The 284,452-nt window shown below is 42.0% G+C and overlaps 2 protein-coding genes across 3 annotated transcripts; one reads left to right on the forward strand and one right to left on the reverse strand.

Annotated features, from left to right (window-relative positions):
• Positions 1-8,016: 8,016 nt before the first annotated feature.
• BVES (blood vessel epicardial substance) lies at positions 8,017-45,041 on the forward strand. Of its 2 annotated transcripts, XM_050949326.1 has the most exons (8): positions 8,017-8,246; positions 13,038-13,162; positions 20,305-20,492; positions 21,849-21,957; positions 26,072-26,239; positions 35,004-35,145; positions 39,007-39,109; positions 42,384-42,458. In XM_050949326.1, the coding sequence occupies exons 1-7, from the start codon at positions 8,024-8,026 to the stop codon at positions 39,072-39,074; spliced, it is 1,023 nt and encodes a 340-aa protein (XP_050805283.1). In that variant the 5' UTR covers positions 8,017-8,023; the 3' UTR covers positions 39,075-39,109; positions 42,384-42,458. The 2 variants fall into 2 exon arrangements, with proteins under 2 accessions (XP_050805283.1, XP_050805282.1); XM_050949325.1 differs by lacking the exon at positions 39,007-39,109 and having other exon boundaries at positions 42,384-45,041.
• Positions 45,042-80,825: 35,784 nt separating this feature from the next.
• LIN28B (lin-28 homolog B) lies at positions 80,826-215,937 on the reverse strand. The gene is made up of 4 exons (XM_050951621.1): positions 215,900-215,937; positions 207,031-207,215; positions 149,128-149,312; positions 80,826-81,267 (listed from the first exon to the last, which is right to left on the reverse strand). The coding sequence occupies exons 1-4, from the start codon at positions 215,931-215,933 to the stop codon at positions 80,826-80,828; spliced, it is 846 nt and encodes a 281-aa protein (XP_050807578.1). The 5' UTR covers positions 215,934-215,937.
• Positions 215,938-284,452: the final 68,515 nt, after the last annotated feature.

The raw sequence follows: 284,452 nt of genomic DNA on the forward strand, positions 1-284,452 counted from the left end.
CCCGCCGCGCGGAGAGCCGGGCTGAGCCGAGCGCTGCTCTTCTCCCCGCCGGGTTCCGCGCTCCCAGCACCCGCACCCCGCCCGTGGCGGCGTCCTGGCCCCGAAGCACCGGGCTGGGAGCCTGAGCGGTCCGCTTTCTTGCTCTTCCCCTCACTCCCCTTCTCTCAGAAGCAGCGCCCAGCGTAGAGGTCCCCATACAGTATAACAGCCCCACTCTCCAAGAGCCTCCTCATCCCAAACTCGCAAATGGGCCATCAGTTGTATCGGGTGCGGTTGAAACGGCACAGAAAGTAACGATGTTAGCGTGAGAATAATCCTGTAGGCGTACGTAGACTCGAGGATTTTCAAATCAAACCAGGGAGTTTAAATGGAGCTCTGCAACCCTCCCTGACTGTCCTGTTCTCATGCACGTCTCTCTCTTTTGGAAAGAATTTCTGTTTAGTAAAATGATCGTTAAATTTAGCTAGATGGTGATTTTTAAGGCAAACAAGAAAAATAGTTAATTTCACATAACAGCTTCAAAAATTTGAAATGTTTTTTTTTTCCCCTGGGGCAAGTTGTAGCTCTTAGTAAGTCAGCTCTTACTGAAATGGCTTTAAAACAAATTGTATTTAAAGCCAAGAGAGGCAAGCAAAGGCTGCAGTATTCAAATGGAACCTCACTTACAGTGAGTATAAACCACAGGTGAGATTGCAGGATTTAGTCAACATTTGATGACAGCTGAGTGACTTTTGAGCATCTTCAGAACACGTTTTCTTTTCCCAGTAGAAGCTTGTTTAAATTCGTTTGGTGTAGGATTGGTTCAAATAGAGGTACTCAAAACATTTATGTAGTACTAGCACATTTTTTAAGGTTGCCACTCTTGTAAAATAGGCTTTGCATTTAAATTTAGTATGCTAAACAGCCTACGAAACATCATCATAATCTGATAATATTTAGTATGTTTGGACACCACTCAACTTTTAGGGATTCCACCATAGTGTTTTCGATTCACAAGGAACCCTGCCTTTGCTAAGATTGTAGAACACTCATCCTTGAAATGAGAGTCCCTTCATCCCTTCCCACTTTTAAACATCCTTAAGCTATTTTTCCTAAATATATAGGTATGAATATTTCCCCCTGCTTTTACCTTTTAGATATTCCTAAGCTTATTATTTGGGGCGGGGAGGGTGCATGTGCACAATTGTTGAGCAGCACCCTGAGTGGCTTGATAGGACGGGTACTTTAGAAAGAACATTATTTTATTATTATAAATGCAAATGTTCAATATCTTAATTTTATTGGCTCTGATTTAAGACATATATTTATAGTTTTTCCATATTGTGAATTAAAATTAAGCTTCTGTTATTTTGTGAGGCACTGAGGATTAGAAAGTGACAGTTATAGATGTTTCCCTTAACGGATCTTATCCATGCATCTGTGTGTTATGTAACCATAATACAAATTTGTATCTGCAGTTAACACTATTCCAAGCACGCATGACTACCCTTATGACTGTTGATACAGTGAGCACATATTAAGAATTTCACTTAACATTGATGCATTTTCTTAATACATAGAAGGAACGTACTGTTAATTTGTATCAAGATTATTGCGCAGCCCAAGGCTGACAGATATTTCAGTATAGAGACATTTTAGTCTAAAGGGGTGCAGGGCTTCATTTGCATAGCATGTCCAAATACATATTTTCTTCACGTGCCTCTGTTTCTCCCTTTAATCCTATTTCAGTAGTAAAAGAAAATTGGGAAACTACACTACAACACACCTAATTATAATAGCACTAGCGGTCTGTTTTCAGCTCTCAAAATTAATAGTTACAGTCAAGGCTCTGTTGCCAACTCTTTGTGCTGCAGGACCATAGCAAAGTAGACTAAAGAAAAGTTCTAGAGCTAGATTAAAAAAAATCCTGAGGTCCAGTCCTGTAACTAGATCCATGGGGAGCCAGCTGTATGGATACAGTTGCAGGACCAGATTTTTAAAAGCTATTTAGGTACCTAAAGACTCAGATGATATTGATTTCAGTAGCAGTTAAGGGCTAGGGGCTAGCCACCTAGAGCCCTTTGGGGCTCTAACTTCCACTTCATGTGCCTAAGTCAAAAATTTAGATCCACAAAATCCCCACTCAGCTGCCACCTAACCCTGTAGGCTCCTAAAGCCCCTAGGTACATAAGTTTTCACCAATAAAATTCCCTAGTCACCTAAATTTCTGTCAGTGGTTATATTTAAAGCCACCTAATCCCTGATGCCCAGTACCTGATTTGTGCCCTAAACCCCAGCAGAATCCTCAGACCTAGTGTTCCCAGCCTATCTGGTAAGTGGGCTACTGGATCAGGTCTTGCACACCCTTAAATCCAGTAGTCCAGTGATAGGGCAGGGCATGGCACTCACCTGGAGAGTGGGAGACCTGGGCTTAAATCCCTGCTTCAGATAAGGCAGAGGTGGGATTTGGGGCCGGGTAAATTCACTAACTACTGGGTTATTGCATATGAGGATGGTGGTAGTGATGGTGGCAGTAGCAGCACATCTTCTGCTGAGAAGGAGCTTAGGCATCTCACTCCAAGGGAGAGTTCATGGGTGTGAATCTTGAGCAGAAGGAGATGCCTCCATCCAGCCTAGATCTAGGCACCTATGTCCATTAGAGGGACAAGGGGAGTCCATACCCCTCGTGGCATTTCCAACAAGTAGTTTAAAGCAGCTCCTGCTCAGAATGTTGGTTTTTGTGGATCCTGTCCTTAGGCACCTAACTTTCCCCAGGCATTGTATAGGGAGCCTGGGCACCTAACTCACAGCTATAGAGTCCACTAAGTGTCAGGGCAGCTAAAAGTCTCATACTCTGCGTTGCAATGCCTAAATCCCCATTGTGGGTCTAGTCCCTGGGCATTTCTGAAAATCTCATTATCTGCATCTCTTGCTGCCTAAATATCTTTTAAAAATTAATCCCTTTAACATATTTGTGTAACACATTTAATTCAAAGTATCTTCACTCTTGTCAGTTTAATATCGGTATTAATATTCTGACCACTTTCCAGACAACACTTAAACAGGTTTTCTTGTTGATTATAGCATCTTGTAGTAGATATAGGGAGACATTGTCAATTTAAAGATAAAAATCCAATTTACTTTCACTGTTTGTTTATTTACTACTTGCTTTTCTCTTAGCTCTGACAGTGGAAAAACAATGAAATTATTTTAATTATAAACAAATTGAGTTTTCAGTCTCTGATTCTGAGTGCTGTAAACTGGGAGGGGTGTGAGTGTGTGTTAAAAGAAATTGTTTTAATTTTGATTTTTAAAAATGTATCAAACATTTTATTAAGTTTTTTGTAAAAGCATCATTTTACAAAATTTAAACGTGTCAGAAGTAAGTTGACAGCCTTCCATCCATTTTTTCCAAATACACAACAATTTCTGAAGATGAAATTTTATGACTTCTATTTAAAGATCAGTTTTAGAGGGGTTTTTTGTAAATAATATATTCTTTATTACAGTTTATGTTAACAGAGCATGTTGTATTTTAAATTACACTATTGTAGTAATCTTTCTTAAGCTGAAATCCTAGTTTTCTGTGATTTAAAAAAAAAAATTCTCTTATAAATATAAATCCACATTCTCTTATAAATATAAATCCACACAAAATGAAATCTGACAGCCTGAACCCCACCTCCCTGGGCTGACAGCCCAAGTCTCATCTCTGTTTTTTAAAAAAAAGGCAAATTCAGCATTTTTTCCATGGCACATGGATTTTTAGGATCCCTGCTTATAAGTAAGCTGAATTGAAACCACTAGAAGCTTGATCCTATATTCCTTAGCTTCCCACTTACTATGAACTTTTGGTATTTTGAAATACTGAAGATCCAAAATAGAATTTTTCATTTTTTTTGTGTTATAAACAAGTTAGGATTGAAGGGTCTGAGCTAGGACCAGAGGAAAAGGCATAAGTTTCAGACTTATGTCTAACAATTTCTTTCCTGTAACTATCTATGGATAAATATCTAGATTGCATACCTAGTTTAATTAGTATCTCCAGTTGAAATTAGTGTGCAGTCTTGCTTAAGACCCAGTGACCACAATCTGTCACTTTGTAGATAGAGTAAATCTATTTCTGCAGGCACTTAGAAGTCTGTTTATCAGAAAAGTTGTGCAGCCTTCTGCTATCTGTCAGTAGCGCTGCTATATTTGTTTGTCTGTAATAAGTCAACTTGAACTTTAGAGGATTAGAGAGCAAGATTTTAAAAAGAAAACTGAGCCAGAAGTTAGGTTCCTAAATCCATATTTAGGCACCTGTGAAGGGGTCCCACTTACTACATGTGCACCTGGCTAGACATGGGATGTAATGAATGTATGAGTGTGGGGGAGTGGTGGGATGGGTTGGACGACACCCTCCCTCCCCCTACCCCGGGATGTCACCTGGTGTGCTGGGACGCCACAGAGTCAGACTATTCTGCCAGCCTGGGCCACCTTTTACCTGGTCTTCCTGGGCTAGGCTCCCCAGCCTTTTCCAGCCAAGCACGCAGGCAGGGCCACCCCCAGCTGCACAGAGAGACAGAGATCTGCTCTGAGAAGGCTCGGCTTAAGGAGCTTGCCACAGCACCCAGATGTCCACTCCCCGCCCCCCCCGGAGTACAAACCCAAAATTGTATGACATTACCCTCCTCCGCATTGAGGGAAGAGGTAAGGCACAACTTCTTGCCTCCTCTCCCAGTTAGAAATCACATAAACTGGGTTATATTGTAAACCAGAAATAAATGTATTAACCATAACAGGTGTATTTTTAGTAGTTAAGGAGATAGCAGACAGAACAAGGCAGATTACTAAGAAAATAAAACAGCACGCAAACTAAGCTAGTTTCACTAAAGAAATTGGTTACATGTAAGTTCTCACCCTAAATGTGGTTCTAATAATCTTCTTCACAGGCCAGACACCCTTCCTGCCTGAGTCCAGTTCTTTCCCCCAGTTCAGTCTTAGCTGTTTCCAGCAGTCACCTTGGGTGGGGTAGCAGGGGAGAACTGATGACCAGGATTACCTCACTCCCCACCCTTAAATAGGATTTGCATAAGGCGGGAGTCCTTTGTTTCCTAGTTTGACCCCCGCCCCAGCTTCTCGTGGTAAAGTACAGAATTCAAGATAGGTTCCAGTGCCCGGTGACATGGTCACATGCCTCCGTAGGGCCCCTGCAGCCATTCTTCACAGGCTGACCCACATGTTCACAAGAAGACTAAGCTCTTTTACAGTCCATTGGCTCTTGCTGATGGGCCATCAGCACTGTCCAGCTTTTTCATTGTTGTACCTGAAGTGTTAGCAGGGGGCATCACTCAAAATAACATAGTTGAAATATAGACAATATTCCTAATTTCAGATGCAGAAATGATACATGCATACCAATAGGATAATCGTATTCAGTAAATCATAACCTTTCCAATGATACCTTACGAGGCCAATCTTGCTTAAAGTACATCTTAGTTATGTCATATTCCTATCACAAGCATATTTTCTTAAAGAATATGGAGTATTATGTCACAGGAGGGTGTATGAAAGAGAGAGGGACTGTCCCTACAGGATTTGTTACAATGCATACTCCATAATATGTAAAGGGAAAAGAGTGTTCACTCTCTGATGCAAACGTAGTTCATTAATAGGAATCAAACAGAACTCCATATAACCTTTTATATTGCAACCAATAGGGGTCCTAAATACTTAGCTGAAAACAAGATTAGTTTACTTTCTTTTAATATGAAATAGATCATTTGTTTTTTTCAATCGAAAAATGAATCTTTGTTTATTAGGTATATCAAGTTGTGCTCAATCTTGATGAGGAAAGACTGTCCACAATAGGTTTCAAAAAAGGTAATATCTCCCAAGTTCCTTTTTAGTTACCCCTTTAGTCAGAGTTATTTCACTGTGTTTTGGAATGATATTGGCTAAGGCAGTGTTTCTCAAACTGGGGTCGCCGTTTATGTAGGGAAAGCCCCTGGCGGGCTGGGCCGGTTTGTTTACCTGTCCCGTCTGCAGGTCCAGCCAATCGCGGCTCCCACTGGCCTCAGTTCACTGCTCTGGGGCTTTCCTTACATAAGCGGCGACCCCAGTTTGAGAAACAGTGGGCTAAGAGAAACAAACTTTTAGGCCTTTCATACAACAAAAAGAAGCAATAAAGATTTAAAGAAAACAGTGAAGGTTATTAGCTAAGGGAACAATTTACCAAGGTTCATGGTGGATTCTCCATCACTGGCAATTTTTAAATCAAGATTGTTTGTTTTTCTAAAATATATGTTTTGATAATTTCTGATGGGAAGTTCTATGGCTTGTGTTGCATAGGAGGTATGATTACAGGACTACAATGGGTCTGTTCTGGTCTTGGAATCTGAGTCTGTGTTTTATGTTAAAAAGTCAGTTCTTTTTTGCCCAATTTTCCTGAAAGACACTATGGATGACTGGAGAGCTAGAGCATTTGGTATCAGAGACACCAAGCAAGTGAAACCTGATTAACTGAGGAGGGAAATAGTTTTTATTAATCTTCACCCTAACACTTGTGTATGGAATGAGAGAGCTTTGGGCATACATTTTTGATCGCTAGGGAGTTCTACAGCAAAACTGGAGAAGATTAGACGTGGTGCTTGTTTTCTTTTTCTTTTTTTTTCTTTAACCTTACAAATATCAGTTCTCCTCCCTCCTTTTGAAAGAAATAAAATTCTTTCAGGACAGCTTTGTACATTATAAAGAAGAATTAAAAGACCTAAATCCTCTTTGGCTTTTTTGGCAAGCTTTCTTTAACAAAAAATTATGATAACAGGTTCCTCTGAATTTGTATTTAGCTTTGCTGTTCTACAGATACAAAAGCTATATACTGCTCTTGGTATGCACATGTATCTTCTGATTATGAGGGAGTGGAAGTAGTATGCCTCGATTGTCCTAAGGATCATTTAACAACCAGCAGAAGTTACCATTATTATGCCAATCCTGCAAGCTGCTTAGCATGAGTGGACCCTGTACTCTCACATCGTATGAAAGTCACTGGGCATGTATCTGATAATACACCGTGTGTGCAGGTTGTCAGAATATTGACCTTTATCCTTTCTTCAAACCCTTAGTTTTCACCTAAACGTGACTGTAAAATATTTTTCATGTGTAGAGATAGGGTTGCCAGGTGTCCGGTTTTTCGATCATAAGGCCTGGTGGACAAGGGACCCTGGAGGATCCGGTCAGCACTGCTGACCAGGCCGTTAAAAGTGAAGTTGGTGTGGCTGGCAGACTCCCTACCTGGTTCCACACAGCTCCTCGGAAATGGTAACATGTCTCTGGGCTCCTAGGCAGATGTGCACTCTGCATGCTGCTCACACCTCGAGCGCTGGATCCACAGCTCCCATTGGTCAGGAGCCTTGACCAATGTGAGCTGCAGGAGCAGCACTTGTGTGCAGCGACAGGGCGTAGAGCTGCCTGGCCACCCCTGAACCTGGCCACTCCTGAACCTAGGAACTGGACATGCCGATTGCTTCTGTGAGCCACCTGAGATAAGCACCGCCCAGAGAATGCACCCCTCATCCCTTCCCACAACCCAACCCCCTCCTCCAGCCCAGAGCTCCCTCCTGCACCCTGAGCCCTCATTTCTGGCCCCACCCCAGAGCCTGTATTCCCAATTGGAGCCCTCACCCCCTCCTGCACCCCACCCCCCTGCCCGAGCCTGGTGAAAATGAGTGAGTGTGTGAGGGTGGGGTAGAGCGAGCGACAGGGAGGGGGGATGGAGTGAGCAGGGGGTGGGGCCTTGTAGAAGGAAAGGGACGGGGCCTACGGAAAGCGGTGGGGCAAGGGTGTTCAGTTTTGTGCCATTAGAATGTTGGCAACTGTATGTAGGGACTTAGGTTAACTTTTGAATTATGTGTAGAATTTTTGTTCGTATTCAGGAGAAATATGTATGCCCATGAAGGAATGAATATACCTCTAAGTCCCATGACCAAATCACTTGTTTTTCCGTTGTATTGCTGCTCATTACTCTTAATGCCTCTTTTGTATTTTTATAGGATTCTTCAAGATGAATACTACAGAAATCAATTCATTCACCATGACTCCATTAGGTTTTATACCAGATTTCAAAAATGCCACCCTTGTACCTGTCAATGAGACTGCGTGTGAAAACTGGAGTGAGGTTCATCATCTGGTTTTTCATGTGGCAAATATTTGTTTTGCAGTTGGATTGGTTATTCCAACCACTTTGAATTTCCATATGATTTTCCTGCGAGGCTTGCTTGCTATGGGTAAGCCAAACAAAATTTACTTTTTACAACTTTATTGTGGCTGAAATTCCATTTACTGACCAATAGAAAGTAGGTCTGTCAAGTGATTAAAAAAATTAATCTCACGATTAAACAATAATACCATTTATTTAAATATTTTTGGATGTTTTCTACATTTTCAAATATGTTGATTTCAATTACAGCACAGAATAAAAAATGTGCAGTACTCTTTATATTACAAGTATTTGCACTCTCAAAAACAAGAGAGAGTATTTTTCAATTCACCTAATAAAAGTACTGTCGTGCAATCTCTTTATCATGAAACTTGAACTTACAAATGTAGAATTATGTACACAAAATTTTAGTTTTGAATGCAATCTAAAATTTTAGAGCCTGCAAGTCCACTCAGTCCTACTTCTTATTTAGCCAATCGGTTAAGACAAACAAGTTTGTTTACATTTGCAGGAGAAAATGCTGCCCACCTCTTGTTTTCAATGTCACCTGAAAGTGAGAACAGGTGTTTGAATGGCATTGTTGTAGCTGGCGTCACAAGATATTTACGGGCAGATGCACTAAAGATTCATATGTCCCTTCATACTTCAACCACCGTTCCAGAGGATGAGAGTCCATGCTGATGATGGGTTCTGCTCAATAACAATCCAAAGCAGTGCAGACTGACGCATGTTCACTTTCATCATCTGAGTCAGATTCCCCCTTAGCAGAAGGTTGATTTTCTTTTTTGGTGGTTTGGGTTCTGTAGCTTCCACATTGGAGTGTTGCTCTTTTACGACTTCTGAAAGCATATTCCACACATTGTCCTTCTCAAATTTTGGAAGGCACTTCAGATTCGTAAATCTTGGATTGGTTAGAAATCTCACATTGGTACCTTCTTTGTGTTTTGTGAAATCTTCAGTGAATGTGTTCTTAAAATGAACATGTGCTGGGTCATCATCCAAGACTGCTATAGCATGAAATATATGGCAGAATGTAGGTAAAACAGAGCAGGAGACGTACAATTCTCCCCCAAGGAGTTCAGTCACAGATTTAATTAACACGTTATTTTTTTTAATGAGAGTCATCAGCATGGAGGCATGTCCTCTGGAATGGTGGCCAAAGCAGGAAGGGGCATATGAATGTTTAGCATATCTGGCATATAAATACCTTGCAATGCCAGCCATAGAAGTGCCATGCAAATGCCTGTTCTCACATTCTGGTGACATTGTAAATAAGAAGAGGGCAGTATTATAGCCTGTAAATGTAAACAAACTTGTTTGTCTTAGCGATTGGCTGAACAAGAAGTAGGACTGAGTGGACTTATAAAATTTCAGAGCCTACATGTTTTCTTTTTGAGTGCAGTTATGTAACCAAAAATCTACATTTGTAAATTGCACTTTCACAACAAGGATTGCACTACAGTACTTGGATGAGGTGAATTGAAAAATATTTTTTCTTTTACTGTGCAAATATTTGTAATAAAAATAATAAACACTTTGATTTTAATTACCACACAATACAATATATATGAAAATGTAGAAAAACATCCAGAATATTTAATACATTTCAATTGGTAGTCTATTGTTTAACAGCGCAATTAAAACACTGATTATTTGTTTGAGTTAATAGCATGAGTTAACTGTGATTAATTGACAGCCCTAATAGAAGGTATTGTCCTGGACTCACTTGTCTTCCTTGGTGGTATTTCAACATATTTTAATTGTTGTTTTATTTTGTTGGAGGTGTGTTTTAGCATGATTTGGGGCCTGGTCAACACTCTGACATTGCAGAACTTACTTGGATAAGGTAATACAGACCTAGTCTCATAAAACTCCACAACAACTGCATACAGAATTTTGAGCATCTATGCAGTTGCTGAAACATCTGCCTGTGTGTGGAAGGGTAGGGTTTGTTTATGTGGTGTGGGCTATTTTGTTTTGTTTTCCCTTTCTTTGTCTTTCTCCACTCTCTTAACTTATAAGAAAAAAATATATGCTTGGACAAAATATGGAAAAAAATTGGCCTCAAAATTTTTTGTTATGAGTAAATGGAAAAAAAGTAGAGCTCAATTTAAATTATAGCAAGATAAACTTGTACTTCTACAATATAAATCTCTTGCGCTCTCAGACCACTGATATAATAGTAAATACCAGCTACATCTACAATAGTTAAGTTTTCTTTGGAGAGCTTCATGTAGTGACTAGCCCCAGCTCTTCTTAAAATGGGAGTGAAGCGTGAACATATTAGTAAATATATTTTCTTGAGGAGGACTAGCTTTCCACTCAAGCTGAACATTGCTAAAACAGATCTCTTCATCTTAACTCCCCCTACCATCCCATTACCTCCTTACTTGGTCACTGTAGATCACACCACCATCCTGCCTGTTGCTCTGGCCCATACTGTGGCATCCTCTCCAACCTCTCTCTAGGTCTTCATGTCCAGGCTACGTCTAAATCTTGCGGATTCATTTTGCGTAACATTTCTAAGATATGGTCTTTCCTATACACTCACACATCTAAAACGCTTATCCAGGCTATTATCTTGCTTCTTGATTACTGCAACATCTCTGCAGTTGTCATTGGCCTTGACAAGTGCAGGCTTGCTCTACTCATTCATTCAAGTGATGCTGCAAAGATAATTTTCCTAGCCCGTTGCTTTGACCATACTTTGCATCAAAGATAATCCACTTGTCACTTTCAAAACCCTTCACAGCTAATCAAAGCCTGCCTGTCATCTTTCATTTTCTACTGAAATATTCAGTCCCATCTATCTGTGATGCTAGCCTCCATTGCCCACTTACAACATTTTCAAACAAGTATCTTTGTGCTTTCTCCCATGCTGTCCTACCTGCTTGGGAGGAGCTTCTTCTAAACATCTGCAAAACTAACTCATTATCCTTCTAATGCCTCCTTAAAACTCTCCTTTTCTATGAAGCCTGCAAAAACTGGACAACCATTAGCTTCTGGCATGCTAAGACTGCTGCCTATCGTGCTGGCTAATATTATCTCATTCTTTCCTTACACCCCCCTGCTTGTCTCCACATGTTTACTCTTATGTTATACTTAGATTGTAAATTCTTTGGGACAGGGATTTTTTTTCCCAATTCTGTTCATACAGCACCTAGTGGAAGGGGGTTCTGTTTCATGATAGGCCATTATGGAAATACAAATAATTAATAATATTCCAAGTCTAATACTACTGTAATGCAAAGAGCTAACTAGCATTTCCTTTTTCCAATAGTCAAAGAAATTTACGATTGGAGTCTTAGCCTGATTCATTATTAACCACCTTAAATGCCCTGACTAACATCTGGACTATTGTATTTAATAAAGAAGTAGTTGGATTCAGAACCATGCAGTACAACACACTTGGCAATCTTAAGTGCTCTGAGAAAGTAGAGTTCTCCTGCTCTCTTACATTATCTGAAAGCATTAAGAATGGATGCTTCTCTTTGTTCTAGCATTTCATTTGCTGCTAGTTTAGAAATAGTGTTAGCTTTAAAGCTAGGGTGAAATCCAGGACTCACTGATGTCAAAAGGGGTTTTGCCATTGACTTGAATAGGGCTAGGTTTTTACCACTGAAGTATTGTAAGCACCTCATGATAGTAGGTGATGCCAAAACCTTGTTTTCAGCTGCATTGTTAGGAAGAGTTCAAACATGATTTGAGTGAGGCCAAACTATGTTCGTAAAGTCTTAACCTAAATCACTTACAAGGTTCCTGAACTTTCTCTATGCCATTGTACTGTATGTAGAACCAAAGTCTTCATGGCCCATTGCCGAAGTGTTGTGAAAAGTTATGACCCTGTAAGGTGTATTTTTGAGAGATATCACTTTTGTTGTTTTTACAGTATAGAAGTTCTATATTGTAAAAATAACAAAAGTGATATTTCTCAGAAATACACCTTACAGGGTCATAAGTATAATAGAACATGTTCAGTGTTTGAGAAAATCGATTTTAATTACCAGACCTTTATGTTGCTTGTATTAAGAATTTTACAGTAATTGTTCCATATCTTTTTTCACACTTACAAAAGGCTATTTTACCAAAATGAGTTTCTCTAATGGCCAGGAACCTCAATTTTTGCAAGACCTTTTATCTGTTGAACTCTCATTAAAATCAACAGGAGTTCTGCATGTGGAGGGTTCACTGATTTGGGCTCTAGTTTGAATTGTGAACTGGCAGACATGTGGAGTATGAATTTTTCAAGCTGAGATGGCAACTTGAAAGAGTAACTTTCTAAGAGATGCATAATTAAGAACTTTATCTTGTTTAACAGCTCTCACTAATCAGAGAGGAGGAATTAGTATTTGAAAATTCTATTTTCTTAACCTATGATATCTTGAACAATGTCATAATTCACAGCAGGAAGCCAGATTCATAACATATTATGGTGGTGTTTCTTTTAAAACTGAAAATCTCTGTGGATGGCATTTAGGGAGCTCCAGGCAAATAGTGCTTGCTTATTCATGTCTTGTTTGTCTACAAGCTTCAGCCTTAGAAATGAATGCTTATCATTTTTTGTCTCAAATCAGTGTAATGCCAGCTATATGAAGCAGTTGTGTTTTAGTTAAAATGCTTCTTGTAACTAAACAAAATTAACTGTTACACTTGCATTTAATACAGCATTGCTTATCTTGATCCATATTACCTATCTCTGAAACTTGGGAAATGCATCACTTCTGAACATAATCACTGTAATCTAAAATAGGGATCTGTATTAAAAGAATGAAGTGTGTGTGTGTATATAAAATCTGGGAGAAATATTTTTATACATTATTGATCAGTATCATTTAACTTCCTATTTTATTTTTGACAGGATGTGTACTTTTTATCATCTGGGCTATGCTGTACCGTTGTGCCTTGGATATAATGATCTGGAATTCGGTGTTCTTGGTTCTTAACTTCTTGCATTTTGTATATTTACTGTACAAGAGAAGACCGGTATGTAAAGAGTATAGTCACTACAAAGTCTTGTGGCTGTCCTTAGGCAAGCCTCCCATTGAATTCTATTGGAGCTTTTCCCGGGTGGGTCAGTTATCAACCCCAGCAGGTACCAGCTACCATTAGCATGATTTTAGCCTGATTGTTTGTGTATCACTGTCTGATATAGTACTACCATTTTAAAACATTTTTTGTTTTTGGTCAGGCTTTTTTATCTAAATGAAAAGGACATAAATTTCAAAAGTGATTAGTGATTTTTTTTTTTGGATGCACAACTGGAGCATTTCAAAGGGGCCAGATTTTTCAGAGGGGAGGTGCTCAAAACTTCTGAAAATCAGGTCCACATATTTCAAGGTGGACATCCATAACTAATCATTCCTGGAAAATAAGGTATGACCTCTATGGGGATAAAACTTCTCCTGCTTAGTTTAAACCCAGAAGTATCTTGTGTACTGGTGCGGAGGAGATGTAGAGTATATTTTGGCTCTTTATAAACATGGAAATAAGTGTAGGTGTCCATATACAAACAACTTTAATGTTCTTCTTGCAATCCATTCATACAAAAATACCCTGTGTCCTCTCTTGCCTTGCAGAGGGAAGTAAATTCCACAAAAAACCCTCATGGTCAGACCCTGCAGATGGGAAAAAGTAATAAGCGAAATACTACTCCCTTCTCTATCAAATATCTGAGATGCCCAGGAATGGGCAGGGGAAAAAGTGGGCAGGGTGACAGAAGAGCCGCATTCAGTGACATGATTCCTGCCTTTAACCAGTTTTGGAGCATGGGGATAATTTGCAGGTCAAATCAGCAAAGTTAAAGCTGCCCAAACTCTGCTGTGCACCCTGTGACTCCCCTCCATAGAATCAAAGGGAACAGCCAGGGGGGTGAGCCAATAAATCTTGAAGAGTCTGCAGAGTAGTGTAGAACAGGAGTCAGTCAAGAGACTTGAGCACAGCCACTGAGGTTGGAGGCCAGGATCCTTGGGAATCCCCATTCCTTTATCCATCCTGCCACCTGATATCTTTCCATTCTGCATGTACACAAATTCAATGGATGGGTGGGGCTAAGGGTTGAAATGTGCCTATTCCATGGCTCCAGTGGACCACAGGAATGTTTCCTTTTTTTGTGTGTGTGACCATAAATTTTTAAATAGCTAGTCCTGACTGCAGAAACATTTAGACTTAGAAAGAAAAAGGGAAAATTCTTTTTTTGCTCACGTAGATTTTGTACAATATAAAGTCCAATCAAAGAGAAATTACAGGAATATACTTGGGATAAAGTAAAGCTTTATCTAGCTTTGTCTAGAAGCATAATCAGTCACTATTGCCCATTGCCTTAAAATTGAAGAGATTTTTAAAAAGGGAGTAGGCATATTTGTTTCTTACTGTTCTGTCTGAGATGCTTGCACAATTATTTTAGAAAACCTTTCTTTATTGATCTGTTTATACATGGCCTTCAGGATACGATACTATGACAAAACAGCACCTTTGCCTATAAACTTGGATATTCTGTCTGTTATGCCACACCCATTACTGTATCTAAGCACCTACACAAATAATTTTCATATGTATTATGTTATAGGCTCCCAACATGGATGTCATAACCCCCAGAGGTGTCACTAACGCATGTCATGACTATCTTACCCTTCTATTAGATTAGAGAGGGTGTGGGGGGAGGGTGGTAGATCCTGGTATTGAAAACACAGAGAACCACTGTATTATATGATAAAGTAACAAAAGACCTCCTTGCAACAGATGTATGCAAAGGGCCAGGATTAAAATAGCAGTAAAAACTTTAACTCTGACTTGAGTGACTAAAATCTGACCCAAATTCCTTTATCCCTTCTACCAAAACCTTTCCCAGGACCATAATGTATTGTCACTATAAAACTCTGCAGCAAATTGAAATAGTCCAATGTAGGAGCAGCACAAAACATACTTAATATCTACACTACTACCTCCAGGAATACTGTAGTGATTTTTCATAACTTCATTCAATAAAAATATCTGTACCTGAAGATGCCCCATAATTCAGCAGGACCAGGGGCCATGTGTGAACTGTTCATTGTGGGAAGCTAGCCCCCAGCCCCTCCCATTCTGTTTGAAGTCCCACATCTTTTGCCCCTTCCCCCCACTAAATGAGCCCAGAGCACCTCCACCATGGCCCTCAGTCCCAAGGGGGCTGCATAGCCTCAGCTACCTCCACCCGCAGCACTGGGTGGATGATGTGGCTCCAGCACCGGGGTGGGCGGTGTGGCCCTAGATACCCCAAGTCCTGGGTCCAGCCCGAGCCCCATTGGAAGAGTGGGAACTGGAAGCAGGCAGGGAACTGGGTGCAGAGCCGGGGTGGGGCCACACCAAGCTGTGTAGGGAGGCTTAGCTTCCTCAGGCCTGTGATACCTGCGGCTTTTGGCAGGGTGTACACAGGGTTTGAGTGTACAACCTCCTAAGAACAAATTTGAAGAGTCCTAAAAATCAGCTGTGATGTTTGCTGTCAATTTGTGGGGAGATCCCATGGTCACAGCGCATTTTAAGTGGACTTTGCTGTCCCGACCTCATTGGCTAAACTTTCTAAAGCAACAATGTCATATTGGGAAGAAAAACAATGGGACCTAGTGCTCCAGTGACTTAGGAGCCTTAAGAAAATGTTACAGATACCTTTTTAATATCTACTCATTTTGTTTTCTCAGCATTGTTCGGGGTTTGCTTTATGGTAATGCAAAAATTGGGGAGGGAAAGAGGAGATGGGGAGTGGCGGGGAGGGGGGAAGCAAGAGGGAATAGAATATATGGAGTCATCCTTGGTCCAAGTCCATTAAAATCAGTAGAATTAAATCAGGAGTGAATTGGAATAAAATATATATTTCTCCTCTGTGGCTTTATTTATTTTTTATGTGCTAATTATGGGGCAATTATTGCTGCACTGGCATAGGGTCAAAGGGGCTGCAGGGGTTAATGTGTGGAGGCAGTAGTCAGGGATACCAAAGTTGTGCCTCTGCTGCAGTGGTGTTGTTAAGGGAGCCACACTGGTCCTGCTTCCCCTATTCTCAGAACTGCCAATGAGGTGGTACAGACCTGGTAGAGTTGACTCTCCATCTAGCATAAGGAGCTCCCAGTAGAAAGGATAATTTCCCACCTGCCCCTTTGTGTTAACTTAGCAAGTGAAGAGAGGCAATAGCACAATGAGGAATTGGACCCTAAGGGTCCAATTTTTCAGTAGTTCTGTGCACCCATAACTGCAGTTGTAGTCAGTGGGAGCAATGGATGCTCAGTGCCTCTGAAAATCAGATTCTAAATACCTTGTGATAAACACATCCATTATGTGAATTTTTAAAAATACCATAAAATTAAATGGAAACAAGAAAACATATGCCAGACAATATATGTGTAGTCTTCATTATACATTATGAGCAATAACCCTTCTTGTAGATGCAACATCTGCTACTTACTCCACTCTTTGTAGTTGCTGTGAATGTAACTTTGCTTTTACTATGAACCTGAAAATTGGTGGTTTTAAACATCACCACAGAAGGTAGCAAAGAAGATGTTAGAAAATAATTTTTGAATGAGACTTTCTAGCGGCAATTATCAACCACCACCCAGAATCCTTTTTATTTCCTCAGCCTCACACATCACATAATCTAGAAAGAAGAAAGAATGGAAAAACAATTAAAAATCAAGCTGTATTGCAGAATGAATAATTGATAGATATTTTCAGTTAAATATTTATTTCATTAAATGTAGTCTGTGGAAAAAACAATGGATTCTTTCCTGACCAAAATATGACTTCTGTGGTTTTGGCTTATTGAGGCTTTACCTACATGGTTCCTTTTAGAACCTCACTCTAATTCAGAAGCTAAAAGATTCTAATCAGTGCCTCTGCAGCGCTCTGGCTCGAGGCTTTGGCAGTACTCCAGAATGCTTCATCTATCACAGAGCAAAACTTATACCTACCCATATGGTTCATTTGGAAAAGGGCCCGTAATGATGACTGCTGAAGCAGTCAACGGTGCTTAACTTAGGTTAGGGTGAATACTGCTAATACTGAAAGGGAGGGCTCACAAAGTAGAATAATACCTCCCACCTTATCACTCATTTTAAAAATAGCACTTCGGTTAGGTCTGCTTTTTGCTTAGACATTTACATATTAGATCATGAAAGCTCTAAACTTTGTTTTGTTTTCCTTTAGTCAGTTTTGCCCTCACAAATGCTTGTGTAATTCCCAACTCAGTCCACGGTGGCTGCACATACACATCTAAGAATAAAATTTGACCCTGTCTGTAAACTGGTAAGATCACATGCAGGGAGATACACAGCATTAAGTTAGAATTGCTGACACAAAGGAGGGACTGACTGGAGAAGATATGTCGATTGCAATCAGTCTATCTAACCTCATAGTTGCACAGAACCTATATGCAGATATTAGCAACCTTCGGGGATTCTGTGATTGATGATCTATTATGATCCCTAGCACGCTTCTCCCTACCACGTATGTTTAAATTGAAGCTTTGCTTTGCTTGTGCGTAGGCCCCTTTTAGTTGTTAAGAACTACAATGTGCAGCAGGGCTGGGGGAATTGAAAATCTGAGTCTCATACAAACATAGTTACTGTAGCTTGAGTGCTAACAACCTTATCGTTAATCTTGCCTGCGCATTTCCATTCCAGCACCCTCTTTCAGGAATTTAATAGCTGTATCATAATACATATGCCAAGGAGGCCAGATTAAAGGTGCACAGGCAATGTTAATTCTGGCCTTTCTTAACTTTTCAGGGCCTGACTTTGCATCCTTAATAAAGTTGTTTTAACATAATTTTTATGTGTAATTTTCTAGATATTTAAAAAAGCAAACTGAAAAATGGAAGTTCTTTCATGTGGCATTATATTGACACCCACATGGATCATTAGCACAGACCTCTGCTGCTTGAGCAAACAGAATAACTGATAGCAGTACTAGGTTGTTATCCTCTATGTGGACTAGCAGTAGAGGGGGATGGGACACTTTGCCAGTGGGTTTCAAAGATATTTGCTGACAGCATAGTCATGGTAAGACTTAGGGATAGGGATCATGGGTTCCATTGCAGACTCTGGAGGAATGTGTGCTGCAGTGGGCACTGGCACTTCTGCTCATTTCCCCCCAAGCTTGATCTCTTTTGTCCCTTCTGTCCCATCACCTCCATGAATCCTCCTCCCCTTGTCTCTGCCCCAGTCCTCTGTATCCCAGTTTCATTCTCCTCATCTAGTCAGTTCCAGTCTCCACTTCTAAGAGGCTTCTGGTCCCAGCCCCAGGCCCCCCCCTTTTCCCATTCCTAGTCTCCTCGTCCATCCAGTCCCAGATTTCTCTCCTCCCCCACAGTCTGTCTCTGTGTTTCTCCAGTACTCCCCTGCCTGTGTTCCCCATGCCTCCATAGGACCCAATGCTCCCAGTCCCAATCTCCCTCCCCAGGGTTCTTATCCATTCTCAGTGTCCTCATCTCCCCTGGTTCCTTGTCCTGGTTGCTTTGCCCAGTCAGATACACCCTGATTTCTTGTCAGATCTTTCTCACCAGCATCCCTATTCCTTCCCATCCCTACAGGTTCTCGGGCTCATTGCCCAGCCAGTCCCAGTCTCCACCCTGCTCCATGTCCCAGTCTACTCCCTGGCTCTCACTCACAATACCCTATGTCTGGCTGTTGTCCCCTCTGCATTAGAATCAGACTATTCCTTCCACTATGTTGCCTGGGTGCCAATAGAGTAGGGGGTGGGGGTCACTGAGAGCACAGGAGAGACCACTTCCCTGTTCTCAGTGCCAGTGCCTGGACAAACCCTAGCAGCCGTAGCTAAAAGCCTAGCTTTGGCCCTGGACTGGAACATGCTCCACTGCTTTGTGGGACTGGCACATATGTTATCTGGTCAGCACAAGGAGCTGTGACAGGCCTCGAGCATGCTCAGGGAGGACAGAATCTTTCAAGACTTTTTGCTGTTAAGCTGTAGAAAATTTCAACTAAACATGTGCAAATGTGACTTTCAGAAATATAACGTGACCAAATTTGGACGGATTTTCACAGTGATGGCAAAAAGCGCATCCCTAACACAAAGGCCACCTCTGTGTCAAATTTAAAGTCCCTATTCCAAAGCATAGGGACCTTTCCAATGAAAAGGTCACTGGAATATTTTTAACATTGAAAAATAATTTTATTTTCCTTAGTCTCATTCTTGGAAATGACTGACCTGTTTTGGATGAAATTTTCCACAACAAAGTTTGGCAAAGTTATTAGTGACTGAAATTGGGCAACATTAATAATAGGTGGTGCTACCAGCCCCACCTATAATTTTGTTTATAATTTTTTCTTTATTTTTCATTCTGAATATATTTACTTCCTTTTTTTATTCTCTCATGTCCACACCCTTCATCTGTGTGTCCTGCTCCACCACCAAGCAGACTTCTGCTCAAGCTTTCCTGTGTTTTGGGGTAGACAAGGACCCAAAGCACTAACTGCTATCTCCTTCCCAGTTGCTTTCATTCAGGAAATACTTTCAGGCTTAGGATTTCAGCCAGCTTCCTTTCCCTCTTCCCTGCAGCTGAAGTTTGGGTGGTCTCCCAAGAGTGGGATGTTCATCTGGCAATGACTTCTTCCTTATTCATGACATACTTATGGTGGATTTCGGCATGCTGGCTCTGTTTTCAGGGCTTGCAGGCCTGCTCTCCCTCTGCTTACAAGCCATGAATATGAAGGATCAAAGGTGCTCCCTCATTCTGTCCTGAGGCAGGGATGCATAGTGAAAGACACAGGGGTCCTGATGTTCCAGATGCCTTTCTGGCCAAACTCTATTTGCTCTTACGGCAGTGTAAATCCAGAGTGACTGTTTAAATCAATTCAAATTCTACTGGTATGGAAAAGATGCTTAAAGTGCCAGCATACCATCTTGACCCAATTTTAGCTCTGCATAAATGAGTGCTGTGGTCACCATCTAAGAGTCAACCTTTGTGGACAGATGCCAGTTCTTTCCTGCCCTATATTTAGACAAAACCTGAAGTATCTCAGTTACAACCATTTTGGCAAATGGTGAGCTTTCGTAGGAACCTGTGGAACTGAAAAATAATCTTGCACTTCTGTTTCTTCTTTGACCCATTCTCCTTTATGATAACTGTTGTTGCATTCCAGATCAAGATAGAGAAGGAGTTCAGTAGTCTGTACAAGAGAATGTTTGAACCACTCCATGTACCTCCAGAACTGTTCAAGAGATTAACTGGACAATTCTGCAACATTCAGACTTTAAAAACAGGTCAAGCATATGCTGCAGAGGACAAAACTTCAGTTGATGATAGACTAAGTATCCTGCTAAAGGGAAAGTATGTGCTGCATAAAGTTTGGGAAAGTCTTGTGTATTGCATGATGGTGGAATGAAAAAACAAATTCAAAGGAAGGTCATTTTAAAAATAATTGTTCACAATATACAGTAAAAGCTGTGTTATCCAGCCCTGTACCAGCTGGAAAGCACTATAAACTGACATTTCTAATCTTCATAGAAAGTCAGGTTTATAGTCCGGTTGGCACGGGGCCGCCAGGCTTCCTACCTGGCTCTGCGTGGCTCCCTGGAAGCGGTGACATGGGGAGGAATGGCCATGAGGGGTTCAGAGTGCAGGGAGGTTAGAGGTTGGGCACGGAAGGGGTTTTGGGGTACCAGATCCAGGGGGGACGCTCACCTCGAGTGGCTCCCTCCAAGTGGTGACCTGTGCCTGCTGCTTCTAGGCGGAGATGTGGATAGGCAGCTCTGCATGCTGCCTCCACCCCCAGGCTCCGCCCCTGCAGCTCCCATTGGCCAGGAACTGATTGGAGATGCACTGATTCATAACTTCATAAATTCTAGCTAGATTCATAAGTTCTAGCTGGAGTTTAAAGCTGATATTCCCTTGTAAGTTGTGGTACCAACATCAATCCTCTTTCCCTAGGGTTTGATCCACCCTATGTCACTTTACGGGTGGATCAAACCCAAGGTATTCAGAGGACATCTGATAAATGTAGTATTCTGCCTACTGGGAGCTGCCTTCCGGGTAGACCTGGGCAATTTTTTTGGCCAAAACTTTTTTTCAGTGAAATATGCAGATTCGACAACACTGGAATGTGTAGTGAATTTGTGTAGGCTTTGTTGAGTTGTTGGAGTGGAAATAAACCCTAACAAGTAAATAAATAAATAACCCAAACCTTTTCATTTTGACATTTTTCTCAACAGTGTTTCAATTTTTCATTTCAAAACAATTTCATTTCAAAATTTTTCTTTGGACAATTGCTTCTCTTTAATTTTCATGAAAAAAATAAAAAGCTTTTTAAAATGGCTGAAACTGAGACAAAATATTCACCAAAAATGTCCAAAAAATTGTTTTCTGTTTGACCCACAACAGTGCTGTTTGTTTGGAATTGGTAGCAAAACAAAACAAAATCCATTCTTCACATAGCTCCTTATTATTTCAAACCATGTTGCCTGGTTTAAGGAGTGATACTGCTCCCTTTAGAATCAATGAGAGTTTTGACAAAACTTAGTTTATTTGGCTGAGAACTAGGTCAGATGCTTGGTGAAAATTCCCTGAGACATGGATGCAGTGACTTTGAGTTCTGTATTATCATTGTCAATAATCATATTCAAATTTAGATTGTTATTCTACCTTATTGTTTTTATATGTTGTTCTAATAAATGTTTTTATCATCAGAATGAAGGTCTCCTATCGAGGGCATTTTCTGCATAATATTTACCCCTGTGCCTTTATAGATTCTCCTGAATTTCGATCAACTCAGATGAACCGGGGTGAGAAATTCCAGGTGTGTTTCTATTTGGCTGTCACTGGATATGAACGTAATGAACAGTGAATTTATTGACTTACACAGTTTTGATAGGGTTTTTTTTTTAATATTTAATGTTGGGCCATTTAAAAGATACTCTTGACTAGTAGTTCATTTCAAAATGGTATTTGATTTTTCACTGACAAACCTCAATATTGGCTTGTTCTATGCTATTTTCCCCTCCTACGGTTCAGATACTTTAATTCTGTTTAATAGGATCTGCACTCCCTGGGCAGGACATATAAATTAGAAGGAGGTTTGAAATTGTCAACAAAATGTTGAGTGACATATGTATAGGTTAAAAAGATGCCATCAAACTGAAATCTAGCAAGTTTTTTTTAAAAAAAAGTGAATTTCAGGTACTACATCTATCTCTGATTCCCCTGGTTTACAATCACACTTTTTTATATTTTTAATTTTTTCCCCTTTCTACTATTGCTCTATGTGTCACACTCACAATTAAGGCTGTGATCCTGCAAATATGCACATACTTTAAGCATCTGAGTAGTCCCTGTGGGTGGGTGTTTGCAGGTTCTGGGCTTAACTGACTCTACTGGGAAAGTATGAAACTGGCTGTATGCAACATGTTATCAAATGCACAAAGAAAACAATCTGAAAAAATATTTTACCCCCTTTAAACTCTTTTAGTTACAGTAATTTTAGGCATTAGTTGTATCTGCTTTAAAAAAAAACTGTTACAAGTGTGAAGTTGGTGTCCCTTTAAATGTGTTCAATGAAAAAAAAGCTAATGTGTGCATATATTACAGTTGTCATTCAGCAATAATTACTTATATTTGAGTCACTTTATGCATTTATTTCCTTTTTGTGTTCCCAAAAATGTAAATCTAATTTATTATATGACACATTGTGTTTAAGGAGCAGGCCTCCTTTTTGAACACATGCACACAAAAATCATCCTTATGATTAAGTGCAAAACTTAGTCTATATTCAGACAAGAACTCACTGGGAGTTCAACAGGAGTCACCTTACCCAGAGGTGAAAGTGGGCCGGTACAGCGTACCAGTAAGAAGTGGCTGCTGGTATCAGTCCATACACAGCTGACTTTAACGTCGCTGCCCCTTTTGCCCCCTCCCCGGGGCCATCGACGGGTGTGAGGGGCGCAAAAGGGGTAGTTGTACCAGGGCCTGGCGATTTAAAAAGGCCCAGGGCTCCTGGCCACCGCCACCACTACCGCAGCAGGAGCTGGAGCCCCAGGCCCTTTAAATCATTGCTAGAGCCCCGACGGTGTGGGCCAGGCAGTGTGGAAGGGCTGGCTGGGGGAGGCTGACCCCATTCCTGGCCCTTCTGCCCAAGGCCCCTCCCCTTCTGGAGGTCCAGAGCCAGGCCCCCATACCAGGTATGTCTTTTATATTATTTTCACCCCTGAGCATCACATAAGTGAGGGCTGCAGGCGTTGACGCCTAGTATAACATGCCATAGAGTACCACACTGGAGACAGGGAGTGATCTTAGGGATTCTCATTTTTAGGTTTAGCTGATCTGATACTGTAACCTAGAGCGACACTATTATTGTATCATCTAGGACAGATGACCAGGAGCTCATTGTACTAGGCGCTGTACAAATGCAGAACACAAAGACTGTCCGTGCCCCAAAGAGTTTACAATCTGGTCTCATGACATTGGTATGAATCCAGAGTAACACCAACAGAGATTAACATGACTGACTTGATGGCCTTGCCCTCTGAAGGAAAACGATGTGGTTATAACATCTCTTAGGACTTGATCCTACTGGTTGATCTGATTCCCATTACAGTCAATGGAAAGATGCTCATTAACTTCAGTAGGAGTTGGATCAAACCTTTCCTGCCACGTTATAGAACGATGCTGTTGTCTCAGAACTTCCCTGTCTTTCTATCTGCATGCGTGTGCAGTGACCATGGTTTCTAAGGGTCTTGGCTACATGGGGAAATTTCCCAGAATTACTATACCAGTATAATTGTACCACTATAGTTTTACTGGTATAACTCCCCATGCAGACACCTATGCAGAATAACAGTGGCTTTTTTCTCAGTTAGCTTATGTTGCTTTAGAAGCTCTGGAAGATGAACAGATGGCTGAAAGTATTATACACTGGTGTGCTGCCAATAAAATATTAAGGAGGGAAGGTTTTCTACCCAAAATACTAAAATCAGTACCAGCTGTTTGGCTAGTTCCTTAACATGTTGTTATTCCTAACTACGATTGTTGAATAGTTACTGGACTGTGACTTTCATCATGCCAGGAAGGGAGGCAGGGTTGGTATGGCATCTCGGTCAGTGATTGAGATAATAATATGTTCCAGTCAAGAACTCGGCATAGGGCCAAGGAGAGATGGCTGTGAAGATATATCCACTAAAGGAATCCTCTACACTTGCAGTCCTTGTCATGCAGTCTTTCCTTTAAAAGATGATCAAACATTGATTCATGCTATTGAAGGGAAATATAGTTTAGCATCAAATTTCACTTACCTTAAAATTACTATAATCTAGTATGGTATGTCCTTCACTTTCTAGGTTTTTGTTTTGTTTTTAATCTCAATACTCTGACGTTAAATAAAAAAATCTCATCAGGAATGTTCATGCAGAACTTATATTCAAATGATCTATAGAACCTTTTGTGCTTCATCTGCTGGCAGTGCTGATGAACAAATACTCTGCCCAAACCTGTACTTTTAAGAACTATTACAAAAAATAGAGACTAAAATGTATCACTTAAAACCTGTATATAGTATGTGGCAGTGTTCCCTCACCTTCGAGACTTAAACCTCTTTAATTTATTTTAAGGAGAAAAAAGGCTACAAGTAACTTAGAAAAGAAGTAGCCATATGATTCCAACTTTTAATTGTTTAATTGTTTTTGTAAAATAAGTGATTTAAATATGGCTACAGCACTACTGAACTGTGATATAGTGGTTTTTGTGTGCCAGTGCCCTCTTCTAGCTAGAATGCGAGACCTGCTCAAGTGTTTATAACAGGGATAGGCAACCTATGGCATGCGTGCTGAAGGCGGCACACAAGCTCATTTTCAGTGGCACTCACACTGCCCGTGTCCTGGCCACCAATCTGGGGGCTCTGCATTTTAATTTAATTTTAAATTAAGCTTCTTAAACATTTTAAAAACCTTATTTACTTTACATACAACAATAGTTTAGTTATATATTATAGACTTATAGAAAGAGACCTTCTAAAAACATTAAAATGTATTACCGGCACGCGAAACCTTAAATCAGAGTGAATAAATGAAGACTCAGCACACCACTTCTGAAAGGTTGCCAACTCCTGGTTTATAAGTTTGTAACTGTCTTCCTGTACTTCCATAGCAGTACTACTGATGACTAATTGATTTGATTGTTTAGCACAAGTGTCGAAGGCACTTGCATTATGAAAAGGTCATGAATTCTGTTGTAGCTGAAGGCAGGGCAAATCAAGCTGTAACAATTTGTATGAGATTTCAGACCATTAAAATATCACTCATAATATCTTTTTCATATACCAACTGTGCCAACACGTAGTAACTATGAGTAATTCTACTTACGTAAGTAGTCTTAGAACATCAGTGGGACTATTCACATGAGAAAAGAGAGATTTTTTCCACACTATCCTTCCAAAAATCTTCCCAGAACAAATTTAGCTCTCATGTAATTAGATGGGAATTGCATTAAGGTCACTGGATTTAATTTGATTGTTTTATGTCCAATGAATTTCAATGGAATTAAAAGGTGTGTTTCTTACATTTTATTCCTAAATATATCTCTAGATTACAAATGTTGATCTTAACTGTATATATGGAGACAACTCTGTTTGGTGAGGGAAGGATTCTCATGGCATACACTTCCACCAGTCCATTAAACAAATGAAAAAAATCAGCTGAAAACATTTACTGCACTTACAAATAATGGAAATTTTAAAAATACAATAAGAAGCATCTTGGGTACCTTTAAACTTGTAGGTGGTATGCATCTTATGGGATATACATGGGTCGAGTCATGACTGCACTAGTTATTTTTGCTGCATCCCCAAATTAAAATCTGGTGTGACCTGTTTTTCAAACAATAAAATGGTTACAAACAATAATTCTGTATATATGTTTTCTTAGGTCACCATTACTGCAGATGACAACTGTAAGTTTCTGTGCTGGTCCAGGGAACGACTGACTTACTTTCTGGAATCTGAACCATTCCTATATGAAATATTTAGATATCTTATTGGTAAAGATATTACAAACAAACTCTACTCATTGAATGATCCAACACTAAATGATAAGGTGAGTTTTTGGAGAGAGTTCCCCTCCCTGTGCTATATCGTTAGATGCTGTAAAGACAGGTTAATCTTATTCTCTTAATCCTGCTCATATATTCCATTCCATTACATTCACACACACACATCCAAAGACAGAATTTTTTTTGTGTATCAAAAATGTTCTTAATGCAGAATATTTGGGTTTTTTGCATGGTAAAGATGCTGATCAATGTCAGGTCAGTGCTCAAGAGAAAAGAGGTGTGGTTGAGACCCATGTCTGCACTACAAACTTTCACTGATGCAAGTTACATTGGCATAAAGCTGATGCAGTTAGTATATCGCTTCCATGCATGCTTGGCTCTTCGCAGTGGTGCTGTGCATACTCATCAGGAGTGCTTGTGTTGATGCACAGTGTGGTGCACCATGGGTAGGGATCCCAGTGTACAACCCGCCACCACCCAACACACTTTGGGAAGTTTTGGCAATGCATGGTGGGGCAGAAACAAGTCATCAGGGTGACTGGGCGCAAGGGGTCAACTTCCCAGTATGCAACTGTCTCCATCCCATAGTGTCATCTACATCCCATCATTTTCATGCCATATTTAAAAGTCTCACAAAACAGCATAGCCCTCCTCACTGTCCGCTATCTCTGACAGAAGCATGGAACCTGCACTGCTCTGCACTGTTGTCATAAGTGTTGCAAGCACAGGACACATGATCCTCTGGTACTTGCAGAGCCGTAAGAAGAACCCACTGATTTTTGGGGAACAGGACTATTTCTTGGAGTGGGCCATAGCTGTGGGCCATAGCAAGAGCCAGTTCAAGATTGTTAGTGGTATTCCTGGAGCAGCTACAGATGGTGGAGCACCAATTCTGGACCCAAGAAACAAGCACTGACTGGTGGGAATCACATTGTAATGGAGGCTTGGGATGGCAAGTGGTGGCTGCAGACTTTTGCATGCTCAAGGCCGCATTCCTGGATCTGTGTGCCGAGCTCACCCCAGCTCTCCAGTACAGGGACACTAGGATGAGAGCTGCCTTGACAGTGGAGAAGCAAGTGGCAATAGTACTTTGGAAATTTTCAATGCCATATTGGTGCCATTCAGTGGGAAATCATTTTTAAATTGGAAAATCCATTGTGACGACCTTTGTCATGCAAGTATGCAGGATCATTAATCATGTCCTGCTATTCAGGACTGTGACTCTGGTGTGCAGGACACAGTGGATAGCTTTGCAGTAATTGTGTTCCCAAACTTCTGTGGAGCAACAGACAACACCCATATCCCTATTTTGGCACCAGATCACATTGCCACAGAATACATTAACAGAAAGGGCTACTTTTCAATTTTTATGCAAGCACTGGTCGATCACCAGGGACACTTCACCGACAACAGTGCTGACTGGTCAGGGAAGGTGCATAACACTCTTGTCTTTAAGAACACAGGACTGTTCGGAAAGCTACAAGCTTGGACTTCCTTTCCCAAATGGCAGATTACCACTGGTGATGTTGAAATGACTCTTGCTCCCTTCGCTTATGAAGCCACCTCGACAGCACCAAGGAAAGATTCAACTACCGGCTCAGCAGGTGCCGCCTCCTCCCTCCTGTTGGATAAATAATGAAAGAGTGATTTGGACCAGCGGAAACGGGACCCTGGGTCTCCTACCTTCTAGGTGTCCTAACCATTGGAATATGGAGTCATTCTCTCGCCCTACCACCAGGATTATTTAGCCACAGTGGAACAGTCACTGGGCCAGAGAGAATGTGATTCGGTAGCCCAGTAGTTAGGGGACCCCTCTACTACCCCAGTAGTTAGGGGAAGGTAGGAGACCCTGAGTACAGTCCCCTGGCTCCAATCACTCTTTCATTATCAATGTATCAGCTTCAACAGGAAAGGGAAACTCCACATCAGAGTATCACATGGTCTAACGCTTATAGCACTCTCCTGAAAGGTGTAAGACCCCTGGTGAAATCCCTTCTCCCACTCCAGGTGGTTATTGAACCTGGGTCTCCCACATCCCAGTGATTAACAACTGGGCTAAAAGTTATAAGATGGGCACCACCTCCTCTTCCTCTAGCTAACTTTTGAATGGTGCCTTGTGAGTACACCTTCTTGATTAGGCCTCGCCCAACTGAGGCAGCTAAATGTTTTTCTCCCACCAGTTCGTGGATTGCTCGGGTTTAGGTAGGAGAGAGGTGTCTGGACGCTTATTAGAAGGCAGCAGTGCACATACCCAGAAGCAGAAACATATGTGCCTAGGGAACTTTTACACTGAAAAAATTAGGTGCCAGATGAGTTTAGGCAACTACAGGGAGTTGTGTGGATTGCAGTGGAGCCAAAACTTTGACTGGGGCCAAAACTTTGCCTAAGTCTGGGCTGTAGGTGACCAAGTCCTTTTGTGGATCCACCAGCTGGTAATTACTTTGTCTTTGACAATCTGGGCTGGATTTGACCCATGTATTTAGAAGTGAAGGTTCTGTATCCCATTGCCTGTTTCCTGCATCATCCAGTCCTCCCTAGGCACATTTTAAAGTGCTAATGGTAATAACCCATCCAGCTTTCAAAGCCCTTCACAACTTAGATAATGCCTCTCACTCTGCTCTTTTTGCTCCTCAGCTTGTCCTTTTCACTCTGTCCAACCACATTACAGCCTGCCCCATTGGTGTCCTCCCATTCTTGCCTCCATCCTTCTATGTAAACACCTACCCTGGCAGGGGTGAAGGAACAATTTTTATAGTCGGGGCGCTGAGAGACATTGAACCAAATTGCGAATCCTGCATATGATGGAAACTACTTCAAGCCAGGGGATGCGACAGCACCCTTAGCTCCAGCACCTATGTACCGTGGTGCATCTTTCCTGAACCAGTCCATCCTGCTCCTCGCCCTCTTTACCAAGGCCCTCCTTAGAGCACATTTCCCCCAAAGGGTGTATTTACCCCAACCTTCCCCTCAGCAAAGTACTAAAAAGAGATATTAGAGCATCCCCCTCCCCCCCCCCAAAAAAAAGCTCTTTAAAGAAGATCATGGAGCCAGTTAGCCTTCTCCTCTGATGGATCACATGGCTTTTTGTTGCATCCTTTGTATTTCATTTGTACATTATTTTTCTATTCACACTATAAACTCTTCAGGGCAGGACCCTTGTCTTTAAAGTACCTGGTGCACTGTGAAAACTATATACATACACTGTTCTTTGTCTTTAACCATATATCGGGTTGAATCTTGTTTTTTCCATAATAAACACAATTCAGATTAGTCATTTCTTTAGATTTTTCATTTATTTATTTTAAAGAAACCAACAATCACCACTGATAGAAAGATACCGCAGAAATACAATGTATAGTATTTTGCTATACATAGGGCCCTACCAAATTCACAGCCATGAAAAAGGCATCACAGACGGTGAACTCTGGTCTCCCACTGTGAAGTCTGGTCTTTTGTGTGCTTTTATCCTATATTATACAGATTTCATGGGGGAGACCAGTGTTTCTGAAATGGAGGGTCCTGACCCAAAATGGAGTTGCAGAAGGGTTGCAAAGTTATTTTATGGGGTTGCAGTATTGCCACCCTTACTTCTGCGCTGCCTTCAGATATGGGCAGCTGGAGAGCAGCAGCTGTTAGCTGGGCACCCAGCTCTGAAGACAGTGTCCTGCCAGCAGCAGTACGGAAGTAAGGGTGACAATACCATACCATGCCACCCTTGCTTCTGAGCTGCTGCTGGTGGCGGCTCTTCCTGCAGAGCTGAGCTCCTGGCCAGCAGCCGCCACTCTCCAGCTGCCCAGCTCTGAAGGCAGCACCGCTGCCAGCAGCAGCCAAGAAGTAAGAGTAGTGGTACTGCAACCCACTCTGCAATAACCTTGTGCCCCCTGCCCCACAACTCCTTTTTGGGTCAGGACCCCTACAATTACAACACAGTGAAAATTCAAATTTAAATAGCTGAAATCATTAAATTTGTTTTTTTTTAAATCGTATGACCGTGAGATTAACTGAAATGGACTATGAATTTGGTAGGGCCCTAGCTATACAAAAAAAGTTGGTGTATATCTTTTTATAGGGAGGAGGTTGGACTAAGTGACTGAGAGGACTTTACCATCTCTAACTTCAACTGTTAGACTTTTTGGAGACAGGTCTTCATGGATTTTAGTTTATACAGTAGATTCAGGTATTATGTGAGGACAAATATATACATAACCTTGTGTTACTTTCATTATATCTCCTTACATGGCTACATGGCTTTGCATTGTTTGGACAGAGGAGTGATGTTGTGCTTATGGTTCTTATTGTTTATGTAGTGGCTTCAGAGTTTTGATAAACATTTACTCTAGTAATAGTGGACTTCTTCTGCACCGCTTATATAACTCCCAATTACTAGTAGGTTTAGCAGCAACTTCAATTAGTCACTTTAGCTCTGGCTTCATGATTTTAATCCACTCTGATTTATCAACCCTAAATTCTTTCTTATCAGGTTGTTCATCAAAAATCTCCTAACTAGGTCATATTATAGCTGCTATAATAAAGTTATGAACTTAGTGGAAAATAGTCCAAAATGAATTAATTGCCACTCATACTATACAACAAATTTCACTCCAAGAGCATCCCTGGAATTCAGCATCAGTAATTCTATTGAGTTTCTTCTCTGCCTCCAGACAGATCTGCAAGAATTATTCGAGAAATAACATTATAGTATTTATTTTTTTACCAGTGTAGCAGTGCCTATACTGTCCCCTGCTACATTATACCTGGCCAATAAATGCATAAATAAATCTTTCTGCTGCTAAAAGTCAGTAGAATATAAGACACAGGCCTGATCCTGTAAGGACAGTTTGGTGTTTTGAGCATATCAGAGCAGGGTTAAAAAAAAGTGAAGAACGGGACAGGTCGCACACAGGGGAACTCTGTATTGCAATAATGAGGATGGTGCTGCACAGCCAGCAAGTGCTTTTTGCCTATCTGGAGTGTGGCCTAAGGAGAGAACACCTATCTAAGCACCTCCTTTGCATGCTAAGTTCCCTCAGGCAAACCCATTTTCTCTTGTGCACTCTTCAGAGCATGGAAGCAGGAATTTGAGGCTGACTTCTGTTCAGAGTAGGGTACTGTGCATACTGCAGCCCTCACTTGAAACTGGCTTGTGCTTCCTGTTGTACATCATGCAAGGACTTGTAGGATCAAAGTCTTAGTATCAACCATTCTTAAATAAAAAATAAAATGTTACATGGAATACTTGTCCATTTGCTCCAAGTTGTGTAGCTGGTGTTTGGAAGTCAAGTGGCTCTTACTCTCGCTACTGGGATATTTTAAACAGACATCCAAGAGAGATGGTTATTGTAGTCTGGCTGCTTAGGCCCTAATGAGGTCCAACTACAAACATCTGGTCGGAAGCTATAACTGGAATTGCATTGTATGGGATTTGCAAATTACAGGAGAAATCAGAGGGGAAAGTTTGATTTACTGAAAGATTTGAGCTTCACTTCATCTGAGGTTCAGGCCATCCCCTCGAAAATCTTAAACCTAGACACAATCTAAAAGCATTTAAATGCTAAAAGAAATCTCATTTTGCTCTTTGTCTCATATTTCCATTCTTCGGTTTTTTTTCTAGCTTAGTTCATTTGCATTAGCGTGTTCTTATTACTTCTGGTAGTTCTATCCCATGCAGAGCAGATTCAAGCAGTGAGAACGACTGCCTCCTGTTTGTGACTTTGGACACAATTTTCAAAATTGACCTGTGATTTTTGGATGCCTTTAATTTTCAGGCATCCCATTTGAGACACTTCCAATGGGACTCTGTTTTCAAAAATTGCAGAGCGCTTGCCTCCTTAAAAACAGACCTCACAAGATATCGGATATACCTAAAACTGAGTACCCAAAACTACTGGGCACTTTAGAAAATCTTATAATATGGATTTTTCCCATCTTGATTCTCCTCTCTCCCCCCCGCCCTTTTCATTTGCCTCCTCTCCTCTTTCTTTCATCTTGGCCACCATCTTTTCCCATTCTCTCTGCCCTTCCTTCCCATTTTACTTCCTCCTCCCGTCCTTTCTGCTCTTTTCTACATCACCTTAATAATAATACAAATGTATATAATCCAATATTTCTTGAAGGGTACGTTGGAGTAATGAGCTCTCCATCCTTAACTAGGCTTCCTGCTTCCCACGGTGTTGGGACCATTCTCATCACTGTGCCTACACTGCAATGTCTGTTGTTGAAATGCTCCTTGTGACTGATGGGAAGGGAGTGTTGACTGGACTCCCAGCACTGTAGGCAGGGATAGATAATTCTCTAGAGTGACTTTTTCAAGTTCTGCACCTTCCCACCGATACATTGAAAATGGTAAACAAGCATTGCTTAGTTCAAATACACCTATGTTAAATACAAATGCATTTAGTATGAAGAGAAAAGATTAGTGTAAATGTGTTTTGGCTAATACCCATTTTGGAGGTTATATCTTACAGCCTTCGATTTAATACAATGGATGCTTATTTAATAGTTGTTTTCCAGGTCACTTCAGAAGATTAGAATCATATTGATAATGTGAATTAGGTTTTATTTGTTGCCAAAGAAAGGGGAATTTTTTAAAAACTTAAATTTATGTATAATTTTGTTCATTGTCTCTTTTGATAGTGAAATACTAATATGAATGTAAGATCTATTGTAACTGCTGCTACTACTATATTTTAGTACAACTGATACAAATATGTATTACATTAGCAAAAAATTAAAGTCAAATGTATGGTTTGGGGAATTTAAAAAATCTTTTTATTCTTCAAAGTTGAACCCCTTGAGGGTACACCATTCTGAGGGCTGTAAAACAAAATGATTAGTCAATTAGTTTGTCTTCATTTCCATATGACACACAGCCTTAGATATGTGTGTCAACCTGGATGGGATTCACTGCCAAATTCACATTTATAAATTCCTATTCTCTCTCAAAGGTGCCTTTTTTGTTTTTTGTGCAGAAAATGGTGATTCATTATCCTTTTTATGAGAAAGTTACTAAATCATAAATATTAAAGTACAATAGAACAGAGTGCCACCCCATTACATCTTTGTCACTGATTACCACCTCTCATATGCACTTGACATATCATTGTGACATACAGTAGTATTTAAAAGAGGCTAGAGCGTGATTATTTCATATAAACCTTATAGTCCAAAACCTTCTCAAGAAGAGTACTCAAAGCAGGGGAAGGTCCTGGGATCATACACTTCATCTGTATTCAATAAACCCCAAAGCTAGATTGTAACACCTGGCTAATATATTCCCAGGTGCAGCAGTTCATTAGCCTGGAGTTAAGGTTGACTGAATGTATCATTAATATCTGCCAAAAGGTGGTGGGAGGGGGGAGGAGTGGGAAGACTTCAATAGCCTCAAATGCAAAGGTCAGCCAGGAAATTCCAACTAACAGTTCTGCTTTACAGAAAACCCCCAGAATATTTTAAAGTATTCAAATGCACATCTAGGGTCATGGTTGTTTACATAATAATTCTGTCCTGTAGTGCCGTCCTGATAATAATGAGAAATCCAGAGATTACTAGCCTTCCTTCACACAAGTTCATCTCACTAGTGACCATAGACAACACGAATACACATTAAGACTGAAAAGGCAGTATGAATGCTGGATAAAATAATAGATAAAGTTTGTCGCTCTTGACTTTCTCATGGTTCTCATAGTGGCACTGTGGGGCAGAATGAATTCTCTTTCCAAATATTTGCAGCACGTGACAGTCCAATGTGCTTATCTAGCCACGAGAGTGTATGAAGTGGCTGTTAAGGTTTGATGTTGGAGTACAAGTTGCATAAAATTGAGGGTATTGGCTGCTTTTTTGTTATCTGTTGGAGATGGAACTGAAATCTTAATGGAGTGTTAGAGTGTGTTATTCACAGCGGTGTGAGCAATATGAATGAATGCAGAATACTCTTCTCTTTTACGTAGTATTTCCATGGTTTTTAAAAGTATAGTAAGTGTCTCTTCCAAGCTCACTCCCCATTTTGCCTCTGGAGCAATGAATCAAGCTCCCTTCTCTCACTGGAGAATCGTCAGGGGCGGCTCCAGGCACCAGCGCACCGAGCGCGTGCCTGGGGCGATAAGCTGCAGGGGGCGGCCTGCTGGTCGCTGTGAGGGCAGCAGGCAGGCGGCTTTCGGCAGCACGCCTGCAGGAGGTCTGTGGGTCCTGCAGTTTCAGTGACAATTCGGCGGGTACGCCGAAGGCACGGGACCAGCAGACCTCTGGCAGGCATGCCGCCAAAAGCTGCCTGCCTGCCGCGCTTGAGGCTGCAAAATACATAGAGCCGCCCCTGAGAATCATTATGCTTTCCTCAGTCTCACTTGCATGGACTGCCCGCAGCCACTAATGCATAGGGTATGGCTACACTTGACATTTCAAAGTGCTGCCGCGGCAGCGCTTTGAAGTGTGAGTGTGGTCGGAGCGCCAGCGCTGGGACAGAGCTCTCCCAGCGCTGCATGTAAACCACATCCCTTACGGGTGTAGCGCGCAGCACTGGGAGCCGCGCTCCCAGCGCTGCAGCACTGATTACACTGAGGCTTTACAGCGCTGTATCTTGCAGCGCTCAGGGGGGTGTTTTTTCACACCCCTGAGCGCGAAAGTTGCAGCGCTGTAAAGCGCCAGTGTAGCCATGGCCATAAGGCATAGGAACTGCACCTCTGAAACCGATTGCCTCAGCTCACCTCTGACTTTAATAGCCATACTTTAGCCCAAAGAGTCTGCGATGGAGGAAGATTCGCTTTTGTTTCTTACTTTAAAATGTAGGTGTAATATTAAAACTTTTTATTTCAGACTTCCAAAAAACTGGAGCAGCAGCCCAGCCTTTGCTCACAGCTCTCAGTGATGCAGATGAGAAACAGCATGGCTAGTTCCAGTGACAGTGAAGATGGCTTGCAGCAGTTTCTTCGTGGATCTTCCACTGCTTCCTCTCTTCGTGAGTCCTCAAAAAAAGTGAAGCAAATCTTGGGCCCAGCCTTGTGAGCCATTAAGGACAATTGCAAAACTTCTATTGACTTCAATGGGAGCAAGTTTTGGGCCATTTGTGTGTTGCTGTAAATAAAAGGAGCTTTTGTACTAAGCTGTAGAGAAGTTGAGACATTGTATAGCGGCTTTGGATGGCAACCGAATCGACTTCATTTAAAAATTAGGCAGTGTTACTAATACTAGAAATAATGACCTATATTATAATGTCTGAGATCTATAATATCAAACAGATATAATATTTGAGAAAGGGAGGCATCACGTGTAAACAACACTGAAAGTTTCAGTAATTTAATCCAGTGTATAAATAATACATGAATCATGTACACAGGGGCTACAGCCTCTAGCTGCATCTAAGCTGCACTGGACAGAACTTGGTGCAGCCTGGGCAATGGTGGTTTTATGTTACCTTTACAAACTCTTTGATGCTGGGGCTGGTTTGGCTCACAGTGCAATTTAGAGCAGCCTCAGGGCTGTTCTACATTGTGCTGACTGGTAATGCCCGTGAAGAGTCATTGTCAGGGACCGTCTTTTTGTTCTCTGTTTGTCCAGCACTTAACAACAAGGGGGCCCTGGTCCATGATTAGGTCTCCTAGGGTTCGTCCACCCAAGGCAGCGAGCCTCAGAACCCAGGTCTACTGACTTGGGCTTGTGCTGTGGGATGAAAAATAGCAATGCAGAGATTCAGGCTAAGGCTGGAGCCAGGGTTCTGAAGCCCAGCAGGAAGGGAGGGTCTTGGCTCTCAGGCTCCGGCTTGAGCATTAACATTTACACTGCTTCACAGCGTGAGCCTGAGTCAGTTGACCCAGGGTCTGAGTCTTGCTGCCAATGGGTTTGAGGTTTTTTTGTAGTGAAGACATATCCTAAGGCACTTAAATACTACTGATAAGTCTGCTCTCCAGGAATTGCCAGAGCACAGCAGCACTCTGGTCATGCTCTTTCCTCCCGCCATACCCTTTCTTGCCAGCTAGAGGGGGATGTGACACAGATCTACCAATGCCTGCCAAGTGCCACATGGGAAACTGTTTTTCCATCTGCTCCGAACCCCTAGAGCAGCACAAAGTAGGTGGAATGGGGAAAGCCAGGATCAGGCTCTGTTTTTGCATCAGGATCTTATACCTTATAGAAATCTTTTAAAAAACTCAATTTAATTTGACTTTTTTCTCTGTGTTACATGTAGAACTATAGGAAATTTATTGGAGCTGTTTTAAAGACACAAAGTCTTACTATGTTATGCTGACCTGCCCACAACTGTGTGGTTACATTCACGTTCACTATCACAGGAGAGCCCAAATCCCTAAATTATGTGGGCACCAGAATAGATGATCACTTCCTCTGGCACACACACAAATCAAGAATTTCTTTGCTTTTTTCCAAATACACACTTTAGATCCAGATTTTTTTTATTAAGAATAATTTCTTTTAATCATCAGGTTCCATGATCATACTATATTACTTGTTTTCAACATATAGAATCTAACCAATTTTGTTTAGTAAAATAGGCTTCTCTCATACTGCAATATTTACATTCACCCAAAATAGTTTATCACGTCTACTTGGCTTATATCTGTTCGTTTCAATACTTGCCTTTTGTCTCTCACTTTAGTAATAATTTTAATCTGAAATCAGATTTTGAAAAAAAAAAAAAAAAAGTAGATGTGCCTAACCCAGCCAGCACAGGCTCTTAGGCCACATCCACACTACAGAGTAAAATCGAAATTAATAAAATCAATTTTATAAAACAGGTTTTATAAAATCGATTTTACGCGTCCACACTAGGGCACATTACTTCGGTGGTGTGCGTCCATGGTACCAGGTACCATCGATTTCCGGAGCGGTGCACTCTGGGTAGCTCAGTAAAAGAATGGGACCAATAACTTCGATTTCCGTCCACACTAACCCTAAATCGATATAGTAATATTGATTTTAGGGTTACTCCTCTCGTTGAGCAGGAGTACAGAAATCGATTTTAAGACCCCTTAAAATCGATTTTAAGTGCCTTGTAGTGTGGACGGGTACAGCGTTAAATCAATTTAACGCTGTTTAAATCGATTTAATGCTGTAGTGTGGACCAGGCCTTAGTTTAACAGGGTCATACAGAATTAACTATTGTGGCGCTCATGATCTCACTGTTTAGCTGTTCAGATCTTAATATATAAGAACTTGTCAGTGGTCCACCAATACTAAATTATCTCTTTCTAATATGTAAAAAAAAACAACAGATGACTTAATAATTTTTATTTAATCCTAAGGCACCACCTTAATTATCCATTCTCCACTGTCTCCTTTACAATTCTTATTCAAGCCTCCAGATTTGGAGAGTCCTTTTCTTTCTACTTTTTGCCAGTGATATATATTGTCATCACAGTTATAGGAGCCCAAGCCCTAGGAGTGTTTCACCCTGATTGTTAGAGGGTGATTGACAGGATGTCATTTTGGGGGGTTAGCAGCAGGTCAGGTTTCATTTTCTTAATTTTCCTATGATCTTTTTTCCAGAAAGTCCTGGTTTTCCAGAAATGTCCTGTCACTTTGGGGGACATTAATGTCTGAGCTCTCCCACATACAGCTTCCTCTCTTTCCTATGTAGGAAACTGCTTGATTATATGTGTGCAATTGAGAGACAGCCATGGGCAGCTTGGAAGAGAACCTCACTTCCAGCTAACAGCTTCAAAGTACTTACTCCAGTATTTCAACATTGGGAGAAACTAATCTGAAGGCTTGCAATTTTCAGAAATAATATTAATCCCCATTTAAGATAAACCTGAGCTTAATAATACTTGGTTCTCTTCTCTATTGTATTCCTACTATTCCATCTCTTTGTTTCTCTCAACAAGATTTCTTTGTGTTAGTTAACAAAGTGTCTGAGCTTCCAAAACTGATAGAAGGAGATTAGCTGTCTCATTGATATGCAGTGCTTCCATGGAATTAAATTCTTTGCCTAGATAGCTGGGCAGTCTGTTACCCCTATATAACACTGTCTATATGACACAGTTTCACTGTCACAGGTTAGCATTACCTGAATGTAGGTATTGAGATAGAAGATTTAGCCATGGCTCTCTGTTCCTCAGGTCCCAAAAGCAATCTGAACAAAAAGGTGGACATTTAGCTTTCCACGTCTATGTTTCAGATAGCCCTGTCGCACCCGTAGATGCAGCATATTCAATAATTGCTTTTCAGACTAGTCCAATGATGTATGCCAGTGCAGTATGCCTCCAATTGTGGCATAAATGTACCAATATTGAGTTCCCCTTCCAGCTGCGGCCTAGAGCATAAACCAATGTACATTTTTTTTCGTAAAAACAAACAATAGTTGCAAAACCCCCAACAGATTATCTAGAGAAAGGCATCAAGTGAAAAGCAAGTGTCTTCTGCCACAGCAGAAAACAAGAAAAGGACGTTTATCTGGATAAGGCTCTGCGTAAATTATAATCTCTTAGGTGACCAGTTCTTGTGTAGACAAATGCTTCCCAGTACAAAGATCTGATTATTTTTGGCTGCTACAATGTAGAAAAATCCTACTCTTCTAAGTTTCATGAACCTACTGGAATACACTTGTAAAAACTAGAACTTCATCTTTTGAATGAGTTGAAGGAATTTTTTTTTGTAAGTTATGACTTTGCTGCTGTGCTCTAAAAATATAAATTCTCTAATACATTTCTAAAAAGAAATCCACATAAAGACTTTATCAAAGTTTTATAACAGAAAGAGGGAAAACATTCTTGCTAATAGAACCAATCTGCTCATGTACTAATAAATTGTGTTTTAAGTTTAAATAACTAAAAACAAAAAACTAACTGTCTGCTTTTATATTAAGGAAATAACCAACAAGATTTCTATAATACTTACGGAGTGGGTCGTTTGCAGCATGATGTTTTCTGTTGATAACATCACATATTAACCCAACATCCTCAAAAAAGGTATTAAAATAAAGTTTGCTTATGCCAGGTTTGTACTTGTAATACACAATGCATCTGTGCACAAGTTATTAGTAAATGAAACTGTGCAGTAATTTTTTTTAAAATGTAAGTAAGTGCAAAAGATGAGTTGGAGCAGACAAATAATTTCAGCTAATTTTATCTTGGATGATGTTTCAGTGTTATTGCTGTAAAATAAGCCTAATGGTTAGCAGTAATTATTATGCAGGGTGACGGAGTCTCTTTTAAAAAAAAAAAAAAAAAAGTATCTGGTTTAGCTCACTCAAGAGTGTTGCTGGTCTCTTCAAATTCTATATTTGAACCCTCTAAAGCAGGGGATGGCAACCTTTCAAAAGTGGTGTGCCAAGTTTCCATTTATTGACTCTAATTTAAGGTTTCGCGTGCCAGTAATACATTTTAATGTTTTTAGATGGTCTCTTTCTATAAGTCTATAATATATAACTAAACTATTGTTGTATGTAAAGTAAATAAGGCTTTTAAAATGTTTAAGAAGCTTCATTTAAAATTAAGTTGAAATGCAGAGCCCCTCGGTCTGTTGGCCAGGACCCGGCCAGTGTGAGTTCCACTGAAAATCAGCTCGCGTGCTGCCTTTGGCACACGTGCTATAGGTTGCCTACCCCTGCTCTAAAGTCTAAGCTAAGGAGGAAGATAGTTTGAGGATTTCTTTTCAATAATGCTTTCATTGGTGTTACTCAGTATGTTCAATGTTATACCCAGCTTGTGGTTAAAAGCAGGATTGGGTTTCACAAGAAATACCTTTTTTATAAGCATTTGAACTTAGGAACTGGAGGCAGTGCAATAGACTACTGTATTGGAGGCCCAGGTTTGAGGCTCATTCAGGCTTTTGTATGTCCTCCTAACAAAGGATAGAGGCATGCCTACATGACTCTTCACCATTTGGAGGAAGCAAGGAGGCTGAGAGGGAAAGGGGGCAGGAGCTAGGATGTGGCACACTCTGGGGAGGGGGCAGAACTGGGTGGGAAGATGCAGGGCAGGGTGGGGCCTTGGGGGAAGGGTGGAGTTCGGGCCTGGGACAGAGCTGGGGGTCAAGCACCCACTGGCATTTTCAAAAGTCATCTTCTGTGGTGCAGAAGAAATTTACAGTATGAGAGCATACTGCCAACTCTGTTCAGCAGGCTTGTGCCACCATGCTTCTGACTACTATGAAGAGACGTGGGCTCTTCTGAACAAAGGAAAGTCATCTTTGCTCATATCACCCTCAAAATTAACAACAACTACTAGTAACATCTAAAAACTTTAGAAACTTTAGGCCTATGTTTTCAGACCTCAATTTTAATGAGTGTAATTTGTGCCCGCTATTTAGGTATTTAGATATCTAAATCCCTAACTTCACCCACAAATCTTAGATTTAAACATCTCAAGGTATGTCTACACTGAAAAAAAAAAAAAAGGCAGCAAGTCTCAGACTTCAGGTCAACTGACTCAGGGTCATGCTACAGGGCTTGGCATAGCAGTGTAGATGTTCCCACTTGGGCTGGAGCCTGGGCTCTGGAGCCCAGTGAGGAGTGAGGATCTCAGAGCCTGCGTTGCAGCCTGAGCAGTAATGTCTACACTACTATTTTTAGCCCCATCGTGCCAGTCCCTGTCAGTGGACCTGGGCTTGGAGACTTATTGCTGTGGCGTTTTCGTTGCAGTATAGATGTATCCTAAGTGGCCTAACCTGTACTTGCAATTTTTACTCACAAAAATAAGTATCTGAAAACAAGGCCTTTGTAGTCCCTGTCTTTAATAATATACAGACTAATCTATGTATAAAGCCAGCTGAGTAATTTAAATAGTTTGTAAATACTTGGGAGAGAAAAAGTATTGCATAATACATTTACTTCATGTGGTATTCTAAAAGCGCTAATTAATACCTTCCAGTGTTTGCATGAGTGTAATTTTTAAATCTGAATACAGAAATGCAAAGCATATACTTGAATTGTAAGCTCCTCGGGACAGAGGCCATCTTTCTCCTCTGTCTTTGTACAGCACGAAGCACCATGGAGTCCTGGTCCATGACTAGGGCTCCTAGGTGCCATGGTAATAAAAATAAAACATTATTAATTATTGCATAGATGATGGATTGAAGTTTAAGTAGTTTTTGTAACAAGAAAGTCAGTGTACTAACCATATGTTATGGCTGCAAAGATTCTTGAAGGGAAATGTTTTTCTTATCTGCATATATAGAAATAGCATCTGGCTGGCATGACTGTTTGTCTTTTACTGTTTTTCTTCTAGGATAATATTTTAACACTTCAAAGATTTTCATACTGTTTTCAGTCATCATATGCAGGCTGTTTATAAACTCTGCCAGTCCAAAGCCTGCACTAGTTATGAATGCAGGACTGCTGAACTCTTAGGGAACTGAGAGATGACAGGGAGTTAAATACAATTTTCAGATTGGAAGACAGAGATTTACCTGTCAGACGAGTGTTAAGGAGAGTTATGAAACTAAATCCTCTCCACAATATGTACTCCTATAGACTCAAATCTCGAAGTCCATTCTCAGACAATGTGCCCATTAACTTCCAACTGAGTGTGCTCTTCTGTGTGCTCTGCTTTAGAGGGTTTTATTCATTGCTGCTTTGCCTGAAGGCTACCACCTACTGCTAGAGCAGTGAACCAATTTCAGTCATTGGTTACACGGTGCATATTATTTAGCCCTACATTTGTTAATAACATAACATACTTGTTTTTCATTACAGTTGTTTATGCAGTGGGAGTTACATCTTACCCCTCAGTATGTTTTATCCCATGTTGTTGCTTATGAGGCAGTGTGGAGCTATGATCAGTTACTCCGGCTGAGATCTGCCTGAGTAAACTTAAGAATTTTGTCATGACTTTGTGTCCTGAGGCTAGTACTCAAAGATACCTTCTGTGCTTAAGTCAGCCTTCTATTTCTTTGGACCAATTTGTGGATGAATACAACAATAAGAGAAATACCTATCAGAAACACAGTTCCCTGAGTAGGAAGTGCAGAAAAATCCCATTGACACAAAAGGAGTTTTTCCTGAGTGTGGACAGTAGCATTTGGCCCTAAAATATTATAATGATTCCTGTCCCCTTTACCTGGCATCCATGATTTTCTGATGCTATAGTACAGATGTCAAATTAATTGACTTTAACTGGGAAAATATAAATTCTTTACAGTTGGGAGAATCATCAGATTTGCTGTGTCCTTATCACAATGAGTCTGTATCACGGGGGTGCATTCTTCAGTTTAACTTTTTTCTTCTCTTTGAAATTGTGTCAGGCCGCACATCTCCTTATATGAGAACTTCGGCAAAAATGAAACCAATAGAAGAAAGTGGTGAAGATGATGTCTTTGAACTACCCTCTGCTGTTAAGCCTGAAGTTCAGTGACTGCCTTGAATAGACGGTCTCGAACATCCAGGGACGCTGTAGACATGGCAAAAGCAAGAAGCTTATTTTGATGGAATTCTGAAAACTATCAGCACCCTTTACTTTCAGAGAATTATACCACAATATACCTGTGTTAGTGGCTTCTAGATAAAGATGCCAAGTTTTATTTATTCTCCTTAAAAAAAAAGGCATAGATTGTAGTTTTAGTTATTGGCCAGGATTCTGAATGGTTGTTTTTTTACTTTGGCTCTCTCTCAAGTTAAATTCAGTTTTAAGCAACAGACTAGTCTGAAATTTTATTCGCTTATTGAGTAGCATTTTCAAAATCAGCCAAGTCCCATTTTTCTAAGCCACTTAGGAGCCTAAGTCCCACCGAAAGTGAATGGGAATGTTTGAAAATTTGACCCAATATCATTTGTACCCAACACCATAGTTATTAATTTTGTAATTTCAAAATGAAGTTAATACATATAGTTTTTTGTGTCTGCATGAATGTGTGTGCTTATATTTTAGACAGAGAAAACCATTTTAAAAGAACATTAAAGTTGCAAAGTTAAGCACTCAAAAGTTAGGAAAGGCCAGAATTAAGTTTCCCATGCAACCTATATTTGGCCCCTTTATGTGTATGCATTATGATGCAATTTTTAATTACATGATCACATTCTGTTTCCCACAAGAGTTTGGCAAAATGTATAGATTTCACACAAAGGCCATCCTTCTGCCAAATTTCAAGTCTCTGCTCTAATGCATGGGGATTCTAAAGCATCTTAAAAAAAAATCACTAGAATTTTAAACATGGCCAAAATAATGTATTTTTCCCTAGTTTTGTTCTTGGAAACAGCTGCACCGTTTTGGCTAAAGTTTTCCAAAGTAGTTCTCCTGAGGGAGACACCTAGTATGGGAAATTTCAACCCAAAGAGTTATAGTTTGGCCAAATTATAAGTAGCTGAAAAAAGGATCTCTCATAATGGAAAGTGTTGGGCAGCCTTAATAATAGGTGGCACTACCAGCTCCACCTATAGTGTGAGCACATGAATAAATAAAATCAATGTATTTGTCACACAGTAATAAACTGTATTCATCGTCAAAGAGCATAATGGCAGATACAGCAGTCTATGTAACAATTGAAGATGACAGAATGTGGAGACTAGAATATGACAAATAATGAGATTGGATAACAGTCGGAATCTGGCTTAAACTTACTCTGTGCATTTTACTGTGATCATCGTCCTAGTATTGGCAGTGAAGTTAAGCCTAAGAGTGTCCTTGAATCAGCCTGTGCCTATGGTATATCATGTTTTTACACTGTTCTGAAGCTCTTGCAATGCCAAAGCACACCACTTGTTTTTGTGGTTTTAAATTCAATTTTTAATGCTACTTCAGTGTGTCTACTTTGTGGTTTTTGTTTTGTGCATATTAAAAATTCTCATTGAAGTGAGCCATAGTTACCAGTTTATGTAAATATACGTTAAATACATTTTACATCTCATCATGTATGCAGTAAATCACGCTGACTCCTTTTGGAGTGGAGATAATTTACCATATAAATTCACTGTTTGAATTTTGTAAAAAACCTTTATTTACCTTGTAGACAATAAGAGCTCCTTTTGGAGCCATTGCCATCTCTTGTATAATACTTAAACCAGTTATAAAGATACAGATCTGATAAAATCACCATTGCTAGGTATAAGATCAATGAGTGTTGTGTGGTACTAGCACAGGGGTTGGCAACCTCTGGCATGTGACTCGCCAGGGTAAGCACCCTGGCAGGCCGGGCCAGTTTGTTTACCTGCCGTGTTGGCAGGTTCGGCTGATCGCAGCTCCCACTGGCCGCAGTTCACCGCTCCAGGCCAAGGGGCTGCAGGAAGCGGTGCAGGATGAGGGATGTGCTGGCTGTGGCTTCCCACAGCCCCCATTGGCCTGGAGCAGCGAGCCACAGCCAGTGGGAGCCATGATCGGCCGAACCTGCCAATGTGGCAGGTAAACAAAGTGGCCCGGCCCGCCAAGGTGCTTACCCTGGCGAGCCATGTGCCAGAGGTTGCTGACCCCTGTACTAGCAATATCAGCAATCAAGACAAACTTAAAGACATGAAAAACGTTATGCCAGTTTTATGGTAGCTTATTGTCAAATGTCAATAACTGGACAGCATTACCTTCTTAAAAGAAAATACTGTAGATAGCCAGAGGACTTGATATATGTTAGGGACAAGACTGCAACATTTATTTTCTAAACAATAAAAATGTGTGAGTTAAAGGAGCATTTGAAATTTGTAACTCCTAAATTTTTGCACTTATACTAAGTCGGGAGGATTGGGTGGGGATTAGGTTATTTTGGTGTATAGAAATTACTAAAAAAAAAGTTTGTCTAGCACGAACTTTTATAGGAAGTTTTCAGAGAAGAGTTTGGGTGGAAATGCTGCTAGAGACTCTTTAATTACAGCAGGGATGGTGCACCGAAAATGAATATGAATGATCTCAAGAATTTGACGGTATCCAGAACTTTGATGTTCTTAGCTTAAAATACAGCCAGTCTCAATAAACACAAATATTTTATCCACCCTTTTTATCTTTGTTTTTGAGATTTCTTTCAGTGGGTTTGTTTGTCAAGCAGCTATGCAGCCAACTGAAGAAGGAGTTAGGGATTGGGGTTCAGATGCTGAGCTTGCTTGTGAGCTGGGAAACACTGGCCAGCAGCAGGGTCAGCCTCCTCAGTGGGAAGTCATGTCTTTCATGTTTAAGTGACTCCTCTGGATAAAAATGTCTCCAGCTCTCCTCAACCAGAGGAAGGATCCTCAGGCCACATGAGCGTTGAGGGGCAGGGCTAAAAGGGAAGAGCCCTTTCCCATCTTCCACAAAAATTGCTTTAACCCGTAGAAAAACTGTCAAATCCTCATATGAACATCACATGGGGACTGGCTAACTTCCTAGGGTTGGTTTGGGGCCACTGGGAGGATGGGCACTTTGCCAAGGAGGAAGGAGATTCTTCTTCAAGATTTGTTGCTCATGTCAATTCCATTCTAGATGTGTGCGTGCCAGCATGCACAGTTGGAGATTTTTGCCTTAGCGTTATCCGTTGGGTCAGCTGTGGTGCCCTCTGGAGTGCCATTGCCATGGAAGATCAGGCGTTGCTGGCTCTACACCTTCTCAGTTCCTACTTACTGCCTTTGGTGAGTAGTCGGAGAGCCTCTCTTCCTTGCCTAGCAAGTGGTCAGTGGTTTCCTTCTTCGCTTTGTGTATTAGAGCTGTAAATAGTTTTGTTTACTGTAGTTGTAATTGTTAAGCACTGTAGTTAGTAAGTTAAGGTCCCGCCAGAGACTTTGCCCCAGGCAGGGCATGCCCCAGTTTCCAGGTTTTAAACCCTGCGCTGACTGTAACAGGCCTATGCCTGTTAGTGACCCCCATGGCAGCTATCCGAAGTCCTTGGGGGAATCTCATTATGACATTCTCCTGGTGTTATCTGGATTGGTGATCTGCTAGGTCACTCCAGTCCTTGACTCTGGGAGCCAGCCTTACCCTGCTCTGCTGTGAGAAGCCTCACTCCTGGGCTGTTCACACACAGCCTCTAATATGTAAGCTGCTCCCAGCTACGTGAGTGAGCACTTCTGGCCAGCCACTGATTGTATTGTGCAACCGAATGACACTAGCCAATATCTCCAGTCCCAGACACAACCCTAGGAACCTCCATCTTGCAGTGTCCAGTTAAGCTGCAAGCTTATATGAGTTCATCAATTTAACAAAGAAATTGATGTGTACCAGGCTCGTTATCCCAAATGGAGTCTCTGACACACTTCAAACCAAACGCACTACTTCAGGTAGAATAAACAAACAAATTTATTAACTACAAATGATAGATTTTAAGTGATTATAAGTCAAAGCACAAGAAGTCAGATTTGGTCAAATGAAATAAAACCAAAATGCATTCTAAGCTGATCTTAACATTTTCAGTGCGCTTACCAACTTAGATGCTTCTTAGCACAGGCTGGCTGGTTGCCATTCAGCCAGGTTCTCCCCTTTGATCAGCGGTTCAGTCGCTTGGTGGTGATCTCTGAAGATGGAAGTGGAAGCGTGAGGAAGAGCATGGCAAATGTCTCTTGCTTTTATCATGTTCTTTCTTCCCTCTTGGCTTTGCCCCCCCCTCGCCCCGCCCTTCAGGGTCAGGTGAACATTACCTCATCGCAGTCCCAAACTGGCCAAGGGAATGGGAGGTGACTCACTCCAGAGTCCAGTAGATCCTTTTTTCCTGCCTAAGCCAGTGTTCTTTGTTCCTGTGAGGCTGGGTTTGTCTCATACATGCCCTGATGAGGTGTGTCCTGCCCCTCTGTTCCTGGAGAGTTTTGCCTGGGCTTGTTTTAAGCTATGAGGATACATTTTCAGCCTCATGACTATCTTCATGAAATTACAATATAATATAACATACTATAATAATAATGCTCAGTGCATCGTGAACCTTCCAAAGACATCCAACATGATAAACTTTGCATTGGATACCACACAATCGTGTTATAAGGATGAACATGGGAGTGCAGGGTGTTCCCCTGAGGTACAGTGTGTCACACTCATGTAAAAGAAAAGTATCACATCTGGAAGAACTTTCATCTCAGGACACACGAAGAACACAACATCCATTTGAGAGCCCTCCTCTTGAAGGCTGCTCTCTATCCAGGCTCGGAGCCATTCTGCCTGGACTCTACTGCCTGTAATTCGGCCTCAGTGAGGCGCACCACCAGCATTGGGCTCTCTCTGGCACCAATCCTCTTCTCCGATGCCCAAGAAAAAGTAAAAAAAGCAGGGCCCACCACCAAGCAAGAAGGACCAAGGGGCATTGGGTAAAGGACCCTGTTTGGGCCTCCCACCCACCCTGGAGGCATAGGGGCATGCATTCCCAAGAGGCCCTCCTACCCTCCCCAATGGATCTGCCATCGAATCCAGGGAGCAATAGGGGACCCAAACTCATGGTGCAGTCAACGCTTTCCGAGCCCCTCCCAGCACCTAGAAAGCAAATGGCTTTCCCATCACAGCCAGCACCGCATGCTGTGATGGACCTGGCAAAGGCTCCCTACGAGGGCAAGCCAACCGTGAAAGCCCCCAAAAGGTGAGTGAATGTTACCAGTCTCCACAGCCGAGGCAGAGAGCTTTGTTGCCAGGCCCCTGGTCTCCACTCAGTTTACCACTTCAGATCACTGGCACTGTGCTCCTGGTCTCTGCTCTCTCGAAAAAGACTCATCCAGAGGGAGGTGCTGGTCACTGTATTGTCGGCACCAGTCATCCTCCTACCGACTCTGTCCATGACATCCATTGCAGTCATCTAGACCACCAGAACGTTCCTCAACAGTGCTCACACGGCCCATGAGAGCTCCATTTGGACCCTTGGTTTCCTGTTCCCTTCTTCTGCTCTCCTGGAAGGTGTCATTCCTGGTGGTGATAACGTCTGCCCGAGGGGTCTCTGAGCTTAGGGCACTTACCTTGGAGCCGCCCTATACGGTGTTTTTCAAGGACAAGGTCCAGCTTTCCTGCCGAAAGTGGTTTCACAATTTCACATGAGCCAGGACATATTCTTGCCAGTCTTTTTCCCAAAGCCTCATAAGTCTGAGGAGGAACAGAGGTTTCATTCCCTGGATGTCAGGAGAGCACTAGCCTTCTACGTCAAAAGGACCAAAATGTTCCGTAAGTTGACGCAGCTGTTCGTTGCGGTGGTGGATAGGATGAAAGGTTGTCTGGTGTCAACCCAGAGAATTTCATCATGGATCACCACCTGCATCCGGTTTTGCTATGATCAGGTGAATGTGCCTCCACTGACGATTGTACCTAACCCACCCGCTTAGCTAGGGTGCAGGCCTCTTCAGCAGCCTTCCAGGCCCATGTGCGAATTCCTGATATCTGCAGGGCCACCATTCGGTCATTCATTCACACGTTCACATCTCACTACATGCTTTCCCAGCCAGCATGAGACAATACTGGTTTTGGTAGAGCAGTATTGTAAGCTGCTCACCTCCAGGGATACTACTTGTGAGTCACCTAGAATGGCATTGACATGAGCAAGCACTTGAAGAAAAAACGGTTACCTACCTTTCGTAACTTGTTCTTCAAGATGTGTTGCTCATGTCCATTCTATTACCTGCCCTCCTGCTCATCTGTCAGAGCTGCCAGCAAGAAGGAACTAAGAGGGTGTGGGGCTGGTAGCACCTGATACACCGACGTATGAGTGGGCAGTCCAGAGGGCACCACAGCTGACCCTATGGATATTTCTAAGGCAAAAATCTCCAGTGACTGTGCATGTGAGCACGCAAACCTAGAATGGAATTGACATAAGCAACACATCTCAAAGAACAACAGTTACAAAAGGTAGATAAACCGTTTTTATCTTGCCTGCTTGGCAGCAGAATGTTTGAGACTCTTGGGGTGAATATGCCTGCCCTGCCTTCCCCATCCCATGCACCTAGTGTAATTCTTACTTCTGCTAGTTTGCAAATGCTTCATTAAACAACAGGGCTGGGTAGGTGGGGGTGGGGTATCTTTCTGTCCAGCCAGGGAATAAGTGCAGAATGAGGAGCAACTGAGGAAATAAGAGCAACATTTCTATATACTGTATTACAAAATAAAAAACTCTCTCCATTGTTCACTAAGTTTCTTTTCTCCTTTACATTTTTCCTAGCCCTCTAATAGTCTCTTTTGTTGTTTGTTGTGTTGTCTAAATCAGGCACCAGCATGCAATGCTTAGATTATCTCGGCAAATATGAAGAGTCGATTAATATGTTCTGCAATTCTAACGTAACTCATAAAAGTTTGCAGGATTGGGCCCTTAATATGCAAATATGTATTAAATATGTTGTCTAAAATTAAAGCGGAACAAGTCTTTCTTGTGGACATACCATACAGGACATGATAGGTAGTACTATTCTACAGGATCCTAGGCCAATGTTTTCAAAGTTAGGCACCAAAATCGATACTTAGGCATTCAAATAAGTGGCCTAATTTTTTTGAGCTGTTAAACATTCAGAACTTTCACCAACGTCAGAGGGTTGCAGCTGCTCAGCAGGCCACTTATTCAGGTGCCTAAAGTTTGGCCATATGTGTGTGTGTATTTGAGTCAGTGATGATGGAAAGTTAATTAAATACCTTCAGAATGAGGAAAGTCAGAAGTCAAAGCAATTTCAGCAAAATGAATGTAGTTTAGATAAGGCTATTTTTATTAAAATTGGTATTCATATAAACAGATCCATTGTATTTAAATACACCTCTACCCTGATATAACGCTGTCCTCGGGAGCCAAAAAATCTTACCGTGTTATAGGTGGTACTGCGTTATATCGAACTTGCTTTGATCCACCAGAGTGTGCAGTCCCTCCCCCCCAGAGCGCTGCTTTACCGCGTTATATCTGAATTTGTGTTATATTGGGGTAGAGGTGTACTAAAAACTAAGACATAGTGAAATATAGTGTGAAGACCGTAGTCTGTTTTTCCATAAGACGTGACTATCATAAGCTACACAGAATGAAGGAACGATAACAAAATGAATGATAACAAAACCGTAGTCTGTTTTTCCATAAGACGTGACTATCATAAGCTACACAGAATGAAGGAACGATAACAAAATGCTAATGGCTCCAGAGAAAAGTCGGTACTCTGCTTAAAGTGACCATGACACTGACAGTTTAGCAATTACCAAATTAAAGATGAAATTCAGTAGTAAAATTCTGATATAGTTAAAAATTAAGGGATGGATTCGTCAATAAGTACGTTACAGGCACATCCTTGCTTCTGCAGAGAGCCTGTTGTAGAACTGAGGCTCAGGAAGTCTCTCTCTCCAGGCATGAGAGATGGCAATTTCACAAGCAATGTTCTGGAGAGATCTTCACATGACACATTCATAAATTGTTTTCCTGGAATTTCAGAGAATGAAATTTTGGTGACATGCTTTTATGTTATTACTAGAAAGAACAGTAACAGTTATTCCAATTATTGGTAGTCATAGGAAATGTTGGCTGGACTGAGTCTTTCCTCCCTCATGCAAAGCTAGTCACAGCTGTTTCTGATTAGAAAGGAATGGGTTCTTATTACTTAGGGGATGAATAAGGGAAGACAAACTGTCCTCATTAATTAGTCCTGACATTTAAACTTCCTGAAAGCATGATAACATGAGAGTCAGTTAGAGATTTCAGAGAGGCAATGCTAAAACATAAAGTTATCTGAGTATTCAGCATTAAGGAGGTGAAGTCTACGTACCTCTCACTACCAACAGAAGTATATAGTTATACAATGGTTTGGAAAAAAATGGCACAATTCTATTGGCTGCTAGCTGTTTCATCATTACTTTAAACCAATGGCTTTTAATTGGCATGATTATAATCACTGTATGCTTAGCAACACAATTCTAAAACTTATATAAGGGAAATTGGGGGCCTACACAGTAACCATATTTTAAGGCACACGATTTTACCTTTGATCACAGACACAAAACCTTTTGGAAAATCCAAGTAAATTATGTTCCTTTAATATAAGGGTGTGAATGCACAAGCACAGATTGGCTAAAGAACTCCAAGAGCTAGATCCGCAGAAGAAGCATAGATGTTATGTGTTGCAATACGTGCGTCTAGGTCCGCACCTGTGAGCTAGGCACCCAGGTTCCCTAGACAATGCCTGGACGGAGTTTGGCACCTAAGAATGGGATCCCCAAAAGTGAGCAGGGAGCTACCTAAGGTAGCCATTAGGAAATGCTAAGGAGGGACTTAGGTACCTATGTCTGCAGGGGCGGCTCTAGACATTTTGCCGCCCCAAGCATGGAGGGTCTGCTGGTCCCACGGCTTTGGCGGACCTCCCACAGGCATGCCTGCAGGAGGTCCGCCGAAGCCGCGGGGCCAGTGGACCCTCCGCAGGCAAGCCACCAAAGGCACCCTGCCTGCCATCATAGCGGCAACAGGCAGAGCACTTCCCACGCCTTGCTGCCCCAGGCAAGTGCTTGGAGCGCTGGTGTCTGGAGCCGCCCCTGTATGTCTGGGCTGGAGGGAGGCACCTCCCTCTGCTTGGGATTCACAGCCACAAGCCCTTTCCTGGAGTTAGGTGCTTAAACTCTTTCTCAAAAACATTAAAAAAAAATTGGGGTGGTGCCACTGCATGCCACTCACTCCTTTCCCTGGATAACTGTTAGTCCAGGAGTGGGAGCACTTACTCAGGATAGGGAATATCAAAGCTGAATGCCCTAACCCCGGTGCTATGGGGTGGGTCTCTTACTCTCTTCTGTTAAGCTGTTCCACTGTGTATAACAAATTAAATATTCTTTGGGCCACAGGGAGAGAGGGGGCAAGCACGAGTGCATGTGACTCTATAGTTCAGTAGTGATTGCACTCCTGGGTGAAGTGGGAGACTCACCTTCAGATCTCTTCACCACATAAAGCCGAGGGGAAGATTTGAACCCAGGTCTGCCTGGGTGAATGCACTTAACCGCTGGGTTAGTAAGGAGGTGACAGCAGTTGTGTTCTGTACAAAGCCTGATCTGGAGCATGCTTACTGGATCAGGTCTTGCAGGAGAAACAGCCAGGGCCTGATCCTATGTTGAGGGCTGAGCTGGGCTTAGGCATGAGCTATGCACCTGGGAGCCAGGGCTGAGGCTGCTGTGCCTGGGAGATTTACCAGTGGAAACTTGGGCACCTAGGGAATTTAGGTGGCCGCGGGGCTAGGCAGCAGCTGAATGAGGGTAGAGAAGACCTAAATTTTGGACTTTAACACTGACATCTCATTGTGGATTTAGCTCTAAGAGCTTATACAGTGGTCACTTTCTTTTCCAGAAGGGCCATGGGAAGATCTGATCAGCACACACTGACTTCTATCCTGAGACATTCAGTCAGTGTGCCTAGAACTGAGGTGAAGCTTGCCTGTCAGCAAATCTCAAGATTGTCCTGGGCTCTTTTCTGAAGCCAAATAACAGTAGCAACTTCTCGATATTCAGAACAGCTGATTTTAAGACTTGAGGTTGAAATTCATCCCAGTACAGGCCAGCACAAGACCTTTCTCACATCTTAAGCCCCATATTAAAGGCTTAAGTGATAAGTAGGACCTTAAGTGGGCCCTCTGCACTTGGGCAAATTTTACCTGTATTGCATATCCCCAGATAGCTTTTCTATCAGATCTCTCAGAATAATACCATCCGGTTACTGTAATTTATAGCACTGGAGTTTCTCAGGCTGCTCTTTAACTTCCTCCTTAGGGATTAATATCTATTAAGGCCACATCCTGATTTCCTGTGCAAAGTGCTTTTGGGAGAAGAATTCCCCATCATCCTTTATAGTAAAAGGAGTGATGAAGGGAAGCCTCTTGAAATGTGTCCACTTACAAACTATTGTGTCACTTTCCTTCATTCCCTAGCACTGTGCACTGTGTTTTATTTCAGAGAACTAAGGAATCTCATAATGCAATAGTAAATTGTCTGCCACAGGTACTGTGACAGGATAAACAAATCTTCAAGGCTAATTGAATTTTAAAGTATTTTCTCCTCTTTTTATTTTTTTAAAACATGCCTCTCTCCCCTGCAGTTTTGCAATACAATTTTCTTGTTTTGTTTTTTAATTCCTTCTTCCTAGTTGTTGTGTAAAAGGCTTATATAAACACTAGAGGAAATGATTTATTACACAAGGAAACAAACAGAATTGACTACAGACAATCTGCTTGCAAAGGCACCAAGCGAACAAATTAAAAAAAAAATTGGGAACTTGTCACAATGGTAGGTCAAACACTTTCAATCAGAAGAATTTTTAAGATAAGGATGTCAAGTACAGAGGGGACAAAAACCTGGACAGTTCTCCAGCTTTCTCACTTCCCCAAACATGGGGATTGGTGTCAAAATAAGTACTGCTTTTGGTTTTGCTAAACTGAAACAATTCCCACATTTTTTAACCAGATCTGATATTAACTGGACCCTGATTGTCCAAAGTCAGGTACTGATTATGCACTGAAGCCTTGAACCTTCTCAGTGTCACAGCTATCCCCCAACTGCAGCAGTGCAGGGCTGGGACCTCATCATCACACAGAGGAAAATCTCTCACACTGTTAATTATGTTAACAAGATTTTACTCTTGGGTATTTTTTAAACAAGTGAGAAGGGAAGGGCATGGGCAGGCAGACCTTGTCGCCCCGGAATACAGCTGCCAAATTCTGTGTCAGTTTTCAGGTGACAACTTTCATAAAAGGACAGAATTTTCTCCAGTTCAGCCTGCTGCCCCATTTAATAATAAATAATAAAATATTTATCATAATAATAATGTATATGTACTAACTGAGATAGGAATCAAGGTCTGAGGTGATGTCCTGACACTGCTCAAGTCACTGGGAGCTTGTTCATTGGCTTCAAGGGGGGATTCAGGATTTCACCGAGGTTTCTTTATGCTCAGCCCAGTGTATTGTCTGCATGGCTATCCTAGGCTGAGCTCACATGGAGGTGATTGTTCCATGAGGGGGACAGGAATAGGAAGGGTCTCTTGAAATTAAAATTATCTTACCCTCAAGGACTCTGTGTCCCTGTGAAAACACATTGAAGGGGTGAATTTACAGTATGCTTAAAATGCCATGGCTGTGGGGACCTTGTGTTGACACCTCTCCCATGTGGCAGTAGCATGCTGGCACTGATTTGTTAGTGTAATGATCTGTGTGAGAGCCTGAGAAAGCTCCTCTCCACAGCTCATGATTTTCCACATAGCTCTCTCCAGGCATACTGCAAGGAATGCAGACATCTGTGCATGGTGGGGAAGACTGAAAGGGTAGGGAGGGGATGAAGGAACCAAGTTTGAGTGGTATTGTGCAAGGTCACTACACCATGCACTCAGATTTGGCCCGGCCACCCTCCTCCTTCATGACTAAGTGCTATCTGGGCCAAATCTGAATGAGTGGCTATGTCATCTGGCACATATGGTCACAATGCCAACCAAATCTGGCCTGGCCACCCCTCTGTCATGCCAGCAGGGAAGGGGTTCTCCCCTTCCACCACCGAGCTCCTGTCAGGGGCCGAGTGCGGGGGAGGGGCAGGGTTGATTTTCCCTCCCCCATTACACTCTCTGCCAGGGGCAGGATTTCAAAAGTGGAGGGCAAGTCCCCTGTTTAGGGGACCATGCCCTTTGCCCTCTCCCATCTCCGCACCTGTGGCTTTCTCTCCAACTCGTGATCATCTCCCCTTCAAACCAGGGCTAGCTCTAGAGCTGTTCAGTTGGTTCCCCATTCTGTCAGACCCGCTTATTTAATTTGGAAGAGAAAAAAGCCTTGAGACACATTTTTCCTATAGATGGCAAGCCTCACTGCTTTGTGTCTCTGCATCGTTGCTAACTGGATATTTAGTTTGTTTAACTCTAAGATATGCTTATTATATACATTCGGTTGTGGAATTTAATATATTTGCCTCCAGATTACATAAGGACTTGCTCCAATCCTCTTTGAAATCAAGGGAAGGAGTCCCGTTGACACCAATGAGCACTGAGCCAAAGCAGGGGAAACAGAGTGAGTTATGTTGTTTAAAATGTGTTCAGCTGAAAGCTGATTAACCTGTTACGATAAACAGTGCAACAAACAGTGCTCAACTTGACATTTAGAGGATTTCCGTACATATCTCCTTGGATCCTGGGGAAATATAGAATCAAAGGGTAGAGCTGATTAAAAACACAGAATTTTTTCATGTTTTTTATTTTTTCAAGAAAGCTTGTCCCTTTTGGGGGCAGGAGGTGTCAATTTTTTTCTTTTTGATCATATTTTGTCAAAATATCAAAATTTGGAATGTTTTAATGAGCCAATGAGGGTATTTCATAGGCTTGAGGCAGCTATGGCTGGAGATGGTGCACTTTCCTCATGTTCAAAGAGATGACAATGGATATGGAATTCGGGAGAATCTAGCTGCAGGTTCAGACCCCAGTCTTGCAACTGGCTGAGAGGTCTCTACACAGACCCACTTGCCCAGTCGGGACCTCTGCTTGTCTCACTTCTATATTTATATGATAGTTAAGAAACTCTTGTCATAGTATAATTCTCAAATCTGGACCTTAGCGTCCAAATTATGGGTACTAGCATGAATTCCCCTAAGCTTAATTACCAGCTTAGATCTGATAGGCTGCCACCAATCAGGACTTAGAGTAGAGCGCCTGATAAACTCTGGTCTCCCCAAACCTTCCCTGGGGACCCCAAGACCCAAATTCCTTGAGTCTCACAACAAAGGGAAATAAACCATTCCCTCCCCCCTCTTTACCTCCTCCCAGATCTTTCCTGCCTGGGTACACTAGGAGATACCCTGCTTCAACTCCTTGAAACACAACACAGAGAGATCAGGTTTCTCTCCCCCTTCTCCCAGAGGCAATACAGATTCAAGTTCCGTGAATCTAACACAAAGAGGAAATTTACCTTTCCCTCCCTGCTCTCTTTCTCTTCTCCCCACCAATTCCCTGGTATATACAGACTCAGTTCCTTTGAGCCTTAACTAGGAAAAAAAATCAAACAGGTCTTAAAAGCAAAACTTTTAATAAAAAGAAAAAAAAATAAAAGGTCTATCTCTGCAATTTAGATGGTAAAAAGTTACAGGGTTTTTTACAGCTTATAGACAATAGAAAGAAGCTTTCTCCAGCAGAAACACAATTTAAGCTATTTCCAGCAAGTACACATCTGCAAATAAGAAAACAAATTAAAAGACTATAACCGCCTTTTTTTCTTACTCACAATTCTGAATAGATAAGAGACTGTAGCAGGGAGATTGGCAGAAACCTGGTTGCACCTCTAGTACTGTCCAGGACCCAGAGAGAACAAAGCTAAACCCAAAACCACACACAAAGGCTTCCCTCCACACGAGATTTGAAAATATCTTGTCTCCTGATTGGTCCTCTGGTCAGGTGTTGCAGGTCACTGTTTGTTAACCCTTTACAGGTGAAAGAGACATTAACCCTTAGCTATCTGTTTATGACAACTCTCTCTTCATTCGATCTGATGTAGCAGTCAAATGCTCTGAACTGATCTTGAAAAATTGGATTTTCAGAGTTGCAAACTCGCATGAAATTCCCCTAAAATTACTTGGTATTTTTCTTAAAGCTCCAGCTCGTGGAATCCTGTGTCTCAACGTCCATCTAAAAAGACAGGGTGCTTGTAACCTTCGTATTTGCACAGAACAGCAGGACTATGTGAAGCCCAGAGGCTCAAAATAAAGCAGGCAAATAAAAAGACCTCAAAGTTAATCTTTTAAAATCTTATAATTTTTAGTCAACCTCCTGATCTTTGGGGCTTGACTCAGGATTTCATACTTGGGGCTGTCAGTCCTAGATTTGATGTCTATAGTGGCTTACAGGGGAGGGTTAGTAAGCTAGTTAAATTTATATCACAGAAAATGTGTACACTTCAGTGATTTTATTAAATATGTTAATTTCTGTTTGTTTTAAATGGATTCCTGGCTCCATGATTTTCTTTGATACACATCTACTGCACTCAAGTGGAGCTAGTTATAATTTGCCTATAAACTGCTTACATTATGTACAGTGCAAAGCTGATATGTTTTTACATTTTATTTTGGCTTTTAGTCTTAATGGATGAGGAAGACTGCTAGATTTTAAACTCTCTGTCTGCTCATCACGCTGATTTTGGAATGATTAGTTTGTGTTAGTTGCTTGCACTCTCCAAATAACAAGATCACTGGACAGCTAATTCTTCAGTTGCTGCAAGCATACATTGCATGTGCATTGAGTCTGACATGAGGAAGATGGAATTGCTCTTGGCCTGATATAGCTTACGAACTCAATGAAGGAGGTAAGCTAGAATTTAAATCCTGAAGAGCATCACTTTGAAATCTGTGCCTAAATGTTTGTAGAATGAGCAGTAGGTTGCATCAGTGCTGTTTGGCTGTCAGATGGGGATGTCAGAAGCTGGCTAAGTAGACATGGTTATAGCTACAGAGTAGATGAGCCTGTGGTGTATGTAAGTTTAAAGAGTATAACTGCATAAATACTAAGAATTGGCTATAGTTACAAGGCAGCAGTAAGGCAGGTAAACAGCAACCTCTACTGGGGATAAAATCCACATACATAAACCCTCTTCTGAAAATAATAAGACTACAATGCCATTAATATTTCTTGGACTGTATAAAAATTAAATTCTTAAATAAGACCTTGATTCTACAAAGATTTATGCATGTGTAAAACTTCGCAGGATCGGGGCCTAAAAAGTCAGTTCTCACATAATCAACTTAAAGCACTGTGACACACATTGAGTAAAGCTAGAAAATGTTTAGATCAAGAAGGGAAGAGAGGAGTTGCCCCTCTATGCATATTTGTACAAAGCTAAAAAAGTGCCTATAGGTAGGAGGTGCTCTATGTTCCCCTAACATAACTGAAAAATACATAAAAATTAACACCCTAACAGATCACCAATACAGTTTACTATAGTGCATCACTAGCAAGTCAAGCAACGTAAAAGCTCTAGTCCCCCACAACCATTCCTCTCCTTTACAGTTCTTGACCCCCCTTTTCAGATGCCAGCCTATAGCCTTCACTAACTAGGCACAATAGGACACATTGAGACTATCCAGCAGTAGATATCACAGAGCGTGAAACACAGCAAATTTATTACTGTGAGATTTCACTGTGAGTACTCTTAACAGCCCTATTCAGCTATTCCTGCCCTGCTGCAATCTGCTTGAGGAGGTTTTATTCCTATCCAACACCACATTTACCCTAGTATCGAATGTATTTTCAGAAGCAACAAAGAGCCATTGAAAGCAGTGTTCCTCCCTAAAGCAGAATCTTGTTTGCAAGTGGGACAACATGGAAACAAATAGCAACTGTAAACTCATTTGTAACAGTGGAAATTGTTTTGTCAGACAATTTTTTTAGTGAAAATTTCTACTTCTTTTGAAACTTTCCAGCTTTTTGACCAAAAAATCCCAATTTTCAAAAATACTTAAAAAAACCACAAAATAAAAACAAAACCCAAACTTGCAGAAAATATTTCCTATTTTCCTCCTGACTCTAATGGCTTGCTCTCATTACTATCTTTACTAACTAATGGGCAAATCTTGCTCTGGCTGATGTGGTGAACTGGAGCAGAGATGCTGGCTGGTGTGTCCTCTCATACAGAAATCCTATAGTCATGGGAGAGCTCTTTCAGAGTGGGCTGCGGGTTCACACTCTGGGGGGGGATGCTGCCAGTATAGCTGAATAAGCTGGGTATTCCCCTCTAAACCATGCCTCCTTAGGGGTACAGTGTGTGATCGAGTGTGTTAGCTGTCCTTTTCCTCAGCTCTCCTTTTAGCCCCAAACAGATCCTGTCCTGCTGCTTGTGAATTGAGAAGAGACTCCCCAGACTTCTTCTCTCTCTCTCGGACACTACTACAGCTATGGACAGGCCTCCAGCACCCGAAAAAAAAGCTGGAACATTGACTTCTTTTGTCTGATGCATTTGAAAATGATCGGAGTAAACTAAAGACTGAGTAACGTGAATGTGTTTGCTACTTGACAAGGAGTCCACCACCACCACCACCATCCTTTGAAGCTTTGATGGATATGCTTGAGTTGCTGAAGCAGGACAGCACAATCAATAATATTGAAAAACTGCACGGTAATCTAGTAGTATCAGAAGAGCGAACAAGCTCTGGGACTAGAGGCAAGATGTAGGGAATTAACCACCCTGAGAAAAGCAGATTCAGCACATGAAAGGCTCAAAAAAATACACTGAAAGCAAAGCAGGCAGTGGTGTGGGTGGAGGTACGTCAGCCATTTTCTTCAGAACCTTGCTGAGGAAACAGGCTAGTGATGTAGTAAGCAAGGATGAAAAATAAATCCAGCCTTCTTTGGAGGGACAGCACAAGGTATCTGCACCACTAAACACCCACCAAAACCCTATTTTGAATTTCACTGGAAGGGAATCCCCACAGAGGGAATGTTTAATGTCAGTAGTAAATAAGTAGCGAGGGTAGAGAGGTAGGAAACTAGCCATGAAGTTGGGAAGGGGGCCGGATAGAAGCTACTTATTTTCAGCAGAAAAGAAGTCGATGATGGGCTAGTGGCTTTGATGGAAGAGAGAAAGGAGGGAAGGAAAATGAGGTAGTAATATTAGGTTGCAGCGGGAAATCAAGGGAGGAAGAAGCACCTGAACTTCTTTTGTTTTAATCTTCAAGAAGAAGAACATGGAGGGCGGTGCAATAGGGAGTCAATACGTATCAGTATAGCCAGCACTGAGCATTCAAAAATCAGGGCCCAAGAAATCATGAATTCAAAATAATAAATGTGGGGATCTTGTTTTGATATAAATCTGACATCTTTTTAGCTCAAACTAAAAAAATAAAGAAAACACAAGAGGTGTAGATGGGAAATAGTGAGAAGTCAACAAGTATTTGTTTATTTTTGTAGGTCTAAGTCATGGAGATAAACCAGCTATATGAATATGTATTGGGCAGCAAATAAGGTCCTTGACAATGACACACACAATCAGTCAGTGCTAAAATTTCTTTTGCCTTGACCACATAAATTATGCAGGCAATTTCTTATATGCATGGCATTCCTTATAAACTTTGAAGCAAGCATCTTGGGATTGGGCACTAAATAGCTTCTAAGTGGACCCAAAATGAACACTAGACAGTGTAAAACCTTGAATGAAAAATATATATATTCATGGAGTTAACGAATGCACCAGATTGCTGAACACTCCTTTCACCTCTATTGTATGAGCTCAAATCATAAGTGAAAATAATACCCACAAAGTTGATCTAATTTTAGGACTATCAGCTGTTCTAGTTCGAGCAAGTGTGTGCATCATGCCACTCTTTTGCTCTGCCACTCTGATCTTTTATCCTGAAAAGACAGGATGTTAAAACACCCAAGTATCTCCAAGCACTCGAGACCACAGAATTCTTGTATATTTCAAAACTATGCTGCTCATAGCTGAACTGATGAACTGCCCATTCAAGTCACTGGAAGTCTTTCCTTTCACTTGAGTGGGATTTAGATCAAGAAGAGGGCAGACAAGGGACAGTGCTTGTAATCCTAAACCTGGCTTACCACCTTTGTTGTCAGATCACCCAGTGTGATTGCTGTCAGCACTTTCTTTTTGGGGATGTGTTATTTTTCAAGAATGAGACACTTCACTCTTTTATATATATATATATATATAGGTAGGTTAAATTATATCAATTTTGACTGTATCCTTTTAACCTTCTCCGTTCTTAGACATTTGTCTACATCACAAAGTTGTACAATAGCAATCATGCTGACACCAGTGCTTAGAAGAGGCAAAGCTGGCTTCAGCTGGCACTGTGAACACTCAGTACCTTTGAAAAACAGGCCCTGTATTTCCACAGAGGAAGCAAGAGAGTGTGAAACCTGCATCTTAAGGAGAACAAAAATACCGAGGAAGGTGTATGCACTTCATGCCACGTTGTGACATGCAGTCCTCTGCTATGAGATTCTAGCAGACAGCTGCCATTGTCTGTCTGAATCAACTTACTTAATGTTGGCAGAAGATGAGCCAGCGAATTGTACCCAGATAGGATGATGAAACTAAAATCTGTACAGGAAAAACTGCCTGTTCTGAGGAGATGGTGAGATAGGCCTTTGAAAAGTAGCATCAGTGTTGCAATAAGTATGTAAATGGAACAAATAGTTTTAAAAAAGGAGTGCAGTAAAGCATTTATTTGTGACTGTGCAAATGGCAATGTTACAATGATTAAAGGACAGCTGAGAGAAGTATTATCCAGTGGTTAGAACAGTAGCCTGGGACTCTGGAGACCCAGGCTCAATTCCACCACAGACATTGTGTGTGAGCTTGGCTGAGTGACTTAGTCTCTCACTTCCTCCCTTCCCCAGCTGTGGCTAGTGATGTTAACCCTCCCTCAGAGTGTTGCGAGGGAAAATAGGCTAATAAAGAGGGGGCTCAGATAGTTCTGTAAGAGGGCCAGATGGAGCTCTGAATTTAGACTCTTTAGTACTACCTAATGTACCAGAAACAGCTGGACAAATAAGGTATTCAAATGCCACTTCTTTCTGTTGGCAAATTGTTTACAAGCAGATGGTGATTTAGAATTATTGGCTATTTGAAAACTTTTACCAAATAGTTTCTGTGGATAATCTTGTTTGCCAGCAGTTCATTGCAAATGTTCAAAACTGGTGCTATTGTGTTTAGTTTTTGACTGAAAACCTAAGTCATGAAATATGTTTCTGTTGCATTAGAATGGGTGAATCTCTTGGGACATGATTTTTGATGCAAATGCTAATCTTTACTAATACAAAAATTGATTTCCTGGAATATTTTCCAATATTTGCTAAAATTAATTGTTTTATGAACATTCTGGCCAGTAAAACTTGCTCACTAGACTGTTTATAGAAAGCAAACACCAAAGGGCACAAATATCACAGAAACAAAATTGTTTAAAAACTGATATAAATATGAATGGAAGATTTTTGTGTGTTCACAATATTTGCCTATCTTCAAAAAAAACAACAAGGAGTCCAGTGGCACCTTAAAGACTAACAGATTTATTTGGGCATAAGCTTTCATGGGTAAAAACCCCACTTCTTCAGCTGCATGAAGTGAAAATTACAAATACAGACATAAATATATGTTTGCGCATGAAGAGAAGGGAGTTACCTTACAAATGCAGAACCAGTGTTGAAGGCCAATTCAGTCTGGGTGGATATGGTCTACTCCCAATAAATGAGGCAGAGGTGTCAATACTAAGAGAGGGAAAATTGCTTTTGTGGTGAGGCAGCCACTCCCAGTCCCTATTCAAGACCAGATTGATGGTGTTAAGTTTGCAAATGAATTGTAGTTCTGCAGTTTCTCTTTGAAGTCTGTTTTGGAAGTTTTTTTGTTGAAGGATGGCTACTTTTAAATCTGTTATTGAGTGTCCAGGGAGATTGAAGTGCTCTCCTACTGGCCTTTGTATGTTATTGCTGATGTCTGATTTGTGTCTGTTTATCCTTTTATGTACAGACTGTCCGGTTTGGCCAATGTACATGGCAGAAGGGCATTGCTGGCACATGATGGCATATATCACATTAGTAGATGTGCAGGTGAATGAGCCTCTGATGGTATGGCTGGCGTGGTTGGGTCCTATGATGTCACTAGATTAGATATGGGGACAGAGAAGGCAACGAGGTTTGTTACAGGGATTGGTTCCTGGGTTAGTGTTTCTGTGATGTGGTGTGTAGTTGCTAGTGAGTATTTGCTTTAGGTTGCAGGGCTGTCTGTAAGTGAGGATTGGCCTGCCTCCCAAGGCCTGTGAGAGTAGGGGATCGTTTTCCAAGATAGGTTGTAGATCGTTGATGATGCACTGGAGAGGTTTTAGCTGGGGGTGTATGTGATGGTCAGTGGTGTTCTGTTATTTTCCTTGTTGGGCCTGTCCTGTAGTAGGTGACTTCTGGTTACCCGTATCACTGTCAATCTGTTTCCTCACTTCCCCAGGTGGGTATTGTAGTTTTAAGAATGCTTAATAGAGATCTTGTAGGTGCCCATCCCCATCTGAGGGATTGGAGCAAATGTGGTTGTATCTTAGGGCTTGGCTGTAGACAATGAATCATGTGATGTGTCTTGGATGGAAGCTGGAGATGTATAGGTAAGTATAGCACTCAGTACGTTTCCGGTATAGGGAGTGTTTATGTGACCATCACAGTTTGCGGGGAATTTCAACACTGTGAAATTTGGATTCATTCTGACACCTGGTGTTTCCGAAATGAAATATGCTCCCCAGGACCAGAAACCGAGATGATTCTGGACAATTTCACTGCTGCTATTAAGTGGCGGACAGCAGTGAAACTGACGAGAATCAGCTCAGTTTCAGACGCAGCTGACAGGATCTTCAGCACCCTGTAGACTACTCCAGGATTGGGAACCCCAGGGCTTCCAGAATCCTAGGCCCATGGGTCCCTGGACTGCCTGACTCCCACAGCCAGGGGAGCCAGCTGCCCCAGGAGTCTAGAAGCCCTGGGGTCTTTGGACCCAGGGCAGTCTGCCTGGCAAGACTGTGCCAGAGCTGCAGGCTCTGGAAGCCCATCCCAGGACAACTTGGCTCTGTGGTGGGAATCCTGGAAACTCTGATAGCTGCAGCTCAAACTGGGTCTCCCAGGGTTTCCAGACTCCCAGCTCAGGTTCCTGAGATTTCCTGGCTCTGTGGCAACAGGAAGTCTGGATTCCTTAGGCTGGGGCAATTGGCATGGTGGGGCTGGCCTGGGACATGGAAGTGCCAGCTCCCTGGCAGGAAAGCAGGTACAGTTCTGTTAGTAGAACCCTGCCTGTACTTTTTGAAAGTTCACTGCTCCCAATATATTTCCACAAAACATTTTGGGTTTGAAGAATCGGTATTTTTCCAATGAAATGCCATATCATCGAAAAACTCCCAACCAACTCTACCTAGGAGTGCTGAGTCCCAAGCCTTTGCACTGTGTGTGACATTAAATTAGCATCCACACTAGATGTGGGGTTGTCAGACAGTTTGGTTTACGCAGGTTTTCGTTTTTCTCTTTTTCTTTTCAAAGGTGAAGTTTGCTTCCTGATTAGAGCCATCACAATGAATTGGTAAAATCACAATAATTTTGATGGCAACATAGCAATATCCTAAATGCAGGACTGTGACTTGACTGCAGGCAAAGCTGTGGGAAAGGGTAGAGGGCAGTATGGCTAGACAAGTGCAGAAACCATATGTGAACGGAGAAAATTAATGACAGGCCAATTTCTTTTAAAATAAACAATAATTTCCCCCAAGTTTGTGCCACTTTTAGATGCCCCTCTTTGGATCTTACTCCCCAAGGGCACAGTCCTGCCCCCACTGGCCTGGGGGATACCAGAAATGTGCCAAAATAAAGAAAATCATAGGTGGAGACAAGGGCAAGACTCAGATCTCCCTCTCGCTGGTGTAAGCCTGGGAAACTTTGGTGCAGCTACCTAGGTTTACAGCAGTGTGAGTGAGAGAAGAATCTGCCCACAAACTTTAATTTGGCCTCTTTGCACAATTAAGGTATCTACTGAAAGAAATCCTGTTTACAAACTTCCTCAGTCAACCCCCTGCCAAGCCCTCTCTTCCTCTACCCTGCCACTCAGCTTTTTATTTTAATCTCTTTGGGTGGTAATAGTTGAGGACATGGTCCAGTTCATTTATTATTTTGTTTTAATGAATGTAGTGAGGGTCTGTGTGACTCATGGGGATGAGGAAGTTGCTCCGGTAATTGCTCATGACTGTTGAACTGCAGAGTAATAACACAGAAATATCCGACTTTACTTAAGGGCTCATACTTCAAGGCTTGCTAGTTGGTGCCTCCCCCTCCCCTTTCCATTCTGAAGATGGGTGGGAGTGGGGAAATGAAGCATTCTGTGATGACCACACACTTCCACATAATAGCATTACTGACTGAGACAGCCCTTGTCTGGATGACTCTTTTCCTTATTCTTGGGATATGAATAAAAAGGGGGAGTGTGTGTGTGTGTGTGTGTGTGTGTGTGGTGAAATGTAGAACTCCTCCACTGAGACTGATAGCCCAGATGCAGTTTCAGAAACAGACAGGAAAGTTCTTTATTTAAGTAGCTCTTCTAAACACCTCGTCATCCCCTTCTTCAGTGGCAAGCCTCCTTTTGATGCATGAAAGTCCAGTTATGCTAAAAAGAAGTCAAATGAGAAAGATTGCTTATAAACTACTATACAGGGGTAGAGTCACTCTTATGACATAATGGTCTCATTAGGGAATAGGTGGTGATCAGGGCAACTAAGTGCCCTAGCCTTCTACATTTGGAGACAACAGTAATAACATAGGCCAACACTGTCCTTCGTAAAGCATGTTTCATCAGTAGATTTTTAAAGTGCTTTATAAACAGTAATTAAGCATTTCTAGTGGGGGTAAATATCATCATTCCCATTTCACACATGGGGAAACTGAAAACCAGAGAGTTTAAATAACTTCAGCTCCCAGATGGATTCAGTGGCAGGGCAGGGAAACCCCAGTGCTGTACTCTAATCACAAGATTATGCATATGTCCACACAGCAAGAGCTGTGCATGGGCTAGCCTACCTGAGCTGGCCTGAATCCAGCTAGCACAGGTAACAATAGCAGCGAAGGCTGTGCTTTGCAGGCTAGCAAGCCGAGTACATATCCAGGATCCATGCTGGGCATATGCTGCCTGCACTGAGCTCTTTTCATTGCTATGTTACCTGCACTAGTTGGATTCAAGCTAGCTCAGAGCCTGTGCACAGCTCTTGCTGTGTAGATACTCGCTTTATTTCCTCTTTGTCAGGAAGTCAGCTCGTGCATTCCCTGAACTTTGGGCTCAGCGTTAAAATCAAAATCTCCCATAAGCTGGATTTAAAGGCGCATCCCCCATTGTGGTTGGAATTCAGGTTTATATCCACTTCATAGGCCTGCCACAAGGAACACTTGATCCAGTTGTGCTCTTCTGAGCACTGACGTGCATTGTACATGTACACGTTAGTCAATATGGTACGTCACCAAAGCTTACAGTAGGGGTCTCAAAGATGCAGCCTGCGGACTTATTAGCTGCAGCCCATCAAGCTCCCCTCACTCCCCGCAAGTTATTTCCTGTGGCTGCCAACCTCTCTTCCACCCCAGTGTGCCTGTCCCTGCTCCTCTGCCTACCTCCAGGTGCTTCCCGCCATCAAGCAGCTGTTTGGCAGCACTTAGCGCTTTCCAGGAGGGAGGGGAGAGGAGCAGGGAGAAGCGTGCTCAGGGGAGGAGGTGAAGCAGAGGCGGGGCAGGGGCAGGGATTTGGGGAACGGGTTGCAATGGGGGTGGGGAAGGGGTGGGAAGAGGAGAGGCAGGGGCGGAAGGGGTGTCAGTGATGTGACCCTCGGGCCAATGTACTAGTCCTCATGGGGCCCTCATAGTCATTTGAGTTTGAGACCCCTGGTTTACAGGGACAAATGAGTTTTGTGATCCCTAATCTCTGTCGGGCCCCTGACAAAGAATCACACAATGTAGCACAACTGGCAGTCTCTGACCAATAAAGGCCCAGGACTTGAGTGGCAGGCCAGGTTTAAGGAGCAATGCCAGAGCCAGAGACTGAACAGTGCCTGGCAAAGCTCTGCTTGGATCACATCAATGCTAATTTCCCCATCTCATTTGCTGTCACTATATTAATCTTCAGATTTTTAAGAGGCAGAAAGAAGATAGCTTCCCCTGAGTGGAAAGATCAAAAGAGGTAAAAAGCAAAAAGGGAAGAGATGGAGAGGGTGAATCTGGACCAGTGCTGGAGAAGCTAGACTTTGAATATATTTATTTGGGGACTGATTCAACAGAACTGTCTAGTATCCTGCAAAAGTTTATAGAGGGTCTGCATAAACCACAAGAAATAAATACAGCCTTTCTTTCCCTCCTCTTCCCCCACTTTCAGATATTTGGAGTTCATATTACCATTGCATGATTGGTTTGTTTGCTCAATTCAGTTAAATATTAAGGATTATCCACTATATTCTGGATAGGTCACTCAGGGGACCAACACCAATGCTGGAAATAAGACTTGTATATCTCTGATGACAAAGGGCTTTGTCAGTAATGACTTTAAGCAGGGAGAGGAGGGCCCTTTTGTAAATGCCTGGTAGATAAAGCCAAAGATAACTCAGACACTTATGCTTTAAGGTTTGTGCATAAATCCTATTACTTCACCATAGAACATCTACACTAAGCCTTCTTGTGTTCTGGCCTTGCTTGCTTTTTTTGCATGCCCATATATGAGTGGCATCATGTCTCTTTCTTTCAAAGTAAACTAAATCAGAATTCTGCTGAGCGGAGAACTTAAAAGTGAGCAAACCAAAAGGGATGCACATCCACAGTCCTGAAAATGCCCACACTCTTCTCCCCACAAATGAGCGTTTATCAAAATAATCCTCCTGGTGTCTAAATGAGAGCTGGCTACACCACAGATAAACTCAAATACAAATCATTTGAAAGATCATATTAATCATAGAAATGTAGGGCTGGAAGGGACTTTGAGAGATCGGCAAATCCAGCTCCCTATGCTGTGGCAGGACCAACTATGTCTCCCTGACAGCTCTTTGTCCAAGCTGCTCTTAAAAACTTTTAATGATGGGGATGCCACTATCTGCCTTGGAAAGTTAACAGAGTTAGAAAGGTTTTCCCTAATATCTAACCTAAATCTCCCTTGTGGCAGATTAAGCCCATTACTTCTTGTCCTACCTTCAGTGGACATGAAAACCAACTGATCACCACTGTCTTTATAACAGCACTTAACATATTTGAAGGCTGTAATCAGATTTGCCCTGAGTCATCATTTCTCAAGATTTAACATGCCCAGGTTGTTGATTATTTCAAAAAGTGCTGAGTGTGTCCCCACTCTGATCACTGGCCCCTTTTATGATCTTTCAAGCAGGTACCCTGTGGTGGGGCAACTGTGTGAGAGGGGCCTACAGCAGGCCAGAGAGGCTGTGTAGGCCAGCAGCCAATCAGGAAAGGGCTTACTAAGAGCCAATCAGGGCTCAGCTTGGCTATATATAAACGCAGCCCAGAAGAGCAGCAGGCAGTCTGTCCCAGGCCTTTGATAGGGGGAAGGTTTCTCTCCTGAGTGAGGAGACCAGCACCTGGAACAGTGCAGTGCTGGGCAGGCTTGGGGGAGTAGAAGGGAATTCCAGCCCACCATCTGCCTGGCCCTAAGGGAAGGGCCTAGCCAGTGCAAAGGGGCTGAAGGGGAGGCAGCCCAGGGACGGAGGCACACAAGGGGAGAGAAGGAGGGCAAGAAGGCTGCCACCAAATGGTCCCTGGGTTGGGGCCCAGTGTAGAGGGTGGGCCTGGGTCCCCTCCCTTCCCCCTTGCATGAACACACAGCCAGTGTATGTGGTGATAGTGGACTGCACCAGACCCCTGATACTCTGGGGAGTGGTCGACCCCGGTGGCTGGGGCACAGAGAAGGACTGCTGATAACACCAGACCCCCAGAAGGTGATGAGACCAGAGCAGTGGGCACTGCCGGAGGGCAGTGTCCTGAAGAGGATGCCGCAAGTTGGGAGCAACGTGAGTCCACGTGCCAATCGAGCGTAATATGAGAGATGGGACACCACCATGAGGGGGTGCTCTACTGGACTGAGCTAATTCCCGGAGTCACCAGTGGGAGGCCAACCCCATCACACACCCAAATTAGAGACACCTCAAATCACCCATGATTCCTGAAGTCTTGATCTTTGACCTTCTAGCCTTGGCAGTGTGACTTGAGAAATATATCAGCAATTCAGAACTTTTAAGGCCAAAGGAATCCTGATAATCTAGTTTGACTTCCTGCATAACACAGGCAACAGAATTTCCCTCAGTAATTTCTGCAAGCCCATAACTTCTGGTTCATCTACAGCAGAATCTCTTAGACATTTATCTTGATTTAAAGCTTCCAAGTGATAGAGAATCCACCATGTCCCTAGGTAAGTTGTCCCAATGACTAATAACACTCATTAAAAAGTGTACCTTATTTCTAGCCTGAATTTGCCTATCTGCAGCTTCCAACCATTGGATCATGTTGTGATAGGTTGCTGCCCCTGGTGTAAAGTCTAGGAGCTGTGAGAAACTGCTGCACTCTTCTAACCATTCAGTTGGATTGACCCTGCTCACATTGCTTCCTTGGTTGGCGACATAGCCAGCCTTATCCAGGCCCTGTTATCATCCAATATGACAGCAGGTGGTGCCACACATCCAAACTGAGCTCCCTGAGAGTACTTTACCTAAGCCATCCAAGTAGGAACAGCAGATCCCAGCCAGGTTCCCAGCTCCCCAGGCATGCACCCCCCCCCAGAGTATAAACTCAAAATTATATCATCTTGCACTGCACAGGGATCTGTACAGTGTTAATCCATTAATATGTCTGCCCCCTCCCTCAGTGTGGAGAGGAATATGCGCATTTGTGGTAACCAAGCTGAGATATTTCTCCCCACACATTTCACTTAAAGGCACACTGGTTTAGGTTAAAATATAAACAAGTTTATTAACTACAAAAAGATAGATTTTAAGTGATTATAAGGGATAGCAAACAGATTACCTAACAAATAAACAAAAAATTAAACTTAAAATACTAGATAGATTGGATATGAATTAGCTGTTGCTCACTCTGACTGATGAAACAAGAAGGCTTGGAGATTCTCAAAACACAAGCTGCACTTGCTTTGCAGATTGGGCTCCCCACGCTTCCATACACAGGCTAGAAATCCCTTTAGACTGGGTCTAGCATTTATCCCAGGTCAGTCTTTGTCCCTCAGGTGTTTCCAGGAGTCCTTTGTGTGGAAAGTGACCAACAACCCAGAATGGGCCCATCCCAATCAGCTATTTACACTGGAAGCATCTCGCCCAGGTGTGACTACATGTGAAATACACATACATAGTCACTATTCATAACTTCAGATCCAAAAATGATACATGCATATAAATGATCATATTCAGCAAATCATAACCTTCCAACAACACATGACTCAGCTTATAAAAAATGCATCATCATTATGCCATAATCATAACTTAATAATATCACTGTGAAAAATATGGGCTGTAGTGTCACACATACACTACCTTTTTCTGCTAGATTAGAGAACTGCCCACTGTCAGAAATCTTTTGCAGGTATAGATACTTGTATAGCATTATATGTCACCTTCTAAACTTCTCTTGGTAGAATAGAATAGATTGAGGTTCTTGAGTTTCTCACTGTAAAGCAGGTTCTCCGGACCTAAAATAATTCTTGTAGCTCTTTTCTGAACCCTTTCCAATTTGGCAACTTCCTTTTTTGAAGTGTGGGCACTGGAACCGGACACAGTACTCCAGTGTTAATTATCATTTTTTGAGTTCATAGGTCTACCACCAGAGGGCCCTGTAAAGTAGCATGCTGGGGAAGTGTGGGAGCTACAAGAGCAACACTCTTGTGCTGGTTTGGAAAAGAGAACCTGGGAATAGACTGTGGGAGTGGCTGACTGGGGACGATGGAACTGGACGCCATGGCCAGGAAGACAGAGACAAGGATATGGTAAGTGAAAGGGGTTGTGGGTGGGGGCTGACTGAAAGCCAGTTGTCTGGGGGCACATCATGGCACTCAGATTGGATAAGGAGCTGCAGGAGTGGGAGGTAGACGGGGACTAGGAAGGTGAGGCGGGGGATGTGACACAAAGCACAGATTGGACAAGCAGCTGGGTTGCTGGGGGAGAAATGGGACTGGCTGGGCACAGAGACTGGAACAAGATAGCCAGGGAGATGTGCAGGGGAGATTGAGGTTGGATGAGGGGCCTGAGGAAAGGGGGAACTGGAACTGGCTGGGCAAGGAGACTGGGATTGGGATGAGAAGCCTGATGGTTTGGGACAAGGAGCCAGAGGCGGGGAAGAGACGAGAGTCAGACTGGGACAGGGCAGGGGACAGGACAGAAGGGATCAAGCTTCAAGGGAACAGGGATAAGAGTCTGTGCCCACTAAAGCACACTCCCCTATAGAGCCTGGAACTTCAAGTCCTGACCAGTAGTAAGAGCTGCCTGGAGAGCCCCAGACCTTCTACCTGCCCTGGGCAGTGCACCCCAGGGGTTGGGGACATGGACTGGGGGCTGCTCTTGGGAAGTCCAGCCCCCTGCCCAGGGCAGCAGGAAGGTCCAGGGCTACCCACAGTAGTCTGGGCTCCCTGCACTGCTCTTACCACAGTCTGGCTCTAGCTTCCAGCCTGGCTGGGGAGAGGCTTTGGGGGAAAGAAGAGGAGCAGGAGGCGGGGCCTCAGGGAAGAGGAGGGGCTGGGGGCAGGGCGACAGAGGGAGAGGGGCTCCTACATGTGTTCTGCTTTTGCCTTTTGAAAAGGTGGTCACCCTACCTGGAACAAAACCCGAGATTCCAAAACCTCACCATTTCTCTGCTGTCATCAGATACTGTGAAACCCACTGACAAAATTGTATCTCATCCACCTCTAGTGCAGCTCCACATAAAGGGGGAAAGCACTCTATGCTATCAGTTTATTCTGGTATCTCAAGTGACAGAGATTTGTGCAGTGGATCTACAGATGCCAATCCTGCTGCTGAACCAGGTGGGTGTCAGTGTGATGCCACATAATGGAATTTCTGATTTGTAAAATGCCCAGAGAAAAAGTCTAGGAAATCTCTCTCATGCATGCACATACAACTAAGGTTAAAAGAACATTATTGAAGGTTGTAAAATCAAGCACTCAGATGTTAGGAAATGCAAGAAATTATGTTGCCTGTGCAACCTCAGTTAGGTCCCCTTGTGTGTACGCATTATGCTAATCTTCAATTACATGATCACATACTACATTTTCCACAGTACCCCGCCTCGTTCGGTGCACAGGACCAACAGGTGCTCTGGACATGAATCAGGATTATGTAGCATAAAAGGTTGTTGTCTGTAGGTCCTTCGCTTCATTTGTTGTGTAAATTTGAAAGTGTGTAGTGAATGCAGCAGGGGATTTCAGGAAGAGAAAGGAGGGTCTTATGATTAAGACAGATGAATGCTGGCCTGGAGTACTGGATTCAATCCCTGCCTCTGCCACAGAATTCCTATGTGATGCTGGGCAAGTCACTTAAACCACACTTTTCACAGGTGGTCACTAATTGTGTGCTGCTCCTTTTCTGAGTGCCCGGCTTGAGATACTGTGTGGGGGCCTGATTTGCAGACGTGTTGAGCACTCTTATCTGCAACTGAAGTAAGTGGAGCTGTACTTGAATATAGAACGTGCTATATATTGCTAAGCATTCTAAGGGATAAGGAGTGCAGGCCACACCCATGGAATGGGGGATGATATCCTGGAAAGCAGTGATTCTCAAAAAACCTTGGGGCTCAGCGTGGACAAACAACTCCACATGAGCTCCAAGTGTGATGCTGTTGCAGAAAGGTCTAAAGGACCTTTGATATATAAACAGGGGAGTAGTGAGTAGGAGTTGGGAGGTGATTTCACCTCTGTATACAGCACTGATGAGACTGATACTGGAATACTGCATGTAGACAGTTCTGGTGGCCACATTTTAAAATGGATGTTGAAATACTGGAGTTTGAGGAAAGGAGCCACAAAAATGATTGGCGGGCTGGAGAAAATTCCTTACAGTGAGAGACCTGAAGAGCTCAATCTGTTTTTGTTTATCAAAAAGTAGATTAAGAGGGGACTTGATTATAGTGTGTGAGTACTTCCCAGGGAGAAAATACCAGGTACTCCTGTGCTCTTTAATCTAGTCGACAAAGGCTTAGCAATATCTGACATGTAGATGCTGAAGCCAGACTGATTCAAATTAGAAATAAGGCACACATTTATAACAATGAAGGTGATTTGACCAGTGGAATAAACTACTAAAGGAACTGGTGGATTCTTTATCTCTTGATGTCTTCAGATCAACTCTGGATGCCTTTCTGGCAGTTATGCTTTAGTCAAACACATTATTGGGATCAACTGAGGGTGCTCAGACAAGATGGCCCCTTCTGGCCTTTAAGTCTATGAACGTATTCTAAAAATACATATGAGAGGGTCTCAAACTGGGCATGTAAAATTAGTAGAGATTTTGCAGCTTAATCTCTTTGTCTCAGCTCTCACCTGTAAAATGGGGAAAATTCCCTTCCTCCCCGCAGGATTTTGTGAAGGTAAATGAATGTTTATGAAGAACTCAGATACTATAGTGAGAAGCAACCTAGAAAAACCCAGGAGGAAATTGATAATTCTGTCTTCAAAGCAGGGTTTCACTAGTGTGAGGAAACGAAACAAACTATTGAATAGCAGCTCATTAAATGAGCACACTCCAGCCTGTGCACTGACTGAGGTGGGGGTCTTGTAGAAACAACAGTATGAGCTCATGTAGTTAAGACTGTATCATAATACATACATGCAGAGTGGGGATTGGGCTGAATAGCATCCCACTCTCACCTCACTAGGGAGCCTGGGCATTCTGAGCATGCAGGCAAGAGCGGCATCTCAGAATTCTGCCTTAGGGTTTGGTTACATGTTGAGATTTTAAAAATTCAGAAGTGTCCAGCTGAAATAAAAAGGACATAGGCTTGTAATTGTCCCTGGGATGTTTATCCTTGCCTTTTATTCTTATGGTCTTCTCCCTTCATCTGAGATCATATATAAATAAAAGTAACCTCTGAATGATATAAAATTGGCATAATAAATCCTTGCCACTCTTCCTTCAGTTTGCTACTTAAGTGTTTATAGGATGAATGAAAGGCAAAGAAGCTGAAGAGCATTAGGGAATGGGACCTAATATGTGTGAAATGAGTTGCCTTTTCGGTGTCTTTTTATGATTACGTTGGGTGGCGGTTACAAAACCTTAACCATAAGGATTGGTGGTAAAATTATTTACAGCATTGATGACTTTCACGTTATTTAGTGTTTTCCTTAAAGTTCCAGTTCCTGGAGTCTTGTGACTCTTTGAGACATTCAACTTTTATTTTTAAAATGAAAAAGTTTCTAACCCTCAAAGTTACAGTGAAAAGCTTGAAAATGTGAAGCTTAAAGACACAAAAACCCAAAGGCAAATGAAAAGAATGCAAAACTTATTATGAATTTAAAATCCCCTGAGGCTTTTTTAAGGCCTGACTCATTATGTTTGAACACTTCAGGGTAGGTACTACAACTGATAATTTAAGTTGTCCCAGCCTCAGTTATCTGTGTACCAGTTTTTTTGCCCTAATTGGACAGTTCCATCCCTCCACAATAGTGCATGTGTTCATGGGGGAGGGAAGGGGGGCAATCCTCAATATCTCAGTGTAGTGACTCTCGACACGGAGGCTTGTCCAAGCAAGGACAGTGGGTCTCTTATCTAGCATCAGCTCAAGTCATCAAGTCACAGCTAAGCTCTGCTACTGCTAATTGCCTTCATTTTTTCTAGCTGCCGAGGAATGCTCCTGAAATGTAGTTTTGTTTTCACCTCATCTACTTTTGCAGGCATCACTTCTGTGACTCACCTTAGGTTGATCAGTGATAAATAAAATATTAGCTCATATTGTTATCTATTGACTAATCAAGCTGGTTGAATACCAGGCGTTTTAATATTCTTATTGGTCCTGAATCAATAGCTTCAATCTTCATTTTCATCGATTTGTAGGAAACCCCAAGAATGTGTCCATTCTGAAAAAGTTGTTTTAGTTTCATGGGGTTCCATTCCGATAATCATTAAGAGCTACTATAGTGATTGGAATACAGATCTATTGCTACTCTTGTGGATGTTACCAATATTATAGAACACATACTATGTGATGTTATATTAAATCTATTTTAACATAGTATTAAAAACAAAATACATGATTATTTTGATAGAGACCCTCTTCAATTGATTATTACTAGCTACAGTAGAGACACTACATATTCCTAAACTTTAACAAATGTTATCTTTGTAAACGTATGATAAGTATTACGGTTAAGAGGTCAAGGGGACTTGTCATGTTTGCCTTTAGATCTCAGATAAAATTTCCTGCAAGAAACCAGAAACTAGATCAAAATTACTCTTGATAGTTGAAAATGAACAGAATGTGTCAATGTAAAGCTATTTGAGAACAGTAATCCCTGATGGATGCTACTACAGGGGTTGGGTGGGAACTCTTGCTGTTGTGGAAACATCCAAATGCATAAAACTATTCTGCTTTCTATATGCTTGTACTGAAAATTAAACCAATTGTAAAAGTGTCTAAATGTAAGGGGACACATTTGGAATTTAATATATAATAAGATTTAAAAAATGCAAACGCCAGTCTACGTGCATATATATAGGGGGAAACTCAATTCAATGTGAAGTTTTCAGTTATTGCTGGATGACTTAAGTGATACTATTTAATTTTAAAAAATTATGCATTTCAAATTTTAAATCCCTATGAAACCAACGGGAGCAGAGATTCAGAAGTTATTGAATAGGTAATGAAGATGGCATGGGAATTAAATACCAAAACAGAGATATTTCGTCCCTAAGTAGAAGAATAACTTAAATTTATGGTGCATATTGTGAACCAGTTTCAAAAGTGATGATCTTTGACAGCGTCATTTTGACGGCAGGACACAGCTTTTGGTGTAATTTATGCAGCCTTGCTGATATGGCACAGAAGTACAATTATCCATTTACGGGACTTAGTTCTGAATAAGCAAAAATTTACATAACTAAAATGACCTTTTCTGATGATGATATGCTGAAAAGAACGAACAGTGCTTAAGTATGAATAGTTGGTATAGGGGCAGCATCCTTTATCCTTCAACCATTTGACTCAAAGAAAATCCACAAAGAAACTCCAAAGTCCACTGTAAATGTCAATGTTATATGTTTTATTTTTTAATCAAGGAATTTATTTAAACCTCACAATATCCATGATTGACAGAAATAAAAAGACATTAGACAATGAAATGAGAATATAAAATACATGATATGTAGAAAGGCAATCAGTGCTTTAGTCCAGTAAGAAGACAGTAAACAGGTGAAATGACCTTCAAAACTTCAACTCACTGTCTTTAAAAAAAAAATACAATTCAAGTGATTTTTATTTCACCTTGTAAACAACATACAAGTCAAAATGGACAATGAGGTAATCTATACTACAGAGGATAATTTAAAACCACTAGATAAGACACAGTATTAAAGACATATAGAAATCATTGTTCACTTTGGTGTCTAGTATGGTTATTGTTATTACCATGAGCAACACATACTAGTTAAAACCAGTCTGGTGATGTTTGTCAACCAGTTGTTGCTTAAATAGTAATCCAAGAGGTAGTCAAGACCATCATCCTTTTAAAAGCTAGTTACTCTGACACTTGGTTTACTGACAGTGGTAGTAAATATCTGGGGACTTTCCAATATTCTCATAAAAATTCTACCAGAGTCATTAAAATGCAGCCCTGTTTAAGTATAAAACAGAAATGTGTGTTCATAGATCAACCTCACCAGTCAACAGTTATGACAGAGGTAACACAGCCAACATATCTTAAAGAGGCTATTGATAGTAACCAAAATAAGGTCTGATGCATTTAACAAGGCTCTGCTTGTCTCTAAAACAAATAATCAAATCTCATTAAGATACCTAGAAAATTAAAATTAGTGCATCTGCACATGTACATATCTTTCCCAATTACTTTTAAATCCAGCACAGGGGAATACACATATATATTTTTATGATAAACATTTTCTTACAGATAAATTAATTTAAATTAATTTTAAGACTTAATGAGATTTCTCATGCCCTTTTATAATTCTTCTTACAAAGAATGTTACAAGATCTATAAACACTTTTATGGGGCTCTATTCACAAAACTAAGTATATAACTAAGCAGTAACTCTGGGATAGCACTGGTGCAAAATAAAATTGAGCCAATAAAGGGGAAGGCTTTAAGATTAAAACATACTACATTTGGCAGTCCCCAAAAACTGATTAAAAGCAGAACATTTTGGAAGCTAGAGATGCCAAATTCGACGACTACAACAAAAATGCCCACTTGAGTCTCCCTTCCCAAAATAGGCTCTTTAAAATTTTTTTTTAAAAATGGTTTAATCTTTTCAGTATGCAAGTGTGCACCTTATTTTAGCTTTTATTAGGGGAGGGATAGCTCAGTGCTTTGAGCATTGGCCTGCTAAATACAGGGTTATGAGTTCAATCCTTGAAGGGGCCACTTAGGAATTAGGGGCAAAATCAATACTTGGTCCTGCCAGTGAAGACAGAGGGTTGGACTCAATGACCTTTCAGGGTCCCTTCCAGCTTTATGAGATAGGTATATATCCCACAATGTCTTCTGAGAGGAGATCAAATCCAGTATCTTATTTTGGATGGGGGAGGAGATGCAGGAGAGAAATTCCTCTTATTTTAAATTTCATCTCCAGTAGTGTGGGGTAACTAGGAGTACAGCTCTTTCAGAAACTATTTTAATACAACTATGTGGACTGGTTCCATTGTGAGGTGTTCTGGCACATTTAGTCAGGGATATGGGAATCAAGGCTGCTCCTATAACGGACTCTTAAATGGAGAATACTCTTCACTTCATCATCAAAAGTGAAGGAACAGTGGAAGGACCCCAAAACATGGATCTGCCCCATAAATGTATAGGACTCCCAAGGACCCATAAAGCTCCTTCTCTTATTCATTTGAAGCAGTTTATTTAATCTGAATAACTGGGGATGAAAATCAGACATTCTGTTGCAATCCAGTGCTAATTAGTTACTTATCACAGCTCTGCAGTTAGCTTTAGTGCAGGGATCGGCAACCTTTGGCATGTGGCCTGCCAGGGTAAGCACCCTGGCGGGCCGGGCCAGTTTGTTTACCTGCCATGTCTGCAGGTTCGGCTGATTGTGGCTCCCACTGGCCACGGTTTGCTGTCCCAGGCCAATGGGGGTGGCAGGAAGCGGCACGGGCTGAGGGATGTGCTGGCCACCGCTTTCTGCTGCCCCCATTGGCCTGGAGCAGTGAACTGCGGCCAATGGGAGCCGCAATCGGCCAAACCTGTGGACGCGGCAGGTAAACAAACCGGCCCGGTCTGCTAGGATGCTTACCCTGGCAGGCCACATGCCAAAGGTTGTCGATCCCTGGGTTAGTGTCTGTGTTTTGTTGTTTGTGAACAGTGCCCAGAATCCTTTTGATGAAAAAAAATATAAACTGTAAAGAAATGTTTGGAGACTTTTCACAATTTCAAATGGATGCTTCATTTTAAACAAATATTTGCTCTAAAGTATGCAGTGGTGAATTACCAATTTACATATATAGTACAGATAAAGAGGTATGTACCATAGGATCAACAGCCACCTTTAAGGCCAGAGCAGCACAAAGGTGTGTTTATGCAGTAAGTATGAGGTAGCCTTTTGCTGTAAACAGAATAATAATTTTATTGTTACCTATGTAAACGAAGTGGGCTTGATACTTTTTTTTTCAGAAGATCTGAGCACCAATAACTGCTACTGGAAATCAATGGGAGCTGCAGCTGCAGCTGCTCAGCATATCTGAAAATCAGACCCTGTGAATGTAAAGTCACAAATATTCACACAAGCAACCAGTACAAGAATACTGCTTTATCACTTATTTTCACAGGAAATCATAATACAAAAAGTTGATATCTGATTATAAGAAACATAGGTGTATGTCAACTCAGAGGTAGTTATTATTATCAGTATACAATACTTATATAGAGATATAAAGGTCTAAGTCTATTTGGTTTTGTTCTGAGTAAGCAGGCCTGTAGACTATTCTGTAAAGAAAAAATAACATTACATGGTATATTCCCTGAGCAAAGTTCTTTGTCCTGAGTATGCTATGTAATAGTGATAACATTCTAATATACAAAAATAAAACCTAAGCTTTCAATAATAAGATAGGTTTGGTATGTGCTCTTAGCAGTTCAGTCTGGTTTTGGTGCACAAAACTATGTCAAACTGCACCAGGAAGGTCTGTATGTCAGGATTACTTATTTCCTAATGATCTCAGCTCTGAACTTGTTATATGTAAACAGGGAATGACCAATTTTCAAATCCACAATGGCCTATTTCTATAAGGAACTTTGGTTTAAATTTTCAAAGTGACCTAAGTTTTGCATCTTTGCTCTTTAACCTGGTTATTACACCTGCTAGAAGGTTAAGCAATGCCACTTTGATTTGTCTACATAATTTAAATAAGTTTACAATCCTCACGTAAGGCAAGGAAGTACTTCTCTATAGATACATCACATTCAATATCGTCAAAGGTAAGCTTTGCATTACAGCATACTGAGAACCTCAGTACAAACCATTGAGATTCACACAAACACTGTCATGGAATTCAAGCAAAGTTCATCGGCGGGTCTCCCACCCTTCGCAGAGGCAGCTGATCTGTATCTATTTACTGCAGCAGCAGCAGCAGCTACGGTAAAAGTTTCATGTGGCAAGACAATTTGGGGCCTGATGCACTGCTGGTGTAAGGCCACTGCAGCCAATGGCATTACAACAGATATGAATTTGGTCCACTATAGCCTTTTCATACATGCTATATTTCTTTTTTGATTATCTGAGCTTAAACCTACCTTCCTGTCTCAATTTTTGTAACAGTCTATGTTTATTGCCAATGTTAAGCACTATACAGATTTCTCCAAAGAAATTACATCTGCAATGGGATGGTTAGAAGGACATTTTCTTAGGTATAATTTGTTAATCTACCAATTGCAAATGGACCAGGTTATGGATGGCCAAAGCGCAGCCATGGGTTGGTTAAAGTGCAGCCCAGTGAGTTTTAGAATGGGGCTTGCAGACATGTTCATCCTCAGTGCAGAGGAGCAGTCCTAGCATGCACTGAGTCAAGGCTGGTCTGCAGTCTTCTCCATTTCATGGAAAGCAGATGGAGTCCTAGGGCTTCTGGCAAGTGTTGCAATGTTTGCATGTCCCTGCTCTAAGGCCTCTCTGCATCAGCTGTGTATATTCTTCACTCAATACTGTACTTTTACTATATGAATAGCAGGGGATGCTGATCAACTGTAAGTGCCCATACAGATTTATTCTCCACCAAGGCTGTACCCCAATATGTCATTAACTTTGTGTTTCTTTTTCCTTTATCTTAAAAAACCCTAAGGAGTTCTCTCCATGACTTTCAGTAGTAAACAAGGCGGAAATCCCATTGATCTATACACTGACTCAGGGGAACAAATTGGGACCAAGGGAAGCAGCTTCTGCCGCCCCAAGATTTTTCACAAAACTCAAAGGGGGCAAACAGGGTGGTAGCTTGATACCACTCAAACCAATCAGTTCAGAACAACTGACACATTTTCCCTCACACAACGGTCACCTAACTTAAAATTAAGCCATATTCATTTAACACAACATTTGCGATCTCAGCACAGAAACTACACATTCATTGTCTTTTCTGGAGTCTTAACGCCTGAAGAAAGATTGTGGCAACAGAGTTGTACTTAACCAAGGCATGCCCTTGACAGGTGTGGAGAACAAAACAACATTGCTACACTTTGGGCATCAAGAACAAAATATCTACCCAAAATAGAGGGTTAGGGGAATGTGTTAGTATTCTTAGTACCGTATCACTGGCAGCTTTGAGAGGTGAAGTATCCTTTGGTTCACACAAAAGTAACAGTCATGATTTTAACTGGTTTTTAAAACATGTTTCAAGATTGCTGCCAGGAATGAGTATCCAAAAACATTCTGAACCATGACTATTGCTTCACAATGGATGATGTATCCTGGGAAATGGAGAATGTTCTGCTGGTGTGTGTATGTATACATATACAGAGATAAAGATAGCCATTATAGATATGTATACATACAGACAGAAAGACATAATAGAGACACATGCACTCGTGCACATCCATACACACAGGCAGTAAAACACAAGACACCCTGCTCAAATGTAATTTGCTTGGAGTGATTTGTCTATTAAAAAAAATAAATTCACAGTTCCTCAACAGTAGTTAAAATTTCAGGTCAGCTACTGATAGTGAAATTACTTCCCCTGTTCTTGCATGAGGTAGACATTCCAAGAGGGTAAAGAAAACGAAAGGCTATGACAAAGCTCTAAGTTTTTTTCCTTTTTTTGAACAGAAGGCCCCCTTCTACTTTGTTCTTCAGGAGATGCAGATAACTTACTGGCGGAAGCTTCTTGTGGTGACCTGCCTGAACGTTCTAAGATCTCTGACCTTCCCTCCTGAGAATAAGATGGAGATGAATGGACATAAGCCCCTCCCCCTTCTCTCAGGAAAGAAGAAGTGGAAGGCTGTGGTTCTGCTTCATATCTTCCCTGAGAACTAGTGGGCTGTTGTGAAACAGTTTTATGAGGGCAGTTAGCCACCATGTGCATGATGCTCTGACAGTAATGGCACTTCTTTGGCTGTGGAGGTAAACTACATTCTTTAGCATGATGATCAAGGCCACCACAGTTGTAGCATCTGCAAACGAAAAAGAGAGTCTGTTATAAAATATGTCAATAAAAATATTCTTCAAAACATTAAGAAAGAAAGAGGAAGAACCAAATCTTATGTGTAAACAATTTTTAATTTCATGTGAAGACATATAGCACATTTGTAAAACAGTGGGAGTTTCCACTCAATATATTTTATAGTATTTATTTTCTGGTTCTAGCGATTTAAGGTGAGTTTTTTCAGAAGTTTCTGAGTGATTTAGCAGCACAAAGTGAAAGTGAATGAACTTGTGCCCCTCAATCACTTAGGTACTATGAAAATCTCATCCTCATTTAGGCCAGATTCTGCCACCTTCATTCATACTGATGAGTATCTTCCTCCACAAGCACTTTGGTATCACTCACACAGAATCTGGCTCTTAATTAGAGTCTGATTCAAAGCCCATTGAAGTCAGTGGGAGTCTATCTACTGACTGAGTCCTAAGGCCAGATTTTCAAAGGTATTTGGGTGCCTAAAGATCCATTTAATAGCTTTAAAAATATGGCCTGGGTACACAAAAGGTGAAGTTCTAAGGGCTCTTTTGTATGAGACCCAACAGTCACCGACACTGTGTGCAAATACATTAGAAAAATATATGAAGGGAATAATAATGATTTTATGTACCCCTCAGGGGCAACAAAATTTAAAATCCAGAATTAAAAATAAGCTTTATAGTTTATTAAACTGTAAAAATGGGTGTTTGGACTCTGCCAAAATGTACCAGTTGTATTTCCCGTTAATAAATAATCTCAGAAAATGTGCTTGGGCTGATAACATTAGAATGGTCCGCTAGAGGGCACCAAATATTCAAACATGTGCCCACAATTAAGTCTGTAGCTCAGGTAATGTAGATTAAATATCTTTACTTCAATATTTGTAGCAATAAACTGTTTGAGTGCCAGTGTGTTTAACTTGGCTAATGGCTGAAGGTGTTGAAAAAAAAACTAGGCTATGACGGCCTACAAGTTCATCCTCACTAATTAGAGCTGTTCGTGCCATATTAGCTACTAGGTGGAGAAGAGTCCTCTGTTAAAAGTTGAATAATATGGTGGAATTTGATAAAAAAGAAGTTCATGCTTTTTGATAAACAGTCCCACAGTTTACCCAACCCTTCCAAAGGAATATACTACCATAAAAACTGTATGGCATCCAAATTAGTCACATCCAACAGAGCAAAGGGGATGTTATGATGATAATGGCTAGATCATTTCCCCCACCAGGTAACGGGAAGGAAATCTCTGCAAAGGTCCCTCTGAAGAGGAGTTCCTCCCTGATTCTTTCCTCTGTGGGGCAGAGAAGTGGAGTTGAACCTCCCATGATCCAGAAGGTTTATAGGAGACTGGGCTGGAGGCAGTTCTGGAGCTCGGGGGTTCTCCTCACTGCCTGCTGTTGCATGATTTCTGTGAACTCTCTTGGCCCAGGCTGCCCCTGGACCTCCCTTAAAGGGATGTTCTCTCACCACGGAGGAGGTTCTGTAGGAAAAGTTATACAATCCTGTGTTCTGTTACCTTTCTCAGTAATATGTGCAGGTATTAGTAGATAGGGGCAATGATGTGCTCCCACCCCCAGCTCACCCACCAGATCCCAACAGTGATGTAAGGGGAATGGTGTCATGGACTCAACTGCCTGAGTGGAAGGTCCTCTCCATGCCTGAATCATTGGGACATAGTAAGAGGGGGATGGAGGCCAGGAGGAAGCTTTTGGCAATACCTATTGCTAAGAGGTTGCAGCATGGTTCTAAAAATATAACAGTGAGAGTCATAAAATGGGTTTACTGTTTTCTTCCTTGGAAACCCAGAACTCAACCCAATTAAATGTAAGTCTTCTAAAACCAAACAGAATGTCCAACTATTACATGGCTTTAGCCTTTAAAACAGCCATGCCAATGATTAAACACACAGCCAGAATGTAAATACTGTACTGGTAATCTTGTTAACTAAGGGCTCAGTCCTGCAGTCCTCAAGCAATACCTCACTGAATGATCCTTATTTATATGACAGGCTACATTTATGATTCTTAAAACGTGCACAGTATACATTCTTGTACTATTTGCTAAAAAGAAAATACTTGCACAAACTAAGTCATGCACAGAATGCAGGTCTGTGAAATTAATTTCTTTGATGTAATAGGACCATCATGTTACATTCATCTTGACCTTTGTATAGATATTTGCTGTGTTTCCATAATTAGCATTATACATCTTACACATGCATATATTTAATTCGTTGTTTACCATTTTACTGAGGAAAGTGACACCAAATCATATGATGTGATTTCCATGCTTAACTTACAAACCCGTTAAACAAGGGAAATAGTGCTTACACAGACCTGCTCCAAAACCCACTGGGGTCACTACGAACTTTTCAATGGACTTCAGTGGGCTTTGGATCTAGCTCACGGTTAGATATTTTAAAATTGCAGATCACTGGAAAATTGCAGTTTTAGCCAGAACCCTGCAAACACTTAGGCATATATTTAACTTTGTGACTGCTGTGTTTGTCTACTTGCATGCCCAAACTTAAGCAGGGGTGTGCATGTTTTCCTTAGCTTATGAAATAGATATCACTTTTGGGAAAAAAATTGCTAAAACCAGTATACAGTTTATACCAGCCTTGAAAAATTGCCATGAATATTTCCAAGCAAGGAAGGGGAACCCTCTCCCTCTAACAATTCTTGCCCACCCATTATAATGATCAAAAAAATTCCTTGCCTTGGCCAAGCTGAATTTTGCAAGGGCAATTTATAACTTGAATAAGTCAAATGATACACAGAATTCAAAGTATTTTTTTAAATACTTGCATAGACTGTTTCATCACATCAATTGCGCCCATTTTTTAGAAGTATAACAAAAAAAACACCCTAAAATGAGTCTATAGGTGGCTTCAAATGAACTGCTAACATTTTAAAATATTCAGTATACATCTGTTTTTTGTGTAATCGGCCAATAGGATTGAAGAACTTCTTTCTCAAACTCAGTCTGTTTGCATATATTGTAAACTGACCCAGCAATCTTAATTACTCTCTGCGGTTGAAAGGAAAAAAAGAAAATAGGCAAGGTTTTACAGACCACAGTCATCTAGCATTTATTTCCCCAATATTTCAGCAAGATTAAATCAAATGTTAGATACTTCACATGCAGCCTATTCTCTAAGACCAAAATGATAGATATTTCTTAAGTTTAGTAAAAATGTTTTCATGTATTAAACACTGTACATTGGTTTCCTTTCTCTCAGTCACTGAAGCTATTTCAAAACAAATTACCAAATTCACATCTCTTACTGGTATATAGCTATGCTTGTCAGATAAGCTTTCTCTAAAACCACTAGATAAAACAATAAGAGTGACAACTGAAAAATAATGACAATGATCCTGTCTATAAACCCCCTTCCCCCAAAGTTCTAGAAAGATGCTAAAAAATAAAGGGGAGGAGGGTGTTATGATTTAAATCTGATATTAAAGAATGGTGTTTTCTTGATTTCTTTCTATATAGTATAGGATATTTATTCTGTGACTATGTGTTAGTAAGGACTGTAATCCACTTTGGGAATTATATATCTGACCTTAATTCTGGAGAGAATTTTATAGCTGTAAATTTAACTTATTTTCACTTCCTTCCTTAGGATCACATTCATCCAGAAGCTTCCTCTCTCTCTCTCTCTCTCTCTCTCTCTCTCTCAAAAGAGTTCGAAAATAGGTTAAAGGGCCTCATTAATAGAGTAGGCTGCAGCCACGGACAAATCAATTTAATCAGTCACTATGGTATGCACTGTGTTATCCAATTCAGTGAACCATTTCACCTCACCAATTGACCAAGAACCTGCTGTCAGGGCCCCTACTTCCACTCCAGGGGCCTCAATCAGCCTTTGCATCTATATTTATCATTATATCCTGCTTTCAAAATAGTTTAAAACCACCCTACCACCACCACCACTACCACCACCAGTTTTCTTAAATTTCTGGTAGCGTTTTTTTGTTGCCCTTGTTTTAATAAAAAGCCATTATAATTAAACTGTAATTTGGTTTTTCAGCCATGTTTCTGTCACCAAGCAAGTCAGCCTGCTGGTTGAAGTGTTGCATTAAATTGTGTATGTGCCTGTTCTTGTGCGCCTGGACTTAAACAGGAGGGTGGTATTTATTCAGTCCTTCTGACTATTTATTCGTTCCTTGTCAATCACTCTTACCAGCAGGACAGATCACACCCTATTCTGAAATGCTTTCGTTCTCATGGGATTGACACCAAAATGGAAATGGTCAGCCACCTCGGAGCACACAAATGATACCACATGGTATCATTCATGCACATTGAAATGTGGTATTAACCCTTTTGTTCTAGCTGAGAATTCAAAATACAAACTGCTTGTAATTGCTAATGTGTCAGCTGTATATTCTTACCTTACACCACAATGAAATGAAACCTAATACATTATGATACACAGGCACAGGCTGATCTATGTATAGATTTGTATATTCTTGTGTACACACTATATGCATAAATATACAGAACAATAGACAGACAAGCTTATGCAAAGGAAAACTAAGCAAGTTCACATTTGAACATGCATATATAATCCAAACCAATAACATTGGAATAGGTGATTATCCAAAATAAAAATATCACTGAAACATGGTGATTAACTCAGCATTTTAAAATAAAGTTAAAATAAAACAAACTACTATACATCATGTGATGTCTAGGTCAACATGAAGTCTAAAGCAATGCTAAAACAAGCATGAGCAACTCCTGATTCTGTTTCTTGGGAAAGATCTCCTATAAAAGGAACAGTCCTTCATAGTCTTAATTGGCTCTGATAATTTATTAGGTGACTGCATGCTCAAAACCTAACGCAACATGAAGTATAGATAAAGAGATGACAATTATCCTAAATGTGAACACTGCCTCGGCACAGTTAGCTGAGTAAAGGAGGTAGCTTAAGACTGCTTCTGAGACACAAGGAATGAAAAATTTCATGAAATAAAAGCCTTAGGAAATCTGTCTAGCACCATTTAATAACATCCTCAACATACTTTAAAATCAACACCAAGAAAACAAGTCTATTAAAATCTACAGCTGAGAAAGGAAATATAAAAAACCCACCACCTTAGGAATTTAAGAAACATTTCTCCTTCCAAAGACCGGTTCACCATCAATTCATAGTTAAACTGAGAATTTTACAAAGTAGAAGAAAACCCTTAAATGAATAGGAATAAAAATGACCTGAATGTAATAGGTGCAATATTAACTGTAACCAAACTGATGACTGGAATTCATTTTAAAATCACCTATGCCTTCAGAAGCTTAAATGCAAAGTAAAACACTTCTAGCATTTAGTTTTCCTTAACTTAAATGCATGTTTTCATGTTCATACTTACAAACAGTTTTATAGTGACACCAGCACTGTCTTGCAACAGTTTGCCATAATTACAGTTCGGCTGACCTAAGCAACCAGGAAGGCCAACACAATTGTGTGCATCTTCACGCTGATCTATAATATGATTGGGACAATAAGCCAATATATATGACGAGTAGAGAATAATTGTGTAGCTTTATGGTGTTATCTGTTGTCAAAAAAAACTTTAAATTACTTACTGGTGACTACATGATTTTTTTTACAACTAATTAGAGGGTACGGGGGAGGGAAGGGCTGCGGGTAGCAGTGTTTAACTCATTTAAATGTTCCCTGGCCAATTCCTTCCCCACCCTCCCTTTAAATACTAACCGGTAATAAATTTGCATTTTGGTGCACTGTGAACAGTGAATGGTTTCTAATACAGTGCTGGGGCTGGTAGTTTAAATGCTTTGAAAGATGGCATGTTATTTTACAGCAAGTGCAAATTAGAGGTTTTACAACACGACACATAGACTAAAAGGCAATGTTTAAGAGACCTAAGTTTATAAATAAAGTTTTCTTTAGTCATTAACTTCACAACATACTTGAGGAAATGAGAGTTTTGAAAGCAAAACACAGGGAAGTTTTCTCTAATTATCCTATTCTGATGCTAGGGGAGTTAAACTATCCATGATATAGGAAAAAAGATTAACATTGAACATAATTGTTTCAGTATTAAAGGGCTTCAGTGATATTAGTCTGAAGAACATGAGGGGAGGGAAAGGGAACACTCACACCTTCCCTTGCTGAGCCCGGTTCAGATGTAAACAATTACAGACAGAACATATAGGATGAGAGTAACTATTAAGAAAATTGCCTGCCCCTGACACTATGTTTTATCATTCACTTCAGTCAGGGCAATGCAGCAGCTGAAGTCAGAAATGTTTCTACAGGTCTGTCGCATCTTAGGCTCATTTAACGTGCGATTTCAGCTTTACACGGTCAGCAAAAACAAGAAAAAAACAAACAAAAAAGAAAAAAATAACAATTTAAATACTGTTTCTGTAGTGCGGGCGATTCCGCCCGCCATTAAACTCAATGTAATTTTGACTATATGCGATTTTTGCTTTACGCGCTGACTGTGGAACGTAACCCCAGCATAAGATGAGACAGACCTGTACTGCATTAAAAGATGCTTCAGCCTGTCCAAAGTCATCTAACCTATGAGTTCATTTTTCATAGAAATCAAGAATAATTTTTATGGATGATTTCAAGGTTCTAATAACCCAAGACTGGATATTAAACCTTTCCCAATAAGCATTTTAAAGCTGAGAGCTTCCCATTTAATTTCCTGCAGCTAAACACAAGCCTTAAAGATGTTCGTGTTATGCAAAGGCTAAACACTGCCGCTGTAGGCTATAATACCAAAGGACCTTTATTTGTTAATTTTTTGTACAGAAATCAACAGTAAAAACGTCAACCTGACTGAGCGCTAGAAAGTCACTTTAACCTACTTTTGTTTTAAACAGGGCTTCTTCCTCATATTACTTAAGAATATAAATGGTAGGCAGGAACATATCTGATGTCGTTACAGATACTGTGAACAGTAAGAGACAGAGACGCTGACTATAAGGTCAAAATCACCACAACTTGAAAACAGACAGCAACTGTCACAGGCGGGGGGGGGGGGGGGGGGGGGGAGTATTTTTTGTCAGCTGCTACAGAAACAAAAGAAACAAGTTCTACGTGAACAGTCAAGAAAACGACATAGAGTCATGCATGTGGAACCTTAGATTACAGGAAAAGAAGGGGGAAGGGCAGGCAGGAATTCAGGTTAGCTCTAGATTCTATGCAGCCTGCTGCCCATTCCATTTAATCTCTTCATCCTGGTTCTTATAAATGGAGGTTTATTTGTTTTTTTAAAGGGAGGGTATTTTCTTAATCATTTTAAAATTCAGGAAATCCCAGAGCAATGGTCTTGCTCACTTGTGTTTAAAAAATAATGGCACAAATACTGCTCATTGCATAGGAATTGTATTAATGCAGTTGTGCAGCATGTCACAGTGCTGCTTCACAACACATCAGGACACACTTTACACTGGTGTGCACTCATTGCAATCCTATTGCATTGGTGTCTGAATTAGGACGGCATCATGATCAGGCTTTCTTGAAGGAAAAAAACCAGTGTGAGACCTGTAACAAACACGAGACACGCCCACAAACATACTCTGCTCTAAGCAAAGAAAAAGACCAGCTGAGTTTTAAAAATTTTCCAGAAACTACTCTGCCTGTCTCACACACTGATTTTATTTAATACGTCACTTTGCATTATTACCCTTCAATTAAAGCAGACAGAACATCAACAAAAAATCGCATTTTCTTATCCATTAAAATGTTTATTTATATTTTTAAATTATGCTCCTATCATTTTAATAAAACATACCAGAAAACTATGTAAATTAACCCAGCTGGAATTTTAGACTATGGTACCTTAGAATCAAATTCAGATGTTTACAAACAGAGGGGCCTGACCCTGCAACTGTATCTGCTAATTTGGCCCCTTGTACCCATGCAGGGGGTACCCTGTTAGCTGTAGTAGGGGCCTACAGGGTCCATGCTGGGGAAGTTAATTGCAGCAGTGGAGCTTTTAAGGTAAAATTCTGTTCGAAAATTCATAGCTTCACTAGGTTTTTGAGATGAATGAAAAGCTGATCTGCTCACCTTTATATCCCCTCCCCCTCCAAAATAAAAAATCTTATACCACAAGGATAATAAGCAAGATCTAAGAGGTTACATTTCTGTAGAGGCTGTTTAAAAGCCTCTCTCTTCTCCTTTATGTGCCTTTCCCCCACATTTAGATAACCCCAATATGCTGTCACAAAGACACTTTCTGCATGGTTTCCAGTAACATAGCATGGATTATTGTTGATGTATGTGCTCATTACAAAAAATGAAATGCCTAATTGTAAACTCATCTGACTGAATAGTTTCATGTGGTTAGTTCTAACTCAATCTGTTCTCCCTAGTGTATTTTAGAAGTAATATCAATAGGTTATATTCTTTTGTTGATGATTTTTTTTCCCAACAAAGGAGCTAACAAACCAGGCAGAGCATTTGTCTGATAAATTAGGCATTTGGTGATACTATGAGGTTAAGTTTTGGGGGAAAATAACTGGTTTAAAATGAGCTACTATGGTTTACTAAAAGATTTTTTTTTCTGATAAGAAGCAACCAGAACAATAAAATTAAGATGGTGGTTTAACCACACAGACCCATATAGAATTCAGCCATTTTATTATTCTTCTAAAAATGGAGAGGACCACACAGACATTAGCTCTTGAAAAAAACGTCTCTGACAATTCCTTTCCTTTCCATGGAATCTTATCTACACTGTTCACTCAGTCTAGTTTGCAGAGAGGGAGGGAAATTATTTTCACACAACCACATAAAAAATAGGTATGGAATATGCCTCTTGAAGGAAAAATGCTTTGTCTGTACTTTGATTTGTAACAATTAAACAGTGCATGAACACAGTTGTTTTCCCTCTAGCAGGAGTTAAGAACTTCTGAGAAACAATTTTACAATGTGCAATCTCAATAAAAGAATATAATATTTACATGTCAGATTTTAAAAGGTAAACTACGTATCAGTCCACAGCACTAACACAGCACAGAATGAAAATACACACTTTAAAAATGGACTCAATTCTTACTAGATGATAGAGCCATTTCAAATTCACTAACCATTTAAATACACCATGTTGAAAAGAGTCACATAAATTATACGTTTCAGGTGTGAAACGTTGAACTATGAACTCAGATAAATCCTTAAGTTAGAAGTCAACTCACTTACATTAAAAAAAATATATACAAAAAACAGAATGATGTTCCCTGTGAGCTGTGATATTTGACACTGGCAAGCAATTATGACCTTAAATTAAAGTGGTTCCATTTAAAGTATCTAACATAAAGCTGTCAATGGAATTGGAGAATTAACAATAGTTTTTCAGATGTTTAGAAATTGGTAACCAAAATCCTTTCTTAAATGTAGCATGCAAGACCTCAGCATAGAAACATTTTACTAACCCATTTTGTACAGAAAATACTCTATCAAAATGAGCCAGTGTACCATAATACATATATTGTTAAAAAAAAAATTCTCTGATCTAACAGTGTGCACCAAAATCTGAAAATTAATCATACAAAATATCTATTACCTAACAATGAATTAATTTAACTGAGCAGAAAGTACACATTGACCTATTTACTGTTTTTAAAAAGAGGAATTTTAAAATATTTTGTGTGTAGCACATTCCCGGCAGACAGACAGCTACTGACATAGCACAGGGAACACAGAATAATGCCTATGTCACACACATAAATCTAAACCTAATCCTTCCCTAGCAGTCAACATTATAGGTTCTAAACTGGGACATTGTTCTTCTATAGAAAAATAAATGACTTTTTTCATTAGAAAGTGTGGCAGGATTTCCAAGTGCCTTATGAACAATTCCTCCTGTGTTTGAATCTTACATCCTCTTGCAACTAAATCTTAACTGGACCTGAGGAGAAAGTAGTTCATTTTCACAAGGAGCTCTAAGGATCTATGGTTAAGAAGTTATCAACTTCCATTTAAAGTAATTAACTGCACCCTCCCACCCACCCAACTATTTATATAACATAACTGGGTAGGGAAGCAAAACTGGCTCTTGCCCCAACCCTTTACATGCCCTTCTGATGGCAAAGAGGAACATTAAAGAGCCACAAAGGACCATGTGGACCTGACATAAGCCACAGAGTCCGCACCTGCAGCCCCTAACATGCCCATAGCACTCATCACCACAGGGGATGCTGGACTGTGGGGCAGCCCTGTGGAGGCTGCCATGAATGAGAGCAGCCTCAACACTACTCTAAGTCAGTGCCTCTCAACCTTTCCAGACCACTGTACTCCCTTCAGGAGTCTGATTCGTCTTGCATACCCAAGTTTCACATTACTTAAAAACTACCTGCTTACAAAATCAGACATAAAATACAAAAGTGCTACAGCACACTGTTACTGACTACTTACTTACTCTCTCATTTTTATCATTTTTAATTATAAAATAAATCAGGTGGAATATAAATATTGTACTTCCATTTCAGTGTATAGTATATAGAACAGTATAAACAAGAATTTGTATGAATTTTTAGCTTGTATTGATTTCGCTAGTGCTTTTTATGCAGCCTGTTGTAAAACTAGGCAACTATCTAGATGAGTTGATGTCCTCCCTGGAAGACTTCTGTGTACCCTCAGGGGTACACATACCCCTGGCTAAGAACCATTGCTTTAAGGGAGCAAAGGTAATGTAAAGCCACTTTGGCCTCCCCTCCCAATGGGGTACATTGTACGCTGTGCATCTCAGAAATCTGTCCCCAGGTTTCTACCATCAAATGCCAGAAAAATCAAAATGTAAGAGCTTCCATCATCTGTTCATGAATTGTAGGGACTAAGGGCTGGTCTTCACTACTGGAGAGATCCACACTGCTGCAACTGATGCAGCAGAGCCTGATTTAGCAGGTCTATTGAAGATTCACAAATCAACAACAGAGCATTCTCTGATCAACCCTGGTACTCCAGCTCCCCAAGAAGAGTAAAAGAAGTCAACTGGAGAGCGTCTCCCATTGAGGCAGTGCAGTGAAAACACCAGGGTAAGTTGACCTAAGCTATGTTGACTGCAGCTATGTTATTCACATAGCTGAAGTAGCGTCACTTAGGTCGACTTACTTCAGTAGCGAAGACAGGCCCTAAGATGGAATTTTTCAAAAAGAGGTGCCTAAAGTTAGACATCTCAATCCATATTTAGGCATCTAGACACAGTGATTTTTCAGAGGTGCCCGAACAGCCATAGCTGTCTTTTTTTAAGTAGGTGGGAGTTGCAGGTATGCAGCACATCTAAAAATCAAGCAAGGTTTAATGAGATGCTTGACTTTAGGCATGTATGTATTTAAAAACTAAGACTAATGGCTTGTCTATACATGGAGTTATCCAGGAATTGTCTAGTGCAGGAGTCGGCAACCTTCAGAAGTGGTGTGCCGAATCTTCATTTATTCACTCTAATTTAAGGTGTCGCGTGCCAGTAATACATTTTAATGTTTTTAGAAAGTCTCTTTCTAGAAGTCTATAATATATAACTAAACTATTGTTGTATGTCAAGTAAATAAGGTTTTAAAAATGTTTAAGAAGCTTCATTTAAAATTAAATTAAAATGCAGAGGCCCCCAGACCGGTGACCAGGACCCAGGCAGTGTGAGTGCTGGTGAAATTCAGCTCGCGTGCCACCTTCGGCATGCGTGCCATAGGTTGCCTACCCCTGGCCTAGTGCTTTAAAAACATACCCTACCTTAATCCAAATTAACTTTCAAGTGTAGACAAGCCCTAAACACTTTAAAAATCCACAGAATATTGTGTTGGGAGTCTTTTGTGGTTTTGTGGCTGCTCTTGCTGTTTTGATGGATTTTGTGTGTGTCCCACCAGCGTGTATTTCAGATGTACAATACTAGGACTGGGGAACAAAAACTAAACCACATTTCTAACAGATGGAAAAGACAGAGGGTCTGTTTTTGTTCTCGCTTACACCACTGTCAGTCAGAAGTAACTCCACTCCAAGTCATAGGCATTAGATTGGTGAAAAACCTCGATAGTTTGAATCAGGCTCAGTGCTATAAATACATTTCTGGAGTTACGCTAATTGATGTGTTAAGTAACAGTTCTAACATGACATGCGTGGTACATGCTGGACTAGGTTTTCCTGGGAATCTTAGCAGATCTGTAGGCAGGATGTTAGGCTGTTTAAGTCTTAGGCCATGTCTACATTACAAACTTTGGTTGATGAAAGTTAAGTGAGCATAAAGCTTCCACAGTTAGTATACTGCTTATGCTCATGCATACTTGGCTCCTTGTGTCAGGGCTGCATGTACTCACCAGGAGTGCTTATGTCGAGGAACAGTGTGGTGCACCATGGGTAGGGATCAGTGTGCAGCGCGCATCATTTGGCATGCTATATTTTGGGAAGTTTTGGCAATGCATGCTGGGGCAGAAACAAGTCACACAGAGGTGACTGAGAGCAAGGGGATCATGTTCCCATCATGCAGCTTTCTCAATGCCATCCATATCCCATACTTTTGGCACAATTTTTAAAAATCCCACAAAACCAAGCAGCACTTCTCGAGCCTGCCATCTCTGACAGAAGCATGGAGTGCGTATAGCTCTGCACTATTGTCATGAACATTGCAAACACAGAACGCACGATCCTGCAGTATTTTCAGAGCTGCAGGAAGAGCTACAACAATGGGGGAACATGACAATTTTGTGGAGGACAGACAGCTATGGGACACAGCAAAAAGAAAAAAATATTCAAGGTTGGCACTGACTGGTGGGATCACAGCATAATGAAGATTTGGGACTGATGAGCAGTATCTGCAAAATTTTTGGATGTGAATGGCCACATTTTTGGATCTGTGTGCCGAGCTCAGTCCAGTCCTCCAGCACATGGACACCATAGTGAGAACTACACTGACAGTGGAGAAGCGAGTTGTGATCACTCTGTGGAAGCTTGTGACATTGTATTGTTACCGGTCAGTGGGAAATCATTTTGGAGTTGGGAAATCTGTGGGGTGGGGGGGAGGTGTGAAGGTGGTGCGCTGTTGTCATGCAGGTGTGATGGGGCCATGCTAAGCAGGACTGTGACTCTCAGTAAAGTGCAAGACACAGTGGATGGATTTGCAGCAGTGAGGTTCCCAAATTGCACTGGGGCGATAGACAGCACACATATCCCTATTTTGGCACCTGCCACAGAATATATCAATAGAAAATGCTACTTTTCTATGGTTATGCACACGGTGGAGGTCACCAGGGATGCTTCACTGACGTCAGTGTTGGCTGGTCAGGGAAGGTGCATGATGTTTGCATCTTTAAGAACACAGGACTGTACAGAAAGTGGCAAGCAGACATTCTTGCCCACTGTAGATTATCATTGGTCATGTTGAAATGCCAATAGTGATCTTGGAGGACGCAGCCTACTCTTTGCTCCCCTGGCTAAGGTGTACACCAGCTCCCTTGACAGGAAGGAAAGATTTAATTACAGTCTCAGCAGGTGCAGAATGACCAGTGAATATGCTTTCGGTAGACTGAAGAGACACTGGCATTGTTTACTCAAGATTGGATCTCAGTGAAAAAAAAACATTCCAAGGGTTATAGCTGCCTTTTGTGTCCTGCATAATATCTGTGAGGCAAAGGGAGAAAACTTGCCACCAGAGTGGAGGTGGAGCAGCTGTCTCCTGAGTTCAAACAGCCAGACACGAGGGCTATTAGAAAAGCTCAACATGGAGCTATGTGACTGAGGGAGGCCTTGAAAGAGCACTTTAACAGTCAGTAATGTGTTGTGGTGGACTGCGCTCTATCTGGCCCAAAAGTTTTGGGGGTGTTAAGAGTTGTGCGGCGCTTGCTGTAGAAAAACAAGTTGTGGGCACTTTCACGAGGGCTAGGCATTCTGCTACATATGTTGTGAAGTAATAAAGGTGAATTATTTACCTTCCTCACCCCCCGCCCAAAAAAAAAAAAAGATTTGTATTGCATCTCAAAACCAGTGCAAAACCCCAAACAAATACAATAAGGCTTCTGAAAGAAATTACTGGAACAGAACTTAACAAGGGGAAAGAACATTCATGTCCATACTGGCTCCACCTACAACAACCGGGGTTCTCACAGCTCAGCATATGTGAAGCGGCGGTTCCCCTTACTGGCCCTCGGCCTGGAATGGTAGGAATGTGGCCCCTGATGCCACATGGAATGTAGGGTGGTGCTAAAAGGGAGTTATCCACTGACTACAAAGGGAGGCAACACCGGGACTGTTGTACCTGTAGGTCCACAAGCATCTGCAGCATCTCTGTTTGCTGCCAGAGAAGCCCCATTATGTCCTCGTGCATCTCCCTCTCCTTTTCCTGCCAGGACTTTTGGGCCTTTCTCCTGTCTGCTCTTTCCTTCTTCTGCAATGTTCACCCTCCAAGTCTTTCTCATTATGGTCCAATGTAGCTCTGGCTTGCAGGAGATTTCACTGAACATATCTTCCTGACTGTCTCCTCTTCTTTCTCTTCCTTATCATGTTCAGGCATTCCGTGGCAGCAGCTATAGACAAAACACACTGAGGTACCATTGTCCATACAGTCACAACGGAAAGCGAAAGTTAAATTTCAGAACACTTTTCTCTTGCATGAAACAATACCATTTCATCCCCTATTTCCATGGATGACTGCAGGGTAATGGCATGGAGCACTAGCACTACTTTCCACAGGTGGTGGTGATTTTAGCTGATATCTTATTCCTGAGAGAGCACAGTTGTCGCTGGCATCTCGAAGCCGCCTGGGTCTGTATGCTGCCAGCCTGTTTTCTGCAATGGTTCCTGATGAAGTCATTATGGACTGACGTGGGAAAGTATCCGAATGTGGAAGAAGCTATAAGGCTGTCATCTCTAGAAACCTTTGGGAGAGGATTGCAAAGCACCTCCATAGAAGTTTCATTGAGATTGCGGGGGGGATTCAGGGGACATCCTTGCCACTTGCTCCCCCGCCTAACTGTACAGGGGAATGAAAAGTAGATAACAACAATCCCTGTCTTGTACTGCCACCTTTTCTAGTACAAGAAACTTAATGAAAAGTTTATACTTGTGTCCAGTTACGTTGGAGTCAGGTGCCATCTGTACATATAAACATTGTAATGCAATGGGAAATGCATTCACACACTTACCCAAGGTTCCTTCCTCTGCATCTGGCTCGCTTGTGTTGACAAAATTGACTAGATTTTGGTGGAGTCTTGAACAGATCCTGGCTTGCAGCACAGCTGGACCCCGTCATCACATGATCGCAATCTTCCTTCTTCTCTCCACTGTTCATGGCAGGGGTCTGTGTTTCAGGCTCTGGGAGGTATCTATGGTGCTCTGTAGGGTTGGTGGGGCGCTGCCAAGCATGGCATGCAGCTCGTTGTAAAGGCTGAGGCTCAGCACCAGATCAACCGTTGGCCTCCTTGGCCTTCTGGTAAGCCTGACGCAGTTCTTTCGTTTCCATGCAGCAAGCCTGTCATACCCTTTCACCTGCATCTCCTGTGCAGTCCACTTATAGATGTCCACATTTCTATGACAGCTCCATAGCTGTGCCAGCACCACCTCTTCTCCCCACAGGCCCAGGAGATCCAACACCACAAAGCAGGAGCATGTCTGGAGCATGTAGCCAGCAAGGTCATTTGGGCATTTGCACACAACAAAGGTGAGCTGCTAGAGGTGCTTGCCAGGCTGGGCAATCAGGAAAACGCATTTCAAAAATACAAGGGGTTTTTTAAATGGCGGTGTGCTTCTGGTCTCCATAACTTTTGGGCAGTAAAGTTCACAGTTTTGACCAGAGTGGTCAGTGTCAGGCATTGTGGGACAGCTGCTAGAGGATCGTTAGGATCGACACAGGTCACGTGGTATCTTTGCTGCACAGTATTGACCACAGTAGGTCGGCCATGGCTCAGTGCCATTCTGGAAAGCGGTGGTGATATTTACATCAGCAGAAGACAATTTTGAGTGTAGAGAAACGCACAACTAGGTTGATGCAAGGTGACATGTTGACTAAACTTTGTACTGTAGACCAGGCTTTAGTTACATAGGATCAAATTCTGCAGTGGCCTACAGGATGTTGGAACACACATACCTCATGTAAGCTGATCAGTAAATAGATGTGAATGGAAAGCAGTGTAAATCACATTGATTTGGCATTCAGTGGAGGTGCAAAGGCAGAGGAAGGAAGGAATAGCAAGAAAACAACATGAGCGCATAAGTAAAACATAATACCCCTTTTTGTTCCCTTGACATGTAATTGCACTCATTTTGCACACCCACTGAATACCAATTCAGTGCCAGTAACGTATATATGTCACAGATGCTAGCTTAGCAATTACATCTATTTTCTGACAAATTTACATGCAGCATGTCATTTACAATACTAATTACCAGACTACACAGAAATTGTCCTATAGAATTGCAAGAGAATTGAACCTCTCATACCACCTCAGGATTTTGCCTATTCTCCTTAGAAGGCCTTAGCATATATCTCAAATATGTTCTATAGCGAGTACTCAGTGTATGGAGGTATGTTGCAAGGTACACCATACTATGAAACACTCGCTCTTTCATTTCTTGTAGGGGGAACTGCTAGCTCTAACACCTACTCTGTTTGCAGCAGATTTTTGATATTCAACAAGCTGAAAGCCCCCAAGGCTAGACACATGCCTTTTGCTTATCCCATGAAATTCCTTTCAGATTTAGCTGAGCTATAAACTGGTAAAAATTGCCATTTCCCTTCTGCTACTTTTGTGGTCATCAAAATGTTGGCAGCATGCCACAATCAGAAATGGACATGAACATTCTAATCTATGACCCAACCCACAATGCACTGGGAATACCTGGGAGCTGCTACAGCAACAGGAGTGGTAGTGGGCGGCAAGAGGGCTGGGCTGCACCTGCCCTAAGTACTGTTCTGGAATCAACATGTGTATACACACATATATATATATAAAATGTACTATATGATGGTGTAAAATAAAGTTGTAAGGAAACCCTCATGCTTATTTGGCATGTTTGAACACCTGCTTTAAGCTCATCTGCCTTCATATATCTCATATAAATTTGACACCCAAAACCAAAATTATGATGAATGTTTGGTAATGGGACTATTGCATAAATAGTGCCTGCTCTTGCACTACTTTCTCATATAAACTGTCTTATTGCATTCAGTGAATGGGATTTGTGTAAGTAAAGGCTACTCATGTGGTTAAGGGTTGCAGGATTAGCCAATAATTCATAGCTTCATTTCATTCTTAAAAAATGTAAGAACTGATATAGCCTGGCATGTTCGGCATTGTGAGGTTGAGTTAGTTATCTATAGAGGGGTTCATTCCATAGCTCCTGAATTGATAGAATAAATCACGTCATATGACGTACACATAGCACTTCCTTTTGCTGCTGTATATAAAAAAGACAATAAATATGGTGGTTGGTTTTCCTCGAAATAATATCTGTAAGATCATGTATTCAATGATCCTGTTGCCTAAAGAGTTATGCGTGATCAGGCAATGCAGTAGCCACACTTCGCCAGTAATGAAAATCTGCATACCTGTTTGGTAAGAAGCAAAGTAGTCTATTTTTCATGCAGTTCTCCAGACTTGTACTCCTTAAAAGTCCACAATGGACTAGCTGTGCCATAAAGTCACAGTGTAGCATTGAAAAAATGATTAAAATAAATATTTAGTGACATTTTTTCTAAAGCTTTCAACATTCCAGGAAAAATTTGAACCTTGAAAATTTCCAGACTTTTATGTCAAAACACAGAAACCCCAACATTTAGGGCATGATGAGAGTGTGTTATATGGTAACTTGGCGGTGTGTGCGGGAGGGAGCACAATTGGGCCCTAAATGCTAGAGTATCAATTCCTCCTTTCTGGAGGCTTTCCTGCTAATCCAGACTCGCTAGGGGCCCTCCAACAGGTGATGGGGTGAAGTGAGTAACTTCAGTTGTATATCTTATAGGGTTTTGTCCTAGCTAGTTTTTTCTTTGTCCTGGGTTCTCTGACAAGATGGGTTCTTGTGTACATAAAAGGTCTACTTCAGTAGGAACTGTGGGGTGCTCAGCATCTCTGAAAATCAGGCCCACATGGTGAAATTTTTAAAACCAACTAGGCAAGTTAGACACACGTCTCCCATTAATTTTCAAATCCCAGCTGGCTATGGAAATCTCTCTGGAGATTCAAAGTCTGAGACATAACAAACTGCGAAGATATTGGCTTACAAGTGCCTAGCTCAAAGTTCTGGCTATCCACCCTCAATTTGTACGAGAGAGGTGATGTAGTCATGTGGATGCTCCATACATAGGGAGATACGGAAGGTTATAAGAAAACTGCAGGCCAATATTTAATTTCAGAAACCTCAGTTTCCAATGCTTACCAAAAATTCCCATGCTCACTGCAACTCCTTTGCAACACTACTCACAGAATTTTAGTCTGTTGCCTCTCTGTTATGACAGAGGGAAGGTCAAGTCACATTTCAATGAAGTGGCGTAGCAATTCAGTGCATGCGGTTGGGGGCGGGGCAGGGAGGCAGACGTAGATGGGGCCAGTTCTGCATGTGGGTCAAGGCCAGGCTTCTCAGGGGGCTTGCCCTGCTCGCTACCCTGGCTCCATGCTAAGCACCGCTGCCTGGACTTGACCCTACTCGCACTGGCTTTGCACTTTGCCTTCGTGCAATTTCACCTCCACCAGGTGGCACAGGCCAGGCTCACCGAGCGGCAGTATCTCCTGCATGATCTCGAGGACTTTGGCTTCCATGACTGGTGATGAGTGGGGATTGGGTTTGTGCCTCCCACAGGGCACAAGGCAGGGACAGGGGAGCCCTGCTGGTGCCAGCCCCACACAGGGCCACCAGGGGTCTCTGAGCTGGGGCAGCTCTAGGGTGCAACCCCCTCACGCACACCTCACCTTGTGAATTGGCATGGAGGGGGGGGAGGGAGGGGACATATTGAACCCCAGTTGCAAGGTAAAGGACCCTGCTGCCAATTTGAAATCTAGGCAGTTGTAGGGATATTAAAGAAGGTACTAACAGTGATTCCCCCAAGTGACAGTGACCCCCTAGTTTCACCAAGTACAAAAATCTTGTAGTTTTTATGTTAAAACTTGTAAGCTCCTGTCTGCAGAAAACACTGATTGTATCTGTCCTGTGAAAGATACTCTATTACTATGTAAAACTTACAAACAAGTTAATTGATTTTGTTCTTGAAGTAAACACTATGCTAACCTTAAGCTGTAATTGATACAATGTAAACAAACAGACTCCCACCCTCTGTGATTACAGGGCCAGGAATCTCACAGGAATTAACACACCCCAAAAGTGGTGGAGACAGTAAATTAAAAAATGGTTAAGATATGGAATGTATGTTGATGAATGTTTGATGTACGTGAATGGTTAGGGAGGTGCCAGCCTAAAAAGGATCCATCGGCCGAAGAATGTGTCAAGTGGACCACCAGACAACCCCCAGAGGGTAAACTGGGATCCACCCCAAACACCTGGAAGGAATGTGCCACTTTAAACAGTGCAGAGCCACCAGGAATGTGCCATCTGCTGATTAAGACAGCAACAGCAGGATGAAATGGTTCCCATAGACTAACAGAGGAATTAATTTCTATAAGAATGAGCTCTAAAGACTGAGGACTTTGTCGATGGTTCTGCTGCCAGCCTCCAGGAGCATCAGGTGCATCTGACACAGACTCGGCTCCATCCTCATGACCAAGATACCTGGCCAGTAACTTGGCATGAGCAACGTCTAGCCTGGTAACTATAACACCTATACAGAACCTGAATGATTGTGTGAATGAATAGATATTTATATATATGTGTATAAGGAATAAGTAGCGATAGGAATAAGTAGTTAAACAACATTGTTTGCTTTTATCTTTTGCCTTATTATTATATTTACAATAAATGTGGCATCTTTGCCTTACCCCCCTTTATAAGATCCTGCTGGTTTTTATTATATTGGTATAACATTATATTGGTATAACACAGTTACAAAAAACAGCTTAGGCTCTGCACACACACACACCCCCACCCTGCCCTGCCAGCAGAGTATGATACTTGAACCGACCACAACAAAACTGAAACTTTAACAACTGTGAGCACAATTTTGTAGCCAAAAACCCCTGAAAGCTTTCTTACAGCCTTAGAGACACCATCTTTATATTTGACCTGCATGTCTAAATCCTTACATGGGAAGTGGGGAATCAAACTGTGTACCTAAATTCTGGCTTTTAAGTGCTCAAGAGGATTGCAACAACATAGGCCCTTACAATTACTGAAGCAAGGGTTTGGGAGTTTTTTTGTGTTTATTTTTTCTTAGCGTGGCCACAGGATTACTAATCTCCTGGAAAGAGAAGCTTACACACACAGGTCTGGGTTTCATATATCTTTCTCTGAATTCTGTTGATACTGTGTGTGGGTTAAAATTAATCTTAATTACCAACAGTTACTAAAACAAATGTGTCAGATGCTCTGAAAGAGAACATTTGAGCATGTTAATTGTGACTATGCTTGTGCGGCTATAAGTAATATCTTCTTGTTCTCACACCAGTAAAATGGCAGAAAAAATGTAAATAAAAGAAAATGTTTTTGAAAACTATTATATCATTCAGGAAACATGTTGCTTACAGGTCTAAATTCTGCGCTTAGTTATACAGGTGTAAATCCAGAGTAACTCCATTGGTTGCACTGCAGTGAGGTTAATCTGCATTTATATTATTAAAGTAACAGAGTAGAATTGGCCCCTCCTATATAAATGCTTTTAGAACATATTGCACTAATTGTAAAACTAATTGTTCAGTTTAATTGATGTAACACAAGTGCAAAATGTAGCATGAATCCCAAGTTAGAAAGAAAAAGTGCCAGAGAACAGGACTGAAGTGTGAAAAAGTGCCAGTGAACAGGACTGTTCTGTTTGCCAGCACAGATTCAGCAGGGAAGAAAGAAACAAACAGCACCAGAGATTCAGAAAGTCAGAGTGTTTATAGGCCAAGGATCAATTTTCCTGGCATGACTGATGAACTGTGCATCAGAAGATTTAGATAAGATATCAACCATAGATGTTTGAAAGCCAGGAAAGATCCAGATAAGGGGATCCCACTGTGATCAAAGTGAATGCTCACTGGATGAAGTCTTCGATGCTAACAAAGTGTTTGGCCTGCAAACTATAAGAAGTAGCATCTATATGGCTATGGGTAGTGCACAAAAAAGTATGTTTTGATCAACTTTTCAGGCTCCAACTATGTCTTAGTTACAAGTCCTAAGCCAAATATTTTGAAAACGGTCTCAAAGCACAACAAAGTGGTTAATGACTGAACTCCTGGAGCCTTAACATCCCACATGGGCTACAGGGAAAGGAGAGTCTCTAAATGACAGCCAACCAACCGACTTCCCCTTGCTAAACTCAGGGACATCCCTAGCTGTTTTGGGGCCCAAGGGGGGCATGTGGGGCCCCAGGTCTCTGTGGGGAGGAAGTAGGGGGGCCCCAGACCTCTGTTGGGGGGGCAGACCCCTGCAGTGGAGGAGCAGGGGGCAGGCCCTAGGCCTCCGTGAGGGGGGAAGGGGGGCTGGCTTGAGGAGCAGGGGGAACTACCCCCCAGCAGTCATCGGCAGCATGACGGGGGCTGGGTTGCTGCACTCCCGCTGCCGGTGAGTGCAGGCCCAGCCCTGCTGCATTCCTCAGGGAGTGGAGGCGGAGCAGGGGTGGGACCCTGGGGAAGAGGCAGAGCAGGGGCTAGAGCAGCATGCAGCTGCGCAGGGCACCAGGAAATGTGGTGCCCCAAATTTTCTGGTGCCCTACGCAGCTGCGTACTTTGCGTATGGGTAAGGACAGCCCTGCTAAAACTCCTACCTAACAATAACTGGAACACGGCTGTTCAGTGGCATTCATTCTGCAGGGCAGGCTGCCCTCTGCAGGATAGGTGGAATTTTAAGGCTCTAGGGGCCAAACGCATCCTTGGTGTAAACCCTGCAGCTGCTGGCAATGAATTTGACTCAGCCTGTGAATTTGTGTGCGTGTGTGCATATGCAGTGTGGTTTTGTTAAGCATGTACATGTGAAGAAGCTACTGAAATTATAGGGTGAGATTTCCAAAAGTGCTTAGGTGATTTAGGAGCATAAAACCAAAAAAATCTCATCCACAAAATAAGTACCAGGATTGAGATGATGGTCTTGTGGTTAAAGCATTGCTGTACTGGGATTTCGAAGATGTGAGTTCAACTCCTGGCTCTGCCATTGATGTCCGATGTCACTATGAGCAAGTTACTTCATTGCTCTCGGTTTCAGTTCCCTATCTTCAGAACTGGGATAACAATATTTCCCTGCCTGCCAAGGATGATGTCAGGAAAAATTCATTAATATGCAAGATGCTCAGATATTCTCATGATGAGGGCCATATAAGCTGCCAGACAGATAGAAATGTTCACTCTGTGAATGACTCCCGTGCTTGATGCCCTTTTAATCTGCAATGAAGTGCCACAGTAGTACATACTCATAAGGGAAACAGGCCTGGCTTTTGTGCATCCACTCAGGAAAGATGGAAGAATCTGTTAGAATCAATTCCTGCTTAATTTAATATTTCTGATTTTTTATTTTTTTTTTTACTTTGAGGGAGTGGAATAGGTTACGGTTTCCTGAATCTCTAACCCACCATGTGTACAAGCTCTGGGAATCAACAGTTATATACTTTGATTTTCACTTCCAGCTAGATAACAAAAAGAAACTGATATTGGCATAGGTGCTCATTCCATGGGTGCTCCAAAACTACTGGGTGCTTAGCACACACCTGTCACAGCTGTTTGGCGGCATCCACAATTAGCTGACTAGAGGTGCCATCAAACAGCTGTTTGGCAGCTAGGGGAGGAGTTTGGGGGAGGGCAGAGAGCAGTGAGTTGAGTGGGGGTCATGAGGAGGGGGTGGAGCGGAGCAGGAAGAGGTGGAGTGAGGGCAGGCCCTTGGGGGAGGGGCAGAGTGAGGGTGGAGCACCCCGGGAAAAAGAAAAACTCAGCGCCTATGGACATAGGTACACATTGGTGAACTGAGCATTAGATCACAGCTACCTCTGCTGCTTCACAGAATCGCCATCTTGGTGATGCTGTGAATGAGATTAGTGTTGCCAATCATAGAACTTTCAGAAGTGACACGCCTGTCAATGGTTGACAATCTCTCCTGCTTATTCATACTTTGTGCCTCTAGTCTAGGCTTGAGAAGGTGAGAACGGAGAACTGGTTCAGGTCTATCTTCACCAACTTGACCATGAAGCTAGTGTCCATTTCAGTCTTAAGAGGCATGGGGTAAAATTTTAGGAGCCTAATTCCCATTGAGAGTTAATAGGATTTAGATTCCTAAAGCCCTCAAAAACACCTATCTGCATTGTTAGGCATCTAAGTCCATCATTTAAGAACCAATGACATTTTCAAAACCACCACTAAGCTGCTGCCTAACTCCGCAGGCATCTAAAGTGCCCATGGCACGTAAGCTACTGCTGGTGAGTATTTGCAAAGCCAGCTAAGCACTGATGCTGCCCCAGACCACTCAGAGCCTTAGCTAAAGCTGAAGCACTGGAGGCCCTGAGAGGGATTCTCAAATTAGGTGGGGGAACTCCTATCTCACCAGCACGGCCTGATCCCATAGGCATGATCTGTGCATGCCTAACTCCTCTTATCTGCCAGGCCCTGCAGTAAGAGGGCTCGGTGCAAGCCACTGACTGGTGGAGGGACAGCAGAGCCCCTGCACAAAAGACAGCCAGAGGCACAGGGAAATGTAGGGGGGTGTGAGCAGGAGAGAGAGAGAGATTTGGCTGCTAGGATATGGGGTACTGAAACAGTGGACCTGGCTTAGTTGCCTAACTCCAGGAGAGGGTTTGTGGTTGAGGATCCTGAGTGGAGGGAGATTCCTGTCTCTGCCCTGTCAGCCAGAAGCAACAGGTCAGCTGCTTAGACACCCCTCTTCTCCTCAACTTTCTCCTAAATTGTTCATGCCTCGGGGCCTAATTTATAGCTGAACATTCCAATGGATGGCAGAGTGCCTAAATACCTTTAAAAACCTGTCCCTAAGTCACTTCTGAAAAGGGACTTAGGCTCATAGGTCACTTAGGTGCTTCTGAATATTTTATCCATGGTCATCATCTTCATATGCTCTTAGGAGGGGAATTTTAGCAAGCATTGCTGTGCTATTTAAAAGGGGCCTCCATTTAAATCTGTCGGGAAGGTGGTCTTTGATTTAAGAGCTATGCTATCAGGCGTTCACCACAGGGACTGGAACAACATATGTGTTTGCCTCACTGGAAGATGCTGGATACTTTGCTGGACACTAAGTGGGAGTGTGACATGCTGAATATGTAATAAACTGGCCTCATTCTTGATATCCAGGAAGGCTTTGTACATGGGCAAAGGCTGAAAGCCTTGATCCAAGGCTTGTCGAAGTATGTGCCTTTGATCCTCCTCCTCAGGTAATTCTACTCCTAAACAAATGAGACACCTGAAAATAATTGATTCCAGATAGCCAGAGAATGGAGGAAGGTTGCCCTCAGGCTCAGACTCCTGCATGAGGGCCAGAGAATCCAAACATTTCCCTTAAGAGAAGTCTGATCTTTCCCACCCTATGGACCTGGGGCACGTGGAGGACGGGGTGAAAAGACAGGAACTTAACTTTAGGGAACTGGCTTACGGTTCATGATAGGCTGGAAGGTGGCAACAGAGGTGCTAATTAGGGTGGTGAGAGAATGTGGGGAACCTTCAGAGAACTGGACCTGAAAAACAGATGCTAGTCTGCTCAAAATGATTCTAGAGGATTAGTTTCTGGGTATTTTAAGTGGAAGCAGCTGGAAACCATTGTCAGAGGTTCCCCTGTAGTTACAATGCAGCTTGTAGGTTCACGCACTGCTACAGAGGTTGTGCTATGTTGAGAGGGAATGCCCTCTTTACAGTAGTACAGCCAGAAGATGCAGGATTGAGAAACATGATCCAAGTAGTTAGGACACTAACCTAGGACTCGAAAAGCCTGGTTTAAATCTCTGCCCTGTCGCAGACTTGCTGTGTGACCTTGGGCAAGTCATTTAGGGCCAGATTCACAAAGGGGACTTAGGCGCTGCCATGCCCAACTCCTAGGCACCCTGCCACCCACAGGAATTCACAGTCCCAAGTTAGGTACCCACAGTCCCCCTGCATTGTATGTGGAGAGTTAGGCACCTACGAAAGGGATTCTCAGAAGCCAAAAAGCAGGGAGCTGCCTAAACTAGCCAGGAATGAAAAGGGCTAGGCTTAGGGCCCAGATCTACAAAGGTACTTAGGCACTGATCTGGGCCTTAGGTGCCTAAGCTTGGGATTCTTAGCTGTGGATCATCTCCTGAAATTATATGTGCCTAATCCAGGTCCCCCATTAAAGCCAAGCACCCTGTGGTTAGGGCATTCATCTGGGATATTGGGAAGCTCCTGCTCCAAATGCAGCAGAGATGCTGTGATTCAAACCTGGGTCTCCCACATCTTAGGTGAGTACCTAACCACTGGGCTATTGAGTATTCCTGGGCATATGCATGCCAACCAGCCCCAAAATTCCTGACCCGTCCTTGGCTTTCTTTTGCATAGGGTAGGGGTGCTCTGAGCACACCTACCAGATCGGCCACCACAGGCAAGATCACCTAGTTTGAGAATAGCACTGAGACTTAGGAATGAGGTAGATCTGAGCAGCGTTGGGACACAGTTGGCTTTGCACATACCAACAGGCAGAAAATTAAGGGGTAGGATTCACACAGGTATTTAGGTACCTAACTCCCACCGAAATCCCACATTATGCACCTATGGGGATTCAGGCACCTGTGAGGTTAGGTGGCAGCTAAGCACTGGTTTTGTGAATATCAGTGGCACCTAACTGTTGGGCTGAGTGGCCTAAGTTCCTTTGTGAATCTAACCCTTAGCCTCTGTGTACCTTTATTTCCTGTCTGTGAAAGGGGAATAATAGACTTCCTTACCTCCCAGGGATGATCTGAGGATAAATACATTAAATAATTACATTTAAGATCATGAGGAGCTCAGATATACAGCTGTCATAAACCGATAGTTAAGGGTTAATGTCTCTTTTACCTGTAAAGGGTTAACAAACAGGGAACCAAACACATGACCAGGGGACCAATCAGGAGACAAGATACTTTCAAATCTCGGTGGAGGGAAGCCTTTGTTTGTGTTTTTTGGGTTTTGCTTTGTTCTCTCTGGGCTCTGAGAGTGACTACACGTACCTACAGGCTCTCTAATCTTCTATTCCAATTTAGTAAGTACAAAAGGTAGAAAGGCGGTTTAGTCTTTTTAATTGTTTTTGCTTTATCTGCAAATGTGTATCTGGCTGGTAGGGATCTAATGTGTAGTTTGCTGGAAATATTTTAAATTGTATTTTGCTGGGGGGGGAGAGGCTTTTTTCTCCAGTTTCTATAAGCTGACAGACCCTGTAATATTCCATATTGAATTTACAGTGATTTTCTTTATTCTTTTTTTCTTTTATTAAAAGTTTTGCTTTTAAGACCTGTCTGATTTTTCCCCTTGCTGAGGCTCAAGGGAATTGAGTCTGTACTTAACAGGGAAGGAGAAGGGAGGGGGAGAGAAAGTGGGGGGAGCCCACCTGATTTCTCTGTGTTGTGATTCAAGAAGTTTGAATCACGGTGATCTCCTAGTGTACCCAGGGCGGGAAAGATCTGGGAGGAAGAAAGGAGAAGGGGGAATCCCTTTCTTTAGATTCACGGAGCTTGAATCTGTATATCTTCCAGGGTAACCCAGGGAGGGAAATCCTAGGAAAGGCAACGGTGAGGAAAGGGGTTTACTTTCCTTGTGTTAAGATCCAGGGGGTCTGGGTCTTGGGGGTCCCCAGGGAAGGTTTTGGGGGGACCAGAGTGTATCAGGCACTGGAAGTCCTGATTGGTGGCAGCACTACAGGATCTAAGCTGGTAATTAAGCTTAGGGGAATTCATGCTAGTACCCATATTTTGGACGCTAAGGTTCAGAATTGGGAATTATATTATGACAACAGCCCCCATTTCTGTAGTAAGTACTAAAGACAAAGAGAGGTAGATGTGAAACTGACATGGAGCACATGCTGAGCTGGAGAAAGGATAACGCATCTGCTATGCTGAGGCATTTTCCTTGTTATGACCACCTCGCAGCCGGCTGAATACCAGGTTGTGAGTCACAGACAGATGGGAAAAACCGTAGATTCACTCCCCTTTACATGGCTAAGAAGTCCTGGTCTACACCTAACACTTAGGTCAACCTAGCTATGTCATTCAGAGGTGTGAAAAATTCATACAGCCTTGAGAGACGTTGTTAAGCTAACCAAAGTCTGGTGCAGACAGTACTAGGCTGATGGAAAAATTCTTCTGTCAACTTAGCTACCACTTCTCAAGTACATGGATTTACTACAGTGCCAGAAAAACCCCTCCCATCACCACAGCAAGTGTCTACACGACAGTAGCATAGATGCAGCTGTAGCATGTATAGGCCTAACATGAGGGGGAATGTCTCAGAGCCAGTTTTTTAAAAACGCTTGGCAATTTTACCCCTATTTTCCCTTTAAAAAAAAAAAAACCAAACATAAAAATTCTCTTTTCTTTTCCTTCCCTCTTCAACAAGGAATGGAAGGGAAACGTGAAAAATGAAAATTGGAAGACTGAAGCACAGTCTCTATCTTCCTTTATCTTGCAACAATCTAAGCCAGAATAGCCTTAAGGCCAGCAGGAGATTGCTTTGGTTAGTTTTCAATACTAATTTCCTCTCATACGTTGCACACTTTGGGTAAGGTTCAAAAGACACTGCACCACTTAACTTTTAGGCATCCTAATGCCTTGTGGAATCCACAGCTGAGAGCTAGGTTCCCAGGCTCCAATACAATGCCTGGGAAGAGTTAGGTGCCTAAAAGAATGGCTACACTTGCGAGTTAGAGCGCATTAAAGCAGCCCCATGCGCTCTAATTCATGACGCGTCCACACTGGCAAGTATCAGAGGAGTAGCCTTGTTAGTCTGGATCTGTAAAAGCAGCAAGGAATCCTGTGGCACCTTATAGACTAACAGACGTTTTGGAGCATGAGCTTTTGTGGGTGAATACTCACTTCGTCAGATGCATGTAGTGGAAATTTCCAGGGGCAGGTATATATATGCAGGCAAGCTAGAGATAATGAGGTAGTTCAATCAGGGAGGAAGAAGCCCTGTTCTAGCAGTTGAGGTGTGAAAATCAAGGGAGAAGAAACTGGTTTTGTAATTGGCAAGCCATTCACAGTCTTTGCTTAATCCTGAGCTGATGGTGTCAAATTTGCAGATGAACTGAAGCTCAGCAGTTTCTCTTTGAAGTCTGGTCCTGAAGTTTTTTTGCTGCAGGATGGCCACCTTAAGGTCTGCTATAGTGTGTCCAGGGAGGTTGAAGTGTTCTCCTACAGGTTTTTGTATATTGCCATTCCTAATATCTGATTTGTGTCCATTTATCCTTTTCCGTAGCGAAATCAACATACCCTTAGAGCCCCGACCAGGGTTATTCTATCTACTACCCAAGATCCACAAACCCGGAAATCCTGGATGCCCCATCATCTCGGGCATTGGCACTCTCACTGAAGGTCTGTCTGGATATGTGGACTCTCTACTCAGACCCTATGCCACCAGCACTCCCAGCTATCTCCATGACACCACTGATTTCCTGAGGAAACTACAATGCATTGGGGACCTTCCAGAAAACACCATCCTAGCCACCATGGATGTAGAGGCTCTCTACACAAACATCCCACACACAGATGGAATACAAGCTGTCAGGAACAGTATCCCTGATGATGCCGCAGCACAACTGGCTGCTGAGCTCTGTGCCTTTATCCTCACACACAACTATTTCAAATTTGATGACAATATATATCTCCAGATCAATGGCACCACTATGGGCACCCGCATGGCCCCACAATATGCCAATATTTTTATGGCCGACCTGGAACAACGCTTCCTCAGCTCTCGTCCACTCACGCCCCTTCTCTACCTACGCTACGTTGATGACATCTTCATCATCTGGACCCATGGGAAGGAGTCTCTGGAAAAATTCCACCACGATTTCAACAGCTTCCACCCCACCATCAACCTCAGCCTGGAACAATCTACACAGGAGGTCCACTTCCTAGACACCACGGTACAAATAAGTGATGGTCACATTACCACCACCCTATACCGAAAACCTACTGACCGCTATGCCTACCTTCATGCCTCCAGCTTCCATCCCGGGCAAATCACACGATCCATTGTCTACAGCCAAGCACTGAGGTACAACCGCATCTGCTCTAACCCCTCGGACAGAGACCAACACCTACAAAATCTCCACCAAGCATCTCAAAACTACAGTATCCGCACGAGAAAATAAGGAAACAGATCAACAGAGCCAGACGTGTATCCAGAAGCCTCCTACTGCAGGACAAACCCAAGAAAGAAACCAACAGGACTCCACTGGCCATCACATACAGTCCCCAGCTAAAACCTCTCCAACGCATCATCAGGGATCTACAACCCATCCTGGACAATGATCCCACACTTTCACAGGCCTTGGGTGGCAGGCCAGTCCTCGCCCACAGGCAACCTGCCAACCTGAAACATATTCTCACCAGTAACTGCACACCACACCATAGGAACTCTAGCTCAGGAACCAATCCATGCAACAAACCTCAATGCCAACTCTGCCCACATATCTACACCAGCGACACCATCACAGGACCTAACCAGATCAGCCACACCATTAGCGGTTCATTCACCTGCACGTCCACCAATGTAATATACGCCATCATATGACAGCAATGCCCCTCTGCTATGTACATCGGCCAAACTGGACAGTCGCTATGGAAAAGGATAAACGGACACAAATCAGATATTAGGAATGGTAATATACAAAAACCTGTAGGAGAATATTTCAACCTCCCTGGCCACACTATAGCAGAGCTTAAGGTGGCCATCCTGCAGCAAAAAAACTTCAGGACCAGACTTCAAAGAGAAACTGCTGAGCTTCAGTTCATCTGCAAATTTGACACCATCAGCTCAGGATTAAACAAAGACTGTGAATGGCTTGCCAATTACAAAACCAGTTTCTCCTCCCTTGGTTTTCACACCTCAACTGCTAGAACAGGGCCTCATCCTCCCTGATTGAACTACCTCATTATCTCTAGCTTGCCTGCATATATATACCTGCCCCTGGAAATTTCCACCACATGCATCTGACGAAGTGGGTATTCACCCACGAAAGCTCATGCTCCAAAACGTCTGTTAGTCTATAAGGTGCCACAGGATTCTTTGCTGCTTTTACACACTGGCAAGGCACCTAGAGTGCTCTGACTCCGCGGCTGGAGTGCTCCTGGTAATACAGGAGTGCTCCACCTCTGCGAGAGGCATAACGCTTGGTGTAGCCTGGCTGGAGCACCACAGAACTTGTGTGGAAACCCTGGCCTGTTAATGCACTCTGATTGGCCTCCAGAAGTGTCCCACAATGCCTGTTCTAGCCATTCTGGTCATCACTTTGAACTCTACTGCCCTGCCCTCAGGTGATCAACCATCAGACCCACCCTATAAATTATCTGGGAATTTTGAAAATCCCCTTCCTGTTTGCTCAGCAAGGCATGGAGTGCTCTCAGAGAATCTTTTCAGGTGGCCATGCCTCCACGCGCCAGGTGATCCCCAGTATGGAGCAATGGCAAGGTGCTGGACCTCATCAGTTTTTTGGGGGAGGAACCTGTCCAGTCGTTCCTCCAGCTGTAGGAATTACGATACCTTCAGGCAGATATCAAGGGACATGATGGAAAGAGGCCATGACCGGGACGCACTTTAGTGCACAGTTAAAATAAAGGAGCTGCGGAATGCCTACAGCGAAGTCTGTGAGTCAAACCACCGCTCCGGTGCTGCCCCCGCGACCTGCCGTTTCTACAAAGAGCTGGACGCAATACTGGGGTGCGACCCCACCTCTACTCTGAGTACCACAATGGACACTTCAGAGCCCAGTTCAACAAGTATGAGGAGGAGGAGGAAAGCGGGAGCGAGGGTACTAAGGAGGAGGAAGACACCCCAGCATCCCTAGATGCATGCAGCCAGGAGCTGTTCTCAAGCCAGAAGGAAGGTAGCCAGACGCAGCAGCCGGTGCTTGGGGAAGGACAAACACCGGAGGACATGCCCAGTACACGGCTTTTATTTGGGGAAGAAAGTTGTTCGGTGTGGGCTCTTGGGGGAAGGAGGGTTAGGGCTGCATGCATGCCTAGATGTGGAATAGGGTGTTGATGTGCTCTCTCACATCGCAGTAATTGGCCTCAGTGATCTCTTCAAAGCTCTCACGCAGAAGCTGGGCAATCCTCTTGCACAGGTTCCTTGGGAGAGCTACTGTGCTCCTTGTCCCAGTAAGGCTAACATGTCCACAGCACTGTGCCGTGAAGGGCTGGGGGGACCATTGCTGCACACAGGCAAGCTGAATAAGCACCAGGGCAGAAGCCACATTGTAGTGGAAGACCCTCCCTTGCTTCCCAGGTCACCCTCAGCAGCGAGATATCTTCTAGGATGAACTCCTATGGAAAATATGGGGACAGTGTTCAGTATAGAGGCCCCCTGCAGCTGCTGGCTCTCCCCAAGGCACAGAACCCAAGAGAACAGTTCGGTCGTGAAACAATCAGTCCCCCTCAACCCCATGCTTACTCACCCTTTTGGGGCTCCTGTGGGTTATGTGCGCTTGCTTTGGGATGGGCATATTCTGCTGTTAAACTGTGCTTGTCTTTAAGTACAGGTGAATCATTGCTCTGTCTGGTGTGAACAATGCGCCTCTGTTAAGTGTTGCATTTTGCCTTTACAGATGCAACCTTGAGATCTCAGCAGTCCGTGTTATCCCCGGCTGAAAGACTCCAAAGAATTAGGAAGAGGCCACGTAAAAGCAAAGAAGACAAGAAGACATGCTGCATGAAGTCATGCAGCAGTCCCTTAATGAAAATAAAAAGGCACAGGAGATGAGGGAGAGTGACAGGAGGATCCGCCAGCAGAATGCGGAGTGCCTGCAACCAAGAGCAGAGCAGCTGCTAAGCATCATGGAACTCCAAGCGGACTCGATCCAGGCGCTCCTAGCCATGCAGGCAGAGCACTACCGCGCTCTGCCCTCCCCTCCTCCCCCGCCCCCGCCCCCGCCCCCGCAGCCCTTGTCCCAAAACTCTTTCCCTTGTGTCCCCAAGTCACCTCCAACCCACTTTCCTCAACATCCGGGTTCTTATTGCCACCAGCTGCCTCCAACACCTGTAGCTTAACCACCCTGCTCTGCAAACTACGACCCTTACCCACTGCACTCAACCCCCATCACTATGCATTTTAGCCAGCCTGATGTGCAGCACTCATTGCACAGCACTCCAGACAGGAAAGCTGAGTATGATAACAGGACATACGCAAATCTGTGACTGAACCATTCCCCACCCCACCCTCTTGCCCTTTCTGTTTCCTAAGCACTTGTGTTTTTTTTCAATTAATGAATTTTATTTTAAATAAATGGCTTTTTTGGCTTTGAAAATGTTCTTTATTATTGCATTAAGTAAAAGATACCTCAGCCCAGGAAAGCAACAGGCACTGCAAGTCAGTGTAGCAAGTGCAGATACCTACTAACATTGGAACCACTGCACTTCACTCCCGTGCAGGGCACCAAACATTACTGGTGGCTTTCAGCCTCAAATCACTCCCTCAAGGCATCCCTAATCCTTGCAGCCCTGTGCTGGGCCCCTCTAAAAGCCCTGCTCTGTGGCTGTTCAAATTCAGCCTCCAGGTGTTGAACCTCCATGATCCATACCTGAGTGAATCTTTCACCCTTCCCTTCACAAGTTTATGAGGGTACAGCATGCAGATATAACCATGGGGATGTTGTAATCAGCCAGGTCCAGCTTCCCATACAGAGAGCACCAGCGGCCCTTTAAATGGCCAAAAGCACACTCCACAGTCATTCTGCACCAACTCAGCCTGTTGTTGAACTGCTCCTTGCTGCTGTCAAGGCTCCCTGTGTAGGGTTTCATGAGCCACAGCATTAAACAGTAAGCGGGGTCTCCAAGGATCACAATGGGCATTTCGACGCCCCCTACGGTGATCTTCTGGTCTGGGAAAAAAGTCCCAGCTTGCAGCTTCCTGAACAGGCCAGTGTTCCGAAAGATGCATGCATCATGCACCTTTCCGGGCCAGCCTGCGTTAATTTCAGTGAAACACCCACAGGGATCCACAAGCACCTGGAGAACCATAGAGGGAATACTCCTTCCAATTAACATACTCTGAAGCTAGGTGGGTTGGTGCCAGAATTGGAATGTGCGTCCCATCTATCACCTCTCCGCAGTTAGGGAAACCCATTTCTGCAAAGCCAGCCACGTCATGCACATTACCCAGAGTCATAGAATCATAGTCACGGTTCTTCTGAGCAGGATACAATTTAATGGCCCTGCAAACGTGCATCAACACGATTCCAATGGTCAACTTTCCCACTCTAAACTGGTTAGTGACCGATCGGTAGCTGTCTGGAGTTGCCAGCTTCCAATTTTCAATAGCCACCCACTTCTCCGCTGTTAGGGCAGCTCTCAATTTTCTGTCCTTGTGCCTCACACAGTCCCACGAAGTGGCTTTTCTCAGCCAAAAGTTCTGCAGCCACTGCTTGTCATCCCAGACTTGCAGGACGATGTGATCCCACCATTCAGTGCTTATTTCCCAAGCCCAAAAGTGTTGTTCCACAGTGGTAAGCATGTCCGTGAATGCCACAAACAATCTTGTGTCATGTGCATTATGAGAGTTGATATCATCATTGGACTCCTAACTGTCAGTTTGTAGCTTAAGCAGTAACTTGACTGCCAAACGTGACGTGCTGGCGAGACCCATCAGCATATTCCTCAGCACTTCAGGATCCGTTCCCACAGATTGAAAGGGAAGAGAGAGCGCACAGTACAAAAAATGTTGAAAGATGGTGCCAAATGTGGATGGAAGCACAGGGATTGCTGGGATGTGAAGTGATGCATCACGAGGCATTGGGACAGGACCCAGAATGCTCCACAGCCCCCCGCCCCTTTCCCACAAGCCACAGCGCCAGAATGGGAAGAGATGCTCTGTGGGATAGCTTCCCATAATGCACCGCTCCCAATGCTGCTGCAAGTGGCCACACCAGTGTGCTTGCGGCTGACAGTGTGGACACACTGCAGCTCTTTCCATACTGCGCTCTCCGAGAGCTGGTTTAACTCACAGCACTCTACATCTGCAAGTGTAGCCATGCCCTAAGAATGAAACTCACAAAAGCCAGCAAGCTGAATGGGGAGCTGCCTGAACTAGCCAGTAGGAAATGCCAAGGATGGGTGTGTGGGCTAAACCTCACCCTTCAAAGAGAGGTAGGCAGATATCTATCTCTGCCTGGAATTCACAGCCTACAGGCAGGCATCTGAGCCACATCTGCCCTTTTTCAAGAATAACAGTGGTGGTGTGTGCCCTAACCACTGGTCTGTAGGGTATTTTGAGGTTGGCCTCTCTTCTATCCTGTTGCATAACTAAATATTCATTGGACCAAAGAGAATGACTCGGGAGACCCAGGTTCAGTCCCTGCTCCAAGGAATATTTAAGAATTTCATAGAAAGTAGAACAGCTTCAACAGGAGAGAGTTAGCACACCTACCTGGGAGGCTGGAGACCTGGGGTTAAGTACCTGCTCCACCTCAGGCAAAGTGAAGATTTGAACCTAAGTCTCCCTTATGCCGGGTGAGTGTGCGAACCACTGGGCTGCTGGATAAAGGGGACAGGCACTGGCCCCATCAGCTGTGTTTTGTGTGAGGTCTGATCCTGTAGGCATCTTTTTAGCCTCCGAGCATGCAAGTAACGCAGGGACTTTACCGGTGGAAATTTAGGCACGTACAGGGTTAGGCAGGATCTGAGTAGGGGTTTTTTGAATGCCAGTGGTGCCTCAATGGTGGACAAGGGCCCCTAAAATGGCAGCTGAGCATCTAAGTCCCCCTTGTGAATCTAGTCCTTTGAGAACGCCACTTGGGCTGGGTAGTGGTGATAGGATTTCCTGGGGTGGCCTCCACTCTTCTTAGTGGCAAGCCAATGAGAGTGTGACTTTGACTCCCACAACACTGGATATGGCACAGTTGGCTGATGCATGAATACCGACTAGGTTCTATGACTTCATAGAGCATAAACTGTGGTGGTCTAAGACAGCCCCCGAGACAGTGAGCCACTAACTGCAGCGAGAGGATTGACATAGGGGATTTCTTTGCCACATTTATTTTTGAGGGTTTAATATAATAAAAAATATTATTTCAAATGAAAAAAAGCAGGAGCTAAACAAATCAATCACATGTAAGATACGCCTTTTAAAATAAATTTAAATCCTACCAAAAATCTGAAGAAATCAACACCATAGAGACAACACCTCTAAATATAGAAAGAAATAATGAGCCTCTTTTAGCTTCCATTTATCAAGCCTGTTTACAAATTCTTGGCATAACAGAAACCCAAAATAAACCCAGAAAGAGATTTTTACGGGAGAATAAAGAATCGCAAGGTGGTACTGATATTCAGAAATAAAAGATATACTAGGGATTTGGATTTCACCATCTGAATTCAGTTCTTGTCCTGCAAGAAATTAGTTTTTCTTTAAATTATTAAACCGAGACAGTACAAAAAAGGTCTGTGTTATCAAGAGTATAAAATCTGTGATTTTTCATTTTTAATTAAACAAAGTTTAGTGAGAAGTTTAGTACTGAGGTCTGGAAACCCCATAAAGAGAATTCAGATGATAGTTAATAATTTTTAGTATCAATTATGAGTTGTTTTAGAGATAGCAGGAAAAAAAACAGCAATTTTATTGTTTACTAAACAGAAGATTACCTTGTGTTTCCAGCCTTTGCTTATTCCTCCATCTTTGTCATACAATGTGATAATGAAAAAGATGTTCCAGTCCCAGTAGGAATATTTTTCAAAACAGAAGATTTTTAAGGGCATACGATGATACACTTTGTATATTTTTTACGGAAAATCAGTTGCAGTAAACAAAGCTGAACAAAATGAAAACTTTGATTCAATCCTCAATAGCAAAATATTCAGAAATAACGACAATCTGAATGTTTGCAGATTTAGTAATGTTTTTACAAGCACATGATCTTTTGACACAGGCTCTAGTATCAGTGTTTTGTACAGAAAAAAAATCTTATTTTTGTCATCATTCTCCCAGATTCCTCCCCCCTCCTCTCCCGCCACACACACATCTGCTGTCTGTTGTTCTAAACTTAAAGTTTTATTTGCATCGGATTTGAACGGTTTTTATTCCAGAGAAAATAATTTCCAATGAGATATTAGAAATGGAATGTGGTGAACCAGAATCTTATTTCCGTTTCACTAATTTAATAGCTTCTAAAGTAGTCACAACTAAAAGCCACTGTGAAGGGGACTAAGGAGAAGAACGTAGCTACTCACTCCCTTATTTGACCTCCTTGGAGGGACAATGCGCAAACTTTTTTTTGAGTGTCTAAATGATGTAGGAGCGTAAATCCCATTCCCAAAAGTGACAGTCTCTTAGAAGGGAAAGCCTCAGTTAAAGTCATTGGAACTTGGTCTCCTCGATTGCTCAGATGTTTTTGAAAATTTTACCCAGTGACCGTTGTTCACCACACCTGCCTCCTTCTCCCCTGGCTACCAACCTCTTTGATGCCATATAATGAAAAGAGGGGGATTAAAAATTCCCTTTAAAAAGAGAGAGAGAGAAATATACATGGAGTAACCCATTACTTGCAGCGGCAGGGGACTGAATGGAGCTTTAATTCTTACTCTCTCACAGTATGTGTTTACTGCAATAAAACACTAGCAACTTCCCCGTGTCAGCTGACTTGGGCTCACAGGGCATGGGCTGAGGGGCTATAAAATGCAGTGTAGATGTCTAGGCTTGGGCTCTCAGACCCTTCCCCCTCTCGAGCCCAGGCTCCAGCTTGAGTCCAAAGGTGTTCCCTGCAATTTTATAACCCCGCAGCTGACACACACCAGCCACGGGTGTTTTATTGCAGTGTAACTGTACCTTCAGGGTCCTTTGAGAATCTAGTTGCAGGAGTCAGCAACCTTTCAGAAGTGCTGTGTCGTCTTCATTTATTCACTCTAATTTAAAGTTTCGTGTGCCAGTAATACGTTTTCATGTTTTTAGATGGTCTCTTTCTATAAGTCTATAATATATAACTAAACTATTGTTGTATGTAAAGTAAATAAGGTTTTTAAAATGTTTAAGAAACTTTAATTTAAAATTAAATTAAAATGCAGAGCCCCTCGGACCGGTGGCCAGGACCCAGGCAGTGTGAGTGCCACTGAAAATCAGCTCGCGTGCTGCCTTCGGCACCCGTGCCACAGGTTGCCTACCCCGATCTAGTGGATGGGGCCTGATGGAAGCACTCCCCAGTTGGTATCCTGTGGTAGGCATGAGCAGTATTGTGAAACTCCACTGGGAACAGGCACCTTATGGGGCCAGACTCACTTCCTGCCCTACAATGGGTAGTGCGGCGGCAGAGCTGTACCACCCTGATGTGGCGCACCTGTCCCCTGACAGTTGAGATGATTATTTAACCTAGCAGGGGTGGGATGATACTTTTCTTTATTTCAGAAAAGGTGGCATGGTGCTTTTTTGTTTTGGAGACGGGATAAGGGGAAAAGAGAATATTCACACCTAGACTGACTCCCTGTACTTGTTCATAAAGCATAAACCAGTGAAGAGCCTGGAACAGAAGACACATCACCTCCATATTGGTGCATATAACAAAATTCATGTGGCAGAAGTGGAGCCAAGGGGTGTGGGAAGGGGCTCAGGGTTGTGGTGTGAGCTCCAGCTGGGGCTGTGGGCTCTGGGGTGGGGTCAGGGGTGAGGGGGTTGGGTTGCAGGCTGCCCCGGGGCTACAGTAGGAAGAGAGGACTCCCCCCAGCTCTCTCTCCCTGCAGCAGCACCTGGGCTGGGGGGGGGGTGGGGGGGAAAGGCGCCTCTCCCCACCACAGCAGCTTCAGGCCGGGGCTGGGCCTCCTCTCCCCCGGCCACAGCAGATCCGGGGCTGGGGGAGAGGCATCGCTCCCCGCCGCAGTCCCGAGTGCCTGTGCAGCGCTTAATAGGCTGCTGCGCAGCTACACATCTTAGAGGGAATTTAATTCATGACTCCTCTACTTGATGTGTAATAACTGAGGCAGTGTGGAGAGGTGCTCACTTTGTCCAGCAGAAGATTTGCTTCAGTGGATCTGATATTTGCTAAGCAAAGTATGGGAGCCAGCAGGCAACCAGAGAATCACTAAGAAACAATGACACCTGGGGCCAAGCAATCTACCTACGAGAACTCTTGACATGTGTACAGCCATTTTCACTCGGACTTCTTTCACAGAACTGTAGCATACAAATTAGAGGTGGGTAGGGGGAAGAGTCATGACTGGTTCTTACCTCTGATGTCACTTTAGAGTGACCTGAGCTATTGACCTGGCTATAGTCTATGATCATAACAGTTATTAATTATTTTTTTACAATTTTGCTTAATTACAACCTAATTTCTTCAAAGGTATGCAATTTCAGTGTGTTTTAATTAGCATGCAAGTGTGAAATATATGTGTTATTACATTATTAAGATCATTTAGGACTAAAAGCATCTGACAAGAAGTGCTAAATTTCTCAAAGGACACTTAAACTAATCTTAATTCATACTCCAGATACACTTGTACATTCAAGAAAATTCATTGCATACTCGAAAAGTAAGAGCTGTAATTTTGGTGAGGGTACTATTTTTCATGGATTAAAAAAAGGGTTGAATTCCATCTTTAAGTGTAAAACTTAACTCAAGTTTAATTATAGAGTCGCGATCATCACCTCCATAACAATAATTCTCTCTCTCCCTTCCTTCCATGCAATGGAGGTATCATAACTGAACATATTCCTTCCAAAGTAGAGAACATAGCAAACAATAAATATGATGGGAGTAGTAGGGAAAACTTGACTGAACTCGCAACCAACCTACATGCTTTTACCATTGTATTAATTGAACAAATATTTTTATCTCATAGAATCCTAAGTACTATCACAATCAAAATGTATCAATAAGAATACAAATACAATAGCATTAATAATGATTGAATAAAAGGATGCATAATACTAATAGGTAGGATCCTGTTAAAAATTTTGAACCTGAGAGGCAAAGAGCATAATTCCTGGAAGTTGCTAGTAATTCACATGACTTCTTGTGCTAAAGTGCATGAAAATTAGCAAGACAGCAAGCTAAGTGTATCCTGGCAGTCTCTGGATAGATGTCCAGTTGGAGTTGTAGGGAAGGGTGCTCCAGGCTTTATTAACTAAATTAACCCAGCGCAAAAGTTAGACCTTAACTCTGAAATCAACTAACATCACATCACTATGATATTTTAGGGATCAATATAGAACTGCTAGAAATCATTTCAAGATGCTGAAGATCTTGAGTAACACATGCTGAACTTTACAAATACAGTCACAAACCATCCCTTCCTTGCCTCCTCCAGTTGTAAGACACCATCTAACCAAGAAGAAAAAACACATAACTATAGAGTCCAAAGATTCAGCATTACATGAAAGAGCAATTGAAAACAATTGTTGATGAGTCAAATGAAAAATGGAATGTGAGAGGAAGGCTAACTTTCCCCTATCAATACTGAGAAAAAAATGCCTTCCTTGTATTTCACAAGATAATACATATTTATGCTTAAGAAACATCACAAGGATGGCATAATTCTTGTTAGTTAATCTCTCTACCTCAGTGTCACTCTCCGTGAAATAAGGGTAATATATTAAGCTTAGGGTGGGGTGTAAGGCTTAATTAGTTAATGTTGGTACAGTTCTTCAAATAATTATTTTCTTTTAATAGTTATGTAAAATAGTATCTAATTATTTTGTTTATTATTTTATTATTATTATTATTGTTTATTTTGTACATTTTTGGCAGTTTTTGGACTATTAGTATTTATGACAGCTAACAATCTAAACAGCTGTGTATTTTTGGGAGGGAGGGTCTGGATTATCAGCATTTTGTCATGTATAGTAAAACCCCATTTACCTCAAGCCCTATAGCCTGAAACTACTATCCAAATCTAAATTCTCACCCCATGAATATTGCGGAGTGTTTAGCATTTCTCAGGCCCTTACCTAATAATTCCACAAGTTAGCTGAACCACTAAAATTCTTATGTCCCTGACTCCCCAAAACATTTTAGACATACAAGGTTTTCCCCTACTTTTAACTGACTGACAGGTTTTTCACAGTTTTGTTAAGCAGCAAAAAATCACAAAGCCACTAAACATGCTTATAAATTATCTTAAACTTCTATTAAATATCTTTTGAAGTGTATCAACACTGAATATGTTTACCTAAAGCCAAACATTATTGTTATGCACATTTACAATTGTGCTATCCCCAGTCCTGCTTTAAATGTAAAATATCTGAAGTACAAATGGTATATGTTACAACCAAGGAAACTCACTTTACTTTAACCTTGTTAATGGGGAGCCAGATGGAACCTCCAGGGCCACCCATTGTTCTGTTTTGCATTTTTGTGTAATGCCATGGTGTAGGTCCATAGGGCCTCATGAATTCCCCTCCTCTGAATATATGCTGTGCTGTTAAAGGCACTGAAAGGATCACGCTCTGCTCAAAGAGCAGCTGGCTTTTTATTTTTTTAAATGGTGTAAGCAGCAGGGTTTTTTTTTTCACCCTGGCGAAAACTGATCTATCAGGCCTCAGGTCAAGAGAAGCCTTAACTATGTCCTGTCAATCACATCAGACACTACCTTCATTTCTTTGTACCATTGTCTTTTTTTCTCATGCTTGTTGGATTGCATTTATTTCCCTCACTCCTTGTTAAGCTGAGCAAAAGTATTTGACTGAATCTGGTCTGGTGAAAAATGCAGGGTTGCTGAGACAAACATTTTGCGAATTCATGTTGATTTCGTTGAATTCTTTCAGTCAAAAAAAAAATCAGAAAAAAAAATCAAACTATATCATTTTGGAATTTTCAAAATGAAATGTTCCAATTTTTTTATTCCAAATGACTTTGAATGTCAAAATGTTCTTTAGTTTTATTTTTTAAATACACATTTAAAAATGCTTACAATTTAATGAAATTTTGAATGAAACAGTTTGTTCAGCCTGAAACTGGTGGGGTTTTTTACTTTTCAATTTGCCAAACATTTAAAAAAAATCATTTTCAATTCAACTCAATTTTTTTCTGATTTTTTGGAATTACCAGTGAACCAAAAAAGTCAGCTATTCGCCCAGCTCTTCATCCACTCAGGATCTGATCCTGCAGCTCTTACACATATCAGCATGAATTAGTATATTGAGAAAAAGTTGCAGGATTGGGCACTAACTTGCTTTCTCACAAAATAAAATATTTTATTATAATACAATTATACAGTGGTAATTTCTGCTGCTGCTAAGTTGAACATTTTTATTTATTATTAAATTATTAATTATTAATTATTATTATTTTAGGGAGAAGGGAGAGAAATAGGATTTGAGCACACAGCCATTTTATCATCATGAGTAATGTGAGGGAAAATACATTGTTTTCTCATTATTTAAAAGATAAACAAATAAACCTTGTAAGCTTTTACTGAATGGCTGGGGTTTGAAAGGTGAAACTTGACTATGGAAATATCCCTGTGCTTGGGCGTCAAGTCAACAGAACAATGCACTCTGCTAAATAGGGATGGACTCGAGCACAATCTTAAGTTAAAACACGTTGAAGTGCATTGCTGAATTCAGGCTTTAGACACTATAGTAGGAGTGGCCAAACTTACTGACTCTCCCAGCCACATACGACAATCTTCAGAAGTTTGAGAGCTGGAGCTCACCTGCCAGGGCTTGGGACTTCAGCCCCACGGGAGACTCCTGCCAGGGCTCGGGACTTCAGCCCCACTCCTGCTGAAGCCCTGAGACCTGGCAGGTGTGCCCTGCTGGGCAGAAGTGCCAAGACCCAGCAGGAAATGCAGGAGTTTCTAATGCTCATTTTAAATCTGCCTTTTTGTATAAAGCCTCAAATGTTCCTCTTCACTCCATTGTGTGGAGAGGTTCAAATGAATACAAAAAAGGATGGAAAGATCCTCAAAACAGTATGGGTGGATGAAGTTTGGGGGAAAGGGAGAAGAGAAATGGCTAGGTGGCATATGCCCTTCCTCAGACTCTGCTGAAACCTCTTTGCATGAACACTGTGGTTGGGGCATTGCGAGTTTTGGTGAGGGAATGCTGGAATGGGATGTGGTAGGAGAACTGTGAAGCAGCCACTCTGTGTTGCATTCTGCCTCCTCAAATCTAGATTCTCAATTAGAACTCCAAAGGCAGTTTCATTCTGCATACTGCAACATTAAATCCCCCATCAATTCACAGGGGAGGACGGTCAGGTTAACAACTAGAGGGACTGGCACAGCACAAAAATATCTGTAGGTCCAATGGCTAGGACTTCAGCCTAGGACTTGGGAGACCTGGATTCAAGTCATTTAGCCTCTCTGTGTCTCAGTTCCTCATCTGTAAATAGCAGGGATAGCAGTACTTCCCCAACTCACAAGGATGTTGCAAGGTTAAAGACCATGAAGTGCTTAGGTACTATAGTGATGACAGCCATAAAACTACCTTAGGTAGATAGGATCTGTTTCACTCATGTCTCCTTTGACAGTGGAGACAATAAGCTGTAGCAAGGTTCTATTCATATTAAGTATGAACAATTTTTCTTGCAGGGTACAGACACAATGTATCATTTATTTCAGATTTGCTTGGTGATAAAATGCTCACAGCTTGAACAGAGCAGGTCTCACGTGGGCCCAGCTATGCACCCCCCATAAGGCTGTGAAATGTTTACTTTCACCTGTAGTTGCTTGGGGGACCTATTTTTGATTTGGAAAAGGAAATTATCTCCCTATCGGACTCTGTTTTTCTGCTCTCTTTTTCCCTATGTTGCATGGGTTCTTAGAATCTGTCTTTCTACAATGACAACAGAAGATATCTGGCTACTAGTAAAGATGTCAGACGGACACTATGCTCAGAAGTCCTCTGCCATTATTACAGAGTGTGGCACAGAAGGTGACTTTTAATCACCATTTGCCGAACAGTCACACACAGTCCCTTCCCAAACCACCTTTGATCAAATTTAGAGAGAATAAACTTGCAGTATTAAAGATACCATAAATTTTGAAGGGACACCATCAACTTAGAAAAAATAGTTTTCTCTTTATTGTTTGTTTACTTTATGCATTTTACAGCATTTTTCTTACACTCATTTTTACTGTTTCATCTGCCTACTCAGATTAGTTTAGTCCGTTTCCCTTGTTTATGTGGGTTTTCAAAGGATCAAAATATTTTAAAATAGGAGAATTGTGACCATAAAACCACAAAAATGTGTATGTTTAATATCTGAAACTACTGTAATATCCTTTTTTAAAACTGATATTTCCAGCTTTATCATGTCCCTTCAAAAGACAAAAAAAAAACCAACCAACAAACAAACAAACAAAAAACCCAGATAGATTAATTACTCTGGTTGACAAATTATCTTGTGAGACACACTGTATGAGTCTTTGATTGGAATAATTGTCTTGGGCACCTTTGGTTTCCTGAATTAGAGCTTCAGTCTGACACGAGTTCTATGCCCCCTAGAAATTATAATTGTGGGAAGCATCTGATGACCCAAAGTGGGAAAAAATTCCCAGGCCTGGATAAATCAATTACTAGATAAACTCCTGGAAGTCCATTCATCAACTCTGCTGAATAGCTAGGTTATAAACATAAAAAAAGAAACAAAAAATCTCCAGCTAATCAAAGTTTACATCAGTAATAACCAAAATGAGTTTATATAATTACTGTACATTTAAATACTCCAGGCATTAAACACTGAAATGATAATTTGTAAATTGCAAACCAGCAATCTGTTGGGATCTGCTTAGCAGTCCCTTTATAGGGAGAATTTGCCAGGGGGAAGAATCACTATATGGTCTCAGTGTCTGCTGAGGAGAGTGTGGAATGCTGAGCTGGCCACATGGCAGACCTATAACCTTATTCTATTGAAGCTTCCCCTCTTCCTGCTTAGGTAGTGGCCACAGTATGAATGGAATTGGCCTTGTCATTAAGAACACACTCTTCTGCCAAACAGGTCTCTAGATTACCGGTGGCCTAAATCTACCTTCTTTCTTAGGCCCCTCTTATAGGGTAAATAAGTGGCTGGAAGACTGAAAATCCTTGGTTCTTGAAAGGTAGAATTGTTAGTCCTGAACATCCAGATAATACCATCAGTGATGCTTCTCATTAGCATTTTCAGGTTTCTTTCCTTCTCCTTTACCTTGATTAAGGTGATAACTGACGGTCACACCATGGAGAGAAATGAAGAAGCATTTTATACCATCTTGTCCGGAGCAAAGAACTAGGCTATGTGTACACTAGAGAGCTTACAGCGGCACAGCTGTACTGATGCAGCTGCACTGCTATAAGGTTTCCTGTGTAGCCGCTCTGGACATAATTAAACCATCCTCAATGAGCAGTGGTAGCTATGTTGGCGGGAGACGCTCTTCCGCTGACTTAGCACTGTCCACCCCAGCGCTTCTGTCAGTGTAACATACGTCGCTTGGGGGGGTGTTTTTTCCACACCTCTGAGCAACATAAGTTCTTCCAACAAAAGTGCTAGTGTAGCTGCAGCCCTAGAAAAAGGAATTGAGAGGGAAGGACTATGGCCTCCCATTGACTCTTCTAGCAGAAATGAGTTAAAGACAAGAGTCTCAGGGACACTGAAATCACCAAGCTCTTAAGAAGCTCAGCAGAAATGCCTCTGCCTCTCCCTCATAATTATCACATGCTCCCCCACCTCCCATTCTTAAATGTCCCCTGCTGCTGCTCTACTGTTCTGTGCATCCAGTTAGTTCATCCAGCCCAGGCCCAGAAACTCCTTCGGCATTGTCTCCTCCACAGCCCTACTTCTCAACAGACTCCCTCCACCCCATAACTTCTCCCCACACCATGCACCTTTATCACATGAAGCTTTTAAATACTGACATATATCAATGTCACTTTCGTGCTCACAGCTGGATGCATTTAGGAAGGAAGGATTTTTAACTGACAAGTTTGAACTATCCTTCTCTCACGCTTGGTATTTATTAAACCGAACATGAATTTTTTGGAACAGATTTGTTTTAAATTTACACTCACAGAGAACTGACATGGAACAGTCCCAGTGGAATATTCTCTTTTATAAATGGGAATCTGCCCTTCAAGGAAACAGTTTGAAGTCAAATCAAAATAGATTTATATACCGTACAGAAACAGCAGTCCCTCTACAGTAAAAGTAAAACAGAATATCAGGATTAAGCAAATTTACCACCCATTAACATGAGGTGGAAATGTGGTGGTATGCTACTCAAACACCACCCGGAATCCCATAGCAGCTGATGTTTCTGCGACAGTGATCTGTGTTGTTAACACTGCTTATGCTTCCATATTTAAGCTCCAACATTAATCCCACATTGAGAGGAAAAGGTGCATTTTAAACTACGCAGAGCTATTGTTTTAGACCCTGTCTGTGCTCCAAGTGTAACTGTGTTTTTGTGACACTCTCAGCTGAACCGGTTACAGCAAATGCTGAATTGTGTCCATCCAACCACATATTAACTGTGTTTGTATAGCCACATCTATCAACACTGCCTAACCATGTTTGACTATGTGTATTCTGGGAAAATCTTGGCCACTATCCCATACTACCTCAGCAGGCCACAGAGTGCCAGAAAAACATGCACAATGAGAGATGCCAAACAGCATCTAGGGCAACGCACTCTGGGATGCACTAACACAGAGAGAATGTGGAAGGAGGAGGACCGGCCAAACTAGTTATATAGACATGGCTTGGATGGAGAGGGGTGCCCTGTATATACTGCGAAAAACAGGTGCAGAATCAGTTCCAAGAAGCTAATCATGTGAAATCACAAAATAATGCTAGATGTCATGATTATTAACCAAGTATTGTAACCAATGGTTACAAACTTGGTTAAAAGTTCCAGTATACACAGGACATCTACCTTTCAATATTCTGAAGAAGACTGCACCAAATCAGCTCCTTTCAGGTTTATTTTGCAAACATACACAGTAGACTTTTTTTTTTTTTTTTAATGAAAGTTTACATTTTGCAGAAACTGATGAGGTTGCCAGAGATACGCCGGTACAATGTACCAGCCTGTACAGGCTCAACCTGACCCCTGATTAAATCATCTCCCCTTTGACCCCTTTCTCCAAATGCAGTCTAGAGACAACATTCTAATAGATACCTTCTGTGTACAATAGCTTTGACATTTTGTTTCCAATCAGAAAAGTCAAGCTTCTATCCAATGTATCAAAACCTGTATTTACCTAAAATTACATAAAAGTCAATATAAGGAAATTACTGTCTTAAAAGCATCCAAGTTTCTCTCACTAACTCTGCACTGCTGGTTTATGTTGTACTTATAAGCTAAGCAACTGATGCTAGTCACTCAGAAGAACGAGATAATAATCTAGACCAGTGTATTCTCAAACTTTTTCAGTGTGAACCACAACTTGCCAGAGAGTACTTCATCGACCCCTTCCCCTCCCATTCAAGATCACACAGTGTCGTGGCAACCTAGAGCAACTGCTTACATGGAAAATTAAGCTTTCTCATGTATTTGCAGTTGACTTTTCATGCAATTATGTAACTAGAAACAGAGGAGGAGAGCAAGAACCATGTGATCAAACAGCTCTCCAAAGAGCACCAATAGTCCACAGTTGGAAAGCCTCTGATCTAGATTACGTTATTACAAATACTCTTTCTGATGAGTTCTTATTTTAGAAAAAGGAGGGCATTTTAAATATATTCAGTATGTGCTATATATCATTGTGATAGCTTACGAGTATTACATGATTCAGTACAGGAAAATCAAAGAGTCTGGCAAGGGACACTAATTCTAGAAGTATTATGGGACTGCAGTCAGAGGTCTAAGGTATGTCTACACTGCAGTGTTTGCCTGGGCTCAGACTCAGGTTTGAGACCAACCTTGAAAGCTCAGTAAAAAACCTGCCGCTCACTACAATCTATTATATAAAAAACTTGGAGGTATTTCTCAGCAGTTTTTGCATTACCAGTGGGTAAAAGAATGACTTAAAATGCATATCATTTCATTTTTTAATAATTTGGCAGGACAAGATCTTCAAGCTAATTATTGAAATTAAGATGATAGTATGGGAACTGTGCAAAGTGCTGTACAGAAATACAGGAAGCACAGTTTCTGTCCTGAAGAGCTAAACAGACAAAGGATTTGGGAAAGGCCCAGACAAACTACCTAAAGTGACGTTAGGTACATCTCTGATTAGTTCCATGAAATTTTTCTTTTATATAAACCACTTGCCTCTTCTCCTCCCTTTTCCAATGAGTCCTGGCACCCCCAACTACACATTCCCCCACCTCTGCTATCCCCCCTTCACTTGTTCAATAGAGTGAGCCCTCTTTCCACTCTGCCTGAGAGTAGCAAGGAAGAATCATACACGGCCTACCACAGAAAACAATCACTCTAGTCCAGAGCCCAGATTTTAAAAGGAATTTAGGGACTGTGCTGCTCAGTGTTGCAACACCTAGCTGATTTCGGAACCTAAGGCCTGGTCTACACTCCAGGGTTAGGTCAAATTTAGCCACGTTAGGTCGATTTAAAAATGACTGCATCCACACAACCAACCCCGTTCTGTCGACCTAAAGGACTCTTAAAATGGACTTCTGTACTCCTCCCCAGTGAGAGGAGTAGCGCTAAAATTGACTTTGCTGGGTCGAATTTGGGGTAGTGCTGACACAAATCGACGGTATTGGCCTCCCGGAGCTATTCCAGACTGCTCCACTGTGACTGCTCTGGATAGCACTTTGAATTCCAATGCACTAGCCAGGTAAACAGGAAAAGTTTACAGAACTTTTGAATTTCACTCCCTGTTTGGTCAGCGTGGCAAACTCAGCAGCACAGGTGACCATGCAGTACCCCCAGAATCGTAGAGCGTAGAATGTTTCTACGCTCCCCTTATCATCTCCGTCCCTGAGGTTATCGCTGATTAGAAGACGAAAAAAACACACTTGCGATGACATGTTTTCTGAGCTCATGCAGTCCTCCTGCAGTGATAGGGCACAGCTTAATGCGTGGAGGCATTCAGTAGCAGAGGCCAGGAAAGGACATGATGAAGAGTCTGTTTGGGGAGCAAACGGACATGATGATGAAGCGTCTGTTGCAGGAAAGCCAACAAGAGCACAGACCCCCAATGCATTCACTGTATAACCGCCTACCCTCATCCCCATGTTCCACAGCGCCCTCACCCAGACGCCCAAGAACTCTACTGCAGAGGATGACTAAAGAAACAGAAGGCTGTCATTCAAACAAATTGATTTTTAGTGTGGCTACAATAAGCAATGTGGCCTTGTCCTTCTCTCCTCCCCCACCCCACCCGGACTACCTTGTCTGTTATCTCATTTTTTTTAATTAATAAGGAAAGAATGCATGGTTTCAAAATAATAGTTACTTTATTTCAAAGGGGGGAGGGTGGTTGGCTTACAGGGAATTAAAATCAATGAAGGGGGTGGGTTTGCATCAAGGAGAAACACACACAATTGTCACACCGAAACCTGGCCAGTCATGAAACTGGGTTTTCAAAGCCTCTCTGTTGCACAGCGCACCTTCCTGTGCTCTTCTAATCGCCCTGGTGTCTGGCACGAAACGATTGTCTGCCGTTGCTTTCATGGAGGGAGGGGCGACTAATGACATGTACCCCAAACCACCCGTGACAATGTTTTTGCCCCATCAGGCATTGGGAGCTCAACCCAGAATTCCAATGGGTGGCAGAGACTGCGGGAACTGTGGGATAGCTACCTACAGTGCAATGGTCCATAAGTCGATGCTAGCCACAGTAGTGAGGACGCACTCCGCCAACTTAATGCGCTTAGTGTGGATATACACAATCGACTGTATAAAATCTATTTCTAAAAACTGACTTCTATACAATTGACCTAATTTCGTAGTGCAGACATACCCTTAGTCTCATTCTCAAAAGGGATTTAGGCACTTGAATCTAAATCCCATCAATTGTCAATGGGATTTAGACTAGGGTTTCTCGAACAGGGGTTGCCGCTTGTGTAGGGAAAGCCCCTGGCGGGCCGGGACGGTGTGTTTACCTGCCCCGTCCACAGGTCCGGCCGATTGTGGCTCCCACTGGCTGCAGATCACTGCTCTGGGCCGAGAGCTGCTGGAAGCGGCAGTCAGTAAGTCCCTTGGCCCGCGCTGCTTCCAGCTGCTCTCATTGGCCTGGAGCAATGATCAGCAGCCAGTGGGAGCCGCGATCGGCCGGACCTGTGGATGAGGTAGGTAAACACACAAGCCTGCCCTGCCAGGGGCTTTCCCTACACAAGCGGTGACCCCTGTTTGAGAAACCCTGATTTAGACTCCTAAGGCTGCATGGATATCCCAGTACTTTGAGTCTCTGCCAGCTTCTCCTGTCATCGACCCCCAAATGGGATGGAGGGGTGGAAGCTGGGGCTCCTGGAAGAGGCAGGCATCCAGCCTCTGGAGTCTGCACTAGGTCCTACTGCATTTTCTCCTTGCCCCTCCATTGGGGTGGGAAGGTAGAAGCGTGGAAGCCACCCTGATGGGTTTCCCCAGAAATTCACCTCTGAGGTGAAGCTACAAAATAAACGTTGCAACCCTAAGGAGAGAATATTTTGGAAGGTTTTGAGCTTGTGACAGAGGAGTTAGAATGAAAGTATCTGCGTATTATTTACTGTCAGGAGAGACCTTAGAATGTGCTACATACACTCAAACAGGCAGCCAGATGGAAGCCCTGTTGCTTTATTTTCTAACTATGATTTACAGGTATCTAATCCATTCGATGTGACACAGCCACCCGAGAAGTACTGGAATCTATAAAGACGTGAGTCAGATTCTGAACTGTGGGAGAAATGGCACGTTTTTGCTAAAAGAGCCTATACATTGGACACTAAATCTTTCTTTCACGTGTTGATACTGAAATCACGTTTCTTCCATTTGTGGGTTTTTAAAATCCTCACCCTTTGTATCGCTTGGTTTTGGGAATGGAATGATACATATATAAGTACTTTAAAAATGATTGTGCGGGTGGAGGATCAATCATCATTCTCCTTTAAATATATTCTGTGATAGATCTTGAGATATCACATACATGGTTCTCCTTTCATGAAAAAGAATACTCCAGTTTGTAATCTATGAAGGGACACTCCCTGATGACAAGTATGTGTAGAATGAGTTCAACTTTGAATAGCTGTAACAAAAAAAGATCCTCACATATTGGTTTAATCATTAGCATTGGGAAATTCTAACTAAGAACAACAATTTCAACACGATAAGAGGACCTGATCCTATGAAGTCAATAGGAGTTGAGGATACTTGGCAGCTAGCAGGATTGGGCCAGATCCTACAACCCTTACTTAAGGCAAGTACTTCTTATTTATGCAATTAGTCCTGTTGATGCCAATGATATTTCTCAAGAGAGTAGGGAATAATAGAGCAAATAAAGATTGTTTAATCAGGTCCCAAGTTATTATATTACTAAATACTTTGTCCAATATTTTGTATGTTGAATATATAAAATTGTCATATTATATACATGGTATTATTCACCAGTAAGAAATTTCTTCCATGTCAATCTGTAATATCTAAGAAGATTGCTTACTTCAACAAGCACAGTACAATTAGCTTGTTACCCTTAACCCAGGTTTAAAATAAGCAAATTGTTTGATGACTTTGATGTTTTGCACCCAAAATGTGCTGGCTAATTTTTCCATTCCAGTTCCCATTCTAGTCTTTAAACTGCCTTAATCTTCTGCCCTCAGATGTTGACCTTGTAAGAACTGAGGTCATAGGTTACAACAGACAGACCTCAAAAGATCTGGACTATCAATTCATGCCTGAAAGATTTCTCTTCCACAAAAGAAACCACTAAAAAGCAAATTCCAAAATCTGACTACACAAGTCTTATAAAACACAAACCTGTTGTATTTACTGAAACTTGGTGATATGTTACTATTAAACATTTTACGATGACATTACCTAAAACTATACATTCTTTTATATTTTTTCCTATTGGACAGAGATAAAATCAGTGCAGTCAGCCCAAAATAATGATTAAACTTCAAAAATAAAAGTGGAAAGCTGTTCTCCTACAGCAGAGAATTTGGAACCAGCTCCCTTAACCATGCAAAAGAATAATTTCTAAATATATTGTAGAAAGTAAGTAGATTAGTGTTTTTTTACTAAGAGCACTTCTTAAACATGGTTTGTTTCCCAGTAAAGTTGGAAGTATAGTGGAAATAATATATATACCAGTTTACACTAATTTTAGTGATAATTGGGTGAGTTTTCTCTCTTATTTTAGTTTTCAAGCCATAATTAGCTATGCAGCAGCTTTACTCTCTCTCAGCAGAGGGTAAATGGTTCTTTCTTCAAAATATTGCATACAATCCGTAAGTAGAACGGACAACCTCATGAAACCCCAATGAGTTAGAAATGCAGAGTTGAAAAGCCTCATGATTTATATAATTTCTAACTCTGAGTGATTCATAAACATGCAAACCCCAAAAGTCAGAAGATACAATTCTTCACTAGACTTTCTAAAGGCAAATAAAATGATATACAAAATTAATTACTTTAGTTTTTCTATTATAAAAAATGAGGAATATATTAAAAGTAATGAATAAATACAAACATTAGGTATATTTTCCTAATATTGATCACACAAGAAGTCAAGCATTATTCCTAATCAGTATCCCAAGTTAAAAAACTGAATAGCTATGACTGACTCAGAAAGTATCAGTCATATAACCTTACTTCTCATTATTATATGCTTAACAGTCAAGAAGTGTTTTAATATACACAAATAGGCAATATTAATTTACACCAAATTATAAATATTTAAAGGTCTATAAATAGGATTTCTTTACATTCCAGCTACATGCATTTCTGAGTTGATCATCAGAAAAAAGGACAATTCCTGCCTCATAATGTAAATAACAGGCAAGAAAACAAAAAGATTCCTGAACAATTCAGTGTTTAATGAGACTAACCATTCTAGTCACACATTACTTCAGACTTGTTTTTTAAGATTAAGAGTAAAGGCAATTAAAAAGAAAGAGTATCAATTAAATTAATGCAATAACTCTGAATGTAATTGAACTTGAAACATTCAACAATTTAACGATCATATTTTAGTCAAAATATAGTCATATATCACAGGAAATCAAAGCAGTCTGGTTAAACTTTGAGGCAAAGGCTGGTGCAACATTCATTGCAAACAATGAAATCAGAGCAGTCTGTGGTTAACTAATGTTTCAATGCTGTCTGAACAGACGTGAATGGCCAGCATTTAAACTGTCCAAAAGCTAAAGAGTTAAAACCAATTCTAGTCACTTCTAAGCCAAGGAAAGCCATTCACTACAAAACTGGTATAATTTAAAATTGCACTGAATAGTTGAAAAGATCTAGTGCTGTGAGACCCAATACCAATAAAATTATAAATAACGGAGATCAAAGAAAAATAAATTTAGTTCATTCCCATATTTCATAATGACCCTTCACAATTCTCGCCTTTTTACTTATCCACTGGTCTCTTTTTGAGTTTACTCAGCCCCCTCCACTCCAGCCACAGTGCCAGCTTCAATTCTGCATTTCTCTACTTTTATCACAGCTATCTTTGCACTTTTTTCCACATTGTCCATATACATGCAACCTCCTCCTTGGCCTAGCTCATAAAACTAACCCCTCCCATTCCTCTTCAAGACCTTCTTCTACTGAGATGTCTACAAGAAATTACACAATTAATCACAGTTATGCAGAGAGGGAGTAATCGATATATCACACACACAAAACTATATTAAAAGAATATTAAGGTTGTAAAGTCAAGCACTTACAAGTTAGGATATGCCAGAAATAAGGCTGCCTGTGTGACTCTAATTTGGTGTCCTTATGTGTACGTATTATGATAGTCTTAAATTACATGATCACATGCTATTTCTTCCAATACATTATTTCTGCCCTGCTGAGTGCTCAGGATGGATGATGTTCACTGAATAGGTAGTTATTCAATATTTCTTTTTCTCCTCATTCGTTGTGTGGCCCCATGCATTATTTATTTTAAATCATCCAAACTGCACTGAATATAAAATTATGACTTTCCCCATGGGCTTTTTCTATGGTACTCTCACCATGGTATTCTAATGCTTTACAAACATTAGTTTTAGCTTTACAACGCACCTGTGAGTCTAAGTGGTATCATTATCCCCACTTTACACATGGGGAACCAAAGCACAAAGTTTCAGGCCAAAATTATCAGAAATGTGCATGATTTTGATGCCCAATTTGAAAAAAAAAACCAAAAAGGGTTACCTATCTTTCGTCTTCAAGATGTGTTGCTCATGTCCATTCCATTGTAGGTGTGTGCACCCACGTGTGCAGTCATCAGAGATTTTTGCTGTGGTGCCCCCTGGAGTGCAGTGCTCATGCTGCACCAGATCAATGCTCCTTTGCACCTGCTCTGAAGACCTGCCTTTGATGAGCCAGTTGTTGAGATACGGAAAGATTTGGATCTCCTGATGTCCGAGGTAAGCCACCACTGGTGCCATGCATTTCGTGAACACTCTGGGGATTGAGAATAGGCCAAAAGTTAGTGCCATGAACTGAAAGTGGCACCTGGCCGCTATGAAGCGCAGGAACCATCTGTGTCCTGGGAATATGGAGACAGGGAAGTATGCATCCTTTAAGTCAAGAGCAGCATACCAGTCCCCTAGATCCAGTGAAGGGATGACGGAGGCCAGGGGACCATGCAAAACGTCAACTTCTTGAGAAACTTGAGGCCACGCAGGTCCAGAATAGGTCTGAGGCACCCTTTTGCCTTTGGGATTAGGAAGTAGCAGGAATAGAATCTTCTTCCTTTCATATCCCAAGAAACCTTCTCCACAGCCCCCCAGCCCAGGAGTTTTTTGATCTCCTGAATGAGAAGTTGCTCATGAGAAGAGTCCCTGAAGAGGAACAGGGAAGGTGAGTGGGGGTGTGAGGGAGGAGTGGCCAAAAATTGCAGCATATAGCTCCAAGTGACTATGTCCAGGACCCAGCGGTTCAAGAGAACCCTGGAGCAAGCCAAAGGTAATGGAAAAGTCAGTCGAGGAAAGGGCACGAAGGATCCGGCAGATGGTTGGTGCATCGCTCCCAGGCGCACCCTCAAAATGAGCGCTTTTGGCCCCCTTGGTACTTTGCAGGGCCAGGCTGTGCAGGAGAGTGGGACAATGACAGGCGGTGGCTAACCCCGGTGTCCCGGTTCTTTGTAGACCCAAGATGAGGTTGCCACTGTTGCGGTGGCGGAGGAGGCCAGAACGGCTGCCTTGATGCTTGGGGAGCGTGCATCTCCAGAAAGCGGAGAGTCGCCCGTGTGTCCTTAAGGCTGTGCAGCCGCGTGTCCATCTGGTCGGAGAAAAGGCTGACGCCATCAAATGGGAGGTCCTGAATAGAGGCCTGCATCTCCTGGGACAGGCCTGCAGTCTGCAGTCATAACCACTGCTGAGGAGACCACCCAGATAGCCGAATCGGCCGCATCCCAGGCCATTTGGAGGGAGCACTGAGCGACCGTGGTGACTTCCTCCACCAAAGTTGCAAACTACTGGGCCAATTCCTGGGACATGGAGTCTTTGAACTTGAGGAGGGAGTCTCACAAGTTAAAACTATAATGGCCCAAGAGGGCCTGGTGGTTCACCACCCAAAACTGGAGGTTGGCTGTAGAATAAATATTGTGACCAAACAAGTCCAGCCGCTTGGCATCTTTATTGTTAGGGGTGGAACTGGTGGGGCCCTTCTTATCCCTCTCGTTGGCCACAGACACGACCAATGATCCTGGTTGCAGATGGATGTATGAGTACTTGAACCCTTTTGTGAAGACTAAGTACTTTTTCTCCGCTCTCTTGGACGTGGGCGGAATAGAGCATGGGGTTTGCCAGATGGACTTGGCAATATTCAGGATACTTTCATGTATCGGGAGTGTGACCTGGGCTGGGGTGGCTGCTGAGAGCACATTAAACAATGTGTCCATCTGCCCCTCCATCTCCTCTGCCTTGAAGCCCAAGTTCAAAGCTACCCTACAGAGCAGCGCCTGATGCGCCTTGAAATCATCAGGTAGGCTAGCTCTGGAGGAGCTGGCCACTGCCTCATCTGGAGAGGAAGAGGATGATTGGACCACCAGGGGAGGTCCGACCTTGTTCTCACCCGCCAGGGAGGGCGGCCTTGGAGTGGGCACTGGCTCCTCACCCGCGATTGCCAGTGGAGCATTCTTCACTGAACCTGGCCACAGGTGTTGACTTCAGCCTGTCTGATGCAGCAACTGAGGGCTAGCAGGAGTGGGGCAATGGCATGACAGGAACCCTCAGGTGTTCCAATAAGGCCATTGGGGTGGCCACTGACCCTGCTGCCAGGCCAACCCCGATGCCACAGGTGCGCCCTCCAGAACGCAGTCCTGTTGCTGCCTGGGTGAGGGGCTGAACTGCACCTCCGATCTGGAGAAGTCGCTGCCCTCCGGTGATCACGGTGGGGCTGTTGAGGCCTGGGTCTGGCAGCTAACGGTCGCCACTGGTGCTGGGAGTAGGGAGAGTGGCACCATGTGGGAGAGAGGCCTTGAGGTCTCAGCATCAGTAATTGATGACGTGACGAGGACTCATGCTGGAGAGATCATTTGGCACAAAAAGGGGGTCTGGAAGTGCGGTACCAATGACTGGTAATGACGGGCCGGAGACCTGGGCCAATGCAGAGACTAAGAGCATGGCAATCTAGGGCTCTGTCTTGGCTCCAGAGACTGGTGGCGCTCTCTCATCTTGTGTGAGGCCTAACTGGTGGTCTTGCCTTCACAGGGAACTTTAGCTGGTTCCATTGCTGAACACGGTGCCGGCTGTGGTGGGAGTTCTCTTGGCTCTGCAGGTGCTGAGAGCTTAGAGGGTGTCGACTGCACCATTGGCTTGGACATTGTACCACTCGCCGGAGTCAGTGGTGGGTCTTTTTGAGGGGAGGAACTCTCCTGGACAGAGCCCTTGTGCAGGTCCAGAGTGGGCCCAGAGCACCTTTATCGGGCTTGCTCCGTGCTGTCTTTTTTAGCTTCTTTTTTTGGCACTGGGGATAGGGAATGGTGCTAGGAGGAGCCTGCTGCCGGAGGTGCGCTACTTGAGCTAACAGAGTAATGGATACAATAGTAGGCTGTCATCCTCTACACAGAGCAGAATGACAGGGGGTTCAGTCACAAGGGTTTCACAGATATTTGCTGACAGCAAAGGAATGGAGAAATTCAGGAAGCATGGGTTCTATTCCAGGCTCTGGAGGGAAGTGCGTTCTAGAAGGCATGGATTCTGCCTGTTTCCCCCAGTGTGACACCACCCCAGTTTTTGCAAATATTCTTTTAATGTAGTTTTTTGGGATGTAATTTGCTAATTTTTTTAAAAGCCAGCTGAGAAACAGAAATTCCCTCATCTGGACCCATACCACCTCCTCCTCCTCCCACACACACACTTGTGGGTTATCAGCAGAACTGGAATCTTTAGATCCATAGCATAGTTCTATGTAACTTGTGCTAACAGACTAATGGCAGCAGTAGAAAGTTATTTTCTATGTGGACTTACCACTTGAGGGAGACAAAACACATATTTGATCAGTAGGTTCCACAGCTATTTCCTAAGCAATAAAAGAACATTAAGACTCTTGGGTTCAGACTTCCAGGCTCTGTAGAGAAGTGTGCTCTAGCAGTCACAAACCCTCCTCCTGTACCCAGCACGTCTTGCTCCGGCTGCTTTTGCCTCTTCCTGGCTCCTAACCCCTTTCTACTCAGGTTCCTATTTCCTCTTTCTCCCCACCAGCTACCTCGTCAGTCACCCCATTCCGCATCACATTCTCCTCCCCACATTGTTCCTTACAACTCTGCATTCCAGTCAGCGTCTTTCCTCCTTTTCAGCCATGCTGCCTGAGCACCAACAGGATGAGCACTGACAGCACAGGAGAGACAGTCTTCCTGCTCTCAGTTCTAGTGCCTGTAGCCACAGTAGCCCACAGGGACTGGAAGGAGCAACTGAAGGGAAAGTCCTGCTCAGCCCCTGCAGGTCCAGATGAAACATGCTTAGTCACTCCCTGGGGATGGTGCATGCACAGTCTTGTCACATGTAGGAACTATAAGGGGATGGAACATGCTCAGGGCAGACAGAACGTTAGCTGTCAAACTCTAACAAAGCTCTACTGAGCACGTGCAATCTGATACTTTTTCAGAGGCTTATATCTTGGCTAAATTTGAGCAGATTTTCCTGAAAATAGCAATAGGCATATCCCTAACATTAGTGTGACCTTCCTGGCAAATTTCAAGCCCCAATTCCAAAGCACGGAGATGCTAGAGTTTCTCAACAAAACAGTTTTAAGATTTTTTTGACATGGGCAAAAAAAAAAAAATTACTTTTCTCCAAACTCATTCCTGGAAATGGCTAAACCATTTTAGATTAAGCTTGAAAAAAAAAATCAGGTTGAGGCAGACACCTAGCATGGAAAAAATTATCCAGGAATGCACTGGACAACATTAACTATAGACATCACTACATGCACCACCTATAATTATTTTTCCATATTTATAATGAGGTAGCTCCTACTAAACTCAGCCAAACTGGGGGTCTCTTCTGCTAGATACTGATCATGTCCCGCCAATAATCTTCAGCAAAGGAGATTTGATTAGACCAGATATCGGCAACTTTTGGCATGCGTCCTGCCAGGGTAAGCACCCTGGAGGGCCGGGCCGGTTTGTTTACGTGCCGTGTCCCAGGTTCGGCCGATTGGGGCTCCCACTGGCCGTGGTTTGCCGCTCCAGGCCAATGGGGGCTGCAGGAAGCAGCGCAGCCTAAGGGATGTGCTGGCCGCCGCTTCCCACCGCTCATATTGGCCTGGAGGGGCAAACAGTGGCCAGTGGGAGCCACAATTGGCCGAAGCTGTGGATGCAGCAGGTAAACAAACTGGCCCGGCTTGCCAGGGTGCTTACCCTGGTGGGCCACGTGCCAAAAGTTGTGATCCCTGGGTTAGACATTAGGAAAAACTTTCTAACTATAAGGGTAGTTAAACTCTGGAATAGGCTTCCATGGGAGGTTATGAAATCCCAGTCACTGGAAATTTTTAAAAATAGGTTGTACAAACCTATCAGGGATGGTCTAGGTATAGTTGGTCCTGCCTCAGTGCAGAGTGGATGGACAAGGTGACCTCTCGAGGTCCCTTCCAGCCCTACATTTCTATGATTCTATTTATCTGTGGATTGCCTTCTTAGGTCTCATCTACACTAGGAAAACTGCTTGCCATTTTCAGCTCTGCTGCAATTGATGAGTAGATGGTGAACTCCTTTAAATCACATCTACACTAGAATTTATGCTGTAGCCAGCACCATGTCCTGAGAAAAATCTACAAAAGGGAAGGTGATTGGGGGTGGAAGAAGAGGTGGAAATAGGGGGAGAGGGATTTGGGGTATAGCAAGGGGGGATTTGGGGGATAAATAAAGATGGGGGTAGGAGAAGGGGTGGGACACTAGGAAGGGATACATGTGAGTGAATGATAGGAGGACTGGGGGGAAATAGAGGCAGAAGCACCTGTCAGCCTCACATTCCCCTCCCCTGTGTGTGCCACAATCTGGGGCCTGCTGGACAACTACATGGGAACTGGGAGAACTTGTCCTTCTTGGGGGTCTGAGGCTCTCATTCTATCCTCCCCTGCCATGTGCACAGGATCTGGGAAAGCCCCACCCCTCTGGGTGTGCAGCTCAGAACAGGCATGCAGGGAGCATGGACTAAGAACATCCTGCTGATTCTGGGTAAGGAGTTGAGAGAGCAGGCATGCTTGTTGCATACCACAGGCTTTTCAGCACTGGGGAGAGAGGATGAGAACACTCATGGACGTGAATGGAGTTGTTTATTGTTTCAGGCTATATTCATCTCCATGAGGTCTTCCCATTCAGGAGAGACCATCACCCTGAGATTTAGGAGCCACTTCACACCTTCTGAGCCTCTTCTGCTGCAGCTGGATGTGTAGAGCTGTGTGCCACACCTACCTAAAGTACACAGTAGATATGTCTAACCTAGCACTTTTGTCAGTAAAACTTTTGTCGGTCAGGGATGTGAAAAAAACACACCCCTGACCAACATAAGTTACACCGACAGAAGAGCTGGTGAGGACAGAGCTATGTCAGCAGGAGACACAGAGTTAAGGTTTTTCTGGAGACAGCTGATGCCCTTCCAGAACACAGAATTCAACAAAACTCAAACTTCAGAAAACCAGGAAATACAGAGTTAAGATAAATGCTGATGTAACCTTAACTCTTCCCTCTTTGAGTGATAATTCAAAACTTCCATGCTTGCATGCTAACTTTTTCATTGCAAGGGAAAAGAACTTGCCGTACATTCCAGCACTGAGCCTACCATCCTGGCAGAATACCACACTTGTGAAATTTAACAAGCCCTTCATACTTATTCACAGGATACCATCTAAACCTATATTCCGCCTTAACCATCATTAAACCCACAGGCTGCTTTCATGTCCCAATTCACTACTGAAAATTCCTGAGGCAAGATGCACACCCCCAGTGCCTTGCTACCGAGACAAGCGACACAATTTTGCAATAAAATGATGCAGACTAGGTCCTCAAGGTACACGTCCTTCCTTTACTTGCAAACATGGGGGTGGGGTGCCAAACCCTGATCTCCTCATATCACAGTTACAGTTCTGTGAGGCCCCTCAAACTAATCCCCAACTCCTCAACTCACAAACACACCTCTGCCCCACCTACTGTCTCCACCAGTCAAACCACTGAGTACAGTCACAGCTCACACACTGAATGCAGCTGCAGTGCATGTGGATAATTCCCGGTAGCTACTGCTAGCTTCACAGGGGCAGAGTTAAGGTTGTGTGAGTGTTTATCTTAACTCTGTGTGTATGTCTACTCAGCAATTAAACACCCGTGGCTGGCCCTTGCCAAGGGGGAGGATCCCAGAGCCTAGGCTCAAGCCTGAGGCCGAACATCTAGCACTGCAGTTTTAGAAAACCACAGTCTGAGCCCTGCGAGCTTGAGTCAGCTGACTTGGGCCAGCCTCAGATGTTTAATTGCTGTGTAGATATACCCTCTGTTTCCTAGTTTTCTGAAGTCTGAATTTTGCTGCACTGGACATTCTGGAAAGATATTAGTTATCTGTCACTGGGAAACCTTAGATCTGCATTAAAAAAGTGTTTTGCCATTTAAATGCACTCTTATTTACTGTTATTTTTAGGAACATTAATAATGTTTTCAAGTTATTTACTAAAATATTTATTAAATTAAATAATACCTCTACTGAGGCCCTGCATTGGTTCTGCCGGACCGTGCATAAACTCCAACACACTCTTACTCTTAAATCCTTTCACTTTATCCAAATTCTCAAAGAGGTTAGGAAACATGACCTCAGGAATGGTATACATCTGTTTCACTCCATTTATAGTGCTTTCTCTTAGAACAGCTGAGAGTAAGTACTGTGCCTGGTAGTACAGGTATGCAGAGAGCTGTCAGTTTACAATTGACATGAAATGACAATGAAGCATGTGTGTGTGTCACTGGCGTGGGAGACAGCTTGAAATCAAAACTCACTCTCTCTCTCTCCCTCTCTTCTTTTTATTAAAGGAATACAACTTAATTTTTTAATGGACTGCTTAACAAAATGTTCCAACAGAGCTCCCTTTCAATCGGATATCCTGAATTTACAAACAAAACAAAAAATTCGTTACAAAATATAAGGGTTTTTCTGCTCCCTAATTCCTGATTTAAGGAAGTATCCTTGTTCAGGCCAAACCTGCAACCACATGCTTAAGTCCCACTGAAGTCAACAAAACTTAAGCATATGTTTAAAACAAAACATGTTCTTATGTGTGGTCCTGACAGGGATGGTCTCTAAGGCAAGCTTAAATGCATTCCTGAATTGGGGCCCTAGTGATGTTATCTGGAGTCTTTTGGGTGGGCACAAGAGCACCAATATCAAACATGTTGAGGCCCACCTTTCCTCCTCTATCACCATTCTGCCGTTGCAAACTCCTGTCTGCTTCAGTTTCAGCTCTTTTGCTGCTGTTCCTGGTAAAATCCCATCTTGCAGAACCCCAGGAAAGGTGTGCACATTCATCAAAACAGCCAAGATGATTATGCAAAGTGCTTTCAAATGCACAAATCAAATACATTAAAAATACGGGAAAACTCTTTCTTTTTAAATCACTTGTAAGTTATAGTGCTCCTAGGCTTTTCTGTTAAGAGCACTAGATAAAAATGGTGTGCTAAGACCCCTAACTATCATGCCGACCAATATTGTCTCATTGTTTCCTTGTGCTCCCCCTCTCTGTATCCAGCTGCTGTCTCTTTCTTATACTTAGATGGTAAGCTGTTTGGAGCAAGGACCATTTTTTGTTATGTATTTCTTCAGTGCCTAGCACAATGCGGCCCTGGTCCACAATTGGAGCTCATAGGTGCTACTGAAATATAAATAATAAAAAAAATTGCAATAACATTTTAAAGAGTTTTTCAAGTAGCCCTTCTAAAAAAATGCCTCAACTTCTCTGCACAAAAGTGACACAAAGGACAGACTTCCATACAGACTAAAGAAAGGGTTCTTAAACTGGGGGTTGGGACCCCCCAGGGGTCACGAAGTTATTATGGGGGGGGGGGTCGTGAGCTGTCAGCCTTCACCCCAAACCCCGCTTTGCCTCCAGCATTTATAATGGTGTTAAATATATAAAAAAGTGGGTGGGAGGGTCGCACTTAGAAGCTTGCTATATGAAAGGGGTCACCAGTACGAAAGTTTGAGAACCACTGGACTAAAGGAAAGAAAAGTGCAAAATAAATAAATAAAAAAATGAGTCTGGATATAAAGTAAAAAAGAAAACCCAAATAGTGCTGAGTATCATAAACATGAACAATACAAAGTTAAAATATAAAATGATTGAAGTATTGTAAAAGTATAAAAAAATCTGATGACAGTTTGAAAAATACTGTTGCATGCTCAAGCAAATCACACCTAGGATCCTAAGCTAGTCAGAATACATAGAAGAACTGAGTAGAAGATATTTATTACAAAAAACAAAACAAAACAAATGCAATACTCTGAAAACAACTTACGTAGCTAAGAGACACATATGCTGTACAAAGATTCTGGTTCTGATTTTTTCTACTCTGCATGATGCTATATACAAATGACACCTTCCTACTGAACAGATGTGTTGCTTCCATTTATTGGGTATTGCATCTACTTTAGAGAAAAGTTCAGATTGCTCATTATAATGTAGTATGAGAAATCTGAGGTCTGTTACTTCTTATGCATACATCATCAACAGAACTGATAACTAGGAGGTCCCTCCCTGTCTTTATCCCACCTTTCATTGACATCAACACAAATTCTTTTGGATAAGCACTGAATAACAAACTAGGTGAACTTAAGGCCCTGATTCATCAAAGCACTAAACTTTACATTGACATATGTGAGCCATCTCATCGAAGTCAGTGAGCCTGCGCACATGCTTGAAGTTAAGTATGGTTTAAGCGCTTTGCTGGATAAGGGCCAAGTGCTGCCCTCTTCTTTTTATGTGCAATGATACTGAAAACAGTGTGGTTGCAGAGGTGTGACTGAGGGCAGAATCTTTTACTGTGATGGTACATCGGCTAGAAAGAATCCCACTAGACTTTTAGATCATATTCAAGTGAGTTTGCTGGGCTGGCAGTTGAAAATGTGTCTATATATTACATTAAAAAAAAGATATTAAAAGCAAGTTATTTAGGTTGCAAAGCCCTCAAAAGTTAGAAATGCCAGATTTACAGTTACCTGTGCAGCCTTAACTCTGTCACCTTATGCATTCAACCTTCAACACTGTAGTCTAGACCTACTACCATTTGAACTACAGAGCTACTACGTGCATTAGCTGGCAGCAGGAGACGGGCTGTTATCCCGGAAGGGAGCTGCTGGTGCCATGTGCTGGGTTGAGGGGTGAAGCCCAGCCTGGCCTTGCTCTCTTCCTCCCCGCAGGACGTGGGAGTCTCCTACCCTGCCCCGTGCAAGGGGGATAGACTATTGGGTCCACATGCTGGGTCTGGGGAAATTATGTGGGGATCTCAGTCTAGCCTGGTTCTTCTCCCCTCTCCCATGGCTACCACAGCTGTCAGCTCCCAGGGGTTCCCAGTGCAGAATCTGCTGCCACCACTTGGGCAGCGGTATGACTATAGCGATTTAGAATCCTCATAGTCAGCTGGCATTCTGGCAGGCTGCCAACGTTTTTCCTGGGTAATGAGAAAGAGAAGGGAAAATGTGTCTTACACTGCTGATGCTGGAGCTGAGAACTTCTCTGTGCCCTCTGCTTCTGCAGGGGGTCTTCAGCACCCAGACACCCTTACCAGTGGAAGTCCATTGGCTGAAAGCCCCCTGTTGGAGCAGAGGAAATGTCTATGCTGCAGCCAGGAGCATGCCTCTCAGCCCAGGCTGACAGATTCATGCTAGCTCGGCTCCAAGTAGTGCACTAAAATTAGCAGTGTGGACACGGCGGCTCCAAGCATTGATCCAGGCTAACATCTGAGCTTGGACCCAGGGAGTTGCTGAAAGGCAGTATGGCTAAGTGGATGAGATTTGAATCTTCCCTATGAGTAGGATGACCAGACAGCAAGTGTGAAAAATCGGGACAGGGAGTGGGGAGTAACTGAAGCCTATACAGAAAAAAAAGACCCAAAAATTGGGACTGTCCCTATAAGATAGGGACATCTGGTCACCCTACCTATGAGCTACAGGGTTGTAAGCCCAGCTCTGACAGAAGAGATTTTATGCAACCTCTCAAGTATCCCAGCTGAAAAATGAGGGAAATGGTATTTGCCTGCTTCCTAAAATAGGGGTGTGAGATCTTGCTCCATAACAATGGCTGTCAAGTACAAAGAATTATTAACACCAGTCAACAGAAGATCTTTTGGCTGCCAACCAGTCCACTTTCCCTTAGGCCAAAAGGGTCTTGGGGGTGCCTCTGTGTCCAGTCTGGAGCTCTAGCTCTGCCTACTATGGAGGACAGAGGGAGACTTGGGGGCATGCTCATGCAGTTGGCATTCAGGAGCTCTGTAGGGTTACAGCATGCTTAGTGCATCTCTAAAATCTACTGAGTAGATGAAAATGGCAATTTTCAGAGGCTTATAACTCAGCCAAATCTGGCTGGATTTTTACAGGAACAGAAAAAGCATCTCTCTAACTCCAGGGCTATCCCTCAACTAAATTTCAAATTCCTGCTTCAAAGCATGCACTTGCTGGTGCTCTTAAAAATGTTTCCAAATGTTTCTTTAAACAGTGTAAAGCTGCCTATTTTTTCCTGATCCTCTTGGAAATGGCTGCAGAGTTTTTGCTAAACTTTCCCCCATAAAATATAAATAAATCAATAAATAAAATCAAATAGAGCGCAAACAAAGTTAATCTCCAATGGTTAAAGTGTAGCAAAGTTATAAGCAAAGGGGAAAAGGAAAGATCAAAATTTCTTCATTTTAGGATACAAAGATTTATGAGAGTTTCTTTCGAGAGGCAGTGTGTTCAAGTGGATTGAGCAAACGACATGGAGCCTGCAATAACTATGTTACTAAACATCTATGTCTTTTCTTTTCTACAAAATGGCAGAACTGTAAATGTTATCTACCTCATAAGGCTGTAGTAAACATTAACCTCTTGGCAGTGATGTGCTGATACCATGTTATAAGAACATCAGAATGCCTATATCGGGTCAGATCAATGGTCCATCTAACCCAGTATCCTGTCTTCCAACAATGGCCAATGCCAGATGCTTCAGATGAAAGGAACAGAACAGGGCTGTTATTGAGTGATCCATCCCCTGCTTCTGGCAGTCAGAGGCTTAGGAATATTCAGAGCATGGGGTTGTGTCCTGACCAGGTTAGCTAATAGCTATTGGTGGACCTATCCTCCATGAACTTATCTCATTCTTTTTGAATCCAGTTATATTTTTGGTTTTCACAACATCCTGGCAACGAGTTCCACAGGTTGACTGTGCATTGTCACAACAAAAGGATACAGATCTCCCATCCTTTCCTCCAAGACATTTCTCGATGTTTGTTCCCTCCCATGTCACCCACATGCCCTAACCATGGTTGCCTTCTTCAAGCTCTCTCTGCCAGCCCTATCTCCCAGTTCTTTCCTCCACTGATCAAATGACCACCCTATGTTCTTTTCTCTACCAGACTTCTACCCATCCACCTTCCAAATGTGGTTCCATCTGCTCCTCCTGCCCCGTCACATGCCCTCCCTTTCAAGTTCATTCCAACATCTCTATCCTTGCTCATCTCTCTCTGGCCCTCTAACTCCCACTCTTATTCCCCATAAATCTCTCTAAATTTGAGACAGCTTTCCTAACAAATAAAACACTAAATTAACCCCCTTGAGCATGATTTATTCAAGGGGTTGAATTTGAAATTACCAGCTCCTGTATCATGGAACTTTTTTTTAATTACCTGCTCAGTGCAACTAGTTATATGATCTTGCACAAGCAGCAGTTTGACCCAAGTCCCATCTGCAATACCATTTTACACTCACTTCTGCTTACCTCACACCAGATACCTCAGTTTTACCTCAGCTAACTGACGAGACTGTGGGCTGTTAGGGACATCACTTGTAGGATCCTCAGCTGCAGATTGTTCCTCAGATTCCAATATTAAACCTCCAGGGGACTTTTTAAACTGACCTCTGACTTGGGGTATGTCTAACACTGCAACTGTGCCGGTGTAGCACTTTCATGCAGACACTTCCTACATCGACAGAAAGGGGGTTTCTGTTAATGCAGTTAATCCACCTCTCCAAGAGATGGAAGTTTGGAAGAATTCTTCTGCTAACCTAGCTGTGTCTACAGTGGGTGTTAGGTGAACCTAACTATGATGCACAAGGTGCTATTTTTTTCACATCTCTGAGCTACGTAGCTAGTTCAATCTAATGTTTAGGTGTAGAACAGGCCTCAGATAAAAAGCAGTCCAAAGTGATAGTTAATCAGATTAATATTTGGTTATTTAACCAGAGCAGCAAGAATTAAACTTGCAGTAGTGTTTAAGGGGCAGTCTTTCATATTTAATAAAGTCAATGCTCTCCTCCTGCCCCCACCCAGTGGTGACTGCGCTGAGACTCCTGGATTTCATTAGGCGTGTACTAAGAATTTTGCTCTCTTTTTAAATTTTGGTTACAGCTAAGAGCTGGAATTACTGACAGACCTTTCTTATTACTGATGCCTACTTCCAAATTTTAAACTTCAGACATTTTAGTGTGGTTAGAATTCTAAAAACAGAAAAGTGTTTATTTTTTTCACCCTCTAATTCACAATCAGTTTAAAGGTTTTGTCATCAACCTTCTCAGAAACAATCAACTTCAAATAGACACTCAACAAAAGAGGCAGTGGAGTCTTGTGGCTAAGGTGCTGCACTGGTACTCAGGACACTGGGGCTCAATTCCCAACTCTGCCACACACTTTTTGTGTTACCATGGGCAAGTCATTGATTTTGTATCTCCGCCCCAGTTCCTGACCTGTAAAATGAGGATGTAATAGTTCCTTTCTCCCAGCCTTTGTGTATCTTGTGCATTTAGATGTTAAGCTCTTTTGAGACAGGAAGTGTCTCTCACTACATGTATGTATAGGAGACACTACATGTATGTATAGCACCTAGCACAGCATCATCATCATCTTGATTATGGTCTCCAGGCACTACCACAGTGAACAGACAGAGGAGGGTAAGGGAGATCTTTACTCCTTCTGGGAGGACTCTTTGGTACCCTTTCTTCTTGCAAAACTGTACTTTGTTCCAGAACTCACATCATCTGTGAGCCATACTATCCCTGTAAGTTTTCTTCCTTGGTTGAATACCTCAGGGTAAAGGCTGGCTGTTGGGATGCTCAAGTCTGGACATTCGAGGATGCACTAAGGATGATCAGTGCTTCACAAGGTGTCCTTTTCTTGAGCCCAATTACCATGGCTATTGTCCTTGGCAAAGCTGTGGAAAGTATGGAGACTTAGGCGCCATTGAAATTCACATCATGCAGCAGCTTTTGAGAGGAAAATACCCCCTGGATTAAAGCTATGTCTTTATAGCGGCATAGTCAAAAGCATCATGAAACTTCTTCGGACCATTAGATGCAGAGTTGAACTGCGAGTGGATAAAGGGTCAAATCCTGAGCTGGTGTGAATGAGTGCAGCTCTGGGATTTGGCCCATAATCTGTAAAATTACTTTAAAAAATCATGAGCTGTTCTGCAGACCACCATAAATTAAGGCATTTGGAAGCATCCAGAACTTTGTTCATTAAGTGAAAATATAACTAACCAACTTATATACCAATTTAACATTAGCTTTTCAACCTAAATTGCACAAAATAAGTCTTCTTCCTCAGACGTACAGTACTAACGATATCCATGTAACAAAGCAATCAGCATGCAGCAATCAGTTCTGCATGCTCTTATCTCAACTGAGCATTACATTGCTTCACCTGTCTTCAGTGTGACCTCTCTTTTTAGTCCAATCACAATATTTTCAATATAACCTTAACATTCCTTTGCAAGCTCTCCCCAACTCAGTATGCAAGGATTTTAAAAATGAAAGCGATCAAGTGAGCAAAATGTATTTCTACATATACAGATCAGGCTATCTAATCAAAGTACTAAGCTGCTTGTACAAACCAAACTTGCACAGAAGGGTTTCCTGTCATATGTGAATGAGTATTGAAAATACAACATTCAGAAAAACTTGCAAAGAAGAAGGTGGGATGGAGGGGAGGAGAGTAACAAAGTAAAGTAATTACCTATCTCCCTTTGGTTTTCTTTTCTGTACTGTCTTCCCTTTGGGTCGTCTCTCACTTCCTAAACAGGGGCTCCCACCAGGGCCTGTTACCCGTATTGATTCAAGGCCTTTGGAAGATTTCTTAAAAGTAAATTCCACTGGTTCGCCTTCCTTTAGGCTTCTAAATCCTTCCATGTAAAGCTTGCTCTGTAAATAGGAAAAATATTCTTGGTTACTATTGCCTTAAAAACAAAGTTGACAATTATAATAACAGGACAATATTAACTTTCCTGTTATGTTTATCCTACAAGACACAGGTTGAATTGGGTTCCCTTAATAAGATCTACTAAAGATACTACACCTATGGTCATAGGGAAAACATTCTTCAAGCTTAAGAAATAATGAGATTCTCTTTTTGGATATGAACAAAATTGAAATAATAATTTCCTTATTCTCTGCTGAATTGATATGGGCTTTTGGGCTGCACAAATCTAAAAGTGCTGTATGCTCATACAATTCTCTGTAGAAACCTTCTGCAGTTTAAGGCATTTTAATAGAAACAGAGAAGACAAAGCTAATAGGGTATTTTTAAAAATAGGAAGAAAAGAGAGAAATGCTCCCTCTCGAAGTGAACCTAGATATTGAGTTCTAGTTGATAATCAAAATGCAACCTATAAAAGAAAAGGGAGGAGAGGACAGATTAATTTTCAAACTACCAGAAGTAAAGAATAATGAGCAAAAAGAATGAAAAAGGAGCTGCCAACAAAATGAATTGCAAAAGGTAACTCAGTTTCTCCAAGGGAACTGCTAAGTTAGCATTCATTGCCAGTAAAACTTATCTTGTTAGTATGATCTTAGTATGGATTTATTCTTTGATCCAAGAAAAGCAAATCATTATAACCAGAGTCAGAGAAACAAAACAGCAACACTGATAATCTTTTGGTATATACTTCTAGTGTGAAATCCTGCACCAATGAAGTCAATGGGAGTTTTGTAATTGACTTGAATGGGGCTAGGATTTCACTCCTCATCTCAAATCCTCTGAATGCTGTATAATACTAAATCTATATCCAAGGATAAATCTACTGAATAAAAACTTGGATGAAATGGTTAGCAAGTTAAGTGAAACAGAACAGAATGTAAAAAGGAAGACAATAATAAGACTCTGCTCTTATTAAATGTTTATTCAAAATGTTATATTTAACATAGACAAGATTAGTGGGAATATAAAGTGAATATTACAGAACCACTGGCAATACCTAATACTTGGACTGGGCTTTTATGTTTGTTATAAAAACTAAAGGGAAGGGGAACAAAGAGGGGAATACTATTTTGTTGTTGTTATTGGCTTGTGAATACTTCAGTAGACAACACATCTGGATTGACTCACACAAGCTACCCAGCCGGTACTCTCTTGGCTAAACCACAGAGTCAACAAAGGGAAGCAATCTTAACTGTGGAGGTAGGATGCACTGTAGTGGTCTGGAAGGTAGCTGGACACTAAAGCTGTCAATGGTCAACATTTCTCCATTCAACCACGTATAGGGTAGAGTTGGAGAACACCAAGGGATGCTCTTGACCACATATACACAGCAAGTAGTCCAACATCGCAATGGCAGTTGGGGGGACAGTGAGTCTATACTAGCCTTCTAGGACCCCCGTTTGTGTCAACTGAGCCTGGCATCCCCATTGTAATATCTTCTGTGGGAAGTACTGGGAGGAAGGCTAGTCTTATGGTTAAGGCATGGAAGCCACACTGAGACAGGAAGATCTGGCTCCTGTTCCTATCTCTGCAGACTTCCTGTGTGGGCTTGAGCAAATGAAGTAACTTAATTTTTCCATGCCTCAGTTTCCCTATCTGTAAAGTAGACACTATCAAATACTTACCTGTCTCACAGGATACTGTGAGATTAAACTAATGATTGTAAACCTGTTTGAAATCCTCATTTGGAAGAAACTACGTAAGTACACACACAGGCATTGACATAACCTTATTCCCAGATTTGGACCTTAGCGTCCAAAATATGGGGGTTAGCATGAAAACCTCCAAGCTTAGTTACCAGCTTGGACCTGGTACTTGCTGCCACCACCCAAAAAATTAGAGTGTTTTGGGGCACTCTGGTCCCTCTGAAAAACCTTCCCTGGGGACCCCAAGACCCAAATCCCTTGAGTCTCACAACAAAGGGAAATAATCCTTTTTCCCTTCCCCCCTTCAGGTGCTCCTGGAGAGATACACAGACACCAGCTCTGTGAATCCAAACAGAGTGAATCTCCCCCTCTGTTCCCAATCCTGGAAACAAAAAGTACTTTCCTATTCCCCCAGAGGGAATGCAACATCAGGCTAGCAATCCAACACACAGATCTCCCCTTGATTTCTTCCTCCCACCAATTCCCTGGTGAGTACAGACTCAATTTCCCTGAAGTAAAGAAAAACTCCAACAGGTCTTAAAAGAAAGCTTTATATAAAAAGAAAGAAAAATAAGTACAAATGTTCTCTCTGTATATAGATGATACAACACAGGGTCAATTGCTTAAAAAAATATTGAATAAACAGCCTTATTCAAAAAGAATACAAATCAAAGCACTCCAGCACTTATATTCATGCAAATACCAAAGAAAAGAAACCATATAACTTACTATCTGATCTCTTGGTCCTTACACTTAGAAACAGAAGATTAGAAAACAGAACTACTTCTCCAAAGCTCAGAGAAAGCAGCCAGCCAGAAAACAAAGACACAGACACTCAATTCCCTCCACCCAAAGTTGAAAAAATCCGGTTTCCTGATTGGTCCTCTGGTCAGGTGCTTCAGGTGAAAGAGACATTAACCCTTAGCTATCTGTTTATGACACGCCCCCCAAATTGCAGACAGTGGGGAAGCTCACTGGCGGCGATTTCCTTCTAGAACTTGAAAATAAACAGATTAATACAACACATACACCTTTACATATACTCCTAAGTATATAACTAACAGACTTTTACATTTTAAGAACACTTTTTAACTACTGAATTCTGGGAAACTCTCACGGGAGAGTGCATCAGCTACTTTGTTAGAAGCTCCTGTGATGTGTTGAATTTCAAAATCAAAATCTTGGAGAGCTAAACTCCAACGAAGAAGTTTCTTGTTGTTCCCCTTGGCAGTATGAAGCCACTTTAGTGCAGCATGGTCAGTTTGTAGTTGGAACCGCCGTCCCCAAACATATGGGCGTAGCTTTTGCAGGGCGTACACAATGGCATAGCATTCCTTTTCACTGACTGACCAGTGACTTTCCCTCTCAGACAGTTTCTTGCTGAGAAACACGACAGGATGGAAGTTGTGATCTGTTGCTTCCTGCATGAGCACTGCTCCTATACCACGCTCAGATGCATCTGTGGTTACTAGGAATGGCTTGTCAAAATCCGGGGCCCTGAGCACAGGGTCCGACATGAGCGTTGCCTTAAGTTGGGTAAAGGCCTTTTGACACTCATCAGTCCACTTAACTGCATTTGGCTGGGTCTTTTTGGTCAGGTCGGTCAGTGGGGCAGCGATTTGGCTGTAGTGTGGTACAAATCGCCTGTAGTATCCGGCCAAGCCTAAGAAGGATTGGACCTGCTTCTTGGACCGTGGGACAGGCCACTTTTGGATAGCATCCACCTTGGCCTGTAGGGGGTTTATGGTTCCTCGACCCACCTGGTGCCCCAGGTAAGTCACTCTGTTTTGGCCTATTTGACACTTTTTGGCCTTAACAGTTAGTCCGGCCTGCCTGATGCGCTCAAAGACCTTTTCCAGGTGTAGTAGGTGTTCGGGCCAGGAGTCTGAAAAAATGGCCACATCATCGAGGTAGGCAACTGCAAATTCTCCCAGTCCAGCTAGTAGACCATCTACCAGCCTCTGGAAGGTGGCGGGTGCATTTCGAAGGCCGAAAGGAAGGACATTGAATTCATACACCCCCGCATGGGTGACGAATGCTGACCTCTCCTTGGCAGGTTCATCTAGCGGTACTTGCCAGTACCCCTTGGTTAAGTCTATTGTAGAGATGAACTGGGCACGTCCCAACTTTTCCAATAGCTCATCGGTACGTGGCATTGGATAGTTGTCCGGACGAGTTACAGCATTTAGCTTACGGTAGTCCACGCAAAAGCGTATTTTCCCATCTGGTTTGGGTACCAGAACCACTGGAGATGCCCATGCACTGGAAGATGGGCGGATTATACCCATCTGTAGCATGTTCTGGATCTCCCGTTCTATAGCGGCTTGGGCATGAGGAGACACTCGGTAGGGTGGGGTTCTGATTGGGTGAGCATTACCTGTATCAATGGAGTGGTATGCCCGTTCAGTCCTTCCTGGGGTGGCTGAGAACAATGGGGCGAAGCTAGTGCACAGCTCCTTGATTTGTTGCCGCTGCAGACGTTCCAGGGTGGTTGAGAGGTTCACCTCTTCCACGCCACCGTCTTTTTTCCCGTCGTAGTAGACACCGTCAGGCCACTCAGCATCCTCTCCCTGAACTGTAAACTGACAAACCTGTAAGTCTCTGGAATAGAAAGGCTTGAGAGAATTAACATGGTACACTTTAGGCTTTAGTGAGGAATTGGGAAATGCTATGAGGTAGTTTACAGCTCCCAGGCGCTCTTGGACCGTGAATGGCCCTTCCCATGATGCTTCCATCTTATGGGCCTGTTGCGCCTTCAAGACCATAACCTGGTCTCCTACCTTGAAAGAACGTTCTCTGGCATGTCTGTCATACCAGGCCTTTTGCTCTTCTTGAGCATCCTTTAGGTTCTCTCTAGCAAGGGCTAAAGAGTGTCGGAGGGTGCTTTGTAGGTTGCTTACAAAGTCCAGAATGTTAGTTCCTGGAGAAGGCGTAAACCCCTCCCATTGCTGCTTCACCAACTGTAATGGCCCCTTAACCTCGTGACCATACACCAGTTCAAACGGTGAAAACCCTAAACTGGGATGTGGTACAGCCCTGTAGGCAAACAGCAACTGCTGCAACACTAGGTCCCAATTATTGGAGAATTCGTTGATGAATTTTCGTATCATGGCCCCCAAAGTTCCATTGAACCTTTCCACCAGGCCATTGGTTTGATGGTGGTACGGGGTGGCAACCAAGTGATTTACCCCATGAGTTTCCCACAGTTTTTCCATGGTCCCTGCCAGGAAATTAGATCCTGAATCTGTAAGGATGTCAGAGGGCCAACCTACCCTGGCAAAGATGTCTGTTAGGGCCAGGCACACAGTGTTAGCCCTGGTGTTGCCTAGAGCTACTGCTTCTGGCCATCGGGTAGCAAAGTCCACTAAAGTCAGTACGTACTGCTTTCCTCTGGGCGTCAGTTTTGGGAAAGGGCCCAGAATATCCACAGCTACTTGCTGAAATGGGACCTCAATTATGGGGAGTGGCTGGAGAGGGGCCTTGACCTGGTCTTGAGGCTTTCCCACTCTTTGGCATACCTCACAAGACCGGACATACTTGGCAACGTCCTTGCCCATCCCCTCCCAGTGGAAGGACTTCCCCAACCGGTCCTTGGTTCTGTTCACCCCAGCATGGCCACTGGGATGATCATGGGCTAAGCTTAAGAGCTTCCCCCGGTACTTAGTTGGAACCACCAACTGTTTTTGCGGCTGCCATTCTTCCCGGTGTCCACCAGAAAGAATTTCCTTGTATAAAAGTCCTTGGTCTATAACAAACCGGGATCGATTAGAAGAGCTGAGAGGCAGTGGGGTGCTCCGTGCCGCCGCCCAAGCTTTCTGAAGGCTGTCATCTGCTTCCTGCTCAGTCTGGAACTGTTCCCTTGAGGCTGGGGTCACCAGTTCTTCCTCAGACTGTGGACTTGGGCTTGGTCCCTCTGGAAGCGCTGTAGGTGATGGGGTTGTTTCCGTTGCTGGTGAACCGCTTTCCGCTGGTGCACCTGAGGGTATTTCAGGCTCTGGCTGAGCCTTTTGGGTATGGCTGTCTGTTGCTTCTGCCAGTTTTGGCTCGCTGGCGCCCTCTGGCGTTGAGTTTGAAGATGGGGTTGCAATGGCTGGTGCTGGTTGCTGTTCCAGTTCCGGGCCTGGGACTGGAGGTGCTGTGGCTGTTTCAGTGGTTGGCATGGAATCCGGGTCCACTACCTCTGTCTGGGTCTCTGGTAACACAGACGGGGCCTCTGTGGACGGCTCAGGAACAGGAATGGGTCTGGAAGCTTGCCTGGTTTGGCTACGTGTAACCATTCCCACTCTCTTGGCCCGCCTCACCTGGTTGGCCAAGTCTTCCCCCAGTAGCATGGGGATAGGATAATTGTCATAGACTGCAAAAGTCCACATTCCTGACCAGCCTTTGTACTGGACAGGCAGTTGAGCTGTAGGCAAGTCTACAGCTTGTGACATGAAGGGGTAAATTGTAACTTTGGCCTTTGGGTTGATGAATTTGGGGTCAACGAAGGATTGGTGGATAGCTGACACTTGTGCCCCCGTGTCTCTCCACGCAGTAACCTTCTTTCCGCCCACTCTCAAATTTTCCCTTCGCTCCAAGGGTATTTGAGAGGCATCCGGGCCTGGGGATCTTTGGTGTGATGGTGGTGTAATGAATTGCACTCGCATGGTGTTCTTGGGACAGTTGGCCTTGATATGTCCCAGTTCATTACACTTAAAGCATCTTCCATCTGATGGATCACTGGGCCGAGGTGAGTTACTGGAGACTGGTGAGGTTGAAGGGTAGGGTATCTGTGGCTTTACTTGGGTGGTATGTGGGGTCTTTGGCTGTCCTCGGTTGTAGGGTTTATGGTCTGTGTGCCCCCTGGGGTAATCGTTCCCCTTGACAGTAGCTTTCTTGCTTTCTGCCAGTTCCATCCATTTGGCTCCAATCTCCCCCGCCTCAGCGATATTCTTGGGGTTTCCATCTTGTATGTACCGTGTGATGTCTTCAGGAACACCATCCAAGAACTGCTCCATTTGTATGAGGAGGTTCAGTTCTTCCAAGGTTTGAATGTTGTTTCCTGTTAGCCAGGCCTCATAGTTTTTTGCAATGTAGTAGGCGTGTTTGGGAAATGACACCTCTGGTTTCCACTTTTGGGTTCTGAAGCGCCGACGGGCATGATCTGGGGTTATCCCCATCCTGTATCTGGCCTTGGTTTGAAAAAGTTTATAGTCATTCATTTGGTGCTTAGGCATTTCAGCTGCCACCTCTGCTAAAGGTCCACTGAGCTGTGACCTCAATTCTACCATGTACTGGTCTTCGGGAATGCTGTACCCAAGACAGGCTCTTTCAAAGTTTTCCAAGAAGGCCTCGGTGTCATCACCTGCCTTGTAGGTGGGAAATTTCCTGTGCTGTGGAGCAATATTTGGCGCCGGGTTGTTAGGGTTGGCTGGCACAGGCAGCCCAGCTTTTGCCATCTCCAGTTCATGTTTTCTCTGTTTTTCCTTCTCTTCATTTTCTTTTTGTTGTTTTTCCATTTCTTTTTGTTGTTTTTCCATTTCTTTTTGGTTTTTTCCATGTCTCGGCGGTGGGCCGCCTCCTCTTCTTCTTGCTTCCTTCTGTGGGCCAACTCATCTTCTGCTTGTTTCCTTCGGTAGGCCATCTCTTCTTCTTCTAGTTTTCTTTTGTGTGCTGCCTCTTTGATCTGTTCTTCTCTTTCTTTCATCTCCATCTCTTTTTGTTTTATTTCCAGTTGTCGCCTGTGTTCAGCTTCTTTGATTTGTTCTTCGGCGTCAATTTTTGCCTTAGAAGTCATGGTTCCTGTTTTCTTGTGTTGGGGTGCCCTCCGGTGTTTATCTTCTGAACTGCAGGTTCTCTGTTGCCTCCTGAAGTCTGCCTAGCAACAGTGCTTTTAGCTAATTTTCCTTTTCTCTCTCTAGCTAATGTTCAATGAAGGGAAACCAGAAAAACCACTTTATTTGCATGCATATAAGTGCCGGTACTTGCCTCCTAATGGGAGGGCTATTGCATGACAAAAGACCCTTAACATGCAAGCCACAAACTGCGAGAGAGAGCAGAAAAAAAAATTCTCTCTGGTTCCCTTTTAAAACCAACCGTTTCTCTCTCTGCTAAAAAGCCCTTAGCAGAGAAAAGAAAAATATAATATTCCTACTGGCTTCTGGATTCTAATCCCACCACTGCCACCATGACATAACCTTATTCCCAGATTTGGACCTTAGCGTCCAAAATATGGGGGTTAGCATGAAAACCTCCAAGCTTAGTTACCAGCTTGGACCTGGTACTTGCTGCCACCACCCAAAAAATTAGAGTGTTTTGGGGCACTCTGGTCCCTCTGAAAAACCTTCCCTGGGGACCCCAAGACCCAAATCCCTTGAGTCTCACAACAAAGGGAAATAATCCTTTTTCCCTTCCCCCCTTCAGGTGCTCCTGGAGAGATACACAGACACCAGCTCTGTGAATCCAAACAGAGTGAATCTCCCCCTCTGTTCCCAATCCTGGAAACAAAAAGTACTTTCCTATTCCCCCAGAGGGAATGCAACATCAGGCTAGCAATCCAACACACAGATCTCCCCTTGATTTCTTCCTCCCACCAATTCCCTGGTGAGTACAGACTCAATTTCCCTGAAGTAAAGAAAAACTCCAACAGGTCTTAAAAGAAAGCTTTATATAAAAAGAAAGAAAAATAAGTACAAATGTTCTCTCTGTATATAGATGATACAACACAGGGTCAATTGCTTAAAAAAATATTGAATAAACAGCCTTATTCAAAAAGAATACAAATCAAAGCACTCCAGCACTTATATTTATGCAAATACCAAAGAAAAGAAACCATATAATTTACTATCTGATCTCTTGGTCCTTACACTTAGAAACAGAAGATTAGAAAACAGAACTACTTCTCCAAAGCTCAGAGAAAGCAGCCAGCCAGAAAACAAAGACACAGACACTCAATTCCCTCCACCCAAAGTTGAAAAAATCCGGTTTCCTGATTGGTCCTCTGGTCAGGTGCTTCAGGTGAAAGAGACATTAACCCTTAGCTATCTGTTTATGACAGGCATGCACACAATAAAAGAAGTACCTACTGGGCTCCCACAGTCTACTGAGCAGTGGCTCTTCATGGTGGTACGGGAAATGTATTACTGGATTCCAAGGTACTATGAGTCACAATATCAGTACAGGCTGACAAAGGGATCTAGCTGCCTTTAGGGAAGGAATTGCAGATTTTTCATCAGCTACAAGCACAGCAGATTCACGGATCCAATGGTTAGGATGAGGAGTGCTTGGGCATGACCAGTCCTGCAGCTCAGGTAGAAGTAGTTGTTGGACCAAAATGTCGTAACAAGTGTGAAGCGTGGAGCAAACACTGGCCTCTCCTGGTCAGAGGGGTGATGTCTGCACTGCAGCTGGAAGCAAGTCTCCCAGAGTAGGTAGATAGACCAGGTAACTCAGCTCGAGCAAGGGTGCTAACAATAGCAGCATGGATGATGTAGCACAAGTGGCAGTTTAGGCTAGCAACTCAAGTCCAAGCCTGCCTGACCCCCAGCTCTGAGCTTGGGGCTAGCCATAACAGCCAGTCTGCTAGTCTTAGCATGCTAGCTTGAGCAAAGCTCCTGCAAGCCTGTTAACCCGCACTGGAAGGCTCACTCCCAGCTGCGGTGTAGATGGCCTTAGTGTCCACTGTTTAAAAGGAAAAGATGAAAGGGAGGAGTGTGCAGATATCTGTAACCCGCTTTATGCTTTTGGCAGTTGCTTGGAATGAAGGTAAAGGTGCTGATAAGGATGATCCAAAGTGATCAAAGTGGAACACAGTATTTATTATATTAGCTTGGGTGATCTGCAAAAATGATCCAGGAAGAAGCATTCCGCTTTAAAATATTGGGATAGAATTAGGGGGACTCATGCCACGTGTGTGATTTCTAGGCACCATTATAAATTCACAGTATGAGCAGGGGAGGACACATTCAGCCATTGATTGAAATGGACTCCTGCCTCCAACTGGCCCATGATACAGACCTTCACTGCCCACTTCATAGAATCACAGGACTGGAAGGGACCCCAAGAGGTCATCCAGTCCCCCAGTCCCGTACTCTCATGGCAGAACTAAGGATTATCTAGACATCCCTGACAGGTGTTTGTCTAACCTGCTCTTAAAAATCTACAATGATGGAGATTCCACAACCTCCCCAGGCAATTTAATCCAGTGCTTAACCACCCTGACAGGTAGGAAAGTTCTTCCTACTGTCCAACCTAAATTGCCTTTGCTGCAATTTAAACCCATTGCTTCTTGTCCTAACCTCAGAGGTTAAGGAGAACATTTTTTCTCCCTCTTCCTTGTAACAACCTTTTATGTACTTTTATGTACTCTCAGTCTTCTCTTCTCAAGTTTTTTCAATCTTCCCTCATAGGTCATGTTGTCTAGACCTTTCATCATTTTTGCTGCTCTTCTCTGGACTTTCTCCAATTTGTCCACATATTTCCTGAAATGTGGTGACCAGAACGAGACACAATTCTCCACTTGAGGCCTAATCAATGAGGAATAGGGCAGAAGAATTACTTCTCGTGTCTTGCTTACCACACTCCTGGTAATACATCCCAGAAAGATGTTTGCTTTCTTTGCAACAGTGTTACACTGCCAATGTTCCCTCTAATTTTTTCTATCCATGTGCGAAATGAATTTTGTTATGCGCACCAATATCCAGGTAATGTGCAGGTGTGCACCACCAGTAGAAACAAAAAACCTACCTACAATATACATTTTTAATAAGTTACCATAGGGATAATTACTCCAGCCAGGCCAGGTTAGGCATTTTAGAACTCACTACTCAAAGATTTAAATTTAAGTGTAAGAGAGAAATAAAAATTATAAAATGCATAGACCAGTCAAAAAACTGAAATAACAGCACTCTGACAGTATAAAATTACAGAGAACATATATGCATTGCAGGAGGTACTGTAACAAGAAATAACAACAACAATACAAGTATGTGTTGGGAAAGATAGAGTGTGTGTGAGACAGAGACACACAGGGTGTGTCTGTTTGTGTGTGTGTGTGTGTGTGTGTGTGTGTGTGTGTGTGTGTGAGACAGAGAGAGAGAGAGAGATGCGCACTTCCCCATTAAGTAAGCTGGCCCTTTAAGTAGATTGGCACTCACCAGTCTGAAGCCTGCTTGTTCAGACACAGCAGCAGCTGCCAGTAAGCTCCATCCCATGCTTCACTCCAGAGCCCTGTTGTATCTCCCCACCCCCACGGAGATGGGGTACAGGGGCGGGGTAGGGAGACACTCTGACATCAGCACCCCACTCCCCTCATACACACACACACACACACACACACACACACACGCTCTGCACAGTAAGCGGAACAGCTGGCCAGGGGCTCCAAGGCAGAAAGCAGGAGCAGTGCAGTGGGGGGAAGGGGCTCCTGAAGTGTGCAGCCCTTGATAGACTGCTGCGGCAGCCATGCAGCTTAGAGAGAACTTAGCTGTTGACTCATATTTAGATTGTGATCCACTATGACCCCCAGATCCCTTTCTGCAGTACTCCTTCCAAGGCAGTTATTCCCCATTTTGTATGTGTGCAACTGATTGTTCCTTCCTAAGTGGAGAACTTTGCATTTGTCCTTATTGTTATATTTTAAAACAAGCACCTTTATGTCTTTTCTCATGCTGTCTCTCAGAGAGGTGAGGAACTTCCTGTAAATATCCTCCTTAAAACTCTCCTTTGCTGTGATGCTACAAAAAATTGGACAGTGGCTGCTGGTGTGCTGAGACCACTGCCTATTATGCTGACCAAACTTTGATAGTAAACTCTTTGGGACAGGGACTGCCTAGCACAGTGGGGTCCTGGTCCATGACTAGGGCTTCTTGGTGCTATGATAATACAAATAATAAATAATCATAATCCCATTTTTCTGGCCCTGAGTTCACTCACAGATAAAGCAGCACCTCATTGGTGCTACAGCAGCCACATGGAAAAACATTAGAAGACAGCCTGTTGTCCTACAACAGTGGTTCTCAAACTTTTGTACTGGCGATCCCTTTCACATAGCAAGTCTCTGAGTGTGACCCCCCTTATAAATTAAAAAACACTTTTTTATATATTTAACACCATTAAAAATGCTGGAGGCAAAGCAGGGTTTGGGGTGGAGGCTGACAGCTCGTGACCCCCCATGTAATAACCTCACGACCCTCACAGTTTGAGAACCCCTGTCCTACAACAACATTTTGTCCTTGTCATAACCATAAAGATAAGTGTTCCAAATGGGATAGTCAACATGGATCAGAGAAGTGTGCTGCTCACAAAGGGCATCAGTCAAGCTGATGTGCATTTGTCTTTATATCCCAGAGACTTTTTGTTTGTATATATATAAATGTATGCTGTCTTAACTAAAGCTGTGCCAGCGTTTAGGTTATAAACTCTTTTTTTTCAGATCTTTTAATTTGGAAAGCAAACAGTTGGAAGCTGATATGTGGTACATAAGTGTTACCTATTTTGCTCTTGCTTGTTAGCTTTTTTTTTTAACTAATTTTGATTAAACTTTTAAATCCTCTTTTATTTAGAGTACTAATGATGGTTTTAAATGTTTTTGTATTGCTCTACTTTAACAACAAAGCTTTCATTTGTAAACAACACTCAAAATTTACTATGGACACCTATGACATTTAAAAACATTAAAATGTAATTTAAAAAATATTTCAAAGACAGCTACCAAACCTTGATAATCAACTATTAAGCATGTGTGATTTCTTTTACACTATGCATTGCTTATTATATGGAAAGAAAACCCAAATTGTTTCATATTGCATCCTGCTACAATATATCTTTGCAGCTCCACAGTGTTACAAAGGGACACAACACTCCTCTGATTTACTTTGTAAATGTTTATTATACTGGCAGCTTCCCCATAAAAAGATTCTTTGAGGATGCACCACTATTTTGAAGCATAATGAAAGAAAGTGGCCAGGAAACAAATAGGAAAGATCAAATGCTTGCCCACTAAAACAGTTTTTATAGAGTTGGTTGAAATATATGAAACAATATTGGTAATTTTTTTTAATTCCCACTTTTGTTTTAAAAAATGTCAGGGGGTTCCTGACTAGTTCAATTACCTCCACTCCCCCATTACTTTATATATATCTTGCAATCACATCCATGTATGACAGTGCTTTGAACACGGACCACCCTCCTGACCTCAGGGAGACTCTACACAGGTCCAAGAAGGACTGCCCCATTTATATCCAGTTGCAGGAGCGGGCCTTAGAAAGAGGGAAACACAAAGTAAACAAATGCAAAAATAGACACTCTTTCTCTACTCTCTATTAGAAACAACCTTGGGTGTTACTTGTAGGCGTAGTGAGTAAAGCAATTTCAGACTCAAGTGTGATTTTTAACCTGACAGTGTTCCTCTAGGATGCGCTATTACTTGGTATTGCAGCCTATGCTGTAAGGCTGCACACTTCGCCAACACAAGCAGTAGCGTGTTGCAAAAAGCGTACAAGTTCAAGTGAGTAACAAACAGAAGGAAGAGTTAAAAACAATCCTGTTTTCATAAAAAGTGTCCCTCACAGTATGAAAATGGAGAAGAAAAATACAACAAACATAAACCATCTAAGTAGGAGTGTGCTTAAAAAGAATGAGAGGGGTAGCCGTGTTAGTCTGGATCTGTAAAAGCAGCAAAGAATCCTGTGGCACCTTATAGACTAACGGACGTTTTGGAGCATGAGCTTTCGTGTGTGAATACCCACTTCTTCAGATGCATGTGGTGGAAATTTCCAGGGGCAGGTATATATATGCTAGCAAGCAAGCTAGAGATAACGAGGTCAGTTCAATCAGGGAGGATGAGGCCCTGTTCTAGCAGTTGAGGTGTGAAAACCAAGAGAGGAGAAACTGGTTCTGTAGTTGGCAAGCCATTCACAGTCTTTGTTCAATCCTGAGCTGATGGTGTCAAATTTGCAGATGAACCATCAGCTCAGGATTGAACAAAGACTGTGAATGGCTTGCCAACTACAGAACCAGTTTCTCCTCTCTTGGTTTTCACACCTCAACTGCTAGAACAGGGCCTCATCCTCCCTGATTGAACTGACCTCGTTATCTCTAGCTTGCTTGCTAGCATATATATACCTGCCCCTGGAAATTTCCACCACATGCATCTGAAGAAGTGGGTATTCACCCACGAAAGCTCATGCTCCAGAACGTCTGTTAGTCTATAAGGTGCCACAGGATTCTTTGCTGCTTAAAAAGAATGCTTTCCTGGCACTGCCTGTGGGTGTTTAAGACTCTCACTTAAATCCACAAAAGGAAGGAAGTTCTGAGTTAAGGCTCATTATGGGGGTCTATTCTCCTCTTGATATGCGTGCATAACTCCGATTAACATGTACTTATGGAAGAGAGAATAGGCCCCCATAACAAGCCTTAATTCAGAATTTCCTTTCTTTTGCGGGTTTCCAGTCAGGGTCTTAAACACCTGCTGATGCAGCCATGAAATTCTTTGAAAACTGTTCTGTGGAGGGGCAATTTTTCTCAGATGGTTTATAGTTTTCTATATTTTTAATGTTTTTTTTTACAAACTGTTCAGTATAATGATCAAGTGTATCAGAGTACGCTTGGTACTTTACAAAGAAAAAGTCAGAATCTCTGCCCTGACTTGTTCGTAATCCAGTCAAGACACAAAGCAGATCAAATCCTGAAGCCTACCTACACTGAAATTTTAAGGCGTTCTCCCTCCACTGATCTAGCACCAGTGCACTCCACCAGTGCGAGTGATAGTTTAAACTTTAGTCTAGACCATTGTGTCCTGCAGGACTGAGTAGTAACAGGTCTATACTAGGGCTATGGCTACACTTGAAATTTCAAAGCGCTGACATGGCAGCGCTGCGGGAGCGCTGGCGCAGCAGCGCATTGAAGTGTGAGTGTGGTCGGAGCGCCTCTCCCAGTGCTGCACGTAAACCACATCCCTTACGGGTGTAGCTTGCAGCGCGGCACTGATTACACTGAGGCTTTACAGCGCTGTATCTTGCAGCGCTCAGGGGGGTGTTTTTTCACACCCCTGAGCGCGAAAGTTGCAGCGCTGTAAAGTGCCAGTGTAGCCATGGCCTAGCTCTCCTACCTGAGCGAGGACCAAAATGAAAGAATTCCCTGTAATTATCACCGGTGGTACAAGAATCCAACACTGGTTGTTGTTGAAAGGTTTAGTGGGAAAAAATGTGTTTTGAAGAGGCAACTTTATTTTTGAAATCTTTCACTTAAACTCACTTCATGTGACAATAATCTCCAAACAGAGTAAAGTGAACCTAGGCGTTTTATACTCCTTCCACCCTCTCCACCCCCCGAATCTAGCACAGAACTCTCACTGACTACAGCTAGATAGCATCCTTTTGGAAAGGGCTTCTCTCTGCCACGTGACTTTGACTGGCTGCTTCACACAAACTTCAATCTATTGCAGATTATAACAGCTGTTTAAATATGAAGTACATGAAATCAGGTCTATCCAGTGTACTGTAGTTTTTGTATCTGGTTTGAGATGGTATCTGAAGTAGATTCTTTTTCTTATTTTGTATTTTCAAATTACAAGCACAAAAAGCAATAGTTAATATTTTATAAGAGCTGCAGTTACTATACCTTATAGATAGAATACATAGTATGTCTGCCTACTCTAAGATATGCTTTCTTCAATATTTCAATGAAAGAAACAGAAGCAACAGAAATAACAGTCTCTACAATTTTAGAAATATCCTGTAGGAAAGCGCCAAGAGCTGTAAATTAAGGCTTTTTTAAAAAACAAACAACAACAACCAACAGTTTAAGGTAACATTTTTAGTATTATTATTCATTGCCATTATTATTGGTTGTTAAAGTGTTTCTACTGCCTACTAGACAATGAAGGCTCATGTTTGCCACATGAGTAAATGGCCGTACCACTGCCAATGTTAAAATAGTTGTATCGAATTATATCAGCAATTCATTTGTCCTTGATCATCTTAGTATTGATAGCAAAGTAAACAAAATGAATAGGAAATGGAGGGAAAAGAAATACACTAAGGTGCTAACACTGCAAATACTAACACACGTTTCATTTTACTACACAGAGTGGTTCCACTGAAATCAATAGAACTATTCATAGTAGTAAAGTTGTGCATGTGCTTAAGTGTTTGCAGGGTTAGGGCCTTTGTGCTGTATTATTACTAGGAACCCATGTGTTGTAGGATGTCATGGGATTTAGCACTGAATGTACCCTATACTACAGAATTATGAAGATTATTTAAACAATTTTCTAGCCCTTACAGTTGCAGAAATAATCTTCTGAACATGACCTAAGTGTGAACTGATGTATTTTGTTTTCCTGAGTATGCAGGGAACCTAAAATAGTAGCTCTTAGAGATATGATTTTTCTCTCTCTCTCATCAATTGTGTGTTAATCCTGGAACCTAATGATGAATATATTAGGCCCTTATTCAGCAAAATCCAACAGCATGTGCCTTACTCCAAGCATGAGATATCTTCAGTAGGACTACTTGTGCTCAAAGATAGGCACATATGTAAGTAGTTTGCTGAATTAGGACCGAAACGTAAACATTAAATGTCACTACTGATTATTTTAGCAGAAGCATCCATGTAGTGGAGTAGATTCTCCACCTTGCTGGAGCACTCCTTGAATGCAGTAGAATGGAATGCTGGAGGAAGCAGATTGTAGCTCCCTGATGATCAGCTGCCCAACTCTGGTACAAAGCGAAGCTGCACAGGAGCAGCTCTAACTTACACCACTCAAGGAACTTACACCACTTTGGAGGATCAAGCAGAGTGAAGCTTTGGTTCCCCATATGCACTCCCCATCCCACATCTGCTTACACTGGAGGAAGAGGTGAAGAATGGGTGTGGCCTGCAGCAGAGGCAGTTCTCTACATAGGAGAAATCTCAGCTGCCATCTTCAAGTTTTAAGACCACTTTGTGCCAAACAATCAGACAGGAGAATCCAGCCCAATCTGATTATTCCACAGTGTCAAACTGCCTCTGACATCTTTCCAAGAACCAAAAGCCCCACTTGTTGCCAAAAGTTGCAACTCTTTCCTGCTCCCCCCGCCTACCCCCCGCCGGCAACTTCTGTACTGAAATTATACATTTTCAATACTGAATTCCAAAGCACATTGAACATGTAGTAAAATAAATATTGGGACCACAATTGGGCATGCCTATGTGGTTCTCAGTGCAGAATCTTAAATTAAATAATACAAGGAGTTCTATAGTGACTGTACTATGCTTGCCATTTAATTCTGTAACACCTTCCATTTTGTAAGGGTACGTCCAGACTACCCGCCGTATCGGCGGGTTAAAATCGATTGCTTGGGGATCGATATATCGCGTCTAATCTAGACGCGATATAGCGATCCCTGAGCGCGCTTATATCGATTCCGGAACTCCGTCAACCCCAACGCAGTTCCGGAATCGACACGGAGAGCCGCGAACATCGATCCCGCGCCGTCTGGACGGGTGAGTAATCCGATTTTAGATATTCGACTTCAGCTACGTTATTCACATAGCTGAAGTTGCGTATCTAAGATCGATTTTCCCCCCCTAGTGTGGACTAGCCCTAAGGTACCTGAACCAGATGTCAACACATGTAGTTCTTGTAGCATAGCTCCATTATCAGGGAATAGAGGAGAGTTTGCACAGGCTCCCAGAGCTAATGGAAAGGCAGGGGGCTTCGTATATATGGCCAGGATCTCCAGTCAGTCCCCTGAGATCTGCAGGAGCGGAGACTGGGCCTCCTACTTCTTTCACAAAGGGTACATTTGGAGCACATTCTGTTATATGTATCTCATTGAGCTTCTCCTCCCTTTGGCATCTTTTCCATTAATTTAAGGATGGTGAGGACTGCAATATGGCCATGATTTACTCATTTAATTTTGGGGGTTTTAAATAATACACTTAGCTGTCTCAGATTACTCTTCCCCACTAATAAATCTTAGAACAGCTGATTTTCAATAATTAATAACATTATCTTGTATACTCCTGTAATCGCAGATAGTACTATAGACAAATATTTTCCATTGGAGATGCTGAAGCACAGGAATGCTATAAAAGACTCAATTTGTGATCTTTGCTGCATGTTTCAAGTATTGAAATAGAATTACGTCAGTCAGTGAGAGCACAGGGATAATGTACAGTCACTGACCCACAGTGGTACACTTATTTAAAAATAAATGTATTAAATGCAGATCCCTGTAGTTGGATTTAGTGCACCTTTCAGAGGTCTCCTTCCATATGCTGAAACGCGCCTAGCCACCTCAGCTTTCCAGCCCTTCTCAGCTCCATCAGTCCTGTTCTCTCAATTTTCCTACGCACACACATCCATTTGCTCAGGAAAGACTAGCCCTCCTTCTCAATAAAAGTTTTATTTGTTTAGCTGTAAAGCTTAGCCCTCTCTCCCCACCCCCAGTCTTATCATCCCCTTTCATTCCAATAAACTACATATAATTCAAAAAGAAATCAAGCCTATGTGGGAGGTGGGGAGAGGAAAGAGGTCAGCTGTTCCCCTACTATGGACCCGGGAGACAGCCTCCTAAGAGGTCGAGGATCTGTGAGTAGAGAGAGAAATGGGGCCAGGGACATTTGCACTACCCTGTGGGAAATGCTCTCTGAAGTTAATACAACCTTAAGCTGCATGCTCCATCCTGCGGAATCCCCCTCCACCCATGAGAGGGAAGAAGAGATGTTTTGAAAACTGCCCCCAGCAGGGCAGCAAGGAAGTAAGTGAGCATTTCAGTGTAACAAAAACGTGATCATATTTCTTGCCAACTTGGTAGTAATCGTATCTTGAGCTAATAAGCTCCTCAGCCTTTGGTCTCAGAGTTCAGTTAGCCAAGGATAAAATTATTGCCTTGTAAACAAGAAGCTACCTCAGAGATCATTAAGTATTTTGTGCTACTGCAGTCATTATTTCTTATCTATAATGCAGTAATGCCCAGAGGCCCCATTGTGATAGGTGTGGTATAAACACACTGGAACTCATGGCTCCTACCTCCAAAAACTTACAACATAATTTATTGTGTACATTGGTGGTGCCAAATCCTTTGCAGAGGATTGAATCCTGTGTTCAGTTATCAACCACAGGCCAGGGAATGGCCACTGATGTGAGCTGGGGGGTTGCACAAAGATCAAGGGGAGATTATGGCCCCTACGTAGTAATAAAAGATTTAGTTATTTACTATTTGTTCAGTGCCTTATTGTCACATTCTTACTCAGTGAGAAAACACTCTTCCTTTCTAGGCCTCCAGTATTTCTGCCTTTTGTTTCCCTTTCTTCTCCATCAGCCTTTCTCTGTTTCTCTTATGCTTCCTTGTCTTTGTGAAGCTCCTCTGTTCTTTCTTCTGTATTTCCTTCCCGGTAGCAACTCTAAATTCCCAACCCGACAGGCTTCACACCCGCTCTCTGCCTCCATTCCATCCACTGAAATGATCAGCAGTTAAACAGTTAATGTTCACAGTGAAGCATCATCACTGAGCTTTAACACTGACACTCGAGATTTAGGGCTAGTCTACACTAGAAGTGCTACATCAGCACAGCTGGATCAACACAGCTGCACTGCTGCAGCACATCTGGTGAAGATGCTCTAGACTGACAGGAGAGAGCTCTCCCATCAGCATAACAAATCCATCTCTGTGACAGGTGGTAGCTATGCTGGCAGGAGAAGCTCTCCCAGTGACATGGCATTGTCCACGTTGGCACTTAGGTCAGTGTAGCTTAGGTTACTCGGGTGAGGGGAGGACTTACTCATGCCCCTGAGTGACATAAGTTATACTGAAGTATGTGGTAGTGTAGACCTGGCCCAACTGAGAATAGAGGCTGGCACCTCTGAGTCATTGATTCAGGCTTTCTGCAGACTCAAGCAGACCTCACTGCACTGGATACACTCAGTCCCCATTTGGAAGGTTATCTCTGCAGCCATGTGTGCTAGGAAAGTTACTTTTTCTTAAAATAAAAGCTAAGGCTATGGCTACACTGGCACTTTACAGCACTGTAACTTTCTCGCTCAGGGGTGTGAAAAAACACCCCTGAGCACAGCAAGTTATAGCACTGTAAAGCCCCAGTGTAAACAGTGCCCCAGCTATTCCCCTCATGGAGATGGAGTACCTGCACTACTGGGAGAGCTCTCTCCCAGTGCTGGCACCAAGACCACACTCGCACTTCAAAGTGCTGCTGCGGGAGCGCTTCCGCGGCAGCGCTTTGAAGTTTTGAGCGTAGCCACGGCCTTAGATTCTGGAGAACATAAGTGGCCCACAATGTGTTATTACCTGTATGGCCCTGAGGATGTCACATTGCAGCCCATGGGCCGCAGGCTGAGAACCACTGGATTAACAGGACAATTCACATGAGTAAGAATTGCAAGATCAAGCCCCTAATCAAGAAAAGATTGTCCAATTTAACATGTATAATTCAAAAAGGTTTATTAATTAGGATGTTTATTAAATACTGCATATTTTAAAATCAAATCCCTGCTCCTTAATTTATGGTCCCCATCTGGATACCTAAATCCTGTAAATGCTGAGAAGGATCATAGATGTTGCAGGCTGTGCTTTCCCCCATCTATGTCACATATTCTCTGTCATGGTCTTTCATATTCCCCCTCCTTTCTTCCCTCCCTCCCCCCACAAATAACCCCAAGACTCATGGACACATCTGTGAGTGCACGTTAATAGCTGGATTTCTATTCCCCTTTGAAAGCTCCACTGACATAAGAATTCAGTATATTACAAAAGCCTAGTTATCCCAGGTTTGCATAAAGGCAATACACCACCTAGAAACTAAAACAGAATTTTGAAATACATGTTAATGTATTTAATTACCTTAAAATAATATCAGGGAATAAAGGCACTAGGAGATAGGACAAGATTATCTGTGGAAATTATTAGGGGTTAGAATATAACTGCCCATGAAACAATTACTTAATAGCTATCTTTTCTTTAAAAAAAGGGAAACAAAGTGCAGTTATTTTCATGTCATTATCTACACTGTAACAACCAAATACTCTAAAGGTTTCTATGCAAAAAAAATATAAACATTTATACTGTATTAACAATTCCAGACTTACGAATCTGAGGTCTATAGCATAACTAGTTTCTTTTATTAAGATTAACAAATGTAGCTAGCCTCCCATTCATAGCTGTTTCAGAAAAACATTACAAAACCACAAATACATAATCCAGTACATATTTTTGTTTTTTAGCATAATCAGTTCCATCTTCCTAAAATTACAGATGACTGAAGACAAAACTTATTTATTTCACATTATATTTTACTTACGATAAATAATTTTATAGGAACTAAAAATACTGATTGGTTTATTCTGAAATTAAAATAAGTTAATACAAAAAATACTATGTCTTGAAACGTTAATGAGAACAAAGTAATTTTTATACTTTAAACCTGTGTCACTGTTTTATGGAAATGACAGATCATCTAAATTTGTAACAGTCTACAGGTTGAGCACAGCAAAACTGGTAATAAATGACTAACACTGTCTGGACATAACAGGAAATGAGTGGGTGAATAGGAATTAATGTTTTTCTTATATAATTGAAATGCATAATCGTAGTAAGAGTCAATGCTGATGACTTGAAAACAGTTTGTGTGTTTAGTTCTGAATGTTAGATTCTACTTAACTTGAACTTTGAGAAAAATACCCTAAAAATATTGTACTTAGTTTTTTTAAGAAATACGTTTATTTCATTTGTAACTGGTATGAAATGCACTATTTAAACAGTACATCTAAAATAGTTGGAGGCAATGGCTGTTTGGGGAATGGGAAAAATTCTGTTCTGTTACAAAGGGAACATCCCAAGTATCTCCACGGACTTGAATTAAGGTACTCTGAATTTAGACTGGTGTAGAGGAGAGAAGAATTTGATCCCAAATTTTCTTTTATCAGAAGTATGAAAAATAAATATAAAATGACAGCAGAAGAGCTGAGGATCAGGAAGAAAATAAAGAGATTTTTTTGTTGCAGAGGACAAGATTTAAAAAAAATTAAATTAAAAAAAATTAAAGAAATCCCTCAGATTTATTACTGTAATGTAATATAAAGGGCATTCAGAAATGTTTGCAAAATGTTATTTTCTAAATAACAACACAATACCATGAAGCCATGATTATATTCCTTGAGGAAATCATTGTAGAACTGGAACATGTTGCATACAATGCATTAATCAAAATAATAATATTGTTGGCTTTAATATTAACAAACTTCAGAGTTGAGTCTGCCATTTTTCTGTCCTCATTTTACCACACTAAGCCTAAGTACTGCAATTGCTTTGAGGCCCCCTGAAAGAGGACCGCATCATCTGCAATACAAAGGCACAAGGGGGTTACTTAAGGACAAAGAGATATTCTCCTTCCAATGAATGCACATAACTCCCATTAACAGTGATGAGAGGAGAACACATACACAGAAGCGTCAGCCTTATCTCTGAATTTCCATACTTGTATAGATTTAAGTTACACTCTTAATAAAATGTATGCCTTATAAAAGACATATACAACTGACTAATTCCAATTTGATTCCAACAGTGTTAAAAGGCAGATTCCCCACAATTGAAACCCGTTCACCCACAGATATTTCCCCCCTTTTACACTTCCCACAATTTCATATGCGTCATCAAGCAGAATCCTTTGGATTTTTCACCTGGCTTGAGCTGTGAACACTCACTCAAATATTCTTCACTTTAAATACTAAAAGCATTTTGATACATACCAGTGTAGGACATTGTTTTATTGGATATGCAAAACACCCAGATTTCAAATATCATCATGGAGAGTTTCACCTATGGTCATTCTAGATCAGACAAATTTCTATTGACAGAATTTTCACTATACGTTATTCTACAAGATGGGGGAGAAAATACCAAAGATGAAGAGTGAATATGTTTTCTCTTTGAAAAGTCCTTTCTAGCTCATGGTATTGAAAGACCAGGGACATTGCCTCTACAGAAATCAGACCCATTCAGTAAAAAACTGCTTGACATTGCTTTTTTAAATTAAGTCACAACTCAAAGACGTTTACTCATGTTCAGCATATCTGTGACATCAGTGCAACATTTCTCTATTTAATGTATCTATTTCCCTGTTCTGATACTGTTTTTTTCCAATAGGACATTTCTTTCCCCTGTAAAATTGCTTGCTATCCTTATTAAAACTGAAGTCATTTTATTATGTCATCTTTGATTTTGACTCTTTTTTCTTACTTAGTGCCTGTATTATATGATTATCTGGCCTGGTTCACTGGATCTACTTAACATTAATGAAAGCTACAACACTAAAACTTGACTGCCAAGCAAAAAAATCCCAAAAGGTTGTTTGTGATCTGTACTACTCCTTTTTGGTTTATATAAAGATGGCTCCTAAATAGCTGTCTGATTGTCGATTTTTGTTTGCTTTTTTAATATTAGAAATAAACAAGGTCCTGACTTTGGTTAGATCTTTCGATGCCCTTGAAACAAAATGGACAGACATTTTTAAACAGAAAATATTTTAAGATGTTTTCACTTAAATGCTTTTGGTTCTAAATGAAACTTTGCTTTAAGGAAGCTGTGTGGTTACTATATTAATCACTGTCATTATCCCAGAAGGTAGAGAAATGCAGAGTCTGAGCCTAAGTCAAACCTGCTGAGGCAGTCACAGTTGATATACAGGCGTCTGCAGCCAGGGCCTGGTCTGAGAGCAAAGAATTGCACAATTCCATACCAAGACACAGGTGTTGGCTAGTGGCCTGAAACCTGTGAGGTGGTGTGGCTGGACAGACTATGAGGGGTCAGAGGTACAGTTTACCCAGTAACTAACATCGGGCATTTCTCCCTGTTGGAGGTAAAAATTCTGCTTGGGGGTTTGATCTTTTAAATTTCGTAATTTCTGTTGTTTTTTTTGTTTTGGTACAGAGGTTTAGCGACAGAGTGGGTTGTTTGTATTGTGATTGTCATTCTTATGGTGGAAAGGCTTGTTTTTTTTCTCCCTCTCTCTCTCACTCTGTTTCCTCCTCCCCCCTCGAGGAAGGTTTTATAATTTTCCCTGAAGATCCTGGATTCCCCTGATGTTCTTTGGAAGACTGCTCCATAGCTGAATCCCCTCAACAGAGAATGCTTTGTCCCTAATGCTTACATGCTTCATCCTGGGCTTTGTGCTCTGCATGCTCCCAGAGGAGCACAGCTGTTGCTGTGGTTCACAGATCAAAATTCCATCCTTGATGTAACTGGGGCTTGATCCATTAAGTGCTTTGATAATTAGGACCAAGGCCTTAAACTGGCATAGGAAGCCGACAGTGAGCCAGAGCCAGTGGAGGGACTTGAGCACAGGCCTGATGTGCTCTCAACAGTTTGAGCCATGGAGAAAGCAGGCAGACGCATGCTGTACCAGCTCAGCCTGTGTGCACTGTCTCCACACTCAGATTTGGATACAGTGAGTTATAGTAACGCAGTCTGGAGATGACAAATGCTTGGATCATTGTGGCCAGGTCCTCATCCAGGAGGAAGGGACAAAGCTTCCTAGTGATCTGAAGGTGAAGGAAAGCATTTTTAGACACTGACATTACCTGGTCATCCAAGTTTATGGAGGAGTTAAAGGGGATTCAAACCACCTTAATGAATGGAGGCTCATGCCTTTAATAGAAGGTGGAAACAGTGTCTCAGCTAGTTCTTCAAAGTGTTTCTCCTTTCAAATCAGCATCATTTCAGTCTTGCCTGGGTCCAACAAACCCTTCCTCTCCTCTGCTTCAAACCTGAGTCCTTTCCACGCTCCAAAAAGCACAAAAGCAAAGTATTTGTAATAAAATAAAAACATATGTTTAAAAAATGACTAATTAACATGACATGTGTCTCCTGGTCCACTGTCTTACTTCTATTTATATTCCTTCCCCCTGTCCTTAGTGTCTCCTTTTTCCCCTCCTTATTTTTAGATTGTTAGCTCTTCAGCACAGGAACCCATGCCTTCTTCTTCCATGGCTTTTTCTCCAATGGAGATTTGCCCCAGTGCCAGTCAATGATGGGTAAGCCACCTACGTAGTGCAAGTCCCTTGAGTACACTGGCATGCCTATTCTTTGCACGGGTGGTGTGCCCCTGGCTTGAAACCATAGTAACCTCCACTGATGCAAACAGGGGTTCTGCCTATCTACATAAGCGATCTGCAGCGGTGCAGCAATGTGTGGAATTCATTCAATTTGACAAAGTAGTGAAATTTGACAAATTACAAATAACATAAGGATTTACATTTTTAAACAATCTCTTTTATATATGCATGTGTTGCAACTATTTTGCATCTCGTAATACTTTTTTCTGCACAAATGTGTGACACTGCGTGGGCTTTAATGCTATTTGATGTGAAGCATTTATTGCTCTAAATGTAGCAATAGAATCACAGAAATGTAGCACTGGAAGGGTCCTCAAGAGGTCATCTAGTCCTTCCCCCACACACTGAGGCAGGATTAAGTATACCTAGACCAAGGCTTCATTGTATTAGTGGAAAAATGAGCAATCCTTCCATGATTGTCAGTCTATCACATGAAAAATAGTTATGTTTTAGCTTTTCATCATATTTACCTTTAGGATTTAATGGGAATTGTTGGGGAAAAAACATGTACTATAAATGAACCATATACTAAATGCCTACCATATGCTAATCTGCGTTTTGTACTGTAGCACTCCTAATTGTTCCAGTCAATTATATTATTTATATTATTTTCATTCTTTCTGCCTTCAACTCTTTTACTCTTGATATGAAATGAGAAAATTATTAAATGTAGCCATTTGATTATTCTTCAAATGTAAACATTTTGATTCTCTCAAAACTAATTAACAAAAGAAATTAAGTTTGCATTATAGAGTGTGAAATAATAATACCTTTTTCTTATATACATAACATCTTATTCAAATATTTTACACTCTTAAGATTGCCCAAATTCATAGAGTAAAATATAGAGAAACTAATCTTGCTTCAAGAATTGAACTTTTATTGAAGCAACACAAAACCAAGTAAGATACGGAGCTACTGAATTCATCTGAGTAAACTTAATATCTCTAGTTTAAATACTGTAATGACCTTTTCAGAAAAGTAAATATCCACAAAAGCAATCAGTTTCAGTGTATAATGCTGCACTGATCAGACAAATGATTTTTTAGTAAACAAGACTGTTGTTAGTTGCTTACAAGTTATTGGAACTATTCACATGAATAAGGAGTAGCTGTGAAAGTGAAGATTTGCAGAATTGGGCCCACTGGGAGTTTGTTATGCAGACTATATACTCTCTGTAAAACTTCTATAACTAAAGATTACATCTAGAGTGCCAGCTAGATTAGCCATTACAGGCTATTGTAAAATCATGAAGATTAAGTGAAGCAGTAACATAAAAATAGATATTTGTTCACAGGGAATTCAGGTAGAACAAAATCAACCTGGTATTATTGTGTTTAAACAAACAAGTTAAAGGGACACATATCAAAGCTTTTACAAAACTTAAAGACCAACAGAGAATTTCCCCTCATATAAAGTCAAAATTGCAGTGAGATTTTTTTTGTAAACAAATATTTTCCCTGTGAACAGGTTTTCTGCATATTTTCACACTAATTTGTAACTGATAAATTGAGCCTCCTATTCCATAAATGACAGGAAGTAGAGACAATCAAGATACATAATTTTCTTCAGTCTTTCAGCTCTTTCTTATGTGACCTTCTGACCCCCGCTGATATTTCCACAGCCATGGAGAAACAAGTATCAGAGGGGTAGCCGTGTTAGTCTGGATCTGCAAAAACAGCGAAGAATCCTGTGGCACTTTATAGCCTAACAGACGTTTTGGAGCATTAGCTTTCGTGGGTGCATCCGACGAAGTGGGTATTCACCCACGAAACCTCATGCTCCAAAACATCTGTTAGTCTATAAGGTGCCACAGGACTCTTTGCTGCTTATGGAGAAACAACTAGAGAATCATAGATTAGTAAACATTAACATACTGAATTACAGAGCTGATTACTATTGGAATGAGTACTAAGGGTATGGCTACATTTGGAATTTCAAAGCGCTGCCGCGGCAGCGCTTTGAAGTGTGAGTGTAGTTGGAGCGGCAGCGCTGGGAGAGAGCTCTCCCAGCGCTGCATGTAAACCACATCCCTTACGGGTGTAGCGTGCAGCGCTGGGAGCCGCGCTCCCAGCGCTGCTGCCCTGATTACACTGACACTTTACAGCGCTGTATCTTGCAGCGCTCAGGGGGGTGTTTTTTCACACCCCAGTTGCAGCGCTGTAAAGTGTGAGTGTAGCCAAGGCCTAAGAGTGTCAGCTATTTACACTAACTGGGAACTAACATTAACTGGGAATGAAAAACAACCCTGAAAAACGATCACATCAGACAGCCAAGCATTGCTTTGAGGGTCTTCACAAATTATTGTGCTGAGGTACCGAAAACCAATTAAGGGACAAGAATTGCTGATTCTACATCCTTGATACAGTAATTTGTTATTGATGAAATCTGATTATCTAGCCCATATAAAAAAATTACTTTCATGTACACCCCAAACACCATGGGAGGGTTACAGCTCTAGATCGGGTTTGTTTTCAGACTGATTTGTGGATCACTAGCAGTCCAATAAAGTCTTCCGAGTGGTTCAGAACACAAAGTATTTGGAACCAAGTATGAGGTGAGTGGGCTGTTAAATGGGGAATTGGAGGACGAAAGGATCTCTTTTACAAAATCTTTGTCAAATAAAAGAGTTGGATAACTAGTCCTCCGTACAAGGGCCAGGGCATTAAGAGCTGATGCACCTTAAGGTGAGCATTAACAAGAAAATATGCATATATTCCTCAGGCAGTACTTGGAAAACACATGCAGGGAAGTCCAAAAAGCCACCCTGCACAGATCTGATGCCAGGTGCTTATCTTATTCCCATCAGAGTGAGGTTGAGGTTTGTGTCAAGCATGTTCTTAATTCACTGTATTGTGACAAAGACCTTCCGTGGAATGATCTTCCTGTAAGAGTTCGTATCTTGACAGTCAAATATAAACTGTACATTTGCTAAATACACATTTTAGTTAGTTTGCTGTTCTGTCAGAAGGCACCACTTCACTAAAGAATTAAACCAGTCATAACTCAATGAAATTATCACAATTGTAGTTCACATGAGTCAGTGTAGCCATTTGCACAAGTACTAAGTGGATTTGCTTTTACCTCTCGCTTCCACTCTAGTGCTTCACTCCAAACCAGTGGTGCGCTGTGGATGGTTTCTTAACGGCCTGCTGTAGGATTTACAGCACCTAAGAGAATTGAGGAAATAACTCCCACAATCCTCTCTGGCAAAAATCTCAAGATTTGTTGATGTTACTCCATAATCTCCCATGGATCCAGTAGAGGCCAGAAGCTTTTAATAAATATCTTCACAATATGTACGAATCAAGGCTGATTCCCCTCACCCTCCCTCTCCCTTGATTTTTACCTTAGAAATATCAGGAATGATAATTCTGATCTCTTCTGGTTTTGCTGAAGGACATGTTAGGCTCTGCTTACCCTTACAGCAGCATGTAGGTCCACTTAGCACAGTATAAACAGTAGCGTACACAATGAGGCACTGCTTAGGTGAGTAGTGTACACACATGCTAGAACCTCAGGGTATTTAGCCTACTCAGCTCTCGGCATGCCCAAGCAGCGCCTCCTCCACCTACATGGCTATTTTTAGCAGTGTAGTGTCCTGCTCCAGCTTTACTGCTTCAATGCAATGAGACACTGCTTAGGCAAGTACAGTACAGACATGCCAGAACCTTAAGGTATTTACCCTACAGAGCACTCTCCATGCCCAAGCAAAGCCTTTCCCCACTATCTCCCCATGGCCAGAGACTGTCACTGGCATGTGTAGCTACACACCTCAGTCAGGACGCAGCCTGCTCTTCACTGCAGCATGTAGCTAAATGTACCCTATATAATGCCACCACCAGTGTGGACAAGGACTTAAATATCTCAGAGGCTGCATATTGTGTGTTCTAATGCCATCATTGAAGGGGTAAGGGAGTGAAAACTTTAGCAAAGGCTTCCATTCTCCAAAATACTAGTCCTCTGTGTTCAATAAATATTAACAAAAGATTTCTATTCTTTTTGAAGATCTGAGAAGTTATTACTAGGAAACCTAGTGCCTTCCTTGTACACCTCTACCTCGATATAACGCTGTCCTCGGGAGCCAAAAAATCTTACCACATGATGGGTGGTAGCGCGTTAATATCGAACTTGCTTTAATCCACCGGAGTGCATAGCCCTGCCCCTCGGAGCACTGCTTTACCGCATTATATCTGAATTCGTGTTATATCGGGTCACATTATATCAGGGTAGAGGTGTATATTCTATGAAATCTAAAATGTACTCAATTTTTATCAAATACAACTGTTTCAATATAGTTTTTTCTATATTAATGTTCAGTCAGAGCTGCTTATACTAGACTATTACAAGTAAAACTTGATTAACCAAAATCCTGTATACACTATATTTACTCCCAATGAAAATACAATTATGAAGCATTGAAAATTTGGTCAACAGATGCAGACATTATGGTTAAGTGGACAGGGCACTGGACTGGAAGTCAGATCTCCCCTGCCACTGTGGGCAAAAACTTCACTTCTCTGTGCCTCTGCCACCCTACCCTCCCCAACAACTTTTGTCTATTTTTTAAATACCTATTTAGATAATGGGCGGCAGGTCTTATAGGCACTTGCCACCAGATGCCTGGCTGCGGGCTTGGCAGGAACATTTTTGCTTTATTATGCCCCATGCAGGTTCCAGGGTGGCTGAGGAGGCGATATCCAGGGAGATTACTGATGAACCTAGGAAGCTGAGTAGCACATACTGCCTCCTCAGCTGCCCCAGAACTTGCATGGGGTATATCAAAAGCTCAGGGTTCTTCTTCAGGAAGAGCCGTTCTGACGCTGCGGCTTTTCCTGAGTGGCTTAGGGTCTGGGGAGGGGAGGTGTGGCGCAGCTGTCCTGAGGCTTCTCCGGGCAAGTGGCAGGGGGGATTGGCATCCAGGGCTTCAGCCAATCCAGGGCTCTTCTCGGTGGCAGCAATATGAGGAGTGCGCTCGGGGCTCCTCCAGGAGGGGGGGGCTCGTTGCAGGAGGGCAGGGGGTCTCGGGGCTCCAGCTGTGGGGATGTGTGTGTCTCAGTGCTCCGGTTGGGGAGGGGGCACAGATGGAGCCAGGGGCTACCCTCCCCAGAGGGGGGCTCCACCCTACGCCCATGATTTAGATTGGAAACTTATTGGAGTTTACAAAGAGCGTCTCTTACTATGTGTTTGTACACTGCCTAGCACAATGGGGCCCTGCTCTCAGTAGAGGCCTCTAGCCACTACTGGAAAATAAACAAACAATAACTCATAACAGCATTTCTTAATGCAATAATTGCGAAATTGAATCCACTGTCAGACATGTTTAAAAAATTATTTCAGTCCTTTGTGTGTATACAGTCAAAAGGTAATGCAGAGTTCACTTCTTCTATTTATAGGGTTTATTTCTGTGGCAATTACACACTGAACTGGACTTCCGGAGATTGCAAAAACATAAATACAGGACCAGATTCACAAAGATGGTAAAACAAAGCTATATTCTACCCTCATTCCATTTGCAGAAAGCCCAAGGGTACGTCTACACTACGAAATTAGGTCGATTTTATAGAAGTCGATTGTGTATGTCCACACTACGCGCATTAAGTCGGCGGAGTGCATCCTTACTACCATTCCTACCATCGACTTACAGAGCGGTGCACTGTGGGTATCTATCCCACAGTTCCCGCAGTCTCCGCTGCCCACTGGAATTCTGGGTTAAGCTCCCAATGCCTGATAGGACAAAAAACATTGTCGCGGGTGGTTTTTACATTTAGTCAGTCGCCTCTCCTTCCATGAAAGCAACAGCACACAGTCGTTTTGCGCCAGACACCAGGGCGATTAGAAGAGCACAGAAAGGTGCGCTGTGCAACAGAGAGGCTTTGAAAACCAGTTTTATGACCAGGCTTCAGTGTGACAATTGTGTGTGTTTCTCCTTGATGCAAACCCACCCCCTTCATTGATTTTAATTCCCTGTAAGCCAACCACCCTCCCCCCTTCGAAATAAAGTAACTATTATTTTGAAACCATACATTCTTTCCTTATTAATTAAAAAAAATGAGATAATGGACAAGGTAGCCCGGGTGGGGTGGGGGAGGAGGGAAGGACAAGGCCACATTGCTTTTTGTAGCCACGCTAAAAATCAAATTGTTTGAATGACAGCCTTCTGTTACTTTGGCCATCCTCTGCAGTGGAGTGGCTGGGTGCCCGGAGCCTATGGAACATGGGGATGAGGGTAGGCAGTTATACAGTGGATGCAGCGGGGATCTGTGCTCTTGTTGGCTTTCCTGCAGCTCCAACAGATGCTTCATCATGTCCATTTGCTCCCCAAACAGATGCTTCTTCATGTCCTTTCCTGGCCTCTGCCACTGAATGCCTCCATGCATTAAGCTGTGCTCTATCAATGCGGGAGGACTGCATGAGCTCGGAAAACATGTCATCACAAATGTGGTTTTTTCACATTCTAATCTGCGATAACCTCAGGGACAGAGATGATAGGGGGTACGTAGAAACATTCTACGCTCTACGATTCTGGGGGGGCTGCATGGTCACCTATGCTGCTGAGTTTGCCACGCTGACCAAACAGGAAATGAAATTCAAAAGTTCCCGGAGCTTTTCCTGTGTACCTGGCTAGTGCATCAGAATTTAAAGTGCTGTCCAGAGCGATCACAATGGAGCAGTCTGGGTTAGCACCTGGAGGCCAATACCGTCGATTTGCATCCTCACTACCCCAAATTCGACCCAGCAGAGTTGATTTTAGCACTACTCCCCTCGCTGGGGAGGAGTACAGAAGTCAATTTTAAGAGTCCTTTAGGTCGATGGAACGGGGTTGGTTGTGTGGACGCATTCATTTTTAAATCAACCTAATACAGCTAAAATCGACCTAACCCCGTAGAGTAGACCAGGCCCAAGAGAATTTTAAATTGTCAGTAGAATATGTTCTTTTAAGTTTAGATGTAAACTCACATGATTAATACAGATGAAAAGGTGTTAAAACGGATGAAATGCGAATTAAATATGATTTTAGCTGTGTTAATAAGGAAGAGTATGAGCTGGTGCTATTCAACATAATGTGCACTGTATGCGGCACCTTTGCGTAGCTGCTCCTTTACTCAGATGGTGAGGAGGAAGGATGTTTTGTTACACAAGTTCTTTCCTAGTCAAGTGACATTTCTGTTTACATATCTGAAATAGATACACCATTTTACAGTATGCTGAATTCTAATACTAACCAGTACGATTATATGCGTTAACATGATCTATTTTAATCTTAAAATTAGAAATATAAACTAGGACCAGCCCCCAAAGAAACTGTAAGCCTCTATTACAAATTGGGACTAAGAAGGGGGGAGAAGAGTGGAGGGTGAAAACATCTGAAGTATGCACACATGCCAGCATGTTTTAACCTGGATTTTTTTTTTTACTCAAAAGCGAACTTTTTGAATGAGCTAAAAAAAATTGGGTATGGATAAGAGAGGCCATTTGTTGGGCATTAATACAGTATTAAGGACAGGTTAAAAACTAAAACATAGTCTGTATTTTTCAAGAGTTTGGAGTAGAAAAGCTTATTTGAATTACAGACCATTGAACACTACACGTTTAACCACTGAGGGTACTAATGTTGAGTGTTTTGTTTTTAAAAATTTAGGATAACAAAGATTATGAAATCTTGGATCCACTCTGAAGTCCTTTTTAAAATAACCTTAGTACTATATACAGTATATATACAAAACCTTTCAAATCCTAGCGTTAGGCAGCTCTGTTAAAAAAACAAACTCAAATCTTCATTTTCCTGTTCCCTGAGGCCTTGCACTCCTTTTTCTGACTTCTGCACTCATGTTTTAATCCAACAGTGGCATTCTCTGACCTTACCAGTGTCTTGTATGGTTAAAGGTTCACAGAGTGGGGTCAAGAGAGAGCATGACCAGAAGACTTGTGAAAAAGGAAAACAAAATGGAGGAGGGGCTAAGAGAAGGGGGCACCCTGAGAAGATGAAGGGAAGCCAGCAGAAATGCCTACAGCATATTTGGTTCAGCTCCAGTGAAGTAGCATTTCCTTATCACAACTGAAGAACAAAAAGGGATTTCTTGAAACATCTTCCTAGGTCAACCCAAAAAACTTTCTAAGGGCTATCCTGAAAGGATTACCTACCATAAATGATACGCTATTAGTAAATAACCTAAGGATCTATGTAAACATAAAGATCCACAATATGCAGAGGTCTATAATTTGAGCTGATGGGAGGAAGATTGTTTTGAAATGTGTGTTCCTACCTTTTATCCTAAGAAAGGACATAGGAAAAATCCTAAACAGTTTCATTCAGCAAGAAAAAAAAAAATCTTCTGTAGTATAATAGAAAACACGGTTTTTAAATGGAAAAATGTATCTCTATTTCATATTAATTTCAGGGATAGCATTCCCTTTGGAAATATTTGGTTGAATTAAGCTATTGGGTTTACAAAAGAGTGAGGGAAGAAGAAGAAGGAAATATGGGGTTTTTTGTATAATAAATTAATGGGCACAACTGAACCAGATGAAAAAAAAAAATCACCATTGATAGCACCATGCTTGTTTACCAGAATCTGGGGATCAGTATCACTCTGTAAAAGCAACACACTGATAAAGACAACTTGTAGAATCATTCACACATTACAGTCTACATTAGAACAACATCCCAAATACATTAAAATTTCGCTAATATACCAAACATTGCGATCATGGCTATTCCGAGTCTGCAAAAATTATTGTTTCAGAAACAAAGGCTTGTGCCCATCTTGTTCAACCTACAAAGCGCCACCTAAGGCTGTGATCCTGCATGCACACATGTACTTAACTTTATGCACTGCAAGTGCATAAAGCTCTGCATACACTTTGCTCTTTGCAGGAATAAATTCCAAATTACTGCAGTAAAAAAGGACCAAACAACAACAGTTTTAATAATTCACTTAGATTTGGCTTATTTTCTAAAATAATAGCTAGAAGCTATTGGGGGGGAGGCACTGGAACATCAAACCATAAACAATTTTATTAAAAAAAAGTACTTCATCAGTAAGAACCTGATCCTGTACCATGAAAGAGCTACTGAGCTTAATGAGCCCTGAGATCCCAAATGGGACTCCATGCAAGTGTGGTAGTCTGCCTATACAAAACAGCTTTCAAGATTGGGGCATAGACAAGATATGTATAAACGAACACCTTTCCTATCAGTAAATGTTGTACTTTCTATAGTTACAATTAACACCTGACTACTATAACTGAGAAAGTTAATTAAGCAACTCTATTCTTTTCAATTTGTCTAATGTTATGTTTTATAGCACTTTCCATGTAGTCAAAAAGAACAGGAGTACTTGTGGCACCTTAGAGACTAACAAATTTATTTGAGCATAAACTTTAGTGGGCTACAGCCCACTTCATCAGATGCACAGAATGGAACATATACTGTAACAAGAAGATATGTATACATACAGAGAACATGAAAAAGTGGAAGTAGCCATACCAACTGTAAGAGGATAATTAATGTAGTCAGTTTCATGTTTCCCCTGTATAAACAGCTTCCTCTCTTGTTGAAAAGCCCTTAAAAATAACAATGGCTTTGTTTACACTAACAAAATGTTATAGTTGTTATTCACCACTGCTGCAGCTCAAACTAGGATAGCAGTGGTGGAAACTGTACTGCAGACAAACCTCCGTGTCATACTGTAGTGTAGAGTCCAAAGATCATATTGTACTATCACTTTTCAAAGAGAGTATAGATGTCTGCTTAAAAATCATAGCAAGACTGGGCCCCAAGATTTTAAACACTATGAGACAAATTCTGTGCTGGGTTTTGCTTGTACATCCCCATTTCTTGCAACAGTATTGCAAGGTAGGATAGAATTTGGCCCCGTGTTCACTTTGGTAGACAAATTAAGGACCTTGCTCCACGCATAAGGACTCTTTGCAGGATCATTGCAGGATCAGGGCCTCACTCATACAAGTCCATTGAAGTCAATAGGACTACTCAGATGAGTACATATTACACATACAAGTAAGTGTTTGCTGGATCGAGTGTATATGTCTCATTAACAGAATGGTGTGTGTGTTGTGTGTGTAACTAAGGTTACATTTCCCTATTGCTGAAATTCTTCAATTTGTTTTAACATTGTCAACTTTGATTTTTTTAATTGTCTGCTTTTATTATAAGTCCAGTTTCTGGCACATCACCTTTTAAATAGAATATCGCCTGATATTTAAAAACAAAAAATCCTTTAAAAAAGTAAGGATTTTTCTGCTCTCTTGCTACCTGCATACACACTAGCAAATTTCATAGCTATAAAATTCACCATCCGCACAATTCCCCTCGTAGTGTAGCAATGGTGAAACCTGTGGTATAGACAAGGTTCTGTTTCCACTGCTGCAACCACTGGTGGAGCTACATACGTGTAAATTATAGTTGCATAGAGATCAATTATTCCTCTTGTCCAAGCTCTGCTTTGGGGCGACTTAAGACGTTGGGTATGGCTACACTTACATTTGTGCAGCGCTGGGAGTTACAGCTGTGTTCGTACAGCTGTGTAGGGCCAGCGCTGCAGTGTGGCCACACTGACAGCTACCAGCGCTGCAGTGTGGCCACATTTGTAGCATTTGCAGCGCTGTTGGGAGTGGTGCATTGTGGGCAGCTGTCCCACAGAGCACCTGGTCTCATTTTGGCACTGTGGGTTGTGGGAAGGGGACGGAAGGGTGTGGGTCATTCCACTTCCTGTCCCAACGCCCCGTGGTGCATCGCTACACATCCCAGCAGTTTGGTGCCATTGTGAGTCTGCAGCGCGATTTCTGTTAGAAATGGAGCCCGAGCTGCTGAGGACCTTGCTGATGAATGTTGCCAGCACATCACGTTTGGCAGTTGAGCTATTCCTTCAGCTCCAAAGTGACAGTGAGGAGTCAGACGATATTGATTCGCCTGACGCGCAAGACACTAAATTGCTTGTGGCTAACGGACGTGCTCAGCACCGTGGAACGCCGCCTTTGGGCTTGGGAAACAAGCATTGAGTGGTGGGATCACATCGTCCTGCAAGTCTTGGATGATGAGCAGTGGCTGCAAAACTTTCGGATGAGAAAAGCCACTTTCATGGGACTGTGTGAGGAGCTCGCCCCCACCCTGCGGCGCAAGGACACGAGATTGAGAGCTGCCCTGTCAGTGGAGAAGCGGGTGGCTATTGCAATCTGGAAGATGGCAACTCCAGACAGCTACCGATCAGTCGCGAACCAGTTTGGAGTGGGAAAGTCGACCGTTGGAATAGTGTTGATGCAAGTTTGCAGGGCCATTAATCACATCCTGCTAAGAAGAACCGTGACTCTAGGGAACGTGCAAGACATTGTGGATGGCTTTGCAGAAATGGGTTTCCCTAACTGTGGAGGGGCAATAGATGGGACGCATATTCCTATTCTGGCACCATCCCACCTGGCATCTGAGTACATTAATCGCAAGGGGTATTTCTCTGTGGTTCTCCAAGAGCTTGTGGATCACCACGGGCGTTTCACTGACATTTACACAAGATGGCCTGGAAAGGTGCATGATGCACGCATCTTTCGGAACAGTGCCCTGTTCAGGAAGCTGCAGGCTGGGACTTCTTTCCGAGACCGCAAGATCACAGTAGGGGACGTCGAAATGCCCATTGTGATCCTTGGAGACCCCGCTTACCCGTTAATGCCATGGCTCATGAAACTGTATACAGGGAAGCTTGACAGGAGCAAGGACCGGTTCAACTACAGGTTGAGCCAGTGCAGAATGACTGTAGAGTGTGCTTTCGGCCGTTTAAAGGGACACTGGAGGTGTCTTTATAGGAAGTTAGACTTGGGGAAAGCAGCATCCCCGCTGTTATATCCACGTGCTGTACCCTCCATAATATTGGTGAAGGGAAGGGTGAAACATTCAGTGAGGAATGGACCTCTGAGGTTCAACGCCTGGAGGCTGAATTTGCACAGCCAGAGAGCAGGGCTACTAGAGAGGCCCAGCACAGGGCTTCAAGGATTAGGGATGCCTTAAGGGAGCAATTTGAGACTGAAAGCCAACAGTAATGTTTGGTGCCTTGCACGGGTGTGAAGTGCAGTGGTTACAATGATTTGCAGTGCCTGTTTTTCCCTTGGGGTACAGTATTTTTCACTTTCTGCAATAATAAAAAATGTTTTAAAAGCCAAGAAATCATTTATTCAAAATACAGTACATAAAAGGGCAAGGGGGGTAGGGTGCTGAACTGTACATTCAGAGGTTTGAATATGTCCTGCCTGGATTGCTGTGCAATGCCTGCTGCACTTCAGGATTAATATGCTCCATGGTGATGGGGGTTGAGTGCATAGGGTAAGGGTTGTAGTTCTCAGGGCTGGTAGGTGAACGTACAGGTATTAGGGGCAGCTGGTGGTGGTAAGAACCAGGCTGCTGGAGAAAGGGGTTTTGAGCAAACACTGGGGCACAAGGGAGAGAGCTTGGGGGGGAGGGGTTAGCACAGTAGTGATCTGCCTGCATGGCTACGAGTGACTGCATACAGTCCGTTTGGTGCGCCAGGAGGCTTATCAGCTGCTTTTGTGCTTTTCTTGGTAGCCAATTCCTTTCTCCTGCTTTGTGTTTCCCTCCACTGATGCATTTTCTTTCTCCAGTCCTGCAGCCTCTTATTCTCTCTGGCATACTGATTCATAACTGCTTTCACCAAATCTTTTTTGCTTTTCCTTGGTTTCCGCCTCAAGTTCTGTAGTCTTTCAGCAGGCTGTGATAGGGCCGGAGGATTCAAGGACACTTAAAAAAAACAGAAATAGAAACATTTAATACAGAGGCTGCATTGTTTATAATCACAGTGAAGGAGTTTGTAGACTATTTGTAGCATCATTTACACACAGCAAACACAGCACAGAGAGGCCACAGCGGCGAAGACATGGTGAGTAATGGGGTGAGTGTTTCTGCCGCAACTCACCTGGGAAGGGGAGCTGCTTGAGTCAGGGCTCACTGGGGTTTCTGTGCATTGGGGAAAGCAGAGAGCAGCTGGGGGGAAAGTCCACTGAACACCACCCCCACAATTGCCACAGCAGTTACTCCTCTGGGAAGGGGAGCTGCTTGAGTTAGGGCTCACTGGGGTTTCTGTGCATTGGGGAAAGCAGAGAGCAGCTGCGGAGGACCTGCACTGAACACTATCCCTACATTTTCAACAGGATTTTCTACTGCCAGATATATCACTGCTGCGTGTTACCTGGGAAGAGCGGGAGGGTCTTCTACAGCAATGTGGATTCCGCCCTGGTCCTTATGCAGCTTGCCTGTGTACAGCAATGGTCCCCCCACCCCTCGCGGCACAGTGTCGCGGACGCATTAGCCTGACTGGGACAAGGACCACGGTGGCTCTCCCTATAAACTTGCGCAAGCGCATTGCCCACGCTCTGGCTGAAACTTTTGAAGAGATTACTGAGGCCAATTACCGAGACGTGATAGACCAAATCAATGGGCTATTCCACATCTAGGCATGCATGCATGCACGCAGCCGTAACACCCCTTCCTCCTCCCAAAACATTTCCATCCTAAAAATAAAATCTGCTTACCGGGAACACGCTCCTCTGCTTCTTCTTCACCAACAAGTTCCATCTGCTGTGACTGGCTAGCTTCCTCCTGGCTTGAGAAGAGCTCCTGGCTGCATGCCTCCTGGGACTCCGAGGTGTCTCCCTCCACCCCAGTAGCCTCACTCTCGGTTTCCTCTACACCCTCCTCTTCTTCTCCCTGCTCTGAACTCTCCATCGTGGTCCTCGGATTGGCAGTGTGGTCACACCCAAGTATGGCATCCAGCTCCTTGTAAAAACGGCAGGTCGTGGGGGCAGCTCCTGAGTGGCGGTTTCCCTCACGGGCTTTGCAATAGGCACTCCACAGCTCCTTTACTTTAACCCTGCACTGCAACGCGTCCCATTCATGGCCCCTTTGCAGCATGGACTTTGATATCTGCCCATAGATATTATAATTTCTATGGCTGGAGCGCAGCTGTGACTACACAGCTTCCTCACCCCAAACACTGATGAGGTCCTGCAGCTTGGAAATGTTCCATGCTGGGGCTCGTTTGGGGTGTGGAGGCATGATCAGTGATTGATTGATTGATTGATTGCACTCCACACCTGGCTGAGCAAACAGGAAGGGGATTTTTAAAATTCCCGGGGCATTTAAAGGGCAGGTCACCTGAGCCCAGTGCAGTGGAGTGCAAAACAATGAGCAGAGTGGCTGAAAAGGTATGCTGGGATACCTCCTAATACCCTGGAGGCCAATAAAAGCGCTTCTGGTGGCCACGCTTGATGACCAGTTCTGGAATCGCTACACCCCAAGCAGACCAGGTGTACAGCCAGCACTGCAGCCAGGGAGTTGCAGCGCTGGCTGTGCTTTGCAAGTGTGGACACAGAGTGAGTTGCAGAACTGTAACCAGCGCTGCAACTCTCCAGTGTAGCCAAGCCCTTACAGATGCAGCGCCAGTTCAACCCTGCCATTAGTTCCAGCAGCTGATGAGCTGCTTTAATCTATAGAACTGGAGCAAGGTCCTCTAAGAGATTTCGCACCGGTGGAGAATCTTCATAAGGGGTTCTATTTTGTCATTCCCCCATTGGTGAAGTAAGAAATATGACAGGTTAAGGGGCCAGCCCAGTTATGTCTGCCAACTATTTATCAGCAGGGAGTGCCCAGATGGAGTTTTGCTACTGCTGAACCAAAAAACCTTTGCAAACATTTCTGTAAATGATTTTTTTAAAAAAAGATATGTCAGGAGATAATATGTAAAGATGCTCTCTTAGAAACTGGCTTTTTAAAAAGTAGCCTATTTAAAAAAATTGAATTTGACAGTGTCCTAACAAACTTAGAAAATTTACAAACATGAAAGCAACGTGTTAACCTCTCATTTTAACATATTGCTTGGTAAACAAAAAGTGGTCTATAAAACAAATGATGCTCTTGATCCTACAAAACTTTTACTCAGATATGTAATCCTTACTCAGGTAGACTGTCCTACTGACTTCACTGTATTTGTGAGAGACACAATGACCCAAGGGTTAAAGGATTGGGCCCCTAAATTCTCTTATTCAAAGCACATAATGCTACACCCAGAGCTTAAAAGCTTGGGGCCTGATCACACCATTCCTGCAGAATTCCTCTCTAATGGGGAATTCTGTTGTAAAACTGGTAGTACCTTATGGCCCTTGGACTAAAAAAACAAACAAAACCCCACCACCATCCTACCCAAATACAGTACCAATTGAGTATGTCAACAAAAATGTCATTAGATAGGGTTCAGAGGAATGGAACAATTAAAAGGCTCCAATGTAATTACATGTTTTGAAAAGCATTATTAGTACTTGGGGATTTCAAAAGCAATCAAATATAAATGTAAAAAAAGAACACCAATAAAAGTTTACACCAGAATTTTACATAAAGTTACCAACCCTAAAGAAAACATCAGCTAAGCATTCCAGTAACTTAATACGTACAATTAAAAATAACCAAAATATCTTGTAACACGTTCCCTATGTCTAATTTATATCTTTAGCTATTGCCATCAATAGTACATATGAAATGCTTGATTAAAACTGGGGAAAAATCACAGAGGTAATGCAAATTGTATTTGCATTGTTAAATAATTCTGGTTTATTAATAATTTTACAAATAGGTTTACCACCTAACAAACTAACAATAAATATCATGGAAGATATCTACAACATAAGAGTTAAATACAATAATCTTTAATCACAACACTATGTTCTTTTGATACAAAATCATAGTTATCTGCTTTTTAGATTTCAAATTTAGATTTCAAAAAGCCCTCCAGAACACACATACATCTATTTTTAGAACAACTTATTACAGTTAAATGTGTTATCAGGGTCATGATGAGAGTATAGAGAGCTAGATCCTCACTTGGTGCAAACTGACACAATCCCATTGAAGTCTGTGGAACTACACTAATTTATGCCAACTGAGAATCTGTCCCAGAATGATTACATCATCATCACTGCCTTCTGAGATCTAAGAGCACATTTGAATACACTCATGCACACAGATTTGCCTGTTCTACTAAGATTTGCCCTACTAAGAAATTCAGAAAGCTTTGCTCATTCTTTAATATTAAAATAGTTACCACCTCAGCCCTGTGTCAAGATCTGCTAACGCAACCCCCTGCACGCAATGAAAATCAATGGATCAAGGTCTATTTTAGAAAATGTATCGTAATGAGACTTCCCTTATAACAGAATTCTCAGTTGGATGAAGCATTTTTAAAAGAAAGAATAATGATGTCCTCTCCTCCCCCTTATTTATTTATTTCACAAGCATTTAGGGCCTGATATTACAGTCCTTACCCAGAGGAAATTCCCATTAATCCCAACAGGAATTTTGCCTGGGGAGACTGCAGCAATGGACCTTGTGTGCAATAATTATTTGGATCTAAAACTGCCATATCTTTACAAACTTAATTTGGAAACCCCTTGTTTACATGAGTAGTCCTTACTCAAAAGAGTAAATGTTTGCAGGATTAAGTCCTACAATAAATCTATCTGAATCTCTCTCGTGCTAGAGGACCATTTTTTCCTTCAAATCAAACAAGAGCAAAAAATGTTAGGGAGTATATGACAACAGCTTTCTTGCTATTGGTGTTACAGCATTAAAAAAAAATAAGAAATCATTTAGCAGAAAAGTGTTAAGTACAAGATCAAAAGGAAGCTCAAGAACATATTATAAAAACATATAGGATTAAAACATTTGATTCAGATAGAAATAATGGGTATTTTGTTGCTGATGAAAAGTTATGGCTTTATGTTTACCGAGTAAAATTTACAGAAAAAATACTCAAGGCTCTAAAATACTTTAAATTAAAATATCCTTCTTTAGCAGCACACATTTTACTTAACAGATAAGAAGAAATCTAGTTACTGATTTGAGGACTGAAGAAGCCAGAGAATTTCTAACTTTTCACTATAACTGCACACATGCCTCCAGAAAAGTATACTTGTTTATTTTGAAGAAAAAACAAACAAGCAAATCAATCATATCATTATAAAATTATAACTTTTTTCCTTTTTAATAGGATTTATGTTTGTAGTATAAACAAAAAGAAATAAGGCACCACAATACTGCTGTTAAAATGTGTTTATCATCAGATTTCTCTTTGACATAAAAAGCAATCCCAACCCCCACACAAAAGCTAGGTGGGTGGGTACCCCTCCCCCATCTCAGTTACCATGTGCGTTCTGAGAAAATATGGTAACATTCAGAAACCTAAAAGGTAGCTAAAAGACAGAATAGGAAACATTTTCCTCCTAAGCTCAGCACAACTCTACAATGCAAACTTTAGAAAGATGCAAAGGATTAGTATTGTTTGTTTTTTTTTAAAAACATTACTACCTTGAATTACATATCCTAAGCATTACTAAAATAAAAGCATAGTTTTAAACAAGGAGCTGCATTTCAAGATAAACATCAATTATTGTAAGCATGCATCCTGTATTATGAATTCCATATGATCCATTTCAACCAAAATTGTTACAAATGCTAAAATTGGATTTCTAATGTCTGATTCATTCTGATTCACCTTCAACCCTATCTCTGACTCACTAAAAGGGAAGTCACATGACTAAAGCAGCGAACGAAAGAACCGTTTTCTTTCCTTTCTGGGGGGGAGGGCAGGGGGAACACCCAAAACCTTTCTGAAAGAGAAACAAAAGCTTGGTATTAGCTGTCCAGGGCTATTCATGGGTGGGGCCTGCATGCCAAAAAGCTGTAATGGGCTGAGATTAATCTTAATGGGGGCCCACTTTAACCTTCTCAATGCACCAAAAAACATCCAAAACATCCACCCCCCATGTCTACTTGCAACAGCACTCCCATGAAAACAATAGGCATTTTACACAGGACAGAACTACAACAGGAACCCTTCTACTGGGGCATCATTTACAATTTAGAAACAATGAAGCCTCTTTGTTTTTTGAGAATCATCTCTACAGTGCTGCCATCTTTATTTTTAAAAAAATACCATTCCCCCCCCCACCACTATATACACTTCAGGAGCTTCTTGAATAAATAGGAGTATCCGATGACCAGGCTGTTGGGTGGTCCTAAAGTCTTAAAATAAAGGCTGTATACTTTATTTGGGATGCAAAGATAAGAACAAAGTGTTGGGTGTTTGTTTAAACCTAGGTTCAGTTTAAAAGTGGTTACATCATTAATAGTGCTTCATGTAAACATATGCAACTATTGTTCTGTCAGCATAAATATAAAAAATGACTATACTCGAATAAATCCTGATTTGTTTTATTTTTATGTATTAAATCTCTAAGCCGTATTTACAGCAATCTATCTTTAATTATTCTGCAGTTGGTCACACTTCGTCTTTACAATGGAGAAACAAGATAACCTATATTCTCACTGCACTAATATTTGGATAATGTTTCCCTCTAAATCACATTGAAAAATATATAGCCATTTCACTTCGTGCAATAACCACATTTAACCCTATGCATTTTAACTGCCTTCTAAGTACTGCCTTCTAGAACAAGTCAGATCCTCTGAACAATCCCATATGTGAGATATCATTATTTGGATTCTCACAGACATTAAATATTTTCAGTACTGTATCATGTGCTAAATTAGCTGCCTTTTAAAACACTTTAAACCATATTAAGAGACTAATAAAAAGAGAATCTTTGAATCTTCTACATCAATCACTAGCACTATTAACTAGAGGCAGAGGACTGGGTTATAAATGGCCCAAGCAAGTGATAGGCAATGAATAGCCCGCCCCTGACCCTGGCTTCCCTGGTTTGATCAAGAGAGACTGCAACCTGAGCCAAAAGGGTGCAAATTCCTCACCATTCACAATTCTTCAATGGAGTGGGGGAGGAAACTGTTAAGGAGGCACACATCCAAATGCATCTGCATGCACCTCTGTTTACAACTTAACTCTGAATTACTCTGTTCTTACATACAAAAATCACACTGAATTTATTTAAATTCATTGAATGCACAGGTGTATCATATCTGTTAGAAAACTGCAATATATTATATGCCTCCTTTTAAAATGAGTATCTGTTTCTTCTACTTAAAACCTTAACTGGCTCATGGTTCATGCACAACTATTCTTTGTTTTTAAATCATTCATTTTAAAAAGTCAAATTAATGACCCAATCCTGCTTCCTCTGCAGTCAATGGTTTTGCCACTAATTTGAACAGGAGCAGGATTGGCCTGATAGTGTCTTTGAATCAATCATGCCATTTAATCAATATTTTTAAAAGAAACATTGAAGAGCTGAAAAAAAAGGATTCCAGGTGTTCTGTTCATTATGTTAGTTTTGGTAATAATCAGCTATTATTCATACAGTTCAAAGTGAGATCTTTGGAGAAAAATATGCTTAAGTGGAAACTATTCTTAAAGTAATTCGATTCAAATATCCTTTTGAACCAATGGAGTTACTAATATGTTTAACCTATTTAGATTGCAGCACCCTCATTATAAAGGTAGCAGGAAACTAAGCCAGTTTTATATAGGCTGAAGAAACATGTACTACTTGAATATGAACATCACACAGTGAATGAGGAATAAATAAAACATTTAGATCAAAGAAATCACAGATAGATCCGTGTAAGAAGCCAGACGGTGAAAAGTGAGGGTCTGATGCTCCACATTCATCTGTGTAGTACTCTATTGCAATCAATAGAGCTATAGAGCATAAAAAAGGTGTAAGCAGAGATTCAGGCCCAGAGTATCTACAATCCGTAATGGACCAAAAGGTATTATATTGCTTTGGGAATGGAATGGTCATGAAATGGCACCGACCAATATAAAATCCATCTGAAAATAAGTATGGTCTCTTCGATTACTTTACACAGCATGCTGCATGATCAAAAACTACAAATAGCAAAGATAGTTAGACATATTCATTCAGTGAGGCTTTGAAAGATGCAAAATGTTCTTTTAAAAAATAAACATTTAATACACATTTTTATATTAAGCAATTCAGATCAGTAATATTTAAACTGGTTTATTTTGGCTATCATTTGGATTTATTTTACTAGCTTTTGACAAATACAATTCTACTGTGAATTTTAAGATAAAAATTGACATAAATATGCCTGGAAAGTTTTGTACAGATCTCCTACTACTGTTTCTCACCATTTGCTTCATGGAAACCAAACAGTTCAACAACTGAACACGTGTTATAGACAAAGAAAATGTTTTCTGTAATAAATGTGTCAAAATTCTTTTTTTTACTATAGTATGTAATACACCTCTACCCCGATATAACACGACCCAATATAACACAAATTCCGATATAACGCAGTAAAGCAGTGCTCAGGGAGGGCGGGGTGCACACTCCGGCGAATCGCAGCAAGTTTGATATAATGCAGTTTTACCTATAACGTGGTAAGATTTTTTGGCTCCCAAGGACAGCGTTATAACGGGGAAGAGGTGTATTTAGTATCTTCTAACAAGCAAATTCAAATTCAAGTTCTGAATAAACTATATGTTATTTGATAATCTTCTTCCACAGAGATTAAGAGAACTAGCTATCTTTCCATCATTTTCTACAATTTGGCAGTGATGCAGCTGTGCCTCACAGAAGTGCCTAATAATGAGCTGTATACTCCAAATTAAATACACAGTGTTGGACAAAAATTATACAAACAACAGATAGTAAATATATTAGTCTCGCAACAAAATACTAATAGGATTCTTTCTCTTAAAATGTAGATTTTTATAAATCTATATTCTGCTATAGATTATTTCAAAGAAGACTGACTTGAGAATATTTATTGTCTATTTGAAACTCTAAGAATTCTAAACTTACATACCCACAAAGGTGAAGCTGCATTCGAACTAACCATTAAGAACCTGGTGGAACAAAACAAAGGAAGCCAATGGAGCAATTTCTCTCACATAAGATGTAAACATGAGGGGGTCACACGCTACCTTCAATGCACATGCACAGCTAAACGTGCTACATTATATATATATATATATATATATATATATATATATATATATATATATATATATATATATATATATAAACTTACGTTCATGCAAATGAAATGGCTACACAATTAATCTCCTTTTCATTCTGCTACTTAAAGGCTGTGAAGCGCTTGTAACTAAACTCCCATTGGAAATAGACAGAGCTATACTGAGTAATCACACCCAACATATAAAGAAACCTAATGCTCACTTGATAGGAAATTTGTGTTTTAAGGCCTCATTTTCCTCACTGAAGTCACTGCAAAAAATCCTTGGGTGAAATCCTGGCCCCACTGAAGTCAATGGGTATTTCTGCCACTATTTTAAAGAAGCCAGGATTTTACCCTCTGATTTCAACAAGACAGGGCCCTTAAAGTCTAATTAAAATGTCCTGGATCTTCAATAGGTAATTTGACTTTTTTCCTTAATTAAAACTCAGATGCATTAATCATTTTTGCTTTAGAAAATTATTTCAAATTTTATAATAATTTAACAAGTGGACTATATTAATCTCTCTACAAAATAATGATATCATGATACACCAGAAGGCAATCATTTCATGTTGATTAGCTCAATATTTCTCAAGAGAATATAACATATTATAGCTATATTTCACAGCAGATGTAATGAGCTCAATATTGCTTAGCTCTCACTTTTTTCCTACTGAAAAATGTACATATACCAGATATACAGTGAACTAAACAAACAATAATAAATGAAACAGACACTGTAAAAAACAGATATGACTACATAAGCACTACATCATTTTGAACACAAAAACTGTTTTTAGTACTGATACCTACATATCATTATTCTAACCATAGTCTTATTAAAAAAGAGAAACAGACTGTTCAGTCTACAATTTAAAACACTAGACATACTATTAAATGTCAGAAGGTTAAAAATTCTCTTAAGAATTAACTTTGCTTTTCCAAAGGGATAGTGTTTAAAATGCTACTGTATTAGAGCCTGTCCCTAGAAATCTTTATGCAAACACATAGTCCTCAATTTAATGGGTAAACCCAAATGGGCAGGGCTAACCATGTGACTAAGTCTGCAAGATTAAGCCAGTAGACACAAGCATGACAAGCATGGAATGGTATGGCCTGTTTTCATTAAAAATAAACAACAATAATATTTAAAAACTCCTTTAGACATACTTTTTAAAAATTTGCAACTAAAAATTAAACTGCAGTAATACAAAAAAAAACCCCTCCCTATAAAATTATATGCTATTTCTAAAGGTATTGATTTCTTTGAGGAAAACATGTCCAGAACTGATTTTTCCTAAAGAGTTTTACTCTCAGTGAAAAAAAATGCACCAATTAGTTTATTAAAAAAAAGCTTTTTGTTCTCAAAAATTTTGCAGACATACAAAATAACATGCATTGACTTTTCTATTAGCATATTAAAGTTCACTTTGCAGAAATATTTTTTAAATGGCAGTTAAAAATATACTTATTAAAAACCATACATGTTCATAAAAATACATATCCATTCATACAGTAACATACTATATTGAGCACAATACTCAAAGCTGGTGTGGAGGTACAAGGTTCACCATGGTTCAAACTGCAAGTTTGGGGAAGTTCTCATGGCATTTCCCACTGGAGAGGCAAACTCCACCCATCAACAGGATGTGTATGTGTGGGGTGGGGGATGTCACTCCATTTGGGGATCATCGCACAAATTTCTTCCGACATCCTTCCTTCCTGTGGGAAAGGATGCCCTGAGCTTAAGTAAAGTAATTTTTCTACAGAAAAAACTAAAAATGCCTTATCAGCACGGGAGCTTTGCACATCTTAATGCATCAAAGCAGACTGGCAGATTAGTAGTCTATTGACAGGTTAGTCATATGAGATGGCACATAGCACACATATACTGTACTAGAAAATAGTACATAGTAACCAGGATATAACAAGTTACATAAGTCTGGTCCATGAACTTGTGATCTACAACATCTTAAATTATATAATTTTAAGGACCAGTATACAAATTTTAATTAGAGACACTGGACCAAATTCGATGTTAATTTACACTTTATGTATCTCACAGGGACTATATTAGGACAGACTACAGTTCACTATCTTTACACCACAAGAAAGCTATGATTAAATAACATTAAGGGTTTGTCTATACTGGAAAAACTACAGCAGCACAGTGGTAGTGCTTCAGTGTAGACACTACCTATGCCACCAGGAGAGGTTTTTCCATTGGCATAAGTAATCCACCTCTCCGAGAGGAGGTAGCTAGGCTGAAGGACGAATTCTTCCATCCACTCAGCCCTGTCTACACCAGGGGTTACACTGGCTTAATTACACCACTTAAGGGTGTTGATTTTTCACACCCCTGAGTGACATAGCTGGGTCCACCTAACTTTTTAGTTATGACCAAGCCAAAGGGTTTGAATTAAATCCATATCAGCAAGAAAATTCAGAGAGTAGGCTTAAAATCCATTCTTAATCCACCATGTTGGGCGTAGGTATTGAATGGGTTTCAAAAGTCAAGGGGACTGCTCATGTAAGACAGGTGGGCAGAATTTAGCCCACCTGTGCTGCAATACCTAAGAAAAACAATGTCGAATGATTTACGTATAATAGACCTGAATTTGTCTGAGTGATTCAACTCGTCCCTTTGACATAGATCTATGTGATTTCTTGATCTCATTGTTTATGGCAGTTTAAAAAAAAGACAACATGCAGAAATAAGAAGAGATGTGCTAATGATTCATTCAACTCATTATTTTCTAGTTTCACATCAACAATGGCTAATTCTTCAAATGCCCAAATTGTATGTCTTAGACCATACAACTCAACAGTATATGATATCAATACATGTCAAAATATTAAATCTATATGGGACTGATCCAAAATCTACAGAAGCCAATGGGTCTTTCAGTTGACTTCAGTGCATTTTGGATCAGGCCTTTTATGCATTTGTACATTCCAAATATCAAAAGTCTAGTAAGCATTCTTGAGACATTACTGCACACACAGAGCAAATGTTTTTAAAGCCTATATTTCAGCCAATATTGTATTTTCGAAACTAGCCTATAAAGTTGACCAAGACTTTTCAGTAAAGCCTTACAAAATGTTGTAAAAAAAATGGAGTAGTTTTAAAGCTAGTGCACAGGGTTAGTTTAGAGATTTTAAGGATTTCTGTACTTCAAAAACAACCATGTTCGCATTTATTTTAGTCTGTTCAAAATTACACATGGGAAAGCACTTTTATGCTAAATCAGCTGAGGGATAACTTTGTTATGTGAATTGATATACCTATGAACAATAGAAAGTTATAACAGAAATGGTAAAGGAGCCTCAAGTGGTACTATAATAAGATCATAGTAGAAAAATAAAGCTGTGTATCTATAAATTACTGTGACTCATTAATAGGGGACCTCAATTGGGAAAATATTTCTTTGATGTCAGCTTCACTGATTAAAATACATACTCATTAGTATAATTATTCTTATAATAATATCCAATACTTTCTAATAAAGCTGTATACATTCCATAAAAACTAGGAAGGAATTCTCAGATTTTTGAGCCAATTCCATATGCTCCAAATTAATATTGAATATGTCTTTTCTCAATGATTCTTACAAGCCAAATATCCTAATTAATAGATAATAGATAAAATGTTTAATATGGCCATTTTACTTTATACAGCACTTGATAAGGTCCTAAATCCTGATGACTTTATTCACTCAAATTCTCCCAGAAAGTAAAATAAACTATTAATGTGAGTACAATGAATGGAATTTGGTCCAAAGTATCATATTCACCTCTACGAAAAATAAAGGGAATTTACAAAAGAAAATGAAAAAAACAAAGTAGCTTAAATTTTTAACATTCATTAATTATATTTAAAAAAAAAACAAAAACAATGAGTTACTTTCACTTTTTTATTTGTGTACCCCACAAATATTTTAAGGACAAATTATCTATGTTTTCTCTCTGATCAGGATGTAGATTTAAGCTTAATTTTTCCATTATATAACAAACTATAACACATTTATACATTTCATAAACATATTAAATGTAACTACTGAGGAAGCACAGAACATTTTAATGTAATGAACACCGGAAAGAGAATGATTTCTGAAACACTTCAACATAAATATGAGCTTGAATATATTCTAACATGCAACTGAAACAAGGATATTTTCAAAAGAGAATTTTTGAAACTAACTCAAATGAAATGACTACATTACAAATTATAAACTTATCATTTCATAAAGTCATATTTTTAAATTATAACAACTTAAACACTTAACATTCAATTGGAAAAAATACAAAAGATACAGGCCAAGCTCTAAACTATTAATATGTTGCTATAATTTTGGTAAAAAAACATTTAAAATATGAAAATATAATATTGCTATATTCTGTTCTTCACTAATATTCATAGTTATAGGAGAAATAATTTAAGTTATTCATTAAAATGAGACATTTTAAAATGAATCTTTCTTGTGAAATGGGATGATCATAGAACTAAATGTGATCATTAACTCAGGAATTATATTCTCCATACTAATTAAATATTTCACAGCTAATTTAGTGACAGCTTTCTTGTACTACCAATTAAATGGAATCAGAATACACATAACTATTATTTTTTAATACTGGATAATCTAGAAACTCCCACTATTACAATAATCCATATTTAAAATGTTTTAAAGTAACAGCAAAATATGTTTAATTTATACATTAGAATGCTATAGTTTAGGGCTGATACTACAGACTCTCAGAGAGATGTCAGAGTTGGGCTGGATTCTACCATCCTGAGGATCTACCCAAATGATGGAATATGAAGGGCCAAGAAACTCTGTAGCAGAATTTCCTCAAAGTCTTCCTCTGTGGTGAGAGGCTTTTGTAGGAGACAGGGATGCAGCCTCTCCTACTGTACTGATCTCCAGCATCCAGAGGAACCTTAATTCCCTTTAAAAGCTAGCACTACTAACTCTGGCTCTCCATCCCCAACTGGAGCTATGCTCCCACAGTCCTCGCATTTTGCATCTAGAGAAGAAAAACACTTACTCTGTCTGTAGGGAAGAGGAAAGACAGGTCAGCAGTGGTGTCACCCTGGAACCTGATTTGGTTTTCCCTAGACTAGATTGCCCCAATAGCTATCCTGGCCTTCTCCTAGTGGAGATGCAATTTATACTGGCAAAAAATGTTGCAGAATTGCTTATACTCGTTTCTCAAATGAATTAAACTATACCAGCAAAATCAACTATTTTACGGGTATAATAGTGTCTACAGTAGGGCTTCTTGCCGGTAGAAAAATGTCTTAAAGAAACACAGCCCTCATTTATATTATGATACTGGTAAAAGTTTCTTGTGTAGACCTGGCCTGAGTGAATAACTCTTGAAAAACATAAAAGGATTACTGCCAATTAAATTATATAATTGATAATTAAATTGACTCATTTTTAGAAATTCCAGTTTCTGGAAAATCATCCTTTAAACAACAGATCTATTTTGTTTAGATTCCCTTAAGAAATGTTATACATATTCTTCTGCTCTCTTGTTGATATTTATAATGGGCTTTTCATCAAAGGAGTAAGGCCAAAAGCCTCAAAGATATTTAGGCTCCCAACTTCCCCTGGAGTCAATGGGAGTTAGGTGTCTAAACACCTTACAGAATCTCAGCCTATTTAAGCATCTGACCTTGCTTTCACTGATGTCATCCTGACTGGCTATACAAGAGAAAGAGATTCTAAACAATGTACTGTCAAAATACAAGGTAAGTAAACTTAACAAAGAAAGAGAGTGAGAAATATTTTTTCAGTTACAGTAATTGTATTAGGAACAAAATTTTCACACCAATGTGATTTACTTAGATTGTAAGTTCTCTGAGGCAAGGCTGTCTTTTCACTAGATGTATGTAGAATGTACACAGTGGAGCCCTGATCCCTAACTGGGGCTTCTTGGTGTTAACTCAGGACAAATAATAAACAACAAAAATCTTCAAGTTGATTTTCTTTTAATGTAGGCACATATATCTGCTTGGATACGTCGCTGTATGAAAGGTAAAAAGTGTTCCAAACAGAATATCCTCCCCCTCCCATCCTCCAAAGCTCATACAAGACTTCCTCAGAGTTGAAGGAAGGGAGAAGGATGCTCTGGAGAAGGATTTGTAGACTTGTGTTCCCCTCTGCTCATGCAAGGGAGCATTTGGTCCCAAATAATTGGGCCAATAGTAGGTCCCCTGAAGGTGTAATAATTTCTGATTTATGCCTGGAAAAAAATAATATTTACAATTGCTTAGCATGACAGGAGCTGATCCAACTTCATTCGCATCAATGGGAGTCCTTCCATTGACTTCAGTGGAATCCAATACTGCATGTGTCTTCAGATTAAAAACACACGAAGATGTTAGCTTTAAATGTAAATAGATTCTGCTTAGAGGCATTTATCACAGATGAAGGCTTCCTTACTAGGATTCCCAAAGGAGAGGTTGGTTCAGTTAACTGTTAACCATATTGTAAACACTCATTAAGATTTTTTTGTGGTTTACCAGAACTAAAACACCACCACAAATCCCTACACCCAGCATTTTAAAGCTGTTTCCGAACATCCAACCTATCCACTCCTGACCCTGGTTTGAAGGGAGCAGCTCTCCTCCCCAGGAATCCCTCATCAGTTGTCCACTCTGCTGCCTCAAGTCTCTTCCATCCATTTTTATTTAGATTTGGGCTTGGGTTTGTGTGCCCCCAAGCAACAGTTCAGGAAGCCAGGTTAGGAGCAGCAAGCCTCACACAGAGACTGCTGTACTCCAAAGTGGCACTGCTATGTTGCATGCAGCAGGGGAAAACAGACTGCCATTCACCCCTCTTGCTCATCAAAGCTTCAAGTCACTGTGTGCAAGCTTTTTCAAGCTCTGATCATAATACACCTCTACCCCAATATAACGCGACCCAATATAACACAAATTCAGATATAACACGGTAAAGCAGCACTCGGGGGGAGCTGCACGCTCCAGCGGATCAAAGCAAGTTTGATATAACACGGTTTCACCTATAACACGGTAAGATATTTTGGCTCCTGAGGATAGGGTTATATCGAGGTAGAGGTGTAAGAAAGAGATGTACTAGATCACTAGATGTACCCTCCCTACACGGAGAATATCTAGACCCTGACATTAGGGACATTAGATATTAAATGTAATAGACTATGCCAAGTCCTGCATTTCTTGTACCAATAAAACTTTGCATGCCCTAGTTGACATCAGTAGCAGCTTTGGATACAAAAGAAATGCATGATCAGGTGCCTGATCTTAAAGAGACAAACAACTTAAAATCTAGTAATTAAAAACAATAGCTGAAAAACAGATTCTATTTGGGGTATTACATCTGTCCCTAAATTCCCTAATCAATATTTTTGTTTGTTTTGTTTTACAGTTACACTGTATATTATTTTTGATGATTTTTTTCTCTATCACTTTTCAGTGTTGTGTGAAAGACCCACTAAAACAAGGGAAAGTGTGCAATTTACTATATACAAAATGAAGTCAAATGCACAAAGTAACTGGGGGGGGAAATGTCTCAGAATTCTTCCAGTTTCAGTAAACTTTAGTGCAAGAATAGTAGTTAAAACAAGTTTCAGATGGAAATGTGTGTTTTTAGCTAATGCCAGTCCTTTAAATGCAGATATAGAAAGCATCCTGTTTCAGGTCCAAAAATCCTTATGCAAAAATCAATCCCATTATGGCAATAATTTTGGACTGCAGGACCAGACTCTAATATTAGACATCCCCACTATCTGCTCTTCTAAACAAATCCACCTAGGCAAGGATTTGAACATTCAAAAAAATATAAGGTTATGAAGCTTTCATGTGTAATAAACACTTATAAATTGCTTCTATTTACATTTAAAACCAACAAAAACTGCTCTTTTCTGTGTGACCACATAAACAATCTTGTTAAGCAGTTTCAAAGTTAAACCTTCTTCCCAAGGTAAACCATAGAATAATTAGAGCTGGAAGGGACCTACAGTGAGTCAGAGTTCACCCACCCCCTTGGTTAAGAAAAAGTTATATACAAACATCCCAGCAATTAAACTAACTTCAAGCATCAACCCTTTTACTGTGATCTTGGGGCTAAAAACTCACATATAATCCGTTTTAGTTTACAGAACTGTAGACCTTTTAAACTACTGTACTTAAACTTATGCAGAATCACAAGAAGTTTCTATCATTGCACACTCATTAGGCCCAGCTCTGCCCTCTGATAAATACAAGGATCCCCCACTAAAAACAGGATAGATTATAATGCAGCTAATGTGGAATTTAAAACGCAGAGAACAACAATACTGAGCCAAAACCAGTATTGTACAACTCTGTTAAGTCAATGGAGTTACACTATGCAGAATTTAGCCCATGATGTTTACTCTTATAAAAATAAATGATAGTCCCATTAATGCAATTTGAGTAAAGAATGATTCAGAAACAAACAGGTTAACTATTCTATAACTTCCTTTTGGAAATAATGAATAGCTCAAACAAAAGATCAGCATGAAAATGTTGAATACATGGACAGGCATATGCAAACCAAAGCTGAAAAGGACTTGAGTGTAAATGTTTACAAATGTACTCTACTTTAATTATAATATATAAATATAGAGAGACCTCTGGTATGTTTCCATCTGAAATAATGTGTTTGGCTCTGAGTACCTCATTACCAGAAAGATAATGACAAGCTGAAGGTAGTTCACAGAAGATCAATCAAAATCAGAGTGCTGAAGGGAATAACTTAAAAAGAAGAGTTAAAGGCTCAATACTGCAGCTGTTCCATGCACAGAACTTCTATTGACTTAAAGAAGTATGGGCTCTAAAAAAGACCTAAATATGCACAGCTTAGTTAAGCAATGACAAAGGGAAAACATGATAATAGTCCACACATAATTGAGGGGTATAAAAACCACGGAAGGAGATAAATTATTTACAGTGTTACAAATAAATAGAAGTGGAAATAATAGGATGAAATCATTAAAGGGAATTTGGACTGAATATCAGGAAAGTCTTCCTGACAGCAAGATATCTTAGGCTCTGAACAATTTCTCAAGTGAAGGGGTGGAAAATCCTATCATTTGGAATATTTAAAGCTAGGCTAGAAAAAACACTAAAAGTGTATTTGTTGGGAAAAATCCTACATAAGCAAGCCTGTATAGGTACTAAACTATGTAGTGGGTTTTTCCTATTTTTTTCTGATACATAGTATCTAAAAAGTCTGTGGGGTATCCGTATATATGCTATGCCCCTGCACATAAGTAGGTGCTGCAGTAGAAGACACTCTAGTTCTAAAATTGCATACAGCAATTTTTATCCAAACAAATTTATAATATAACTGCAAACCTTTCTCACATGAGCAATCCTTTTGACTTCAATAGTCAAATCATTAAGAACTAATTACATGAGTACAGCTTTGGAAGATGGGGTCCACTGAAAGTGCAGATACTAGACTCTATTTTAATAGCATGCAATCTCTTCTTTGTATAACATTTCAGATTTAAAAAGGGCCTTATGTTGTTATGACTATCTATCCACCAGTGGCTGCTGTCACCTTCAAATCAGCTAACCAAGTAGCACAATGTATTCTATAATAATGAAGTTAGGCATTGCTTCCCCCCATTATATTAAACCTTTGGGAGAGAGAAGAGACTAGTAGTCACCATAAGCACCATAAGCCCTGTATCTAATGAATAAGAAGAAAAACAAAGTGAGATATATTAAAATACTTTCTCTGATGTAATGAGAGCAATTAATTATGAACCACTGATAAATTAGTGCATTAAGATATATATTTGAGGAAAAATTCAAAATTATTAATGAGGTTCACAGTTTAAACCAATTAGCTATACTACCTTTTATGGCATTGCTTACCAGCAGAAATCTGTAAATCTATACAAATATTTATGACATGTAGATTAATACAGTATCTACAAACATTTACACTTGAAATTATTTCCTCTTGCACACACCAGCATAACTCACTTATTGGTTTATTAAATGTCCCCATCTTCTATGTGACACAAAAGACAAGCTGGCTTCAACATTTCCTACAATTTTATTAGATTATCTTTTGACTTTCTATGACTATTTTCCATTGTATAAGTAAATTACACGTCTTGCTTTAAAGTGTGTATCAGCAGCAACGTCCTACACATAATATGATCACTTAACATCTTTCTGCAGTTACACAGTTCTAAGAGTACTGTTTTCAAATATTTTATTTTATTAATCAATCTGCTATCCTTTAAACACTTGGGTTTTTTTAATATTAGAGGAGCAAAGAGAACAAAATATACCAAGGTATTAGAGACAGAGAACTTTTTTCCCTTTTCTTTCATCTATAAAATATATGTATGTAATCACAAAGATCAATTAATGACCTACAGACAGTTCAGAGTGGAAAAACAGATTTGACAATGATTTCAGTAATTCGGTCTCATGAAAAGCAGCAGCAAAGGAGCTGCTTCATCCACGCCTGACAGTGCGAAGCGGGAAGTGTAAGAATTTAAAAACAAAGTATTCCTTCTACATTAAAAATAAAAGCTCTATTTCATTTCACAGTTATAACTAATTCCAAATGCAAACAGACACTCTGGGTAAGTAGGCCCTGGAGGCACGCGTGGACATATCACAATAAGGTCAAAAATCTACCCAAACACCACCACAAAGCAAAGCAACATGCCAGCAGACATTGTTTCTTAGGTTTCCATTATCTCCTATCAGCTTCATCTTAAATATATATTCCTTAAATGTGAATGATGAAAATGAGCCCAACTGTACAATAATATGTGGAATAAAACTAGACCATCAAGACAGAATATCATGTAACAAAACCTCCCCCAAACGTCATAGGAAATGGACACCTACGTGAAAAGTTAAGATGCCTTTAGCTTTCCTGACATGGCCATTACCCAGCCTGAAACAAACAGTCTCTTTAAACTTTGCAGATATTATTTTCTTTTTCTTTGATCAACTCAACATTTTTGAGAAGGCTGATGCAATTCAAAATGTCATTCTTGCAATTTGGGACTAATACAAGCACGTGGGAGATCTAGGCACACTGGTTTCTCACAAATCACGTCAATAACCTTGGAGGAAGTTTTCTAAACTTCCTGATTAACATTTCTTGCAGCTGAAGCTTTTCCAAATGAAGACATTTTCCTTAGAGTTTCCATGTACAAAATAAGGCTCTAGATATTAGTTAGGTATGTTAAAAATATAAACAATGGACACGTCTTTATGTTCAATGTCTTTAAAGAGACAGTGTCCTTAGTCTTATTTACTACTGGATCTGTTTTCCAAAAGAGATTTTTAAAACACACATCCACAGTTTGAGTTTGATGAGTCATGTATTATCAGAGGGATGTTTTCAGGTCTGTATTTTGCAAAATAAACCTATTAATTACATATACTTTTCAATAACTAATCTGGGATGAACTACTTTTAAAAATGTCTAACTTTACAAGAAGAGTGTTAAAAGAAAAATATGTTCACAAGAGACCTAATTGGTGAATATACTTATGTATCCTTTTCTGTGTTTATTTTTTTAATCACCTTTGTACAGAAGAACATATCTGCTCCTGAGCAGACGACATAGCTGAAAAGTTTAAACCTTATTAAAAACAGGATATGGGATTAAAAAAAAAAGAATTCAAAAATAAAAGTTTGTACCCCAGCCTTGAATTGTTAAGAGATAAAATATCCTTTTGCACAACCCACCAACTATGGATGCTGATCTTATTTGAGTTTTAATGGGCTGATGTAGATAGAACCCCTTCTTAGAGCAGATTTTATTACATATATACAGATGCATTTAAATATCTAGACCGATAGATTGTTTCCCTTCCAGTGTAACTCGATCACCATTGAACTCAACCCAAGGGCCGGGGCGGGGAGGGTGGAAAAGATGGGAGACAAAAGTTGGTCTTACTTGGTGTACAAAAACATCAACTGGAGACTCCAAAGGGTTTCCTTCCCGGTTGATCATGGAGATGAACCCGAATCCCATTCGCACATTGAACCACTTGCAATGGCCTGTTCCGTGCAAAACCTGGGATTCCTCCTCTTCCTGCTCCGGCAACTTCCCGGGCTCGTCTCCACCTTTACTCGCCCCTGCTGAGGAAGGGGGGTGGGGGGACACAGACACAAGATGCAAAGCAAAGAGTTAAATTCTGGTAAATGTCCTTTGCCTTGTACAAAGGGATTGCTACACAGGGGAGAGACACACACACACACACACACCCGCACATTACAAAATCAACCCGGTTTCTTTCCTTGCAGAGAAACCATTAAAAACAGCAAACCCACAACCCAAAAAGCAGCCAGGGTAACAGAGAGGAAACCACGCATATGCTCGCTCGCTCGCTCTCTTTCGCCCAGAAGAGCCCACGTTTCTGTATATACGTGTATTTTTCCATTTCACGCCAACTTTCAGCCATACTACACCACAGAACGCGATACTTTACTTGAATATTGCTGGTTTAGGACCGATCCCATTTTCCAACAGAAATGCTCAGCTAAATTATTCTCTTCTTGTAAAGCGCGGGTGGGGGTGAAGAGGGAATGAGCAAAAAAGGAGCAGATTGCACAACAACGTGTTACTGCACATGCAGCGGCGGATCCAGTACTATTTTCCAAAGTGCATCCACACACACACACCCCACCCCTTGGAATAACTTTCAGTTAAAGTTGGGGGGACAGGTGTACAAACGTTTTCTCATCCCTCCACTGAAACTGTGTTTAATCGTACAGGAACAATTCAAACAATAGCTCTCTGAACGCTTTTCAAGTTGTGTGAATCGGTGTGGGCGGTACGGAACATTTTTGGAAATCCGTAACAATAGGTTTGTAGAAAGCCCCCTTGCGCGATCTGATAAAAAAAAAAAAGAATGGTGCCTAGTGGGGTTAAAAAAGAGGAGGAAGGGGAGGGGAAGAGAGAGAGAGAAAATCATAGAAAAACAATAGAATAAGAAAATTAACCTTCGGCCATGTTGCCTCACGGGCCCTCTGCTCCAAACTCGTGAGATGCAAACTTTCCCTTTGGATCGAAGTGGTCTTCTGCATCAATCTAACATCCTGATTTTGAACGATCACAAATTTAGTTCGCATGGTCTAATGTGCTTTCCCTCTTTTGATTTTTCCCTTTCTCTCTCCCTCAGTTTCTGGCCCCCTACGCACACGTGACTTTGTCAATTACATGCTTTCTTGCGACTAATTTCACATCGGATCCTTAAGGGGTTGGCAAGAGTCTGAAGTAGCCAATCGCCATTTCAATTTAGGCTGACACACCAAAATAATTTATGAATGGACAAGAAAATTCAAATACGAACTTGTATTACAGCTAATTTTCACACTTCACGGTAAATCAAGATGACGTATTTTGAGGGTTTCTGTGCGCGTGTGTATATACACATATATTTAGAAATACAGGTATAGCTACAAAGTTACACCCCACCCCAGAAATACAACTGAGATTATTACTACATATATGTACAGTCATAGGAAGGAGATATATTATGTGACTAGACACATAAATATGTGTACAGGATCACATATGCTATGTTATGCATGCATAACCATATGTGATCTCTGTGCAGATACACACCTTACTACGCATATTGCCGTGTGTACAACAAATATGTACAAATTTGCAAGCGTTGCTACTTCATTAATAAAAGTGGCATTCAAACACCTTTGAATCACAACTGTATTTTTGCCTTTTAACATCGTATTTATTTTCGTGTAGACACGTTAGCCAAAATTCGACTGCTTCATGGAATTTAACAGGCTGATCACCTTATTTTAACCTACTTAGGTTGCCAGGAAAACTTTATATGTACTATACTCAGAAACATATGCACACTTGGGGTCAACATATACATGGAGAATCGCTAGTGTTCCTCCCTTTGTTTCACATGACTATTTCATATTCAAAAGAAACGCGTACCGGAAACGCGATATCACCTTAATATGGTTCAGAATGTGTCGAGGTTTAGCGTTTCAAAACATTTTTGGAGGGGGATGGGGCGGGGGATTGCACTTCACAGGTTTCTCCGCCATCTCTTTCCGCGGGAGGGGATGTGATTAATGACTTCCTAAATAAGAGCCCAGTTTTCAAGCCTAGCATTAGAGTGAACCTCAATCAGCAGCGATTGTTCTCCAGAAGCCTTGTGGTGGTGGAGGAGGAGGAGGAAAGGCTGAAAGAGAAAAGGAGGATTTGCTAGGGAGGAGGAAGACGAGAAAAAGAACAGGAGGAAGAAGACAAAGAGAAGAGGAATAATGCTGGGCTGGAGACTGCACTTTTAAATCTCCACTACTAGTAGGTGGGCGAGTCAAACACATACAAGAAAAAAATATCTAACGGGCTTGATAGCCTACAGCTTTCACCTATTCCTTCACGAATTCCCTAGGCACTGGACCTCTCTCAGGTATACAAGTAGGAAAAAACCACATCTGTTATTTCTACTACTGTACTTTGCGTCGCACGTATTTCAAATAATACGTTTTAATATGTCAAGAAAAAAATACTAATCAAAAGTGCCTATTTCCTTCTTTTTCTTCCTGGGGAAGAACATGGATAAATATTTATGTTTGGTTAGGTATGAACAATATAAAACCACATTGCCATTTTTTCTTGTCAGTAAACATCCTATTTACAGGCACTACACAATCAGAAACTGAGATTTTTTTCTGACACTTCTGCCCCTGTAACATTGAAAAGGTAGGTTATACCTTGTTAAAATACAGGGACACTGGGTTGAATTATTTTCTGATTAAAGTGGCATTACCCCTCCTATCCCATCCACATAAACATAAATAAATAAAAAGCCAAAACAGCAAACTGTGATCTGCCCAGAGTTTATACAATTGTGTTTTATAAAATTTCAAAGCATTTGCTGTTTCAGCCTGCTCAGTTAGGCAAAACCTCTTTGCTCTGATAGGCCTGTTTACTCTTTTTTGTTGCTTTTCAGGAAAGTGTGTAAATCACTCTCTTTTCTCTTTAATTTCTGTTTGAAATAACAAGGTGCCCAGTTGAACATTTGGTAAAAAGAGAAGGGGGTGAGCAAAAGTGTAAAAATACAAGCAATCTGGCAAGTGGAGCAGAAGCTCTAAATCCTGAAATTCCTTTGCAGTCTTCAACCGTAAATTTCCTATAGGTTATTTCAACAGTGGAGGTCGACTTCCTACACTGACCTGCCTTTACACATTTGTGCAATAAACCATTCCTTTTTTCATTTCCACTTCCTAATAAATGCAATTATTTTACTAAGATAAATCAATATTCAACTCACTTTATCTACGTGGAAGATTAAAAACTAAGTATTTCCCATAAATATGTGAACTACTATATATAATTTCAATTCTGATATAATCAATAGAAAAATAAAAGCAGGGCAGCTGGAGAGAACAAATATGTAAAGTCAAACGAATGTAGTGTATATATGAAAATATCTATCAACTATTTGATAGGTCTACTAAAAACAGGAGGCATTTATAGATACAATTTTTTATTTTTTTGATAGCATCTGTTAAAAGAGTCTGTATTTTTCTCAGATTGGCCTCCTTTATGGGCATTTGGCTGAAAAATGCTATGGAGACTAGACTCTTGGTTTTACTGATACTAGACACAAATAAGTTGACCCAGGTTGTTGTTGTTGTTGTTGTTGTTTTAACTGTTCTTTTGATAGTTTGATTTAAAAAAAATGCAATACAGTATTATGCTTTTTATCAGAGTAAAGGGAGGAGTGAGAAAATAGCAAAAGAAAGCTGAATGCAAGTTTAAGAGATAGTTGCAAAGGATTTCCTACACTACAAAATAAATGCTGACTGTGTAAATTACTTGTATGAGGGAGTGGGGAGATTTGCAAGTGGTCTTTACTGAGATTTTCAGGCCTCCTGTATAACTGGAATTAAGGTTGAGGTCACCGGACTGGTCACTGGTGTCAGATGTTATCGACTCATTCATTTCCTGCAAAGGACATCAGCCTTTCAAGTTTTGTGGAAGGTAGAGAGCTGTTGCCAGCTGGGAACGCTCAAAAACCTTCCAAAATTCATTCACAAACAATCGACCACAAACACTTCTTTTTTTAAGCAGACCCAGGTCGGGGAAATTCGAGGATCATTGTCATATTTCACGCGTTAGAAAGATGCCGCTGTCTGCTCTCCCCGCAGAAAACAGGCTTTTTCGTTGAGATAATTACACGGAGAAAGAATCGTATTCATGAAGCTGCCCCAGGACTCCTTTGGCATCAAAACGGCCAGAGCTCTGGTGCCTGTTTTCTAATTTGTCATGTTTCTAAAACTTCTCTGGTTTTAATTTTTTTCTCATTTCCGATTTCTTTTAATATCCTCCTCCACTCCTCCGTGTATTTGAATCAAAACTCATGTTTAACACTGTGAAAACTGAGCTCTTAAGATAACTTCGATTGTCCATGTTTTAAAAACACTTTGTAGTTTTGCTCAGGTCGCTAATCAAGAAAAGCAGGCGAGCGCGCCTCTACCATTGCCCTGTGATAACCATATCGAAAAAGGGGTGGGGGGGGCTTCCTTTTTGAACTAGTATCATTCAGCGGTGGAAGCCCCATCTTCCCCTCCCCCAGAGCCAGCGATGGCCCATTTCACTCAAACGTGCCGGTGGGTGCGGGGGGAAAGGGAGCCCACGCGCGCCGCGCTTGGTGTCCTTTATTTCGTGCAGATCAGACGTGCCTGCTGCTCTGTGCGATGGTCTCTATTAAAACCAGATCCGCCGCTGCTGCGGTTCTTCCGAAAACGAGGGGGAGGGGCAGCGCCACTGCGGCTGGTCAGGTCAAGTCACCTACCCCACGTGGAGCCAGGTCCCAGGACCTGGCTAAGGGGCGCTGTGGCTTTGCCGAGGAACTCACCCGCTTGGCAGGGACCAGACACGCCGGCGCCCTCTAAGCCTGGCCCCACGTGAGAGCCTGTGGACTCCCGCCTTTCGGGCACCTCCTGCTTCTAGCCAACCCAGGTCTGCTTCCACCAAGCCAGCCAACTTTCTGCCCCTCCCCACGCGAGGGGGATCCGCCCGAGTCGCGCGAGGTGGCCGGCTAAGCGGAGCGGACCTGTCATTGGGCGGTTCAAGGTGGCAGTTTCATTAGCGCGGTGGGGCCCAATCCAGCCCCTGGGGCTTCAGGGAGATCCGTGCTCTCCAGGTTGTTACCGGCAGGGATGCCCCGGAAAGTTGCATTTTAAAGGAAAAAGCTCTGCTGGGATGGCGAATTCCCCACTCCCACAAGCTGCTCCCTGCTGGGAAGATCGGGTCTGTCCCATTGGATCTAGGTAGCGCTGCCAACCTTAGATGTTCCTTTAGTTTTGGAGATTCCTCCTGAGCCCTCCAGTTAGGAACCCAGAGTCTGTGCGTCAGGGAAATGACACCCTTTCTCCGCCCTCCCCCCCCCCCCCCCCCAGTGGTTGTCTTCACAACCAGACTGCTCGGTCGGGGCTGTAGTAGTGTCATGTCGAACTGTTTCATCAGAGGAGTTGCAAGGGGGTAAGATCACCGCGTGGAAAGGCAAGAGAGAAGAATCAGCTGATACAAAGGCTCTTCCAAGGCTATGGTCTCACCTGCAGCGCAAGCGCCAACATTGGCCTGCCGATCCTTCTCTGCTGCAGCCTGGGCAGGGGTTTCCTCTGCACCCCAGCGTTCACTATAAGCGGGGCCAGGGCCTTGATCTCCAGTCTCACGCCCCCCCCTTTTTTTTTAACCTCAGTGTTAATTTTTCCGGGGGAGTTTTACTTGTTCCTTCAGCTTTGAAGATTCCTCCTTAGCCTCCCTAATGTCAGGAACCCTGGGCTGTGTAGAAAAACAGCGAGAGGAAATGTAACAACGCCCTAAATCAGCTAAAGCGGTTCCAATGAATAAAACACTTTTTGAAAAAAAAGGGGAATCTCTCTTTCTTTCCCCATTTCACTGTTGTTTACGGTGATTTCCTTACCCCTTTCGAAGACTCCGGGTTCCTTACCCCTTTCGAAGACTTCCGATGTCCCGAAAAGTTAACACCTGTAAATGATGTCTGTGTGTGTGGTGGCGTGTGTGTGTGTGTGTGTGTGTGTGTGTATGTGTTATAATAACATTTTTTTCTTCCCACCTTAGGTGGGGGAAAAGCTTATCCTTCTTAACCGAAGATGCTTCTTAGACTTATTTTAAAATTTAAATTAAGTAAACCTCGTCGCGATTGAATTGTTCTCTCCATAATTATAAACAACGAAAAATTCAAACATACACTATGTTTGAATATTAAGTTACTAACAGTTTATGCCAATGCCTTCGCTATTTACACGTTTTTAATTATTGTATTGTTAACTATCGATTAATTTAATGGACTTAAATATTTCCATTTTTTCCAAAAGTTATGAAACACTTAATTTTCCAGCCATTTGTATTTGGAACACGTTGTTATAGAAAATTGACGTCACACTGCAGTGGAAAATAGTGAGGTATATAAAAACTTGATGAGGAATGTTTTTAAAGGATGTGTCACATCTCAAGGAGGTAGCTGAACGATTGAAATATACCTGTTTATTTTAAGTCTGAACTTTGAATATGTTAACATATTTATGAACCACGATTTTCTCTTCATTCCTACTAAAATATTCCATATCTTAAAGCCTGTATTTTATTTTTTATGTCCATAGGTGGTGTTATTTGAATTAATAACCAGATTTGGGGAGAGGAAGGTTTTGAATAGGTGATTTGAAATATTTGATAGTAAAAAAAAAATGTTGATACTGAAAGTGATACTGTAAATATTCCGGAATAGCTAACAATGCGCTCTGCATTTCTGCCTGTAACTGTGATGGTTTGGAGAGGCATTATTAAAATACCCGACACTACTCTAATCCTAGACGTAATCCAAAGGCATTAGGACGTTGAGAGCCCTTCTAGAACTCACTGCAAGCTGTGGCCTCGTGTACATTAGCAGTTTTTCAGCTGTGGATTTGCAGCTGATAAGGATTGCTGCCATGGTTAGATTTAAGGAGGCGCCACATCAGTAATTTGCGGAAAATGTGGTTATATTTGGAAAACCAGCCCTACTGAAGACTCCCTCTGTTGTAAGACCACCTGCATCTCACTCAAAAAAATTCAAAATAGATGGCACATAAGAAGTCATTGTATATGCTTCCCTAAATTTCATTTCGGGAACGAAGGAAAGGAAGAGAAGCCTAGGAATTAAAGACTGCAGCTGCTTCTCAAAGCTCATATTGCTTTTTCAAACTTCATAGCAATGGCAGCAAACATTGGGTTGAGAGCGAGCGACTGTGTGTGTTTAAGATTATCCCGCCCACTGAGCTGGTAGACACACCAGCCTCCGTTACCCATTTTAGTAACGGCACGTGCGCATACTACAATATATTGCTACAGCGATTATGGGACCAACCCTGCTCTCATCTGCAGTCAACAGCAACACTCCCAAAGGGAGCAGGATCGGGCCCTAGATAGAGGTATAATCTGAAGGTGGGTTTGTATTATGTGGTGCATATAAATACATATGCAGCTCTTTACTGTACTGGATGGTATGGACGCCTGTTGCCCGCTGACTGTTCTGAACGGCTATCTCTGAGCAAAGCCATTGCCTTAAGCACAAAATGTAGCTCGTGATTAAGCATGCACGGAATTCCCAGCCCATTGTGCCCCTGCGCTGCATAAGCCTCACTCAGCGGTATGTGTTCAGTGCCTCAGGGATAAAGGACAGCACCAGAGGACCCCCAACCCCTTTTATTGCTAGTCTGAGTGACGTCAGGAGCACCTTGCAGATCCCTAGCAGACATGCGCCTAACAAAAAAGTAGCAACTGGAACAGATCCAAACCCATTAAAGTTCAGTGGGCAGCAGGAGAGCACTCAACGACGCTACAGAGCCCGAGTAGGGCTGGACACGGGCTGTATACAACTACGCAAACCCTTGAAACCAAGGTAAGCAACCGAATATCATCACCCCTTTTCCTGACGCGGCTATTGTAAATACATGATCTAAGGAGCCAGACAGCAGGCAGCGGACAAATGGGGAAACAAAATGGGAACAGCGGGTGCTGCTGTAGGGAGAGTAGCTGGGCAATGAGTTTTCCCAGGTGACCATTTGCGAAGTGAAATACCGGATTTGTTAGCGCAGCTTCCAGGGAATAAAATCAATAGATACTGCCTAATGAAACCTGACAGATCAGTGAACTTTGAGGCGTTTTTTCAGTTTCATATGCCAAGAAAAGTTTTTGGCAACGTATAGTGCTGCCTCAAAAATAGATGTTGGTAGGAACTGTCTATGAATGTGAGGATTGTGCAGGATAACATGTTTACATTGCTGCTGCATTAAAAATCAATTTAATATCGCTAAAAGACTTGCTCATATGTTTGTTACACTTAAAACTACTTCGTTTTTTAATCATTAATAACTCGACCTGTTAGAAGAACTACGGTGTGTCACAGCCATCTCTAAAAGTAATTCTGTAATTTCAAGATGTTTTTAAATCCATTATTTAAACTCATATGCTGACACGTGGGAATAAACATTGTATACTATACTGTCTTTTTGCCTCTAGCCCAGAAAAAAAAAATTCCATTTACAAACCGTTAGATCAATCAAGAATTCCAAAGTCAAACCTTGGAGAAAAATGAATGAAATTCTTTCTTCGAGTCTAATCGCACTTTTCCAGACAGAAATTTAGGTTTATTGCAGTCCATTCTGTTGTGGGAGTGGGAGGCATAAAGTAGTTATCAAATACCAATTCCCCAATCATATATGAAAAGTTAGCCATGTAAGACTTTTTTTTTTTTTAAATGAAGACTGACCTGGGCCTGAGGAGACCTTCTTGAATGACCTCATCGTCTTCTGAGGAACCTAAAATCAGAGAGTTGAAGTCAGTACTAGCCAGCAAATTGTACCAGAGCACCGTATTTAATTACCTCTTCTCCAGTTTAACGGCTCATTAGAAGGCCATAAAATGCCAGGGCTTTGACTCTGTGAAGTGATCTGTAAACTTTTTAACTGTTTGCGACTTACCTAGCTCATCAGAACGACAATTAGATAACCAAAAGGTAACAATCAGCCTGTTACAAAAAAAAAGGAGAGGGGGGGCTGCTCCATTCTTTAAAGTCATTAATAGTCTTCTTATAAAAGTTAATGAGGAAGTAGACAAAATACACGGATTTGCTGGATACTGCAAGGTGTTGTTTTCACTTATCAATATTTCATCACAATAGGTAACTCAAGTACTAGTGGTTGTTGGCTTTACTATGCTTAAAGTGTACACTTTAAATCATAAAAAAAAATCAGTGGTGTGTCTTTACATATACTTCAAAGGAAGTATCTTGTAATAAATTTTTGGTCAAATTGTACTAAACATATAGGTCCTAGTATCAACCTAAGACTATCAGTAGGAAAATGCCTTCCCTTTAATACTAGTAAAATCCCAGACTATAGTTTGCATTTTAAGACAATACTTACAAAGTCTCAATAAATTAACAAAAATATTTGATCAGAGACCAACACACAATATGGCTTTGCTGTTACTAGGTGTATTTATGGTCCACTGCCAATTGAGCAGGATCTATCTGATTTCATATCATAATAATGCCAACAAAAATGCTATGTATAGTAGATAGTAAGAGACACCCAAGGAAAGCCACTGTGCTTGGAGTAATCTTGTTGCTCAGGCTGTGCAGGTTGTTTAGAGCAAGGAAGATGAATAGATTTGAACATGCACAAACTCACCTGCTACCAGCCTATGTCCTTTTTGTGTCCCTCTACCTGATTTTTTACACTCTACTTTAAGTAAGACCCATCCAAAGCAAATAAACGACTTCACGTTAGTTTTTTTTGTTTTTGTTCTTTTTTTTGCGATGTGAATCTAAATCTCTTCTGCCTTTAAAGAAAATGGAGATTTTTTGCAATTGGAGAGCATGTCCTGACTGTTGATTCTGGCCTTTTCCTACAAATGTGGAAACTCCACCTTCCTTCTCTCACTGTGTGAACAGCCAAAGACAAGTGAGAATCAAATTTCTGTATATTAACTTCTTATCCTCTAGTTAACCCCACTTCTATACAACATCAGCAACTAGAAAAGGTGATAGCCAGCTTGTTTTTCCTTGCAGTGCAATAACAGTAGCAACTAGTCTCCGGTTTTAATTTTTGTGATCATCTATAGCAAGTTTTGCTTTCTAGTAGAGCGCTATATAAATTCAATATTAAACCTAATCTTCCTTTTACACCTTCAACTATTACAGCTCAATCCCTGTTTTACTTGTCTATTCTGCCAACCTGCAGCTGTGTGGCTTTTGTCTCGCATTTAGCTACATTATTTATGCAGCATAATGAAATATGCAAAGATAGGGTAAGAGATCCTTTCCTGGCTTTGACAAGTGAAGTGGTTTAGTTTATGGGAGGATTCAAAATAAAGTACTTTGGAAAAGAAATATATTAAGAATTGCAGTTACTACAGAGATTGGTACACCCTAAAATTAGATAGGTTTTTTTAAAAAAAGCCCTTATTTTTGTCACTTCATTCAATGTATTTGTAAATATCATGTATATAAATATGTGGATATCATAAACATCATAATAGATCATTATACAGAAAGTAAATGGGATGTAACTGTTCTAAAAGACTTGGTGTTAATTGATTCTTAATAGGATATAGAAGTCCTGACATATAATTGTAAGAAATGCGAGCTTATAAAACGAACTTCAAAAGTCTGAACATCTTAATTCTATTAAATTAATTCTTAAAGCTGTATAGTTTAAACAAAAAACTAGTTGTCATATTCTATTGCATCATATTGAAGCCAATAGGAATTTAATCACTGATTTAAATGGGAGCAGGTTTGGGCCCTAAAGCAGCTAATGGTAACAGTGATAGCTTAGTATTTTCAGTATACTTCAGTATAAACATTTCAAGCAAATTGGGATCTGCTAGTGCTGAAATTGAAATTCATTTTTAAATAGGCTTCATCATTGCTAATATCATTTAATAAATGCTAATCAAGGATTATACAATAATCAAGCCTAGTAAGAGGGTTTTGAAGAGAAATTATTCTTTGCTTTAATAGCCTGTTTAAATGTCTATAGGCATTTAATCATAACATGTCTGAGTGGAAACTAGTTATAGGAATAAAGTGATATTTGAAGATACCATGCAATCATCACAGAACAGGAAATCAAACCTATTCAAGGAGAGTGAAAGTTAGTTATAAATTATACCTATGAAATAATCTTTATTTTTGTTACAGATAACACATACAATCATTTGAAGGGTTTTTTCTGCCACTTACTGTTTGTTTACCTTTGGCAATTCATTCGTATTGGACAGTGAAAGGAAACAGTATGAAAGGAAACAGTGACCAGCAAAATTATACAGTGTTTTGGATTTCACATAATGCAGAGGGTTAATTTAAACAATTTTACTGCCATATAAAAATTGCATGTATAGTCTAGCGTAGAAAATCAGGTATTTATAGTTTGCCTGTTTGCATACAAAGTTGTTTGTTCTATTTCAGAGATTGTCTTAAATTTTTGTTCTAGCTAATGAGCCTGCTCCTGCCTCCACTGAAATCAATCATAATTTGGACACTGATTTTATTGTGAGCAAGAGTGGAATCAATATTTTATTAATATTGTTTCAAACAGTTATAAAATACATCAGAACACAAAAGTAAAATATACAATAATAAAAAGTTACTACTAACTAGTGAGCAAATATCATATGGGGCAGAAAAAGATACAACATTCCTTTATTTTCTCTTTACAACTCTTATCTAGGATGGGTTTTTTAAAGGATTTCAGGTGTACCTGTCCTACAAACTGAATTAGATAAATTGTGAACACCTAAATACTACAAGATGTTTATTTTTAAGAGAAAATGCCCAGTACTCTTTTTAAAAAATGACCTTATGGTAACAAACAATTTTGTTTAAAAACTGTGAATTTAAACAAAAAGTAATATATATAGTGTATGCTTTACCTTTTGCACTTCATTCAGCTGCTGGACAGTAACACAGACTAATCAGTTTATTTTTGTTTATAGTCAGTTCAACTTCTGATTTAATGCACTAGCAACATGTTGCACTATTTAATTGCAAATGCTGCAGAGGAATGTTAAATCAAACAAATTACTTGACACTTAACAATACTAACATGTTTATTAATTTTTAGAAATATCAATAGTTTTAAACCAAAATCCTAAATGATGGGTCTAAATCTCATTAAAATGTTTTTTTAAAAGGTTTCTGGTATTGTATCCCTTACTTTCCCTTAATATTTCATTAAGTAAGATACAGAAATTAATTTAAAATATTGAATTGCATTCTGTAAAATGCAAAACATCTGAAAAAGTCTGAAAAAGTTTTTGGAAATGAAAGATACAGAATAACACTGGAACTGATCCATGTCCTCAAGCTATTGGCTTACCTATTCAATATTGTATAATTTGCTAAGGATACAACACAATTCCTGTGAATTATTCTCTTTTGAAATTATATAACTAGATTTCATTTTCTTGTGTAATTACACACATAGTGTAATTTTGTTCACAATTTTCTTCCCATCCCAAATTCTGTGAGCATTGCACTAAACATTTTTAGGAAGTGAAGTGATAAAGAAGATGTGGGAAAAATAACTCCTTTTAATTATCTTCTAAATTCAAGAATTCACCTTGAAACACTTTTTAATAAAATCCTTCAAACTGACTTGGTTTTGTTTTGTTTTTTAATGATCAGCAAACAGAGGTTCAATCTTTCTTTACTGATTTGAACCTTTGAATCTTTTGTTATGTGTTAAATTGATTACCCTTTGTGGTTAACAATATAAATAACTTGGTGAAATTCTCTAGATATGTTTTGCTGACATATGAAAGGAGTCAAGGTGGACTATTTGGTACACAAGAATGTAGGCATTTCTGATAACCAGCGGGCCCAGTTTTGCTCCCATTCAATCAGTTACTAGACACTCATTTGAGTTCAGTTGGAACAGGCGCACATAAGAAAAAAATCTGCTCCCATTGACATCAAGACTCTGAAATGTTCTAGTAAAGCAATGTAAATTGGGAATAACTAGCTCCATTGACCTCAAAGGTGTGGAGTCTGCCACTGACTCCAGTAGGACCCGCATTTGACTCGTAAAAGTGAAATACCACCATTCAATTTAAATTTTAGTTTCTTTTAAATGATGTGCTCTGACCCGAAGATCAACGAGGCTAAAACTTTACTACTAAATAAAATTGTAACTTTAGTGCATATGATTAAAGTGACAATAATGGTATAATAAAGAAATACAATTGGATAAAATCATTTCTCATTCCTTTAGTGAGATTGTTCTTAATCCATATTATCTATTTTATATGTTCTGTATTTAGAAGAATATGAAAAAATATCTTAAGTAGAAAATATTCTGTATATTTAAAAAAATTCCATAACCCTGAATAGTGACCATATTTTCATGTGATTGTAAACAATCTTATTTTTCAAGGGTACAAAAAAATGTCTAAACATAAAATATTTTGAAAAGCAACTATTTAGTCTCTTATTTACTTGTCAGCATTTTATAAAAATTTACAGCTAACATGTAAAATAGTACCGGTAATTTAAAGCCAATTTGTCCAAATTTGGAGCAATTTGCATTTTTTAAGCAAATGAAGTTATAAATATACCTTCTTTTAATGGGGCTGAACTAGCTTTCAAAGTGATTATCTCCAGAAGTAGCTAATATTGTTCTTTTGTTCACAATAAGTTGAGTACTCGTGATTGAGACAAATAAGAAAATCCAAATGTATTAGATATTTTGCGTAGTTTATTACTAGGCTTTGAAGGATTAGATTTTTATTGGCAAATGTCAACAGTGATTTCACCATACACACACACACATCAATGAAAAAATATTTCTACTAACAATCAAAATGTATAGATAGGCAGAGTAAGAAAAATGCTTCTTGAGAATTTACCAGAATTTGATTTAATCAGTTATACAGCTTTAACTTCTTTAATCTCAGCATCTATTATTATTAATTCTCAGACACCCCCATAGTTTCCTGCAACTATGAAATCTTAAATAGATAACAATTGGAAAAAAAGTTAAAAATAAGTATCATCCATCAGTTATAAAAAAAAAAAATCTAATTCTGGAAAGCATACTTATGCTCATTGGTTTAATTTGTATTCAAATTATTAAAAAGTTAAAATGTATCTTAAACTTGTGGTTTATATTAATTTTGAAGCCATTGCTCACAAATGAAATAATGCTTAATAAATGTTGGAAAGATGTGTGTCAAATAAGAGCTGTTATGGCAATATTGTAAATTTTTAAAAATTATTTTGCTTTTACCTTGTAAAATAGATGTACAACCCTTCCATTCCACATAATGACACTACATTGGATATGTCTTCTACAGTATAAATGAGGTATGAACATCACACTGAATATAATTCTAAATCTGTGTTTGTAACCTTTCCTTAACCTCAGAACCTCAATTTAAATGTAATTATTAAGCCAAAATTGGAATATGGATCTATACATAAACTGAAATTGTAAACTGCATAACGTATAATTTGCAGTCAGGTAATAAAAGCACTTTTTGCCAATTTGAACTTAACCATGTTAAAACTACTTCAGTGGATGAAATTGCTGTTCTATATGTATTGCACTACTTGAATTTGCACTATGTATTTTACTTGAAAAATATTTTATATGTTTAAAAAAATTTATATACTTCTGTAAAAGTTTCAGCATGATTGGTTGTACATTCTAAAGGAGCAATTCTAAGTTCATTTGTTGTACTTCAAATTAATATTAATATATTAATATAATAATAGTTAACACTTCACCTCTGCTACATCCTTTGCACCCACACTACTTTTGTTGCTTTTATACAGACCATTTATCTGTAAAACACCAATTTTTTTCTGTAATTATTATTAGTGAATTATCATTTAGAAGTCTAACAGATTCACAAGCTTAAATTCGGCTTCTTCATAGGTCTTCTTTTTGGTGTGAGTATTAGGAATTTACCAGGAATAAAGCAACCAAGCTAAAGAAAACATATTAAAAGTAAAATGGTATAATGTGTGGTTTGTCAAAAGACAGTGCTTGCAGCACTAATGTCAATCTAATATTAACATATTCTTTTCACATAAGTGTGGGTAATGCAGCATAAACAGTTCAGAATATGTGAAATTTTCCTAGCTATAAAAGAAAATAGTTCCATGTAATAAACATTCCTGCTGAGTCATTGTTTAAAATAAGTTATTGAACAAAATAATGCAATGGTAGTTCTTGTCTGTTTTAGTTGAAATTGTTTATTAATTTAAAATGAGAATACAGAACGGTATTATCACTGTTATTAAATTCTTGGAGATTAGAAATTGTCATCTTGAATTTTATTTTCTTACAAAAATGATTGCACATGCAATAATTTATTATAAAGTATGTACAATAGTGGTAGACCATCTAAAATATTACTAAACATTCCTGCTGAGTCATTGTTTAAAATAAGTTATTGAACAAAATAATGCAATGGTAGTTCTTGTCTGTTTTAGTTGAAATTGTTTATTAATTTAAAATGAGAATACAGAACGGTATTATCACTGTTATTAAATTCTTGGAGATTAGAAATTGTCATCTTGAATTTTATTTTCTTACAAAAATGATTGCACATGCAATAATTTATTATAAAGTATGTACTATAGTGGTAGACCATCTAAAATATTACTAAACAAATCAGTCTCAGTATTGAGTTACAAAAATAATGCTCAGTGTGCAAATATTTTCAATACCAGTTTAACAATCTACATATGTATGTTGTGGACAGACTAAAAAACCTTTATGCATTGAAGTACTGTCAGTAACATAGATAGTGATGATAGATAGATGTAAGATGCATTTAACAGGGTTAAATTATTAAAAATAACTGGCCTAAATAGCATGCATACACACAGAGAGATATAAGAGCATTTTAAAATTAATTGTAGTTTAAAAACAAAAACAAAAAAACCCACACCTTTCTGAAAGGTAGTGGGGGAGCAGAACACAACACTACATATAATAACATGGTTTCTTCAAACAAAATAAATGACAAAAAAATAGAAGCTGTTTCGTTGCTAGCAACTAGCTATTGATATCGAGAGCCATTTATTCTGGATAGCTGTTTGGAGGAGAAGGGGATTATTTTTGACCTAGTATGTATCTATAAACACACCACTATCAGAATACATGGTCTTCAATTTTAGAATTTTGTTTAAAGCAAACGTTAGATATATATGAATGAACATTTTGGCAACCTAAGAACTTTACCATATAATATTTAGAAAAAGACTGCATTCCATCCTACAAATTCCCAATTGTACATACTACTAGCATCCAGACCATTTAGAGATGGTAAAATACTAAATTAAGGAAGAAAGTTTAGTGTTTAAACCTAAACATGTATATACATATTTCTATCAAAGTCAGCATAAATTCAGTATTAAGAACCATAGTTGAGAATGTACATTATTTGGGAAATTCTGTAAATCTCTATTTCTTTGTGAAAATTGATCAGTTAACATTACAGGCCTCTTTTATTTTTTCCTGTATAATTAAGCTTTTGTTCAGCCATGAAAAAACTAGAAACTGATTGCTTGAAAATGAGCTGCATGACCTTTGTCCTGGTTTGTCACCTTTGACCTTTAATTTGAGGATCCTGCATATCAAGTCATTCTATTTTTAGAAGCCGTGTATCAAAAAGTCCTGTGTTTAAATTTTTACCACTTATGTATCAAAAAGAGTACAAAATCAAAATTATTTTGCTTTTTTATTACACAACTGTTTTTGAAATAGCACACATCATGAACCAGTCCACAAAATGCTCTCTGTAAGAAAGAGCTTTTCCTACCAGAGATATTGGAACACAAAACAAATTTAGAGGAGATTCTCCCATAGACTGCTTGGCTCCTCCAAATTTTAACTCTTTTAACAAAAACCTCATGCTCATATCTTTTGTTGTTGTTGTTAATGAGTATATGCAATTACATGGACTTTGTCCATATCATCATTGATTTTTTTTTTTTATTCACTAATCATATGCTTGGATCTTAGCTCTCAAAATACTCTTTCACAATCTGAAACTGTGTTTAAAAATGGCTAATAGCAAACTTAGGTCTAAAAATTGTTTCACTCAAAAATGTGTTGTTTTTTTTTAAAAATTAGGCTTCATTTTTATGTAAGATGTCTTAAAATGTCTTTATGGGGGACCATTTTCAAAACAAGAGAGTTCCATAGTATTGATCTAATTGATTTTCCTATACTCATTCAATACCAAACTAAAACAATTCACTGGACAAAGCTTCCTTGAGACAGCATTTATCTGCCTACTACACGTAGTGAATGGATGATGTAAAAATAAGATAATAAAGAAAAAACTTACTATAGTTGTTATTGTATTTGAACCTCCACAGAACTTCAGGTTGTGTTTTTCAGTTGGATTTAGTAGTGATCAACATGGCTGTCTTGATTCAGCACTCCGGTCAGCGACATCATACAGTATCATGTCATAGGAGGAGCTACTCCATAAAGGCATGTACCCTCATATTTTCAAAATACAGCTGGCTTTATAAAGTACATCTGCCAGCTATAAATAGTGTGAATTTCAGTTATACCTGAGAACTGGAATCTTATTATTCTGATTAACAAGTTAACAGTTATGCCTCACAATGTATGGTTTTTAGGCTCATTGTTGAGGAAAAATGGTTCCTTTAGAAGCTATCTTCTATCCAGATATATTGTAACAGGAAAATCATCTGGTAGGTCTTTCTCTCTCCCTCCCCAAGATCACATTATAAATCACATTGTTTAACTATAATGCAAACAAAAAGCTACTTCAAAATGAAAAAAGGAACCTTTAAGAGCCTGAGCATTATTAAGTCATCCTTATGCTTGGAGAATGTGATCTGAAATACTGCTTGTGACTTTTCACTGCATCCGAGCAATGGTTCAGACAGTGAAGATTTGGGCCTAGACATATGAATTTTTCATTATTTCTCTCCTGTCTCTTGAAGTTTCTAATACATATCAGCTAATGTGTCTCCTACATTGACTTTACTCTTGATTTCTGGTTTTTTTTTTTCCAAATTGTCTCCCTTGCAGCATTCATTTTATAAACATATAAGTTTGATAGCTCATTTCTTCATGCGATCTTGTATTTTCTGCTACAGCTGTTTTTAAATATGTACTAAACAGTCTGGTTATAAGTAACCATTACTTTGCTATTTTGTGTTACATTGTTTCATGAAAACAAAGAAAACTTGGCTTCTTGGTATACTTATGAATAAATTTGAGGTTATATATGTATTCCAGATTTTAGTGATCTTTCTTGCTGTACAGTAGTCATTCTTTCAGAAGACTGCAGTTTAACTGTATAGCCTGTGAATAGTTTTCAAAGAAGTGAATGGCAGAATATTTCCCCCAACAATTAATGTATCATCTTTACACCTTTAAAAATGAAATGTCTGTTTCCTATATGGTTTACTGTACAATCCAGTATCAATCTAACTCTAAATGGTTGTTACTGTAATTTAATATAAATTATTTGGATGCTTCATTAAATTAAAATGTTGAAAACAATTTAGACTATTCTAAAATTATAGCTACAGTTCTTATTTTAAGAGTAGCTAATACTGACAATAACAGATGCTTTGCTGTAGATGTAGTTAGATAGCATATGCACATAAAATGTGAAGTTCCAAAACAGACTATAACTAGAATATTAGTTAATGACTTTTTAAATGTAATCCTGGTAACATAAGTAACATGCCTAAATCCTTCAGCAAAAGTTGCTAACCTGTATTACTATTTCATTCATTTATACTATAATATGAGACTAAATAGATATCAAGTAAGTACACTCAGGGAAAGTTATCAATTAAATGCATAGCATCTTTTCTAGGTGATCTATCTAATGTTAACACATTAAAATAGATAACTCAGACAAGTGTTAAACCTCTCTTCCTCTAAAACTTACTTTAGAATTTACACTATTTTAAACATACTGGTCTTATGCTTTTAAAAGAGCTTGGTCTAAACAGCAACATTAGGTGTGTAGTTATGTTTTCTGATCTTTTATGCATATACATGCAGCGTTTGAATTGACTGATTTCCTGCAAAAGCAGATGACTAAAATCTCATGTGCTTAATTACAATGTCAATAAAAATATAACTCAAAACAAGAAATTAAATACAAAATATTTCCTGGACCAGGATGGAATTCAATTTTACATTGCTAAAAGATAAATATATACTTCTGAAACTAGTTCTAAAGCTAGCCATTCTAGCCTATACTCATAAATCAAATTGACATAGAAATCTGGCTATCAGTGTTTGAAACCAGAAAACAGAAACTACACAGTTTAAAGACATTTATTTGTTTTCCCTTACATTACATGCCATCAGCAGGACAACTTCACAGGAGAACAGCACAGTGCTACATGGGTTTTGTTTTTAAGTCTACTATAAAAAGACCCCAACTATACACAGCACCATTAGGGGCCATTTATAGAAAATACCGAGGGGAAAATGCAAGGAAAAACAGAGATCGACCTAAGATTTCATTCTGTTGTATGAAACAATTCAAAATGGCGGCCTTACCATTACTTACATTTAAACCCCCCCTAGAGAGGACACGCAATTACTATTTGATCTTATGTATAACATCCCCCCCATGCCCACACACACAAAAAAGCACTAAAGGGCAGGAATAGTTACCAAGGTGCAATTAAAAAACAGTCCTTTGGGGCACAAATCCGTACAAGGCAGCTGCATCCTCTGCTCTCTAGTCAGTTTAAAGCTGACGCACCGATTGGCAAACACAATGTAGTTGTCCATCTACTTTCCTCCTTCGCATTCCTTTTGCAACAGCTCAAGCTCCAGGATCTTTCTCCTCCGCTCCTCCAAAGTCCTAATTTGTGATTGTGCCTCTCCGTCTTCCCCTCCCCCCAAAGAACATACACACACACACACTGACAGTGCAAGATTGTTTCCTTGGTAGGTTACGAATACAAAGATCTCTTTGCTACCAGGGGGCAAAAGCAGGAGTGAAGGGATCCCAAGAGCACGGGACGCCCCCTGGCGTCGAACGGGCGCAGTTTCACCTGCAGGCATCCCAACCTGTACCTTGACCGGAGCAAGTTAATGCAATCCCTTTGTGCTCACACCTGGAGAAGCCCATCGCTTTGCAGATGCACCATGCAAGCGCCAGCGCTCTCCTCGCGCACCCCGGGGTGACACCGGGATTGCATGCCAGGGAGGCTCGGCTCTTGTCTCTCGATCCTTTTATTGTTGTTATTTGTAATATCACATGCAAGACACTCTCCCCCTCCCCCAGAGGAAGCTGCAACTTTGCCGCTGGGCTCCTAGGCGTCTGATCTTCTCCAGGGTAACCGCAGCCCTCGGAGAAGGGGGGTGGAGGTAGGGGGAAGGTGTGAACCCGGAAGTACACCCGCCACGGCAGCAGCATCTCAGTGGCAACATTGGGGAGAAATAAAGGGGCGCTCGGGCGGCGGGAAGCAACTTTCCCTGCAGGGGAAACGAAGACGCCACCCTCCCCCCCCCCCAGCGCATCTGTGCAGGGTGCGCGGACTCCGCGGGAAAGGTGCCGGGCAGGTGCCAGCTGCGGCGCTGGCAGCGGGCGGGACCCGGCGCGGCACGGACGGCGAAGGAGCAGTGACTGGAGCTCGCTTACCTCCCGGGCTCCATGGTCGCGGGGCTGGGCTGGGGGCAGCGGGTGGCGCTTGGCTTCCTAAGGCGCTGTGGGGCGGCGGCGGGGGAGGGAAGCGGCGCTCACGCTCCCCGCCAGTGGCAGAGCGGCGGCGGCGGCTGGATGGCTGGGCAGGGACGCAGCAGCCCGTTACCGCTCCAATGGTGGGTCACGCCGCGGCAGGCGTGCACCTGCCCGGCCCGCCCTGGCTGCAGCAGGGGGCGCGGCAGGTTGAAGCCCGAGCGCGAGTCACTGCCACAGGCGGGGACACTTCCCAGGGTTACTCGGATCGTACGAGGGTGCCCCATCCCCCAGCCTCGGGCCTGAGATCGGGCCACGCAGGGCGCTACCCGCCGGCCCCGGCCAGGTCTGACACCTTCGCTCTAGGCAGGCTCCCGGCCTGAAACCGACACCGAGGCCGCGAGGTCCCCTTTCAACTGGGGCTGAGGCGCGTCCAGCCTGTGCCCTGCCCCTGCTCGGGCTGTGCCGCCCTCAGGGCTTCTCCCCCTGCCCTCCAGAAGGGGTGGCCAGCGCTGGGTTCCCTTTCTTGCCTTCCCTTGGGGCTGAGACCTTCCATCTCCCTGCCCTTTCCCGGAGACAGTTCATCCCTCTCTCCAGGCTGTGACCCCCTCCATCCCATGGGCTACACAACACCCAGTAATTACATCATAAGGTTTTGTCACCATGCCCAAGGTCTCTGATGGTGCCCCCAGCCTTGAGCGGCCATCGGAGACTAAACAAGGCAATTCCATGTTCTGTTCCGCAGGGTTAGAAGGTGTTCTGGGGGCACAGGGTTCTGTCTGATCAGGTTGCAGAAGGTCTTGTCTTACAGGGCCAAAACATACCTTGCATACAGGTCCACCCCTCTCTCTGAATGTGCCTGACATCACAGCAACCTTTTCTCCAAGAGTTTGCAGGCACCCCATTGTCTCAACAGTCCATGTCCAGGTTTCTGTCTAGTCACAGGGCTCCATTTTCCAGGTCTCTGTATTTTCTGCACACTCAGGCTTCCATGTTTTGGTTTGATTTGACTTCACCACTCCTATGTTCAACCCACTTGTATTCCTGGGTCTCTAAATTTGTCAATCACTTGCAAGGCTCCAATCTTGTGTCTTGGCTTCTTCTACTCCCAGATTTTTACCAGGTTGTCATTTCTGAGTCTCAGCATATTGTTCACTTCCAGATTTCCAGGTCCTGACCCGGCCCACACATTCCAGGTTCTAGTTCCAGTACCTGGTCTGTTCTGTGCATGAGATTTTTCCAGCTCTCATCACATGTTGCATGGTGACAATGTTGCATGCTGAGGACTCTGAATCCATCACTTACTTCCAAAGTTTTTTTCCTCAGTCTTGACCTAACTGCTCACAGCATACCATTCCTAGCTCTTATTATGTGCCACTCATAGAATCATAGATTATTAGGGTTAGAAGGGACCTCAAGAGGTCATCTAGTCCAACCCCCAGCTCAAAGCAGGACCAATCCCCAACTAAATCCCCAAATGGCCCCCTCAAGGATTGAACTCACAACCCTGGGTTTAGCAGGCCACAGTTCAAATTAGAGTGAAAAAGTGGGTCTCAGAACAAGTTGCTTTTTTGCAGAGTCCCATTCCAGGGCCCTTGTGCATGCTGTATATTGGGTTCCATTGGTAGTTTTGGCGTACTTGCCCTGCTCATAAGGTTCTATTTTCCAATCTCAAACATGGAGTTCCTTTACTGAGTCTCCAATGGCCCATCCATGTTTGGGATTTAATTCTTGAGTCTCTGAACATGCCATCTAGACAGAATTCTATTCCCAGGTCTCTATACATGCATTGCAGCCATGAGGTTCCAGTAAGAGGTTGCTGTACTTACAATGTATAGCTTTTAATTCCTTTTGAATTGGTACTACATGCTGATCACAAAGTTCTGTTACATGATCTCAGCCTGTGCTGTATAGTTCTACAACATACTGTACCATTTTCAGACCTTCAAACATTTTGCCCACTCAGCTGCCATCATGGATTCCTGCTTTTCTTGTGGCTAGGGTTCCATTCTTAGAGCTCAACATAAAAGCCATCAAATGGTGCTATTACACTTAGTCTTACAAGTTGCTTTTCTTAGGGCATGAGCAACATACAGTCTTTGAAGAAATGCTGTATTTTTTTAGTTGTGGGGTGCAGGTTCTTTCTAGAAACTGCTGTAAACAGCAAGTCAACACCAGGAGTAGAGTTACTTCCGGGAATTGTATAAGCAGCAAAGAATCCTGTGGCACCTTATAGACTAATAGACGTATTGGAGCATGAGCTTTCGTGGGTGAATATCCACTTTGTCGGATGCATGCCACTGGGAATTGGGCATTGGGATTTGGGCTGAGATTTTTGAAAGAGGGATTTGCCTGTGTGGCACTTCTGATCACCTCTGTTGAAGGATTGGTGTAAGTAAAACAAGTTACACTAAGAAAATACCCAGACTCTGTGGCACTGATTTCTCTTCCAACAACAAACTGAATGCTCTAAGGTCTCAACATTGCAACCACTTGGCAGAGGGGTGACAACATGTTTGCATAGTCGATCTCCCTGATATCTTAGAGCATTCCTTCCACCTGCAAGTTCCATTCCCCAGCTGTAACCCACCATGCTCATTCATAGGGTGTCATTCCTGAGAGTCTTTGTCAATTTCTGTGTGGATTACACAGTTTATGCATTTTCCCAAAGCATAATATTTTCACTAAAATTAATGAGTTGTTAATGGCTGGTGGAAAAAGAATGGGCAGCTTTGACATTTTGGAAAAATAAATACAGAAGCACTTTTAGCTTGTGAAGTTGCATGTTCTGTTTAAAACAACATATAGTCTCTCTCTGTTGTGCTCCTATCAAAACCAAATACTGTAGCGTTCATGAGACTGCTTCAACCTATTTAAATGTGACATTTTTCTAGTGAAGTTTATGGGAGCCTTTGCTACTCTGGTAAAAGAAAAATGAAACATCTGATAAATTATTTTATTTTCTGTTTCCTAATGGTACCTCTGACTATGGAATATCACATATTGTTACACATGCCACTTGCCCTTGAAACTGTGAATAAGAAACTACCAGGTTTTCTAGAGATTCCTGTGGACTGAATTTCCCTGGCTCCTGGCCTAGGTAAAGTTTCTTTTAGGACACCATCCACCTTCCTGGACTGTTTCTGTCACCAACCATGGCTACCTTCATGACCCTCTCCCAGTGGCTACTCAAGCCTTTCTCAGAGTTTCCTCCATTTCAGTGGTTTCATGCTGTAACCATTCAGGTGCTTCTTTTGTCCCCATAACCTCATGCTGCCTGATATTTCATGTTCAGACACGTCTCCTCTCAGCCTTCCCATCCTCATTATACCTGTATTTCTTCCTTTTCAGCATCCTCCCCAACCCCCAACTTGCCTGTCCCTTACTGCCCCCTGTGATGGTTGTCAGGGCATCAAGGGCTGTAAATCACCTTGCCACATCTTGCCTCTTGTGTGAGGGAGTCTTGCCTGTGCCTAGTTGGGTGTCAGTTCCCTAACACCATCAACCTCTCAAGCACTCTCCTCTGGGCTATGCCAGCCTTGTCTTTGCCTTGCAAATTAACAATAGTGGCATCACAATCTCCGAGTCCCTTTGAATAATTTCCCTGTGATTTCCAGCCCCTGACACTGACTACTCACAGAAATCTCAGATCATCTGCCCCGAAGGAGAAATGTGCCCAAGTTTGCTAGTTTTACCTTAAACTGCCGCTCTTGTATAACACACAGCACTTGTGAACACTTATAATAAAACAAAAATAGATTTAAGAAGGATTGGAGAGTTACCTAGAAACAAAAGGTAGTGGCAGAAACAAATGGATATTATACAAAATAAATAATAAAATGCAAACTTATGTCTACAGTTATTGATAGTTACCTTTTCTATCTATAGTGCAGTCTGTTGCAGAGCTGGCTGGCTTCACAGGAACCAGGATCTAGTTTTTCATGAGAATGTCTCTACTTCCCAAGATGTCTCTTCAGTCAAAGAATCCAAAGAATCTGTTATACTGAAACCATGTTTTGTCTTTATTCATAGACAGGGCAAATCTCTGTCTGTTGTAATGTTCCTTTTTTACCTCCAAGTGGTTTTAATTGTTTGCAGTTCTCTCTGGTGGTTTTCTATTGATGGTCTTGAGGAGCAGCAAGGCTAGACAACTGAGCTTCGCATTACATCACTTGCTAAACAGGTAGGGGTTACAATTCCCTCCTGTGTGAATGGTCCATCACCAAGACATGGTGACTAACTTTTAGTCCAAGACTCTAACGCATACTTTTAATATAGATACATTATTCCTTAAATATTACCTGTACGTACATCTCACCATGATTATGAGTCTTGATAAGTTACAAACTTTCTGTGGATACCTCACATGCTACTCTTTATAAATATTCTGCAAGGCAGGTATTTGGGGACTTTCTCTAATAGCTGTTCCAGAATGTGGTGGTGCTATGCTCCAGAACTGACAGCAAGGAGCCTATCTCTCTTGTGCTCTCAGTCACCCCACTGCTGGCACCCAGGACACTGGAAAGAGGAAGCTCTCTGATTTGAATGCAGAGGGGACAAAGGCCAGACTGGGGGGAGGGAAAGAAGTAAATTAGGATAAGGATTCTGGTGAGACCTGGGACTGGAGGAAGATAAACTGTGACTGGAAAGTGGAGTGGGAGACTGACTGGGAGTCAAAGGGAGAGGAGTCAAGAACTGGTTGGGGGAAGAGGGAAGTTTGGGACTGGTTGGGTGAGGGGACTGGGAGCCCATAAGGGACATGGAGGTGGGGAACTGGAAGCCAGTTGGCTGAGGGTGGGGAATGCTGAGTTCACTGAGATCAGAGGAGGAGTAGGGGAACATTGGGACTGACTGATGAAGGAATCTGACTAGGTCCTGGAGAGGAATGGAGGCAAAGGGGAGGAAAGAAAGTTCTGGCAAGGAGCTGGGTTGCAGAGGAAGAACTGGCACTGGCTGGGAAAAGAGACTGGGACAAGGAGGCACGTAAAGCATGTGGGAGTGACTGAGACTGACTGAGAAACAGTGTGGTGGGAGGGGACAGACATCAGATGAGGTGTAGGGGGAGAAACTGAGGCTGGGTGGGCAAGGAGATGGGGAGTGATTGGAGGAGGGGGAGACAAACAGTGATTTGGGGGGAGATTGGGACTCAGACAGGAAGCCCGGAGGAGGAGACTAAGATTGGCTAGGCAAGGAGACTGGGACTGGAATGAGAAGCCCAAGGAGTGGCAATGAGATGGGCTAGGCAAGGAAAATGGGACTGGAAAAAAGAGCTGGGGAGCTGGAGGGGAAGAGGCAGGCCTTAGACAGAGAGAGTCCCGTGGATGACACAGAGGAGGATCGAGGGTCAGGGGAACAAGCAGAAGAGTCTGTGCTTGTTAGAGAAAACTCTCCTATGGAACCTGGGCAGGAACCCAAGATTTTTGAGTCTCACCATTCCTCTGTGAAATATTTGTGAAACCCATTGGCAAAAGTATGGGTTTCTCCCTTGCAAATAATCCAGATCTTAACCCAAATTGTAAACTAGAGAGTTCAAAATTTGGGAATTTGTGACACTGACAGACTGGTCAACTTGTGTGGGACCCATAACAACTTAACACAGTGTTTCTCAAACTGGGGTTGCCATTTGTGTAGGGTAGGCTCCTGGCAGGCGGAGCCGGTCTGTTTACCTGCCCCATCTGCAGGTCCGGCTGATCGCGGCTCCCACTGGCTGTGGTTCACCACTCCAGGCCAATGGGGGCAGCTGCAGTAAGTCCCTCGGCCTGCCAGGCCTGTGGACGGGGCTTTCCCTACGCAAGTGGCGACCCCAGTTTGAGAAACACTGACTTAACAGGAGGCATTGAAATGTAATCAAGACAATCTACATTTATGTGCATTTCAAAGAAGTGTACTGGACTTTGAGTCTTTAACATGTTTGGTAGTGTTAGAGAATCAAGAGTGAATGCTAATTGCATTTGTCTCTGTTTGCCTATATCTTGTTAGACGTGTGATCTAATCAGCTTGTAGATGCTAAAATCTTATTCCTGTATTTTAATGATTCATTACTGTATTCTATTGACTCAAAGATGTAAGATAGTGTAGGAATTAATAATGTTATTTACATGTCTTTAATTTAATTGTCCAAGTCCTAATAAACTGCCTTGATAGTTTGAATTGTTAATTGCCATTTGTTAATTAATACAACTAGTTACCTGTGTTTGCATAGGAAACAGAATATTAGCTTCAAAGCAGCAATATACATTACCTATTCTTCATTCGAGAAAGGTCCTGCTGTGACAATTGCTGCCAAGAGGCTATCAGCCTGCTAGAGAACTTAAAAGAAAGCTTCAGGCCTGATCTTTTTTATCTCAGATCTGCTTAAATTTTAACAGGGAAATTCTGAGCCCTAAGACTGAAGTCTCCAGGTTTACTCTGGATACCCCCTGGAATTTTCATGGAAGGATTTCAACCAACTCTGCACCTGGACTGCCTATTGGACTATAACCTTTTAAACTGATTCCAGAAAGACTTTTACAAATTGGCTGCCTCACCATCTCTGCAATGAAACTGACCTAAGGACTTTACATACATTTTTATTTTATCTCTTAACTATATATAACTTTCTCTTTTTATTAATAAATCTTATATTTAGTTAATAAGGATTAGATATAAGCATGCATTTGGGTAAGATCTGAAATATTCCTTGACCTGGTGAGCAATGGGTCTGGTCCTTTGGAATTGGTAGAACTTTAAGTACGGCGAATAAAGTTTTCAGTAATCTTTCACTATATTAGACTTGGCTGTCTGTGTGGGAGCCAAAGGCTTGATTGCTGTATTTTGGCTTCTTGGTAACCAGTGTGATATTACAGAAGCTATTTGGCTCCTGGCTTGGTGAATCTAATTATAGAACAAACCACCATTTTGGGGGATTGTCTGCCTTATTCCCCTTGCAGTTTTTCCTGAGTAAGCATTCTCAGTGTGGTCCCTCCAGGCACTTGGGTTCAAATTGTTTTATACAGAAAGCTAAATTTAATGGAAGCAATGGTGTCTGGTCAGTTAGGAAACAAACAACAATTTTAACTAATTTGTATCAGTTTTTGGAGACAGCTCTCCTAATGAAAAAGTGTCCATATATTGCATGCTGGGAAAGGGATGTGGATAGACAAATTATCCCGGAGAAATATAGTTTGACATGGAAAAGCGGACCAGCAATCTCAGTCTGTAGCACAATATAGGAAAATTTCTTTAAGATACTGTTTTAATAGTACCTCACTCCAGTCAGGTTAAAAATATATAGATTGACTAGGGATAAATATTGGAGAAATGGTGGTGAAAGAGGACATTTTAATGCATATAGAGTAGACATGTCCACTCATTAGAGAGCATTGGGATGCAATCCGTAACCAAATATCACAAATATTTATTTGGACATTTAGTACCCTTGATAATTCACCCAGGGCTTCCTAGTGGAAATGGTCACACAAGAGGAAATGAAGAATTAGTCTCTCATCTACCTGTACCTGCTCAGCTAATGGGAGCCTCTCACTGGAAAAAGAAAAATAGTCCAACCACTAAGGAATGGTTCAGAAAATATGGGAGGTTGTGGTTATAGAAAAATAACACACCAATTATGTACCCAGCAAAATAGACAGAGGATAGATTGATATTTAGATATTATGTTACCTTTTATACAGTCCTCAAAGTACATTCACCTGCAAAAAAACCCAGCACACCTGTCCAATTTTTTCCAATATTAACATTTAATAGACATACCTGGTCTGTTAAATATGTGTATATTGAGATTTCACTGAACTTAATAAAATCACTAGAAATGACAAACTATAGGCATTGTAATGATGTTCATTCTGTAATATGGCTACACTCTGTTAAACAGAAAGATCTGATGACTATATTCCAGTATAATGTCTCTTTAAAAAATAGTCAACTGTTGCAATGGTTCTTTTGTGTCTGATATTTACATGATAAGGATTTGGAAACTTGTTAAAACTTCCTAAATAAATAAACTGTTCTTTTAAAGTATGTGTTTGATCCTTTTCTAATACTGGTCCACAATAACATAAAGGATGACAAAATAATATTGTGCAGTTATTAGGTATCTCAAGTGGCAGAGGCCTGTGCAGTGGATCTAAAAGTTCCATCCATGCTAATGACCCATGTGGGTACCAATATGATGCCACAGGATAAATTTTTTGGGGGGAGGGGGTGTCAGGTTGCTTTTTTTGTTAAACAAAAACAGAAAAAACAGGAAATAATACACAAAACTATATTAAAATATTTTAAAATATGTAAAGTCAAGCATTCACAAGTTGGGGAATGTAGTGAAGGAGACAGTTGTCTGTCGGACCTGTATGTCATTTATTGCAGAAGTTGGAAGGTTTATTGTGAAGGAGGTGGTGATTGCAGGAAAAGAAAGGACATGGGTAAGGTAGATGAATGCTGTGACAGTGCCTCCCATAAGGCTTTATGGAAATATGCTTATGAATGTATATATGACATAACTGGAATACATTTTTTGCTACATATGCCATGTAACCTATCTCTGTAAAGGTTATGATCTACTGAATCTATTAATTCTATTCGTATGCATGTATCATTTTTTTATTCAAAGTTATGAATATTGGCTGTATACTTACTTCATTTTAAAGTAGCCTTTGTAAAGCATTTGGTCACCTTCTTGAGAAAGGAATGTGCAACTTAAGTGCCCAATCAAGAAGCACATAAGGGACAATGGATCTTCGAAGGCTCCAGTCCACATAAGAAGTCTACATGAGGACGTTCAAGGCAGCAGGTAAGCAATGGCTGCTGCCTGTAAAAATGAGTCATGCATGGACATGTGACTTGCCCATCACTCACTCACTCACTCATGCCCGTCACCCCAATCGGGGTATGGGCCGCCAACAACAGATCTCCAGAGTCCTCTATCCTGGGCCATTCGTCCTAACTGGTTCCAGGTATAGCCCATTTTTTTGCTATCAGCCTGAAGGTCATGTCCTCAGGTGTTTCTTGGACGGCCTCTTTTCCGCTTGCCTTGAGGGTTCCACCGCAGTGCCTGTCTGGTGATGTTAGTTGGCTGCTTGCGTAGTGTATGTCCTATCCAGCCCCACCTTCTCCTTCTGATTTCTTCCTCTGCTGGGAGTTGACCGGTCCTCTCCAAGAGGTGGATGTTACTGATGGTGTCTGACCAGCGGATCTGGAGAATCCTTCTGAAGCAGCTATATATGAAGGTCTGGATCTTCCTGATGGTTGTTTTGGTTGTCCTCCAGGTTTCAGCTCCATACAGTAGGACTGATTTCACATTGGAGTTGAACAGTTGAATTTTTATTGCCAAAGACAGCTCTGTAGAGCTCCAGATGTTCTTGAGCTGTAAGAAGGCTGCTCTTGCCTTACCAATCCTTACTTTGATGTCTGCGTCTGTGCCACCCTGCTGGTTGATGATGCTACCTAGGTAGGTGAAGGACTGCACTTCTTCCAGGGGGCTTCCATTCAGTGTGACTGGGTCATTGCTAGTGGAGTTAATCCTAAGGATCTTGGTCTTGTCCTTGTGAAAGTTGAGGCCAACCTGTGATGACGTGGCTGCCACTACATTGATCTTCTCTTGCATCTGCTGTTTACTGTGCGAAAGGAGTGCAAGGTCGTCAGCAAAGTCCAAGTCATCAAGCTGAGTCCACAACGTCCACTGGATTCCATTCCTACGCTTGTAAGTGGATGTCTTCATAATCCAATCGATGACGAGAAGAAAGAGAAGTGGTGACAACAAGCATCCTTGCCTGACTCCAGCTTGCACCTGGAAGCTGTTAGTAAGCTGCCCTCCATGGATCACTCTACAGTGTATACCGTCATATGAGTTCTTGATCAGGTTGACCACCTTTGCTGGGATGCCGTAGTGCTGAAGGAGCTTCCAAAGGGTCTCTCGATCTACGCTATCGAACGCTTTCTCATAATCAACAAAATTGATGTACAACGAGGAGTTCCACTCTATAGACTGCTCGACTATGATGCGAAGCGTTGCTATCTGGTCCGTGCATAATCTGTTCTGCCGGAAACCTGCCTGTTCATCTCGTAGCTGTGGATCGACGGCATCCTTCATTCTCTAAGAGGACTCGGTTGAAGACCTTCCCTGGCACTGACAGGAGTGTGATTCCTCTATAATTGGCACAGTTGCTAAGGTCTCCTTTCATGGGGATTTTGATGAGATATCCCTCTTTCCAGTCTACCGGAATCACTTCTTCTTCCCATATCTTCTCAAAGAGGGGGTACAGCATTTCCACTGAAGCATCCAGGTCTGCTTTCAGGGCCTCTGCTGGGATGTCATCAGGTCCAGCCGCCTTCCTATTCTTCCTCATGGTGATGGCTTTTCTGATCTCGTCTCTGGTTGGTTTATCGCAATTAATTGGGAGGTCCTCGTTAGCTGAGTTGATATCTGGTGGATTTGGTGGTGCTGGTCTGTTCAGGAGTTCCTCAAAGTGCTCCGCCCATCTGTTCATCTGTTGTTCTATTCCTGTTATAGACTTTCCCTGCTTGTCTTTAATGGGACGTTCTGGCTTGCTGAACTTTCTAGACAGTCGCTTAGTAGTATCCTACAGCTGTTTCATATTACCGCTGTATGCTGCCTGCTCCGCTTCTGCTGCCAGTTCATCCACATACTCTCTTGTCCTTCCTGATATTCCTCTTCACTGCTCTGTGGGCTTCAGCATACTCTTTTTGAGCTTTGGCCTTTGCTGCTCTAGTCCTGCTGTTGTTGACTGCTGCCTTCTTCTTCTTTCTGTCTTCTATCTTGATCAAGGTCTCTGCTGTGATCCATTCTTTCTGCTGGTGTTTCTTAATTCCAAGCACTTCCTGGCATACTGTCTTTAACTCTCAGATACCCAACTCCCAGCGGGGTTCAAACCCCAAACAAATCCATTTTGCCCTGGATAAAGCTTATAAAGGGTAAACTCATAAATTGTTCACCCTCTAGAACACTGATAGCTGTCGTCGTCCCTCATTCCTCCCACACACACACCCGGTATTAATGCATACTCTGGGTTAATTAATAAGAAAAAGGTGATTTTATTAAGTACAGAAAGTAGGATTTAAGTGGTTCCAAGTAACAGTAGACAGAACAAAGTGAATTACCAAGCAAAATAAAATAGAATATGCTAGTCTATGTCTAATACAGTAAGAAACTGAATACAGATAAAATCTCACCCTCAGAAAAGTTCCCAGTAAGGTTCCTTTTACAGACTAGTCTCCTTCTAGTCTGGGTCCAGCAACACCCCCTGTAGTTACTGTCCTTTGTTCCAGTTTCTTTCAGGTATCCTTGGGGGTGGAGAGGGTATCTCTTTAGCCAGCTGAAGAGAAAATGGAGGGGGTCTCCCACAGGCTTAAATAAACTTTCTCTTGTTTCAGTTAAGTCTGCAGCTTTGGGGCATATGGTTCACACCCTGGGTCTGTGTTGGAGCAGACTGGCATGTCTGGCTCAATAAGACAGGGTGCTGGAGTCCCAAGCTGGCAAGGAAAGCAAGGGCAGAAGTAGTCTTGGTACCTCGGTTGGCAGTTCCCAAGGGGGTTTCTATGATCCAACCTATCACAAACACTATCCTGGAGAACTGGATTCTGTCATCGTCTCTGACACTGAGTTCTTGTAGGAAGCTAAGCAACTTACTTAAACCAAGCTTTTCACAGGTGACCATTAATTGTGTGTTCTTTGTTTTTTGGGTGCCCAACTTGAGACTGTGGAACCTGATTTGCAGAAATGCTTAGCACTCACAGCTGCAACTGAAGTCATTGGGAGCTTTGCTTGAATATATATAAAGTGATCTATGATGTTATGTAGTCTGAAAAATCAGATCCCCTAGACATCTGAATTTGTTACCCCAATCTAGTGTAGGTTTTTTACCTTAATCTCTCTGTGCCTCACTTCTTCATCAGTAAAATGGAGAATAATACCATTCCCCTCACTTCACAGGTGTCTTGTGAAAATAAATTAATGTTTTTGAAACACTCAAATACCATAGTGATGATGAGCACCATAGAAAAGCCCACGGGGAAATAAAATAATTCATAAAAGTGTTTGAATAGTTTGTAGTAAATGAGGCATGGTGCAATACATTGAACAATGAGAGGAAAACAAAATGTTTCATTGCTGGTCATTAAAGGAGCACTGTATATCCTGAGTGCTGAATAAGAACAGTATCCTGTCTACCAATAGTGGCCAATGCCAGGTGCCCCAGATGGAGTGAATCTAACAGGTAATGATCAAGTGATCTTTCTCCTGCTATCCATCTCAACCCTTGGACAAGCAGAGGCTAGGGACCTCCTTACCCATGCTGGCCAGTAGCAATTAATGGATTTAACCTCCATGAATTTATCTAGTTCTCTTTTAAACCCTGTTATAGTTCTAGCCTTCACAACTTCCTCAGGCAAGGAGTTCCACAAGTTGACTGTGCGCTGTGTGAAGAACTTCCTTTTAACCTGCTGCCCATTAATTTCATTTGGTGGCTCCTAGTTCTTATATTATGGGATCAAGTAAATAACTTTTCCTTATTCACTTTCTCCACACCACTCATGATTTTATATACCTCTATCATATCCCCCCTTAGTCTCCTCTTTTCCAAGCTAAAAAGTCCTAGCCTCTTTAATCTCTCCTCATTGGGACCTGTTCCAAACCCAAAATCATTTTAGTTGCCCTTCTCTGAATCTTTTCTAATGAGGCAGTTTTTTTTAAAATAAAAAATAGAATATGATCATTTAATTAAAGATGGTATCATAATCTGTATTCCTCAAGGGGCCAAATTAAGGTTGCACAGGCAGCCTTAATTTTGGCATTCCCAACCTTGTGAGTGCTTGACTTTGCAATTTTAATAGTGTTCTTTTAATGTAGTTTTGTGTGTAATTTTATATGTACGTCATACAGATTTAATAACATTGGGTGTGTGGTGGCAAAATGAATGATTACTTGGGAGGATGCCCCAATCAAGTGTACCCATAGGGGACCTCAGATTGAACCAGCCCTGTAAATGTATGATAGGTAGAGTTCTGCTCGAGAGAGGTGGGTGGCAAAGGCCTGATGCTGTAGCTGTCTTCATGATGGCAGCAAAGCTAATGTAAAATGTAGTGCTGAATGAGCCCAGTGAGATCCTTGTTCTCCATTTCCAGTTTGCACTCCCTCTCCCTCATCACTAGTCATGAGTGTCACCTCTCTTTTCTATTTATTGGCTGTCAGTGGCTTCACAGAGTTGTAGACCCTTTCTGCTGGTGACTGCTTCTTCAGAGTGTGGCTGTGAGGTTGTGTTTTATGATCCAGTGAAAGACTGATGTTGCTTCTACAATGGAAATTAGAGCATTTTTTCATTTTCCATGCATCATCCTTTCTATTTTATTGTTTTGTCAGGGCTGGGAAAAGGAAGAGATCTTTAAAAAGCTAGTGTGGAACAGCACTATCTGGGGGAGAAAAGGGGATCTGAATCCCAAAGAAAAAAGCAATTGAATCAACTGACTATATACAATGTTACTATATTATAAAAGTGTATTGAGCCAGGTCCTTTATGAAAGCCAGTGGTACGCTGGTGATTAATATAACTGTGAAATTTATGTATTAACACTATATGAGGAATTATGGACACTCACTGATGTTATGCTTTAAAATCTGTGACCAAACAAAGGGAGAAACAGGCTTTCTCCCAGAAAGCAGGGAAGGTAGCTACCTACCTGTCTCCAATGTAAACTAAACATTATGGAATCAAAACAATGGAAACCCCATTTATTTACACTTTTGCCATAGCTTATGGAACCATGCCCTGATTTCAGAGGCCCTGGCAAAAGATGGTTCGATTACACTCTCAGCAGGTGTAGAATGGTTGCTGTTGAAATCCCATTGGAGATGTGTACAGACTTGTTTGGATGCCAGTTTCATCAGTGCTGTCTGCATTACTGTGCTCTTCACAACCTTTGTGAAGCCAGAGGTGAGCCATTTACTGTGTGTGTATACTATATATTTATATAGTCTTTTGTCCGGTGAAAAAAAATTCCCTGGAACCTAATTCCTCCTCCCCCACCCCATATACATTAATTCTTATGGAGAAACTGGATTCGCTTAACATCGTTCTCTTAAAGTCACATTTTTAAGGAACATTACTACAACGTTAAGCAAGGAGTTACTTTACACAACTGTACTGAGGAATACTGTGCATACTAATTCCTAATTATCCCTCAACATGTGTTTACTTTTAATTATTTTAAATGCACATTCTATGATGATAGCAATAAACTTCCTTGATAAAATAGAAAGCTTTATTTACAAACATTCACCTATTGCCAGGCAGGTCAGCCATTACCACACCAACACACCAGTAACAGCAGAATCTTAACAAAACAAACAAACATACACAAAACAAAGTGCATGAACAAGTGCAAACAGTGAAATCACGTACAAAACAGAACCCCCCTACTGTTGTGTGTCCCCTGACCCACTGTTCTCCTTTCCTTATTCACTGTGCACTTGTTACCAGGGAAGGGAATAGAGGCATCCACAGGGGATGGGGTCAACATGGAAGTTTCCCTGGGGCAAAGTTGCCCTGCTTCATTGCTCAAGGGGCCAGATTGCATGGGCCATCCAGCCACTAAGTTTTCCAAGCTATTTCTGGACTACATCGCAACCAGGGACTCAGGCTGTGATGCAGCAAGAGCTGGTATTCTTGCAGCCATTATTAATATCAGTCACTCAAACAGTTCTCTCTGCTGAGCTCTGTCCTCCTCCCTTAGTCCATTCCTGTTCTGGAAACTGCAAAGCAAGTGCCTGCACCTGCATTGAAACCCTGTCCTCAAGCTGTACAGCCTGAATCTTGCCTCTTGTCATACCTTTCCTGTAGCCGCAATCCTTCAGTCTTTAGTACTGGACTTGCTTGTTGGCTCCGTCCAGAACTTCAACCACCTGTTCATCATGGAAACTCTTGCTCTTGGAACTGCCTGTGAAGGTATGTTGAGCCAGGTTTGTGCTGCAGCGTGGGCAAGCTGTGGAGTTATTGCTGCCAGTACAGGTTGTGTGGCCTGGAACAGTACAAGACACAGAGGGTTATTGTCTCAAATAGCTCAGTGCAGGAGCACAGAAAAAATTCTTGTGGCAATTCAAGGACATAAAATGTTTCTTTTCCTACTTGAACTTCAATATAGTGTGAGAAGGAGGCTTCAGATCACAGATGCTCCCTGCAGGCAGCCTGGTCAATCACAGCAAAGGAAGTGCAGAGACAATGGTAAGTTAAAAATTCAAAGTTTGTTTTCCCCCCCTCCAAAATTGCAGAACTATTTGGGTTTGCGTGTGCGTGTGCCATCAGTGGTCATGCTATAAAAGCTTTTTCTATCATTTCAGACCTTCCATATTTCACACGACATATCAGTCCTTGTAGTGCCCAACTGGCAAAGGAAATGTTGTTCCAAGCCGCTGCAGGGAAATCTTCCAGTTTATGCAATAAAAGTATTCAAATCAAAGTGACCAAAACACAACATCAGCTATCGAGGTGGCTCTGGAAAATACTCTCTTCCCTGCAATGTAACTATTGATCTGGAGTTGCTGCTTCAGGAAAAGCTCACCCTTTTATGGCTGCATGCAGACACACACAACTCCACAGCCTTCCCCTAATCCCCATCCTCCACTGCCATATTTCTGGACAAAATTTCAAACTGCATGGGCTACCTGTAACTGAAATGGACTGAGCTGTAAGTGGAGAACATTTCAAGCTCCTCCCACCACAGTTCCAGGTGGCTCATTACACAGCTGAGTGGTTGCAGAGCAGCATACTCACAGGTATGGCAGTGTAAAGTTGTTATTTTAAAGCAACAGGAATGGCCCGAGCAAAAATCGGTGTCTTCTCAAATAAAACCAAAAACTTTCAAGGCATTTTTACTGTTTACATTTCCCAACTGCCATTTTGAATTCCACTTGGTGAGGGATGAGAAGGGGAAGCCAACCTGCTGGCATACAATCCACCATTAGCTGATACAGGCTGCTAGCTGGAGCAGCTACTAACTTTTGCATTGGTTCATAGAGCAGAAATCCCTCATTACTGTATTAATAAACATATGGAGCCAGAAACGTACTGGACTCAGGGGCAGCTTCTGTCCCACCTGTGATGGCTGCAGGCTCTGCAGTGGGCTGTTCCTCAGGGGGACATCAAACAGCTCCTCTGAGTATGACCTCAGGATGTGCTGCTGCTGTTCCTGTTCCAAAGTCTGCTCTGGGGCCTGTTTCAGGAACAGAATGACTTCACTCTCCTCACTTGGTGCCTGTTGCTGGCTCCCATCAGTCTCTGTGCTGGATTCTGAGGACAGCAGGGCTCCATCCTAGTTGACCAGAGCATCATGCAAAACTGTTGGCTCTGTGCTGGGCGCAGTGCCCAGTATCCAGTCAACCCCCTCATAAAACAGGCATGATATTGGCAGTTGCCTGAGGTGTGGTTCTGATTCCTGGTCATCCTGTACTCACTCCTGATCCGCTAAATGTGCTTCCTGCACTGGTCACCAGCCTGGTAAATTTGAAAAGCTGCCAGCTTCTTTATTTGCTAATATGCATGATCATTCCTGGTCCTCTTACTGAAGTCCACTGTTTTGCTAACCTTGCACTAGGGATTCACCATAATCTGGCTGTGCTCCTGTGACCATGAGGCGGCACTTTGTGAAAAGCTTGTTTTGTTCAGTCTCCATTGCAAACACAGAAGGCTCTCAGATGGGGTGTTTGCAGCTCAGTGTTCAGAAGACAATAGATAGTTTAAACATTGACGCACAAAGCTGCTGCACTGCAACATGGAGTGCTGCTTTCATTTCCCTGGAGTCAACTGGAGATTCTTGGCACAGAGAGGACAAAGAAATTTGGCCCATGGGATCGTGGGACTTGTGGCAGACTCCCAGGACCAAAGTCGGGGGCGCGGGGAAAAGTGTTGCATCTACACTGCCAAGTACTGGGGTTCAAACCCAGCTTGACTTGGGTTCAAACCCTCCAGTCCCACAAGGTCCTAGATCTGAGCCCAAGTCTGACAGCTTTGTGTGTAGACAGAAGGGCTCAAGCCTGAGTCTGAGGCCAAGCTTACATTTCACTGTAGACATACTATTAGGGGTCATAAGTGGACAGCACCCTCTGAGCCTGTGAAAGCTGGATCCTCTTGGCCAGAAAGGAAAGAGCTGCTAGAAACTTGATGAAAGTGAGAAACCTGCTTAGACAAAGATTGTAACTTCCTAAAATTACATTTTAGTCACTAAAAAGTGGGTTTGGTTTTGTTTGCAACCAGACCTGTCTCATTGATTCTTGCTTCATATCACTTAAATCTCTGCTCTTTGTTAATAAACTCATTCTGGTTTTATTACAAAACCATCTCAGCGCTGTGTATTGATCATGGAGGGTGAATCCTCAGCTAACCTAACAGGTTGGTGTGTGTTCAGTTTCTTTGGAGGCAGTGAACTTAATGAATTCTGTGGTGAGGCCAGGTTTGCACTGGCAGAGCCCTGAAGAGTTTAGTGGCAAGACAGACAGGCTGGTGTGACAAGGAGCTGACACAGCTTAGCAGCAGCAGCACTTACCTCTCTGCCTCAGCAAGAGTAACACTGTGGCTCACAATTCTGGGTGTCTTGAGCATGATGTTACACTACATCTTCCTTTTTATTTTATTTTCTTGTTGGGGGATGGAAGAGTGTTAGGAAAAGGAAGAGGTTTTTAAAAAAAAGTTAACGTGGAACAGCTCTCTCAAAAATATGCACTACCGTATTCTATGGCCTTGAAATTTTAATATAGACTTTTAATATTACATTTTCAAGACCATTTTCCGTTCTGCCTCCAAATGTTAGGCAACTATGCAGGTAAATGAGCATTCAGTATGGCAATCAAAGCAAAAAAAATTTACAGAATCTATATTTTTAGATATTCATTTTATTGATTGAAATATGCTATGATGCAACCCTTTCATTACAGGAAGACTGAAAACATGATGCCAGCACCAGAATGGCCCACTGCGCCAAACATTCACTAGTCAGTTTTTACTCACTTTGCAAGATTACATTTATTTCCAAGCCTATGGCTACTGGTGCCTGCTTTTAAATTGGTGATCATTTCTCTTATTGGCCAGCAGCACAGATATGCTAATTTCAGTGGAATCTGAGGAGATGCTTGCTGTTTAAACTGGTGCAGAAACTGGGTGAGCGGGTATCAGTTGATGATCAGAGAAAGATCAAATTAAAAAGGAATTCTTATCTCCATTAAATCTATGCAGATTCTACTTGCAAATGTGGACAGTTTTGGTATGCAGACTAGCCCATCATTTTTTTATACTGTGGCTATTTTAGAATTTAATGACATAATTTCCTTGGTGTGCGCATCTAATTAATGTGTGTGTATGTCTGTTTAAACTGGCAGGGTCTGGGCACTATATTTCGGTGTTTTCTGCCAATGAGAGCGAAACAATTACTGCAAATGTCAGCTTTAAGTTGTGATATCTTCCTAAAAACAATGATCAGTGGCTGACCAGACATGCTGCATAAGCAGCTGAAGCTGGAATGAGAGTGTGATGGGGTATCTACCACACACTGGCAGAGACAGGGTTGAAAGCAGCCTAGGGAGGCTGTGCAGCCAATAGAGAGGGGCTGAGAGGAACAGCCAATCAGGGCCCAGCAAGCCCATATAAAAGGAACTGCAGCTTAAGGAGAAAAGACTGTGTATCTAGCAGGCTAAGGGACCTGCAGCACCCTGGAGAAAGCAATTGCTGGCAGGAACTGGAGAACAAGAGGAGTTCCTGGCTGACTGCTGGGACTGGATAATTGCATGCCCTGAGGAAGGGTGAAAAAGGAGCTCGGGCCATGGGGAGGTAGCTCAGGGAGAGGAATTTGAGGTGCAGCAGGAGGGTGTGATCCATAGGGTCCATAAGTGGGGACCTGGAGTAGTGAGTGGCCCCAGGCCCATCACCACATGCCACTGGGGAATTAGCAACAGAAAGACTTTAAGTGGTAGACATAGAGGTCAGAGATAGTTACATAAGAAATAAAAAGTAAAATCAGTCTAAATCCTGAACTTCATCTGACTAAGCAAGATTTGAATCAAGCAATTTTTGCTCACCCTATTGGATGTTGCAGGACGGTTACAGTTCTTAATACACAGGATGAATTTCCTTCTCAGCCTGGGACCAGTCTCCCCAGTTCAAAGTCTTTGTCTTCCCAGCATCCTTGTTGCCTTCAGCGTGGGGGGGGGGGGAGAGAGAGAGGTGGTTTTATGATACCACTGTCCCTTATTTTATACTCTCAGTTCATGTCCGAGGAAAGATACTGGCCCAGACATGTTTTGGTAGACCTTGCTGAGTAACAGAGTTGAGCAATCTCCACTGTGTTGCTTGCACAACTATCTCTTATTGAATTGTAAATTTCTTGTTTACAATTCACTTACTGGTCAATGGTCATTTAACACCTGCCTGTGTGTGGATCACCTCCTCTGTTGCCACTGGAGAGGCAGCAGTGGGCCCAGATTCTCAACATATTTCAATAACAACCATATCGCAAAATCTTATAACTTCATACATATTAAAGATGTACATATTTTGACAGAACATTGTTTCAGCAGATCATGACCTTCCATGTGGTACCTTACAAGGCATGCCTTGTATGAAATATCACAACCATATACAAGTGATGAATAGGGGGTTTCAGAGTGCTACTTTGAGGTACAGTGCATCACAGACTGAAAGGGTTATTTCACCACATTTATTGGGTTTTATGCCTAGGAAAGGAGACACAAGCCCTGCTGGCCAGGCTAGTGAGAACAACTGTGGCCATTTGTCTTTCATGGTGGCTGTTTCTGCCAGTAAACTAATAGGAGCAGTGCTGCTCAGCCTCAGTACCCCACATTTTGGTATTTCTCAGTCATGGAAAGACTTGCACTTGTCTCCTAGAGCTTTGCTCTTGTAGATGGATCAAAGCCCTCTTGGGCCACAGTCCTGCAGAGAACTCTGTGCAGGGCGATCCCTGTGTCTGTGCAGAGCCATGTTTAAGTTAGTGGGACTCTGCACAGGGGTCCATCCATGCAGAGTTTGTTGCAGGATTGTGGTCTTGTATGTCAGTTTGGTGCTCAGAATAGCGTTGGGCATAGCTGTTGTGACGATGCTGCCTGTGGAAGCTAGCTGAGGTCACTCAATTAGGGTGAACTGCAAACAGAACGGGGCAGACAAACCCCCAAAGCTGGTGGATATTCCAATACTTAGATTTACCAAGCCAGCCCAAAACAGCCTCTGTATTACCTCACTGGTTACTCCGAAGTCCAAACAACACAGTTCCCTTAAAGTACAGCCTCAAGCCTCCATCCAGACACACGTCAGATATGATGAAGATGACTGAAAATCTCATATAAAAGAAAAGGTTCTTCCAATCTCAAAGGATCAGCCACACACCCAGGTCAAATTATAACTTAGATCTTACCCAAAATACATGCTATAGTCAATTCTTGTTAACCAAACTAAAATTTATTTAAAAAGAGAAGAGATGGTGTTGGTTAAAAGATCAATATACATACAGACTTGAATTCAATTCTTGAGGTTCAAGTACCTAGCAAAGATGAGTTTGGAGTTGCCAAAAGTCCTTTTAGAAATAGTCCATAGGTTATAGCCAATGTCCATGTTCAGGATGACTCCAGTCAGTGACTGGCGATCTCAAACCTTATGGCTTAAGGTTTCCCCCTCTTGAAACCCAAAGCAGATCTGAGATGAAGAAAGATCGTGTCCCAGGGATTTTATGCATTTCCAGTAGTCTTTGGGCCTGAGAAAACATTAGGCTTAACTTCCCTTCTCCCAAACATCATGGCAATTAGCACAAGATAATTTATCCATTAAACAGTTCAGATACAGGTTACCACAACCTTCAAAGAGACATATAGACAATAATACTATTTCACTCAGGTATCTTCCTAAATATTAATATTCCCTTTTTGATCTTTGAATCAAAGCCACAGCAATAGACAAGACTTGTTTGCTTACATCACAAGACCTGAGCAAACATCTACCATTCTACCTCTAACAATGCGGGCTTGCATTTCAAATCATTTCAAATTTACATATTTTCCTAACCAGTCTCTAAAGTTGGGTCAGGTCAGTCTGTTAGTTAATTAACTCTTTCTGGCCCTGTCACCTTTCAGTGAGATATTATATTATGCTCATAATGTCACAGCTGTCAAGTTATGTTCTGCTTCATGTGGGACATTTTCTACAAATTACATAAGGTAATTTGCATGTAAGCATTAATAAGTTATGGTCAACACACCTTGCCCCAAGCAGTGGCAAGCGTAGGACATGAAGCTGCACAAGACTAGGTATCTGTGGTTGTGGTAGGTGCTTGAGTGTCTGAGGGGTATTGGGTGGGTCTCCACTGTGGCAGTTGCTGCTGCCGAGATTAGAGGGCTAATGGGAGGTACGGAGCCCTGGGATGCAGAGAACTCCTGGGGAGTATGTGGGTGCTGGAGAGGGAGGGAGTGAGTGCAGGAGCTGCTGGAGGCCAGGAGGCACCTCAAAGTAGAGGATTCTGGGGTCAGAGTCTCCTCAAGGGTGGTGGTGGGGGGAAGGGAGGGAGTGGGAGGAGATGCTAGGGCTCTTTGGGGGGTGGATTCCTGAGAGTAGAAGGTGCTGGTTGGGTACCTAGGCTGCAGGTTTAACTGGCTGCAGGGTGGAGGGAGTTTAGAGCAAGTATTATGCCCATCTCTGTTCTGCTTATGCTGCTGTCCCTGCCCTTGCCACCTTCTCTGGCTGCCACCTTCTTCCAGCTGCTGTTTTGGGTCCTGATCTAGGAAGTTGAGCAGAGAGAGAAGGTGCTTGTCTGCTTGCTCAGCAGGTGCTTCAGTGGCCAGTTGCAGCCAAACACCTGCAACCCTCCTATATCACAGCTGAATGTGACATCTCAGCTGAGCTGTAGAAGTATGTGTCAGGACTGCCGGATGCATGACTCTTAGCAGCCCTGATTAGAGTTATGAAAAATGAGCCTGTAATGTGGCTTGGCTGTAGCCCCCTCCATCTGGCCAAACTGTTTTAACTTGATTGGGTCACAAACAAATTTAGCCACAAGTGGTCATTTATAGACAGGGCCTGATTTCACAGTACATGCCAAACTCCTTTATGCAGGCAGCTCCATAAGAAATCAAAAGGACTGCATGACTTAATGCTTTTGTATTTGCACTTACTAACAGAGTTGTTTTCCTCACAACTGTTGCAGTCTGAATTTGAGTAAATAGGATGGCAGGGGACTATTTCAGTATTTAAAGACAAGACTACAGGACAATGGAGGCTGCAGGAAGTGGCACGGGCCAGGGAATGTGCTGGTCGCCACTTCCTGCAACTTCCATTGGCCTGGAGCAGTGAACCGCGGCCAGTGGGAGCCACGATTGGCCGAACCTGTGGACGTGGCAGGTAAACAAACTGGCCCGGCCCGCCAAGGGCTTTCCTTGGTGGGCCGTGTGCCAAGGATTGCTGATCCCAGATCTACATGATACTTTCCAAACCCTGCATCTGTTTAAGTTTAGCTTATTGGAGGTTAGCTTAAATCTGTTAATAATCAATTTAAACTAAACCAGACAGCACCTGTTTAACTAAATTGGTTTAGTTCAACAAGTGTGACATTCTTACCTTGAGAAGCCCTTAATTAAATCACTGCAGCACTATCTGTAGACAAGCCACTCCTTTGGGCTGTGGATTTAAGTGAGTATTGAGAACTTTTAGGATCTTTGGCACAGACCTGTGATCATTGACTATATGTAAGGTTAAGATTTTGTTATGTTTTTTTTTTTAATAGAAGTCACAGACAGGTCACAGGCAATGCACAAAAATCATGGAAGCCAGGACCTGTCCATGAATTTTACTAAAAATAATGTGGGGAGAGATGGCTGGAGGGTTGGGAAAGAAAGACAGCTGGAGCCCCATTGGTGGGCGGGGGGTGGGGAGGCAAGGACTGAGCCTCAACCCCACTGCCATGGGGGAGGTGCGCAGCCTCAGCCCTGTCCAAAGCAGTGGGGTGAGGGCACACAGCAGCAGCTCCAGCTCTGGCTACCACCAAAGCTGAGGCGATGTGCACATCCCCAGCTCTGGCACTGGCCAAAGCCGAGGGGGAAAGAGGTGCACAGCCCAGGCTCTGGCAGCAGCCACAGGAGATGGAAGGGAGGCCACAGCCATGGTTCCAGCCCCGGCCGAAGCCATAGGGCACACCACTGGCTCCAGCCCTGGCTGAAGCTGTAGGGGACAGAGGGGGCACACAGCTGAAGCCGAAGTCACAGAGGTCTGATAAAGTCACGGAATCCATGACTAAATCATATCCTTAACTATATCCAATAGAATTATGTACTCATGCTACTAATGGTTTTTATTAATTGGGTATACTGCATGTAATTAACTGAGTATTGCACTATGTTGCATATTGCCCATTTAAAGATTTATCTTTTTGGATGTTATCTTGAGTCTTGGAGGCTGGTTCTGTAAGTTGTCAAGCCCTCTTAGTGTCCCTTAATTTTAAAGGGAGTTGAACATATCCAGAACTTCCTAGGCGGTTTTCAGCACTTTACAGGATAAAGCTTATATAATGTCAAAGATTTATGTTGGGAAGATCTGCTCTGAATGAAATGATCACTACTTATTGATAATCAGTATAATGAGCCCAGTCCAATTCCTGTTGAAATCAGTGGAATCAGGACTGGGAATGCAAGTGTTTTGGCTGTCTACCTTGAAACCCATTAAAAAGATGACTTTGTCTGAAGTTAGATACAATTACTGTAGATGCAAAATACAGCTGTGCATTATAAATCATCCTGTCAGAAAGTTATCTTTACCTAGAAGAAAAAGCCTACCCTTTAATTGTGTCTAACTCGTGTATTGTTAACAAATGATAAGTAGCCATGACAGTCCCAGGATATTAGAGAGACAGAGTGAGTGAGATATATGTTTTTTAATTGGACCAACTTCTGTTGTTGAGAGACAAACGTTCAAGCTTACAGAGCTCTTTTTCAAGTCTAAGGGTATGGCTACACTTGCAGTCGTACAGCGCTGCCACAGGAGTGTGCTTTGAAGTGTGAGTGTGGTCGCGGCGCCAGCGCTGGGAGAGAGCTCTCCCAGCACTGCAGGTACTCCACCTCCCCGTGGGGATTAGCTTGCAGTGCTGGGCGCCGCACTTTGCAGTGCTGTAACTTGCTGTGCTCAGGGGGGTGTTTTTTCACAGCCCTGAGTGAGAAAGTTGCAGCGCTGTAAAGGGCCAGTGTAGCCAAGACCTAAGGTATGTTCTCAGAGTGTTACAGCTAGGTACAAAATGGAACTTTGCTTAGCATAAGTAGTTAACACGTTTTTCAAAGGACCATTCAAGGTGAAATGGTCTGTTAACACCTCTCCAGTCATAGAGGGGAAAGAAAAAAGGCTAGAGGGAGGGGTTTTAGTGAGTTACAGATTGTTGCAATAAGCCGTGAATCCAATGTGTCTCTGTTAGCCTGAGTTTTTGGTATCTTGCAAAGTTATGAATATAAACTCCCAGACCCATCTTTTGACAGCAGTATGCAGGTTTCCTTTGATGATCAGAACTGTGAGGTCAGATATAGAAAATCAGGGGTAGAAGGGACCTCAGGAGGTCATCTAGTCTAACCCCACACTTAAAGCAGGGCTAGTCCCCAGACAGATTTTTATCCCAGTTCCCTAAATGGTCCCCTCAAGGATTGAGCTTGCAACCCTGTGTTTAGCAAGCCAATGCTCAAACCACTAAGCTATCTCTCCCATGATCACTTTGTAAAAGTGTTCACCCATAGGTGATATGGTGTTTTTGTCTTTTATCATTATGCTGTGAGAGTTCTTTTGAGAGCATAGTGATTGTCTTGTTGCGCCCACATACAGTGGTGAGCTGGAGCCGGATCCCACCGGTTCGCAGGAACTGGTTGTTAAATTTAAAAGCCCTTTTAGAACTGGTTGTTCCAGGACAACCGGTTCTAAAAGAGCTTTTAAATTTAACAAAAGCTTGGGCAGCTGTCTACCCCACCCCTGGCCCCAGCTCACCTCCCCCTTTTCCCCTGAACACTCTGCCCTCCTTCTCCTCCCCCTCCCCTGCTTCCAGCGAATCAGATGTTCGCAGGAAGCCTGAAACAAGCAGCAGGCAGGTAAGCTGGGGTGGGGGGGCACGAGGAGGGCTCCAGGGAGGTATGGCACAGCCCAGTCCGGCTCCAGCTGAGCAGCTCCCTCCAGCCTGGCCCTGGCCCTGGCCTGGCCCCAGCTGAGCGCCCCAGCTCAGTCCCAGCCAAGCAACCCCTGCTCAGGCCCCACGGTGCTGGTCCCAATCCCAGCTGAGCGGCTCCGGCCCGGCCCAGCTTGGGCCCCGTGGCGCTGGTCCTGGTCCTGGTCCTGGCCAAGCGGCTCTCTGCAGCGTGGTAAAGGGGCAAGGAGCATGAAGGGGGTGTTGGAAGAGGGAAGGGAAGTTCGGAGGGTTGTGTGGGGGTGGATAGGGATCGAGGTGGTCAGAGGGCAGAGAATAGGGGGATTGAATGGGGGCAAGGATCCCGGGGGGGCAGGAATGAGAGGAGGGGTTGGATGGGGCGGCGGGGGCAGTCAGGGACAGACAGAAGGGGTGGTTGGATGGGTCAGGGGTCCCGGGGGGGCATCAAGGAACATGGGGGGTTGGATGGGGCATGACCCTCCGGGGGGGGGGCACAACCCCCTAGTGGGGTGAGGAGGAGGGAACCTGTTGTTAACATTTTGGCAGTTCATCACTGCCTACATGGTGGTTATTGGGAGATTTAGTGCACTGGATGAGGTACACCACATGTGTACACCAATGAATCTTGATAGATGTGTTGTGACAGGGTATTGATCATTGTAGCAGTGGAGATATGTCTACAGGTTTTGCATGTGTTCTGGCAGGATCTAGTGCAGCTTTGGTTAGAGTTGGTGTATCCTGGTCTATGAGGAACTTACTTCTGATGATGAGCTTGGAGAGATTGGTTGGTTGTTTGAAGGCCAGATGAGGAGGCTCAGGAAAGATTTCTTTCAGGATGTGGTCCCCATCAAATATGGACTGAAGTTGTTTGATTTTTCTTGTGTGTTCCAGTGTGGAGTGATAGGTGACAACTAGAGGCGTACGGTGGGATGGGGCTTTATTTCTGTTTTGAAGCAGGTTCTCGGGGTATTTGGGTAACCCATTCCATGATGGGATCTACTTCTCTGGAGTGTCCTTGTTTATTGAAAGCAGTTTTAAGTGTGTTAAGGTGTATATTCTGGACTTTCTCCTCCGACCATATTCTGTGTGCCTGGCTATAGATAAATATGTCAAGAAATCTGTTGGTGTGGTTATTTGATCTGTGATGGTAGATGTGATTAGCCATGGGTTTCTTGTTTTTTTAGTTATCTGTAAGGTTCCATTGTTGAAGCCAATCATGGTGTCTAGGAAGCTGACACTAATATGGGAATGTTCTAGAGAGTTTATTGGATGGGGAGTGGCTGTTAAAATTGCAGTGGAAATCTATGAGGGAGTTACAAATGAAAGGGATATATGAGTGTCTTTTGCTTTCATTGTTGAATATATCATTTGGGATGTGATTTTTCTTAAGTAGCATATTACTAATAACTGTATAACATTACTGGGCTGGGCAAGGGTTTCTTGGCATGCACACACAACATATGCACACACACTCCCAGTGACCAAAGGTGTAGACTCCAGGCTCATGAAATTAAGGAGTGTTTCTGTTTTTCCAGACTCTGGGGGTATGTCTACATTATAGTTGCTACAGCAGCACAGCTATGGTGCTGCAGCTCTGACACTGTAGCATAGACACTTCCTATATTGACAAAAGGGGGTTTCTGTTGCTATAGTTAATTCACCTCTCTGAGAGGTGGTAGTTTGGTGGAGGGAAGAATTATTCTGTCAGCCTAGCTGTGTCTACATCAGAGACTAGGTCTATTTAACTACATTGCACAGGGTACCACAATTTTCACAGCCCTGAGCAACATAGCTGGGTCAATCTAATTAAGTGTAGACTAGGCCTCAGAAAGAAATTGTGATTGTAATAACAGTGTGTGGTAAACTGACTGCATACTCTTCCAGCAATACATTTGGTTTAGTAAACCTGTGGTTGTTCAACAATAGATTGATACAAACGAAGACCCAGAAAGGTCAAAGGTGTCATAAAGTATGCCCAGTGGTCTGTGATGGGATGTTGGATGGGATGGGATCTGAGTTACTGCAGAGAATTCTTTCCTGAGTGCTGGCTGGTGAGTCTTGCCCACATGCTCAGGGTTTAGCTGATCGCCATATTTGGGGTCGGGAAGGAATTTTCCTCCAGCGCAGATTGGCAGAGGCCCTGGAGGTTTTTCGCCTTCCTCTGCAACGTGGGGCATGGGTCACTTGCTGGTGGATTCTCTGCAGCTTGAGGTCTTCAAACCACAATTTGAAGACTTCAATAACTCGGACATAGGTTAGGGGTTTGTTATAGAAGTGGATGGGTAGGGTTCTGTGGCCTGCTTTGTGCAGTAGGTCAGACTAAATGATCATATTGGTCCCTTCTGACCCTAAAGTCTATAAGAGTTTCCCTTCCTTTTAGTCTGGTTAGGTGCTCTTCTCCCCAGGAAATTTATTGAAATATCAAAGGTTTCTGCTGTGAAGATGCTGTGAAGATGCTTCTTAGAGAGCAGAGAAGGCTGTTTTTGGTTCATCTCCTTTGGCAGAAGGAAGACAACAGTAGCTTTTCCATGCAGGGGTTTTGAAGAGCAGAGATTGATGCTGCAGCATAAGCACAGCCTTTCAGATAGGATCTTTCCTGTCCTCTCAGTTGACAGAGTTCTGCTACAGAAAAGTAGTTTATACTGTTTTTATTGTACAGTTGCAAAGAGGGTATTGGTTTCAATCTGCATACAATAATCTGTATATTTTAAAATAAGGTTTTAAAAGGACTTTAACAAATGTGGAAGTATAAAAAATAGTCCTCTCACTAGTCTCATATTTTTTACCTCTCCTAAGAAAGTCAGCAAGTCCTCTTTTTTTCCCCTTCAGCCCCTTTTAAAGTCAATACTTCTTTTCACAGTAAATTGCTCTTCCTCTTGCCAGGGGACAGAACCATGCAAATAGCTTCTTCTGAGGCCAAAGCCTGTGCTATTCTATGGGTTGACCAACACAGCATAATCTTTTCTGGAACCTAAACTCTTCATATGAGAACTTTCTCAATATACTGATATAAAGTATCAACTTTAACAAGAGACAGACTCTTAATTGGTCTTTCAACTTCTAAGGATGTAGGAGAACTGCCTGCAAGGCATATTTTTGCTAAGGCAGCTACAAGCAATTTATAACCACAATGAGAGATGCAGTGAACTGGCTATGCTGTGGCTCAGTATCATGCTGAAACCCATGTCTTCTGCATACTGTAGCAAAAAAAGAAGAGAGAAAGATTGTGGAGGGCAACATAAGTCAAAATCTTTATATACACTACTGTGATGGTCCTTGGGGTACTTAGGGCTGTGAGTCACCTTGTTACCCCCTGCCTCCAGCATGAGGGAGATTTGTGCTTATCTGGGTGTCAGCTCCCTGACACCACCAGCCTGTTAGCCACCCAAGCACTGTCCTCTGGGCAACACTAGCTCTTACTTTGCCTTGCAGATTAGCAATAGGTGCACCCTAGTCCACAAGCTTTGAAACATTTCCCTGTAGCGTTCAGCTGCTTATCCATAGAACTCTCAGGGTATGGCTACACTTACATTTGTGCAGCGCTGGGAGTTACAGCTGTGTTCGTACAGCTGTGTAGGGCCAGCGCTGCAGTGTGGCCACATTGACAGCTACCAGCGCTGCAGTGTGGCCACCTTTGCAGCATTTGCAGCGCTGTTGGGAGTGGTGCATTGTGGGCAGCTATCCCACAGAGCACCTCTTCCCATTTTGGCGCTGTGGGTTGTGGGAAGGGGACGGAAGGGTGCGGGTCTTTCCGCTTCCTGTTCCAACGCCTCGTGGTGCTTTGCTACACATTCCAAGCAGTTTGGCGCCATTGTGAGTCTGCAGCGCGATTTCTGCTACAAATGGAGCCCGAGCTGCTGAGGACCTTGCTGATGAATGTTGCCAGTACATCACGTTTGGCAGTGGAGCTATTCCTTCAGCTCCAAAGTGACAGTGAGGAGTCAGACGATGATATCGAGTCGCCTGACGCGCAAGACACTAAATTGCTTGTAGCAGTAACGGATGTGCTCAGCACTGTGGAACGCTGCCTTTGGGCTTGGGAAACGAGCACTGAGTGGTGGGATCACATCGTCTTGCAAGCCTGGGATGACGAGCAGTGGCTGCAGAACTTTCGGATGAGAAAGGCCACTTTCATGGGACTGTGTGCTGAGCTCGCCCCTACCCTGCGGCGCAGGGACATGAGATTGAGAGCTGCCCTGCCAGTGGAGAAGCGGGTGGCTATTGCAATCTGGAAGCTGGCAACTCCAGACAGCTACCGATTGGTGGCGAACCAGTTTGGAGTGGGAAAGTCGACCGTTGGAATAGTGTTGATGCAAATTTGCACGGCCATTAATCGCACCCTGCTAAGAAGAACCGTGACTCTGGGGAAGGTGCAGGACATTGTGGATGGCTTTGCACAAATGGGTTTCCCTAACTGTGGAGGGGCAATAGATGGGACGCATATTCCTATTCTGGCACCACCCCACCTGGCATCCGAGTACATTAATCGCAAGGGGTATTTCTCTGTGGTTCTCCAAGCGCTTGTGGATCACCGTGGGCGTTTCACTGACATTTACTCAGGATGGCCTGGAAAGGTGCATGATGCACACATCTTTCGGAACAGTGCCCTGTTCAGGAAGCTTCTGGCCGGGACTTTTTTCCGAGACCGCAAGATTACAGTAGGGGACGTCGAAATGCCCATTGTGATCCTTCGAGACCCCGCTTACCCGTTAATGCCATGGCTCATGAAACCGTATACAGGGAAGCTTGACAGGAGCAAGGACCGGTTCAACTACAGGCTGAGCCGGTGCAGAATGACTGTGGAGTGTGCTTTCGGCCGTTTAAAGGGACGCTGGAGGTGTCTCTACGGGAAGCTAGATTTGGGGGAAAGCAGCATCTCCGCTGTTATATCTGCGTACTGTACCCTCCATAATATTTGTGAAGGGAAGGGTGAAAGATTCAGTGAGGAATGGACCTCCGAGGTTCGACGCCTATAGGCTGAATTTGCACAGGCAGAGAGCAGGGCTACTAGAGAGGCCCAGCACAGGGCTTCAAGGATTAGGGATGCCTTAAAGGAGCAATTTGAGGCTGAAAGCCAACAGTAATGTTTGGTGTCTTTGCAGTGCCCGTTTTTCCCTTGGGGTACTGTATTTCATTTATTCAAAATACAGTACATAAAAGGGCAGGGGGGTATTTCATTTATTTCATTTATTCAAAATACAGTACATAAAAGGGCAGGGGGGTAGGGTGGTGGACTATACATTCAGAGGTTTGAATATGTCCTGCTTGGATTTCTATTCAATGCCTGCTGCACTTCAGGATTAATATGCTGCATCGTGATGGGGGTTGAGTGCATAGGGTAAGGGTTGTAGTTCTCAGGGCTGGTAGGTGAACGTACAGGTGTTGAGGGCAGCTGGTGGTGGTAAGAACCAGGCTGCTGGAGAAAGGTGTTTTGTGCAAACACTGGGGAACAAGGGAGAGAGCTTTGGGAGGGTTGGGGGTTACCACGATACTGATCTGCCTGCATGGCTACGAGAGACTGCATACAGTCCGTTTGGTGAGCCAGGAGGCTTATCAGCTGCTTCGTGCTTCTCTTGGTAGCCAATTCCTTTCTCCTGCTTTGTGTTTGCCTCCACTTATGCATTTTCTCTCTCCATTCCTGCATCTTCTTACTCTCTCTGGCATACTGATTCATAACTGCTTTGATCAAATCTTCTTTTGATTTTCTAGGATTTTTCCTCAAGTTCTGTAGTCTTTGCGCAGGCGGTGATAGGGCTGGAGTATTCAAGGTCACTTAAAATAACAGAAATAGAAGCATTTAATACAGAGGCTGCATTGTTTTTTATCACAGCGAAGTAGTTTGTAGACTATTTGTAGCATCATTTACACATATCAAACATAGCAGAGAGAGGCCACGGCAGCGAAGGCATGGCGAGCAATGGAGTGAGTGTTTCTGCCGCGACTTCACCTAGGAAGGGGAACTGCCTGAGGGCTCACTGAGGTTTCTGTGCACTGGGGAAAGCAGAGAGCAGGGACCTGCACTGGGGAAAGAAGAGAGCAGGTACTTTAGGACCTGCACTGGGGAAAGCAGAGAGCAGGGACCTGCACTGAACACTATCCCTACATTCTCAAAAGGATTTTCTACTGCCAGATATATCACTGCTGCGTGTTATCTGGGAAGAGAGGGAGGGTCTTCTACAGCAATGTGTATTCAGCCCTGGTCCTTATGCAGCTTGCCTGTGTGCAGCAATGGTCCCCCCACCCCTCGCGGCACAGTGGCACGGACGAGTTAGCCTGACCAGGACAAGGACCACGGTGGCTCTCCCTATAAACTTGCGCAAGCACATTGCCCACGCTCTGGCTGCAACTTTTCAAGAGATTACCGAGGCCGATTATAGAGACGTGATAGACCAAATCAATGGGCTATTCCACATTTAGGCATGCATGCAGGCAGCCATAACCCCCACCCTCCTCTCCCAAAACATTTCCATCCTAAAAATAAAATCTGCTTACCGGGAACACGCTCCTCTGCTTCTTCTTCACCAACAAGTTCCAGCTGCTGTGACTGGCTAGCTTCCTCCTGGCTTGAGAAGAGCTCCTGGCTGCATGCCTCCTGGGACTCTGGGGTGTCTCTCTCCACCCCAGTAGCCTCACTCTCGGTTTCCTCTACACCCTCCCCCACTTCTCCCTACTCTGAACTCTCCATCGTGCTCCTCGGATTGGCAGTGGGGTCACACCCAAGTATGGCATCCAGCTCCTTGTAAAAACGGCAGGTCGTAGGGGCAGCTCCTGAGTGGCGATTTCCCTCACGGACTTTGCAATAGGCACTGCGCAGCTCCTTTACTTTTACCCTGCACTGCAACGCGTCCCGTTCATGGCCCCTTAGCAGCAAGGACTTTGATATCTGCCCACAGGTATCATAATTTCTCTGGCTGGAGCGCAGCTGTGATTGCACAGCTTCCTCACCCCAAACACTGATGAGGTCCTGCAGCTCGGAACTGTTCCATGCTGGGGCTCGTTTGGGGCGTGGAGGCATGGTCGCTGATTGATTGAATGATTGATTGCACTCCACACCTGGCTGAGCAAACAGGAAGGGGATTTTTAAAATTCCCGGGGCATTTAAAGGGCGGGTCACCTGAGCCCAGGGCAGTGGAGTGTGAAACGATGAGCAGAGTGGCTGAAAAGGTATGCTGGGATACCTCCTAATACCCTGGAGGCCAATAAAAGCACTTTTGGTGTCCACACTTGATGACCAGCGCTGCATCACCAGCGCTGGAATTGCTATACCCCAGGCAGACCAGGTGTACAGCCAGCGCTGCAACCAGGGAGTTGCAGCGCTGGCCATGCTTTGCAAGTGTGGACACAGAGTGAGTTGCAGCACTGTAACCCCATCACCAGCACTGCAACTCTCCAGTGTAGCCATGCCCTCACAGAAATACCGGGTCTGCTCTTCCAAAAGGAACAATGTACACACCAGCTTGTATGACTCCAGGACCAGAACCTTGGTACTTTGATAATAAATATATTATTGTTTTCACTATAAACATATCTAAGATTCAAGTGCTCAAATAAATTAGTTAGTCATTAAGGTGCCACAAGTAATCCTCATTCTTTTTATATAAAATAAAATCCATAATATGCTTTCTAGAGCCCAAACAGGTTAATCAATCATAATTTAATGGTGATTCCTGTAGTACGAAGCTGAACCATGGATTCTAAAGCACACTCACCCTAGAGCAAATGCACATACTCTTATTTATTGGAAGGAAGAACAAGTAGTCTTCTTTCCAAGTTTAAAAATCAGGTTCTGATTCTTCTCCAAGTTATACTTGTATTGTTCCTAATTTGAGAAAGTGGATAATTAGGTGCTCAGAATATTGGCATGTTCTATCTCAGGTAAATAAATAGTCTCCATTACCATAATATCTGAGCACCTCACAGTCTTTAACATATTTATCTTCCTTTTACAGACGGGAAATTGAGGCTAAAAGTGCATCCACAAAGGTACTTAAGCACCCAAGTCCCATGTTAGGTGCCACCGCAATCCACAAAACTCCCACTCAGCTGCCGCTTAACCCTATAGGTGCCTAAATTCACTCTAGCAACCCTCCATGCTCCTCTCCATCCTTCCCTCCTCATTCCCATCACTGCTCTCTCCTTAATGGCCCCTGTCCTTTTCTTTTGTCTTCTCTTTTAGCTAATCCTTTCCTGCCTTCCCTCTTTGCCCCATTCCTGTCTTATAATAGATAAAGTAAAATAAATGAAAATGTACCCCCAAAAGTTTAGAACAAACAAATCATGGAACTAACATGACATTTTCAAACCATCACGTTTGGATGTGCTGGATGTTATATACCTTTATTACCTTTTATCTGTCTATTTAGACTGAAAATTCTTCAAGGCAGGACCATCTTATGCATGCACACGCATGTATGTGTGCGCATGCAGTCCCTAACACAGTGGGAATCCCAGTAATAATTGGGGTCTAATGGAATACAAGTGAATAATCAAGTTCTATACCAGAAAAAAAGATACAGTACTGGTTGATCTCATCCAATACTCACAAATAAAACAGTCTGTGTATACTTAATTTCAGAGTTACTTTTCTTTAAATGGTTTGAATTTTATGCAAATCTTTAGGATTTTAACAGTCTCATATGACCAACTGTACTACTAAAAACATAAGCTACTTTGGATCTATAAGGCTAAGTTTGTTGATTGTAAGGACATTCAATAGGCTGTTTGATAGGGCTTTTGAGTAGGGCTGATGGTATGGGGTTTAGATGAAGTGGGGTACTGGCTAGTACATTAACATACTGTGTTATGCTGCTGAACGGATCTTAATATGGATTGTGAATTTAATTGTTGTCAGGGTGCCTAGCGACAGTCTATAGGCAGTGGTTGTGTATCAATAATGGAAATAAGCTAAATGGAATTTTTCTTGTAAGATTCACTGTTGCATGCTAAACATGTATAAAATTCATTCATTTTTAGTCTAATGTGTCAGCATTTCTCTCCAACTTTTGGATTGGACTTGGCACAACAGACTATTTTCTACCCTTAGTTATTTCAGAATTAAAAATGCTTCCCATAATTCAATTATGCTATTGGTGGGATGTTAAGGCTCAGTCCTGTGAGGTGTTCAGTACCTTCACCTTTGGTAGCAATTGAGGAGAGTAAGCACTTTGCTGGTTTGATGCCCAAGTGAGAAAGAAATATGGTTTAATATAATTGACTTGGATATAGATATGCAATTAAACAGTGTTTGAATTGATTTGTTTTGAATATTTTATAGGGCAATTGTTATACCACTAGGAAAGCACAATATGAATGCGAGGACAGGTGGCGGGCTGAAGATGATAGGTGGCGTCAGCTTGCTGACAGAAGGCAAGAGGCAATGGTGAGGCTACTGGAGGAACAAACTGATATGCTCCAGCATATGGCTGAGGTTCAGGAAAGGCAGCATGAGCACAGAGCGCCGCTACAGCCCCTGTGTAACCAACCACCCTCCTCCCCAAGTTCCATAGCCTCCTCACCCAGATGCCCAAGAACACAGTGGGGGGGCCTTCGGGCACCCAACCACTCGACCCCAGAGGACTGCCCAAGCAACAGAAAGCTGGCATTCAATAAATTTTAAAGTGCAATGTGGCCTTGTCCTTCCCTCCTCTTCCCCCCCGCCCCTCACCCGGAGCTTCTCTCCTCCTCCACCCCTTCTGGGTAGTTATCCCCTTATTAGTGTGATGAATTAATAAAGAATCCATGAATGTGAAGCAAAAATGACTTTATTGCCTCTGCAAGTGGTGATGGAAGGGGGGAAGAGGAGGGTGGTTAGCTTACAGGAGAGTAGAGTGAACCAAGGGGGAGCGCGAGTTCATCAAGGAGAAACAAACAGAACTTTCACACTGTAGCCTGACCAGTCATGAAACTGGTTTTCAAAGCTTCTCTGATGCGCACCACGCCCTCCTGTACTCTGCTAACCGCCCTGGTGTCTGCCTGTGCGTAATCAGTGGCCAGGTGATTTGCCTCAACCTCCCACCCCGCCATAAACATCTCCCCCTTACTCTCACAGATATTGTGGAGTGCACAACAAGCAGTAATAACAATGGGAATATTGGTTTCGCTGAGGTTTATCCGAATCAGTAAACTGCACCAGCGTGCTTTTAAACGTCCAAATGCACTTTCTACCACCATCTTTTGCCTTGTTTGAAATTTTTTCCCAAGTATTTGTCATTTTAAATTGAATCCTACTGTGGATTCTGTACTACATTGATTTTTGACCTCTTTTCAAAAATCTACTGACTTTCAATTGATCACCTCCGTTTTTCATTTACCTTGTTATGTTTTAGAGGGTTAGTTATTTGTATAGCACCATGTATGTGCATGGAGACTTACAAGGTCCCTTTTCCAATGTGGTTATCATGTAAATCAGACAGAATACAACAAATAATAGAAGACCACGGCACGTGGAGTATGAAAGAAATAAAGGCATCAAAACACAGGGTTCATAAATGTAAGAAGGTTTAGAATTCAAGGTGTTGGCTTGATTCTTAAACATTGGTCCTTTACATACCAAGTTAGACAAATATCTTTAACTAACATTAAATAAAATAATAATGAAAAGCGGTAAGAAATTATGGGGCTGGTTAAAGTCATGGGAGACAATGAGTTGGCACAAGGATAAGAGCCGTATGGATCACAGAGGAAGAAAGGGATCAGTGGAAGGTAGCACTGATAGCAACTAGCAAGGCAGAATGAGCCACGAAAGGGCACACTGACAGAAAATTAATAGTGGCTCTTCAACTATGTCAAAGGCAAGAAGGAGGCACGAGGACGTGACCCTTAGATGGGGTGGTAAGGAAGAACTAACTGATGATTCCGAGGGCAGTTCCAGTGGAGTAGAAAGGGCAGGGTATACAGGAAGAAGACAGAGGTGGTGATAGAGAGGGAATAGGACTTCTGCCTTCAAATAATGTTTCCCCAGCCTAAAGAAGGAAAGCAGTTAGAGGAGAGTGATTCCTAAGAGCAGAAAGAGGATTAATGGAGAACAAAGGTAAGGAAGCAGTAGGAAACAGGGCCAAGTCAAGGGGCTGAAGACAGATAGAAACCTGATGAACAGAATTCAACATAAGTGTTAGCGGAAATTTAAAAAAAAAAAATCAAGAAGAGGGGAAGTGGGGAAAGAGCTCCTCTGATCCTTACAATTTTATCTCTTATGAATTTGCCTAGAAAGTCAAAGACAACAGAGAGTAGCCAATGATTAAAGGTGTAGGATAGAGAGAGAAGAAATGAAACTGGTTAGCCAGAATAAGAGCAGAACTGAAGGAAGAGAAAAAGGACTTAGTGGAAATAGCAAGGTCTTGGGACTTCCTCCCCAAGTAGCAGAGTGAGAGCAGGAATGGACATAAATAGATAAGGGGAGAACCAAGTCTGAACATATGGAGAGGGCAGAGTGATAGATAAAGAGAACAAAGTAGGTAAGTGTAGAAGAAAAAGGTGGAGCTGAGAGTAGTAACTATTAGACAGGGTAGAGGGCCTGGAGATTAAAAAAGAAAGGGGGTAGACTGTAGCAGAGAAGTCCAGGGTTCCAAGATTGACAGTCATTGAAAGGATGAGTGACAGGGAAAGAGGAGAAAGTGTGACAATCAGAAAGGGGAAACTGAAATGGAGAGGTTTGAGAATGCCAGATGAAAGGTGACAAACACAGTAAGTGAGAGAGTCAGAGAGCCAGGAGGAAGTGAGAGGAAAAATGGAGCCACTGGGGTCAGGTGGCTCAGAAGGCAGGTGAAAAGCTGGGTATTGAAGTGTAAGTATCTAAATAAGTTGCTTGGTTTTCTGAGGGGCTGAGCACCAACACTTTCTTGGTGAGAGCAGCACCTCTGAAAATCATACCATTTAAGCCCTCAGCCAAATTAATCCCTGCTGTAACTCCATTGGCTGCAATGGAGTTATCCCAGAGATTAATGCAGCCCTTGGATACAACAGTGATGGGAGCTATATAAGTACTTAGACATCTAAATATCAGTGTATATAATAGGCACTGAAGTTTGAAGCTTTTGTCCTTAAACGGTCTGCCTCCCTCCTTCTGCCACGAGGAGAGAGAAATACTTGCTCATCTTCATACAGCACTTTGTACTTTGACAGTTCACTTGTCATCCGAGGGATAACTACAATTTGTATTCTAGCATTTTCTGGCACCCTCAACTCCACTCTGGTTTCCTATATTCTCTTAATTTTTAAGCAGTGAAAAATTCATTTTGCTACAGGGGATTCAGAGTTTTTAGAACACAGATCCAAAACTTCAATCTATGCATGAAGAAACTAAACAGTCTTTCCTTTATAATGTTTTATTTATGCTTCAGGCTAGGCATGGCTGCTTTTAGTACTTCAGTGCAACAAAGGACCTTTGAGACAGACTTTTATCATTTGTAACTAACTTGTTCAAGAATCAAGACATTCTGGGACTGTGTTCCAGGAGGACTTTATGGGAGTTGACTTGATGTAACTTCAGGTTTTAAACTCCACCCCATCACAATCCAGAGCAAAATCCAGACTAGTAAGGGGTTGTATCACCTCCTGGCCTGAAATCTTGGGTGCCTCACAATGCTTTGCTGCTGCAGCTACCAACCTGCACTGCTCACAACCAGCAAGCAGGTCAGACCCTACCTGTCTGTGCATGGCTGCAGCCCATCACCAACACTCCAGTCACACTCTGGCTTCCACCATCCCTGGTTACTACTTGCGGAGTGACCCAAACACACTTCCAGTCCTGGATTTCCCCCCAAAATATGTGCTCCATGCTGTCTAGACCTCTCCTGGACAGTTCAGCATTGATAGGTCCTTTGCCCTTCTAAAAGGTCCACATACAAAAATTTGCTACTTTTATTCTAGAGGGAATTCTGTGCCTAACAATTTTACACCAAAAAAATAATTATTTGCACAATATTTTAAAATTTTGCAAATGTTATTTGTCAAATAAATGTGGCTTCAGAATGGCAGTGAGGAGCTCAGGTCCCTGGCTGCACTGAGGTAGGAGATCACCCTGAAGCACCCACCTCCCCTGGTGCAGGGACATGGCAGTGAGACTGCACCTGACCCTGATACTGTGCAAGGGCCAGGCCTGTCTCAGAAGCACCCTGGTGCCCTTCCCCTCTGCACTAGGCCAGGCACCCCAGGTGTGGGTGGGCAGGCTCAGCCCAGCAGGATCTAAGTGTGGAAGGGCTTGGTGTGGGATGAGAGGTTTCTGTGTAGGGCAATTTGGGTGCGGATGGCTCAGTGCGAGATCTGGATGCACGGGTGTTCCGGGTGCAGGAGCAATGGGACTCTGCAGGGGACTGAGGTAAAGGTAGTTGGGGCTCAGCTGGTGGGGGTCTGGGTGTAGGGAGATGGGGTTCAGCAGGGGGAGAAATATGAGTGAGAGGGCTCAGTGGGGGATCCAGTTGTGGGGCAATAGGGCTCAGTAGAGGGAGATCGGGGTGTGGGGGATCCAGGTGCAGGGTGATGGGGCTCGGGGGGGGGAGAATCTGGGTGCTGGGGCTTGATGGGGTGGGGGTCCAAGTACAACTGGTTGGGGCTAAGTGGGCTGGGAGATTCATCAGGGGGTCCAGGTATAAGGGCTTGGAAGAGTGAAGATTCAATTGGCCCGCTTAATGGGAAAGCGCCAGCTGCTGCCCAAGGGATGCCACATGTTGGGCTCCTATTATCCCCTGTGATTGCCCTATCCCCTTTTCTTCCCCCTGCCCCATTCCAGCCCCTCTTCTCCCCCACCACCTCACCCCCCTTCCCTCATTTCCCCCACCTCCCTTACCCAGCCCCACCATGGACACTCATTGTTGCACAGAAAACAGGAAGGATTCAAGCCAGGGGTGAAAGTGAACCACTGGTAAGAAGCTGGTATGCTTCTCGTATGCAGCCCACATTAAAGCACTGCTGCAGCGCTTTAATGTCCCTGCCCCTTTTGTCTCCACTGTCAGCAGCCCTGGCAGTAGGGTCTGTACCAGCAGGGCTGCCAATGGGGCAGGGGAGGGGGGTGAATAGAGGGGCAGGAGGGAAGGGACTGCAACGTTAAAGTGCTGCTGTGGTGCTTTAACATTGTTGCCCCTTTTGCCCCCCCCCGGGCTGCCGACAGGGTGGGCAAAAAGACAGCTACCCCTGGGCTGGAAATTTAAAAGGGCCTGTAACTCCCAGCCACCACTGCTGCTACTGTGGCAGCGGCTGGAGCCCCAGGTGGTGGGGGCCAGGCACTTCAGATAGGTTGGTGGGGGAAGCTGATTCCCCACCAGTCCTACCCCTTCTGCCCAAGTTCCTGCCTTTTCCAGGGGCCAGAGCTGGCCCCTGTACCAGTAAGAATTTATTATTGCTTTCACCCCTGATTCCAGCACGCAGAAGGGTAGCACAACTTGCACTAGGACCCAGGACATGGTGTACAGCTGCAGAGTTAGCCTCCTACAGCGGGGCAGCTCTGCACTTGCAGAAATGAGGAAGGGCAGTGGCAGGTAGCCTGGTAAGCTCCCCTGTGCCTTGGGTATGTTTGGGGGGCCAATCACCCAAACCAGCACTCATGGTCATCCCCCCCCTGCAGGCTTCCATTTGCTTCCCTGTCATTTTCAGCAGGGAAGCACAGGGATTCTGTGCGTGAGGGGTGTGTTTTCTGTGGGCACACAGTCCTGCTGAATTTCCCCAGGATTATACTTGAATTGGAGTTACCAAACAATTCAGTTTAAACACAGCACTGGATTCATTTTGATTAAAGGATAAAAACAAGTTTATTTAATTACAAAGTTTTTAAGCAAATACAAGTTTTTAAAGTCAGAATGTTCACAAGAGAAATGAAGATAGGTACTAAAAAGCATTTTAAAACTTGACTTAAACTAGACAAGGCAAAATCCTTACCATATGTTCTCAGCAACATGGCTGGTCAGGCTCTCTCCCAAACTAAAATGGCTTCTTCCATTGTCTTAGGTGAGAGAAAGAGAATACATGGGGTGTGTTTTGCCCATCACTTTTATAGTCCAGTCACCCTTTGAAATGCATTTTACTGATGGTTCCCCTTATATTTAGTTCCTTCCAGCTGTGAGGATGGAGACGTGGAGTCCCATGGTGAAAGAGGTTCCATATTGTTGTTTGCTAAAATGCAGATTGATCTGTACCTGCCTCCCTTCCATTGCCAAAGTACAGTCACTTGACCAGTCAATTGCCAATCAGCTTTGACACCTGGCTAGAGTTGTCAGCTTTTCCTTTGTCTTTGAGAAACAAGTTTACCCTCTCCCCAGACTTGTTTGGTAAAGGTAGTTCAGTCATTTCAGCTTACGTTCATGCTACACACATTTCACCATAATATTATCGACCAGTGAGTTGTTAGTTTTCAAATGATACCTCACAAGGCATATTTTGTACAAAGATAATTACATTAGTGTGCAGAGTGTCAATACTGGGGTACATTTGGTCACCCACCCCCAACTCTCCCAAAGATAAACAAACAAACCTATTTGAATTCATATAACCATGATATGTCATCATAACACTAGCTTTATTTTCATTCATCTGAACCTAAATTCCTTAATTCCAAAGTATTTTGCTCTTAGGGGGAAAAAAGATGCAAGCCAAATGGAACCAGATTTCTCCACCCTTCCTCACAGGACACTCATGGTGTAAAGTTTCTACTAAGTGAGTAAGGGAGCCAAATCTGGCCCTTAATGAGTTATTTTAATAAAAGCACATGACATTTATTTATTGGCAGTGTCAGTTTATGACCCCAATTAAGCTACCGTTAGCAGGTGACCCACAATTAATGGAAAAGTGATTATTTCCTGTGGCCCAGTTTTATAAATGCATTATCAACAGGTTAGGCTAGATGACCCTTTGGTCTCTTCTAGCCCTATGATTTACACATGGATTTTTACACTGGGAACAATTACGTACTCACACTGTCTAATGGAATAAGCTTCAATTACCATGACCTTTGGTCTACTAAAACTTTTGCTTCCATTGTTAATTATATGTGCATTGTAGTTAGCTTGGAAGAGGATAATTTGATTACTATTAAAGCCCATCTAGCCTGCTTTCTACTTACGAAGAAATGGAATTACTACATGGGATAGAGAATCGTTAAACCAAAAAATCCTGGAAAGAAGTAAAGATATGTAACAGTGAAAAAGGGAGACTAAAATTGGCCAACATACAACCTGAAATACTAAACAAAGAGTTACCAAGCTAATAATGGTTAGGACAAGAAACAATATACTACAGAGTGAAAGATATGCACTAATGTATGTATAGTTTGTGTTTGCTTTTCTTTTTCTAGTAAGTGAATGTGATGGTGTTGAAAGGACCCAGACTGATAGCCATTGAAAACAGAATCTACTGTAGACCCAGACTGATAGCCATTGAAAACAGAATCTACTGTAGATTAGAACAACTGCAACATGGATCGTAGCTGTGCCAGGTTCCCCCTACTGAGACAATATGCCTTTGTTTCTCTCCCTCTTTTTGTCTATCTTGTCTATTTAGATTGTAAGCTCTTCTCGACTGGGACTCTTTCACTGTGTTTACAGTGCCTAGCGCAATGTAGGCACTACTGTAATACAAATAATAATGGCAGTGTCTAAGATGTTTCCATATTTGTCTTGTCTACAAATATTGCCAAATTAGTTAGTGCCAGTTGTTACAGGGATTTGTATCATCTCTTGATGTGTGCCCATTAGGAACAAGGCAGAGATCACTAACTTATTTCATATAATAGCAGCAAAGAGTCCTGTGGCACCTTATAGACTAACAGACGTATTGGAGCATGAGCTTTCGTGGGTGAATACCCACTTCGTTGGATGCATATTTCATATAGGCATTTCATGTAGGCTGGCAGGATAAGAATTTGACATAACTACCTTTGTGGACTGGATTTTTCATAATAGTTGATAGAAAGTTTTCAAACCACTTGGTGAATATTGTACTTGAGCCCACGCGTAACTACACTGCCCCATGCCAGCCTCATCTGTCTCAGCAACTAGAAGTACTACTAGGTTGATGTGGAAAATTCAAAGGCTCTCAGTTGGAACAATAACCTCTTGGGTAATGGATGCTGACCCCTGCCAAGAGTCACAGATCTTCTACCTCATCCTGTGGTGGTGGTGCTGCTCCTCAGTTTGCCTTTCTGGTAACAATAGTTTAGTCCTCTGGCCAGACTGAATTATACCCATTCCAGACTAACAAAGGTCCAAAACAAACAGCCACTCTGGCACAGAGCCCAGGGAAACAAGCCACTTCTTGGTCAGGTTCTTTCTTTACAGGTATTTCTTCTAGGATCCAATTCAACTCAGTAGCTGCTGTACAGAATGTAAGTGACAGACATAAAGGGTTCCCACCAAGTAATACCTGTCCAGATCCTCAGCTACCTGGTCCTAGGCTCTCTGCCAGTTTATGACAAGCTCCCCTGCTGGCTACAGTGGGAACTTTCTCCATTTGTCTACTAGAAGTGCTAACCCTGCTGGGCCTCTGGAAGGTAGCAAATCTTCACTCCAGACTCTGTAAGCTCTGTTTCAATGCTCAGGGCCATTTCTTCAGCTGATGGGTGGGGGGGATAAATCTTCAAACAAAACCCCATAAACACACCAAAAATGAATGAACTCCCCTGCCTGAGATTTCTCTTTCCTATGTGCCTCAAGTCTCTAAAACACTTTTTAGTACAGCTCAGATTCCTTCTAGGGCCCATCCTGGTGAGATACCACAACTACTACTGCTGTACTCACATCCTTCTTTTTCTGTGCAGAAACCCACAATTATACTGAAAGAATGGAGGAGCTCTTTTATATCTGTCCACTTTCCCAGGAAGCATTACTCTCCAGCCTATACATCCCACTAGTCCATCTAAAATACAGTCTCAGAATGCCTTGCTATTTGAACAAGATTGTGACAAGTCATAAGCCTGCCTCAATGTTCCTTTTGATGCAAAGGGGTTCTAGTCTTTTTTTAAAACCCTTTGCCATGTCATGTTACTGGGACAGAAATAAAGTGCATTTTCTTCCTAGCTCTACTTTGTGGCATATGTTTATTAGGGGGTAACAAAAGTAAATTAAATCTTTAGTTAAAAATTGAGCAAATGAAACCATCTGAATTCCTCAGTTTAGAAGGGAACTTGGCAGAGAACTAGAGGCAGGGGCAGATTAAAGTTTCCTGGGGTCCTGATCCAGAGCAAGTGGCCTTCCCCTTCTGCGTGCAGACTTGTCCACAGCCTCACCCCTTTCTGCCCCTTCCCTGGCGCCTGCCCCCATTCTCCCCACTGCAGCATTGCAACCCCTTTTGCTCCTTTCTGCTCCCCCACATGTGGCCCCAAGACTGGAGAAGCTCTGTCCCCCAGGCCACAGCTCGGGGTGGAGACGTGCATGAGCGCAGTTCAAAAGAGCAAGACTGACTAAATTATCTTTTTGACCACCTCTAAAGCTCTTCTATTTATTATGTTGATTGTTGTTACAGGGTGCCAGCCAGAAGAGAGATGTAGTCCGCTAGCTACACTCTAATCAATTGCTAATGCTACTTATCACCCGTGATGGGGTATGTACCCAATGCACTAATGTGGACCTGAGAGGCCAATTAAGATACCATGCTGCAGCTGGAAAGGGAGTCAAGCTTAACTGATCATGAAGCCCAGCTGGGCAGGAGGAGACTGATTAGTATAGGGAGAGGAATTTTGTAGCAGAAAGAGGCTGCAGGGAGAGAGTGACTACAGACTCTCTCTAGGAATAGGGGGAAGTGAGAAGGAAGCCTGGGGGTGGGGGAGAATAAACTCTGGGATCCTAGCCAGACTAGAAGGCTGAGAAGAAAAGCTGGGCTGCAGAAGAAGGGAAAACTCCTAGGCAGTGGGCTCTGCCACTTTATCTCCTCAGAATGAAGGTATGCTCAGCTGATGAAAGAGTTTAGATTATAACAAGGAATTATTTGCAAAGTTCAGTAACATCTCAGCACCTAGTACAATTCCAATAAACAAACAATAGTCAACAATTTGGGGAAAAGTCTAGGAAGACTGGAGAGCCATCCTCTTGTACTATGTGAAAACTGGGAACATCTAATAAGAGATACTTAACCACTGCTAGTGGTCTAGCAAAAAGAGGTCTCTCTCCCCCCTTCTTTGTTTAACTAACTAGTCATTAAACAGTGAAGTGGGAAATGATCCAAAAAAAAAATGAAGAAAGGAGGAGATAAAGGATTTATCCACTTCATTATCTCCAGGATCAAGACACAGTCTGAAGACAGAAGAGACATCCATTTGAGGTCTGAGCTGACCATTCTCTTCTTCAGGTCCATTTGCCCTCATTCACTCTGAGTTCTTCTAGTGAGACTGTCATAAACAGATAGCAAAGGGTTAATGTTCTTTTACCTGTAAAGGGTTAACAAAAGGAACCAAACACCTGAGCAGAGGACCAATCAGGAAACAAGACTTTTTCAAATCTGGGTGGAGGGAAGTTTTGGGTGTGAATTTTTTGTTCTTTGTCTTGGTTCGGTGACCCTCTCGGCTCTGAGAGTGATCTTTCTGTCTCCAGGCTTTCTAATCTTCTGTTTCCAAGTTGTAAGTACAAGGATAGTAAGACAATAGGTTTATATTGTTTTTTTTGTATTTACATGTGTGTAGTTGCTGGAATGTGTTAAATTGTATTCTTTTTGGATAAGGCTGTTTATTCATTTTTTCCTTTAAGCAATTGACCCTCTATATTGTCACCTTGATACAGAGACCATTTTATGTCCTTTTTCTTTCTTTTTATATAAAGCTTTCTTTTTAAGACCTGTTTGACTGTTTTTCACTGGTTAAGGCTAAGAAACGAAGGGAGGGGGAAAATCTTTGTGTTAGATTTACTAAGCCTGACTTTGCATACCCTCTGGGGGAGGGGGGAGAGAGATTAGATCTCTCAGTACTTGTTTCAAGGACTTGAAGCAGGGAATCTCCCAGAGTACCCAGGGCGGGGAAATCCGGGGGGAGGTGAAGAGGGTGGAATCCCTTTGTTTAGATTCACGGAGCTTGAATCTGTATATCTCTCCGGGAACACCTGGAGGGGAAGAGGGAGAAGGGAAGTGGGTTATTTCCCTTTGTGGTGAGACTCAGGGCATCTGAGTCTTGGGGGTTCCCCAGGGAAGGTTTTGGGGAGACCAGAGTGAGCCAGACACTGGAATTCTGGCTGGTGGCAGCAATATCAGATCCAAGCTGGTAATTAAGTTTGGAGGTTTCATGTTAGCTTCTCATGTTCTGAACTCTAAGGTTCAGACCTGAGTAGGAGAGATATGACAGAGACCCAGGCTGTAGCCACACAAATCTTGCTTCTCTAGGAGGCCTAGAGCCTGCAGACACAGTCTACAAAGTGAGCAGGACTAGCAGAAAATGGGTGAGTTAGGACACCTGCAAGATACACTGAGTATTATTATGTTTGTATTATCACAGTGCCCAGTCATGGACCAGCTCCTCATTGTGCTAGGTCCTGTATGAAACACCAGACAAAAAGACTCTAAAGAGATTACAATCTAAGTATAAGACAAAAGAAAACAGATAAGACACAGGCAAATGGGGGAAGGAACGACGAGACAATCTTGGTCAGTATGGTAGGCTGAGATCTCTGCACACTGGCAGAATAACCATTATCAATTTTTTTGTAGGCATAATAGAGAAGGAGATTTTAAAAATGAGGGATTTGAAGGAAGAAAATGCATTAGTTTTGTTTATGGAGCTCCTCCCAAGCATGGTAAAAAGCAGAAAGGTGCTTGTCTGAAAATTTAACAGGTGGTGGATGGAAGCTACCATCATGGGCTGATTGGAGCTGAGAGTCAACATCTCATTACTGAACGAGCACATGTACCAAGTTGCCTTAATTGCCTCCTATGGAGCCCTAGTCAGAGTTGGAAGACTCTTTCCCAGCAGTAGCACTACTACTACCTGCTCTCCCTTGCATGAATGCTCTGTTAGCATGGGGCGGGGGTGGGGGGAATAGATTGTACCCTAGTGTCTGCAGGAGCAAATCAAGCTCACTCTTTTTAAAAGAGGTGAGACTGTATTGTCCCTCCACCTCAACAAGGCCCTACCATCCTCCTCCAAATATTGTGTAATGCTAATAGAACTATTTCCCTTGCCTCCATGAACTAAATCAGACAATAGTGCCTCTGTCTAAGTCTTCAGCTAAGTCTGCCCTTGGATACCCAAGGGAAGTGAGAAGGCTTTTCTCAACAGATAGAGCTGAGCATCTACACTCTCCTTCTGTATGTACTGATGCATGTGAGAATGACTCTTCTAACCATCATCCTCCCATAGTTACTTGCTAATTAGTTGGCAGATACAACTTGCAGGCACCATCAAACATATAAAATAAGCAATTGTGGTCATCCAAATAATTTTTGTCACAAGAACTCTACCATGCCAGGGAAGGACTGGAAAGCATATCCACTCTTCTGCCTTATTTGAAACTTGGACAAAAACAGGAAGGAAATTTGACATGGAAAACCATTTGTTAACCAGATATTTAGGGGCAGATCCTCAGCTGGCATAAGTTGTCATTATTCCATTGACTTTCAAAGCAATTAATGGATCAAGCCCCAGCTACATCAAAGACCGGATTTCAATAAATGAACCAAGACAACTATGCTCTTTGTAGCACCGTGGTCACCAGCTCCTGCCTGGGAAGGATTAGAACCAGCCCTGCAGAGGCCTGGGGCTGTGGAAAGAAAGAGCTGGGTTGATTGGGGGAAATCAGAGCCCAGCTGGCCCTATAAAGAGGCTGTGAGTCAGAAGCCCACATAGTCTTCCTCTGTCTGTAGAGGGAGAAGGGCCTGGCTGCAGGAAGCTAGACACAGGGCACCTGAGTGGAGCAGGGCTGGGGAGCTCCTACCTGGAAAGCCTCAGGCTGTGGCCTAGTATAAGGCCAGGAGGTACTGGGGGTTGCAGGGGGCAGCCTGGAGTAGGCAAAGGCAGCAGTTCCAAATCCCTTTGCCAATGATGAATGGCTGATACTGCAGTCTGCCCCTGTGAACAGGGGCTAGATAGAGGGAGGCTGGGTAGTAGCCAATATTGAGGCAAAGTGGGGATAGTGGGGTTGGGGGTTCCCCAGGGAGGGGAGACCCAGATTGGTAGGGTACTGGCCAGGGGGAAGCACCCCAGTTAAAAGAGGTTCTGGGAGGGACATGGGGACCAGTAGCTGGAAGGTGGATCACCGGGCTGCAGAGAGCGCTCTGGGCTGGATTGAGCTAATTCCCGGAAGTCACCTGCAGGAGGCACCACAGGGGTGAGTCCGGCCCTTCTACACTCTTCTAGAACAATGCAGATCTCATACAATAGCATGCGAGAGCTAGGGACAAAGCCATTCTCTGATACTATGGAATGCACTTCCAGAGAAGATTAGGTAAATTCAGAGTCTGACCGTTTTTAGGAAATGTTAGAAAGCCTTTTTCTTTGAGAGAGCCTTTCCATCATAAGTGACAACTAAAACATTTCTTTTATTCCCAACCCTCTACCAACCTCTGTCACTGAGGGGTTTTTCTTCTAAGGGGAATTGGGTCCTGCCTCACCTCTGCCTGATCAGCTAAGGTCAGGTAATTATAAAAGGCAGCAAGTGGGTCAGATGCACGTAGGACTCAATCCAAGTCCAGGCATTATATATGGTGTCTTTATTACAACCCCTGTGTGTGTAACACAGACAGCTGCTGATGAAATGCTGTAGTGTTAAGAAAGAAATTATTGGACTTAATCTTTAGGCAACAGTCAGAGGAAATAAAGATGGAAAAACTAAACAAATATATGGAGAATGCTAGGAATTTAGTGGATGGGGAAAAAGCCCCAAATGCCTTGTGTGAATAGGATTAAAATAAGGATAAAGTAATTAAGAGAAAAGAAACACCTAAAATAAATTAGCATATATAGTCACGGGAAAATGCATTATAGGGAGAATCCCTCCCCCATAAATGTGGAACTTTACAACATAATTAAAAGAGGAAAAGGAGAGCTAAATGTATTAAAATCAATATATATGTGATGATTTGACAATGTTTTTTCCATTTTTTTTTATGGATGGGTCTAAAGATGAGAAAACTGGGAATGTGAGGACAGTGTTCTGTAGCACAAAGAAATCCATTTGACTAGCAAATTTTATAGCCTTATGATGGCCAAACTAGCAGGGATAACGTTGGCCAGTTAAAAGGGGCACTGGGATCCTGGGAGGGACACGGGGACCAGTAGCTGGAAGGTGGATAACCGGGCTGCAGAGAGTGCTCTGGGCTGGATTGAGCTAATTCCCAGAAGTCACTAGCAGGAGGCGCCACAGGGGTGAATCCGGCCCGTCTACACTCTTCTAGAACAATGCAGATCACACACAACAGCATGCGAGAACTAGGGACAAAGCCATTCTCTGATACTATAAGTAAACTGGAGTTAAAAACCTAATTTAAAAATAAACTAGGAGAGTAGTGGCACAAAATATGGACAGAAGAAACGGGGAGAAAAGTACTTGACGTAGGCTCTAGAACTGAAAATGCTGACACACTACAGGAACCTGAGGAAGAAAATGAAGTAGCTTGACACTGATGCTTGACACTGTGACTTAAGAATAATTTGACCTTAATTAATAAACACCAAGATGAGCTGTGTGAAACATGCAAGATCAAAGAAACAGTTGATCACATCTTTTAGGAGTTTATATTGTGTAACATTGATAAGTGGATTTTGTCCGACATTCACGCACTGTAAAGTGACAAAGTTTACGCTAAAATCCCTGGTCAGAGCATCAGGAAAATGGAGTATCTATTGAGCAAGCAATGTTACAAGTTTAAAAAAAAAATACTGGGAAAAGATAGACTGTAACTATATATCATGAAATCCTGCCCCTGATGATTGTAGACTTAGAATGTGAGTCTGCTACACCATACAATATAAGATTAATATGATGATGATGATGATGTGGATAGAGAGCTGTCAGAAGCAGGAGGCCCCTGAGTAGGGCGAAAACTGAAGGGAGAGAAAAAAGGTACAGGAAGCAGGTTGGTGTCTCTGGCAGGTCCTGGAACAGGCTGACATACACACATCATAGACTGTTCTAATCTTGGTTGAATAGTCAGTGATGTTGTGCCTAGGTTTGCCCAAATGAAAATTGAATTAGTAAAGCATGATAGATGGAGAGCAGGTTTGGGCCCTTAAGTAGATCTGGGTGGGCTTTGCTGACAGCAGTAATACTTGTGGCTTTAGAAACCTAAAACGTATATCCTGCTTTTAGACAAATCTCTCTAAAGATCTGTATGAAAACTGTGTACTGTTATGAACTGGGTTCAACCTTGTTAGGGTTGAGTTAAAACCTCATTAAAAATGATCTGTGAACATGCATTTTACTTAAAATGGTTGTAAAAGACAGTGAAAGGGCCACACCTAAAAGAAGGCCTAATGAAGTCTGCCCAGAAACTAACGCCATGTACTGAGAGGATTCCACTGGGTATTCTGATGTGTACATACGTGTGTGTGTGTGTGAGAGAGAGAGAGAGGAGACAAAGCTAAGCAAAGGTAAAGACATAGAAACAGACAGAACACACACAGAGTCAGAGACAAAAAGCAAGAATGCCAAACAGCAATACTGGTGGTGAGCACAGTATATGACTCTAGAAAAAGCTAGAGAGGTGCGTTTGGTTGGGGTTTTTGGGGGTGGTAGAGGAGGGGGTGCTGGTGTTGGCTAATGAGACTTGGGGCTGCAAGCTAAGAAACTATTCTTTTGTTTTTGGTTCCTCTCATTTTGGAGAATCAGGACTTTGATGCAATCTTGTTTATGTACAGGAATGTACAATCAACAACCAAAAAAAGACAGTCATCCATTTCTATCCCCAGCTGAAATATCCCCACGGCCCTGAATTTTGACTAGCTGCTCCGATTGCAAAGAGAGCAATAGTACTTTTGTTAACCAAGCTTTCAAGTGAGGGAGAAACACTCTAATTTTAAACCATTTGTACTTGAATAATTCTAAACAGGGTACTTTTATGCTTGTCAGGCTAACACTGACATATTCTACAGCTGGGATTGAGGGAAACAAGATAAAGATAAGTAAGACAGCAATTATATAATGGACAAGTTTAAAGAACTATGGTAAATATTTTGAATATTAATCACTATATAGAGCTGTCAGGGAAGTACCTCTGGATGCTCATGTAATAAGTAAATCATTTGTTATTGCATCCAAAACTTGCTACCTCATATGAGGGTCATTCATTGATTTGCAATTCATGTGTTATGGGCCATATACAGCAGAAATGGGGTGCAAAGCTGTGTAAAGTCAAGCTCTTCAACTTGTGTTGCCTAGGCTGGTCAGCAGTTCATTTGGCTGGTCTCCAGACCACTATTCCTTAGAAAGTGATTAAGGGCAGAGTCTTTGTTAGACTGTGTCTCCCTCCTTTGAAAGACTAATCCAGATTCTCCAAAGCCAAAACTCACTTTACATAGCCACAGAAACTATTTTTGGATAGTCAAAGTTAATCCTTCTCTCAACTAGAATGTGATGGTATATTCTCTAACACCAGGCATTGAAGCTTTAGGCTGTTCTTATAACACTTGCCCTAATACTCTGTTTGAGGCACATGTTGTGTCTTTGGCATGTCTGTGTCTGCAGTTGTTCTCACTTAGGGCTACATATTGGTTTAAATTTGTTATAGATACCCTAAATAAGTCCTTGGTTTGTAAGGCTACACTTGAATTTTTATCTGTATTTTAAGGCTTGATTCTTGATTCTGATGTACAGTCATATAAAGGGATATTATAGATCTGGTAAGAAGCCCCTTTTATTTGGAAGATCCCTATCCATAGGCCTGTTTTGACTTCCCTACTTTGATCCTAGGAGAGAAGGATCATGTGATATTGAAGGACACATAGATGGTATGGTTGGGAAGGGACCTCTTGAATCACCTAGAGAAGACCAACATTGAATAGCGCAGGGTCCATATAATTGTTCTGTAATATTATCAAGGGCATAAAACCAGGCGAGTGCAGTTCTGTTGAAATCACTGAAGTTGTGCATGCTTTATATTAGCTCTGAATTTGGCCAAAGGGAGTAGGGAAAAAAAAAACATGTCTAGTAACTAGTAGAAAACATCTTGGAATCTTTCTGTGTATGGTATTAGACAACATAATAGCATAAGAGAATCTGAAATGTATGCCTCATCTATATGAGCTATCTTTTGTATGTTTATAGAGGAGGATGCCTTCAATTTTTATTTTTTTAATAAGTACTGAAGTACATATTATAGGAAGCCAAAAGTAAGAGATCAGTGACAGAGAGAGGGAATTTTCTCTTCAGATTTAAGATTGGGGTAATCACGATTACATTAAGACACTATGCTGTAGAAGGCCACAATTCCTGAAGGATTAGCATCTGCATTTGTGCCTAGTAGAATATTAGATAATATGCTTAAAAGGGCACTAGATAATGCTTATATTAATAGATATGCATTTATCCAGGATTCTGATTCTTTAATCATGCTGAATAGTACTTTACTCCACAAGTGGTCTCATTAATTTTAGTGGGGCTTAAAAAGTAAGTACACCTCAACCCCTAGATAACACTATCCAATATAACACAAATTTGGATATAATGCGGTAAAGCAGTGCTCCGGGAAGGCAGGGCTGCACACTCCAGTGGATCAAATCAAGTTCAATATAACGCGGTTTCACCTATAACGTGGTAAGATTTTTTTGCCTTGCAGGGACAGTGTTATATTGAGGTAGAGGTGTACTATTTAACCAGAGTAAGGTGACAGAACCTGTGTGTCATAAACAGATAGCTAAGGGTTAATGTCTCTTCCACCTGAAGCACCTGACCAGAGGACCAATCAGGAAATCGGATTTTTTCAACTCTGGGTGGAGGGAATTGGGTGTCTGAGTCTTTTGTCTGTCTGCCTGCTTTCTCTGAGCTTTGGAGAAGCAGTTTCTACTTTCTAGTCTTCTGTTTCTAAGTGTAAGGACAAAGAGATCAGATAGTAAGTTATATGGTTTCTTTTCTTTGGTATTTGCATGAATATAAGTGCTGGAGTGCTTTGATTTGTATTTTTTGAATAAGGCTGTTTATTCAATATTCTTTTAAGCAATTGACCCTGTATTGTATCATCTTAATACAGAGAGACCATTTGTATGTATTTTTTCTTTTTTTTTTATATAAAGCTTTCTTTTAAGACCTGTTGGAGTTTTTCTTTACTTCAGGGAAATTGAGTCTGTACTCACCAGGGAATTGGTGGGAGGAAGAAATCGGGGAGATCTGTGTGTTGGATTTGCTAGCCTGATTTTGCATTCCCTCTGGGGGAATAGGAAAGTACTATTTGTTTCCAGGATTGGGAACAGAGAGGGGGAGTCACTCTGTGTAGTTTCACAGAGCTTGTGTCTGTGTATCTCTCCAGGAGCACCTGGAGGGGGGAAGGGAAAAAGGATTATTTCCCTTTGTTGTGAGACTCAAGGGATTTGGGTCTTGGGGTCCCCAGGGAAGGTTTTTCAGAGGGACCAGAGTGCCCCAAAACACTCTAATTTTTTGGGTGGTGGCAGCAGGTACCAGGTCCAAGCTGGTAACTAAGCTTGGAGGTTTTCATGCTAACCCCCATATTTTGGACGCTAAGGTCCAAATCTGGGACTAAGGTTATGACATGGTGTAGCAGTGGTGGGATATAGACAGAATCCAGAAGCCAGTAGGAATATTATATTTTTCTTTTCTCTGCTAAGGGCTTTTTAGCAGAGAGAGAAACAGTTTGGTTTTTAAAAGGGAACCAGAGAGAATTTTTTTTTTCTGCTCTCTCTGGCAGTTTGTGGCTTGCATGTTAAGCGAGAAGCCATTAAGAGACTGTTAAGGGTCTTTTGTCACACAATAGCACTCCCATTGAGAGTCATTACCAGCACTATATGCATGCAAATAAAGTGGTTTTTCTGGTTTCCTTTCATTGAACATTAGCTAGAGAGAGAAAGGGAAAGAAGCATTGTTGCTAGGCAGACTTCAGGAGGCAACAGAGAACCTGCAGTTCAGAAGATAAACACCGGAGGGCACCCCAACACAAGGAAACAGGAACCATGACTTCTAAGGCAAAAATTGAGGCCGAAGAGCAAATCAAAGAAGCTGAACACAGGCGACAACTGGAAATAAAACAAAAAGAGATGGAGATGAAAGAAAAGGAAGAAAGCATCAAACTGGCAGCCTTCCAAAGAGAACAGGCAGCCCAAGAGGCAGCACACAAAAGAAAACTAGAAGAAGAAGAGGTAGCCTACCGAAGGAAACAAGCAGAAGAAGAGTTGGCCCACAGAAGGAAGCAAGAAGAAGAGGAGGCGGCCCACCACCGAGAAATGGAAAAACAACAAAAAGAAATTGAAAAACAACAAAAAGAGAATGAAGAGAAGGAAAAACAAAGAAAACATGAACTGAAGTTGGCAAAAGCTGGGCTGCATGTGCCAGCCAACCCTAACAACCCGGTGCCAATTATTGCTCCACAGCACAGGAAATTTCCCACCTACAAGGCAGGTGATGACACCGAGGCCTTCTTGGAAAATTTTGAAAGAGCCTGTCTTGGGTACAACATCCCCGAAGACCAGTACATGGTAGAATTGAGGTCACAGCTCAGTGGACCTTTAGCAGAGGTGGCAGCTGAAATGCCTAAGCAGCAAATGAATGACTATAAACTTTTTCAAACCAAGGCCAGATACAGGATGGGGATAACCCCAGATCATGCCCATCGGCGCTTCAGAACCCAAAAGTGGAAACCCGAGGTGTCATTTCCCAAACACGCCTACTACATTGCAAAAAACTATGAGGCCTGGATAACAGGAAACAACATTCAAACCTTGGAAGAACTGCACCTCCTCATACAAATGGAGCAGTTCTTGGATGGTGTTCCTGAAGACATCACACGGTACATACAAGATGGAAATCCCAAAGATATCGCTGAGGCGGGGGAGATTGGAGCCAAATGGATGGAACTGGCAGAAAGCAAGAAAGCTACTGTCAAGGGGAACGATTACCCCAGGGGGCACACAGACCATAAACCCTACAACCGAGGACAGCCAAAGACCCCACATACCCCCCAAGTAAAGCCACAGATACCCTACCCTTCAACCTCACCAGTCTCCAGTAACTCACCTCGGCCCAGTGACCCATCAGATGGAAGATGCTTTAAGTGTAATGAACTGGGACATATCAAGGCCAACTGTCCCAAGAACACCATGCGAGTGCAATTCATTACACCACCATCACACCAAAGATCCCCAGGCCCAGATGCCTCTCAAATACCCTTGGAGCGAAGGGAAAATTTGAGAGTGGGCGGAAAGAAGGTTACTGCGTGGAGAGACACGGGGGCACAAGTGTCAGCTATCCACCAGTCCTTCGTTGACCCCAAATTCATCAACCCAAAGGCCAAAGTTACAATTTACCCCTTCATGTCACAAGCTGTAGACTTGCCTACAGCTCAACTGCCTGTCCAGTACAAAGGCTGGTCAGGAATGTGGACTTTTGCAGTCTATGACAATTATCCTATCCCCATGCTACTGGGGGAAGACTTGGCCAACCAGGTGAGGCAGGCCAAGAGAGTGGGAATGGTTACACGTAGCCAAACCAGGCAAGCTTCCAGACCCATTCCTGTTCCTGAGCCGTCCACAGATGCCCCGTCTGTGTTACCAGAGACCCAGACAGAGGTAGTGGATCCAGATTCCATGCCAACCACTGAAACAGCCACAGCACCTCCAGTCCCAGGCCCGGAACTGGAACAGCAACCAGCACCAGCGACTGCAACCCCGTCTTCAAACTCAATGCCAGTGGGCGCCAGCGAGCCACAACTGGCAGAAGCAACAGACAGCCATACCCAAAAGGCTCAGCCAGAGCCTGAAATACCCTCAGGTGCACCAGCGGAGAGCGGTTCACCAGCAACAGAAACAACCCCATCACCTACATCGCTTCCAGAGGGACCAAGCCCAAGTCCACAGTCTGAGGAAGAACTGGTGACCCCAGCCTCAAGGGAACAGTTCCAGACTGAGCAGAAAGTGGATGACAGCCTTCAGAAAGCTTGGGCGGCGGCACGGAGCACCCCACCGCCTCTCAGCTCTTCTAATCGTTCCCGGTTTGTTATAGACCAAGGACTTTTATACAAGGAAATTCTTTCTGGTGGACACCGGGAAGAATGGCAGCCGCAAAAACAGTTGGTGGTTCCAACTAAGTACCGGGAGAAGCTCTTAAGCTTAGCCCATGATCATCCCAGTGGCCATGCTGGGGTGAACAGAACCAAGGACCGGTTGGGGAAGTCCTTCCACTGGGAGGGGATGGGCAAGGACGTTGCCAAAGTATGTCCGGTCTTGTGAGGTATGCCAAAGAGTGGGAAAGCCTCAAGACCAGGTCAAGGCCCCTCTCCAGCCACTCCCCATAATTGAGGGTCCCATTTCAGCGAGTAGCTGTGGATATTCTGGGCCCTTTCCCAAAAAAGACGCCCAGAGGAAAGCAGTACATACTGACTTTAAGTGGACTTTTGCTACTCGATGGCCGGAAGCAGTAGCTCTAGGCAACACCAGGGCTAACAACTGTGTGCCTGGCCCTAACAGACATCTTTGCCAGGGTAGTTTGGCCCTCTGACATCCTTACCGATTCAGGTCTAATTTCCTGGCAGGACCATGGAAAACTGTGGGAAACTCATGGGGTGAATCACTGGTTGCCACCCCGTACCACCACAAACCAATGGCCTGGTGGAAAGGTTCAATGGAACTTTGGGGGCCATGATACGAAAATTCATCAACGAATTCTCCAATAATTGGGACCTAGTGTTGCTGCAGTTGCTGGTTGCCTACAGGCTGTACCACATCCCAGTTTAGGGTTTTCACCATTGACACTTGTGTATGGTCACGAGGTTAAGGGGCCATTACAGTTGGGTGAAGCAGCAATGGGAGGGGTTTACGCCTTCTCAGGAACTAACATTCTGGACTTTGTAAGCAACCTACAAAGCACCCTCCGACACTCTTTAGCCCTTGCTAAAGAGAACCTAAAGGATGCTCAATAAGAGCAAAAGGCCTGGTATGACAGACATGCCAGAGAACGGTCCTTCAAGGTAGGAGACCAGGTTATGGTCTTGAAGGCGCAACAGGCCCATAAGATAAAAAAAAAGAAAAAATACATACAAATGGTCTCTCTGTATTAAGATGATACAATACAGGGTCAATTGCTTAAAAGAATATGAATAAACAGCCTTATTCAAAAGAATACAAATCAAAGCACTCCAGCACTTATATGCATGCAAATACCAAAGAAGAGAAACCATATAACTTACTATCTGATCTCTTTGTCCTTACCACTTAGAAACAGAAGACTAGAAAGTAGAAACTGCTTCTCCAAAGCTCAGAGAAAGCAGGCAGACAGACAAAAGACTCAGACACCCAATTCCCTCCACCCAGAGTTGAAAAATCCGGTTTCCTGATTGGTCCTCTGGTCAGGTGCTTCAGGTGGAAGAGACATTAACCCTTAGCTATCTGTTTATGAAC

Source organism: Gopherus flavomarginatus, chromosome 4, assembly GCF_025201925.1.
Source record: "Gopherus flavomarginatus isolate rGopFla2 chromosome 4, rGopFla2.mat.asm, whole genome shotgun sequence".
Taxonomy (NCBI): Eukaryota; Metazoa; Chordata; order Testudines; family Testudinidae; genus Gopherus; species Gopherus flavomarginatus.

Bases quoted from the DNA above. Each gene is read 5' to 3' on its own strand.
- BVES (XM_050949325.1), top strand. From the start codon at position 8,024: ATGAATACTACAGAAATCAATTCATTCACCATGACTCCATTAGGTTTT. The intron at 13,163-20,304 runs GTATGTAAAGAG...GTTGCATTCCAG, and splicing joins TACTGTACAAGAGAAGACCG to ATCAAGATAGAGAAGGAGTT. The intron at 20,493-21,848 runs GTATGTGCTGCA...TTTTATCATCAG, and splicing joins AGTATCCTGCTAAAGGGAAA to AATGAAGGTCTCCTATCGAG.
- LIN28B (XM_050951621.1), bottom strand. From the start codon at position 215,933: ATGAGGTCATTCAAGAAGGTCTCCTCAGGCCCAG. The intron at 207,216-215,899 runs GTCAGTCTTCAT...CCCCTTCCTCAG, and splicing joins GAAGGTCTCCTCAGGCCCAG to CAGGGGCGAGTAAAGGTGGA. The intron at 81,268-149,127 runs GTAATTACTTTA...TTTCGTTTGCAG, and splicing joins AGAAAACCAAAGGGAGATAG to ATGCTACAACTGTGGTGGCC.